This window comes from Manis pentadactyla, chromosome 7 (genome assembly GCF_030020395.1).
Source record: "Manis pentadactyla isolate mManPen7 chromosome 7, mManPen7.hap1, whole genome shotgun sequence".
Taxonomy (NCBI): domain Eukaryota; kingdom Metazoa; phylum Chordata; class Mammalia; order Pholidota; family Manidae; genus Manis; species Manis pentadactyla.
In genome coordinates, this window is record NC_080025.1 from 11,165,380 (window position 1) to 11,402,152 (window position 236,773).

The following is a 236,773-nucleotide window of genomic DNA, read 5'->3' on the forward strand; positions in this document are numbered from 1 at the left end:
ATGGTGACCTCATTCTTGTACTCAGACGGAATCGTGACATGGTCAGGCCTTGTCTCACCTTAGAGTGTCGGAAGGGCGCTGAGGCTGAGGCTGGTATTCTGAGACTGCTGCTGTCCAGGAAGGGAACAGCTATGAGTGCCAGGCCGGCTTCTGGAAGGCAGGCTGCCCCCTGTCCTGGCAGCTCTCCCAGGCATCCTTGTGGCTCCTTGGAGAGATGCCTTTTTATCTTGGTGGCTTGCAAGTGACAGAAACTCAAAGTTGTTCTGGCAAAACGGGAGGATGTTTGTGGTCTGGAACCAGACTGGGCAGAGGCCAGGCATAGCTGGCTCTGGAGGAGAGCTGGAACGGGGGGCTCGAACCCCACGGCCCCTCACACCTAGTCCCCTCTGTGTTGGTGCCCTTGGTCGTGAGAGGCTGCATTTCATGTCAACAAGGGACTGCCGCTCTTTCCTAGTCCCATTTTTGAAACTCCAGGGAAAGCCTCTGATTGGCCTAGTTTGGGGTATATGTGCATGCCTGTGGGCTTGGGGGGGGTGGTCCTGTGGTCAGTAGCACCCACGGGACCACATGGATAGAACGCTCTCCCCCAGAGAGGGGAGCGAGGCAAACAGCCGTCTGTGTCCCCCACATGTCTAATGCACATGGCTGGTACGTCGAGCAGACCAGAGCCCCCGTTGCAGATGCAAGAATCTGTAGGAACCCCAGGCGGAGCGGGCAGCACCTCGGCAGTGTGACGTTGGCGGGGTTCTCAGGTCCAGTCTTTTCTTTGCTCTGCTTGTTGGCTGCTGATAGGGCATTCAAAGAGCTGTTATTTGGGTGTAAAGCCGTCTTGGCTGGGATAACACCGGCCCCAGGGAGATCGTCCTTCCCCCGAGAAAGCCTGTTACCTAAGCAGTGGCAAGAAACAGAGGGTCCCTCTAGACTCCGGGTCGCAGTGCCAGCCTCCCGGCCTGGCGGGCTCAGTGACACGCAGCCTCTCCTGGTCTCTGCTGGCCCACCTGGCATTCTCTGGCCTCTAAGTGTGTGCGCTCCCTGCCCACATCCTAGCCAGAAAGGGACTGACCCCTCCCTCCTCAGGGAACACCCTCTGAACACGCTCGCAGAGTCTATAAAGGGGCAGAAGGGACTGGGGTGTGGTGAGGAAACGGGGTTCCTGTTAATCCTGGCACCTCTGTGTTGAACACTGTCCCTTGGGACACATTCCCAGGGTGCCCGTCTGCCCCCTCAGCAGTGAGGACAGACTCACTGGTCACGCAGTGCAGCCTCTTCCCTCCTTCTACCCCGTTTCTCTTCTTACCTCCCTCCGAACTGCTTTTGGTTCCTCTCTGTCTCCCTGAGTTATGCCTCAGTGTGGAGGCATGCTGAGCACAAAACACAAACAAACCCTCTTAGGGGATGGCGGTGGGCTTGGGGAGGTGGGCGTGGGCTTCCCAGCTCCTAAGGGAATTTCACAGAGGAACCAAGCCTAGGAAAACTTTAGTGCTCTGAGCAGCGCTCACGGGGAGCATCATTATTGCCAGGCAGGTGGAGGTCAGAATGGGAGGAGACATCCGCATTCCGCAGCCCTTGACCATGAGGGCCAACACACTCCCTCCAGGCAAATAAGCAGGGCTTGGCCGAGAGGGACCCGTGGACATTAAGAACTAGACAAATGGGTCTAAAACTTTCACAGGCTTAACACTCAGCTGGGTAGTTTTCTACACATGTGGATCCTGAGTATCACCATCAAAAACTCTTTGAGTATGAAGTTTGGCTCAGATCTGCATTTTTGACCATCATCCCAGGTAACTGTGCTAGAGGTACAGTTCATCTCAACAGATCACCTAATCTAAAATCGGATCTAAAACCAACACTGTCACAGTTAGAAACGATTTATAGCATTTACTTTGATTTCATTACTGTGCCCAACTCTGTAGATGTCACTCTGAGAAACATGATAGTCATATTCAACTGACTTTTGAACTGACAGTAATCTATTCAGCAATGTGCATCCATGTTTTTAACAAATTGCAAACGAATTTTTAAAGTAACCGTTTCTTTTCTACCACCTACTTTGCACAGTATATCATTAAATATTCATAACAGTTTCATGAACAAAGGATATTGTAGATAGGGGAACTGAGACCACAGAACGCAAGTGACTTGTCTGGAGTCCCAGGAAGAAAGTACAAAAATCAAGTCCAAGTCAGCTCAGCTCCACAGAGCCATTGATCCCCCACTGTGACATCGCCCCTCTAGCCATGAAAGGAGATGCGACTAGACACCCTGAGCACCTTCTCACCAAGGATGGGAAAGGCCAGGGGAAGATTCTCTGTGAACAGTTGCCAAAGGTTTAGTCATGGTTATTGTTACTAATAACAATAAGTAGCACATTTATTTTGTGTCAGACGCTTTTTTAAGTTCTCTCCTGTATTAATTCTTTAAACCCTCACAGCCCTACAGGGGGTAGCATGTTCAGGGGAAGTGGAGCCCTCTCAAGTGCTGGGAGATCCCCTGTGATTAAGCATGACAACTCACATCCCCCCGTTCTGATGATTCATTTAGGGTATCTGCCACCGCACCCGGGAGGTTCTGTTACAGTGTATTAATAATCTCTGTGATCAAAAGCTGCCTTTTGATCAGCTCAAAGTTGTTCTTGTTTTAATATTTTTCTCTTGGTAGAATCCAGAGCCTTTAATCAAACATTAAGAAAATTTGCCTGAGGCTTTTGAGATTTTGGTCTGTTTTGTTTTATTGTGTTTGTCATTGAAAAAAAAAATACACACCAATTGAAGCATTCAGATAGGACAAAAGTGAATAAACTTGAGGGTAAACCTAGCAATAATTTCCTTCCAGATCTTTTCTCGGGCTATGCAGTGTAACCTGGCATCACATAGCATAAAAGCTAACATCTCCCAAGAGCTTACCCTTGACACAGGAACCCCTATCGTCATCTGGATCACAGTTGAAGAAACTAAGACAGAGCGAGAAGCTCAGGTGTTGATCAGTGGCAGAGATGGTGGGGACCTAGGGAGTCCCACTGTGAAGTCTAACATACTGCCCTGTCTCCATTGTGGTGCTTAGTAAATACTTATCGAACCCGCAAATGTCGTTCATTGTTCAGAAGTTTAAAATTTTTTATAACAAATTTGATAGCATTTTTCTTTATAGGGCCTGGCCTTGGTGTCATGCAAAGTGAGGCTGCTTAAATTCTTCAACAGATTAATTACTCAAGTTATTTGTTTTAACTTCCAGTTTCCAAAACATAACATTTCTTCATAGCAACTTTCTCAGTGATGTAGACAAGCATTAGTATACACACCAGAAAACCAGTTCATCAAACTGTTTGTTAATCAGGATAAGCAGAAGAATTTTTATCACATAAAGCACTGCTTTGGCATTTCTAATACTGAATCTAAATATAAAACCTAATCTAAAATCTGATCTAAAATCAACACTGTCACAGTTAGAAATGATTTATAGCATTTACTTTGATTTCATTACTGTGCCTGAGCCAGGTGCCATTGTGTAATTAAAGGCGCTACTGGTAATTAAAAGAGAAGCCTGGTAGCATCTAACGTCTGTCTGAAAGACTGTTGATGGATGAACAAGGGGTATGAAAGACCCAGAGCCTTGCTAAGAATTGTTTGTCATGTTTGCAATTACAGGTCATTCTCAAAGGACCTTCGAACAAAAGGATCAGTCAGTCATTCATTTGCTGTGCCTCCCTCCTGAGGCTGGCTGGCCAGAATGTTACATCCACAGCCTTAGCCACAGGATAACTCTTCCCTGATCCTTTGTATGATTTCTGTCATTCTCCCTGCAGACTGGAGACTATTACGATTCTCATTTGTATTGGTAGCCATCCTTTTAGAGCAAATACACCCACGGAAGATGTTTGTAAAGGTACAGCAATCCTGAAGTACCTCAATAATTAATAGCCCAGTAGTATATTCATTTCCTAGGGCAGCCATAGCAAAATGCCACAAAATGAGTGGCTTAAAACAACAGAAGTTTATTCTCTCCTAGGTCTGGAGACTAGAAGCTGCCGCCAGCTGTCAGCAGGGCCGTGCTCCCTCTGAACCCTGTAGAGGAGAATGTTCCTTGGCCCTTCCGAGCTTCTGGTGGTGGCTGTCAGTCCCCGACATTTCTTGGCCTGCAGCTATGTGTCACTGCCTCTGTCATCACATGACTTTCTCCCTGTGTGCTCGTGTTCATAATAGTTCTCTTTTCTTAAGAATCCGGCAGTCGTATTAGATTTGCATCCTAATGGCCTTGTCCTAACATGATTACATCTGTAATAAACCCAGTTCCCAATAAGGACACATTCCCACAAACCAGGGTTAGGACGTCCACATATCTTTTGGGGGGAAGCCCATAACAGGACACAGGCAAACACACCTTAGAATACTCTCAAGGCTGGAAGTATATGAGCTTTTCTGCAGCCTAATTATCAGTATCTACATACTTGAAAAAAGCATGAGCATATGGAGAAGACAAGTAGTGACTCTATAGCATCTTACAACACTGGTAGACAGTGACTGCAAGGCGGGGTGTTGTGGGGGGTAAGGACTTGATAATATGGGTGAATGTTGAAACCACAATGGTTTTCATGGGAAACCTTCATAAGATTGTATATCAATGATACTTAAAAAAAAGCATGTGCATAGACATTACTTTAATATCTAAAGTAAATATCTCTAACTTTAGATATTTCTATGATTAATGGAATCATAGAAATATCTTAAGTTAGAGAGCTGAAGACAGGTGAGTCAATACCCCACTATTCATGTAGGGTTTTCCAAGAAAGACTGGTTCTTCAGGTTACTGTCCCCTATATGTGCAATATTTATATATATTACTCGCTCCCCTGCTTTGATTCTATGCTCACCTAACAATCTTTGAACAATTTGGTCTTAACAGAAATTCCTCTCATAGAGAAAGAGCAGAGGACAACTCTGCCGGTGGGCAATTATGAGTTCACGCATTTGCATTGGGGGGCTTATACATCAGACTTTTATGGGTCAGGTTAGTAGGTCTCCATCCTAAGAGACCAGTGAGGTTCCTGGGCCGATCACATTTCCAAGCCTGTAAAGTCAAGAACCCTGAGAAGTGGCAGCAAACAAGTGCTGCTTCCAGGGGCCTGGGTGAGTTGAATCAGGCTTCTCTTGGCAATGGCCCTCCTTTGGCCTGTCCTTTCAAATTAGATTCTGTATATTCAGACTCAGTCAGATGAATAGCAGCTTCAACACTGAGAGTGCATACTCTAGAAATGATCTCTACTTGTACTGAGGATTTAATTGTTTTATGAATCAGAATCAACATCCTTATGAAAGAGACAAACAGATCGATTTCTAGGAAACAGCTTTGCCATCCAGCAGGAGTGCTGAATGAAAATGGTGCACTGTTCTGATGGGACTCGCGCACCTCTGAGGCTACCTGACGAGAAGGAGCAAAGAGAGTATGTGAAAGGCCCAACACCAGCCTGCTTCTGGTGTCCTTGCGTGATGCCATAGCTGACGCAGCTTCCCTGATTTGCCGGTAAGACCTCTGCCTCTAGTTCCCATCGCTGCTCAGATGGGTCTGTTACTCCCTCTTCTGCTCATTTTGATTCTTCACTGTGTGCAGGTGCTTTCCGTGCGGCCAGCTGCATGCCTTTCCCTCGTCCAAAGGTGGACGGGGGCGGGGAAGAGAACATCTCCTTTCTGTACATCTCAGTGTTCGCACAATCTTGAAGCGGAATGGTGCCCTGCACATGTTTGTCTGCAGTACTTGGATGCAGAGGAGGGGTCATGGCAGGATGTGGGTATCCTAAGGAGCAGATTGGTTAGCCGTCTACAAGAACATGCGAGGCTTGGTATTCCTGTAGAATTTACTGTGGCTGAGAATCCAGTTCAATACCTTGAAAAAGACTAATGCATATAGTCAAGAATGTTGGGTAATTTCCTCTTTACCAGACTCATCTCCTTTCCCTGCCCCGAATGGACACACTTGGAGCCTGGCCCCAGGTGGGAGGAGCGGGCAAGGCTGTTTCAAGTCTTCTCACCTGAATATAGGTTCTGATTAACCTTCCCTCGTATCAGAGAGCTAGCCATCTCCCTGACCCTGGCATATTTGGTCTTGCCAGACTTGGTAAGTTCCAGAATGTTTGGAAGCAGGGTTCTCTTCCCCGGGTCTATGTTCCACTTCCTTACCCTCCTCAGCCCAGAGCTTTGCAAATCTGGTGAGGCTCTGAGGGCAATGGAGAAACTGGAGAGTGTTCCTTTAAGGCACCGGTCTAGGAGGGGAGCCCGGGCACCGACCGCGGACGCAGCCCCAGCCGCAGTCCGAGGCCCAATTAGCAGGGAGCTTAGCCGGCTCTCTGTTTGGCTTAGCAACGCCCGCGCGCTCCCGGGGGCCGTCGGGGAGGCTCCCGCGGGCGGGGACCTAGTCCCCACCCTCCGCCCGCGGCGGCCCGGCAGCGGCGTGGGCGCCGGCCCGCAGGCCCTCGGGGTCGCGCCGCACGGAGGCCCGGGGCGTCCGGGAGGCCGGCCCGGCGGGGCGCCTGCGCGTGGAGACGCCAGAGACCCGCGGACCCCAGGCCCCGCCCCGGTCGCCCCGTCCGGGTCCCTGCGGGCGGCGCATGGAGCCCCGCAGCCCGGCTCGCCGCGGTCGGGAGGCGCCGGCAGCGGCGGGGACGGCGTTTCCCGGGCTGGAGCATGAAGGGGGCCGTGCCGGACCTCGGGGCTCTCTTTGCCAAAATCTTCAAGACCTCGACGGCGTCCCCGGCAGGCCCCTCGCCGGCCGCCGCCTCCGCCCGCTCGGGGGGCGCTGGCTCCGCAGGCCCGGCGGGCACCTCGCCTCGCGCGGCCGCGGCCCTCCTCCCGGCGCTGGCGCCCGACTTCCCGCCCGCCCCGCGGGGGGCGCCCGGCCCGCGCCGCCCTCCGCCCTCCGCCCCCTGCCCCGGGGGCTCGGTCGCAGGCCGCGCGGCCGCGGCCGCAGGGGCGCCCCTGTCGCTGCCCGGTAGCCCGAGGGCGTGGGCCACGCTGCCGTCCATGGGGGCCCCCGCGGGCGGCGGCGGTGCAGCCGCGAGCCCGCGGCCCCGCCAGCCCGGCCCCGGAGAGCGGGAGCCCCGCGCCCGGATGCCTCCCGGGCCTGCCCCCAGGACGCTGCTCTTCCCCCTGCCGGACATCGGCGAGGAGTGGGCCTCGGACAGCGACCCCGAGGACGGCGGAGCAGCGTGAGTAGCCGCAGGGCCGCGCCGGGCCGGGGTCGGGTCGCGCCCCCGCCGCCCACCACACCCCTCTTGCCTGCGCTGCGGCACTTTCCGCCAGCTCCCCAGGGCACCCTGCTTGCACTTTTCCAGGGTCCTTCGTCCCTGGCTTTGTGTGCTTTTCAGACAGACGCTGTGACTTGATTTTGCTCAACTTTGTCAAACAGCAGATAACCCTCTGCTGTTTTCCGGCATGGCAGGAGCGGGGATGAAGCAGGTCTGGAAGGAAAGGAGGGCAGAAGTTTGCTCTTCTAGCCGTAGCGCGGGCACTTAGATCGTTTGGTAGTCTGGTTTTCTTAAGGCCTCTGACCATCCCTTTCCCTGATGCGGAATATAGTGGATGTGCAGGGTAGCCGAATGCACACGTTAGCACCTAGGATTTTAAGAAATGGTGAGACACTCGGCCTCCCAGTGTTGTAACGATCGACCCCAATTCTTATCCCAAGAGGGATGAGTTTTCTCTGTGCGACATCTAGTTAATTTACATGCGCATAACATCATCTGACACAAGTGGAATTTGTGCCCGCTCGGGACACAGCCTGATCATAAACCCTGGAGCCCCTGAGTCCTTGCTACAGGGACCTGAGGTCCTCCAGATTCATCCGCTGACTTTATGGGATCCATTTCCCCGGGAACTGCAGGAACCTTCACACACACACTCACTGTCCCTTCAGCACTAGGAGCAGTGATGTAAACAGTCCTCTTACACAATACGTGTTTTAGAGTTAAGGTGAATTTTACTTTTTGATAGGCAGACCTGTAGCTATACCTAAATGGGTACGGAGAGGTTTAGCCTTCTGCCTCCTACAAGAGAACAGTGAACTGGTCACACACAGACCGGAAGGGCCCGCTGGGGGGTGATCTCCGTATGAGAACCCAGTGAGGGAAGAACAGCCTCAGGTCTGCTCCACCCTCTGCCCGCCCCTCAAAAAAAATGGGCTGGAGACCTTTTTGCATTAAGAGTGATTCGAACTCATTCATAATGTAAATAACTTCATTTTCACAAAACTGGATGACATTCATCTCAGTTCTAAAGCAAGCAGTTAAATAAGATTAAGTTGTTCCTTTTCATTTAAAACATAATGTAAAATGAAAATGGCTAAGGGCAGGAATGGACAGCAGTCTCCAGGACAGCAGGCCTGAGTGAGGGAGGAAAGAGGGCAGCATTTTTGTGATATTACCTGAAAGAGAACGGATTTATTCAAAAGGGTTCTGTCCTGCAAGGTGCATGCTCACAGCACACAGGTCCTGCTGCTGTTTACATACGGGCCCGGAGACCTTCAGTGTGGCCACTGAAAGAACTGGTCTTGGTTTCAGTTCGCGAGCATCTTAGTCCATGTTCGTATTGTCCAAGCATGTTCAGTAGATACTTTTTGAATAACACTGTATCTGGCATGATTAAGAGAAGTGATTATTCCACATTAGCAAAATGTATCCAATTGTACTGTAAGTGCAGACATTGAACTTTACGTAATTGCTGTGAGAAATCATATGCAGATACGTGCATTCATATATCTTTCTGATTATCTATGTTCGCACTCTTACACCAAGTTTCTTTTTTAGATGCACAAATGTTCACAGTCTATTCCTTTCATACCTCAGTCCTTTTTTAGTCATAAAGTTTATTTACGAAATGAGAAGGGGAAAAGGAAGAAAGAATTAAGGTGGTTGTCCTCCAATACTACAAAGCTTTTGCACCCAGACTTGGATTTTTTTCCCTCCTGGATTTCTGGGGTGACTGTAACCTTGAATAAACAAACTTTATTCAACAGTGCATTTAAAGTATACAACTGCCACCTCACCTACCAGTTTGCAGATTGCTGCTACTAATTATTAGCCTGCTCGGTTAATAATAAAATCAAGTGTTTTTCTACGGCCCAGGAATGTGGAGAGTGGGTGGTGGTTAAAGCAGGAATAAGTTGAAAAAGATAGTGAAAAGAATGTAAACCCTTGAGAAACATTCCACTAATTTTAAGACCATTGCATTCAGTTGCAAAGGAAAATCCTAGTTCACAGTTTGTTTTTTAAAGAAAACCCTTGCATTTTACATTCTGATTCTGTACTTGGCCTTTGTTAAAACTTTGTAGCAAAATCAGTTTGGATGAGGAATTTGTAAACTTTCTTTCATTCCAGAGCCTTTTGCCCCCACTAAGGTGCTACACAGCAGCGTGAGTTTTGATCTCTGACCCACGCCCTTCTCATTCCCCAGGGCTCACTCGTGGCCCATCTGAACCAGAAGTGGAGGATATTGCTTCTCATCGTTACCTCCCTCTCTTGCACCCCAGATGGGTGATCCAGCACTTTCCATCTGGCCTGCACGCCCCAGTGCATTGCATTTGTTCTTTGTGCCTCGTTTGCACTGCTTCCCAGGCTCGCCCCACCCTCTGCACTGCCTCCTGTTTGCACTCTGCTTTGAACTATACGATTATCACCTTGCAAAAAGTCTTACTCTCTGTTTGTTCTGGAAATTAAGGACTTCTAACAGTGCATGAGACAGGTGGATAGAAAACTACTATATATGAATGTTGGTAGATTGTAAACTTCATGTGGTCAGGAAGTATTTATATGTTTCATAAATTACAGCAATTGGCATGGAATTACTGCTTTTTTGAGGGATCAAGTTCCACTGTTAGTCACTCTAGTGTGGAAATATTGCAGGAACTGTTAGGCTTGTTCTCTTGGCTGGCAATACAATGAATGCAGGGACTTACCTACCAACTCAGTCATCCGTTGCTGAGGCAGGGTGCTGTTGGGGCGCTGCCTACGGAGCCAGGAGTCAGGTGAGCTGGATTCCAGTCTCAACCCATTTGCTAGCTCCGTCATTCTGGGCACGTTTGCCAGTCTTGCAAACTGTAGGTTTTCCGCTTTGACAAAATGCCGATGAAATAACACTTTAGTCATAGGGATGGTCCAAAAATTAATTGAAATAATATTTTAAGTGCTGAACACATAGGAAAGTGCTTTTCACATGTTATCTATGGTTACTGTCTGATTCTTGGCACAGAAATGAGACTTGAAAGCATGTTTCATTAAAGGATACATTCCAGGTGAAGAGAAGAGTGACAGGAAAAAATAATTCATTGCTCTTCCTCATAGGATGTAATAAATGACATCTTTCACTTCAGTTATTTGGGAGCCCAGGTCATAGTACACTGTAGTCTGTCATCATTTCCCCTGCACAACTTGCAGAAGATAAAGGGTACCATAATTAGTATTACCACCGATTGCCATATAGTACCTTGAAGAAATGTGTTTGCCACCCTAGGATCGAACTTTTAAGTTTTAATTCTCAGAGACAATGCAGAATTATCAATAGTATCACACATAGTACATGCTTTGTCTGGCGCTTGCCTACACCTACCTCGTTATCCTGGGATTTATGTTCACATCTTACATCCTTTTTAGACTCTAAACTCTTTGTCCTGTAACATTTAAGGCAACGTGTGCCCACCGCAGGCATTTAGTCCAATTTATCGAATGAATGAATGAAAATATTTTCTTCCCCATATAATCCACTTTCCTGGGTTCTTAATCTCATAAAAATCTAGAGGCAATTTCAATGTCTTTCTTTAAGGATACTTGTCGCCTTGGGCCTTTTTGTTTGGTCGTCTTGGAGTTTTCCCCAGGTTAGTAAGCTGCCTGCTGGGACTTTGCGTTTCCACAGGGATAAATGGTGAGCTCAGCAGACAGTCGTCACACGACTCTTACTTGCGATTATAGTCATATGACCATTACGTTCATTAAAAATAGTAATGAGTTGACTTGGTTGTCCGTTTCTAGCATTTGCTTAAACCCAGGAAAACAATTCCACTCTTACTGTCTTTAGTGGTCGTTTTTTAAGCTTTCAGTTATGTTCTGGTTTATTATATTAAAATCTTAAAAATGATATCTGAGCTAATAGTTATATGTTCTGCTGTGTGTCAGGAGAACACATTTGGAAGTTTTTCTAATGTGATAGCTAACGTGTATTATACTTGATATGTGCCAGGTATACAACGATCCTATAATGTGGGATCTGAAACTTTGAGAGTTCTAAAATGATAATAGGTAATTGAAGTTGGTATAATTTTTAGAGCATAGGTTTGAACTCAGACTGACTTATATTCCTATGCCACTTTACAGTTTTTCCGAGAAGGCTAAGAATAAAATACCAATTAAGAATTCATCTTGAGTATCTTCCTTAACCATCCCATCCATAAATGGGTGTTACATTAAAAAGATTTAATTATAATGCCCAAAGAGATAACATGTACAAACTTTCCCTGTGGTAGCTGGTACATAAACACGCAAGAAACAGCTATTACTATTAGTTAATAATTCTCAATTTAAATACATTGTTATGTATCATCCAAATCAGCATTTTTTTAATAAATTACAGTTTATTGCTATGCATTAATTGTCAACCTGTATTTATAAAAATCAAGCGAAAAAACCTGCCCCATTATCGGTTTTCTGAAGCAACAGGCAAAAAAGCTTTGGATAATTCAGTGCAGGAGAGGACAAAAGAAATGGCAACCCTGGGGGGAGCCCATCGGTCAGCGTTTTGGACACCCCACTTCGGATCCTCCCACGCCCAGAGCACTCCTTTGTCCCCTCGCCAGTGCAGCGCGGGTAGTTGTTTAATTCAACAGCAGCCAAGTAACATACTTCTTTGGATATAAATAACTGTACATCTATGGTTCTAGGAATATTAGGTATTATACAGACACATATTAAATTAAATAGAACATGTTTCATTAAATAATGTATGCTACAAATTACTAAATTATTATTTATATACTCATTAATAATTAAATACTCATTCAACAAATCAATAAATACTATTCGCTACATACTGAAAAAATTTGAAAGTTGCCCCCTTATTCTATTTATTTATTTATTAACTTCTTACTTATTTAGGTACCATAAATCTACAATTACATGAGTGACATTATGGTTACTAGACTCCCCCCATCATCAAGGCCCCCTTATTCTTGAGAGGTAGAAATAATCAGTAAAGACACCATGTTTCATAAAGCACAGAAACTAAAGAAAGCCTTTGAAATAATTAAATACTCAGTTGTGAACTTGGAAAAGAAGTGGATCAGTTTTGGCAGTGATAAGAAAAACGGTCAAGGTAAGGCCTCCCTAGTGTTGTTAAATAAAAGATGATTGAGGCTAAGTTGAACTAAAAAAATGTTCTTGTCATACGCTTATGTACATACATTATTCCTCTTAGGATTGTTGTCAGCTTAGATCTTTTACAACGCCAGTAATAAAATGAGGACAAAGCCCCACCTTGGAAGCTCATGATTTACATCACATTTTAAGGCTACTAATTATATTTCAGACAATTGTTACTAGATGTACAGAAGGTTAAAATAGGGAATTTATTTTAAAATGCAGAATTTGATTCAAATTCTAACATTGAACAGTGAAGCCTTAGAAACCATTCATGTATCTGCAAGACTTCCTAATGTTGTTGAACTAAGAGTCTACACCGAATAAAATGAACCCTTCTCCCTAAAACAACAGTAATGTCATTGCTAAAGTAATGTGTAAAAAGAAATCCTAAGGAACTTTAATTTTAGTTTATGACATATATTTTAAAGAAGCAGGTGATATATTCTCAATAGAATATCTACCTTAATTAGACTTTTGTTTTACTATTGTTGTAAGGGTGTTGACTGATGTGAACATTGCTCAAAGCTGTACTATTCTATAAGTCAAAATTCTCAGCATTTGAAATAACAGCTGGTATTTACATGGCTACTAGGTACCAAATGCTGCACGTGATCATGAGTCTCCCCAACAAACATACAAGGTAGGCATTTTATTTCCATTTTACAGATGGAGACATTGAGGCTCCAAAAAGAAGAGAAATTGTGTAATTCTACAGGGCTAATAGGTGGAAAATATGAGCCAAATCCAGACAGTCACTCTGTATTGCCCACACACATATGTAACCAAGGGTTTTTAACAAATTATTTAAGATGGTAATGAGGATTACAATCTACTTCTAAGGCAATTGGTGGTGTTTTTCCTGGAACAAACTGACTTTAAGAAATTATTCTCTTCCCAATAAAAATAAATTTGAAAATTAAAAATCATGTTAATAAGTAATCTAAAAGTATCTTCTTCAGAATAACATGCCTATTAATTTGGATAAGAAGGCCAAAGTTAAAGCTTAGCTTTGTCCATTTTGAAGTACAGATAACAAATAACTTTTATTATGAAGCCATGACTTCTTGGAATAAAGCCTTATTTTGTCAACTCTCTTCTAATTCACTATATATGTGCTTCTTATAAATTGCTATATTTAATAGCAAATCAAATATTCATACTAGTAAGGCATTTTCTTAATCAAAAAAGCCTTAGAAACCATTCATGTATCTGCAAGACTGCATTGTCTTAATCAAAAAAATTAGCAAGCATTGTCTTAATCAAAAAAAATGGAGACACAGCAATTAGATATGGCCCTCAGCAGGGATATACCTGCACATTAGCATTTTCTTAATTAAATGTTTCAATTAAGGGTTTGGAAGAATCCTTGCCAGACTCTTACATTCATGCTTATCTAATGAGTATATTTCCTTCAGATAACATTTAATATTTGGGATCTTTCTTGCTTGATCTCTAACATATTGATATAATTTGGAAGATGTAAAAAAAAAAATCTCATGATGAGCTATTTATTAAAGATTCATTCAAGTGACAATTTTAAAGTTAATCACTAACTTCAATTCCTTAGAATGAAATTTTTTTTTAAATTGGAGCGAATAAAAATTACACTAAAAAATCCTGGGACCCTATGTAAGACATAAAGAACGATTCACGACAAGTACTGAGTTCCAGTGCATGTAAACACGCACTGTGCCTCTCCTAACGGGCTGCCTCACATACATGCCATCTCGTTGGGGCTGACAAAGCGGAACTTGGGCTGTCACCCTGCATCCAGGGTTGTCTTTCTGTCCTCCTTCTCTGTTGTGACTCCACTGAAGTTCTCCTGATCCTCTTGTTTTTGTCCTAACCTCATGGTGGGGTGTAATCTTGGACTTAATGTGTAAATTTGGCTCTTAATTTAACCCTCAAAGCTCCTAAAAGCCTGTCTTTAGCTTACTCTTTACAAATGGGCAATGTAGTCCAATTCTGAGGAGATTTTGAGCAAAAGTTCTGCTTCTGAACCACTGAAGAGGCTTATTGAGATCTGGAGTTTTATAATGGTAAGTCAACTCCGCATACTGTGGTGACCACACTTACTTACAGGCAAATGGTAGGTGTTACTGTGATTGTCTGTGAATCCCTCCCTCCCCCTAGGTGGTCGTGTGCTGGAGTTGATTGCACTTTCTGACAATTATATTCATCTATTTCCAGTTCCACATCGGTAGTCTGAAGCCAGCCTAGGAGGGAGTATTTCCACCCTGCAAATCTAAACATGCCCCATGTCAGGACTAATGTGTTTTTTTTTTTTTGAGAGTTGGTTTACCTCACATCACTGCTAATAAGCATAAGAAGTACGTTTATTTCCAAAGCCATCCTGGATAGGAAAGACTGAAACAAAGGAATGTTTTGAGCAAAAGCTATGACATTACTGAAAATAGGTCTGTCATATGAGTACTCCAAAGAGATGCTGCCCTTCAGAAGTCACATATCTGGAGCGCGGGTAGGGGGCTCTGTCAAATGGCTCTTGACTTTGGTGTCCTCCACCTTAAAGGATGGCATTTCCAGGCAACACATGGTTTCATGCAGTTGTTCATGTATTCCCTTACCGTCCACACAAACAAGAATAAACAAATGAAAGTGATCATCTGGAAAATATGCTATTTTTTAATGCCAATCATTTATAAAATTAGAACTAAATCCTTTGGTTCATACCTTACAACTGAGATTGAGGTTAAGGACAATGATTTTAGATGGTAACGTGGTTAGAAGAACTGCTGGAGGAGGATAATAGTTTTATGTCTTAAAGAGCAGCTCAGCCAAATGTTACAGAAAACAAAGCAAAATGAACAAACAGCAGAACTCTGTGGAACATCTTTGCACGCAATACATTTTCCTCCTTGTAATGAAGAAAATGTGTTTTCATCTTTATTATAGCCAAGAGTTGAGCTGTGCTTAATGGAAATATATCTGTTGTGTTTCAGAGCTCGTAATTTTTTGTGAATTCAAGGTCGCTAATAAGTTCAATTTGGGATTAGAATGTTTATCTTTGTTATTTGATGTACTTCAGTTGCTTGTTTGTTTCATACTGACACTTTGAGTTTAGCCTCGTGTGTGTGTGTGTGTGTGTGTGTGTGTGTGTGTGTGTGTGTGTGTGTGTGTACGTGTACACATTCCCAATACGCTTCTAATCCATGTCCCTGTCCCTGTTGGAAACCTGTTTTTGTCTCAAGCTGATCACGAAGCAGGATGCAAGCCTGTTCTCTCCATAAAGCATTAGTGGATTATTACTGCATTAAAGTATTAGGGGAAAATGTGTGTTTTACTGAACATTGTTTTGGGAGATGAACAGTGATTTATGGCACATTGTGCAGTATTTCACTGCAAAAATTCCCTTAATCCTACTTCCAACAATAGAAGTAGTAAACTAGATTGTTTCAGACTAACTACCATGACAGTACTGGAATAGCAAGGCGCTAAATAACAACCACGGAGTTAGGGTGAATGGGAAGGAGACCAGTCTGTCAGAGACTGGCACCCAGATTTGCATCCGCTTAATTCCTGATTGGATTAAGGCGATCTGGGCTTGCTAGAGCCCCCAGCCCAGTCCGCTATGAGAACCAAATTTAATCCCCACTGAATTTAAGCTGTAAGCAACAGCTTTTTATTGTTTACCAAAGACAGTTTAAGCATAGGAATATAGAGATGATGAATATAAATGTTTGTACAGGTAAATTCTGGTGAACAGAAAGTTGGTGTAGCTTTTATAATATCAGACCAAGTAGACTTTAAAGCAAGAAGCATTAGTGGAGGTAACAAATGGCCATTTTATAAAAATTAAAGGGCCACATTATTAGAAGATATGAAAATTCTAAATTTATTGGCACCAATAACGTAGTTTCAGAAATATATAAGGATGCATCTGTTTTTGACATACCTGGGGTGGGTAATATTTGCTGCTAAGGTTTCCACTGCAGATGCAGGGGAAAAGTGTTCTCCTGCCCTCTGACTGCCAGGATACAGGGACCACCACACTCGGGGGAGGTGATGTGTACAACTCAGAAATAACTGTAAATATCAGAGAGTTTATTTTAGTCCAAAAAAGGAACCTAAACTTGAGTTTCCAAAAAAACCACTATATATATTTATATCTAGAAAACAACTAAGTCAAAGAATGAGTAAGCAAATTGAAATCATACTGGAGATTTTAACATATCTTTTACAGCTACTGATAGAAAATACACAGAAAAAATTGCAATAATTACTCTGCAACAATACTTATGACAATGTCCAACAATAATTACTCTTAAGCACATCAAATTCATTATAAAGCTACAGTAAATAAGACAATGTAATACTGATACTAGAATAGGCCAGAGGAACATTATAGGGAAGCCAGAAACAGACCCCTAAGTATATGGATGTTTGATTATTGCAAAGTTGACTTGGCAGATATTGGTGAAAAGATGGTCTTTTTAATATTGGTGCAAAACCAACTATATGTCTTAAGGAAATTTAAAAAAAACCATGATCATCTACATCACACTTCACACACAAAAGTCGATTTCAAGTAAAATGGTAACCAGAATGGAAAGATAGGTAAATTATACAATATTAGAAGTTAAGAACTTTTGTTACTCAAAAGAGACCAATACTGGAGGATTTTTAATAACCCCAAGACAGCTTTGTAAGGTTAACTGGCCCTGTAATTATAATTAATTGTTCGATTGGAGGCCCTTTGGAATTTGTTTTTGAGGTGAGGTTAGCTTGTGGTTTTGTTTTATTATCCCTGTAAAGGAAGACAAAAGCTTAAACAGTTCCAGATTAAGGCTTAGAAACAAACATAGTATTTCCACAGCAGAGACCTTATAAATGTTATCACTTGACAAATTACCCTGGTACAGTATTATTTTCCAGTTCCTGCTGTTTTCTAATAAAGGACAAATCTTTACCAAGCCTATTATCCATCCATTTCAACAAATTAAGCCATCAGTGTTGATAAAAACCTTATTTCAAAATCAGGAGTTACAGAATTTCATTGAATTTAAGATGCTATTGATTGTAAGCCACATTTTTTTTACATTCCACGAAAAGAAATGATGTTGCAAATTAAACTATGATACTGCACTCTCTCATCAATTTGAATTCTAGTTTTATTCTTACGGTAATAGTTCCTTTAGATTTGATCAGACAACTTTTAAAAAATCAGAAATCACTCTTATGACAGTATAAAGGGAAAATATAAGCTAAATAAATTCCTAAAACTTGTTGACATTCAAACCTTGACTTTTCTGAATTCATTTTCCACTTAGCATTGTCAAGGCCTCGGTTTTTCTACACAATATTTTCTACACAATATTTTCTGTGCCATTAAAATATAGACAAAACAGTATTTTTAATAAGAATCCATTAAGGCATAACAGCTATTATGGTGCTGGGCTACTAAGCTGGCTTTGCTGTTAGTAACGAAGAGCTAGCATACACTTGGCCCTGCTTAAGAAATGTGAGTGAAGTCATCTGAATCAGCACCTCCCCGCCTCCTCCCAAGGGCCTTGTTGCTAATGGTTACACCTGTGCTCCTGTGCTAACAGTATTCCCCCTTCAAATGATTATTGACAGGTTTAAATGCACTAACATACATCAAGTACTTAAAATAGGACAGGCATGTGTTAAGTGTTCAAGAACTGTTAGTGAAGGTGGCTATAGAACACATTTGGTATATTGATAATAGATGTCCATTGAACAGAAATCTGTACTAGATCTGGAACGAATCTTAGAAAGGGTAAACTTACAAAGTCTCACTAAACAGGTCTGGATAAAACTGTTTACCCTTGTAAATTTTCTAAATGTAGCTCACACTTGGTTTCCTTTTATCAAAAAATGTAGTCACCTTTCAGGTTTCTGAGATGTAGAATTAAGATATGGAGATTGCAGATTCTTTATTCTCCAACACTTTCTGTTGGCTGTGCATACTAGATATTGTCACTACAATACTGACTTCTGATCTAAACAGGATTCTATATTTGTACCAGACAGAAAACTAATTTGAAATCCTGCAATATATATTATAATCCAGCTGGGTATGAATTTCGAAGACAGGAAAGATTGCCATCTAGTGGTCTATTGGTAGTATTGCATGCACACATTTCTGCCAAAGGGAGCCTATCCTGTAGTAGTTTTGCTGAAAATACCCTGGCTAGAACAAGGCAGAGGAAGAATTTAAATAGGATCAACATTGGACAATGTAAGCCACGTTATAACTATAAAATTTTTAATGTGTCTTGCAACCAATACTATCTTAACTTCAATGACAATTTAAATTCAATTCCAGATACTGTTTCTTTTATGCCTGAATGCCATGGAAAAGTGTGTAAAAGATTGCCACCTAGTGGCTTCGTGGCAGTATTGCATGTGATCGCTTCAGTCCTAAAGTGAGCCTAGTTTAGTAGTAGTATTTTTCTCAGGGTGGCCCAGCTACATACAGCAAGGCAGAGGCAGAATTTGGAAAGGGTCCATTTCAGACAGTTTAATGCACGTTGTTATTATGAAATAGCATCTTCACTTCAGTGACATCTTAAATTCTGTTTTGAATACTGTTATATCTATGTCTGAATGGCATGGAAAATATTGTGTAAAATATTGCCATCTAGTGGCTTCTTGGCAGTATTGCTAGCTAGTGACTGCTTCAGTGAGCCCAGTTAAGTAGCCGTATTTTTCTCACAGTTCCCCAGCTGGAGCTAGGCAGAGGCAGAATTTGAAAAGGGTTCATTTTTAGTGTGAGCCCCATTGGTATTATAAAATAGCATCTTAACTCAGTGACATATTCAATTTCAGAGACTATTCTGTGTCTGAATGGCATGGAAAATATTGTGTGTAAAAGACTGCCATCTAGTGGCTTTGAAGTATTGCATGCAAATGTTTCAGTCCAAAGTGAGTCCAATAAATAGTTGTATTTTCTCAGGATGGCCCAGCTAGAGGAAGGTAGAGGAAAAATTTGAAAAGGTTCCATTTAGACAGTGTAATGCACATTATTATTATAAAATAGCATCTTAACTTCAGTGATATCTCAAATTCAATTTTAGGTACTCTTTCTATTATGTCTGAATGGCATGGAAAATATTGTGTAAAAGATTGCCATCTAGTGGCTCCTTGGCAGTATTGCATGTGGTCGCTTCAGTCCCAAAGTGGACCCAGTAAAGGGGGTTATTTTTCTAAGGGCTGCCCAGCTGGAGCTAGGCAGAGGCCAAATTTGAAAAGGGTTCATTTTAGATACTGTGAGCCACATTATTATTATAAAATAGTATCTTAACTTTAGTGATAAATTAAATTTTAGATAGTGTTTCTTCTCTGTCTGAATGGCATGGAAAATATTGTGTAAAAAATAGCCACCTGGTGGTTCCTTGGCAGTATTGCATGCAATCTCTTCAGTTTCAAAATAACCCCAGTAAGTAGTTGTAATTTTCTCAGGCTGGCCAGACTAGAGCTAGGCAGAGGCAGAATTTGAAAGTGTCCATTTTTAGATAGTGTGAGCCTCATTATATTATAAAATAGCATCTTCAGTGACATCTTAAATTCAGTTTTAGATACTGCTTCTTCTATGTCTGAATGGCATGGAAACTATTGCCATCTAGTGGCTTTCTGGCATTATTGCATGCAATCACTTTAATCCCAAAGTGAGCCCAGTAAGGGTGTTTTTTCTCAGGGTTGCCCAGCTAGGCTTGGCAGAGGCAGAATATGGGAAGGGTTCATTTTTAGGTAGTGTGAGCCACAATATTATTACAAAATAACATCTTAACTTCCGTTACATCTTGAATTCAATTTTAGAAACTATTTAATCTATGACTGAATGGCATGGAAAGTATTTTGTGTAGAAGATTGCCCCTTAGTGGCTGCTTGGTAGTATTGCATGTGATCACTTCAGTCCCAAAGTGAACCCAGTAAGAGGTGTTACTTTTCTAAGGGTCACCCAGCTGGAGCCACACAGAGGCCAAATTTGAAAAGTTTTCAGTTTTAGTGTGAGCCATATTACTGTTATAAAGTAGCATCTTAACATCAGTGATTCCTTTTTTTTTTGGTATCATTAATCTACAATTACACAAAGAACATTATGTTTACTAGGCTCCCCCCTTCACCAAGTCCCCCCCACATACCACTTCACAGTCACTGTCCATCTGCGTAGTAAGATGCTGTAAAATCACTACTTGTCTTCTCTGTGTTGCACAGCCCTCCCCGTACCTCCCACGCACTATACATGCTAATCGTAATGCTCTCTTTCTTTTTCCCCACCCTTATCCCTCCCTTCCCTCCCATCCTCCCCACTCCCTTTCCCTTTGGTAACTATTAGTCCATTCTTGAGTTCTGTGATTCTGCTGCTGTTTTGTTCCTTCAGTTTTCCTTTGTTCTTATACTTCACATATGGGTGAAATCATTTGGTACTTGTCTTTCTCCGCCTGGCTTATTTCACTGAGCATAATACCCTCTAGCTCCATCCATGTTGTTGCGAATGGTAGGATCTGTTTTTTTCTTATGGCTGAGTAATATTCCATTGTGTATATGTACCACATCTTCTTTATCCATTCATCTACTGATAGACATTTAGGTTGTTTCCATATCTTGGCTATTGTAAATAGTGAAGCGATAAACATAGGGGTGCATCTTTTTCAATCTGGAGTGCTGCATTCTTAGGGTAAATTCCTAGAAGTGGAATTCCTGGGCCAAGTGGTATTTTTATTTTGAGCTTTTTGAGGAACCTCCATACTGCTTTCCACAATGGTTGAACTAATTTGCATTCCCACCAGCAGTGTAGGAGGGTTCCCCTTTCTCCACAACCTCGCCAACATTTGTTGTTGTTTGTCTTTTTGATGATGGTGATCCTTACTGGTGTGAGGTGATATCTCATTGTGGTTTTAATTTGCATTTCTCTGAACATCAGTGATATCTTAATTTCAATTTTATATAGTGTTTCTTCTGTCTGAATGGCATGGAAAATATTGTGTAAAAGATTGCCACCTGGTGGCTTCTTCACAGTACTGCATGCGATTGCTTCAGTCCCTAAGTGAGCCCTGTAAATAGTTGTATTTTTCTCAGGGTCACCTGGCTAGAGCTAGGCAGAGGGAGAATTTTTTAAAAGGTCCATTTTAGACAGCATGAGTCACACTGTTATAAAACAGCATCTTAACTCAGTGACATATTCAATTTCATAGACTGTTCTGTGTCTGAATGGCATGGAAAATATTGTAAAATATTGCCATCTTGTGGCTTCTTGGCAGTATTGCATGTGATGGCTTCAGTCCCAAAGTGAGCCCTGTAAGTAGCTGTATTTTTCTCAGCATGGCCCAGCTAGAGCTATGCAGAGGCAGGATTTGGAAAGGGTTCATTTTACACAGTGTGAGCCACATTATTACTATAAAATAGTATTTTAACTTCAATGATGTTAATTTTTATATAGTTTCATGTATGTCTGAATGGCATGGAAAACATTGTGTAAAAGATTGCCACCTAGTGGCTTTTTGGCCTATTGCATGGGATCACTTAAGTCCCAAAGTGAGCCCAGTAAGGAGTCATATTTTTTCTTATGGTCACCTCACAAAAGCTTGAAAGAGACAGAATTTGAAAAGGGTCCATGTTTAGACATTGTAAGGCACATTATTATTATAAAATAGCATCTTAACTTGAATGACAATTTAATTTTAGGTAGTGTTTCTTCTATGTCCGAATGGCATGGAAAATACTGTGTAAAAGATTGACATCTGGTGGCTTTTTGGCAGTATTGCATTCCATCGCTTCAGTCCCAAAGTGAGCCCAGTAAGTAGTTGTATTTTTCTCAGGGTTATCCAGCTAGAGCTAAGCAGAGGCAGATTTGATAAGCATCCGTTTTTAGACAGTGTAAGCCACTTACTATTACAAAATCCTAACTTCTGTGACACCTTAAATTCAATTTTAGATGCTGTTCTACAGAATATTAGCAAACTGAATTCAAAAATACATCAAGAGCATCATACACATGATCAAGTAGGATTTATTCCAGGGATGCAAGGGTGGTACAATATTAGAAAATCCATCAACATCATCCACCACATCAACAGAAAGGACAAAAACCACATGATTATCTCCATAGATGCTGAAAAAGCATTTCATAAAATTAACATCCATTTATGACAAAAACTCTAAACAAAATGGGTATAGAGGGCAAGTATCTCAACATAATAAAGGCCATATAAAGGCCATACATGTCTGAATGGCATGGGAAGTATTTTGTGTAAAAGACTGCCATCTTGTGGCTTATTGGCAGTATTGCATGTGTCCATTTCAGTCCTAAAGTGAGCCCTGTAAGTAGTTGTATTTTTCTCAGGATCACCGTGCTAGAGCAAGGCAAAAGCAGAATTTGAAAAGGGCCCATTTTAGACGGTGTGAGTGACATTATCATTATAAAATAGCCTCTTAACTCAGTGGGTTCTTATATTCAATTTCAGATACTATTTTATGTCTGAAATAGCAATGGAAAAATTTTGTGTAAGATTGCCATCTAGTGGCTTCTTGCGAGTATTGCATGCGATCCCTTGTTCCCCAAAGGAAGCCCAGTAGTTGTATTTTGCCCAGGCCTGCCGGGCTAGAACTAGGCAGAACCAGAATTTGAAATACTTCAAGTTACCTAAAAATATATATTTTTTGGTATATTTTCATATTACTATTAGATTATCAGAGGGTGATAACATACAGTTTCTTTTCATCATAATGAAGTTCCCGTAATACGGTCAGGCAGAGCCTAATACCCTTATTTTAGAAGTTGAGGGCTCCTATTTTATTACTGTGATCATTATTGTTCCCTGGGCCCTCATTAGAATGTAAACAGCATGTCTGCAACAACCTGCTCCAGAAAGAAAGGTCAGTGTGGCTTATGGTTAATGGAATGAGTTCTGATAACATTCCAAGTACAAATTTTGTAAGATAATTATATTGCTTGGACTAGAAGGGACTCAGGCTGGGATCCCACCCACTAACTTGCAAACCTGGGCCATTTCTTCCTCCTGAGGATCACTGAGAGGTTGGAAGCAAGAGCTCAGAAGGCAAAGCAGAGTTAGGAAGAAGCCAGGGAGCAAAAGTGGGTCCTAATCAAGGGACTGGACACACGGGCCTACTTGGATCTCATGTGCTCTGTCCCCAGCCCTCTCTGTTGGGACGTGTCATCTGGGGTCAGCGGGTGGTTTGTCACGCAGTAGATACCTGGGATACATATATGCATGCCACATCCTAGTTAAGTGACCTTGAATATATTAAGATTTCTGCCTTCAAAATTTTCATCACTAAAATTGTATAAAATATCTTCCTAGCATGGGTGTTTAAAAAAATGAAACAAAATAAAGTAATATATATAAAGCAGCTAGTATAGGTTTGGATCACAATGTTCTCCTTTCTTTTCTTTCCCTGTCATGTCCCCCTTTACATATCAATAGCACTAGCAGGTATGTGTTTACTTCAGATACCATCAGTTTCCCTGAGATATAGAGGTGCACATATATGTGTACCTGTGAATGAATATCTAAAATCTGTACAGTTAACCATTGAACAATATGGATTTCAACTGCCCGGGTATGCAGATTTTTTCCCAATAAATATATTGGAAAAAGTTTTAGAGATTTGAGACAATTTGAAAAAACATTTTCTTTTCTCTAGCTTACTTCATTATAAGAATACAGTTTATAAGACACATGACATACAAAATTTGTGTTAATTGTGTTCTCCAGCTTCTGGTCAACAGCAGACTATTAATAGTTATGTTTGGGGGGTCAAAAATTATACACAGATTTTCAACTTTGCAGTAGTTAGCACCCCCAACATCGGTATCGTTCAAGGGTCAAATGTATATGCACTCATACACACACACACATGCACATATATGTATATATGTATATAAATAATGTAGCAGGGTTTTAAATCTTATTTTAGAATTTATAGACACTTATCACTTTAAAACTGATGATTTGTAAAACATGGTGCGGATCCTAGTATTCTTAGTGAAGAAATGGATTAGTTTGTGATTGGTAGTGGTTTCTTATCTTTTGTTGTAAATTAAAAGTCAGATTCAAGATAAACTGGATTTTTCACTAATAAATAGGCAAGGTTTACCTCTGTAAATGCAGGATACTGAATGGGAGGAATAGCGGGCCTCTGTGTACCTACCTGTTCAGACTTAGAAGGTCTCAGCTCTCAAAGGAGAATGTCCGGATATGCAGGGTGGTGCACTGCAAAGTGTCCCAGCATCCACTCTATTCATTGCAATGATTAAACATTTTGTAGTGGGTTAAGTCATGCCATATGTGTCCACCCTCTGACACCTTGCTTTGAATATATTTTACTTCAGCTCACCCACCCCTGTTTCTTTCAGTTTATGGAAATGGTGGTTTGGTAATTTTGCCCTCTCGGAACACGGAGAACTCTGGTCCTGGTTCTGTCGTGTGATTCCAAGACTGAAAACAAGCGCATGTTAAATACGCCCAAACGCAGGTGTGCTCTCCGCTCTGTAGGAAGGTGCTGGCCTGTCCGAGATACAGCATCCGCGCACGTGGAGAGGAAGGGCATGAAAGGAAACCAATCTTTGGTGCATAATTAGAATTGGAGCCCCAGTAAATCAGATTAGCACCTTGCATCTATGAGGTGTGATGAGACTTCCCTTTTTTTTTAAACGTCACTCTCCCTGCCCCCTCCCCGCCAGCAGGGATAGAGAGGGGGGGCCTGCTGCTCCTGACAGGCCCTCCTGCCCAGGCGGGCGGGGAAGGCTGACAAGGAGCAGAGGGCCCCGGGGTGGGGAGGCTCACTGATGCCGACGCGCGCGGACCCGGAGGGCGCACTCCCGGGAGAGCGGGGAGCCGGCGGCGGGGCGCGCGGGCCGGGCTCTGGTGGAGGGGGCGGCGCACCCCCGGCCCGCAGCGCCCCCAACCGCGCCGCTCGAGCCCTGCGGTTCCAGGGCGCAGGGCTGGGCAGGCGGGGAGCTCCGGCCCCGGGGGCGCGGGGGCGAGCGGCGGGTCGGCGCCTGGCCGCGCCCGGGCCTCGGGGCGCGGGGCCCGGCCCGGGGGACGCGCGCGCAGGCCTGGGGCTGGCTGTCGTTGGGTAAGTCCGCACCCGGGAGGAGGGGGCATGGGCTCGGGGCCGTGTCACGTCTCCGTGCCGAGCGCGTGATTTCTCCTCCTGCACCGCCCTGTCCGTTGTCCATTTCCCTGCCGCCATCGGCCTTCCCGGGCCAACTTGATCTCTTGCTCCGAGAAGCGTCTGGCGTTCGAGACTTCTCCGCGCCAATCCCGAGGGTGCTGCGAGGCAGGGACAGCCTCGGGGGGCCCGTGCACCCAGAAACCGTCCCGCATTTCAGCCCATGCGGAGTGCTTACTTGACAGTCCTGTTAAGCAGAAATACAAAATTTGAAAGCTGCAGTCACTGGTTTAATGACTGAATGTCTACAGGGCAAAGTGGCACAGGTTTCTGGGCTATGGAGAGGCCCCTTTTAAAAAGTGGAAGCAGATAATTGAGGCATTTTACTTGACAACTGGAGTGGAGTGACAGTGGAAACTGGGACTCAGCCTTAACTTTGATGTACCAACGAATTAGTGCAAAACAGTTAAGTGGCTGCGCTAAACCCGACTCTAAAACCTAGGTCCTCTGGCCACATGAAAAGCCTTAAATGTATGACTAGCAGTGTTTTATTATCTCTAAAATTTAAGAAGTGAAGATGGGAACTAAGTGTAAAGTTGTTACATGTCTATGTATTATGTAATAAAAGCTTAATTGACATTCCACTACTTTCAAGTTTTAAGCTATTTATAGGACACATCTGGAAGCTGTGTGCACTTCCTTAGACTGTATGGATTAGACAGGGGTTAACAGTTTATGGGAACTGAAAATGTTCAATGTTATGCAGGAAATAACGCTACAGTGCATGGCTAGAAGACAGGGAAAACAAATACTCAAAACATTAAGGAAAAGGGGGGGCACAAGAGATTCTGCTTTTAGTTCACCATGTTCACAAGTCGGGGTCCCTGTGGAGAGGTGCAGGTCAGATGGCCCCACTCCACCCCTTTCTTCTTCCTGGCCTCTGGCCTTCACTGAGTTACGGGCTCGAATTCCTATTCAGAATTCTTCTGAACTCTGCGGGTCAAAAGTATGTTACTCGAAGTTCAAGAAGTTTCCCTGAACTAGAGAGACTTTGCAGGAGATGGGGTGGGAAGGGCAGAGGAGAAAGACGCTGGAGAAGCGGTGTGGGAGTAGACCGCGTTTGAAGGTGCCCATTTTGGGGCACCCCTCCTCTCCCGTCTGGGAGCGTCTGGCCTCAGCCCCGCTGGGAGTGCTGGCCTCCAAAGGGTGTGGTGTGCGGTGAGGAGGGAGTTAGTTCTTCCCGTTTGGGTAAATAATTTCCTTCTTAGCTTGAAAAGACTCCCTCCTCCTCGCTCAGAAAAAGGATTAATTTTCTGGAGGAAGAAATTATTGTTCATGGAGACAAAACGAACAAACCGGCGTGCGTCTGATGAGTGAATTTAATTTTCAAGTTGCACAAAAGACAGAGGAAGAGCCAGAAGCAAGAACTATTCGATTGTGAAAGTCCATTTGGGGGGATATCAGCTACTCAAAGAGCAAGGAGTTTTCTTATAAAGGATAAAACATTTTCCAGAAATGTCTTGAACCTAAAGAATATTTTCGTGCCTGGTCACAGTGTCATCCTTTTTGTATTAACCATGAACATGGAGAGTAACTACAGTTCAAAAACAAGTTCTTTGAGTCACTAATATGATCTCTTTGCCCACTGGCTTTTTGAACAAACAGAGCATCTCTTTGTGATAGGCATTATTTTAGGTGCTACGGAAACAAAAAATTAAGTGTCAGGATCATCACAATGTAAGGAGCAGCCTGATTTATCCAGCACCTATTATGCAGATGCTTTAAAATCTCACAACTGTACAAAAAAGCTGACAGTATCATCGCGGTGTTGCAGATGTGTGTATCAGGTCTGGGTTTGGAGAAGTAACTTGCTTATTAACCCACTGCCTGTCCCTGGCAGGGCCGGATTCAAATCCACACTTTGAATCCACATCTGCTACAAGATCTTACATAGTTTGCTATCCTGTGGTTAAAAAATTGTTTCTCAATAAGAAGCAAATTAATTCATATTCTGGTATATATTTCTGAATATTCAAAGCAGAGTTTTGATGCAACTTCTAATTGATTGCTTCTTCTATGTTGTATTTTTGTCTAAAGAGTAATTGGTTCACATGAAAATGATAAATAATTGATGGAACAGAGCTAAAGGTAAAGCAGTTTATAAACTCAGCATAAAAGTTTGTCCTGCATGATTTTCTCTGACCCTTTCTTGAACACCTTTATCCTCAGAACTGCTTGGCTGTACTGAGGACATATGACCATAAGGAGAGGGTGAAAGAATCATATAATTCCATTCTTTTCTTGTACAATACGTATGTATGGAAGGCAAAGGTTCTCGCTAACCTCTGTTTATAGTAATTGTTTTTAAAATTCCCTTGGTTATAAGAACACTAGAGCTACATAACTTTCATTAGTTTATTCTCTTACATTAATACTTAAAAACTCCATTTACATTCAGAAATATGACTTCTGAAAATTAGCTACCATTTTAATGGAAAGCAAAAATGGAACTTTTTTTTTAATGAATGTTAAGACTATTGAAAGATGACTCTTTTCCCTGAATCAGTACCGTATTTTAAGTTAATATGAAATATAAGTTACTTATATGGAGAAACGTGATTTCTATAGAAGAAGTTGGTTACTGTGTAATGTTATGAAGATATTTTGACTAGAGGGAAAATCCGTGTTTTAAGAGGTTCGCTGGAAGGGCATTTTAATTATTAACACTGAGCTACTCCAGACAGGTTTAATACCTGACTTAAAATTCACACATCTTTTCTTAGTTATCCATTAATGTCAACGTTTTAAAACGCTACACATCACAGCCATCCCAGACAACAATACCAAACTAAAGTGTGTTATTTTTTGTTTCAATCATTTATGTGTTTAGTGATTCAAAAAAACTTGATATATATTCAGAATTAATATGGAATTATCAAAATTATCTGTATTTTCCTGGAGGGCTGCTTGGCTTTTGCAAGCACAGGACGCTGGGTCAAGGGACATGTGGAACCTGAATTCCAGTGTACGTTTCACTTGGCCAGTCTTATGTCTTGGAGAGAGGCTGAGCCAGCCCAGAGTTTCAGGCAACTTTTACCAGTCAGGCTCAATCACAAAAAGCTGTTTTTTCCCAGTTTACATAAATGTGCATGTAGGTTAATGGCAACCTTGATTCTAATAAAACTAAAAATGGTAAGGTCTTGAGCCTTAGTTTCTTAAAGATGTGTGTGTGTGTGCGTGTGTGCATGCACACGTGTGTGTTTAAGGGGATATGGCAGGAGGAGAGGGGCAACTTTATACAAAAGGAAATTTTAAAAGTCTTAATGAATAGAATTATATTATTACTTTTGAGTTACTTCTCATATTTCATTTTATTTTTCAGAAGAGGACTGTCAGAAGGATCTAGAAAGCACAGTTTTGCTGTGAAAAGCAAAGATCTCTTACCTACGCATTTTACAAGAAATGTGCAGAAAGCCATTGATAAATATGCCTGGTAAGAATGAATCTGTTAAGTGCCTCTGATTGCAAAACTCAAACATGTCCCCAGCAAATGTGGGAAATAGGATCAGTGATGGGCCACAAATTTCTAAACATGAAAAAGTGATTTAATTTTTAGCCTAGTGAAATGTTACACTGCATAAATGTTTTTAAATCTATGTTTTAAATACTATGAAATGAAGAAATATATGTAAAGAAAAAGAAGTCCACCCAGAGATAGTAGATTTTATGACGTAACTAGTATAACCTCTTCCCAGGAAATGCCATTGGTGTCCCTTGTTTTGTTTCTGCAGTGAATCCGTGTCGTCATTTACATCAAGTGGAAGCCCCGCGCCCACAGAAGCCCACAGCTCTCGGTCTGGGTCTGGGGCGCAGAGTTCTACCACTGGCCTATCTACTGAGAGGAGCTCTGTTTGGTCCTGGAGAGATGATGTATGTGTTGGAATATTCTGGATAATCCCATGATTACTATTTATCGTGAAGAACAGCTTTATGTTTTGAACATCTTAACAGCTTTACTAGCATCACCTGTCACACACATACATGTACACACATATAAACACATTTCCATGGCACAAGTAAAAACTTAAAACTACAGAAAATATATGGAAAAATAAAAATCACTCAAAATCTCCCAACCCCGATCTTAGCTGCCGGTGGTGTCAGGGTTCCACCTCCCTCCCCACCCCTCACTGTGTTATATGTGATTTCTCCTATGCTGTCTGGGGCTGGAAATTCAGGGCAGGCTCTAACAATTAGCAACTCGAATAAGAGAGAAATTTTGGTCAATTAAAAGGTAAAAAAAAATCACCATAATCAGGGATTTTCCCTAATATTCTCAGTTGGACATTTTCCTGGCTCCTTCCGACCCTAGTGGAAGCCGTGACCTGTGGCCTGTTTTTGTGCTCTTTGTGGGTGGGATCCTTAGCTGGGTGAACTTTCCTGCTACAGCTCTAGCTTTTGCTGGGCACTCTGTCCCTGAGAATAGGGGGTACGGGGCACAACCTTTGAGATGCCCCAGGGGCTGTGGAAGAGCCCCCACTGTGGCATTTGGGGTGCTTTTTCCTTATTTGTGTCCTGGTTCCCTTTGCTCTCTTTAAAAGCTATTCTCCACTCCTCACCATGCAGGGGTGGTTTGACTCAAAGCGGTGGGAGGGAGAGGGGCACGCAGGGGACTGGGGGTGGGTGGGCTCTGCCTCTCAGGCACGGGGCTCCCTCACCCGTGATGACAGCGCCGACCCCACGCCCACCCTGCCACCCCTCATGGTTTCCTCAGAAGTCTGCTCCAGGGAAGGGGGCTATGAACCACTGCTCCAGGCCGCCCACATTCCAGGATGGTTAGTATTCACTTTCATGGAATTATCCAGAGGGAGTCTATGACTTCCATTTATAGAATTCAAATTACTCCAGAACCTACAACTGTTGTTCATTTAAAATTGTTTATCATCTTCTTTTTGATTCCTAAAATGTGCAACAGCAATGAAATGCACTGGAGAGAAAACGGAGTAGGCCCTCTTCCCTGCCCTGGGCACCTAGTCCCCACCTGTGAGGCAAATATGATGATTAGTTTTCTCCCTATTTGCATTTTAAAAGAGATAATTCAACTGCCCTGCCATCTGAGAACGTAGGTTATCAATTTGAGGGAAGAAGTAACACAAAAAAGACTGGGTAGCCTTCTGTGAAAATCAGCCTGAACGACCATTTTGGATCAGGGATGAGTACCAGCTAAGCAGGCACTCCGCCACTCGGAGTTGTGGGTCAGATTTCAGGTTCACGTCCCCCTGGAAGAAAATATAACCCGGGCTCTTGCCCCGGAGGTCGCCTCGCCGTTCTGAGTTACTGCTGGGAGCAGGCAGGAAGGCTGAAGGCGTTTCTCAGTCCAAGGAAAATGAATACACTGGCCTCACCTAACAGCCACACCGCTTAGGATAACAGGATTGTTTTTTTGTTTTTTATATTTTGTTTTTTGGTTTTCCCTTCTTCTTTGATTAAGAGAAGGTGAATGGCTCTTTCTGAAAAAGTAATTTTCCTCTTCAGCAGTATCATCATCAGAAAAAAAACAAACCAGCTTGTATTTTGCAGATATGTTTAGGTGTGTCATGCACAACTACAAGGGGGATATGTCTGTGTGTGTGTATAGATATATAGGTGTGTGTGTGTCTAAGTATATTAATGTCTGTGTCAATATGTGTACCTCTGCCTATATCTGTAGCTATGTAAAATGCCAAATAAATCTCATAATTCACAAGGTAGACATTATCTCTACTTAACAGTTAGAGAAACAGTCTCAGAATGGGATGCAATTTATTAGAAGAGTAAAAACTGGAGCATCGTTATGTCTGACTGCAAAGTCCACATTCTTTTTATCATCTGACATTCATGCCTACAAATTATGTACCTTAAACATGTACACATCGATTATAAAGCCCATGTTTTTACAACTTTTAGTCTACTAACTGTGCACTTCTGTTTTAGGAGTTTGACAGAGCCAATGCACGGAAAGTTCAGCAGTTATTCTGGGAAGTAGAGGAAATATTATTCGAAGGGAAAGTAAGCCATCAGACTCAGAATCTACTGGCTGAATGCAGTGAGTGGACGAGAAGATCTCTCCATCTGAGGTAGGGAGCTGGTTCATAGGAATTCTCCGCAATGGGTTTTGGACCTGCCCAGTCCCAACCTGCCTAACACAATCCTTTTTTTTTTTACTGAAAGTAATCACCCAGTCAAAATATGTATCCAGACCACATGCCCTTTACTGAGAAATCATGTCCTTTGAAATGGTGTCTCAGGAAATATTGAGACATTCCTATACTCAAGTACATTTTAATCTGTGAGAAAAAAATCTAGCTCATCCCCAGAGAGGCATTACATGCGAAACAAATGCAGAAGTGGCAGACATTACCCTTTACCCTCCCATCTACCAGGTTGTGAGCAGCACGTGTCTGTCCTGTGCACCAAGAACAGTGCTCAGGGTGGACCAGGGGAGGGACTGAGTATTTATTTGCAGAATGATTGGAGAGATGATCTAACCATGTCCCTAAGATCCCTTCTGTAGGAAAGATCATTTATCTTTTAACATCAAAGATGGAGAATATAAACTGGGTATGAAGGGGAGGGTTTCCTCCTTCAGATACTCAGCCAAACCTACTTGGGAGAAAAATCCATTCCAGTTCTCTGAAGTTCCTCCTTATTATATCTAGAACAAGTTGGAATACTCATACAAATAATGATTTCCTTGTGACCTCACTAGGTAACTAAAAAAAATCTTGACTAAGTAATTCTCCGTAAGCCCTCGTCTTAGAGAGTATAATCTGCCCACTAGCTACTAATGTGGACGCTGCCTTTTCTAGGCATGGTGCACCTACCAAAAGCCAGGGGCTCAGACCTGCTCCTGTCCCTGTTGTCTTCCACAGTTAAGATAAAAATGGAAGAGGGGAAGGTGGAAAAGGTTGCAAGGAACATAAGCCAAGTATGTATATGTGTGTGGTTCTACTCATTACGTGGATACTAGTTAGCACTGCTGGAGGGCTTCTGTGTCCCCAGCTTTACCCTGGTTGTCCAGTTCTGACAGACAGTCATCTCAAAGCCACTCACCAGTCCTACAAGATGACTATTATTACTGTGTCTTGCTGACAAGGAGTGAACAGATGACATCAGTGGCTCTGAGCACGTCGCCTCGAATCTCTCCCATCAGTGAAAACAGGCTGTCCTGCCCCTCCAAGGCTGGGCTCTCTCTGTGACGCCGCTGGGCTTCTCATGGTGCCTGCTCACTTCATACACACGCCTTCAATGTATGACTGGACCCAGCTTTTAAAATGGCGAAACTTCTTTCCGCTTCCCCCTCAAATATTTTAGTAGCTTCCTTTTTTGTTTGTTTTCCTGCTTTTTTTTTTTTTTTTTTTTTTACCTTGCAGAGTATTAGGAAAACAGCTCATCCGGTCAGCTGATGAAGGGTTCCAACATTTCCAGGGCAGCGAGCCTGGTTCTACAGTCCAGAAACCCTTCGTTGGTGCCTGTGAACACAACAGCAACATTAGAGAGTACGTTCCAATGTGTTACTTTTGCGAAGTATTTTTAATCTTACCTTAATTATACTTTTTTATGTAAGTCTGTCTCAGCCATGAGCCTTGGCCCCACCGTGTTGGAGGTTTAGATTCCAGTGAAGGGCAAGTACAGAGCATTTCTTTCACCGGATGCTTCTCATTCTAAATTGATGATGATGATGATGATGATGATGATGATGATGATGGTGATGAATGTGTGCAACACAGGTATCACGGGAGCTTTTTTAAACTCTTGTATTGAAGACTCTGTGTGAATCAAAACTTGCCTCACCGGATAGCTCCCCAGCGCCAGGGCAGTAGCCGCGGCTCAGGAGTGAAGCTCTGTCCTGTGCTCTTTTGCTCACTCTCAGACCTGATAAATCCCCTCCATGCCGGTCTCACGTATAGGACTGTATCATGACGTCCTTCCATTACAGCAAAGAGGATACAAACTCAGGATCATTTAGGCTTTTAAGAAGCCCCTTAACATTTCTAATGATGCCTGTGTTAAGTGTTGCTTGTAAGGATATAATGTAATATGCAAGGATTTTTCTCTTTGGAATTCTGTACTGCATGAATAATTTAAAGACCCACCCTGATCATGCAGACCTTGTATCCTCCGCGTTCCAGACGCTCTCACAGACAATCTGCTTTTGCCCCAGGTTGTGCATCTCTGGCTCGCAGATACACCCGGCGGTTCCCTCAGCCCCTGCCCGGCCAGGCCCCGACTCCACAGGAGCAGCCGATGGAACGGCACGGTCGCCCCTGGAAGAAGAGGTTTATGATGTGGATGGGAAGATTGAAGAATATTTTGCTTTTGACAGAGAAGAAGAGTAAACAGAATTTTATTTGACTGTGACTTAACAGTGTCATTAGAGTACCTGATTGGGCATTTATCTTGATTACATGCTCACTTAGAGTTCTGTGTGTTTTTTACTTACCCCAAGGGTTTTCCATTCTTAAGGTGTAGTGTACCGCCAAAGCTTTTAGATTCCTAGCAGGATGTGTTACACTAGGGCTGGGCTTCCCATAATATGGCAAGAATCGTGTTCCACTTACTGGTAAAAGTGGACAAGGCTATTACGGCCCTGGGGGCTCCAGTGGCCCTGACCAGGTATTTATTTGGTCAGTAAATGAAAGTTACAAATATTGTATAATAAATATTTGCCTTGGTATTGAATATGGGTACATAAAAAAATAACAATGTGCTGTTTAAAAGAGAATGTTCTATTTATATATGCATACTGTACATATATACATGCATGTTTGAAGGATGAGTTGATAGATAGCATTATTTTAACTTTAACCATTGATACTTTTAGTAATTTCAGTGGGTTTTGTCCTTAGTGACGATGAATGTCTTGAACAAAAACCAGCTCCACATCGCAGGGCTCGGCGTAAACACGGACTTCCTCCCATTTCCCCACATGACTGCGTCAAAGATGCCGTGGCTGCAGAGGTGTTTGATCACGTCTGGACAAATGTGGTAGAAATATTGCGAAAGTTGATTAGAAAAAACTGGGAAGTTACTCTCTCAGGTACTTACTTGTAGAATTTGGCCTAAATGAAGAGAAAAAAAGGCCCTCATTTCTTGGTTTTGTGCCCCACCCAGCTGGCCACAGCTAGGACGTGGTTGGGGGGAGGGGGGAGGGGGGTTTTCTGCTTTTTTTCACAAGGATCTGTGCTCACTTCAGAAAGGACATTATTGTTTTTTCAGTCTTAAAAATAATATATATATGCACTCTGAGGAAAAAACAGAACTACACAAGAATGCAGAAGTCACATTTTTTTACTGTGGCAATAAAAAAATTTACCTAACTAACCTCTAGCAATAGGATATTAGCGTGTAACATTTCATGACATTATTTGTAATTATAATGTAAACATAGCTTTTTCTCACTTCATTTAACTTTACGAAATATTCTCTAAACTAATTGAAATTGAAAAGTGACAAATCATAGAAATGTCAGCGTTGGACATTAATGGCTAGTATTATATAATCAATTTGTGCAGTAGGGTACTAATTAATTTAAATATTAATCTTTTTCCAACCAACAGATTAGTTGGGATATTATAAAATACCAAGAATCTTAATTACTCCAGTGTTTATAACCTACCAGTAAAATGATAAACATTTCATTACCTGCAGGTGGAAAGTGTCCCACCAGCCAATTGCTCTGTGGGGTCTCCGCTCTCTGTAGCAAGGCTCAGGGGCCATGGCAGACTCATGATGACGCAAGAACACGCTCTCTTTGAACAGTGAATTCTAAGTACATGTATTAGATGTTTCTTAATAACATTGATTTCTCTGTTGACATAGAAGGAAAAAAACAGAAAGAAAAGCTGAAGGCAGCTGAGAACAAATCTCCACATGTCCTCGTGCCCCGTATTAACCCAGATGTGCCAAGCGTTCCTCCATCCAGAAGTTCTGAGACTCGGAGCATATCCCTGGCTTCTCATCTCAACCCACCTCAGGTAGATGCTTTTCCCCTGGTCTCTGTCTCTCCTCATCTGCTTCTCCGGCCTCACTTCGTCAGACTGCCATTCTATTCAATCCTGCTATCAAGATATTTGGGTCTGTCAGTAAGACTAAAATTTACAAATAATGATTTCATGGAGTTTAAAAGAATCATCATATTCTTTACTAGAGTAGGGATACTCAGGCTTGAGACTGTCCACTTACTTTCAGTTGTAGAGCTGTTGCCACATTTTTAAGGACACAAAATGCCATCCCCTAATATTTTAGCCAGTCTGAAGGCTGCCAGCATTCTTCTTTGCTCCTACGTGGAAAGGAGGCAGTCAATGAATATTTGTTGGCTTCATTCAGCATTTATTGAGCTTGTACTAAGTGCACTGTATCAGGTGTTTTGAGGAGCTAGACAGATGAACAAAGCATAGTTTCTGACCTAGTAAAACAAAGTGTAACACAAGTCAGATGCCATGTGTTCACTGTGTGAGCAATGTGCAGAAAAGTGGTCATGGGGAGAATAAAAGAGAGAATGACTTAGGCTGCTTGAAGTCTGAGGCTTGGTCTTTTAGCTTGGAGGTAAAATTTGAGCAGAAACATGAATAAATGAGTAGGGTGTTCATAGGTTGAAGTCTGTGAACTTCACACACATATAGGGTGTCATTTCAGGCTATCAGAGCCATGGTGGGATGAAAGAGGGGCACATTTGGGGAACAGTGCTGGGACTGAGGGCTAGGGGGAGGGTACGGGGAACAGCAGAGGCACGGCTGTTTAAGACCAGGGCATTTGGAATGAGGAGGCCTTTTAGGGGAAGTATCTCGGTCATGCTGTTCAATTTTTCTAAACTTTTGTTTCTCATCTACAGAATGATAATAATGTATTGTCTAAGGGATTGTTATGAAGATAAAATCATGTAAATTTGTGAGAGCTCTTAACGCAGGACCTAGTGTATACTAGGCACTCAGTAAGTTTTTCTTGAATTGTGTCTTTATCCAAAGACCTAATGGAAGGTGAGGTGGAAAGCACAAGCTTGTTCGTGGTTGTGAAGGGGTTTGGCTTTTACATTCTGCATAGTTCCTCTTGTGTGGGGGAGCAGAGACAAAGGATAAGGCAGGATTCAGGGTCTTGACTTACACATGGTATAACTGGAGAAGTTAAGTCATGCCGAACTACACTATACACACACACACACATGCACACACACGAGGAGGCAATATAGTAGACGGTAGAGTGGATGAGATTGAGCTTTGACTATAGACCACAAGTTTGGGGCCTGACATCACAATTTAGTAGCACTGTGATCATGAATCTGTCCCTCTCTCTCAAAACCTCGTTTCATTGTCTGTGGGATCTATGAGGTAGGAAGCTCTGAGAATTAAACAGATCTTCTTTGTTTTTGCTGTTCAAAAGAAATTGGAATTGCTATCCACTTATTATATTTTCTGGTCTCTTAAACTGCTCTGGCAGGTCCAAAGTATTTCCTACTTTGTATATTAAAACATGTATCGTGAAATCACACAAAAGTGAACAGTTGATGGCAACACAGAAAAGAACCTTTAAGTCTCAGGCAATACAAGTAATCTTGAGAAATAAGGACATTTTAAAATCTAAGGAGACTTTTTTAGAGATTTTGTTTTTATAGCTTTTAATTTTTTATGGCTATTTTGTTGTAACATTTGGATAAATGTTAAAATGAATTGACAACAAAGCTAAATGTAAAAATAAAATGAAATATGAATAGAGGCTTTGGGAATAGTCAAATCATTCTAGTGGAAATTGCAGCTTAATAAAAGTCTTAATTTATTCCTCTAGCATTTCTTTTTATATATCTTCAACATAGGGAAAATGTGATATGATTGCTACATCTGTTCTCGAACTAGAATAGAATTCTAGTTTCCTGTCTGCCTGAATCTAAATATTACTTTAAATCCCAGTTGGAGACATTATGGGGCCAAACAGTGAATTAATCATTTAGCCTTGACTTTATGCTTTCACTAATATTATCTAATTTAGTCCTCACAGTAACTCTGTTACTGTGGGTATCTTTATCCATAACTTAAAGATTAGGAAATTAAAACTCCAAAGTAATTTCCAAGATCACCAAGCAGGAAGCGGTAAGAACTGGGATTCAATTTAAGCTTTCGGGATCTGGTACCCGGGCTAGCAGGGGCTGGCTGGCAGCGGAGACCCACTGGTACCAGCCCGCGAGAATTAAGTGATTCTTTGTTCATTCTTGTCTCACATCTTTATAAAATGTAGTCTCTTTATTAAATTTTCCTGATGAGCCACTCTGACCACGCCAGTTGTTTCCTGATGACTCCTGATAGGCATCGGTAGTTGGCGTGGCACTGGATACATTTTAATTTTTACTGTTTCTCCTTGTCTCAGATTCATCGCTTCTCCAACAACTTTTATAGTGATTTGAATAGTGTGATGACAATTCAAGCAAAGCCGCTCCAGCAGAGACCGACCTATTTTGCAGACAGAACACAGTACGTATAAGCAGTCACTACACAGCCTCTTCCCTGTGCTGCACACACTTGAGCACCGCAGACGACAGAGGACATGAGGTCCTGGGAAGCCCACGTGATCCCAAGCACAGCCGGGAGGGTGCGGTCAGTGTGTAAGAACGAAACGCTGTTCTAATGTCAACCCCAAGACGATTCCTATTAGGTCAGGGCAGAGAAGAAGAGGGAGTGCAGCTGTGAGTCACTAACCTTCTGGGCTATGGAGTGTGGTGTCCAACAGTGAGAAACACAGATCTTTCTTCCCTGTGGATGTTTCTTCATGGAAACTGAAGTTGAATTGGAAATGACAGTCTGTCCATTTATTCAACAAATACTTAGGAGGACCCTCTACATGCCAGGCACTGTTCTAGACATATGCCCCTTGTTCTCCCTGTGCTCCCATCAGAGTAATTACCTGGACTTCCCTCCCCCAGGAATGAGCACGAGGACAAAGCCCTGGGGGTCGGGGCCGGTGCTCTTTGCCTGGCCCGGCACCGGTTGGGACGCGTCTCAGACACCCGCGGATTTCAGACTTCCACAAAGAAGACGCCAGCACACAGAAGACTGCCTTCCCTTACTGCAGAGTCACAGAGAATGAAAACCCCCTGTGTGTACAGTGATGAAGTCCTTCGGGGATCAAAACTGTGAGTCGTTTCCTTCATGGTAGGCAGAGGGGACAGAGACGCCGGTCTATGAGGGCTGAGGGGTTGTTCTGGACAACGCATTCTCTGGTGGATTCTGTGCACACTTTTCTATGTAGTTCATTAATTTGTGCCACTAGCATGCTTAGCTGGACGCTAGAATATAAAAGTCGGGCACAGGCAGCTAGGAGAACTGAAACTCCAGTACTGAGGTGGTCTTGAATGTGTTTTAGTGACCTCATCTGTAAAACTAATAATTACTTAATACTCCTAAATTACATAACTAATACCTCCTTATTGCGGGGTTTAAATAAATTCATGTACATAAAATGCCATAAAGCCAAAAGGGATATATACCTTTTAGTTTTTATTTATTTCTAAGGATGTGTTTGGCTCTATGGAAGGAGTTTCAGAGAGTTTCAGAAAAGTGTTTGACCTTAGGGATTGGCACCAAAGCATTGCCTTCCTAGGGGCTTCGTGGTAAGGACTGTCCCTGTCTGTCTTTGCGCCCGGGTGCTCAGTCATGTGTTGTGTTTACAGGCAAGCCAGCCTCGACCACGTGTGCTCCCCAACACTTCAGGCCTCACGGAGCAGGTTACCCCCAATAGGCTCAGAGATGGGTGAGCCAAGTGTGGCAGTTCCCGGACCTCGCCCTCTTTCTGTAAGACAGATGTCATTATATTTAAGTGCACCATTTAGACAGTCTATTGGAAAACAAACAAAATATAAATTTGGCACTTCCAAATGAACTCAGTAACATAAGATGTCTCCACAATCTGTTTCCTGAAAGTAAATGGTTTGTAAGAATTTATAGGAGGTTAGTTCACTGTTTTGTGAAAAAAGAAAACATGGCTTGAACTAAATCAGAAAGTCAAGGTGTCAAGGCTGATGGTCAGGATGGTATAATTAGGTCCATCAGAAGACAGGTAGATCTATGTTTGAATCCTGCCACACAAACTCTCTCTATGATTTGGTACAAGTTAATCTCCCTGAGCCTTAATTTTCTCATTCATAAAAGAGCAATAATGATTCCTACCTCAAAGAATGGTTATAAGGATTAAATGAAGTTGTAGGTGTTAAATAATACCTAACATAAATTGAGAGCTCAGTAAAATATACCAGCCATTTTTATCTGCTCTCATTTTTATAGCTCATCTGTACCATGTTCATTGCAAGGTAGAGGCAGTATGTTCTTCACCCCAGCTCAGCTCAGCCATGCGATGACAGCAGCTCTGGGAAACCTTGCTCATATGCCTGACCAGATTTCCCCCAGACTTGCAGTGACTCTTCACTTCACTCACTTGTCTACCTTATAACCACAGAGAGACCCCAGTTGTGGGAACATAAAGGCCCAGGAGAGAAAAACCGGCAGAGGCAATGTTTTCTCTTGCATTTCTTGTGCCTCCTTGAGCACAGCAATAGAACCTACTTGCAGAAGGCAAGAGTTTCAAAGTGTTCATGTTGAACATTTGAATATTAAAATCATAAGAGATTGGAAACAGCACATAAAAAGTCTGGTCATTCCCAAATGAGGAATTACATTCCTCTTAAAATTTAATATTAAGAATTTTAGGTGGTTGAGGTTTTTAATCCATGTTTACCTATTAGGGCACTCTACTCCATCAGGTTAAATAATAGAATTACATAATTATATTTTCATATTTGTGCTTGGTAGGTCCTATGCTCAGCAAATACCTAAATAAAAGCTTTCAAGTGGGCAAATGATTGAATGATTAAATGAGGGAATTGTTGGAGCATATATAGATTTTCTTTTGCCTTTTTAAGGACTAAGTTGATTTTAAATAAAAACCTATTATCCTTCATTTAGTACCGAGGAAGGCATCCACAAAACCAAGTGTTAAGTGCAATTCCTGACAGTTTAGAACGGTCCCCTCTTCGAGAAAGATCTCTGACCACAGAGCGGTTTTCAAGACCCAGCACAACACATACATTTCAGGTAGGTTGTCTCTACTCTAACTTTGATTTTTAAAAACATTTGAAACAATACATCTCATCCCTCATTTTTATTTTTCTCCTACCAGTCAGATACTCCTCAAAAAGGCTCCTTGACCCTGATGGAGTTTGCTGGTCACACGTGGACAGGCCAAAGTTTTCTGACAGGTCAGGGTTCTTCAAATATATATATATATAAATGATGTGATGTGTGAGGTTACAAGTTTTGGAAGGAGAATTTGAAGATTATGTACCTTGATTGGACTATTTTGGACACGTAAGAGGAAATACCAGGGGGTGTGGTCTATGTCTAGACCCCAGAAATTGCCATAAAGAGCAAAATACACATAAGCACTTACTGCTCAAACAAACACTCTACATTTGGGGTCTCACTCTTACATAAGAGAAAGATGCTGTCTTGTGAGTCTTAGGAGAAACTGATGTCTCTGCTATATATAGTTTCATGCTTTTCTTCTAAATGAAAACCTAATCTTAGTTTCCATGAAGATCCACTTGTAAAAATGCCTCATAAAATTGATACAAATACTCTATTTTATGATGCAGAGTTTTGCAGCTAAGTGCTTATTCTCAGCCGGGAATGCTACTTGAAGAATGAAGTTTCTCATCTGAATTTAGGCCAGCAATGTGTTAATTTCTCAAAACTGTTTACCAACATTTTTGTTCATGGAGGCCACAGAGCACTATTATGAGGTGTGGCAGTCTGGAATCAAGTGCTCGGTGTCCACAGGGCTTTCCTGCATGCCAGCATCCTAAGAGGGCCTCAGCCTCTCTGGGACTCAGTCCTTCCTTTATACCAAGCTGGGTGGATAAAAAATTATTGGAAAAAGTGTATGGAAAGGACCTAGCTAGGTGCCAGACATACATTATTTGCCCCAAGTTATGAATCGTTTGCATCACAGATAATCTGAAATGTAAAGGATATTTTCTGTTTTAAGGAAATACTTAATAATTTAAAAGTAAACCTAGTACAGCTTAAGCACTGGTACAACTCAGTTTTTCGTTGTTTACATAAGCCCTTCGATAGTTCTGTAGCGTATGGATGGCAAAGGTTTTTTAGCCCCTTACGATTTTCCTCTAGGTTGCTTTGACTTCTTACTGCTTTTTTCTTGTAAATTCCCCAGCAGCATTAGCTGTCATGGTCAGTGACAATAGTTCCTTATCTAAAAGGCTGCCATGCTATATTATCAGATATTCCTTTGAACATAATTGTAGATGGTCTGGGGTAAAGTGTGCATCCAAGTTTATTTATTAATAAATGACAACATACCATGTGCTCACTCTGTGCTAAAAGTTCCATGCTAAAGGCTGGCATTCACACACCAAGGGCATTTGGGTCTGAGCCCCAAGGAACATTCAGTCAAGTGGGGGGAGATGGGGCCATTAGAGTGCTGAGCAGGGCCACCTCACTGTAAATGCAGGTGAGTGACGGGGTAGAGGGACTTCCTGGAGGAGGCGTAAGCCACACGAATCAGGGTGAAGATCATATAGTATGTGAGAGAGAAAGGAGGGGAGGCTGATAAATATGACTTTGTTCGTGGCCAGTGGCCAGTGGTGCTGAAAGAGAGAACTCGGCAATTTTGATGAATTCTGTTTTGGTGATGGGATGGCAGCGTGCTAACTGGAGATGGCTAATAGTTTGCTGGTCACACAGGAGTAGACGCCAGGAGAGGGAAATGGGCTCTGAATTTATTTTAAATCTGCACTCTTTTTTCTTTTTTTCTTTGTAGATAATTATTTTTTATTGAAGGGTAGTTGACACACAGTATTACATTACATTAGTTTCAGGTGTACAACAGTGATTCAACATTTATATACATGATAATTCTAGGTACCAGCTATCACCATACCAAGTTGTTACAATATTTTGACTATATTCCTTATGCTATACATTACATCCCGGTTACTTATTCATTTTACAATTGGAAGTGTGTACTTTTTTGTTGTTGTTGTTGTGAGGGCATCTCTCATATTTATTGATCAAATGGTTGGTTGTTAACAACAATAAAATTCTGTATAGGGGAGTCAATGCTCAATGCACAATCATTAATCCACCCCAAGCCTAATTTTCGTCAGTCTCCAATCATCTTCTGAAGCATAACGAACAAGTTCTTACATGGAGAACAAATTCTTACATAGTGAATAAGTTACATGGTGAACAGTACAAGGGCAGTCATCACAGAAACTTTTGGTTTTGCTCATGCATTATGAACTATAAACAGTCAGTTCAAATATGAATACACATTTGATTTTTATACTTGATTTATATGTGGATACCACATTTCTCTCTTTATTATTTTTAATAAAATGCTGAAGTGGTAGGTAGATACAACATAAAGGTAGAAAACATAGTTTAGTGTTGTAAGAGAGCAAATGTAGATGATCAGGTGTGTGCCTGTAGACTATGTGTTAATCCAAGCTAGACAAGGGCAATAAAACATCCACATCATATGCAGAAGATTTCTCTCAGAACAGGGAGGGTGAGGTTCTAAGCCTCACCTCTGTTGATCCCCAATTTCTCACCTGATGGCCCCCCTGCGACTGTGCCTGTCTTAGGTTGTTCCTCCCTTGAGGAATCTTACCCGTCTCTGGCTAACCAGTCATCTTCCGGGGCCATACAGGGAAATGTTAAGTTGGTAAGTGAGAGAGAAGCCTTATTGTTTGAAATGGTTAGCTTTTTATTTCTTTGCATATTTATGCCCTGTGGCTTCTATACCCAGCATTTGTCTTGAGGTATCTTTACCACTTGGAGGAGTTATGATACTTGGTAAATTTGATATGAGGCACGAATTCTATTTAAGAATTCGTTGTAATTAGGAAGGAAGAAGAAAAGCTATAGAAGTAGCAGGCGGGAGAAAACATGGGAAGATTGATTATTTCTTTGACATATCTTCTTGTAGAGTAACTTCAGCATGTATAGATTTTAAGCTACTACTTAAATTGTGCACACACATTAACATAATAGGAGTATAGTTACATAACCAAAGCATACCTGTAATTACCAGCCATCTCCAGTGAAACCAAGAAAACCAGTTAGGCACCCTAGGCATTTGTGAAAACTTATCAGTGATATGATGGTTATTATCTAACTGAATTTGAATAGTTTGAGAAAAATCAGACAAATTAAAACAACCCATTCCTGGGCACTGTTCACATCCCATATGTTCTTTTAACAGTAAATAGTCTGTAGTTGTAAGATTTTGGAGCGCTACAATTTGCACTTCTCCTAATTCTTGGTTGAGTTCCAACAGTATAGATCCAGTCAAATTTGTTGTTTTACTGTATGCACAGGCCAGCTTAGATATCTCCTTCCTCATTCCCATGGCAAGTCCAGGAGCTGGTGGGATGAGTGCATCTACAGCTGTAGCAGTGCGTGGATCTTTGTTGGGGTTTTTTGATGATCATCTTCTGGCATGAGTCTTCCAGAGGGTGCAGATGTTGGAAGTTCTTTTTCATATCGTATCTTAGTTCATTTTCGGGGTAGCCAAATTAGGCTTTGATCCTCTGTATAAACACAAACAGACCCTTTGCCTACACTTTTATATGTCCTTTATATCATTGTGTAGAACTCATTAGAGGTCACCACAAAGGAACTGCCTTTTTTTTTTTTTTTTGGTATTATTAATCTACACTTACATGATGAATATTATGTCTACTAGGCTCTCCCCTATACCAGGTCTCCCCTATAAACCCCTTTACAGTCACTGTCCATCAGCATAGCAAAATGTTGTACAATCACTACTTGCCTTCTCTGTGTTGTACAGCCCTCCCCTTTCTCCCACCCCCCCATGCATGCTAATCTTAATACCCCCCTTCTTTACCCCCCCCCTTATCCCTACCTACTGACCCATCCTCCCCACTCCCTTTCCCTTTGGTACCTGTTAGTCCATTCTTGACTTCTGTGATTCTGCTGCTGTTTTGTTCCTTCAGTTTTTCCTTTGTTCTTATATTCCACAGATGAGTGAACTCATTTGGTATTTCTCTTTCTCCGCTTGGCTTGTTTCACTAAGTATATTACCCTCCAGCTCCATCCATGTTGCTGCAAATGGTAGGATTTGCCCTTTTCTTATGGCTGAGTAGTATTCCATTGTGTATATGTACCACATCTTCTTTATCCATTCATCTATCGATGGACATTTAGGTTGCTTCCAATTCTTGGCTATTGTAAATAGTGCTGCGATAAACATAGGGGTGCACTGATCTTTCTCATACTTGATTGCTGCATTCTTAGGGTAAATTCCTAGGAGTGCAATTCCTGGGTCAAATGGTAAGTCTGTTTTAAGCATTTTGATGTATGTCCATACTGCTTTCCACAATGGTTGAACTAATTTACATTCCCACCAGCAGTGTAGGAGGGTTCCCCTTTCTCCACAGCCTCGCCAACATTTGTTGTTGTCTGTCTTTTGGATGGCAGCCATCCTTACTGGTGTGAGGTGATACCTCATTGTAGTTTTAATTTGCATTTTTCTAATAATTAGCGATGTGGAGCATCTTTTCATGTGTCTGTTGGACATCTGTATTTCTTTTTTGGAGAACTGTCTATTAAGTTCCTCTGCCCATTTTTTAATTGGGTTATTTGTTTTTTGTTTGTTGAGGCGTGTGAGCTCTTTATATATTGTGGACGTCAAGCCTTTATCGGATGTGTCATTTTCAAATATATTCTCCCATACTGTAGGGATCCTTTTTGTTCTACTGATGGTGTCTTTTGCTGTACAGAAGCTTTTCAGCTTAATATAGTCCCACTTATTCATTTTTGCTGTTGTTTTCCTTGCCCGGGAAGATATGTTTAAGAAGAGGTCACTCATGTTTATGTCTAAGAGGTTTTTGCCTATGTTCTCTTCCAAGAGTTTAATGGTTTCATGACTTACATTCAGGTCTTTGATCCATTTTGAGTTTACTTTTGTATATGGGGTTAGACAATGGTCCAGTTTCATTCTCCTACATGTAGCTGTCCAGTTTTGCCAACACCATCTGTTGAAGAGACTATCATTTCGCCATTGTATGTCCAGGGCTCCTTTATCAAATATTAATTGACCATATATGTCTGGGTTAATGTCTGGATTCTCTAGTCTGTTCCATTGGTCTGTGGCTCTGTTCTTGTGCCAGTACCAAATTGTCTTGATTACTATGGCTTTATAGTAGAGCTTGAAGTTGGGGAGTGAGATCCCCCCCTACTTTATTCTTCTTTCTCAGGATTGCTTTGGCTATTCGGGGTCTTTGGTGCTTCCATATGAATTTTTGAATTATTTGTTCCAGTTCATTGAAGAATGTTGCTGGTAGTTTCATAGGGATTGCATCAAATCTGTATATTGCTTTGGGCAGGATGGCCATTTTGACGATATTAATTCTTCCTAGCCGCGAGCATGGGATGAGTTTCCATCTGTTAGTGTCCCCTTTAATTTCTCTTAAGAGTGACTTGTAGTTTTCAGAGTGTAAGTCTTTCACTTCTTTGGTTAGGTTTATTCCTAGGTATTTTATTTTTTTTGAGGCAATTGTGAATGGAGTTGTTTTCCTAATTTCTCTTTCTGTTGGTGCATTGTTAGTATATAGGAAAGCCACAGATTTCTGTGTGTTGATTTTGTATCCTGCAACTTTGCTGTATTCCGATATCAGTTCTAGTAGTTTTGGGGTGGAGTCTTTAGGGTTTTTTATGTACAGTATCATGCCATCTGCAAATAGTGACAGTTTAACTTCTTCTTTACCAATCTGGATTCCTTGTATTTCTTTGTTTTGTCTGATTGCCGTGGCTAGGACCTCCAGTACTATGTTAAATAACAGTGGGGAGAGTGGGCATCCCTGTCTAGTTCCCGATCTCAGAGGAAATGCTTTCAGCTTCTTGCTGTTCAATATAATGTTGGCTGTGGTTTTATCATAGATGGCCTTTATTATGTTGAGGTACTTGCCCTCTATTCCCATTTTGCGGAGAGTTTTTATCATGAATGGATGTTGAACTTTGTCAAATGCTTTTTCAGCATCTATGGAGATGATCATGTGGTTTTTGTCTTTCTTTTTGTTGATGTGGTGGATGATGTTGATGGACTTTCGAATGTTGTACCATCCTTGCATCCCTGGGATGAATCCCACTTGGTCATGGTGTATGATCCTTTTGATGTATTTTTGAATTCGGTTTGCTAATATTTTGTTGAGTATTTTTGCATCTATGTTCATCAGGGATATTGGTCTGTAGTTTTATTTTTTGGTGGGGTCTTTGCCTGGTTTTGGTATTAGGGTGATGTTAGCTTCATATAATGAGTTTGGGAGTATACCCTCCTCCTCTATTTTTTGGAAAACTTTAAGGAGAATGGGTATTATGTCTTCCCTGTATGTCTCATAAAATTCCGAGGTAAATCCATCTGGCCCGGGGGTTTTGTTCTTTGGTAGTTTTTTAATTACCGCTTCAATTTCGTTGCTGGTAATTGGTCTGTTTAGATTTTCTGTTTCTTTCTGGGTCAGTCTTGGAAGGTTGTATTTTTCTAGGAAGTTGTCCATTTCTCCTAGGTTTCCCAGCTTGTTAGCATATAGGTTTTCATAGTATTCTCTAATAATTCTTTGTATTTCTGTGGGGTCCGTCGTGATTTTTCCTTTCTCGTTTCTGATACTGTTGATTTGTGTTGACTCTCTTTTCCTCTTAATAAGTCTGGCTAAAGGCTTATCTATTTTGTTTATTTTCTCGAAGAACCAGCTCTTGGTTTCATTGATTTTTGCTATTGTTTTATTCTTCTCAATTTTATTTATTTCTTCTCTGATCTTTATTATGTCCCTCCTTCTGCTGACCTTAGGCCTCATCTGTTCTTCTTTTTCCAATTTCGATAATTGTGACATTAGACCATTCATTTGGGATTGTTCTTCCTTTTTTAAATATCCTTGGATTGCTATATACTTTCCTCTTAAGACTGCTTTTGCTGTGTCCCACAGAAGTTGGGGCTTAGTGTTATTGTTGTCATTTGTTTCCATATATTGCTGTATCTCCATTTTGATTTGGTCATTGATCCATTGATTATTTAGGAGCGTGTTGTTAAGCCTCCATGTGTTTGTGAGCCTCTTTGCTTTCTTTGTACAGTTTATTTCTAGTTTTATGCCTTTGTGTTCTGAAAAGTTGCTTGGTAGGATTTCAGTCTTTTGGAATTTACTGAGGCTCTTTTTGTGGCCTAGTATGTGGTCTATTGTGGAGAATGTTCCATGTGCACTTGAGAAGAATGTATATCCTGTTGCTTTTGGTTGTAGAGTTCTATAGATGTCTATTAGGTCCATCTGCTCTACTGTGTTGTTCAGTGCTTCCGTGTCCTTACTTATTTTCTGCCCAGTGGATCTATCCTTTGGGGTGAGTGGTGTGTTGAAGTCTCCTAGAATGAATGCATTGCAGTCTATTTCCCCCTTTAGTTCTGTTAGTATTTGTTTCACATATGCTGGTGCTCCTGTGTTGGGTGCATATATATTTAGAATGGTTATATCCTCTTGTTTGACTGAGCCCTTTATCATTATGTAGTGTCCTTCTTTATCTCTTGTTACTTTCTTTGTTTTGAAGTCTATTTTGTCTGATATTAGTACTGCAACCCCTGCTTTCTTCTCACTGTTGTTTGCCTGAAATATGTTTTTCCATCCCTTGACTTTTAGTCTGTACATGTCTTTGGGTTTGAGGTGCGTTTCTTGTAAGCAGCATATAGATGGGTCTTGCTTTTTTATCCATTCTGTTACTCTGTGTCTTTTGATTGGTGCATTCAGTCCATTAACATTTAGGGTGACTATTGAAAGATATGTACTTATTGCCATTGCAGGCTTTAAATTCATGGTTACCAAAGGTTCAAGGTTAGCCCATTTAGTATCTTACTGCCTAACTTAGCTCGCTTATTGAGCTGTTATATACACTGTCTGGAGATTCTTTTCTTCTCTCCCTTCTTATTCCTCCTCCTTGATTCTTCATATGTTGGGTGTTTTGTTCTGTGGTCTTTCTAGGAGTGCTCCCATCTAGAGCAGTCCCTGTGAGATGTCCTGTAGAGGTGGTTTGTGGGAAGCAAATTCCCTCAGCTTTTGTCTGGGAATTGTTTAATCCCACCGTCATATTTGAATGATAGTTGTGCTGGATACAGTGTCCTTGGTTCAGGGCCCTTCTGTTTCATTGCATTTAATATATCATGCCATTCTCTTCTGGCCTGTAGGGTTTCTGTCGAGAAGTCTGATGTTAGCCTGATGGGTTTTCCTTTATAGGTGACCTTTTTCTCTCTAGCTGCCTTTAAAACTCTCCTTGTCCTTGATGTTTGCCATTTTAATTATTATGTGTCTTGGTGTTGTCCTCCTTGGATGCTTTCTGTTGGGGGTTCTGTGTATTTCCGTGGTCTGTTCGATTATTTCCTCCCCCAGTTTGGGGAAGTTTTCTGCAATTATTTCTTCCAAGATACTTTCCATCCCTTTTCCTCTCTCTTCTTCTTCTGGGACCCCTATAATACGGATATTGTTCCTTTTGGATTGGTCACACAGTTCTCTTAATATTGTTTCATTCCTGGAGATCCTTTTGTCTCTCTCTCTTTATGTCAGCTTCTATGCGTTCCTGTTCTCTGATTTCAATTCCATCAATGGCCTCTTGCATCCTATCCATTCTGCTCATAAACCCTTCCAGAGTTTGTTTCATTTCTGCGATCTCCTTTCTGGCATCTGTGATCTCCCTCCGGACTTCATCCCATTTCTCTTGCGTATTTCTCTGCATCTCTGTCAGCATGTTTATGATTCTTATTTTGAATTCTTTGTCAGGAAGACTGGTTAGGTCTGTCTCCTTCTCTGGTGTTGTCTCTGTGATCTTTTTGTCTGCCTGTAGCTTTGCCTTTTCATGGTGATAGGAGTAGTTTGCAGAGCTGGGACGAGTGACGGCTGGAAGAACTTCCCTTCTTGTTGGTTTGTGGCCCTCCTCTCCTGGGAGAACAGCGACCTCTAGTGGCTTGTGCTGGGCCGCTGCGTGCAGACAGGGCTTCTGCTTCCTGCCCGGCTGCTATGGAGTTAATCTCCGCTGTTGCTGTGGGCGTGGCCTGGCTCGGGCAGCTGCTCCAAAGTGGTGGAGTCGCGTTGGAGCAGGAGCTGCTGGGAGGCTATTTATCTCCGTAAGGGGCCTCCCTGCTCCCTGCAGCCCAGGGGTTAGGGTGCCCAGAGATCCCTGGATTCCCTACCTCTGGATTAAGTGTCCCGCCCTGCCCTTTTAAGAAAGACTTCCAAAAAGCACCTGTCAAAACAAAACAAAAAAGACAAAAAAAAAAAAAATGGCCACTCGCTTTTCTTATGCCCTCTGTCGCCCAGCCTCCAGTGCCTGCTCACTGTTCTTGCTGCCCTGTTTTCCTAGTATCGAGCACCCTGCACTCTGGCCCGGATGGCTGGGGCTGGGTGTTCGGCAGTCCTGGGCTCCGTCTCCCTCCCGCTCTGCCTGCTCTTCTCCCGCCGGGAGCTGGGGGGAGGGGCGCTCGGCTCCCGCGGGACCGGGGCTTGTATCTTACCCCCTTCGCGAGGCGCTGGGTTCTCTCAGGTGCGGATGTGGTCTGGATGGTGTCCTGTGTCGTCTGGTCTTTTTATTCTAGGAAGAGTTGTCTTTGTTATATTTTCATAGATACATGTGGTTTTGGGAGGAGATTTCCGCTGCTCTACTCACGCCGCCATCTTGGCTACCTCCTCTCAAATCTGCACTCTTAACTAACCTTTGCTTCCAGGTCAAAAGTCCCCTGGAGCTATTAACTTATCATTTTTTCTGTGGCAAGAAAAAAAGGAGAAGCTGAGGGGGTGTCCCCAACAGTGTAAGGGCTGCTTACGGGCTTTCGGCCGCTTCTGAGTAGCAGGTTCTAGCAAACCCATCAGCTCTCGGAAGACACAGGGCAGCAGCCAGGCTTGGTGGAAGGAGAGGAGGACCTTCCTTTCCCCTGTCCCCCAAACTGGCAATTTTTGCATATGACTATTTCCTAGTTTGTGTAAAGTGACATTAAAATAACATGTTTTTCTTTTATAAATATCATCTGCACAGAATGTACAAAATAATCTTTTTGAGAGCTGGAATTTTTTTAATGTTTTAATGAGAACCACTCTTTGCTTTGGGGTTTCAGGTTCACAGTATCCATCTAAATCTTTTCAGAAGACAACTCTGAGTTCAAGAAAGAGATTCCAAGTGGCATCCTGATGTTACTTCACCAGAACTAGAGTGCTTGCTGGAGTCTTCCAAGCCTCTACACCATTTATCACTTGATACATGGAAGAACAAGTATTATACAATGTATCTGCTTGTCTGACTGACTGAGGTGTTAGACTGAGAGAAATGCAAACAAAGAACTTAATTTTGACCACTTTGCATTGCACAGCGAATACAAGTCTCACTCACCAACCTCCTATCATGGAAGCATTCCAGTAAAGGTTCTTCACGGTTTGCTCAGAAGAATCTAGTATGTGTTGCTGATCCATCATTTTATCAACTATACACAAACACACACATAACTACTTACTACATGAGAGCGTTATCATCTAGGAATATGCCATTTTGTAACTTGTGTCTTGACATATTGTTGTCTCATTGAATTATTAATTCCATCAAAACCTTAAGTTATTAACAGACCTTACTCTCTCTGTTCTTTAAAAAATAGCAAAGTCATCTTGGGTACAATATGCCAGTTTGACTAAGATTCAGATTGTTCTAGTCATCATGCTGACTTCCTTATGCCTTCTGGAAAAAGTACTTAAGTCACGAACCTCAAGGAACATCAGTGGCTAAGTGTTCCAAGCCAATTCTGTTTTACAAGTTTTCACGTTCAAATTCAGGCAGTTTATTTAAAAGCATCCCAAACTGACTGATTTTTAAAGCTGAATAGAAACAATTAAAATGTATCACCAATGGTTTCATCTTTGTCGTTTTCAATGGAAGTGTTCGTCCCTGGGAGGGAAGGCTTTGGGGCGGGGCCTCCTTAGCTCACCACAGTGTGGCCTTTGCTCAGATGTCGCCCCTGCAGTAGAGCCTTCCCAGGCCCCTCTGTCTAAGGCAGCAGCTCTCTGCACTCTGTCCTCTTGCCCGGTTTCATGTCCCTTCAGAGCACACACATCCCTATCTGACCTTAATACAGACAATGGAACATATTAGAGGAGAAAGGATCAACTAGAGGCAATGCTCCTGGGCCATTTTCTTGGTTTCTTCTTCCGGCAAGTTATTTTCCTTTATTGTGATTTCAGTCCTTAGATTCATTTTGATATTCTCAGGTCTCACATCACCATTTCTTCTTTTCTATCAGATAATTATATTTATCAGTCTAACTTTCATTAATCCAAAATGAAGCTTTATCTATATCTATCTATCATCATGTAAATGTACATTGTTTGCAGACACATTTCTGGTTGAATGAAGAGAGGATCTTTGCCAATGTACAGATGTGTGGAAACTAAAAAGTGTGTTGGCGCTGGAATTAGTGTTGCTCTTTCTCACTGAGTGACATCACAAAATGGCCCTTGGCCTTGCCTTCTGCGGGTCACTCGTCTCCCTTCCCTACGCTGTTTTCCATAGCAATGGAACACGTTAGCACGTGAGGATGGTCACTGTCGCCAAACCTCTTTCAGATGGCCACAGCTCCATAACTCCAGGTAGTATTCCAAATGCTTAGTTACCTACACAAAGCAGAATTTTGAGAATTTTCTAAACTATCCCTAAACATTAGCTGTACAGATTTCCAAGAGGAACATATCAGTCTTAATTTAGCAGTTCTCAAACACAAGCAATCCCTAGACATGGGAGCAGTCTGGAGACCCTTGCCCAAGGCTCTCCGGCTGATGCTCTCTGGTCCTTAATTCCTGCTCACTGTGCCCTTCCCAGCCACCCTGGTCTCTCAAAACCGTTCAGGCTATTCCACGTCAACTTCCAGGAACTGTTCAACACCTTCCTGAATCAGCCTAGGCCTCTTAGAAGGGAAAATGACTGATACACATCTGAAACTAACATTATGGTAAAGTATCCAAAATAAATTACTTCTTTATGAAGAACCATTGAAGAGGTTTTATGGTAGCCTTATTTGGCTTCAGAATTTTGCAGACAAAAATCTATTATTTATAACATTGATTTAAAAAAATGTGAAAAATAGAACCAAGTACAGTGATTTTGATTATCTCCTAAACATTTTTAATCAGAAGATAAAACTACCTCAGAGATGAAGAATTGGCTGAGCCACTGATTTTAAGAAGACCTGCTCATAGCATATATTTTTATACCTGTATTAAAGGTAATACTTTATTTAGAGGTTAAATAAAATTTAGAGGTTAGTAAATAATGCTTTTATGAAGGATGGCGCTTTTCAAACTAAATAGGTAAACACTAGAGCTGTGTTCTCATAATAATCTACTTTGATAAATGAGTCTTAGAATTTCTGTTAAAAATTGGAAAAGGCAAATTGAATTGCTCTTGAGATCAAGTTTAAAATTAAGGATAGTGACTACATTAATTAAAGAGTCTGTTAGTTTATCCAAAACCAAACAGGGAATGCAGAAATTAAAAATAATATAAGAACATATAGAATTCCACAGAAAACTGCTAGATTTTACAAATTCAGAAGTATCTATACTGATGTTATTCTGAACTAGAATAGAATTTCTATACTAATTAAGAGGTACATTTTATATCATGAAACGTTTGAATATTACATTTGTATTGTCATCATTTTCTTATAACTACAGATCATTGTTCAGGATCTTTAATTCTTTAATTTTTAATAAATATAAAAGTGCTGAATTTTCAAAATTTCATTACATTCTTTAAATCTTTACATCCCCAGTTTTTATATACTGTGTGTAACTATCGACTCTGCAGTTTCTAACACACAGGTTATTCATTTATTTCTAACTACATAGCCAACTTTTCCCAGTGAATTAAATGTATGTAACTATGCATGTTTGTGAGGGTTTTACCTCATTTATGAATACTCCAATTAAATCTTTTTTTTTTTCAGAAGATGAGATTCCCATGTGACAGTCAAACATGGATTTATTATTTCATTAAATATTTATCAAGCACCTTCTTTATGTAAGACTCTGTTCTAAGCATTGGACTGAACAAGACAGTGTCTGTTCTAATAGAACTTAGATTCTAGAGGAGGAGGAGTTAGCTATCAACAAATTGATAGAAACATAAGGTCGGAGAGCGGTAAGTGTTATGAAGACACAAAATAGGGTAAGGTGACAGAGGATGGACAGAGATGCAACTCTGGATAGAATCATCAGGGAAGCCTTTATTGTAGTATTTACACAAAGACTCAAAGAAGATGAGAAAAGAAGCCATAAAGATATGAAAAAAAAATTCTAGACCAAGGGAAAAATACACAGGCCTAAAACAGGTACATACCTGTTGGTTTGCATAACAGCAAAGAGGCCAGCAGGACATGGGACAGAAAAAGCAAGGAGATAAATGATACGAAATGGCTTTAAACATGAATTTGGAGATATTCTACTACTAGGTGTGAAAGAACAGTTCATACCACACTGACCCTTCCACTGAGAAGAACCGTATAAGCTATAAATGAACAAGGAACAGCTGTTTGGGGGAAGAGACAAAGAAATCAGTCACAAACTAGAGAAAGCCAATTCCAAGATAGGGAAACACATTAGGGTGAACCCCTTATTTGATACTGTTTCTTCTTCCCATCAGAGTATTTCAGGTTAATATCATGGGCAAAAAAAAAAAAAGTGGCGTTCTAGAGTTTGGCAAATTCTAGGCTGTCAAAGAGAAGGGCCTTGGGAAAGGCCCCTGTCTTGGAACTGACAACCTTGGAGAACTAAACTCTAACAGAGCACACTAAAAATGCTCAAAACACTTGAAGTAGAACCTAGAATCAGTGCAACCCCTGCTTAGATGAAGGTGGAAAACTGAAGATAACCTACATACACTTCAGAATCAAATGTGATTTTAGCAAGCTCATTCAATACAAAGTCAACACAAAAACTCACTTGCATTTCTATATACTGACAGATAATAAAACATAAAAATACAATGTATAATAGCCTCAAACAACATAAAATACATGGGAATCAATTTAATTATGTGGTTACATTAGGGTTCTCCATAGACACAGAATTAATAGGAGACATACATACATTTCAGCTGAAACAATCATTTGCCATGAAAAGAACAAATTGTGGTATAGTCAAACAATGGAATAATGTACAGCTATGAAAAATAAGGAGAAATACTTCACACAGCAATATAGATTCATCTCTCAAGAATAATGTTTGAGTTTAAGAAGATAGCTACAAAGGAGCACATGCAGTATGATTTTGTATTCTATGATCTGGGTGGTGGTTACAGAGAAATGTTTGTTCAAAAAACTGTACATTTAAGCAAGAAGCAATGTGCACTACCTGATTTTGGTGACTGATTCAAAATTCATGACAAAAGTTTCCTGCTACCCTGATGATCTGACACATATAAATACATAGGTTATATAGCTCTGTATCCAGGCAGAATTTATTTTTTATAATCTAAGTATCTTTTTCATACTGGGAATCATTCCAAGAATCAGAAAATGTAAGGAAATCTAAGTGTTAAGTAACATCTTAGTTTCTGTAGTTTATAACTTATTCTGGACGATGATTATAACTTTCAGAAGTTTTTATTTCAAGCAAGGGAAGTAGCCAACACTTGGAAAGATATTCGTCCTTTAACATAGAATGCATAGTCAGGAGAGAAAGAAAGGAAGGACACATGTGTCTACTGCTAGATTCACTGCTTGAACTAGGAGGAGAAAGACACTCCTCACCCATCCCCTTTGCAAGAAGGACCAAGGGTAAACAAGGGCAGCAGAGTCAAGACTGGGTACCTCTGCCTGGAGAAAAGAGGGTAACTGGCAGTCAGGGAACACAGCCCTCGGGCAGAATCGGGGCATCCTGCTCCCTGACCTTCCCTTTCCCTTCAAAAGGCTCGGTGGTTTGTCTGTCTGCTCGTTTCAGAATGCGCCGTAGCTGGGCTTATCAAATGCCATCTCCCAGCATTTCTTACCTCCATGCTTCACAGACTTTGCCCTTTGTCCTCTCCTACCCGCTCCTATCTTGTAGTTCTCTTAGGTGCTGGCCAGCATCTGGGGAAAACTGATAACCAGTGCCCCAAAGGTTGTTGCCCGTACGGCCCTGGAGATCAAAGTAGGGCATTGTTCTGGATGGCCAGGATGCACCTGGAGGGATGCCAGCCTCCCGTCAGGCCTCCGGGCTTTGGGAGTGGAACGCACGCAAGAAAGCACGAGGACCGATGCCCAGCCAGAAAAATTGAGCTCCAACGGCTGACTTCAAACCAGACGTCCATTTCCACTTCAAACACTGCGCTCGCCCCCCGCACGCTTCCCCCGCACGCTTCCCCCGCACACTCCAGCCGGCGCGAGGCCCTAGCACACGAAGCCCTGCCGCCCTGGCCCGGGGCCTCTCCACCGGGAAGCTGCCTTAGATCGCACCCCTATTCTCCTCCCCGACCCACTGGCGCTCTCATTTACTTTCTGACGGCCTGAAGCTGGGTTCTGGTCCGTGGTTTCCTGCTCGGGGGTGGTGCACCCCGCGGGGCTCCGACGTAGCCCGGGGGAGGGAAGGGAGGAGACGGAGGAGGGAGTGGCGCCGAGCGGCCCCGGCGCGCCGCCTGCAGGCCCGGCGCCCGCCCCGCGGAACCCCGCCCCGGCGCCGCGCCCCCCGAGCCCCGTGGGGCCCGCGCGCCGCCCCTGCAGCGGCCGCAGGCGCGGGTCCGGTCCGAGCGCTGCACCGGCGCGGCGATGGCGCTCTGGCTGCTGCACGTCGCGCAGAAGCTGCTGCTCTGGGGCTCGCTGGGCGCCGTCTCCCTGGCGGGCGCCACCCTCGCCCTGACCCTCCTGCAGATGGTGGCTAGCTACGCGCGGAAATGGCTGCGGTTGAGGCCTGTCCCGTCGTTGCCCGGCGCCTACCCCTTGGTGGGACACGCGCTGGTGATGAAGCCCGACGGCAGAGGTAAGGCCGGGGGCCCGCCCGCCTTCTCTGCGGCCGGGGCGACGTGACTTGAGATGCTGGACGGCAGGATAGGGGCGAGGGGAAGGGTACCAGCCGCTGGAAGTGGGGGGCCCCCTTCTACCCAGTTTTCCCCGTGACACCTGACATTCTCGGTGCCCTCCGTTCCACACGAACTTTGCGAATGGCATGGGATGCAGTACTTCTAAACTCCTGTGCTGCTTTTTCCCGTTTTCTCACCTCTCTAGCTACTCTATCCCAAACACTGTCTGCCTTTTCTTTTGTCTGGACAAAGCCTTAGGAGCAGAAACTTCCCTGGAACAGGCCAAATATCTCAAAACTTATCGCCCTCCTCCCTCTCTGGAAAATAAGGACTAGAGAGGGATTCATTAGCCCCCCTCCACCCCCCGCCCCGAAACAGAGACATCACAAGGCTTGAAAACTACTTTTGTTCCTTCTTGACCTTCATATTTTACCAGTTTTAAGGAGGTTACATAATGACAAACTATGAGGGTGGGGCCTTCTGGCAAACATACAGCAAGTTCTGGAAGCTATATTTATTAATTAGTGAATTGTTTTTTACTGAACCATCTTTTTGAAGATATAATTTATATTATGTTTTGTTGATGGGAAAAAAACACACTTTAAGACAGAAAGTCCTCAAAAGTACCTGGTATTTGTAATCCCCCAACAGAGAGGGTGAATGAGATTTTAGCACTTCATTTTCATGGGCATATAAATTAAGATACTCAGACATGAAAAGATTTGCCCAAACTAACATATTTTTAAATAATCCCAGGGCCAGAACCCTATTTCCCCTCAGATTAATTGTAAATAGGAGTTTTACAGCTGAATGTCAACTCCAAAGCTGGAAGGATTCTTTCTTTTCCACTTCTGTTTCCCCAAATAAAAACAATGCTGTCATTTCAACTTCACAGGAATGATGAGGCCTCATGGGAGAGTGTTTACCAAAATACTGGAGAATGCTTTTTGGCTTAAAAAAAAAACAGTAAGCTTTTCACCAGCCAAACGTCAATGTGACTAATGCAACATAACTATATATATGAAAACCCCATTTGTAAACATCCTCTTGGTTAAAACTCAGAGCAGAGCGAACACCTCTTTGACCCTAAGGCTTTATAGTATTAAAAAGTAACTGTAGAAATACAGATGCCCCATCCCCCAATGAGAAACAAAATACTTAAGAAATCTCATATTCTTTAGGGGAATTTTTCTAAGAACTGAAATCTCTAGTGAATAAAACATGTTTCAGAACAAAGTGTGAGTTGATTGGAGTACTTATAGTAATTTATAGTCTTGGAGTTACTGAGGGGAATGACTTGAAATACTGTCTTTTATAAAGGGACTTTGTAATCCATTAATAAGTACTTGACTTTGGCATCAGGCAAACTTTTGCTCAGCTTCTAGCTTTGCAATCAAGCAGTTTGATTTTGAGAATTTGATTAAAACTCTAAAGGGAAGAGAGCATCTGGAAAGAATAGAGAGGAACTACAAAAGCATAGAACAAAATGGCGTTAAGTACACACCAATCTATAATCACGTTAAATGTAAATGGACTACATTCTCCAATTAAAAGACAGGAGTAGCTGAATGGATGAGAAAAAAAAAAGATCCATTTATAGGCTCGCTACAAGAGACTCATTTCAGATGTGAGGATACACACAGACTGGAAATAAAGGAATAAAAAAATAAAAAAGCTTCTGTAGCTACTCCCATGTCAGAGAAAATAGACTTTAAAAGGGTAATGTAATGATAAAAGGGGTCAGTCTACAAGAAGATATAACATTCATAAATAATATATATGTACCTAACATAGGAACACCAAAATATATAAAGCAAATACTAAAACTAAGAGTTTCTTACCCTTCATTTGTAAAAGTAACTATATTACAGTTATTTTAGGGATTAAATGTAATTCATGCCATTTCTAGATCACTATCTAGGATTTGGTTAGAATAAGTTTCTTAATTCCCAATCAAACATTTTTTGAGACCCTGCCTTCTGCCCAGCATTGAGCTAAACGAAGCTGTGGATACTGGAATATTCTAAGATATGTCCCTTGTCCTCGCTTACCTTGTCTCTTAGGCAATAAGCTGTGCCTTTCACTTTGTGTCCAAATTTGTGTCCTTTCACATTTGTTGTCCAAATTCTGGCCTCAGTAATCTCACCAGGAGTACTGCGGTTGACTTCTCATTGGCCTCTCAAGCTCTGATCTCTCCCTTTTCCAGTCCGTTATGCCAACACCTGTCTTCCCCAACTGTGGTCTGCTATTGGACCTGATACTTCAAACTACAGATTCAGACTCCCCTGTCTCCTCTGTCAGACCAGACCAGGCAGTTATTATCATGCAGCGTGACATTTTGACACTGTTCATTTGACCCAGCCCTTTTCACCACAAATTTGACAATAGTTTTGACAAGAAGATATTTTGGAGCAGTAATGTTATAATGGTTCAAATGGCATATTCGGGGCCTCACTGCCTTGAATACAAAGCTAGGTTCCACCATTTACTAGTGCTGAGATATTGGACAAGTTACTTAACTGTTCACAGTTTCCTTAAGTGTATAATAATAGTGCCTCTCTCTAACTGGTGAGACATAAAGGACATAATGCACCTTAAACCTTAGCACTAGATCTGGCATATAAGAACCTGTCACAGCAAGTTAATATGACAGAATGGATATTGGCTATTTTAGGATATTATTAGGATTTGATGTGCCAAAATCTGCCAACACTTTTTTTTTAAAGCGTTACTATTAGTACTGTATGCGGTGGGTATCCCTGAGCCTCAGCCCTTCTCCCACTGCACTTCAAGCAGCTTGCTCTGAAGCCCAGGGGTAGGTGAGGCTTAGGCACAGATGAAGAGAAGGGATGAGCTGAGCATGTGCACATCTATTGTATTTGAAAAAGAGCTGAAAAGTTTATTGGTTTGTTTTTAATGCCATGTCAGTTTGTCACTGACGTCCCAAGTTCCCATGTCAAAACAGCCCTGTCAAAATCTCAAGTACCATATTAGTAGCCTCCTAGTAGGGTCGGCGTAGCCCTGCTGTTGTCAGTTGGGCACCCCCTTTGCCTAGGATAAGCCCTGACCCATACACCTAATCACTAGCCTGCCGCTCCTCGTGCTTCCCCACCTAGATTTTCCCAGCAGTGGAATGAGGCTCTGCACCATTCCCCAATGTGTAATCAATTCCCCAACTAGGACTCATGTCCTCCCTTGACCACGTCTTGTTTGACTTGGGCTCTGACCACCTGTCTAACATTGGCCAGGTCTTCTCTCTGAGGTCTTAACCCTGTATCCTAATTCCTTAGTCACTTGCTACTGCCCTGTGCCTACTGAGGGGTCACTCACCAATATGGTATTCCCTGACTGAGAGTTTTGTCATTCCTTGACCTCTCTTAATGCCAGGCTGCATTTCCCAGACCTCACTGATACCAACTCAGCGAGCGTTGGCCCCTGAGTTTCCCACACTACTTTGGTGCTATAGTTGGATTGACAGTCACCATTTCGCCACACCTAACCCAAGGGCCAGCCATAAACTCGTCCAATGCCCCTAACCCTGGCTGCATCAAATCTCAGCAATCCCTGTCCTCACCCAGAAGCTTCCTGTGGTTCCACCATACCCAAATTATTCACAGATCTCCCACACATTCGTGTTATTGTCCTCAAATACAATTCCAGTCATCTGGTTCTCATCAGAAACTTTCAGCTGTTCCTAGAGCCTATAAAAGAAAATGAAACCTCCATGGCCCTCCAATGCTCCGTCTCATCTCTCAGTGTTATCCCGCCACCCTCCATCCTCTGCTTTGGCTGAACCTACAGGGAATTTCAGACCCGCAGGCTTCCGCTCTGCTATTTCTGCTGCTCGGTATACATCCTCTCTCCACCCCTACTGCCCCTTTTGTGCCTATGAAAGTCTAGCTCGTTCTTCAATGCTCAAATGCCATCTCCTTCGTGAAATGAGAATCAGTAACTCCTCAAACTTAAATTTCTATTTTACCACCCACTGCACTTTCTCTGGTATTGTGATTTGTTACAGAAGTGACCAACTCCCATAATTTTAAGTCCCTCAGAGTAGAGGTGGGGGTCTTTTGGAGGTGCACATTCCTTGCTTGTGGAATGCTTATGGAAGCAAACTGTATTTCCAGGGAGAACTAAGGTACTTAATCATATTTAGTCTCATTTCTGGACATGTAATAGGAAACTAAATCGACTGATTTCAAAATTTTCCCATCTAATCCCTACATTGTCCTCAGTGCTGCTCATTAAATCTTTTTATTTTAATGATTCCTTCTTATATTTACTACAACAGCCCTCCACATTTTTCATCACATTTCCGAACTTGATTCTGCTACCTGGGCTCTTAAGTTATAAATTTCTTAGCTACATTAAAGAAAATATAGACACAAGCCTATATTTGTATGTGTATATATTGTGTTTCTCTCCCGTGAACAAAGTATTTTTATAAAAATCTTCCCTCAGCTTACTCTTCTTACTGTTTCAGAAAAATAAAACTCCCTTCTTTTTGAGTTGTTTCTGTTGAAATAATTTTAGACCTACAGAAAAACTGCAGAAATATTACAGAGTTTATATATGCCCTCTACCCATCTTCCTCCGACAGTGACATCTTATGCAATTAGTATAATTATCAAAGCTAAAAAATTAACATTTGTACAATATTGTTAGCAAAACCACAGCCCTTATTTGTATTCCACAACATTTCCCAATAATGTCCATTTTTTCTGTTCCAGGCCTCAGGCCAAGACCTCACTGACAACTAGTTGTTGTGTTCCCATGTGTTATGCTCCAAGATATAAATCTTTTCTAATCTGTGATTATTTATCAGTCTTTCCATGTCTATTATGACCTTGACATTTTTTTTCTGATAACCAATAAGGTATTTTGTAGACTATCTCTCAACTTGAGTTCGTCTGTTGTTGTCTCATAATTAGGCTGAAGTTATATGCACTTTTTGTAAGAATACAGTAGAAGTGATGTTGAAAGCATTTTCTCTAAGATCAGATGCAAAGCAAGGACACCTTCTCCTACCACTTTTATTTAACATAGTTTTGAAGTCCTAGCCGAGCATTTAGGCAAGAAAAAGAAGTAAAAGGCACTCAAATTGGTAAAGAAGAAGTGAAACTCTCACTGTTTGCAGATGACACAAACATCTGTATTATATACAGAAAACCGTAAAGACTCCACCAAAAAACTAACAAATTAATTAATAAACAAATTCTGTAAAGTTGCAGGATACAAAATCAACATGCAAAGTTACTGCATTTCTATATGCAGATAAAGAGTTATCAGAAAGAGAAATTAAGAAAAGTCTAATTTACAATTGTATCAAAAAGAATAAAATACCTAAGAAGAAATTTAACCAAGATTAAAGACCTATACACTGAAAACTAGAAGACACTGATGAAAGAAATTGAAGAAGGCACAAATAAATGGAAAGATATTCTGTGCTCACGGACTGGGAGAATTGATATTGTTAGAATGTCCATACTACCCAAAGCAATCTACAGATTTAATGCAATCCCCATCAAATTCTAATCACATTTTTCACTAATAATGAACAATCGTAAAATTTGTATGGAACCACAAAGGCCCCACATAGCCAAAGGAATTTTGAGAAAGAACATAGCTGGAGGGATTATAAGTCTTGATTTCAAGCTATATTACAAATCTATAGTCAAGAAAACAGTATGGAATTGGCATAAAAACAAACACATAGATCAGTGGAACAGAATCAAAAGGCCCCCCAACCCCCCCAAAAAAGCCTATGTAAGTAAGTGGTCAGTTAATTTATGACAAAGGAACGAAGGTGCTCAAAATCACTAATCATCAGAGAAATGCAAATCAAAGCTGCAATGAGGTAGCGCGCTACACCTACCAGAATGGTTTTTTCCAAAAAGAAAATAACAAGTATTAGCTAGGATGTGGAGGAAAGGGAACCCTTGTGCACTGTTGGTGGGAATGTAAACTGGTGCAGCTACTATGGCAATTGGAGGTTCCTCAAAAAATTAAAAACAGACCTACCTTATGATCTAGCAATTCCACTTCTGAGTGTTTGTCTGAAGGAAACGCAAACACTAACTTGAAAAGATATCTGCACACTGCCCATGTTCACTGCAGCATTATTTGCAACAGCCAAGACATGAAAGCAACCTGAGTGCCTGTCAGATGAATGGATAAAGAAGAAGGAACTCTTGCCATTTGCGAAGACATGGCAACATGGATAGACCTTGAAGGCATAATGCTAAGTGAAGTGAGTCAGACAGAGAAAGACAAATATTGTGTATCTCATTTGTATGTGGAATCGAAACGACGACGAAACCTGCATTATAGATAAAGAGAACAGATTGGTGGTTGCTAGAGGCAGGGGTAGGGGTGGGCAAAATGGGTGAAGTGGGTTAAAAGGTACAAACTTCCAGTTATTAAATAAGGAAGTCCTGGGGATGTAATGTATAGCATGGTGACTGTATTTTATAATACTGTATTATATATTTGAAATGTGCTAAAAGAGTAGATCTTAAAAGTTTTCATCTGAAGGAGGAAAAAAATTCATAATGTGCTGATGGGTGTTAACTAGATTATTGGGGTGATCATTTCACAATATATACAAATACACAATATGTGCAAACATTGAATCAGAGAAGACTTCCCCTGGAAGTCACATGTAAGATGACACTTAAAGCATAAGTAGGTGTTACAATGGGCAGTGGCATTAGTGTCCCATAAAGAGGAGAGGCTCTGTAAAGGCCCGGAGATCTTTGACAAGTTCAAGGATTAGTAGGACAGGACAGTTTATAGAGAGTGGATGGGAAGCATCTTCCAGGGCTGGAGAGCATGACAGGTTTTCCTTCCAATGAAAGGGCAGCATAAGGCAAGGCCGGGAGAAATTGAACAGTTCCAGGGGTCTTGGGGAATGCACCTGATAAGGTTCACCCCCAGCACCCGACGTTTGGGACTTCACAGTTCACAGGGTCATTCCTTATGGGTTATCATACTCAGAGGCACGTCGTTCATAACCAAGTGGAATTACCCTTGTGATACAAGCATTAAGTCATTTAATAGTGACTGTGCAGTTTACTTTTAAGATGTAAAGGACCTGGAAGATATTAAATGACTTGGAAAAAAAAAAAAAAGATAAAAACCCCAAGAAGGCACAATAGGGTACTTATTTAAAAATTAAATATTTCTCTGTGGTATCCACATATAAATCAAGTATAAAAATCAAATGAGTATTCATATTTGAACTGTTTATAGTTCGTAAAACATGAGCAAAACCGAAAGCTTCTGTGATGACTGCCCTTGTACTGTTCACCATGTAACTTATTCACTATGTAAGAATTTGTTCTCCATGTAAGAACTTGTTTGTTATGCCTCAGAAGATTGGAGACTGACGAAAATTAGGCTTGGGGTGGATTAATGATTGTGCATTGAGCATTGACTCCCCTATACAGAATTTTATTGTTGTTAACAACCATTTGATCAATAAATATGAGAGATGCCCTCACAAAAAAAAAAAAATACACACTTCCAATTGTAAAATAAATAAGTAACCAGGATGTAATGTATAGCATAAGGAATATAGTCAAAATATTGTAACAGCTTGGTATGGTGATAGCTGGTACCTAGAATTATCATGTATATAAGTGTTGAATCACTATGTTGTACACCTGAAACTAATGTAATGTAATACTGTGTGTCAACTACCCTTCAATAAAAAATAATTATCTACAAAAAAAAAAAAATTAAATATTTCTCCCAGATTTTTTTCAGCAGCTAATTTATTACACTGAAGAATACCGACATGTGCCACTGCTGAAACTCTGGCTGGGGCCAATGCCTTCAGTGGTCCTTTATAATGCAGAAAATGTGGAGGTGAGTTTGGGCAAATAAGGTTAGTATTCCACTGTACATTTAATGATGTGAGCATCACATCAGAACAAATAAATTCTTATATTTAATTGAATTCAGTACATTGAGCATTCCATTAAATATTTTTAGGCTGTGTAGGTGCTTTCCAAATGTAGTCTGAATCCTGCAGAGAGGAGCAGCTTCTAGATGTCTGTACAAGTTTGTTGTCAGGTCCCAATATTTTGGTTCTATTTTCCTTGTAAAGTCTGCAGAAGAATGTGGTTTTATACAACCATAACATAGATTATTCTACAAGGTGAGCACATGTTATCTGCCAGACTGTTTTAAGATTCCAAAAATATAAGACTAATAAAATATGAGTGTTTCTCTCAAGGTGCTTTGAGTGTCATGTATTAACATCCATTATAAATTTATTATTCCAAATTAAATTAATTTTCCTAAAAGAGAATGTTTATCTGATATTGAGATTTTTTTTCTGATATTGAAATATGATTAATTCGTGCTCTTGAAATTACTCTTCAAAAGGATTGTGATACATTTTACTTATTGTGACACTGGAGAAATTATCTTGTGGTTTGCTGAGACAAGCATTTGGGTCTGTGAATAAAAATGGGGTAATCAGATCTTCTTTTCATGGAAGAAAATTAAAAACACAAGTTCCTAGCACATTGTGCTGTGATATGTCTTCTTAATTATTGTGGTGAAGATGTTGGTGTTTCACGTATACCACACTGCAGAGGACTGGTTCACAGTAGATAGCGAGGAGACCAGACAAGGACTTCAGGCACTGCTGACTTAGGTCGGTAGAGAGGGACTTGAGCAGGAGGCCCAGGGAACATTATGTGTTCAGCCCAAAATTCATCTCTTCTACTTCACTTTGACTCCAGCCAACCGATCACACCCATGGTTTCCAGTATTACTTATATGCTGGGACACCCAAATGTGTACTTGTAGTTCAAGCCTTTATCCTGAGCTTCGTACCTGCCCTCAGCCCTCGGCAACTTGAATGTCTCCATGTCAACGTACTGAAAATGAACCTGTGATTTCCATTTCCATGGATGTGGTCATCCTTTACCGGCTTCCTCTCCCTCTCTTCTTACCCTCAATCAATGACTCCATTCGGTTCCTAGTTCATGGCAGGAACCAGAGAATCACCTTGGACATTTTCCTTTCTCTCAACTGCATTTAGTCTCCAAAGCTGAATGACAGTTAAGCTTAAAATCCCAATTGAATTTCTTTGAGGCACAGGAATGAAAATCAATCAGAGAAACAATGAAATATGAAGATATTTAAAATGACTGTTATGAAATATAACTTTAAAAAGTAGTTGTGTTCTAGCTAGGTATTATAATTGATATCATTCTGATGTCTGTACATCTCTCAACATTTTTTCTTCTCTTTCTAAGGTAATTTTAACTAGTTCAAGGCAAATTGACAAATCCTATATGTACAAGTTCCTACAACCATGGCTTGGCCAAGGACTTCTGACAAGGTATGTCAATGTGAATCTGTAAAGCTGTCCTGTAGAAACAGTTTCTTCTATGGACAACTTGTTATGTCAGGAATTGATACAAGGTTCTCTTCCTGCAGCAAGACTGTGCTGTCAGTAAGTAGGGAGGAAACAGGAAGAACAGGTGCAGGAAACATTCCTTTGATAGACAGGAATCCAGGGTGTATGGTAATCTCTGGTCACAATATTCAATAATGATGACCACCAGTGTTCCAAGAAGGATGAGATGGTCTGGTTCTATGAATGGAGTAAAGCCAAAGGAGAGTTTGGAGCAGGGAAATCTTGAAAATTAAATGCAAAGGCAGTCAGCCCCAGAGAAGTATATGGAACACAGTCCTCAGTCCTTGAGCTGGCAGCCCGCCGGAGGGCTCCTTCCTCTGAGAGAGGGCCTAGCAAGAGAAGGCAGGGACTTCGTGAGGACCGGAGAATTTGAAGATAGTAGAAATCAAAGTGGAATCACAGAACATGTAATGTATTGATAGAAGGAAGGAGAAAAATTCTAATTTTTGTAAACTCAGAACTGATAAATTTAGAAAAATTAAAAAATTTTTCAACTTTTATGAATGCTCTTTTAAATATTAGTAACATAGAATATCTAAAATATCCATATTTTATAATAATATATGAATCTTTCTATGTCATTCTGACCAAAGCATCAGATAATCTGTAGATGAAGTTATTTCAGGGGAATTGTGTTGACTTGGCCATATTATACTTTGTTTTGAATGTTGCTTCCCTTTGTTTGTAACCATGTATTGTATTTCTAGTACTGGAAACAAATGGCGCTCTAGGAGAAAAATGTTAACACCCACTTTCCATTTTACAATTCTGGAAGATTTCTTAGATGTCATGAATGAACAAGCAAATATATTGGTTAATAAGCTTGAAAAACATGTTAACCAAGGAGCATTTAACTGCTTTTTTTACGTCACTCTTTGTGCCTTAGATATAATCTGTGGTAAGTCTCATTGATTTATATCTAAAGTAATAGTAAAGATAAATGGCCCAAACAGAAAATAGCATTCCATCTGGAAGACAAATGAGGGGATTGGAAAGGATGTAGGATTCTTCAGGGTGGACCTACTGCTAAATTAGCTGCCTGAGAAGCAGCACCTACTGCCCACGCTTTGTGCAGAATAGTCACAGAGCCAGAAAGCCAGGAAGAGCAGGGACAGGAGTAAGAGAAGAAGAAGGTACAAGAGAAGAAAGAAAAGGGGGAAAGAACCATCTTAAAATAGGAGAAGAGAACAGGACTTATAGGTTTTTTTCAAGTATCTGCCATTGGAAAATAAACATCAATTATGTGCATGAATTGAATGGTTGCTTGTCACCCATTTTTACAGAAACAGCTATGGGGAAGAATATTGGTGCTCAGACTAATGGTGACTCCGAGTATGTCCGTGCAGTTTATAGGTAAGTGGAATCTTTTGAATTATTTTTAAAATTGTTATTGATGAGGGCTTTAATAATTATTGCTAATAACTTGCACTGTATCATTTTCAGTTTGAAAATAAAACATTATACTAAAAGTAACTTAACAGTTAAGCATGTATTTTGACAGTAGGTGAATGGTTGTGTAAAATATGGAACACCCAGACCAAGCAGTGATTTGAAATGATTTTATAATATATTGAGAGATGACATCATGCTAAGTGATAAAAGAAAGATGAATACAATTTTTTAGTAGGTTATCATACTAAAATTTTTCATAGAAAAAACTAAGATACTAAACCAAGAATGTTAGCTGTGGTTATTGTTGATCTGTGTATCTGCTTCTCTTTCTTATTTTTGTTATTTATTCTCCTTTCCTGTATTTTCTGTGCTGAGTATGTACTGTGCATTAGTTGAGATAATCTGTTTACCTTAATTATTGCTTGTGATTATCCATCTATTCAGAGGCAAGGCCAGGATTGGATTTGAGGTACCTTAGCTATAAGGCCACTGCTCATTTTGTTGTAGTAGATCTTAATTGAGCACCTATAATCTGCCATTGATTGCACAAAGTCCTGACTAGTTTTACAGTGACACACAAAACAGAATAGCAGAGGAGACAGGCATTGCAACAAATTGATAAAAAAATATAAATTATGATAATGGCTTAAGAAAGCAAGCAGGTTGATATTACAGAGGAACACAGGGATATGTCCTGCAGACTGGGTGGCCAGGAAAGGCCTCTCCGAAGAGGTGGCATCTAAGCTTGTGCAAAGGAGGAGATCCTGTCGTGGCCCTTCAGCTTGATTTATGGAAAGAATAAGGGAGGTACTTGGGACAGCTCTGTGCCAGATGGGTATTTACTGAGTACTGTCCTGTAGAAAATGGCAGCCAGTTGTTTTCTGTCACTCCAGAGAAGTGATCAAGCAAATGAGTGGACATTAAGAAGAGGCAGATTGCATCTCAACCTGTGGTCCAAGAGCCACAGCCAGCCTTGGAAGGCTGGGAACTCTCCCCTGGAGAAACCAGAGCAGAGGTCAGCTGGTCATCTAGTAAGGATGTTTTATAAAGGATCATTCATTCCTCTAACAAACCCATTTCATTTTTAAGCTTAATTAGATGTGAAATAGCCCGTGCATTCATCATTGAGCATAAAGCATGGAGTTCCTCATAGCCTCTGAGATGAATCATCACCATTCCCATCAGTATCCCCACTGAGACCAGACACCAAATAGGTGCTCAAGAGACACACATTTTCAATATACCAGCTGACGTATTTTTATCCAATGTATAGGATGAGTGACATAATACATCGAAGAGTTAAGATGCCCTGGCTCTGGCTTGACCCTTTTTACATTATGTTTAGAGAAGGACGGGAACACAAAAGGAGCCTAAAGATCCTGCATGATTTTACCAACAGGGTAAGTTCTCTATTTATTTCTCATTGTGGTAAAATATAGTTCACATAAAATTTACCATTATAGCCATTTTAAATGTACAAGTTGGTAGCTTTAAGTGCACACACAGTGGTGTGCACCCATTATCACTATCCACTTCCAGAACTTTTATATGATTTCTATGTTTGGTTGACATACCTAGCGTAGGACCATAGAGCCTGTGTCTCATAAAATAAAAGTTGAATAATGGAAACAGTAGGCAGCATGATTACATCTAAATTATGCATTCAGCAAATATTAAGCACTTGCTAAGTGTGGACACTGTATCAAGCGTTAGAAATTCAGCAATGAGGAAGACATGGATGTCCCTACCCTAAAAGAGGTGTTTAGTACAGGAGGTTGCCTATAAAATTACAAAATAGGATATGAACTATGGACATTGATGAACAAACAGGGTGCCATGTTAAAAGAATAAAGAGACAGGATCTGCGTTGTAAGTCTTCTAGAAAATGTTTGGATTAGTCAATGGTTTTCAAAGGCAAAGAACATTTGTATCAACATTTCAACTTGGAAAAGATTAAAATTAACTTGATATTACTATGTTATTTCCAATTCAATAAGAGCAAGGAGATAGTGATACTGTTTTGGATGTAGGATGTCAGTCTGTGTTAAAGATGTACATAATCACTTGGCAATAGGAGAATGGCCATCAGTTTGTATTTTATGGGTGTAATTACATTTCCCCTCAGATTTCATGCATTACTATCAATATAAAAAGTTAATTAATTTAAAACCAGGTGTACAATATTAACCCTTTAAAAAATATTGAAAGTTGCATACTGAGTCCAGGCGAAAGTGGTTCCACCAAGAATCAAAGAGACGTGGTGTCTTACTGTCAAAGAAGTTAAGATCTATTTGCTCAAACCATTTATTAGCAATTCTGGTCAATTGCCTGATAGAAGAAAAAAGTGGAAATGCGAATTAGCCAAATTAAGTTTATGGGCTTTAATTCTTTTATGCATTCAACAAATATCTAATGAGCATCCTTAAAGGACCAGGCAGTGGATGTTCCAACCAGGTACCGGAAGTTGGAACTAGAGCAGTGAGCAAAGACCATTTGCTGCTCTGTGGCTGTACACCCACACCCAAGGGGTTGGAGGAGAAAGGTGTTAAATAGCAAGGATGACATAATGCCCGATGGTAAGTGAAATGGAGAACAAAGTGAGTAGGAACAAAGTGATGCTACTGACCAGCATAACAGTGGTCTGGGACAGTCTGTCCGATAGGGTGACAATGAGCAGAGACCTCAAGAAAGGGAGGGACCAGCCATGCTGTGTCTGAGGAAAGAGCTGTCCAGGCAGGAGGAACAGCAAGCATGCAGGGTGAATTGCCTCCCCAACTTGCTGTTTCTTTTCTCTGGTACAACCCAGAACGAGAGTGATGTGGAATTCATCTATTGTTTGACAACTGCATTCTGTCCACCTAAACTTTTTCTCATTAGCTCATTCAAATCCCCATGATACTACCTACTTGACTGCTTCTCTATTCCTATGTTGGAGAGACTGTAAAAATAGCCCTTGAAAATTCTGAATCTGTTTGACCTGAAATTTGCTTTTAAAAGTCTTGTTAAGTAATGCACTAAAACGTTAACAGATGTTTTCCTGTATTTTCACGAGAGCCTGAGTTATCGGAATAGCAAGAACAGAAAAGGTTTAGAAAAAAATGAACCAAAGGAGTTGGCATATTTTCATAGGAAAATGTATTACTAAGCTTTATCAAATTCTGCATAGAAGCATGCGTTTGATTCGATCACACAGGTCATCGCTGAACGGGCGAATGAGATGAAGAGAGATGAAGACAGAAGTGATAGCCAGGGCTTCTCCCCCTCCAAAAACAAGCGCCGGGCTTTCCTTGACTTGCTTTTAAATGTGACGGATGATGAAGGGAAAAAGCTAAGTCATGAAGATATTCGAGAAGAAGTTGACACCTTCATGTTTGAGGTATTTTACAGCATCATGAACAAATCCCAGTTATTTTTTTAGAAGCTTTAGCATTATTTCTTAGTTTAGTGAAATTTTAAAGTAGCTTAATATAGCTAAGGAAGAGTCATTATATTGTGATTAGGAGTTACAAAATTTAAGAGCCCGATTAAGTACCACACCAACTTCCCTCTTCAGAAAAAACTTTTGACTCGTGCTGGGTGCAGCAGTCTCAAGAAAACCTAAGGTCTGTCGGACTCTGGCAGGCAGAACAGTCAGAAATTACTCCGTTGCTTATATTGCTTCATGCTTCCTTTTAATCTCTGAGAACCACAGGTCTGCTTCTTCACTACCTCCTTTTTGAAGGTCTAGCAAATGAGGTCTTAGCTGCCCCAACTAAAGAAGAGAACCACAGCCCTCTGGGAGAGGATTACCCAGCTTGTGATCCTAAAGGGACTTATGGTCTCAAAAAAGATGTTTTTTTACAAAGATCATTCTAACTATATTACTATTACAAAGGACGAATCTCTGAATATGTGGATTGCAAAGTAAAGATAAAGCAGTGGTTTTAAAAAGCACCAGGTGGTAATATTTCGGAAGCGGAGGCAGGTCAGTGGCATCAGGTCATCGGCCCTCTCTGTGGGCCGGCCATCTGAGGGGGTTCCGGGCATCCCAGACCTCTGCCACAATTTCCCTATGTGTAAACTACAGGGATGGACTAGATCAGGAGTTTTAAACTTCTTTCTTAAGCAGAGCACTTTATCAAAAAGAAATTTTATGCAGAAAATGGACTAATTAGCTAACTAATCTAATTAGCTAAATAGTGCAGGGGTGTTAAGCCTGTGGGCTCTAGGAGCCAAATCCCAGCTCTAGCCTGTACTAGAGGTGTGATCTTGGGCACCTCATTAGCTCTCTGGGCCTCTGTGTCCCCTTGCTATAGAATGGGCCTCACAGAGTAACTATGAGGATTACTAATGACTTTGTAAAGGGCACCAAGAATCATGCCTGGCATATAAGAGGCATGCAGCAGATACATATTGGCTGTTATTATTTTAAGTTGGTGTGGAGAGACCTTCTCACCCCTCACCCTGCGTGCACACACATACACGTGCATGTGCATGAGCACACATACACACCCATCTCCCACCCATAACCTCTCATTTTCATGAAAACAACCAAATCAATGATCTCTTTCTTCCAGCTCCAACATTCTTTGAAATTCTAGTTTTATTCTTCTTTGCATCAAACAGGGGGCTTACTCTGTGTAACTACAATATTGTGAACTCCTCCGGAAGGTGGATGCAGGCCTTACTCCATGCCTTTCATGTCCCAAGTGCCGGCATTAGATGTTAAAGATTTTGCCTCTGCCCCAGTCCCTGGTAGGCTTCTGGAGACTGCGTGCTATGTTTCATTTCATCCGTGTTGGTAGGGCGGCAGACAAAGTGAAACAGGAAGTTCAGCAAACTTCGTTTACCCATTTGGGTGAGGCTTCCAATTACAATTTCATACAAGTACTCAGAGTGGTTAAGCAAGAGCACTTCCTTCTATGACTCTGGTAGGTGACTGAGTGAAACCAGACAGATCTTGTTTGCAGCTCCAAGTAGTTTTGTAAAGGGGCCGCAAGGGGAAGAAAACGCAGTAATGCACCACTATCTGAGACTTGTAAACTATGTACTTTTTAAACTAAATAATAAGCCTCAAACAGTTCAACTTAGGAGCTGTTTTATAAAATAAGTGCTTTGGAGCTTTCTGGCCAGAGAATGAAATATTACAACAAATACTAGTGTTGCATAGGGAAAATGGAAAAGATCTTCCATACACAAGATAATTTGTTTTCTCTTTTTTTACCCCTAAACATGTTATTCATAGTGCTAACTAAAATATTACTATTGATTTTCCAAATACATTTTTTTTCCTGAAGAACTCACCATTTTTTGCATGTGGAAATGCCCTGGTTAGATGAGGACAGGAAATAAAAGGCTAATGCCTAAAACACTGAATCGGCAGAGAATGAAGTCCAGGGTGTGAACATTAGTATCGGCTCTAGTGTCCTTACGCCACATCCTCCACACGCACAGAGGGCACAGTGTGGGCTCGGCTTTGTCATCAGACACTTTAAGGACTATATTCTTGCCTCTGCCTTCTAGTTAGTTGTCTGGCCCTGGTAATGTTATTTAACATTTTTGTCTCAGTTTTTAATCTCTAAAATAATGAAAAGCAGTATCAAGCATTTCATGGAGTTTTTGTGAAGAATAGTTGAATTAGTTTCTGCAAAATACTTACTATTTGCCTAAAACTCAGCAAATATTAAATGCAGCTATTTAGCAATTTCTTGATATGGAGAATATTACTCAGAACCAAATGTATGTTCCCCAGTGGCCAGCATCAATAGATAGAGCCAAACCTCACAAATTAGGGGAGGTAGAAAAGCAGAAAGATGGCAAGTGGGTCATGAAAGTTGGGCTTTTTTACCCTTAAAAATGTCCCAACACACCTCATTCCCTTGGAATGTCCCCTTAGTAAGTAACACAGCCGAGCCACTTCACACCAAGTATGTAACTCCATGTGGCACTGAAACATCTCTGTAACTATGAGCCTCCATACTGAAGTGACCGTTTGTTTCTCTCTGCAGAATTAATTTATTATATCTGGAGTCACATTGCAGTTGTCAAATCCAGAGACAATTCAGATATAGAGCTATCATTCCTAATCTTCATAATATAACTCTGCTTTTTTAAAACAAGCTCTTTTTTCCTTATATTTGTAGGGCCATGATACAACTGCCTCTGCAATAAACTGGTCCCTATATCTACTGGGGTCTTATCCAGAAATCCAGAAGAAAGTGGACAATGAACTGGACGAAGTGTTTGGTATGTTTGACCCCTTCACCAGTGACACTGCAGGTCCTGTGTCCTCTGAAGCAGAGGTTGTTCTTACTCATTAGGGATGTGCAGTAAGAAACTGTGTTAGGCAGAGAGGCAACCATATGGTGTCCTTCAAGGACCAGTTTCCTGTGTAAGGCCTGCTCTGTACACTCACGGGCATCTGCTAATAGCCTGGCCTGTGTGTACCGGGCTAGCTGCTGGTGGCACACAGAAAAATGTCACTGTTTTCAAGGATCTCACTGCTTACCAGATGAGATGGACATTGTACATAAGGCATCGGGGCATGCCTTTCCTATGGGGAAATCTGACCCAAGAGAAGGTACGCTTCCGGAGGAAGCCCTGAGAACTCAAAATTAACCATTTTCAAGTGTAAAATGTAGCCCATTCACAATGCTGTGCGGCTATTACTTCTACCTAATTCCAAAACATTTTCAGTACCTCAAACGGAAACCCTGAACCATTCTTCAGCCACTCCCCATGGCCTCCTCTCCCAGCCCCTGGCAACCACGAGTTTACCTCCTGTCTCTATGGATTTACCTATTCTGAGTATTCCTATAAATGGACTCACGCAGTATGTGACCTTTGTGTCTGGTTTCTTTTGCTTAGCACATTGTCTCATTTTATTTTGATTATGTACAATAGTAAAAATAATATTTTAGCTGGAGGTATGCAACATTCAGTGTTTTGATGAACGTATTCTTCTTTGATGTCCTTACCCAAAGCCACAAAGTTCTTTCATTGTCATTTCACGTACTTCCTTTAATCAGGGAAGTCTGATCATCCTGCCACCTTAGAAGACCTGAAGAAACTTAAATATCTGGAATGTGTTATTAAGGAAAGCCTTCGTCTTTTTCCTCCTGTTCCTTTATTTGCTCGTAATCTAAGTGAAGACTGTGAAGTGGGTAAGAATTTGCTAATTGTGGGGAGAGTGGATTTTTAAAATGTGTGTCTTGCTCCATCCTTAATGGCATTTTCACTCCTTGACAGCGGGTTACAAAATTGTGAAAGACTGTCAAGCAATCATCGTCACCTACGCGCTGCACAGAGACCCACGACACTTCCCAGACCCTGAGGTCTTCAAGCCGGAGCGCTTCCTCCCTGAGAATTCGCAGGGACGCCATCCGTATGCTTACGTGCCCTTCTCTGCTGGGCCCAGAAACTGTATAGGTGCGTATCCACCAGAACTGGTCTGACCTTCAGGCTCACATGTAGTGGGTTTCTCCCAATAACTTCTTTGAGCTGTAGCGTCCCATATGGCAGCAGTCTTTTTTAAAAAATGGATTTCCTTTTACTATCTACATGATTGTTTTAAAATACGGCTGTCATGGAGTGTTTTCATTTCCCAGGGCTGCCATAACCAAGCACTATGGGCTGGGTGGCTTGGACAACAGAAGTTTATTTTCTCATAACCCTGGAGGCCAGGAGTCTGAGAGCAAGGCGTCGGTGGGGCCGGCTTCTTCTGAGGCCTCCCGCCTGGTCGTTGTCTTCTCTCGGAGTCACCACACGCTCTTCCTCTGTGTTCGTGTCCTGATCAATTCTTTTTTATAAGGGCACCAGTCAGACTCGATTAGGGTCCATCCATATGAGCTCATTTTAACTTGATTGCCTCTTTAAAGTTCCTCTCTCCAAATACTGCCACATGCTGATGTATTGGGGGCAGGGGCTAGTTAGGACTTCAACACAGGAATTGGGAGAGGGGGGACATAGTTCCACCCAGACACCACCATCACTTGCATGGCAGAGTTTTAAAATGTTCACAGATTTTGGCTTAAGGTAGAATATGTTGTATATAGTAAAAAACTTATTTATAATGATTCATTATATTTAACCTAATTTCTTTGTTTGTTGCTTGTAAGAATTGCATTTTGCAGAACCAAAACAAAGAGTGCTTACCACGCAGCCAGCTAAAGCACATAAACAAAAGGAATGTACATCACCATTAGAAACACTTTTGGGTTTAGTATCTCTAGCATTTTCCCATATGTGTAAATCTAGGTATCAGTCACATGAGGCCAGGTTTAAGTGATGAATCTGAAACAGAGCTGGTGATTGTATGTACATTACATTAAAGGCCCAGTAAGAAAGCAGTCCAGATTAGTGAATCTTGTGCTTCAGCGAGCAGGGCTGATACGGGGTACTGCTCAAACTCAGATATCTGGCCCGCCCCGGTTACTCACACGCACTGGGTGGGAGCAGGAAGGGCACTCAAGAGCCTTCTTTTTTAGCAAGTGCTTTTGACTCTGCCATGGCCTGCTGTGAGAGTGTCACACTGCTTGCTTCCTCTATTACAATTTCTCACATTTGCAATACATCTGTAATTTAAGTGATGGCATTTATATTTATTTGAAGGTCAAAAGTTTGCCACGTTGGAAGAAAAGACCATTCTTTCCTGCCTTCTGAGGCATTTTTGGGTAGAATCCAACCAGAAAAGAGAAGAACTTGGTCTGGCAGGAGAGCTGATTCTTCGTCCAAGTAATGGCATCTGGATCAAGTTGAAGAGGAGAAACACGGAATAATCCTAACTGCATTGCTGGGCTGTGCTCTTCTCATGTAAAAGGTCTTTGTTTAAGGGAAACATTACATTTACAGTCTGTAGATCATGGGTTCAATACTCTTACTCTCTAGACCTAATTTTTTCTTGTTCCCACTTACCTTGGGGTCAAGTCTACCAAAGAGAGAGTTTTTATATTTTCACCACCACCACAGATCTTATCCCTGGTCTTGATCCCAAAAGCAGAATTAACTGATGGCAATACCCAAACAAACAAGTTTCTCAAAAGAAGGACCCAAAGGCATCTGAAAGGATTCAATTTCGATTGACAGGCTGAAGGGATATCACTGAATTTCCAGAATTTTTTAAAGGTATTCTTACATATACATATACATTTAATTTGAAAAGGGTGAGTAATAAAGTATTTAGTCTTAAGGAGCTTAAGTTTTTTAAATTATATAAGTGGCATCAACTATGAGAAGAATAATGGCACTTTCCTGATTTTATCACCTGGAGTAGATCATCTCTAAGTTGGTTCTGTTCCTATTTCCCTTTGATTGTGTACCTACAGGCTTCATTTAGTGCTTCACGATGTCACAGTTGGCTTATATATCACATATTATTGGGAGAGAGACTCCTCTTTGTAATCTCTAGTCCCTCACAGAGCCTCACACGGTTATAGCTTTTGGAGCTGGAAGGACCTTAGAGCTTATCTAGTTGTAGTCCCTTTCATTAGAAGGGAATGAGGTCTATGAGAAGAGACGTTTCCGCCTGAAGGCATGGTACTAGTGGGTGACAGGGCTGGAAATAAAGGTCTGTACTCTAAATCTCACCACTCCTGGTATGATACACTTCTACTAAAATATGCTACTGCTTTATGAAACTCAGGTCTGTAATTACTTATGTCATTAGACCACAGATTTTTCTTCCTCTGATTTTGGCACATTTTTCCAGAATCCTTCTACCAGTAAAGGAAATGAGAGGCCAGTCACCCATATTTGGCATCCCAGTAGGCTCTCTCAGTTTAGGGTGAGACTTTGAGTAACTTAATCCTCCAGAACGTATCTATCAAGCTGATAACTGACACACATTCCCTGAATTTTAACTTCATAGCAGAGAGAAGCAACACATTAAGAGGATGGAATACGTATTTTTCAATGGATATCAAAGGAGGGGTTTACAAAACCAAGATCATCTGGCAGGCGCTATGAGGCAGGGGCATTTAGGGCCAGGTCAGCCACTGTACCCACTTTATTATCCCAAGAAGTCCCAGTGTAGACCACCCAGCCCCTAAGTTGATGAGAAAAAGCCAAGGACGTATATGAGCCAGTTGAAAAAGACTGTCACCATATGGTTACATTTCTTATCTAAAAAGAGAACAGAAGTAGAAAACCTCATTTCCAGGTGACTTTGGATAACTGACATTTTATTCATGTAAATCGGTATTATTTACCAATTGTATGCTAAACTTACATTTAAACTTTACTTTTTTTCTGTGTGCAACCCCATACTAGACATGAAATCAAATTTAAAGTGAAACATCGCTGTTACTTTTAACCTAAGAACTTCATTTAGTCCCAAAATAATGTAATGCTTGTTTTACTTGGAAATGCTGTTAAACCATGTTAAGAGTTCAAATTGAGAAGTTATGTTATGGTCTGTAGTACCGAAATTCAGACGATTTTTATTTTAAATAAGAGAGTGATCAAGTATCTGTCTCCCTATTAACCTGTTTTACTGCTGTTGGAAAGAGGTATCTCAAAAAATTAATTAATTAATTAACTGGACTTTAAACATGTGTGCTACGTTTTATTCTAAGAAATGATGTCAGTTTGAAATATAGATGACTTTAAAAGATAAATTAGCGGGTGACTGAGTCATAAGAGTAATAAGAGCAATAGTACTTTGGGTTGATGTCACTGGTGTCATTCAGATTTTCTAAGAAAAGTTCCTTGGGCTACTATCATAGACTGATCTCTAGTTTCCCTGATTCTGAAGAATAAACTAGAATAGAAAAACCAGAACATTTTGCTCAGCTGATGGCAGAAAGTGAAATCTCTTAGGGCTACCAGGGAGTCAGCAAAAGCCATAAGCATCATGAAATCCCAGGGATTTGCAGTCTAGAAATCTTCCTAGAGGTGGGCCACTGAACTGAGGCTCTGTTCACGGTCACAGACAACTGAGGAATGTCATTTTCCGGACCAGCTAACCTGTCTCACAGTTAAAGAGATGCTAGTTACAAAAAAGACCAATTTTTACCCTGGAATGTATCTAGAATATCAACATGTGTTTTTTTCCAGCATCTAATGACATGCTAGTGGGTAGATTTAAAATATTTTGGTCTGCCTAGAAATCCCCTTTTTAAAGAACAGCCCTGTCTTTGTTTTTGGAGCTCTCCTGCGATAATCCTCCCCCCACCCTTTCTTCTGTTCCCACCCTGTAAATACGTGGTCCAAGCTGAGGCTGCCCTGTGCTCAGGCCACCTCTCTCTCTGCCTTCTTTCCTTTTTCTGGTTCCTTCCAAATAGCAACTTAGCTTTCTTTATTCCACCCTCTCCTTCCAGCTGTCATCTTACCACAGGACACAGTGACTGCAGCTCCGTTAGAAGAGTTATTTTTTCATTTACTCTGTTACGATGTATTCCATTTACTCTTACATGTGTAACACTACTGTATGTGTAATACTGTGCTTCTCCTCGAGGCGCCCTGGGAAAAGCAGAGCCCACAGAGTGGTCCTCAGGGGCCCTTCCTGCCATGGTGCAGACGGCAGAGGTCCTCCGCGAGTCCGGAGTGCACCGCCAGAGACCTTTCTCGGTCAGCTAGGACCCTCTTCCTAATGGGCAGCGCGACGTAACTTTACTTCATCTGTTTCTCTCCGGGTGGGCCCTTCTGGCCACACAGCAGCTTCACCAGCGAGTCAGGGCTGTTCCCTCATTTTTGGAAACCACAGATTCTCTGGACACTCCCTAGGCGGACCACCAGTCTCCTCTGCCCACCTCCTGCCCAGGTCCCTGTGCCCCCCACACAGGCTCTCCTCCGTGTCCTCACCTCGGAGGTGTCCAGCCCCAACCCCCTCTCTTCAACCACTGTCACTTCGGGTAAATATTACCTCCCATATTAGCCTTATGCTGTGTAACAAATTACTATCATCTTAACCATTTAAGACAACACTAATTTACCATGTCACAGTTCTATGGGCCAAGAGATGGGCTGAGCTGGGCTCCCTGTCTAGCATCTTGCAAGCTCAACATCAAAGTGGGGGCGTTCTGGGCGAGCATCTTCTTCCAAGTTCATTCGGTTTGTCAGAAGTACACAGTTCCTGGCTGCTGTAGGAGTCAACTGCCCCTCCCCCACCTCCACTTTCATTCTGGCTCTTAGCCAGAGACTAAGACGTCAGTCCCAGAAGTCACTCCGTGTCCCTGCCCCTGATCCCGTCCGTCTCCAAGCCAGCAAGGGAGAGCTGCCCTCCTGCGAAATACCTCTCACATGTGGAACCTTCCAGATTTCTCCCTAGGCTAACAGCGACGAAAGGGTCCATGTAATGAGAGTAGGCCCAATCAGATAATCCCCATTTTGATTAGCTCGGAGGTGGCTCTTTAGTAGCCATGATTACTTCTACAAAATTGTTTTTGTCAGTAACATACCAGAATCATGAGAAGACAGGTTATCTATTTTATTCACTCCCCAGGATTAGAGTGGGAAATCTTGGGGAACATTTCAGAATTGTGCCTACCACTCCTCAACTTAATTCTGATCTGGTTCCTCAAGTCCACAAAGAAATGGTTAGTTTTATTGTATTACTGGAACATAACTAATACTTTACTATAAGAGAAATTCAAGCAAAACACAGATTTATATTTAAATAGGTTACAATCTGTAATCTTACCTTTTAGGGAAATAACTTCAGTGGGTTTTTGCTGTGACTTGGAGGCAGGGTGGTTTTGTTCCACTCACCTTTTATCCTGTTGAGGCTGGGAGCAGACGGGATCCCAAATTTGAATACTTTTATACTGCACAGGGCGAGAGGATTCTTGTTGACTGCTGGTGTACCAGTCCATGCCCTGAACCTAAAAGGCAGGAAAGCATGCAGATTTGAAGTACGATACTCTGTTAGAGCCAGAAGATTTTACTGGCAACATTATCCTACATTTTTAATAGAACACAGTTCTGCCTTGCAGTAATATGCATAAAATATTTATTTAAGAATCAACTCCCTAAAAATCTAATTTACTAGCCAGAATGATATACCATAATTTTGAAGAACAGTTAGAAAACAAAGAATATTTTAGTGGGCAAGTGATCATGGTCTCTAAATATTTTAAAAGGCAAAAAAAAGAAGAAACTATTTTTGTGTGGCTCTGGTAGGGAAATCTAGGACTGAAGGATAGAAGTTACAAGGAGGTGTATTTCAGTACATAAGGCGGCTTTTCCTAAAAATAAAAATGAAATAGAACTCCCTGAGTGGGAACAGACTCCTGGGAAAACAGTCCACTTTTTTTTTCCCAGTTGAGGGAGTGTGATAAGGAATTCTAAACTCTATGCCAGGAGTGCTGTACAGCAGGTTTCAGATTACTTATCTGAAAAGGGCCAAAGAGCAAATCTTTTCACCTTTGCAGGTCACACCATCTTTGTCTCAACTGCTTAACTCTGTAGTGGTGGGGTGAAAGCAAGCATAAACAATACATGAATGAATGGGTGTGGCTGTGTGCCAATAAAACTTTATTCACAAAACAGGTGCTGGGCCAGATTTGCACTGTGTTGATCAACACCTCTATATCTCCTTTCCTGATTTGGGTTGGAGAAGGACCTAAACATTGACCCATTCCCTGCCATACTTAAAACTTCAGTGTTACATGCTTCTTTGACTAGGGTAGGGGAAGGCATAGACATCATTTGCCAGAAGATTTTTCCAGGGTGAGTTATCCATATGCACCCTTTTTTCAGCTGTGCATCCAGGTCACTGTGATGGAAAAAGTCCAGTTAGATGAGATTTAAGCTGCATGACCCCAAGTAACTGGGAATGTTATAAATGAAAACCTGTGCGTGAGTTGTGTGGCCCTAACAGGAAACAGTTCATGTATTAAATGGCTGAACACAGAAATGGGATGTTCATAGAATATGTTGACAGGACAAAAAGTTAAAACCATTGGCAGAAAACCAAAGTCAATATTGGAGCCAAGCAAACACTGCCCGCAGTGCCACATTAGGAAAGCCTGAAGACCATCCATTTTTAAGTGGCGAGAGACACCCTCACCTCCAGAGCCACGGAAGTAATTGTGCTTTCAGGTAGAGAATTTTTATTACTATGATTGCTTCTGAAGAGTAATTGTTTTACTAAGCATGACTTTTACTTTGTGAAGAAGCTATTAGTTTATGTTCTCATTTCCTGCATATTTAGAGATTATAGGAGGAACTGATATTCTTATAGGTGTAAATCTTTATGTGTAAGATACTTTACAACCAAAGAAAATAGAGACCGATGTAAAATTTTTAAATGCACTTGATTATTTTGAGAGCATTTCTTTACTTAGGGATTCTGGACTGATATCATTACCATTATTTACAATAATTTTCTTTTTGCTCCGATCAAGAAGTTTCACAAATGTTTAATCCACCTCTACGTGTTCCTTTTCTGCGATTACTAACCACCTGGGTGGAACCTAAACAATAAACACAATAGAAATGTAGAGGTCTCCATTTGTATCTTGTGTCAAGGTCCCAGGGTAAAATGTACCACTGAACTCTTGTTCTCTGTGCTGTACTTTATGCAATTATGTGCTTAGATTTGCCATCCAGACATTGATAAGAAAACCTATCTCACCTTAAATTAAGATTCGTGTTAATTATGCTCTAGCTCCAGCAGAGTTACGCATGTGTTGCTTTCTCTTTTAGGATGATCTTACTCAGGCAAGCAGCTTCTTTCATTTGCTTGTTTGCTACAGTTTCCTGTGGTGAGTGGACTATCTGTAAAACATAAAGGTGTGTGGGGAAGGAGTAGTTAAGCCCGATGATGTGCCATCCCCCTGGAGAAAGTGATTGAATATACAGCTTCTGGAAGGAGGCAGGCTCTGATAAATCAGGACACATATTCTTTTAATGTTCGGAGCCAATTCCCACATCTTGGATAGACCGCCCTACACATGCCCGGGGGAGGAGCCCAGGGGTGAGTGTGTATTTGGTCACAGGCTAACAGAAACTTCTGTTTGGAAATGATTCTCTACAAAGCAGATCTTAAAATAATCACCCTTCTATCTTAATCAATGTTATCTGTATATTTAAAAGCGGGCTAGGCGTTTTATAGTACCTGGGTCTGACCTAAGTGTTGGTAATAGGTACACAGTACATATTTTTACTCTTTTAGACCACTAGGGTACTATTTCAGAAATGAAAGTATCTAGTTTACATTTAATACACCATTCATTTGAATAGTTCTAATTTCAACATCAGGTTTTGATCTCATTTCTCTTTCTATTCATCCCATTAAAGTTTCAGAGAATAAGAATGATTCTGGACATTGTTTTTCATTCAGTTTAGAATGGAGTTTTCTCTGTGCCACTGTTAGGGGGAGAGTCTATGTTTTCTTAAGGTGGCCACACCACATGACTATTTGCTTACCTCTCAGATGTGTGGCTGAGATACACACCCCTTGGGTAAGGCTTACATTTGTAAAGAGATACAATTCTTCAGGAAGAAGCTTTTTTCTAGACCAAACTCCCCTTATCTGTGCCCTCACTCCTTATTGCTCTTCTGAGCCATAATCATTGCTATGTGCACACCCACTGAATGCTGAGGAATAGAAGCCACAGGTGCTGTGCACCATGTCCACTTCAATTCTATTTTTCTGGCAAAAAAAAATTATGATGATGGTAGGAAAATTAGAGGTGCAAAGAAGCACAAAATGAGAAACTACATACTGCCTGTAGACCCATAACAGCAAAATGAGCAGTTTAAAAATCTTTGTTTAGCTGTTCAGATATTTTTCTACAGATATCTATTTACCCATTTAACAAAGATATTATTAATTATATATATTTTTATAACTTGTTTCCCATTTATAGCCATCTTTTTATGCAAGTAAATATATATATTATTTGGCACTTTCCTTATTCTTCCCTATTCGTGGTGTATTTTTGTGGGCACATTTGTACACACATACTCAATTATTTCTGTAGAATACATTTTTGGAAATAAAAATGCTAGAAACACAGGTGTGAATATTTTTAAAGGTTTTATGACCTACATCATGAAATGATCGTCCATGGGGGTTATTCCGAAATTGATTTTTTCCACCAAAAGATGAGAGTGATCATTTAGGCTGATTCTAGGAGTCATCTGCTGTTTTGTGGCCTGGCAGACATTCACTGTTCTGGAAGGAATGTCCTAATTTATTTCTGGAAAACTGCTGCCTCTCAGCTTGGTCCAGCAGGCAGGCCCGACCCAGGCGGCCTGAACAGTCAGTCCTGCTGGTTGCAACGACTTAGAGAGCCCAAGTCTTGCAATGAGATTTTTGTTTACACTTCCAGAAACACAACTTATCTTTTTCTCCAACTGGGCTTAAGCTACGGGAGAATACCCAGGCTCGAGCTTCTGGCACCGCCTTGCCACAGCGTGGAGCTTGACAGGATGGCCCCACCACAGAACACAGCCAATGTATGAAGGCGAATCGTGTCTTGATGGGATCGGCTGAGCCCCACATCCAGTTCATCCCGAAGACCCACCGGGGACTCCGGCTTCTGAACCAATATGTTTCAGTTGCAGTCATGTCACTCTGAACTAGGTTTTTTTTTTTTTTATCATTTGCAACCAAAATCAGTGTATCAACACCAGTAACTTAGATAATTTAAACCTTTTGCTAGTCTGGTAAGTAAAATGGCATCTAGTTGTGTGAACGTGCCTGGGTTTGTGATTTTTTTTACTATTGTTATATATTTACTAGTCACTCGTATTTCTCTTGTAAATTACCTTGTCATAACTTTTGCCCAATTTTTGAAAACTAGTTTGCTTTACTTCTCCTTATTATGTCATTTTTTAACAAGACCAAATAACCTGCCCAGCGTCTTGGACACAGGGGCTAGTGGGATGAGATATAACATATATTATGTTGTGGGATAACATATGTAACAGTGCTTTAATACACTCTCAAATACGATTCAGACAAACCTATCGTTACCATCATCACCATCATCAGCATCCCTGTTACTGAGTTTGGAAGATAAGCAAGAACACCTACGAAGACTTTCTGTCCAGTCTGCTCCAAAGTTGGCGTATTTCTAGTTGCCCTTTCCATAGGCTGGGTCATGCGGCAGTTTGCAGAAGTTCAGTGGCAGAATGGGAACCCCCAAGTTCCCACTGGCCATTGTTGGTACCCACGTTTGTGCACTGGGATGGGGAGGGTGACTAATTATGAGTCAGCCAAAATGCTAGTTGTCTCAAACACAGGCCACTTTGCAGTTTGCACGGTCACCGGAACAACTATTCAGTATTCTGGGAGCATATGAGATCCAGGCCTATACCCTTGGCAGCTTGTACTCCCAAAAGCTTTCACCTGAAAGATCTCTGTTCTTTCTAAATACAAACTTTACCTAAGGCTTAGTCATCTCAGCCGCACCTCTGAGAGGGAAAGAAGTGATCCTGGGGGGTCGCGTCATCATAATGGGGCTCAGTGCTGTAATCCCCAGAGAGGTGGGCTCCTGCAGACAGAATTTTAATCCCCAGTGTTTAATGAAGTACATGTGGATAAGCTGCCCATCCCCTGAAAGGCAATACAAAAATAAACCGTATTAAAACTGAAGCGTGACTAGTGCCCTAGGAGACGGACGAGGTTGTCATAGGAATATCCTGCGGTTAATGGACAGTTGACCAAGTAAAGTGAATGCAATGCCTGCATTGGAGGAGGTTATTAATCTGACTCTGAATTGGGTCTTTCAAGATAAACCCAAATTCCTAGGTTAAAATTAACACTTTAATATATGAAACAGTAAAGGTAGCACTTAATACTATGATAATACGTGGGATACAGGGTACTTCAGAGATGCGAACCACCGAACAGCAAACGGTTCAAAGTGGATTTTCAATATGACATATGCATGCATTTGCTTAGACTATTCAAAAAAATGACTCTGTGGAATCTGAATAAATACTACCTCCTCCGCACTCATCTCAGCAATACCTAGTAACGGTTGGTTTGCTTGAATTAAACTAAGCATGGGGACCATTTTACATTATCACACACTACAGAAGGGGGCAAGATTAGGAGTCCGAAGAGCTGGGTGTATGTTCCAGGATACTCATCACCCATGTGGATCCTCAGCAAGTTTGTACTGCCCTGAGACCCAGGTACTTAACATCTTTCTTAAAAAATAAAAAAGTCAGAGGCATGTAATAAAGTCTGTCTCTAGCTTCCCTTACAGAGTAGCTGTGAGAATCCAGTGGGAATGTTTGTTTTGAAAACGTTTTGAAAAAGAAATTATACATTGTTATTTTTAAGGCATGATATTTTCATAGCACATTAGGCAATGGAGACAGCAAGCTAGGGCTGTATTTTCTTGGGGAAAAATTTATGTGCAAATTATTGTATGATTTAATAAAGGTCAACGAAGTTTCTTGTACAGAAATACTCATAGGAGGTCTTTAGATGACATTATACATTGTTCAAATAGTCACCGTGTTTCATTTTACTTCTATAATTAAAGTCATATCCAAATGATCCCTGGGTATTAAGTGGAGGAAGTAACAAGGTTCAGAACACAGATCTATTTCTATTAAAATATTTGCATTTGTTCTAAATTAATGTTCTTTTTCCCCAATGACTGTATCACAGGATGCCTGACTCAACTGTATGAAAATACCTTCTTCAGAGGGGGAGATGTAACCGCCATGTTTACCCCAAACGCCCAGTACTGTAGGATGATGTGCACCTTCCACCCTAGGTGTTTGCTATTTAGTTTTCTTCTGGCAAATTCAACTAATGACACAGACAAAAGGTAAAAGTTGGTATTTCATTATTGGAGAAGCCTGTCAGTTTTTCAAAATGAAACCAGTTATATGCAAAGGGGTGTAGCATTTTAGGGTCACATCAAATAGGGTTCAAAGACCAGCTTTGCTAGGATCACTTGCAGCGGTTCTTACATAAGTAGATTCTTAGGCTGCAGCCTAAGAACCAAACCGTTCAGCCCCATTGAACCAAAGTTCAGGGCCTGGAAGTATTCATGTTAAACCACTGTTGTATTCACTTACAGTAGTGGAAGCAAGTCATTTCTATGCTAGGCCTGAAGGAAAAAGCTTGAAAATCACTGGGTTAAGAAATTGTCTCAAGAAAGGGTCTAAAAACGAGTGGGTCGTTTCACTCGAGCAATTAAACATACTTGCTGCCTGTCTTGTGATTACATTTGTGGATAGCACAGTCTTAAGAAAATACAACAGAAGGTAAGCATTTTGAGTATATAATTAAGATCTAGATAGAGTTTGTGACCTTGGGAAAGGGTGGGCCTTAGTGGTGCCTATAGTGAGCCCGTCTGTGAACCCCTGGTGTACATAGTGTGTGTGAGTGCCTGTGAATGTATATTATTAACTGGCAGTTTGGAAACGAGCATGTGATGTACAATCTTCACAGGTCATAAAGTTGCCTAAGTACAGCCACAGTTTCATGATGATTTTAATTTTGATCAATATCCAGAATGAACATTTCTTCATTGTGCCCCTTTCCATATCCACAATTCTTTTCTTTTATCTTCTCTCTGCTTGAATTTAACAACTAGGAAGTAAACAATCGTCCCCTGACTCTACATGTTAAACCTGTGCAGAAAACCTGGACTGTATGTGTGAACCATCAACTTTTTAAAACAAAATGCTGTTAGGTTCTAGAATCCTGGTGGATAATGGAAGTGTCATTAAGGTTGATATTAAAGACAGGAAAGAGGTCTTTCAAGTGGATGTAGACTACAAGTCAATAAGCATAGATCCAGCTCTCACAACTAATTTAATTTCTTAAGTAAATGAAAGTACTTATCAAAATAATAACCAGGTGGGAACATAATTCCCCAAAACACAGGAAAAACCATTACCTCTTTAATATGACTGACTTTCTGTACTGAAAAAGTTGACTGTAAAGGAGAGCAATACTGAAGTTAGGGGTTACAGACCATTAGATATTATGGAATTGCCTCTAAGGATGTTCTTTCCAGCAAGTGTCAGGGAAGCTATTATTATTCCCACTATTATTTTCCTTATTTATAGCTCTATTTATTAGTGTATAAAAATGCTATACATTTCTTCAATGTGTGTTTATTATCCTACTTCCTAAGATAAGCTACTTTTAAAAACAGGTTTGGTTGCTTCTTGAAAGACAGTGTTACAGGAACCCTGCCAAGAATGTCACGGACAAATGCAATTTCTGGACATTCCTTAAAACAATGTGGCCAGCAAATAAGTGGTAAGGTGTGGATTCTTTGGCTAAATTTGAATGACTAATGGGTCTACCTACGGATGGCTCTTGCTCACACTGTACTGTCCTTTGGAAGGGAGCACTCAGAAAGATCAGAGATGGGGCAGTATTCTCTGGATGTATCCCCTTGTGTTTATCAGTTAACACCTGCTTAACAAGCCTCTATTATTCACGAGTTTAGCACTACAGTGTACGATTTGCAGAAAGTGAATACACATCCGAACAATAGCATCCCCTTGATTCCAGGTAAGATCTTAAAGAGAACAACACAGAGGGCATCTCTGTACCTGTTTCACTTGAGGGTAACTTGGACATCAGTGATTCTCAACCAGGGACTTAGTCCTTCCTCCAGGGGGCATTTGCCAATGTCTGGAGACATTTCTGGTTGTCACAACTTGGCACCTAGAGCTCAGAGATGCTGCTAACATTCTATAAAGCCACGGAAGCTCCCATGACAAAGGATTTTGGGTCCAAAATGTCGATAGTGCCAAGATTAAGAAATCATGTTAGGTCCCCAAACTGAAGGAGTGGGCTCTGAAAGTCTTGCTAAGAATAAAACTTCTTAGAAAAAATGTGAGGACTAGAGGCCAGGAAACTAATTCTGATGCTTATTGCTTCTAATGTCTTGAGAAACAATTACCAGCCATAGCCTAAAAAAAATTGAGGCAAATGAACTATTTCTCTGACATGATTGATCCAAAGTGAAAAGTACTGAAAAAGATTCTCTCAATTGATGGGCTGGTGGAACCTTGAAATAACCATGCTGTGCTTATATGTAGTCGCTATTTTACCTTTACTATCCACAGTTAATTTTGCACTTTCAAACTTCAGATGTTTTAAGGATTTTCATCCTTTGCTCCCTCATTCGTACCACTCCCTCAATGCACACATGCTCTGCGCCTGCAGGCTGTGTCATAACCAGTCCTTAGTTAAAAACATGGGGGCCTGACTTAGTCAATATGTAGTTTACCTGAGGAGTACATTTCTTATTTTGTAAGATCAGACTTACATCTTAATACAATTTAGTGTAAATTATCCAGTTAAGTGTTCTTTCCAGTTACAGTATCATAGTAAAATGTAAAGAAAAATGTGCCTTTCTCAATACACCTTAGTTATTGTTATTTTTTCCAAAAACTTAGTCTTACACAACTTAATGTTCCCTTCTAACTCTCCCCAAGTATTTTAAATTAAAATGAAAAATTCCTCGCAGGCACATAAAGTCTTTAAACTCAAGACCAATTTTAGTTTAAAATATTTAGAGGTAGCTTTATAGCTTTCAACTATTCATAAAGAAAAGTCTTAGTTTGTAAGTATCCCATCCCAACTTTGCCTGTTTCCTGTCTCACATGCAGCAGAATTGGAGATTCCTTATCCATAATCTGAAAATTCGTGTGTGCACGAACCACTGTGAATAATCAACTCAATATATTGTTGTCCTACTAATTTGTATATTTTCTGTCATTCCCACCATTAAATCTAGTTTTATGACTTCTTCAACCACACCTCTTAGGAGCAGAAAATATACATACAAAAGATTATGGTTTATACTGCTAGTTTCCTTAACCAAGGGTCTAACTAACAAATTTGACTCTTAAAAATAAAGAGCCTAACTCATAGATTTGGATCACCGTCTGTCAAAATAGCTATCTGTATTTTTTGAATAGAAGATAAATTTCAACTGAAAGGGTGCTTAAGTGGAATTTAACAAAATTTTAAAGCAAGAAGGAAAAGGTTTCATTGTTCATATAAAAGTTTGATATAATGACTCAATACATAGATGACAGCGACAGATTAAATGTCAAAGACATGGGCTTCCAGATGCAGTTTGCAATCAGACAGGTGTAGCTGAAGGCTGAGAAATAAGCAAAGAGGTAGAGAAGCTCCTTTACTCAATGCCAGGGGTTGAAGGCACTCTTTGATAATGCAAACCCCTAGCACACATCAGCAGGGGCCTTGTTACTATTACCCTGCTTATTGTCCACGCACACTGACAAATTCAGCGTGCAAGATTACCTGTACTGCTGCACAGACTCTGCAGTTTGGAATGCCAAGTAACCCCTTTTCCCGGCGAGTGTGCGCTAACACATACTGGAATGTGGGTATTTCAAGCAGAGCTTTATAATTTAGTGATGTAATAAAAATTCTACATCTCTTCATTAGCAGGGCAGTTGCCAAAAACAGAGTATTATCCTTTAAAACCACCCTGCCCAAACTGATGATCTACTTCTACAAGGGAAACTGACTGAATTTGCTCTGTGCATTTTATTTGTACAGTTTGCCACCAAGACATTCATGAAGGAATTGATATGAGAGGAGTCAATTTTAATGTATCTAGGGTTAAAAGTGCTGAAGAATGCCAGGACAGATGCACCCATCACATTCGCTGCCAGTTTTTCACATATGCTACACAAACATTTCACAATGCGGAGTACCGGTGAGTGGCGCTCATAGTGTTTGTTCTTCCTAACGGTGCTTTTAGGGTTTAACTGTACTTTTCATAACCTTTTTTCACCCAACTGAAAACCAAACAGGGCTTTTAGACCTGACCCCCTCATTATTTATTTAGTCAATTTTGCTGTCATTTTTCCAGCAGAGAATAATCTCCTTGCCTGTGGAATGAGGGTTTAGTAGAATAATGTCTCCTTTCCTTACCCTTCCCTCTGCAGAGGGGAAAGATGTCTTTTTGATTAGTAATACAAAGCCCTACCACTTATTATCAAAGTCTGGTTGCTTTGTCCACTGACCATGAGTCATTTCAAGGCAAAATGCACTGCTGCATGCACCCCATGATTTAGGAAGCCAAGTAACCTCTTTGCTTCACATTCAGGAACAAGTGCCTATTAAAGTACAGTCTGCAAGGAACACCCACCAGTATAAAGGTGGTGGCTGACGTGGCATCTGGATTCTCTCTGAGGCCCTGTGCACGCTCAAATTGTGGTAATTGCATGGTTACTATTTTACTCTGTGATCGTAGTAGGCAGAATGAGAACCCCAGAGGTGTCTACATCCCAATGCCTGGAACCTGTGAATATGTTAGCTTCCTAGGAGAAGGGTTTTGCAGATGTGATTAAGTTGAGGATTTTGAGATGGAAGATTATTCTTTATTATGTGGATGGGCCCAGTGAAGCCACAAGAGTCTTTACAAGAGAAAGAGGAAGACTGAAGGGTCAAAGTCAGAGAGAGAGAGAGAGACTTGAAGATGTTACATGCTGGCTTTGAAGACGGAGAGTGGATCCAGGAGCCCAGGAATGGAGGTGGCCCCCAGAGAAGCTGGAAAACGTGGGCAACAGGTTGTCCCCCAGCCTCCTGAAGGAAGACAGCCCTGCCAACATCCTGATTTAAGGCCAGTAAGACTCATTTTGGACTTCTAAGCTCCAGAATAGTGAGATAAAAAAATTGTGTTGTTTTCAGCCCCGAAGTTTGTGATAATTCGTCATGGCGAAATGGTGAACGAGTATAGTGATGACACTGTAAAGAAAATTGTGAGGTCATTTCTTGGGGGTGTCCATTGTCTAGTGACATGACTACCATAAGGAATCAGAACACTGCAGTTTCAGACACACAGGTAATTTCAACTTGGTTATCTAGAAAACTGCCATGATATTCCCCTTTCGTAGGCATTTCAGCATCTTAATGATAAGATGCTATTGAAACCAAACACCAACAGCCAATCCTACAGAGCTCCGGGTGCCAACTCTGTGCGGAGCCCCGACTCGGGCGCTGCGCTAGGCCCCCACTGAGCAAGGAGGCAGCAGTGCACCACACTCCCTCTTTGCCTCCTCTCCCCGCCTGCACACCCCGGCCGTGGCGCGTGCTGCATTTACTGGTTCACATTTCCTGATCATTTAATGTTTAATGTTCATATTTGGTTCTTTTTAAAAAATGTAATTTCTACTCTTCATTGATATTTCTCGATTTGGTGAGACAGTGCTCTCGTACTCTTCTTCAGTGTTTTAGATGTGGTTTCCTTTAGCTCTCTGAGCCTATTTCAACGAGCTGGCAGTGTCCTGCCTGGTATGGCAGGTGGCATGTCTGGGCTTCCTCAGCAACAGTTGATACCGACTGCCTCTTTGCCTGTCTAAGGACCAAACTTTGTCTTTTTGCAAGTCTTGTAATTATTTTGGGAAACAATTAGAACTCTTAAATACCAACACATGGCAGCTCTGAAAGCCAGATTCCCTCCTTCCCTGGGGGGGTCTGCTGTTCCGGCTGATGCTGTTGCTGTCATGGCTGCTTGTTTGGTGACTTTCCTGAACTAAGCCTTTTTTTCTCCTACTGTTTTAACTTCAGTGGGTACATGGCCTGCTTTGGTTAGCTACATTTTTGTTCATCTCTTTTTATTAAAAATATTCAGGAAAACATAACACAAAACCTCACGTTCCTAAGGCCTAGAGGTGTAGGGTGGAGGGCAATATGCACACATGTCAAGTAACCAAAATATTTTGCACTTTTGGGGATGGAGCCAGAGGCCTAGGTTAAGCAATTCTAATTCTCTGACATAGGAATCTCTCTTTTATCAGAGGTAGACCAATTTCTCCTTCTTCCAAATGGTCAACAAGTTTGAGGAGATGTTAACTGACGCTTTTTCACATAGGATGTTTAGTGCTATGAATAACAAACAGTCATAATTTGCTTAGTTATGATGACAGAGCGCAGGCAAATTTAGCGTTATGTCATTTACTGAGGGACATCTGCCCTCTGTGAGCTCACAGGTTGCCACAGGGACATTTTCCAACATCTCGCCTTTTCCGACGTGGACGTTGCCAGAGTCATCACTCCAGATGCATTTGTGTGTCGAACCATTTGCACCTATCGCCCCGACTGCCTCTTCTTTACTTTCTACACAAATGCACGGAGCCCCGAGTCACAGCGGTAAGTGTGAGTGCGTGACATTTGCGGCTGTCCCCCCCATCACTGTGATTTTACAGTTTGAGTCTTTGAAAGGCTTTGCTCATTTTCCTGAAAAAGCTTGAACCTGTAGTTTAAGTAGGTATTTTTCTGCCAGGTGCAGATTAGGTAAGAGCTTAGTGCACTTTTCCACCTACCTTCTCTTGCTCAAACATACCACTGCATCCACGACCCAACAGCCATGGGAAGAAAAAAGGACCTGAATACCTTTCTTACTGATCGTCATGTTTTCTACGAGCGTCAAGGAAAACACGCTTGCTGGCGGCACATCCTTTAAACCTGCAGGCTCTACCTCCGTTTCAGAAACTAGATCCCTGTATTCTCCTGCTCAAGGTTCTGGTGAGACCCTTTTACCCTTAGATAATCTGCCCTTTCCTTTCTAAATGTCTACATGAGATGGAGCTATGAGAAGGGTGATATAATAGTATCAGCAGCATAAATCCTCAGAATTTGTTCTTTGCTCTTTTTTCTCTTTCAATTAAAAGGTGGAACTTTACCTTTGTCCTCTTTTCGGTTTATCTGTGCCTATCAGTTTTCTTCACAAGGAGATGTAGCTTGACTTACATTTAATCTCTGTAATTTATTAGAGTCCTGTCATCTGGCTGACTTTGAAGAGAGTTTCTCAGGAGAAAAAATGTGCAAGGGTGCTTTGTTGTTATGAAGGGCTTTTGTATTTGTCTTTAATGCAGTTTGGTTTCTCTCTCCTGCTTTATTAAAACAGAAATGTTTGTGTCCTTAAGACCTCCCAAAGCGGGACACCGAGTGCCCCCACTCCTCAGGAAAACGCCGTATCTGGACATAGCCTCTTAACGTGCAAACAAACTTTGCCTGGTAATGTGACTCAGGGATAATATTACATAAAATGTGATGAATGTTATGACCTTGTAACATGTCATGAAAAAATAATGACACAGTCCTCAATGTGCCAGAAACTCGTGTGAATGTGGTTTATTGCTGTTTTCATTTCGTATCTTTTTGTTTCTAACTGGCACAGAGCCCTGCCACTCCAAAGTTTACTCAGGAGTTGCTTTTGAAGGGGAAGAACTGAATGTGACCTTCGTTAAAGGAGTGAATGTTTGCCAGGAGACTTGTACAAAGATGATCCGCTGTCAGTTCTTTACTTATTCTTTACTCCCAGAAGACTGTAGAGGAGACAAGTTAGTGAAAATTTATTTTTCAAACACCGCCAGCAAGACAATTTCACGAGCTTTCCTGTTGCATGAAGGCTTAATCTTTACACTGACCGTTTTCTCTAGGTGTAAGTGCTCCTTAAGATTATCTTTGGATGGTGCCCCAACTAGGATTACTTATGGGACACGAGCGAGCTCTGGTTATTCTTTGAGGTTGTGTAAAGGTCAGGACGACTCTGGTGAGTAAACCTCACTTTTTCATAGAAGTGTAAGGGGATGTCCATGTCCTTTTGACAGCTTGCATAGTCCTATATAATGGAATCATGCATCTTGTTTTCCTTGGCTAAAGAGGACTGTGATTCACCTCTAATTCCAACCCTCTTTAGTCTGCCCCAAATCAGACACACGCATCGTTGGAGGAACCCACTCCTCCTTGAGAGAGTGGCCTTGGCAGGTCAGCCTGCAAGTGAAGCTCAAGGAGCAGAGCCACGTGTGCGGAGGGGCCATCATTAGACGCCAGTGGGTCCTAACTGCTGCCCACTGCTTTGACGGGTAAGGTTTGGACGTGTCTTATCCAGGTCTTACCTGGCATTTTCAGTTTGAAGAATCTGATCACCAATGTCTCGATCATCATGTTAGTTTATTAATAGAATATTACTGTTTTAATAAAAGTAATTTTAAAGCAGGATGGTATTCACAATGTTGAGCGACTAGTAGGGCCTCCGTGAAACCGAACAATCTGACCTGTCAGAACCTTGTGTGACCTATCTGCAGGTCTGACACTTCCTGGGGGACATTACTCCTATTTAAAGAACAATGAAAAAATGCCCCTCCTGCCCCACTTCCACCCACCATTGCCCATATACTCCCATGGCTTATTCTTCAGGCCCATGGACACTTTACTTTCAGCTCTTTGATTCACAAATATACTAATATTAATAAAAAAATGAAAATGCTGTAATTTATTGTATATATTATCCTACATATTTCAAAGAATATAATCTGATATAATATTTCTACTTTATCAAACAAATAGTGTATATATATATATATGTCAGAGTTTTAAAGTCTTAAAACACTTAGACCAGAGCTGGAGTCACAGCTCTGCAACTTATTCGAGGTATGGATGGACTTTAGGTGATCATAAATCTCTCTTAGTCTTGTTTTCTTATCTGTAAAATAAGAATTATACCCTGGAAGATGACTGGTTAGCCAGAGACGGGTAAGATTCCTCAAGGGAGGAACAACCTAAGACAGGCACAGTCGCAGGGGGGCCATCAGGTGAGAAATTGGGGATCAACAGAGGTGAGGCTTAGAAACCCCCCCCCCTTCTGAGAGAAATCTTCTGCATACGTGGATGTTTTATTGCCCGTGTGTAGCTTGGATTAACACATAGTCTACAGGCACACACCTGATCATCTACATTTGCTCTCTTACAACACTAAACTATGTTTTCTACCTTTATCTCGTATCTACCTACCACTTCAGCATTTTATTAAAAAAAATAATAATAAAGAGAGAAATGTGGCATCCACATATAAATCAAGTATAAAAATCAAATGAATATTCATATTTGAACTGACTGTTTATAGTTCATAAAACATGAGCAAAACCGAAAGCTTCTGTGATGACTGCCCTTGTACTGTTCACCAAGTAAGAACTTATTCACTATGTAAGAATTTGTTCTCCATGTAAGAACTTGTTCGTTATGCTTCAGAAGATTGGAGACTGACGAAAATTAGGCTTGGGGTGGATTAATGATTGTGCATTGAGCATTGACTCCCCTATACAGAATTTTATTGTTGTTAACAACCATTTGATCAATAAATATGAGAGATGCCCTCACAAAAAAAAACAAAAAAACAAAAACAAAAAACAAACAAAACAAACAAACAAACAAAAAATATATATATATACACACTTCCAATTGTAAAATAAATAAGTAACCGGGATGTAATGTATAGCATAAGGAATATAGTCAAAATATTGTAACAACTTGGTATGGTGATAGCTGGTACCTAAGAATTATCATGTATATAAATGTTGAATCACTGTGTTGTACACCTGAAACTAATGTAATACTGTGTAATACTGTGTGTCAACTACCCTTCAATAAAAAATAATTATCCAGAAAAAAAAAAAAGAAAAAAATGTATACCACTATATCTGGAACATAAAAATTACTTTAAGAAATGTAAGTTGTGATCAAATAAGAAATGTAAAAATAGAGGAGATTAATAGGCATAAGAGTTACTAATAACCCTAAAATAAGACACTTGGTGTCTCTCAAAAAGTATTTTTCTTTCTACAAAGTTGTGCTCTTCTCTGTCTGAAAGGGGAGGGCCCAGGTTGCTGGGCACCAGGATTGAGGACACTGCTGCTGAAATGTAGCGGAGTCAGTGGCACCGCTGGGCAGAGCACGGCGTCTCCACGTCCCGTCCCAGGCCGCGCGGGCCTCCAGGTAGAGGCTTTCCTGCGCATGGCAGCGCTCAGGGGCAGGCTGCGAGACTGGAAGGAAATAGCCTCTAAAGGGAAAAAGGAGGTCCCATTTTAGTAAAAAAAAAAGGCACTTGGTCTAATTTGGGACCAAGAATTTTTATCCTTTTTTCCCTCCAACTTTATTGAGGTGATAATTGACATATAATGTGTACATTTAAGGTGTACAATGTATTCATGTATTGATTTGATGTATGTACATATTGCAAAATGTCTGCCACAGTAAGTTAACTCATCTATCACCTCACGTAATTACATTTTGTGTGTCTGTATGTGGAGAGAACTTTTAATATTTACTCTCAGCAACTTTCAAATACACAAAATAGTACTGTTAACTATAGTCACCATGCTGAATATTAGGTCTCCAGCACTTATGCATCTTATAACTGGAAGTGTGCACCCTCCGACCATCGCCACCCACTCCCCCACCTCCTCCCCTGCCAACTACCAGTGTGGTCTCTATATCTGTGAGTTCAGGTTTTTAGATTCCACATATAAGCGAGATCACATAGTATTTGTCTTTCTCTGTCTGAGTTATTTCACTGAGCATAATCAGCTTTCATCCATGTTGTTGCAAACAGCTGGATTTCCTACTTCTTCATGGTTGAATAGTATTCCGCTGTATGTATGTAGGATCTACCTCACATCTTCTTTATCCACTCATCTACTGATGGACACTTAGGTTGTTTCCATGTCTTGGCTACTGTAAATAATGCTGCAGTGAACATGGGGGTGCAGGTAAACCTTGAGATAGTGTTTTTATTTCCTTCCAGTATCTACCCAGAAGTGGAACTGTTGGATCATTATGGCAGTTCTGGTTTTAATCTGGGGAAGGACCTTTATACTGTTTTCTTTAGTGGCTGCACCAATTCACATGAAAAGTTTTCATTTCTGTAAGCTCAGTGTTATGGATTTATAAGATATAATACACACAGAAACACTAATTTCATATTGGAAAGAAAGCCACTTTGTACCTGATATAACCATTATTTCCTCTAGTATTTTGTGAGAGCATGTCTTGCACCACACACGTAAGGATGATTAAAAATTTCCAAATCTTTACACAGAATAAGATTTTGCTTTTGCTCATAATTTGATTTACTTTGTATATATTCATATTTTAAATGGTTAATGTAAGTTTTCGTGCTTTCCAAAATATAAATAGATAGACTTTAAGTAACTCTGAAGTCCCTGATATGCCCTATTAGAGGGGCTTATGTAAGATCAGTCTGACTTCTCAATAATTCTGAATTTCATGGGAGCAAATGCTTTCAGTATTGATGAACTGAGCAAGATTTTCCCGTGATAAACGTCTAGAATCTCTCCAGACCACAATTTCTCTCAGAATGGGACAGTAACCTTCTTGTATTTTTAGTTATAGTAAACATGAAATAATTATATAGATGTACATTTTTCAACTTTCTAAACTAATCTTCAGAGATTCAGTACTGCTCCTATTGGTGATGACAAATTGCTAGGAAGAGTAATTAGGTAAGTAAAAATATGTCACATGTAGTATTTTCTTCCTAGTTCTTTTTCAAAAGGTAAAGTGAGGGAAAAAAGACCAGCATCAAAGGCCAGTCTTTCTGGTCTCAAACCGGTATTTATTTTTCCCTTCTAGGCTTCCCACGTTGGATGTTTGGCGCGTTTATGGTGGCATTTTAAATCTGTCAGAGATAACAAATGAAACACATTTCTCACAAATAAAAGAGATTATTATTCACCAAAATTACAAGCTCTCAGGAACTGGTCATGATATTGCCTTACTAAAACTTGAGCATCCTTTGAATTATACTGGTATGTAGCGTATTTAAAAAGAAGAAAGCTGTACGGCTGAATTGCATCGGTTTAAATCTTCACAACAGTTTGAATGAGAGGGCGGAATCTGGAGAGACTGTCTTTGTTTTCTGGTAGTGGAATTGGGGAAAAGGTGAGGAAAGGTAAAACGTGAGTGTAAAATCTCTTATAGTTAAAGGGCAAGAAATGTGACTTTGTTCCTTTAGGCAGGACTACAGCTGCATATACATTATTGAAATAATAGACATAGGAAACATCTTTGCCATCTGGGAAGCATGGCTTCCTTTGACATGAGTAGCAGAATTAGGGCTTTAGGCACATTAGGAATATATGAGGGCAAATGGGCAGATATTAATTCCCAGGTGTAACCTGAGTAGAGAAGAGACCCGTGCAGAAGGAAGCTCTGGAAAGATGACAGCATCAAGGTTGGAGGGGTTGCACTGGGAGGTCGGATGAGCCATAGGTGCTGAATGCCCAATGTGTCCATTAATGATTCTGTGACCTTAGGCAAGTGGCTTTTACCTCTTTGCATCTCTAAATGCCTCATCTGTAAAATGGGCATGATAATTACCCCATTGGCTTGTTATAATAACTAAGTCAGTTGACAAGTTAAAGCACCTAAAAAATAGTGCCTGAAACAGTAGAGACACTCTGCTATTACTCTTAAAAGTATCACATACAGAGTAACACACAGGAACTTCTAAATGCTTTTGACAGTAAATTTCAGTTCTGAGTTTTAAAATGTAATCCAGAAATTTTAACACCAAAAATGTCACATGAGAATGATTTTTATGGTGAGAAATTTTCTGAATCACTGACCTTAGAAACTGAGTAAAAAGCAAAAGCATGTGTTTTTTTTGGTGCTACTCTATAGAAAGATAATATTGGAAATGTTTCATAAGTAACCTTTACCAAATCGAATGTATGTATTTTTAAAGTCAATATCCAAAAATGTCAAACCAAACTCTAATTTTCTTTTCTTTTATTTTTTTTCACCTTTCAGAATTCCAAAAAGCAATATGCCTACCTTCTAAAGATGATACAAATAGAATTTATACTGACTGTTGGGTGACTGGATGGGGCTTCACAGAGGAAAAAGGTGCCATGTGATATTTTAAATGCTGTTCCTAAAGCAAGTCTTACACGGTGTAGATCAGTTTAATTGGCCTCTGTCTAAAATGATATCCAAATTTGCGATCTTTTCAATGTATTCCTTCTCAAATGTTTATCCAGGGATTCTTGAGAAGACGTATTTTTGTTTAGGTCTGGAACAATTTATAAGGTAACCTTTTAAGCATATTACTTTAGAATAGAGGTCACTTATTTGACTTAACTTACAAGGATTGGTCCCAATAGGGCTAACAAGCCCACTCAAGCCCATCCCTTCCTCAGTACTAATAGTGTTCCATGTGCCAATGCTATTGTTCTGCCTTGACATTAATGACCAGGTGTATAGGCATATCACCTCTCTTTATGGCAGGCTCTTAATCTTTTTTTTTCATGCATCCTTCCTGCAATCTGATGAAGCCTATGAACCCCTTCTTTAATGATGCTTTTAAATGCTTAAAAACAACACATAGGATTACAAAGGAAATCAATGAAATTGCAATACAGTTATCAAAATGATTTTTAAAAGATCTGATATACTAATACATGTATTTCCTCATTAATGTATTAAAGAGAAAGTTGTTCTAATAGCTACCATAATTTTGAAATTGTGATGAGCACAAATGATATTTTCAGTTATCTGCCATAATTGTAATGTGAAAATATCACAACTGAGATATGAAAATCTCATATAGGTGATCTCTACTGATAGGTAATGCTAATATCCCTGTGTACATGGTGGCCTCCATCCATAGCTGGGAGGAGTGCTGCATACACTTCAGTTGGAGATTGGTGGAAATTAGCAGGTATTTTATTTTCCTCTCCAAGTTTAGGGGCCAGGTGAATTCCTTCTGTGGACCCTAGGTTAACAGCTCCTGCTTATGGATTCTTGGGGATGTTTCAATTGCCCTTGAGTTTTCCAGAAAACAGACCATTCTGCCTTTTCGAAATTATTTTCCTGATAGACACTACAAGGAACAATATTTGCATGATTCTTTACAAATCTGAGCTCGCCAAGCTCTCTCCATCTTTCCTGATTCAGTCCCTTATCCAGTGGATTAATATTTTTCCAAATTTTGGACTAGTACCATGAGAGGAAAAGAAATGAAAGTAACCTACAAAGAAAGCTCCCAACATATATCCAAGGGGAACCTGGACCCTGATGGAAATGAAATTATTTGTAAATAAATTCTTCACCATGGAAAATATATTTATTTGAGGAACAAAATATTTCTCTGTTGCCAGAGGTTTGGGGTATTTTGTTTTTTAAAAAATCATGTTTTACAATGATCACTTTAAATATATAAAAAACTGAAAGGTAAGACCTTCCAGGCTTTTTGTTTGTAGGTGATAAGAGGTAATTCCTGAGAGACTTCTTCTGAGATTAAGAGGATAGTAGGGAACTGGTCAGCCTAAGATGCTGGGGTTACATTGCATCAGAGGCCGACACAGAGCTCTCTGTGTCTGTCTCTGTCTGTGTTATATGTGTGTAACTCTACCTTCTCAACCTTTAACATTTTTATCCAAAGTTCATCATTCTGCTTTGCTTATAAGACTTTAGTCTTACTTCTATATTTATTGTATTTCCTCCTTCTGAAGCTATATATTGGTTACCTCATAGGTACAATCCAAAATACCCTACAGAAGGCAAATATTCCTTTGGTAACAAATGAAGAATGCCAGAGAAGTTATAGAGATTATGAAATAACCAAACAGATGATCTGTGCTGGCTATAAAGAAGGAGGAAAAGATGCCTGTAAGGTAATGTATTCAATTACAAAAAAAAAAAAAATGCAATAGGTTACTTCAGAAAGTTAGTTTCAAAATATTTTCTACAGTATATTTCATTATAGTTTGTTAAAAAATTCAGAGCCAAATGATCCGATAATTTCATAAGTAACCTTTAACAAATTGAATATATGTATTCAATTATATATATGTCATATATATAATTATATAATTACCATATACATATATATAATTATATGGCAATATGTAATTTTTGTATTTATATATTATATAATGTCACAGTCTTGTAGGGACATACTATATTCAAGGGAAAACAATTATGCATACAATAATTGTGCAAAAATATAATAGCATTCGATTTTTTTGGCATTGGGATAGTGATGTCAAAATGCTTTTGTTAGAATTAACAGAAGATACAACCATACACTATGGAATTAAATAATTTTCATCATATCTAACAGCAAATAGGCAAATGAGATACCTGAAGAACTATAAGAAATTGTATTGCATGGTGTGTGCAGTGTGACTACAGAATTGTAAAGGCACAACTGTCATAACTTCCTGTCATTTTATTTATCCACCCACTGTGACACAGGGAGATTCAGGCGGTCCCTTCGTGTGTAAACACAACAAAATGTGGCATTTGGTGGGCATCACCAGTTGGGGGGAAGGCTGTGCCCGCAGGGAACAACCAGGCGTCTACACCAAAGTTGCTGAGTACATGGACTGGATTTTAGAGAAAATACGGGATGGTGATGACTGACGGAGTCGCCAGTGTGAGGAGGCTTTAGAGGGGTGGGGAGGAGCCGGTTTGTAGCATAACTTTTGTAACCTGGTTCAATTCAAACACTGAGCCTCAGGGTTCTCATCTGCAAAGACTTGGAGAGCAGTGCTACCTCCTGTCCTTGTCGTGAGGTTAAAGGCACTGCATGCAAAGTTACTCGGGGCAGTGACTTGCAGAGGCAGGCTTCCAGCACTCAGTAACCACACTCATAATGGGAGACAGCCAATGAACATCTCCATGATTGTTTATTGTGAAATAAAATGGCAAAAGAGTATGATTAAAAAGTGTTTTCTTCTAAAAAAAAAAAAAAAAAACTTCATGGGAGTGTGCGCTCTGCTGGCTGGGAGTTCATGGCTTCATCAGATTCTTCAATGCTCTGTATGATACATAAAAGGCTAAGCATGGATGTCTTGCAGAATAAAATGTTTGCAAATAATAAAAAAATAAAATAAAATAAAAAAGTGTTTTCTTCTAATTGTGAAACAGAATGAGTGAGAAGGGACTCCAAACTAGCACAGTGCCTGGGAGCATTCTAGTCTTACAGCTTCCTCGGGAACTCAATACATATTATCTCCGAGATAATCATGTCTTGCCTGTGCCTCCCCTGCATGGTCATTAAATCCTCCTACCTTCATCATTTGGGGTGAAGAGCCAGCAAGCTTGGGTTTTGTTCTGCCAAGTGGAAGGGCAGAAACCTGTGTAACATTCAGTTTTCCAAGAAGGAGACGGGTTCCCTGAGCCTGGGAGGACAGCAGGGTGCCCTTTCATTCTGGCCTCCTACCTCGGTTCCCTGGCGTTGCCCAAGGCTCCTGCGGGGCAGCAGCTGTCTGGTTGCAGCGTCTGCGACGGGCTCATCTCACAGCCTTTGAAGAGGGCCAGGAATCTGCCCTGCTGGGGGTCCAGTGGATACTGGGTTCTGCAACAGTAATTCAAGAAGCATTATTAGGTGTAAAGTATTTCATCAAATTCAGTCTTGTGAATTCATGGCAGTAGGAAGTAGCCCTGGAATAAATGATATACATGCATATGCAACAAAAATTCCAAACATGCCAGTGATTACCACAACCCACACCATCCATTTCAGTTAAGCTGACTTAACACTCCCAGGAACTGGCCACTTACAAAATACTGTATCAAGTAAGTAGAAAAATAGAAAAGGAAGGCTTCGGAAGAAGATTCAGTTTTTCCTTCCATACTCAGAGACACACTGAAAGACACCCCGTGGAAAGGGCTAACGATGGAGGGGCCTGACGGGAAGCCGTGAGGCCTGGGTTATCCACAAGCCACACGAGAGGAAATTGCGGGGTCAAGACTTCACTCCAGAAGAAAATTTCCAGATTCTGTAAAATCTGGCTGGATTCCATGAAGTAATTAAAAATAAACACAACGTCAACTTTTACCTTGCCTTGAAATAAAGAATATTAGTCTTTTTCTGTTTGGTGTTGTTTTATATTTAAAAGGAAAAAAGTGGTTTGCAATGAAAATCATTTATCTCCAGCTTTTAGTATTAGTTCTAAAAGGTGTTTGAACAGGACTTGGGAGAGCCTGCAGGGTAACCACTGGTTAGGGAATGACTTTGGGTAGACTTGGAGGAGAGTTTTGAAACGTGGAACTCCCAGGGGGTATAAATGATCGTTTTAAAGTTGCCAAGCAGAGCCAGTGGTATTGGAATGGTTTCTCTATTACGCAGCATGTCTTTGTGCACAGGGGTGAACAGAGAAGCCCTTCACACATAACTCAGGCCTCAAGGGACTGAGAAGTGTGTAAGAGGCTCTGAAAGCAAGAGGTTGGAATGACTACATGGTCCTGGGAAGAGGGAGGGCAGGAGGCACGGGTGTCCAGCAGTGCCATCCGAGACAGGGAGGTGGCGGCTGTGAGAGGTGTATGTGGGCGCTACACAGCATGTGTTCACACCGGCTACGGGGTTAGCCAAGGGCTCCAACCTCGGTCTCATTCCTCACCAAGGTGTGGGAAACCTCTAGTTCAAACTTAAAACTTATACTTTAATTACTGGTTCTCTCTCTTTCCTCACTAAACCATGAACACCGAAGGAGGCTCTTTTTCATTCACACTGCACATAAAAGGGCATTTGATAAATGCCTAGCAAATGAATACATCTTTATTCTAAAGATGAGGCGATGGAGCCCAAAGAGGCGGAAAGCTTAGCTCTGGGCCACTGGCAGGGACAGGGCCCGGATGAAGCTGGGCAGTCAGGACCCAGATGCTGTCTTCCTTGCCCACATCATGGTGCCTCATACTATGAGAAGGATAAAGGATGGTGGGAGCATTTACCGCCCTCATTTGTTACTTTCAGTATCATCTAAAGAGACAACTGTACTCTCCATCCTCACCCAGGGGACGTCTGGCCACGTCTGGAGACATTTTTGGTTGCCAGACACGGGCTCGGGGTGCTGCTAGCACCTAGTGGATAAAGGCCAGGGATGATGCTGAATATCTGACAGTATGGAGGAAAGACCCTGATCTAAGGGCCACATTAAAACCTTAAAATGAAAAGGGATATTTCAGGGACAGACAGGGAGGAGCTGCAGGACTTGGGAGGCTGTGCCCCTTTCAAAGCAAGTCTTGATGAGAGAGCAAAGGCGCTTCAGGAGAAAATTTTGGGTGTTTGAACAGGACTTTGGAGAGCTTGCAGGGTAACCACTGGCGAGGGAAATACTTTGTTTGGGCAGACTTGGAGGAGAGTTTTGAAACGTGGAACTGCCATGGGGTATAAATGATCATTTTAAAGCTACCACTTAGAGCCAGTGGTACTGGAATGGTTTCTAGGTAGTGGAATAGTACGAGGCAAGATGATGTGCACAGCAGGACCATGGCTGTGACAGACAAGGGGTCTCCCTCGGCAGTGTGCCTGTGTGGTCTTCCCAACAGAAGACTTTGGGTCACCCAGGCCTCTGACTTCTGACCTGCACTTGGGTCTCTGCAGACTAAGTTCTGGATTCTTCCTGAGATTTTGTCTAGTAACTTCCCATTTTCATTAGGCTTCACAAACAGTTTATTTCACTGGGAGAAAACAAAACTTCACCTTTAAGATAAAAGTAGTTGACATCAGAATTCTAAACTGCAGTAGCATTAGTTGGAAAAGTTTTTAGCATCCTTATGTCAGTTTGAAAGGAAGGTCAATTAATCTCAAAGAGTATCTATGCAATTAAGACTCATTCCACTTTGATTTGAGTAGACAAAAATATTTTGGAATCCTTATCTTATTTCAAAGGCCTTAGAGATTTCACTGACAAGCTAAACCACTCTTAGGAAAATATTATTTGGTTTCCCAATGAGGTATTTCTCTCACTAGAGCTTTTCTGTTTCTCTCAATAGGGTTGGAAGGTTATCATTATAGTCTTTTTACTGGAGCTTTAGGATAGAGATGGGGTTTCATGGAGTAAACAATACAGGGATATAAGGATCTTACATAATTTCACTTATCAGCTTTCCATGAAAATCTGTCTTGGCACAAATTTGCCATTCTGTTTGAGCTTTATAAAAAGCAGTGCCTCATAAACGTGCACTTTTTGTGTGGCTGGAATGTACTTAATTTTAAATGGGAAACTCAAGAAAGCAATTAAGGACTCTTTATGCCAAGATGGGTCATAAAACTTTGGCAACCAAGCAAATAAAAATATCTGAATAATTGCCACACAGATAGAATGTCACAATAGTTTCTTAGCACTTTGCACAAAAGTCCCTGCTAAGTCCAAATCCCCCTTAACTTCCTGCCTTATGAAACAAAATGATGACTTTTCTCTTCTTTTCAAAAAAGTCTCCAATTAATTTAAGGGGAGCTAAGCTTCAAATTACCTTTATTTTACTTACTACTCATTAGTACCATTAGTATTCTATTGTCTCCTTCAGTAAATTCCCTCTTTCTCCATATTTCCCTCTTTGTAAGAGTTTTGCAAGGGCTGCCCGGGTCATCTTTCTACATAGGCATTTGGCCACCAGGGCTTGGGTCGTCCACATTTCCAGAATCCATTGGGATGATGGCGACATTATTACAGTAGACATAAAATGAGATTGTCCCTGTTTGTCTCCAAATACTGAAATGTCCCAAGTAAACTGGCAACATTTTCTAGGTTCAAGAGGTCACACATAACAGCACAGTGTCCTGGAACAAAGTACAATACTTCCTCTGGTACCTATAACTTTAGCAGATTTTGAATGGGCACAAAATTGTAATTTTATTTCTCCCCTCACCTTCAGACTGTTTTTTGAAAATTATGACTCCATTTATGAATCTAAGGTCTTATTTTTCATATCTATGGAAAATTAGAAGTCTTATCTGAACAATAAAATTATCTGCCTCTAAAATTTATTTCTATTTTAAAAACTTTTTTTAAACTTTTTTGGTTCTTTTAGGATTTCAGGGAACCACCTAGACATCCTTAGGGTTAGTTAGTATGTAATGTTATAAATGAGGAATGTGAAGCCCAGAGAGAGAAAGTGACTGGGCCAAGGACCCACAGGTATCTGGCTTACAGTGCAAGAGGCTGGTTTCTGTTAGCATTACATGACTAACAAACGATTAGGAAATCTGGATAACAGAGAACATGCATCATTATGCCTTCCACAGAGCTTTTAACCCTTCGTCAAGGTCAGTGGGTAGGCCCTTAACAGAAATACATACCTGGTGAAACCTAGGAAAAAATGTTTAAGCTTTCCTCACTATGAACGGCAACAAGTCCTACCACTAAGGGGCGCCCTCTAGGCCAAAGAGAATTGAACTGTTCCTGGGGTTTTTTTGATTGCTTGTCATGCAACAGCAGCTAGACTTGGCACTTTCTAGCTTTCCATTTATGCTTCAGTGCGACCAGATCTAAAGAAAGCTATGTAAGTCCCATATTTTTTCTGTTTTTTTTAAAATTTAACTTAGACTTTCAGAGGATGCAAGATTAAAAAAAAAAAAAAAGGGAGCTTGGCTCCTCACAGCTAGCCACAGCTCCATGGGCCACTGAGGAGGCAATGCTATGTAAAGGAAAGCTAAACTTAGAAGAGCAGGCACCTACCATTGCCCTTTACTTCCTACCCACCCCCCAGGACACAACAGCTGAAGTTTTGGCCTCTGCTAGGTTGCTCATCAATAAGTCCATCAGACTTTCCTTGTTTTCATTTTAGACTGTGACACTAAAGTTAGGCTGGAATTAATGGTTAACAGTTGATATTTGAAAGCTGGTTAAGTGCAGCTTTGGTCAGCAGGCATACTGAAAGGTGAGGCTGCTGCTCAATTGCTAAGGCACCTGGCCAAATTCAAGTTCTCTAGCCGTCTCTGTGTTCTCACTTGTTTGAATGTACAGTAAAATAAAAGGAAAAAAAAGTAATGTATTGAAAAAGCAAGCAACTCTACCAAAGCACATTTTGGATATGTAGAGATTTTAAGGGCTTTCACAGACATGCTGTGCAAAGAGACAGTGTTGCATAACATTGGGAATCCATAAAAGTAAATATTAAAGCTACATGAACATGACCCACACAAGCACATTTAGAGGAGATGAAGACCATTTGGGAAGAAGAAAAACACTCTTATTAAGAATTTCAGCAAACAAGCAAACAAGGTGTTTTCAGGTATGATTTCAAAAATTATTATTTAAGATTTCTCTCAAGCAATAATTCCTTGAAGTGCCTTTTTCTAACATGGGGCTTTTAAAAAACTTTCCAAGAGAGAATGAATGGTTTTTAAAATTTGTCTTACAATATATATTAAAGGCTTCTAGCTAATACCTATAACCAATTTCAGAGGAGATGCAGAATGAAAGAAGAGCAATAGTTTGTACTCACTAACAGGCATTTACAAATTAAAAGGATTTTTAAGAGCAATATCAAAAAATGAGAAGTCTTGATTTATCTCACTGATGCTCAGTTTTTCACAGTCAGTTCAATGCTTTGTTGGGATAAGTGCATTTAGAGGTGACTAAGAGGGCTTTTATTTGCAGCAGAATTTTTAAAATAGAAAAATTCCTAAGTAGAAAGCCATTTCAAGCTTTTTGATAGATATAGAGAGAGGCATCAAAGATGGAAAGAAAGGAAATAAATTGCAAGAGAAGACAAAAATGGAGACACTGGGGTGTAGAGAGGGGCCAGATGATGGCGATGAGGGCCGCCTGAGACAGTGAGCTGGGGCAGAGGAGGGCGCAGCAGGGAGGGACTCTGTTCCTGTCAGTCCCGGGCGCTCCAGATCCGTGAATGTGCAACGCCACACACACGGCCGGGCTGAGGACTGTCTTAGGATTTGTGGGAAAATGAAGTTCAATATTATGATAGGAACCCCTCGAGCACTATTGAATTAACTATTCCCCTCCCTCCTCATTTCTTGTAAACCCTGACGTCAGTAAACTAATGACCAACTCATGTTTTATATTCTAAATACATGCACATTTTTTCTTTTTCAGGATGATTTTATTATATCAAATGGTACATTTCATTTTATTTGCCTCAGTTTCTGGTGGTAAGTAGAGCTTCATCTTAAGTATGGACTGAAGAGAGCTTGGTCCCCCAACTTGAAGACTAGAAAAATGAGGTTTTGAACCCAGAGAGCGAAATCACACCATGGCCCCTATACACGTAGGAGAATCGCAGGCTCCCTAATTCAGGGAGAAAATAAAATCATTCTATTTACTTTCTGATTAAGGCCTCAGGGGTTTTCAAAGAAGTGGGGGTGATTGGATGATGGAATTGTTCATAATAGTAGTAATCTCATCTATATCTAGATCTACATTTATATAAAATCTACATCACACATTTAAATTATATTTAAGAGCAAAATTAAAAAGCAGAAGTCGATTTGCCTCATTGATTAGTCAGTTTTCTATAAAGCAGTCTGTTCCATGCAGCACACACAGACACACACGCACAATGCTGGACTGAAAATGCTATGTGAATATACGGTCACAGTTTATGCATTTCAATAATTTACCTACTGCTATTAATTCTCCACTCTAATCACATTCCCTAAATTTGTTATAAATTACCCAACCAATATTCAGAAAGACATATCAGTATTCAAAAAGACACATTTTTAACTGCTATGTTTATTCTTATTTAAAATGGTTTGTTTAAGCATTCCTTTTTAAAAAGTTACATACATTTAACTTCTACTGCAATGCTTTATATATAGTTAATTTTTCTGGCATATGTGAAAAATGACAAATCTAGGTAGAGAGATTTAAAATAAATTATGAATTATAGTTAATCATTTATTTTCCTTTTATGACAAGATTCGTATCTAGGTTATTATATTGCTTCACTGTCATCACTGTGAAACAGCATTGTTATTTCATTAATAAACAAGTCAGCGCTAACTCAACATATTCTGAACACTGGACCCAACAACTGTATATAAACACATATACATTCTTTATATATGTATAGGGAACATTTATAAAAATTGAACACACATTTTAAGGGATTAAAATTATACAGAATATGCTATCCAATCACAATGGAACTGAGCTAAAAAAATTACATTAAGACAACTGGGAAATCCCCAAATGTTTGAAAATTAAGTAATACCCTTTTAAATAAATATGGGCTAAAGAAAAGATCACAGTGGAAATCAGAAGATATATTGAATTGAATGATAATGAAAATACAGCATGCGAAGGCTTTGGGACGTAGCCGCATCGGTGCTGAGATCTAACATCTACACTCGCACGCACACATTAGAGTAAGGAAAAGGTGAAAATGAATGATTCAAGAGCCCAGCTCAAGAATTTAAAAATAATTTGAATAACAAATTAAAAACAAAGCAACTAGAAGGAAAAAAATATAGCACAAATGAATTAAATGAAAACCAAACATGTAAAGGAAAGTTAACTTAGTCATGCTCTCTAATCCATTTTAAAAGGTCAGTGTTATCTTGAGACCAAAACCTGACAGGGACATTATTAAAGGGACATCGTGACATTATGACAAATCATAGGCCATTTTCGTTCATGAACACAGATGCAAATAACATAAACAAAATATTACCAAACAACCCAGCAGTATGTTTTTTAAAAAAAGATGATTACATTGCCACAGAGTTGGGTTTTCAGGAGAAAAAAATTAGTTTAGTACTCAAAAATCAGTAGATGCACCACTTCTGGGCATACACCTAAAAGAAATGAAAGCAGAGACTCACATAGATATATTCATAGCAACTGAATATGTCTCACAATAGCCAAAAGGTGAAAGCAGCCCACATATCCATCAACAGATGAATGGATACACACAATGTAGCTAAACATACAATGAAATCCAGAGCCATCACATGCTGCTAGACTGTGATCAGTCTGGAGCCTTTTTTCCCCATAAACACAGTTTGAACAAAGAGAAGCAATGGGGAAAGGGGAAAGCAGGAGGCTCCCTCTGGACTTGCACGGGATCCAAAAGAACACCTTTAGCCAGTAGAGATCTGAGAAATGATTCAACTACCCACAAAGCACCCAAATCTCCAAGACAATCACACATAAACCCAATCCCACTAAGGCAAATGTGCCATGTTGTGACTTTCTTTTCCATGTGAGGCTGGCTGCTCATTCAATAAACTAACACTAAAACGTTGACTGCCCTGCCTTCCCAGTTCAGGCATATTTCCTGGTAAGCAGACCTACTTCGCCTGCCTTTGTGAGATTATTATCTAATTAGATATGTGCTCACTAAAATCCAAAGTAACATGTGCCATGCCTTACATCACAGAATGTGTGACTAAGCTGTTCAAAGATACCTGCTTTGAAGGAGGAGACATAACTACTGTTTTTACGCCAAGCGCCAAGCACTGCCAAATTGTCTGCACCCACCACGCAAGGTGTTTGCTCTTCACTTTTATGGCTGAATCATCATCTGCAGATCCTACCAAATGGTAAATGTTTGCATTTCTTCATAGAGGAAACAGATTTTACACGACTGATACCTACTAATAAATTTCCATCTGCCATTTTATAAAATTTAATGTTAACAATTGGAAATATATTGCCCTTCACGTGAAATACTAAATATTACAGGAAAAAGAGATGGGGTTTAGGCAGATCCGGGAAGAACAGGCATGCCTCTCAGTATGAACTTTACCACCTCTCCTGTGGGCTTGACATTAATGGCATGCTTTCTCCCTTATTTCTCTCTACTTTTATGCTTCTCAGTCATTTTGCTCTTTGCTTTTTGGTTGATTATTGATATTTGACATTATTTAAACTGGGATGTATTTATTCCCTCAACTATTTTACTAGAAAAAAATTAAACATTTGTAAAAGTAATTTGAAAAAACAGTACAGAATCTCCTGTCACCACCAAGATCTTTTGCCATTTGTGCCTTACTTACCTACCTATATGTATATGTTTTAACCATTTGGAATAATTTGAAATATTGTAACACTTCACTACTAAATATTTCAACATACATTATCCTACATAATACAAAAAACATAAAAAATTTAACAAGAATCCCTTTATATCACCTCAGTTGTCCCCAAAATGTAACTTCTAGCTATTAACCAGAATCTTAATCAAGATTCATGAACAGGATTTGACAGTTTGTCTCTATAGTCATATTTTTAAAATTTTAGGACATTCCACCCACCATTTTTGTTCCTATGTTGAACTTGAAAATTCAATAATCAACTGCAAAATGAAATTATCAACATCTTTGTGTATTATTGCTGCATTCATATATACTCTCATGGTGCCCTGTACTTAAAAAACTGAGTATTCTAGAATTTATGACAGGGGTTGGCAAAACTTTGTCTTAACAAGGTGGAGAGTAAATATTTTAGGCTTCTTGGGTCCAAGGCAAAATCAAGAATATTATGTACTTACATGACCATTTGAAAAATAACCACTTAAAACTATCCAAACCATTCTTATTTCATGGGCTACACTAAAACAGGCAGAGGGCGCCATTTGACCATCAGGGCATATTCGCCCACTCCTGTTTCCTGTTAGGAAGGAGTATTAGATGTGATCTTTTACGTAGGGACATCGGAATGAAAAACAAACTCACAGCCCTGTTAAGAAACGATTTGTCTTGGCATGAGGGAGACTAGTCTGTTTGCTACTCCTCTCACTTTCTGTGTGCTGACTTTTTTAAGACCTATTATTTTAAAACCGAAATTCCCACCTAGACATGTTGTTTTTTTTAAAAACAGGTTTACTTGTATCCTGAAAGACAGTGTCACAGAAACATTGCCAAGAGTGAATATGACAGGAGCAATTTCTGGATATTCTTTCAAGCAATGCCCACACCAAATAAGTGGTAAGATGTCTTATCAGAACTAACAAATACTAGTTGTTGTGATTATACATATAGTTATATCAGGTATGGTGTACAGCTATAAAACAAAACCTTCCTGTATGGAAATAAAGTCTCCTAATGAAGTTCTCTCAGGATAGAGTGAAAAGTAGCATACATGCAGGTCTCCCCACCTCCCTCCATTATAGTCCATTAAAATTAATCTCCTAGGAGGATATCTCTGATGTACTGTATCAGTTATCATAATTTTTCTTTCTCCTTCCCAGCTTAAAGTTTTATATGAAAATCCTTATTAAATATATTAATTCAAATGAAAGGAAGCCAGGGTAAAAGCTGAGATGACAATTGTATTAATAGTAAAACAGATACTTGAATAATTAGAAAATCAATCAGTGCAGTTAAGGAGACAAGAGAGGCCAGGTCAGAAAAGTGAAACAGGAATTTACAAGTCTAATGTTGCTACTGTACAGGAAGGACACTGGCATTCTTAAACTGCTTCCGTGTGAGAGTAGGTATTAAGCAGATTAAGATAAAAACAAAAGAGATGACAGAGTAAGTCAGGAGGGACAGGTATGTGAAGTAGAATCATCAGCGTAGCGTCTGGAGTCTGGAAGAGAATCATATTTTCCACTTTAATTTCCAGCTTGCCACAGAAATGTTTATATGGACCTGGACATGAAGGGCATGAACTACAATGGCTCTGTTACCAAGAGTGCTCAGGAATGCCAAGAGAGATGCACGAATGACCGGCACTGTCACTTTTTTACATACGCAACAAGGAGGTTTCCCAGTGTAGAGCACCGGTGAGTGAGCTTAGGCTGAGCCCAAGGATATCAGATAATTACAGTATCCGATGGAAAACAAAATGGGGAATCACTAAACGTTTTTTCATCAACTTGATACCAAAATTTATTTTTAACCCCTAGAAGACATTTCTTTTGTAAATACTTAACAGTGTTCTTCACAGAAAGTGCATTTAAATTCCAACTTGGATACATTTTACTTATGGTAAAGAGTTTTTCTTTGACTGACATTGCCAAATATAAAAAAATATGTACTTAACCCATCTCCTAGCTAATTTAAAAAGTGCTACCTTTTTAAATTGGCAATTTTGACACAATTACAATTGGTCTGACTCTTCCCATCCTCAGCCTAAAGATGCCCCAGTCTACCCCTACAGAATCAAAAAGAAAAACCTTCTCAGATCTCTCCAAATACCCAGGGCCTTACCTAAGACAAAAATAACTGAAGCCCATGTAAAGTGCTTTAAAACTTGCCCCATACTGGATTTTGAAATATTCCAGGGATGAATCTATTGTGTAAGATTGTATAACTTATCTGATCTCTAATGATCAACATGCTCTCTTTAAAAAAAAAAAAATTTAGGGAAAAATATTCACTTTTATATTTAGAAATATTTGAGATGTCCCAAATTTATATAGTAAACTACCCTTACCTGGAATCCAGCAAAAAAAAAATTCTCAAATGATTAGTTTATGGATTTTAACATTCTTCAGTCCACATTCACAAAAAGGAGGTGAGTAGAAAGCAAAGAACTCTTAAAAGACTTATTTCAAAAACTACAGCAATAAAACCAAAACAAAACCCCAAATTAGTAATTATGCTTTCATGGTTTGTCTTCAGCTCAGCTTGAACTATATATTTTTACACATTTTATGTCTAAGACTTAACACAATGTGAACAGGCCAGGGAATTGGGAGTTGCTAGACATAAATAAGTTAAAATGCTAAAATTAAGAAGGGCCTGAGCAGTCCTTAATTCCCACACTCCTACTCTTTGTGTCACCTGCCTCCCCCAAAGCTGTCATTTTACTGATGAAAAATAAAGTTGGCAAAATTCACAGGACTGGCAGAGCGGGGACCCAAGTCCAGCTGTCCAGCCTCAGATCAATGCTTTGCAGAGCAATTTCTTAGCTGACGTGCCCAGGCAGTCTCTAAATGGGAATTTCTTATCCTTTTTTTTTTTCCCTACTTATATCTGCAAGAAAAATATTATTCTATTTTTGTTTTTATTCAGTAACACTTGTCTATTGAAGTACACCCAATTGGGGACACCATCCAGAATAACGAAGCTAAATAATGTGGTGTCTGGATTTTCGTTGAAGTCCTGTGCGCGTTCTAATCTGGGTAATTATTATTTTCTTAGTGAGGTGGTTTAATCACTACATTAGTAGGTACTTATGATAATGGCCTAATGTAGGCTAATACCAGTACATGCTCACTGATGAAATGGACCAAACAATCTTTTTGCCTTCTTCATATGAAAAATTTCATTATGTCCTACATAATTAAAGTGTATACTTATATTTGAATTTAAAGTTTAAAATAATCACTTGTTTTTTCGTCATCTAAAAAAATTTTAAGATCCTCAGATAAACAAACTTCTAAAAATGTATTAAGACTTAATCTCTTTAGACCAATTTTAGGTTTCCCATATACACCTGCCCCAATACACTCCAAGTCCCCCACCAGAGTAGACATTTGTCACTATAAACCAACCTATGCTCACACATCATAATCACCCAAAGTCCATGGTTTACCTCAGAGTCACTCCTGGTGGTGTAAAATCTGTGGGTTTGAACATACGTACAATGGCGTGTATCCATCATATAGTATCATACAGAGTATTTTCACTGCCCTAAAGTTCCTCAGTGCTCCACCTGCTCATCCCTCCCTTTCCCCCTGACAAACTTTTTATGTGGAATTTACAAATACCATGACGAGACTGTTACTTATTCCATTGGTGAACTGATTTCTTAAACATGGTTTCTTTTGTTGTACAGCGTGTATTAGGGACATTTTCCCCAGCACGGCGTTCGCGGACAGCAACATTGACAGTGCCATGGCTCCAGATGCCTTTGTCTGTCGCAGTATTTGTACTCACTATCCCAGTTGTTTGTTTTTTACCTTCTTTTCTCAAGAATGGCCAAAAGAATCTGAAAGGTACAGAGTTAAGATTAAGAGTAATGAGTGTGATCTTTTAAAAGAGTGGATCAAATTCCATCATTAGAAGTTCTGAGCAAGAACAAGTTTTATCTAAATGTCTACAGGATAGATAAAAGTTGCAAAAAATTCCTACCCTTCTCCCTTTTCATCCCCCACCTATGAACACAAATTGGTTACCCAGGAACCCTGTTTTTCTTTAGCTCAGGGAAGTCTCTGCCCAGCAAAGGAAGAGTTAGTTGCCTAGTTCTGAAGGGAATGAAGATAATGATGGCCATTAAGAAGCAACTTAATCCAATGCCTACTTTAAGATCACTGAACCTGGAGAAGAAAGAGCTGGAAGTATCCGTGAAATGTCAAATCCAAAGTGGAGAGAAGTGGAAATGCAGGCTTATATCAGTGGGATTGAGGGTGATGGTGGAGGGAGGTCAGAGAATTGAGAACCTAGTGATGGGCATTAAAACAAAAAACCATAATAGAGCATGGGCAGTTTCTCTAATCATCAAAGGGACATTAATTGGAGTTGCTGCCTTTCATGAACAAGATTTACTAAAAAAAAAAAAATTTAAGATTAAGTCTGCTTTAAAATCTAGATTTTCTGTAACATCTGAATCAGAACTCTCAGAGCCTTGGCATTTGCTTGACTTGGTCGCTCGTTAGGGTGAGGGTCCTCCTGGAGCACTCCAGCCGTGGGGAGCCATTGTCCACCAAGCCTGGGGGCCTGCTGACTAGGAAGAATTCCTTCCTTCTAGGAAGGTGCTGCCTGGATATGGAGCCTGTGATAGATTTCACAGGTCCCCATCTCAGCCTGCAGAAACTCTGGATAGCAGATTTCTGGGTATCATGAAAATTTGAATGTTTGAGATAGGTTAAGGATGTTGAGAGGAAGGACATTAGGAACACTGTCAAAAGAGCAAGCTTAGAACATTTTTATGGAAGCAGGTGGTTTACTTTTGAAAATCTGTCTGCAACCTATGCATCATGGGGTCTGACTCAGTGATTTACGAAAAGTACTTGCGAAATGGGCAAATCTTTGCTATTAATTAAATGTCAACATGAGCTGACTTCTGTTTGTGCTGTAAAGTTTTTTTTCATTGATACATTTTATATATTTATTTTTCCCTCTTTTTACTGTTAGAAATCTTTGTCTCCTTAAAACATCTGAAAGTGGATTACCAAGCACACGCTTTAAAAAGAACGGAGCTCTTTCTGGCTTTAGTCTGCAAGCCTGCAGGCACAGCGTCCCAGGTACCCAATGAAAGCACTGTTCTCTGAGATCACCTGATCGAGGCTGACGAGTGCTAAGGTTGTGTGTCTCGTGTCTGACGTGTGATTTCCTGTCTAGTGTTCTGCCACCCTTCGTTTTACCATAATGCTGATTTCTTGGGAGAAGAACTGGACATAGTTGAAGTGAACGGGCACAAAGCCTGCCAGAAAGCATGTACCAACGCCATCCGCTGCCAGTTCTTCACCTACTCCCCATCGCAAGCATCTTGCAACGGATGGGAGTAAGACATATGAGGAGTTCTACAGATGCTCCTGCCCCACCTCTCTGAGAAGTGCATTATATTTATGCCATTTTGTTTCCAACTTGCAGGGGTAAATGTTACTTAAAACTTTCTGCAAATGGATCTCCAACTAAAATACTTTATGGGAGAGGAGGCATTTCTGGATATACACTGAGGTTATGCAAAATGGATAATGGTAAGTTTAATGTTACTTGAAAAAACACATCAGAAGGCTTCATTCTATATAGAACGTACTGTGACTAAGAGCATTGATAATAGACACAGAGGGGAGAAAATCAGTAAAATAACAAATGTTGATGTACTTTCTGTTATTTCACTCCTATAGCTAAGGCTGACCATGTTTTAAAAGTAAATACTTGGCTTTGGCTAAACTATGCATTGCAGAGTATTAACTGAATATGTGTTTGAATTTGACACATTCATACAACTGATTTTTCGTGGTGAGACTCAGGCTCAGCCAACCCTTTTATGTCTGATTCTTATTATCAAGGACAACTATCTTGTTATTCTTTATTATGGAAATATCACCCAGCATCTTTGTTAATCAAACTATTTAATTTCTTTCCATTGGCCATAACTTGATCTTTAATTGAAATGTAATCAACATGTTTGAAAAATTATGTATCTATTCAAGAAACAGTCTAGTAGCTCCTTTTCAGAGGCCTTAATTCTTTCAAGTTCCTTGCAAGTGTTCTGCATAAATATGAATATTGGCAAAAATTACAGCAAAACATTATTTTACAATAATGACTGCGGTAAGGTGGAAATAAATTTTTTTCAAGACTAAACAAGGCCTATAATAACATAAAAATTATGATAAAAATCAGATCAGCAGTGTTTGCATTCTAGTGGCCAATTTCTGAACATAGCAAGGGATGGTTTATAGGCAGACAGAACTGTCTACAGGATGGAATGCTCAACAGGCAATGGTCATGCTGCACACGACCCTTTATCATGACAACCTAACTATCATGACAACCTATTATGGCCTTAGTATTTATTGATTTGCATAAAACTCATGTTTTTGACTTCTATTGCTTTATGTCCAATATTAGAATATGCTATTAAGTTAAGATGCACCTAAGATTTAATGAATAAAATAGAAATGATAATTATACTTTGTAACAGTTTTCAAAGTATTATAATCTTTTGTGTCAGAATTATTTGCTCTACTGAGAAGGTAAATAAATCCTTAATCTCTGAGAACTTGTTTTGTACAATGTACAATGGTATATTATGTCCAATACTAATATCTTAACTATGAAACCATGTCTTCCTAGAGTTATAGGGGCTCTGATGGGAATCTTTGGATGGTTCAAACTCCTTTAAAAAGCTAGTCAATTAAGTTGTATGTCATACATTCTGTTTTCCTCACAATAAATTTACCTAAGACAAGGAGCATTTACAAGAAACCTGTTGTCTTAGTTCTAATAAGCATTAGAAGGGACACTCAGCAAATTTTGTTGTGATGATGACATAGTTTTAAAAAAGAGAACCAGCACTTTGTGCCTTAAATTGTGGAGCTCATTCTCCACCCTCCTTATATTATGTTCTCTGATGAATGTATGGATCCTGGTCTGTGAAGGTTACAGACTATATCAGAACGTAGATTGATAGCTAAAGCAGACAATATAAGATAAAGGAAAATAAAATCTTGTATCTCTTCAGTGCACCTTTTGAATGAAATGAAACTAGATAATTAGGTTTTGCTGCCCTATGTGAGATGAAATAATACCCTAAAATGGGAAGGAATACCTAACTGAGCATGTCTTATGCTGTCTCTGGTCTCCAATATAACAACTTTCCAAAGAAACAGAATAACTGTCATCAAAAGAAACATTTCTTAACATCTTCAGCATTTTGTTTGAACTGAGAAACAAAACAGAATGAACATCAAGACATATTATTCATCCCTAATAAGGTCTTTACTGAATTGTTTATAACACATATATTAGTTACTGCTTATCTATTAATTTCCCTAAACTTTGTCTTTCCAGCTTGTAAATTATAAGGGCTGCCCAGCAATTGCAGAATATAGTCAAAATCTTCGAACTGGTCTTCTAAAGCTAATCTCCACCTTATCTACTCTCAAATGAGAACTCTTTCAGCAGACCAGCCTGTTTCAGCTTTTGCAAACACATCATGCTTGCTGCCAGCTGGGGTTTCCTTCAAGTCTCCTTTTCCTGTCCTCTCTTTCAATTTGGAGTCTGCCCCAGAATTACACATTTGTTTTCCTGTTGAGGAAAAAAAGTCTAAAAGGATTGTTTTAAGCCTTAAACTAGTGACTGGACCATTGAGGACTTGGCTTTTGACGAGTGACTCTTCTGCTAACTTCACACTCCATCTTTAGCTGAGGACACAAAGCTTCCCTGATCTGCTGAGCCTTGCTATTCTAAGGGTGGTCTGGGTGTAGCAAATTGACATCACCAGAGAGTTTGCTAGAAAGAATTTCAGGCCCCACCTAAGACCAAATCAGAATCTGCATTTTAAAAGATAACCTGGTGACTCATGCACACTAAAATATGAGAAGCACCACTCTAGAACACTTGTCTATAAACACCTCACTCCCATTCTATCTAGGATACAGGGATGATTTGGCCGACACTCCAACCAGGAGGGTGGGTTTGGCATCCCAGGAAATAGAAATAGAATGGACTGTCCTGCTCAGGGCAACCAAGACAGGAAAGAATCAAAGTCCTTAGCAAGTATCAAGGGTTGAGCTGAGACACCCCCAAAATGTCACAAGGCCAAGGGCAGAAGCAGTCCACAAACAGAAGAGCAGCCCTGCCTTTGATGGAGCCCAGGTGAAGCAGAAAAGATGGGACTGGTTAGTCCAAGTGGAAGAGGATAGGGAAGAACTGGGCAGAGGCTGCAAACTGGCTGGAAGGTGATGCGCTTTTCTTTGCCACAGTAGCTCCCGAATGTTAGCAGGGCTGATTAAAACTCAGATTATTGGGTTCCACCATCAGAGTTTCTGATTCGCTGGATCCAAAGTGGAGGCTCAAGAGTATGCATTTCTAAAAAATTCCCAGGTGATGTTCTTGCTCTGAGGGCCACACTTGACAACCACTGTTTTAAAAGAAGCATAGGGTTATCATATGAGATATGATAAGACTGCGTTGTGATACCAGATGAGGCATCCTTTGGGGCCGTGTCATTACAAGGTGACTCATACACTCAATTTTTCTGTGCATGTTTTGCTTTGCCAACTTGATTATAAAGTTTCTTCAAGTTTACTGTAAATTATTGATTCAAGTGAAAGTTTTCTTCTCTTTGTGCCTGAAGGAACATAAAACTAACAGAAAATGGAGATTTAGGAAACTACTCATTGCAATCCTTTTGTTGTAGAGTGTACAACCAAAATCAAGCCTAGAATTGTTGGAGGAACACGATCTGCTCCTGGTGAGTGGCCGTGGCAGGTAACTTTGCATACCACGGAACCCACCCAGAGACACCTGTGTGGAGGCGCCATCATTGGAAGCCAGTGGATATTAACAGCTGCTCATTGTTTCAAACAGTCAGTACCATTACTGTTTTTATTAGTTGCCCATATGCACACATATATTAAGTGCCCTTCTAATGTGCCATTCTCCCACCCTCTCTCTCTCTCTCTCTCTCTTTCTCTCTGTCTCTTTTTCATTTCCCTGTCCCTGTGTTTCCAGATACAGGAGAAATCATTCATTATGCATCTTCATATTGGGTCAATTTCAATATTGGCCAAACATAAAAGCTCCATCAGGAGAGTATATGTATCCCAGGGAATTTTAGTTGGCCAAACTTCTTCTTTGCTTTAGTATCCTCTGGGTTGTCCCCAGTTTTGTGTGTTTGGTTTTGATTAGTACATAGCATACTCACATTATAACTCAGATACATTTTACACCTATAGTATCCTTTCCTTTGTACATATGATAAAATGGAGTACAGAAAGTCCAAATTTCTTAGGGTCCCAGCCAATCAATAGTGGGGTTGAAACTAAAATCCAGAACTGTGTGTGTGTGTGTGTGTGTGTGTGTGTGTGTGTGTGTGTGTTGGAGGGTGAAATGAGCATTCATTAGCTTTTCTGTGTTTAATATAAGATAAATACTGGCCCAGGACTTTTATGTGACTGCAGAACCTTAGCATGAAATCGCTTCTTTCTACCTAAAAGCTCACTACTGGCAGAAAATATTAGTTAGTAATAGCCAGTTAAATAGCAATATAGTTCAAATGTTTGGGAATTATTTGGTAAAGGCCATTTCTTTTCCTCTATTGTTTACTCCTTAGGGTAGAGTCGCCTAGAATTTTGCGTGTCTATAGCAGCATTTTAAATCAATCAGAAATAAAAGAAGACACATCCTTCTTTGGGGTTCAAGAAATAATAATTCATGATCAATATAAAATGGCAGAAAGCGGGTATGATATTGCCTTGCTGAAACTGGAAACGATAATGAATTACACGGGTATGTAGAATTTTAAGTGGAAAGTTATCTACACTGCTGTCCTAGATAAAATAAGTTTAACACTACCAGACTCATGGCCTGATCCCCAGCAATCTCAGTCTGTTACTATCATGAAAAGGAGAGGATAGCAAAGCTAGTCTCTTAAGCTGTTAAGACTGGCTGGATGTCTTTCCTGACTATCAAATCTTATTTTGGGATGTGGGTGAAGAGATACGTTTTCTCCGGTCTTCTTCAGATGCACAGAATGACACAACGTTAAAACCTACTGGCTGGAATATTAAAGATGACTTATACCTCCCTTTTAGGGATGGCAGGATTGCAGGGCAGAACAATTGCTCAGTCCCTACAGCGTGACAGACCCTCGTTAGAGTGATGGAGTCAGTGGAGAGGCCTGGGCTCTGCCTCCTCCTCGTTCCCTCGTCCTGGGAACAACTCCTGCTACAGAATCTGTAGCACTGACTGTGAGGGATGGAAACGTGTGACAATGAGACAAAGAAAATACAGTAAACAGAGAGCACACTAAATGATGCAAAGTGAAAGAAGAGGGTCTCACCTAGGAAAGAAGACATTTTGTCTCTGATGACTAAACTGCGATATTTTTAAAATTTAGATTCCCAGCGACCCATATGCCTACCTTCCAAAGGAGATCGAAATGTAATATATACTGATTGCTGGGTGACTGGATGGGGATACAGAAAATTAAGAGGTAAACCATGATATTTCTCTGTATGCTCCACCCTAAAGATAAAGAACACAGTCATCATAATTTTTTCTGCTATACCAAGTCATAGAGCTAAAATGTGGGTAAAATAATGTTCGATTACAGAATGAATATTAATAAAAATGAAAAGACAAAAATCACTCAAGTGAGGATGATACCACGTCTGTTTGACTAGAAATCTTACATATGACAATCTCTTTAAAGATGAATGATTTTAATGAACTTTAATTTGAAACCTAGTACTTTTTTCAGTAAATGTCCTAGCCTGTTATCAAATTATCTTCTCTGGGAAATAATTCCAATTAAAGCCATAATTAATTTTGAACTTAATTAACAGTAATAAGTAGTCTTCTCTATACTCTGTAATTATAGAAGGTCTATGAGATAGATAAGCCTTATTTTTTCTTTCTAGATTTTTACATAGGTATGATTTTGATTGTAAATACATGTATTTATACTTAAATATATATTTTATTAATGTTATATATGGTCACTCCATTAACAAGCCAAAAAATATTTTTTTTCAGACAAAATACAAAATACTCTCCAGAAAGCTAATATACCCTTGGTGACAAATGAAGAATGCCAGACAAACTACAGAGCATATAAAATAACTGATAAGATGATCTGTGCAGGTTATAAAGAAGGAGGAAAGGATGCTTGTAAGGTAACAGTCCTCCACCAGATGAATATATTCAGATTAGAATGTTCATAATGCATTTTAAGAAGGAGTCTTCTGCTAATGAGAGGGAACACAGTGCATTTGTTTTACTTTCATTGAAATCTAAAATGGATAGATGGCGTGAGAAACAAATAATCAGATATTTTGAAGTTAATTAAAGGGCCAAGACAGAATTTTAGGTGAAATCACTTCAGGGAAAATGTATTTTAGATGAGAAGCTCACTCTGAGCTGATCTGTGCACCTTTTCTTTTTCTTCCCTTGTCATAGGGAGATTCAGGGGGGCCGCTGTCCTGTAAATACAATGAGATCTGGCATTTGGTGGGCATCACAAGTTGGGGCGAAGGCTGCGGACAAAGGGAACGGCCAGGTGTATACACCAATGTGGTGGAGTATGTGGACTGGATTTTGGAGAAAACTCAAGCAGTGTGAAAGAGTTCCCAGGTGCCACTGGACCCTCTGAAGTGCTAACCAGATTGCTCCCTTGCAGAGGGTTCTGATTTCTCTGAGGAAGACTCTGGGCCATTATTTTCCTCCATGGGTTACAACACAAAGGCAGTAGCAAATGGCAGGGGCTTGATATTTGTAAGGACATGCTGAAAGGAAATAAACTGTTCTTTTCAAAATCCCTATTCTGTGAAAATCACAGTTGGTTCTCAGCAACCAGTTTCCTGCTTCTTGATCACTGCTTTACTGAGCCAAAGAAATACTAAAGGGTAATATTTCTGAAGACTAAAATATGGCCAGATAAACTAGGAAAGAATCAAGGAATGGCACTAAAGGATCAGGTAGAACTGCTAAAAGAAATCACATAAAAAGATGTGCTAAATGAAAAATGGGAACTGGAGAAAATAGGACAAGGATAGTCACCATTCATTTGCAAGAACCTACACTCTGCCTATATGAACACATTTCTTTTGTAAAAGAAGAACTTGACTGAATTCAATGGCAGGTTTTCAGAATAATCAGGAGTTTCTGTTACTTCAATTTTTAATATTTTTTATATTAGTTTGGGGTAGACAAGCTATGAGTTAGTGTGGATGTAGACTCCAGAATTTCTATATGGAAAAGGATTAAAGGCAGCAATTCACCTGGAAGTGACACCTTAGGGAAAGAATCTTAAAGATGTACTTACCTGAAAACAGTTTTGCATAGACTGTATGTTGGTTCAGTGTTGTTTGAAGAGAGAATGTGGACAGAGGGCAGCAAGCTAAAGTCTTCCTAAGACAAGCTGCCACTGTGAGTGTGGGTTTACAAATCTAAATTTATAGATAATAAATGTACTGTACAGAAATAATATAAAGTACATCCATACTATGGGGTAAAAACCATTTGGGAACAAATCGATGGTTATAGTAGAGGCTTCATTATGATCTTCAAAACAGTTCTAAGTATTGGGGTTTTCCCTTTAGTACAAATATTTACTCGATTATTGTTTCTTTTCTTATCTAGTGCAACAACCTAAAATAAATCTGTAGGATATATTCCAGAAGTAGAATTGCTGAAAACAAAACAAAAAAAGGGCAGATGCATGTGTAGCTTTGATAAATATTGTCAAATTTCTCTTGAAAAATAGTAGCAATTTTCTCTCCCATTAGCAATGTAAGAGAGGATCACACTTCAGCTTACATTATGACATAAAACTTAGGAATTATTGACAGTCAGTTAAGGAGAAAAGGTATCGCAATGTAGCTTTATTCTGTAATTCTCTTAATAGAAGTGACATTAAACCTCACAGCTTTAAGGGCACCAAATTAATGACTGCCTACTTTTTAATTTAAATATAATTTGGCTATTATCATGTAGCCAAAAACAGAGTATGCTCCTTGCAGTCTTATAAACACAGTAAGAACTGCTAAAAAAAAAAATGTTCCAGAGCCTGTACTATTTAAACTGGACTCTGCCTCGGTAGGGTGAAAATACTGGTTGTCACCCCTTCTCCCTGGGTGCTACAGGCATAAATTTGGAGGGAAAGTGATCCCATCTCCAGTTCCAGGAGTGGATCCTGATCTCTGTGCATCCAGCGACGTAATCTCATCTTCTCTGCCCTGGGAATTAGTTCAAGGGTGAGCAGGGGCAGCTGGCACATGGCATCCCCAGCCACTGAGATTGGCCCAGAAGTCAATCTGAGCAATGTTTACGACTTTGGATCGAGGGAATGGCTTTCTCTTCCTCCTCCACGTGAATGAGGCAGCACTGACCTGGGTTCTGGTGTCAGCAATCTTGAGAAGACGGCCCAGGGCACACAGAAATGTGCACATGGTGCCGAAGGCCGGCACAAACTGACTTTCCTGTTTCATAGCAATAAATCCCCTTTTGAGTTTAAGCCCATTTGAACTGGGTTTTCTATTAATTTGCGGTGGAAGCGTCAGGCTGCACTGGGGCTTAGTGGCTCCAAGTATTATTATGACCCTGATTCAGTTAAATGGAACCTCCATTTATTAGGCACTTACTGCTGTACTATTCTATAGAATACAGTTCGTTTTTTCTTCTAATTTTAAAAGTTCTATTCTCTTGAATAATTTCAAATCTAAACATTCAAAGAAAATCAGTTATGACTCTGAACAGAGCAGTCTATACCCCCAGGGAATGCGTGCATACTTCGTAATCGCAAGAAAATGTCAGACGACACTGTGCTCAGCGTAAGTGGGGATGTCCATGCTCTGTGAGGATTTGTGGGTAATATCAATGCTGGGCCATTTTCAAAAGGACAGTCAGGGTGGCACTCTGACCTTGGCTGGGAAGGCACCTTAACAAAGTAGACAGAATACAAAGCCTTCCTCATTGCATGGAAAACAGTATCAACCACAAAATATGTGTTTTTTTCTGATAAGCCTCTTCTGCCACCATTTAAAACAATTATCCCCAGTATAAGGATGGTAAAGCAGTAAAAAGAAATAGAGACAAAAAGTTCCTTCTTCAGAAATATCCACGTAATCAAACAAATACATACTTGGCTTGGTGGATCTGGATATATTTCTCAAGTCATCACTTCACTTAGTTGAGGGAGGAATTAATAAAGATGCTTTAAAGTAATATTTCTCCATCCAGTGTATTTCAACATGTCTGTAAAATGACAGGACTGCTTTTCAGAACTGGAAATTAATTTTTTATTCAGATTATACTTTGTAAGTGAGAAATGAAATGAAAAATCTGAGAAATCTGAGATAGGATGGGCAGCCTTTACCATTCTATGTGGCAATCTAGCATATGAGTTCAGCAGCGTATTGATGGCTGTGCTGGAGTTTATAAAAACAGCATGCAGCTAAACTTGAAGCTCAGATGCTCAATTTGCTCAGTGCTCTAATGAGCTGAATTCCCAGAATTACACACTTACATCTGTGGTCCTCGCCTTTTCCCTCCTGCTACTCGGGGTACTAAAACTCCTGTAAAGAGTTATTTCTGCTACCCTGGGAGGATCAGAATATCAAGTTCCAAGTTGATCTCATGTCTAATTAACCTACACCTTTCAATTTTCTGCTTTGACCAAAGCTTTCCTGCCCTTGGAGAGATGGATAGAAGCTGGTAGTTGGCACATGAATTCCTGGGGACCAAGAAACTGTAGAGGGGGACTTTAGTGAGCATATGCACAGACATGAGCTCAAGACTGTGAAGAGACCTTTCCCAGCTCACACCACGAGTCAGCGCAAGAGAGCCAGCGAACCCCAGGTCCTCTAACTATGGGCTCCAGGTCCTGGGTGCCAAGTCAGATGTGCAGGGAAGTCAGATGATGCTGTTAGATGGACAGCTGCCCTTTTGTGCAGGCATGTATTTTTCTTTGCTGCTACATACATGACAGAAAGAAACACGTTTCTAAGATGCCACTTGCTACTTGAAGGCATTTTACATTCAGCTACTCTTCCGTCTGCACTTAGCACTGACATTGAAGGCAGACAGCCCTTCTCTATTTCCTCTGACTCCAGCAGCTTCTACTATAGTGTTGGGCAACAGTGGACGTAGAAACACTTCGCAGCTTCTTGAGAAGCCTTTTAAACAATCCCATGGAGGGCATGACCATAGGATATCATTCATATCACTATCATTTCATTCTATCCAAAGAGAGTGTAAATGAACAATCTAGAGTTAAGTGGACAGCTTGTTAAATATCACAGACCTAAAATTCAGTAGGCCCAACAACCAGCGGTCAGTATTGTTAATAATAATAGTAGTGTTATTCTGATTATAGTATCTACCTTGTTTTGAGTGCCGGCTCTGTGCTGTGCCCATTCCCATGTGCTGTGCTCCTCATTACTACCTGATACCTCTTACTATTACCATGTAAAATGAGGTATGATTATTCCCATTATAGCAAAATCTAATGTCACTGTTTTTGCAAGGGGGAAAAAAAGAAAAGAAAAGAAAAATTAGCTTGTGTTTTCAACCTTATTCTCCACTTTCCCACTAGATGGCATTTTTAAACCTCTTTCTTTACATTTTAAACCATAGCATCTGGAAAGAATGCACTTGAATTATAACGTATTTAAATAAATTCTATGGCTATATAACATCTGGAAACACCAAATCAAATCAACTGCTTCAATTCAAATGTGCTTGACTTTTCAGATATGATTGTGGTAAATACCTGGTCCCTACATGGTAGTTTCTCCTTCACACAATATGCTCCACAGTCCCCAGCTTTGGGGACTTCATTTCCCTTTAGTGACTATTGTGATCCCCCAACAGTGGAGCACAGGGGGTCCGTGTGGACCAGCCTGAGCCCCTGCAATGCCTCTGGGACTGCACGCCTCCCACTCACCTGGGTCCCTCCAGCCCTTCCCTGTCACTGTCATCTTGCTGAGTCACATGGCTCAGGACTACTTGTTGCCATGTTGTTGTGGATTCAAGCTGTGCTGCCCTCCTCACCTCTCTACCACCCCAACCCTCTGGCCACTCCCTGCCCCTCCCTCACACATGCTTCGCTGAACCTGTGTACAGAATCTCCTTCCTTGGTGATTCAGAACATTGTTTGTTAAGATCAAGCTGCAATACTTAAAATAAACAAAAGCCTTTGAATACTGAGCTTTGGTGATAACAGATAAAAAACACACACAGTTCCTCATGTAACTGTAGATTAATGATACCAAAAATTTTTTAAAAGGGTAAAAAAACCCCACAAACACATACATATACACGCACATATACCCATAACATGCAAACACACACACCTGACAGAGAATATGGGTACTGTGGAGAAAATGAAAGTTTCTGACCAGTATTCCCATCTGGCCTTAGTAGCAGCCACTGAATATATATTTAAGAGCCTGTTTGCACATTTAGGAGATGTTTACCGGGGACAAAGCAGCTGGTCAGTCTCAGGAATACTGGCCCAGCAGAGGGGTGGAGAGGAAACACCCATTCTTTCTTCTCCTCAGTTCCTGGTATCTAATTGGTCAGGCATCTGCCAGTCACCAAAGACCCGCCCACAGAGTTCCTCTCTGTGCTGGAGCAAGGAAGCAGGAGACCAGGGGGAGAGTGCAGAGAGGGCCGCCAAGAAAACAGGAAGGGTGCCCTGAGAACCGTGTGCAGCCCTCGTGCTCCTGAAGGATTAAGACCAGGCACAGGAGCAGGGAGCTTGGAGAGCGGAGGAGGGGAGCCTGCAGGGAGAACTAGGAGAGAACGGAGGCTGGTGGAGGAAGCCAGAGAGGATGAGAGGCAGACTTACTGCTGTGAGGATAAGACCCCCCTTAAGCCCTCAGCTTCTTGCCCTTCTTTATTCAGTCTCTTTGAATTCATAGGGAACTTGCCCTGGGTGGGTAACTGCCTTCTCCCAGAGCAACAGCCCAAACACAGGACTCCATAGGTCAGGATCCTCCATAGAGGTTTCCCTGCTGGCTATGCGTTGCACCAGGTTTTGCGGGGCTGAAGCTTATACTATTTTGCGACTACGTGTGCCTTAGAAAGTCTCTTAGGACCAGAACTTTCATCAGTATCAGGTTTGTCCACTTCGTGTGGACAGAGGTATGGATCTGTCCTGAGTGGTGGGCAGTGTCATAAAGCTGGCCAGAAGCCTAGGGACTTGGGGAAAAAAATGAAATAAATAAATAAATAAACTGGTGGAAAGGAAGTCTGGGGGAGAGGGACAAGATGCAATTTTTTATTAAAGACACCATGAAATATTCAGTTTCCACATATACCCACCAGAGGGAGCAGTTATTCCATGACCTGAACACCAACTCTAGACTCCAGCCAGAGTTCATAGAGAAGCAGAGAAATGGCTTAAGGCCTCAAAATGGCATTCCCTTCTCAAGTCCACCTCGCCCTGTCTTCAATTTGTAGTCCTCATGTTTTCAAAAGTTTCATGAGTCCAGTCTCAGCTTCAGCACCCTATAACAAAATTATAATTCATCCTTCCAACCAGAGATATTTAGGTATTGTGGGGGGTAGTTGTGCAGAGCCCCTGCAACGCTGCAGATGCTATCCATTTTTATCTGCTCCCAGAAAGTGCATTGGAGACCTCAGTCATGCCTGAATATTGCAAGAATGGGCTCAAAACACTCCCCAGTTCAGCCTTTACACCATTAAGTTAAAATCACCATCTGTGGAATTTTAAAAGGCTCCTTCATAAAGTGAGATGATGCCCCTCTGGTAAGAGGTGATGAGATATTTATCTGATTTTGAGGGGGGGGGAATGAAGCCTTAGGAAGTCATATTTTAAGAAATGTAAGCCATTAAATTGTTTAAGGGAGAAAGCATAGACTCTATTATTATACAGAGCTAACGTTTACAGGAAAGTATCATTTTAGAATGAATTTCAGTTCAAGACTTCCCCTTTAAACTCCCTAAGTGATGACTACTACAAAGCAGAGGACTCAAAGATTCAAATATCAAACATATTCAAAACTCCCAGAGTCAAGCTAATGAAATTAACTGTCTCAACCATTATCAAATTCATCTAAGAATAGTCATTAAAACTTATTTTGAGAACTGTAGCTGTCCTATTTTATTCCTGAGGGTAGGAGATAGGAAATAAACTTTTAAAACACAATTGGTAACTATGTAAATGAGAAATGTTAAATGATGTTTCAGAGAACTTAAAAATGTTTTATTTTTATTTATATTTAACATTTTTCTCTCAACAGTGGGTGAGTCTAAAATATAATGAATTCACAAATATTAGAATAAATGTCATACTTATTTAAAGATATTTTGTTGATGTTGTACATCTAAAACATAGCTTGCTGTTATGTTTCTGCTAAGTATTTTTTTATGTGTTTAGATGCTGAAAATCTTTCTCTTAACTTATGGAAGTTTTTGGCCTATGTTCATTTCAAATTACCAAAAATAACCATTTAACCCTCTTTTAAATGTTCAGCAATTTTAATGGTATTTTGTGAATGTAAACATGCTTCCTGAGGAAAACTGGTAAAATATGTCCAAATACAGATGTGAATAAAAATCACTCACAGTCCCAAGGCACTGCTTCTACTGTGACTTAATTCTTCCCAATCATTTTAATAATACTTAAAAGGGAATCTTCAGAACTATGTCATATTTGAATATAGATATAAAAATCCAACATGGAATATAAGCACACAGAATCAAGATTTGGATTTAAAAAATGAGATACATCCTTAGATGTGAGTGGAACTAAGCTGATTTGACCTCTCAGTAAATGTCAGGTTCTTTTGGTAACTGTCTCTCATGGTTAGAGGAAGGTTGACTGCTATACATTCCCTTCACCTACTGCTGCCTGTAAGATGGTTATGGGCCAGAGAAAGCAAGTCTTAGACCAACTTTGCCAAACATACAAATACTCATTAGCAATCATGTACAAAAACAGTTATACCACCATTCTCATGGTTTTTAGGTGTCTTTGTACTTAGGCATTGTCTTGCACCTGGCATGAAAGGTTTACTGAGAAGGGAACAGTTGACCTTGAGGTGGGGTTCAGTAGCCAAATCCAGGATCAGAGAAGGCGTTTAGCTCTGGACCTTAAACTCAACACTGAAGACACAGGTATGCGACTCTTTTTGGCAGTCTGCCTATCAGTCATTAACTGTATCCTAAATTATTTCTTTGGTCTTAGAGATTAGATCACACCCATTAGTCTGCTTTCCTTTCCCATTTGGGGCCTCATCTGAGCACCATTCGGCTCCTTTCATTACTCTTAAACACACAAGAAATGTCTGTAGAAGCAGGAGGTGCTTATGGGAAAGAGACCGCAGCCTTGGCTGCCTCCTCTGCAGCAGATGATGTGTGATACACCTTGATGAGGAAGGAGACTGCTTTCCAGCAGGTGAGGCTGGTCTCTGGCAGTACCAGCGACCTACCCAGGATGAGATTACACTGTGAATTCCCACCCCAACAAAGGCCAGACAAAATCCAATTTAAAACTGGCTTTGATTAGATCATGCTGCAAAATGGATGATATTGAACTAAATAATTCAAACTTCCCTTCAGAACTATAGAGAATGCACAGAACATTTGCACTCCGCTAGCATGAGCCTGTGGATATGATTACAGCTGCTTGGTTCTCCCTTTGCAGCCAGCTTCCCACCCGGTCACTCCAGAAAGCTGTGGGCCCCTGTGGATCCTCAGGGCTCGCTGCCGGAGCAGGGGCTGATCTGCGGAGGTAGAGATCTTCTCACTCACTCCTTCACTTTTGGTTCATCAAAAGTGAAACATTCTCAGTACAGTTTCTGATGGAATAAAACCAGCTACCGTTCTATTAGAAGAACAGTTAAACAGCTCAGGGAGCACACAAGGAACATTCTCTGCAGGGGCACCACCTTTCCACGTCTTTCCCTTCCTGGAGTCTCCTCCAGGCCCTCCCGTCTAGGCAGATTCGCCCCACCCGGCCTGTCCTGTAGGAGGCAGTGCCATTCGAGCTCCAGGGCCACCAGTGGGCCAGAGGGGGCTGCAGTCACACAGGTCTCTCTCCACATGGCTCGAGTCCTTGTGGTTAACAGCCGCATCCTCTTCCCAATAGTTGGGAAGTAAATGCAGAAGTAAAAATAAAGTAGTTCAACAGTTATTTAATTACCCTATTTGTTAGCCTGCCCTTTCCTTTTCAATGTATTTTTACTCATGTGCGATACCTATTATGTGCAGAGCACAGAGCTCAACTCTGAAAGCAAAACAATACTTATGGAAAGCATAGCAAGCAAACGATTTCCTTTTCCAAAAATCTCTTTCAGTTTTTTGGTGATTTTGAGTAAAGCTACTAAGAACATTCACCTGCCAATGTTTTCTGCAGGCTGTTTTCAAATCAGTTTGGTAAATACCTAAGGGACAAGATTGCTGGATCGTACGGTATGACTATGTTCTGCTATGTGAAAAACTGCCAAATTTTCTTCCCCAGAGGCAGTACATTTGGATTCTCACCAGCAATGCTTGAGAGTTCCTGTTGTTCCACATCTTCACTAGTAATTGGTATTATTAGATTTTTTTTTTTTTTTTTTTAGCTATTCCAATAGATGTGTCCTGGTATCTCATTGTTTTCAGATTTGCGTTTCCCTAACAACAAAGGATGTTCAGTATCTTTTCATATGCTTATTTGCTGATGAGGTATCTGTTCAGCTCTTTGACCATTTTAAAAATTGGGTTGCTTTTTACTTCTTACTGTTGAGTTTTTAAGAGTTCTTCATATAATTTGGATCAAGTCCTTTATCAGATTTGTGCACTGCTCAGTCTGTGGCTTGTTTTTTCATTCTCTTAACAGTGTCTTTTGCAGAGCAGAAGATTTTCCTTTTAATAAAGTGCAATTAACCAATTTTCTGTTTCATGGATTATGTTTTGGTAGTGTATCTGAAACCTCATTACCACACCCAAGTTCATGTAGATGTCTTTTATGTTTTCTCCTGGGTTCTGGACTCCGTTCCGTTGATCTGTGTCTATTCTGTTGCCAGTGCCATGGGCCTTGATGAGTGTAGCTTTACTGAAATCAGATACCATGTATCTTCCAACTTTGTTCTTCAGCAGTATTGTGTTGGCTATTATTATGATCTTCACCTTTTAATGAGCCTGGTGCTATACTAAAGGTCTTTTGCCTTTCCATATAAGGCAAAAAAAATTGTTGACATATATAAATAGCTTGGAGAATGAATTTTATAAACTAATAGGTGAGAAATTTTAAAGGATATGGAGAAAAATGATAGTGAGGATTCTGAGAATCATACACATTAACACAGTAAAAAAATTAAAAAACCCTCAAGCCTCTAATTTCCTGGACTATAAATGCTTGAAGCACAGCAGTTCTTTGCTATTAGAACAAAGGGTTCAGCTCAAGCTCCTACATGGTTTTTTGTTTTTTTGTTTTTTTTTTTATTGTGGTAAATACATTTAATAAGATATTTACCCTCTTAAGCAACTTTTAAGTGCATAATATGGTACTGTTAACTACATACGCAATATTGTACAGCAGATCTCTGTAACTTATTCACCTTTTGTAAAAGAAAACAAATACAGAGATTAAAATAGAAGCTAAATCACTGCAATGATTTACTATCCAGACGAAAAGGGATTTTGTATGTCTGTGAGCACATGCTAGTCAGGTACATGAGCAGATTTGAGAGGTCCCAGGAATGTCCCATCCCGTACAATGTCATTCCCAGAGCCACCTCCCCCAGCTGTTTCTCTGCTGGGATAGGTTGGGCTCGCAGTGCACTGCAGAGCTAGAAACCCATGGGGACTTTGGCACCTTTGGGAAGAAGTTAGAAAGAGGACAAAAACAAACTCCATCACTTGTCTCAGAGTCGTTCTGTAGGAGTGGATGCTCAGTCACTCATTTTTAGTAAAATAAAATTTGAACCACTGAAAGATTAGAATAATAGTTTTAGGTAGCCAAAAATGAGGATTCTGACATTTTTGTTTCATTTTAACTGTTGCATGAAAGTTAAGTTATGCTGATTTTGGAGGGATAGACTTAATCTGGTAAACTTTTATTTTAAGGAAGAAGATTGAAGCTTGAGAGTGTGCTAAACTGCATATTTCCATATACAGTTGGCACTATAAGTTGCAAATATATAGAGATTGCATTAGATAACAGGGGCTTCACTTGACAAAAATCGGGGAAAATTAAGATGGTGCTACAGCTAAACTAATGATGGTAGGGACTTATGATGTTCATCTATATTTCAGTCTCCTCTGCATCTGGGCGACTACCACCCCTCAACCTATTGCAATGGCCAAAGTCATATGATGATTCATTGACAAAGAACTGTGACCAGAAATAATGTGCATCACTTACGGGAAGGAACATTTGTTTGTTCGTATAAAATGATCTAGAACTTTTGCTTCCTATTGTAGCAATTGTGGAAATTTGGGTTGGTATGGAGGTGTTAGGAATGTTAGGTAGAAAGATAGACATGAGCATCCAGAAAAGGGGATGACTAGGCTCAAAGAAGCAGCTACCCAGGTAAGGTTCAAAGAAAAGCTGCCCAAACTCTGCCCAGGTAGGGGGTCCCATGTAAAGACAAAGGCTTTTCAGGGAGATAACTTCCTCCCCAACCAGATCACAGTCGAATGGCACTAGGAACTGCCCAAATCACACTTCAGCCTGGGGAAAGTACATGCTCACTGAGAGATGACTATACAGAAAGACCTGTAAATCAAATAACCCCCACCTTGCCAGTCAAAGAGGTGCCACCTAACCAGAATGCAATATATAAGCCTCCTGCCTAACAGATGGAGGCCTTTGTCTACCTTGACTCTGGCCCACTCCTCCCTTGGAGGGAATTCAAATAAAACTTTCCCTCTGCTTCACTGTTGTGTCTCTGCCTTTCACTTCTTTGTTGGAGTGCGGACAAGGACTGAGGAGAACGAATGCAACCCGTAACGGAAGAATCACACCGGAAATTACCTGGGAGACAATGGACTGGAGTACTGCGCAGACTCACAGAAGATTTTTTTCCCAAATGAGGAATCAGCTCTTGTGTTTTACACCATGGACACTTAGGGGTGGGTTGTTAATGCAGTATAGCCTAGCCCATCCTGGCTAATGGACTCTCCATTTGCCTATTATCTCCAGCTTACAAGTCACACTACCACTACGTGTCTCTTAAGATCCATATTGACAATTTATCTTAGATTATTTTAAAAATAAGTTGGGTTTCCTTGGAAAGGCTTATGTCCTTTCTTTCAGCCTAGAAGTTCAAAATTCTCAATAAAAGTAAGCATCAGCCATAATTTTTCAAGGTATTCTTTTTATTTCTTTTTTCATTTAGTGGGAAGGAGTCAAGTTATCATGCTGTGCCTACTCCCACAAAGAGTTTGGAAATGGATTCTGTCACCTCTGGTTATTGAGTACTTGGACTGAAGCTCAAGTGTTTCTGGTACTTTAGAAATGATTCTTACCTTTCTTCAATATCAAAAATGGGAAAAAGGAAAAGTGTTGTTTGAGCTCATCCACTGTATCAAAATTAGAGATATTTAGCTTTCCTCTTTTCCTCATTTTGAGGCAGCAGGGAATGAAGCTATAATTTGAATTATGCCTTATTAAGGAATTTATTGGTAAGGACAGAAGTATAATGTTATCCATTAAATGCCTGTGCTGAGTTTGGGTGGGCTGCCAAGCTCAAAAGTTACTAAATCATAAATATTCTGGTAAAATAGATGCATATATACACATATATATTTCAGAGCCATTTTAACAATGAAGTTATAGAACTGACTATCAATGAAATCAATATTATTAAATGAAAATAAAATTGAGTTGAATTTTCTAAAATACCTCATGATTTTTACATTTACTGCCTTTCATTTTTCAACAATTATGTGTTAAAAACCCTTATATTCTATTTAAAGAATTTAAACTTATGTTCTATAAAAATGGACATTATTTCATACAAATAAGTTTGTTTGATCATAAAGGGGACTACTGAAAAATATTTTTGATGAAATAGAACAACAAAACCTTAAAATAAGAAACGTAATAACAGCAAACTTAAAAAGGTAACTATTTTTCTGGAAAAAAGTCCCACAGATTCATGCTATTTGAAAGAGTACCCCCTGCGTGAATGTATTACTTTCTTTTTCTTCCTTTCCAAATTGAAGTGAAGAAAAGCTGGGAAAAGAGACACAAGAGAGAATAATATTCACATGAGCCTCTCAGCGCAGTGGTCATTGGTAGTTAAGGTAAATACAGTTTGAGCAGTTGGAAACTTTGGAGCAAACTCGAGAATTGTGGGTACTATCCAATCTGGGATTAAATTACATTATAGATATAGATATAGATATATATAGATAGGCTGACTTAGTTTTATATATTAACATATATAATTACACATTAAACTTGGTTGTTATATACATTAAGTTAAAGTTAAATTACATATATCTTTATATGTGTAGGTATAAATACACACACATGTATACATATATTATGTGGTAAACAATGATCATTTTGAATATATACATGGGTGGAAAGGAAGAAATTAATCCAAGAGGGAGGAAGAGAGAGAGGAGAGAAGGAAAGGGAAGGTAGAGAAAGGAAGAATATTAGATACATACTGAAACAAAATACCAAAGTATTAACAGAGATTATTGAAGAACAAAGCAATTATATAAATTACTTGTTTCTTTAAAAACTATTTCTAACATTTTTAATGACAATATTGTTTCATTAATCAAAAAATAAAGGGGGTAATGAATGCAAATTAAAAGGGGTAATGTGAAAGATACCAAGTTTACCTAAGTATACTTCACCAAAAAGTCTATTTCATTTTAAAATATGCCTGATTGTTTCATTGAGAAACTATTCTTATTTTTAAAACTGTACACTGAACTTCTGGTTTCCAGTCCAGCATGGAAGGAGCCTGAAGTATTGGGAAAGATGGGTGCTTCCACGACCTCTACTTAGCAGCTTGCCATTTCTTATTAGCTTCAAATGTTTCAAAAAATCATGTTCAGTGACCCCTAGAATTGCCTCATTATTCTTACTTGGGGATGAGTCGGGGACTCACCCTGGCCCCCGCTAAACTCACTGCCTGGTGCCCCAGTGCCCCAGGGGACCATCTCGGGCCTCACCGCCAGGAGTGCTCTGGCAGATGGGCCGACGGCAGCCTGCCAGGCCAGAAACAGACCAACCCAGGTCCTATTCTCGCACTGAAGTGCATCAAGGACTTTTATTCTCGACTGTTCATCCCTTTGGAAAAATCCTAACCCTATCTCCTTGCTCTCCTTCTGTATCCAGGATATGTTTGGAGAAGGGTAGTATCTCAGCCAAACTTAAAATAGTCCTATTTGCCTTCTTGAGGTAGTCAACAGACACCTTCTCTTTCTAACTTCACATTCTTATCTTGCATGTTTTTTTATTTATTTTCTTTGTAAGTCACCTCAAATTCATTATAGAACAGGAGGCACAGTCATTACTGAAATGAATTAAATATAATCAATTTCCTCAATTTGGATTATTTGGTCTTTTGGTTTATTGGTTTTATGGGAAAGGGAAATAAAATAATTACTAGGTAAATTACCTTTCATCTTACATTATGCATCAATAAATAATGATTAGGTTGGCATTACATGCCACTACAGCAAGATAATGGAAATAAGCTTTCCTTTACAGAATTTGAGAGCAAGTTAATTTCCAATGACCTGTACTGAAAATCCTCCTCATGTCAGCACTTGGCAAGTTAAATGTAAATTAGTTAGGAACATATGGACAAAATTTCCCTTGAAACAAGCACAGATTTAAAAATGACAATATATGGGCGGAAGGTGGAGCCAACATGGCGGCGTGAGTAGGACAGTGGGAATCTCCTCCCAAAAACATATATACTTTTGAAAATACAACAAACACAACTAGCCCTAAAAGAGAGACCAGAAGACGCAGGACAGTGGCCAGACTGCAGCTACACCAGCGAGAACCCAGCGACTGGTGAAAGGGGTGAGATACAAGCCCCGGCCCGGCGGGACCCGAGCGCCCCTCCCCCCAGCTCCCGGCGGGAGAAGAGCAGGCAGAGCGGGAGGGAGGCGGAGCCCAGGACTGCCGAACACCCAGCCCCAGCCATCTGGGCCAGAGGGCAGACACAGTGCGTGCCCAGGGGGCCCTGGATACTGGGGGAACAGGGAGTAAGACCTCTGAGCAGGTGCCGAAGCTGATGCCCCTGTGACAAAGAAAAGCGGGGGCTTTTTGAAAGTCTTAAAGGGACAGGGACTTAACAGCTTGACGGAAACAACCCAGGTCACAGTACAGCAGCTGGAAATTACAGGGAAAACCGGGTGCACTAACCCCCTGGGCAACAGCTCTGAGACCCCTCACGGAGGCAAACAGTTAAGCAGCCCCCCCATCCATTACCCCACTGGGCGCTGCGAAAGCAGAGAAGCAGCCTGAGACAAATTCCGCCCACAGAAAGGGAAATTTCTCCCTTCCGGCCAGGCAAGACACAAAGACCCACTCTACACGCAATTACCCAACACAAGCCACGAGGGGTCGCAGTTGTCCCAGTAAAGAAAGGCCAGTAGCAAGAGAAAATTTTGGCCCTCCCAGCTGACAGTCAATAGCACCTGTCAACATGAAAAGGCAAAAAAATATGATCCAGACAAGACTAACCCAGACAGCTTCGGCATCTGCTACATCTTCCCCTGAGAAGGAATCTGGGGAGATAGATTTAGCCAGTCTTCCTGAAAAAGAATTCAAAACAAAAGTCATAACCATGCTGATGGACTTGCAGAGAAATATGCAAGAACTAAGGAAGGAGAATTCAGAAATAAAACAAGCTCTGGAAGGACTTCAAAACAAAATGGATGAGATGCAAGAGACCATTAATGGACTAGAAAACAGAGAACAGGAACGCAGAGAAGCTGATGCAGAGAGAGATAAAAGGATCTCCAGGAAAGAAAGAATTCTAAGAGAGCTGAGTGACCAATCGAAAAGGAACAATATAAGAATTATAGGTATTCCAGAAGAAGTAGAGAGAGAAAAGGGGATAGAAAATGTCTTTGAAGAAATAATTGCTGAAAATTTCCTCAAACTAGGGGAAGAAATGGCCTCTCAGACCACAGAGGTACACAGAACTCCCATGACAAGGGATCCAAGGAGGGCAACACCAAGACACATAATAATTAAAATGGCAAAGATCAAAGACAAGGACAAAGTATTAAAGGCAGCCAGAGAGAAAAAAAAGGTTACCTACAAAGGAAAACCCATCAGGCTATCATCAGACTTCTCAGCAGAAACCCTACAGGCCAGAAGAGAATGGCATGATATACTTAATGCAATGAAACAGAAGGGCCTCGAACCAAGACTACTGTATCCAGCACGAATATCATTTAAATATGAAGGTGGGATTAAACAATTCCCAGACAAGCAAAAGTTGAGGGAATTTGCCTCCCACAAACCACCTCTACAGGGCATCCTACAGGGACTGCTCTAGATGTGAGCACTCCTAAAAAGAGCACACAACAAAACACCCAACATATGAAGAAGGGAGGAGGAGGAATAAGAAGGGAGAGAAATAAAGAATCATCAGACTGTGTTTATAATAGCTCAACAAGCGAGTTAAGGTAGACAGTAAGATAGTAAAGAAGCTAACCCTAAACCTTTGGTAACCACAAACTTAAAGGCTGCAATGGCAATAAGTTCATACCTTTCAATAATCACCCTAAATGTAAATGGACTGAATGCACCAATCAAAAGACAGAGAGTAATAGAATAGATAAAAAAGAAAGATCCATCCATATGCTGCATACAAGAGACTCACCTCAAACCCAAAGACGCGCACAGACTTAAAGTCAAGGGATGGAAAAAGATATTTCAAGCAAACAACAGAGAGAAGAAAGCAGGTGTTGCAATTCTGGTATCAGACAAAACAGACTTCAAAATAAAGAAAGTAACAAAAGACAAAGAAGGACATTACATAATGATAAAGGGCTCAGTCCATCAAGAGGATATAAGCATTATAAATATATATGCACCCAATACAGGAGCACCAACATACCTGAAACAAATATTAATAGAACTAAAGGAGGAAATAGAATGCAATGCATTCATTCTAGGAGACTTCAACACACCACTCACTCCAAAGGACAGATCCACCACACAGAAAATAAGTAAGGACACAGAGGCACTGAACAACACACTAGAACAGATGGACCTAATAGACATCTACAGAACTCTACATCCAAAAGCAACAGGATACACATTCTTCTCAAGTGCACATGGAACATTCTACAGAATAGACCACATACTAGGACACAAAAAGAGCCTCAGTAAATTCCAAAAGATTGAAACCCTACCAACCAACTTTTCAGACCACAAAGGCATTAAACTAGAAATAAACTGTTCAAAGAAAGCAAAAAGGCTCACAAACACATGGAGGCTAAACAACACGCTCCTAAATAATCAATGGATCAATGACCAAATCAAAATGGAGATCCAGCAATATATGGAAACAAATGACAACAACAACACTAAGCCCCGACTTCTGTGGGACACAGCAAAAGCAGTCTTAAGAGGAAAGTATATAGCAATCCAAGCATATTTAAAAAAGGAAGAGCAATCCCAAATGAATGGTCTAATGTCACAACTATCGAAATTGGAAAAAGAAGAACAAATGAGGCCTAAGGTCAGCAGAAGGAGGGACATAATAAAGATCAGAGAAGAAATAAATAAAATTGAGAAGAATAAAACAATAGCAAAAATCAATGAAACCAAGAGCTGGTTCTTCGAGAAAATAAACAAAATAGATAAGCCTCTAGCCAGACTTATTAAGAGGAAAAGAGAGTCAACATAAATCAACAGTATCAGAAACGAGAAAGGAAAAATCACGACGGACCCCACAGAAATACAAAGAATTATTAGAGACTACTATGAAAACCTATATGCTAACAAGCTGGGAAACCTAGCAGAAATGGACAACTTCCTAGAAAAATACAACCTTCCAAGACTGACCCAAAAAGAAACAGAAAATCTAAACAGACCAATTACCAGCAACGAAATTGAAGCAGTAATCAAAAAACTACCAAAGAACAAAACCCCCGGGCCAGATGGATTTACCTCGGAATTTTATGAGACATACAGGGAAGACATAATACCCATTCTCCTTAAAGTTTTCCAAGAAATAGAAGAGGAGGGGATACTCCCAAACTCATTCTATGAAGCTAACATCACCCTAATACCAAAACCAGGCACAGACACCACCAAAAAAGAAAACTACAGACCAATATCCCTGATGAACGTAGACGCAAAAATACTCAACAAAATTTTAGCAAACCGAATTCAAAAATACATCAAAACCATCGTACACCATGACCAAGTGGGATTCATCCCAGGGATGCAAGGATGGCACAACATTCGAAAGTCGATCAATATCATCCACCACATCAACAAAAAGAAAGACAAAAACCACCACATGATCATCTCCATAGATGCTGAAAAAGCATTTGACAAAGTTCAACATCCATTCATGATAAAAACTCTCCGCAAAATGGGAATAGAGGGCAAGTACCTCAACATAATAAAGGCCATCTATGAAAAACCCACAGCCAACATTATATTGAATAGCGAGAAGCTGAAAGCATTTCCGCTGAGATCGGGAACTAGACAGGGATGCCCACTCTCCCCACTGTTATTTAACATAGTACTGGAGGTCCTAGCCACGGCAATCAGACAAAACAAAAAAACACAAGGAATCCAGATTGGCAAAGAAGAAGTCAAACTGTCACTATTTGCAGATGACATGATACTGTACATAAAAAAACCCTAAAGACTCCACCCCAGAACTACTAGAACTGATATCGGAATACAGCAAAGTTGCAGGATACAAAATCAACACACAGAAATCTGTGGCTTTCCTATATACCAACAATGAACCAACAGAAAGAGAAATCAGGAAAACAACTCCATTCACAATTGCATCAAAAAAAATAAAATACCTAGGAATAAACTTAACCAAAGAAGTGAAAGACTTATATTCTGAAAACTATAAGTCACTCTTAAAAGAAATTAAAGGGGACACTAACAGATGGAAACGCATCCCATGCTCGTGGCTAGGAAGAATTAATATCGTCAAAATGGCCATCCTGCCCAAAGCAATATACAGATTTGATGCAATCCCTATGAAACTACCAGCAACATTCTTCAATGAACTGGAACAAATAATTCAAAAATTCATATGGAAACACCAAAGACCCCGAATAGCCAAAGCAATCCTGAGAAAGAAGAATAAAGTAGGGGGGATCTCACTCCCCAACTTCAAGCTCTATTATAAAGCCATAGTAATCAAGACAATTTGGTACTGGCACAAGAACAGAGCCACAGACCAATGGAACAGACTAGACAATCCAGACATTAACCCAGACATATATGGTCAATTAATATTTGATAAAGGAGCCATGGACATACAATGGTGAAATGACAGTCTCTTCAACAGATGGTGCTGGCAAAACTGGACAGCTACATGTAGGAGAATGAAACTGGACCATTGTCTAACCCCATATACAAAAGTAAACTCAAAATGGATCAAAGACCTGAATGTAAGTCACGAAACCATTAAACTCTTGGAAGAAAACATAGGCACGAACCTCTTAGACATAAACATGAGTGACCTCTTCTTGAACATATCTCCCCGGGCAAGGAAAACAACAGCAAAAATGAACAAGTGGGACTATATTAAGCTGAAAAGCTTCTGTACAGCAAAAGACACCATCAATAGAACAAAAAGGAACCCTACAGTATGGGAGAATATATTTGAAAATGACACATCCGATAAAGGCTTGACGTCCAGAATATATAAAGAGCTCACACGCCTCAACAAACAAAAAACAAATAACCCAATTAAAAAATGGGCAAATGAACTGAACAGACGGTTCTCCAAAAAATAAATACAGATGGCCAACAGACACATGAAAAGATGCTCCACATCGCTAATTATCAGAGAAATGCAAATTAAAACTACAATGAGGTATCACCTCACACCAGTAAGGATGGCTGCCATCCAAAAGACAAACAACAACAAATGTTGGCGAGGCTGTGGAGAAAGGGGAACCCTCCTACACTGCTGGTGGGAATGTAAGTTAGTTCAACCATTGTGGAAAGCAGTATGGAGGTACATCAAAATGCTCAAAACAGACATACCATTTGACCCAGGAATTGCACTCCTAGGAATTTACCCTAAGAACGCAGCAATCAAGTTTGAGAAAGACAGATGCACCCCTATGTTTATTGCAGCACTATTTACAATAGCCAAGAATTGGAAGCAACCTAAATGTCCATCGATAGATGAATGGATAAAGAAGATGTGGTACATATACACAATGGAATACTACTCAGCCATAAGAAAAGGGCAAATCCAACCATTTGCAGCAACATGGATGGAGCTGGAGGGTATTATGCTCAGTGAAACAAGCCAAGCAGAGAAAGAGAAATACCAAATGATTTCACTCATCTGTGGAATATAAGAACAAAGGAAAAACTGAAGGAACAAAACAGCAGCAGAATCACAGAACTCAAGAATGGACTAACAGGTACCAAAGGGAAAGGGACTGGGGAGGATGGGTGGGTAGGGAGGGATAAGGGGGGGGCAGAAAAAGAGGGGTATTAAGATTAGCATCCATAGCGGGGTGGGAGAAAGGGGAGGGCTGTACAACACAGAGAAGACGAGTAGTGATTCTACAACAGTTTGCTACGCTGATGGACAGTGACTGTAAAGGAGTATATAGGGGGGACCTGGTATAGGGGAGAGCCTAGTAAACAAAGTATTCGTCATGTAAGTGTAGATTAATGATTAAAAAAAAAAAAAAAAGGGCAGTTCCTGTGTGGTAACCTCCAACGAGTTCTACACAAGGGTATAAATGGCATATAAAAGTGTAGGCAAAGGGTCTGTTTGTGTTTATACAGAGGATCAAAGCCTAATTTGGGCTACCCCGAAAATGAACTAAGATACAATATGAAAAAGAACTTCCGACATCAGCACTCTCGGGAAGACTCATGCCAGAAGATGATCATCAAAAAACCCCAACAAAGATCCACGCACTGCTACAGCTGTAGATGCACTCATCCCACCAGCTCCTGGACTTGCCATGGGAATGAGGAAGGAGATATCTAAGCTGGCCTGTGCATACAGTAAAACAACAAATTTGACTGGATCTATACTGTTGGAACTCAACCAAGAATTAGGAGAAGTGCAAATTGTAGCACTCCAAAATCTTACAACCACAGACTATTTATCGTTAAAAGAACATATGGGATATGAACAGTCCCCAGGAATGGGTTGTTCTAGTTTATCTGAATTCTCTCAGACTGTTTAAGTTCAGTCGGACAATATCCACCATATCATAGATAAGTTTTCACAAATGCCTAAGGTGCCTAACTGGTTTTCTTGGTTTCACTGGAGATGGCTGGTAATTACAGGTATGCTTTGGTTAGGTAACTATATTCCTATTATGTTAATGTGTGTGCACAATTTAATTAGTAGTTTAAAACCTATCCATGCTGAAGTTACTCTACAAGAAGATATGTCAAAGAAATAATCAATCTTCCCAGGTTTTCTTCTGCCTGCTACTTCTATAGCTTTTCTTCTTCCTACCTAATCACAACCTTTAAATAGAACTCGTGCCACATGTCGAATTTACCAAGTATCATAATTCTTCCAAGTGGTAAAGACACCTCAAGACAAATGCTGGGCATAGAAGCCACAGGGCATAAATATGCAAAGAAATAAAAAGCTAACCTTTTCAAACAATAAGGCTTCTCTCTCACTTACCAACTTCACATTTCCCTGTATGGCCCCGGAAGATGACTGGTTAGCCAGAGACGGGTAAGATTCCTCAAGGGAGGAACAACCGAAGACAGGCACAGTCGCAGGGGGCCATCTGGTGAGAAAACGGGGAGCAGCAGAGGTGAGGCTTAGAACCTCCCCCCTCATGTTCTGAGAGAAATCTTCTGCATACATTGATGTTTATTGCCCTCGTCTAGCTCGGATTAACACATAGTCTACAGGCACACACCTGATCATCTACATTTGCTCTCTTACAACACTAAACTCTGTTTTCTACCTTTATCTCGTATCTACCTACCACTTCAGCATTTTATTAAAAATAATAATAATAGAGAAATGTGGTATCCACATATAAATCAAGTTTAAAAATCAAATGAATATTCACATTTGAACTGACTGTGTATAGTTCATAATGCATGAACAAAATCGAAAGCTTCTGTGATGACTGCCCTTGCACTGCTCACCATGTAACTTATTCACTATGTAAGAATTTGTACTCCATGTAAGAATTTGTTCGTTATGCATCAGAAGATTGGAGACTGACGAAAATTAGGCTTGGGGTGGATTAATGATTGTGCATTGAGTATTGACCCCCCTATACAGAAATTTATTGTGGTTAACAACTATTTGATCAATAAATATGAGAGATGCCCTCACAAAATATATATATATATATATATATATATAAACACACTTCCAATTGTAAAATAAATAAGTAACCGGGATGTAATGTATAGCATAAGGAATATAGTCAAAATATTGTAACAACTTGGTATGGTGATAGCTGGTACCTAGAATTATCATGTATATAAATGTTGAATCACTGTGTTGTACACCTGAAACTAATGTAATGTAATACTGTTGTCAATTACCCTTCAATTAAAAAAAAAAATGACAATATATGTAGTTGGTAAAATATTAAGTACAGGCAATATATAAAATCTTTGAAATAGTTTAAGCCTTTTAGAAAAGCTGTAATGTCACAGACCACCTCAAATGATTTCCTATGATTCAACATTAGGAGAATGGAATTTTGTAGATTTTATTAAATATATGTCAGCCAAACCATACATGGAAATCAAAACTTCCATAGGAGGAGGAGAAGACAACATGTAGTTTAACATAAAAGGCCATCTGGATGAGGTGCCCTCCCTCACGATGACACTGACAGCAGTGACACTGCCCCAGACACAGAAACGGGGGAGGTGGGAGGGAAGAGGCAGTGCAGACTGTCTTGAGGTTTGGAATTTTCAGGAGAGACCAGTGAAGCAGTGAAATAATGAGCTATGTGGGACAAATGGGAAAAACAAGGGGTGCACAGGTCTATGAACATTGCCTAGGAGCTTGCATTCTCTAATTAGAACCAGAATTTGGGATCTTATCTCTTCCCTGGACAAAGATCCTTAAGGTCCCATGAATGTACAGAGACTCGCCTGAGGTCATTTAAGCAATGCCAGATCTCTCCCTGGCCTGTAAAGCAGACTTCCAGTGAAGTGAGCAGTGACAAGCTGGTGGAGAGCCACAGCTCTGTCCCAGTCATTCACCACGGCTGCCTGCCATGTGGTTCTCAATCCCTTTACATGCTGTGTCTCTGCCATTTTACTTCTGGGTATTCACCTCTCATCAATTTTGGAGATCCACCTGAACACAGTGAGCTTGCTCACCTCAGCTGCTGTGTAAGCTCTTACCCCTGTTCTCTGTTAATTCAGTGCATTCAAAAACAGTAAGGTCACAAAGTTTGCCAAAAGCTCACTTTCATTTCAATAAAATGCATAGATACTAATTACGGCACATAGATCAGCCTATAGTGGTGTACGCAAAGAAATTCCCAGGATTTGAAGCCGTAAAGAAGCACGTCTGGGCACACAGTGTCAGAGGGTGGGTTGACAGATGGGTGTCACTAAATCTGAAGGGACATCATTGCAATAGGGAGCGTCCATTATAGCCACAACTTTGATACCAGGTTATTTATTATTCTTGCTAATAACTTTCATGAGGCATAAAAAGAAGCAGCTAAAGTCAGAGACACACACAAAAACAGTCATAATTATGTGCACGCACACACTCACACACACACACACACACACACACATATAGGTATTTAGCTATTTGATTGATTTCCTTCTTCAAAATTAATCTCCAGGTGTTCCCTAGTTAATACCTCATTATATCCCTCTGGCTTTACCATCACCAAATTTTGAGAAAAAAGTTGTTTTTCTCCATTAGTGCATGACCATGCCATTGCCTCCCAGCCTAACCTCTAGATCAGTGAGAACGATTTTAACATGTAAGCTAGCAGGGCACCTGGATGGGGTGGAAAATTCCCCAAATTCTTTCCAGAGAAGGCCCAAGGGAGTGAGGCTACCTGGCCCTTCACAAATACATGTCACTTGCACTTTCTCCTCCATGTAACACTATTTCCTCCCCTTCCACTTGTGCTGGCGAGGTTAGACCCATTATTCCAACCAGCATGAATCTTACCACTTCAATTAACACTTCCTCTGGGCACAAATACGCATTCTCTTTTCTGTGTTCCCATAGCATTTACACATAACGGCATAGAAGGGCTTTGGATATCCATGTTATGTCCAGTAACAAACATATCAAAAGCCTTTTAAAATACTGAATGCATTAACATGGGGAACGTATAGCTGATTCTTTGTATGTCCTCAGCATCCTATCCAAAAACAGGTTCGAAAGCACAAAGCAGGTAACATGCACAGAGCCCCGATTCAATAAATGAATGTATGTACTGAGTACCATCAGTTAAGGAACGGGTCTGTTGTAAGGGTGTGACTCAGTATGTCCAAGCTATCATTCACCCCCAGCACTAGCTTGGGTGTCTGTTTTTCTCTCCTCTTCCAAGAAAGAAAAATGGAAAAGTCAAAATGTTTAATGTTCATCCTGTCTCTAATACTTAGACAACCTGTGCCTACGCCCACAGTAAAGAACAGGTGAGCTGCCAATATGAAAAGCCATATCCATTTCTTCTCACCCCCAGTATTTAAGTTTTTATTACTGTGAAATGGGATATTGTTTCGGTTATGAGATTTTTCACTTATTATAACCAATGCCTACAAGTTTATATCATTTTTAACATTAGAGCAATCTTTAATAGTAATATTGCATTTTATCCAATGAATAGGTAAAATAAGGAGAAATTACTTTGGAAGGAGTATATTATATGAAAACTATGGTTAATCACACTGTCCTTTTTGTTATTTGCTTCTGAAGCATGTTTTCTGAAGGTAAACCTTCAGATATGGCAAAACACTTATAATTGGCTGTATTTTATATAGATTGTCTTTCTCTGGGGGAATTAGGTTGAATTAAAAGATGATTACACTGGAAAATGTGACTTTTTTTTCTTAAATAACTATTATGAAGACTTACTTAAATTGATCTTATTTTTGATTCATTGTCATATCAAGCATTGGTGATTTTAATAATCTGCTATATTCAGGTCAAAACAAGTTGAAACTTAGGTGTTTGACCCTTAGTGGTTGATGTTCTGAAAGTAACAGTTGGCTGCTTTGCATTTCAAATGTATTTTATATTCCAGCTGACTTCTCTTTGTTCTTACGAAGGAAAGGGTTATTGACAGGTCTGTATACCACTTCTCTGTCCTTATGAACAGGACAACAACAGATGAACCCCTTGTAAGCATGAACTGATAAACTGGGGTTTCTCAGGGGCTGCCAGTTGTTATTCATCTAGAAATGTTTTTAGTGAAATATTCATGGTCTGTCATGAATAGACTGCCAATAAACCTGCCATTTATGGGTAGCAGCTGTGTTGAAACACGAACATTTGAACCATAAAGAGCTAGATGATAGGAAGATAGAGAAGCTGAGAGATCCCTAAACTCAATGGCAGCTCTGTGCTAACCTATCCCTCACACAGCTCTCTCTCTCTCAGAACCAAACCTCATCTGGGCAGAAATGGGGTCTCCAAGCTAAATCTGAGGGGTTTAGGCACCCCTAGATATCGATGTTACACATGCTATTACTTTTACCATATATATTTTGCTTATCATCAGCAACAGTCTGGGATGGATGTGACATGTATTTCGTGTGAGTTTGACTGACAATTAAGGCCTTTGTGTTCATTCAATTCAAATATCATAGAAAAATTCAACCTTAAATTGTCTTTGCACAAAGGAACAACTCTAATTGCATATCTGACTAAAAAAGTATAATGGTAGATGCCTACACGCTTCCCATTGTTTGGACCCACAAGCTGGGCTGGTTCCCTGCTCTGCTGTTACCCGATTTGCTTTTAATGTCATTAAGCAAGTAAAAAGTTCTACTGGAACACATACTTGACATTTGCTAGTAAAGATATCTGCTCAGGCTGGGACTTTTCTGACAACGGTAATGATATCATTAGTTATTTTAATAGTTTAAATAGTGCCTTGGAGGTGAGAAGATCTGCCATTAAGGGAAGAGAAAGCACAGCTGAATTGTCTCATTAATGAATTGAGCCACTCATTAGCTAATCTCGTCCAAAGTCTCTAATGATGTCCTGGCTAATGGCTGCTAGAAATATGGAAGAATCTTAATAGAGGGTTCTCAATCTAACTTCTTTGCAGCTATAACATCAATAGCTTTGTATGTAATAATAACAACATACAGAAGAGCAGCCAGCTTTTATTGACTACTTTCTCTATGTCCAACATACATGGGAATACAGAATACCTGAACAGACAACCTGAATTCATTCATTTGGCTAGCCACTCAATGTCTAACTCAAGTTATACACAAACTTATTAAATGGGGTCCACTGATATAATTGCCAACTGTTCAAAACTGTACAGATGGTGCGTACACGCAGATCCCCAAGGTTCATGATTTATGGAGAAGACGTATACTGCATCTTGACTCTACGGAGAAGAAAATTCCTTTCTCCCAAGAAGCAAAAATATCCATCCTGGGGTACTAGAGAAGGTTTTGTTATTGTTGTTTTTCTCCTTAATCATTGTAACTTGGTTTTAAAAGCAACCAAAAAATGAACAATGAATATTCACTTACTGATGTGAGGTGCTGTATTAGGTAGTATGGGAGAAAGAATGTCGCAGAGTCCTTTAAAGGTAGTGTCTGATGCCTCCAGCAGTTGATTCTGAAGGAGGGCAGAGTTTGTCAGAGAACTTGACCCCCCTTAGTAACCTGTAGCAGACAAGTCCCAGTGTGGGCAGTCAGAAGCCTACACTCAAATTCCACCTCTGCTTTTACCAACTGCATGACTTTGGCCAAAGATTAATCTTCCAGTATTTCATTTTTCTCATTTCTAAAAATGGAGACACCAGTAACTACCTCATTGGCCTGTTGTCTGAATTGAATTCAAAGGAGATGATATATATATAATGTTCCATTACATGTTAAGTACCTAACAGATGGAGGCTGGTACTCTTTTTATGTTCATTGTTAATAGCAGAAGTACTACTGGGCCAGTTCATCTCAGAGATATTATGCCTCAGTTTCCTCTGCCTAAGATTTCAGCACCTCCTGCCAACCTTGGCTTGAAGCCTGCCCCAAATCTCTATTTATCTGCTTTAAGCTCCCTTCCCAGAGGCTAGACACACTTCCTTTACATACCCTTCCCACCAATACCATTACCTCCTCCCTCCTCCCTGCCCCCAATCCACTGGCTGTATTTCTACCCTGGAGTAAATAGGCAGAATAATGCTGAGGCCCACTTGTTTTTGAGTAAGAGCTGATGCAATGACATTCTTTTCTGTTTTGCCCCACCAAACAGCTGGACACCCTCAGACTTCAGAAACAGCTTCAATCAGGGCTAAGCTTCCCTTTTGTACGATGTAACATTTGCCTGCTAAATTGGGGGCAGCCACTGTATTAGGTTGTGTTTCCCAGTCCCCTCTTCTGTCTCCTCCCTGTTGGCTTAGGTCCTAGTGTGCTTTCACATGTGAGCGTTTTATATATTAGACAATGCAAAGAAATAAAAACAGCAACTTCAGCAAAGGAGCTTACAATTTACTTTTCAACATAACCTTAAATTCTACTCCAAAAATACTTGGGCAACTGACATAAAACATTATTATTTTACTACCCACTTCTGAACCAGTAGAATTCTATTAACAAACACCAGTGCAGCAACCAACAAAAAACCTGTCTTTCGTCTTACCTTATACTGGGGTGCTGGTGTGGGCAGAAGGAAGGCAGTTAAACGGGAAACGGAAGCATGTCTTGAAATTCTCATCCATTTTATCAGCCTAAAAAAAAGCACAGCAACTGGATTTTAATACTACTGCAACATTAAATGTCATTAATAACATTCAGCATTATTTAAGCAGATGGAGTTCTAGATATTTATGAGATTAAAAAGAGCTCCTAAGCAGAAATCATAATCTTCCCTCTATAACCAACTCACACTCCAGCCTCTCCATGCTTCTCAGTAGTTTCTATTTTGATCTTCGACATGCAAGTTGATAGCCTTGTAAGTGTTCAAATATCATTTTAGCAGAAATACAAATAAACAATTGGCAGTATCCTTTAGATGGCATTCTGTTGAAACTAGCTGAACGTGATTGCTCCTATAAACATCATCTTAGTGTTTTATTCCTTAACAAAAACTTTTTTTATTAAGACTTTATTCTTTTTAGAGAAATGTCAGGATGACAGCAGAATGGAGGGGAAGCTAGAGATTTCCTGTACACTCCCTGCCCCAACACCTGCACAGCCTCGCCCATTATCAGCACGGACATTTGTTACAACTGATAAACCTACACTGATGCATCGTAACCACCCAGTGCCCACAGTTCACAGTAGAGGTCACTCTTGGTATTGTACCTTCTATGGATTTGGACAAATATACAGTGACATGTATCCATCATTATAGTATCATACAGAGTATTTTCAGTTGATCTAGAAACCTGTGATCTGTCTATTCATCCCTCCCTTCCACCTCCAACTCCTGGCAACCACAGAACTTTTTACTGACTTCATAGTTGGGCCTTTTCCAGAATGTCATTTTTTTTGGGAATCATACAGTATATACTATTTTCAGATTGGCTTCCTTCATTTGATCATAGGCTTTTAAGTTTCCTCCACATCTTTTCATGGTTTGATAGCTCATTTCTTTGCAGTGTTAAATAATACTCCATTGTCAGTGTGTACGACAGTTCATTTATCCCTTCATCTACTGAAAGACATCTCGATTATACAAAAGCTTTTTATATGGGGTATTTAGTGTTAGACAAGTGATATTCTGTAATCAAAGCAGTACCCCCCCACACGCAAATGGCCGCACAATGTAACAATTTTCTTTTAATGAGGTTTAGATCTAATCTAATAATGTCACTCTGCTGTATTAGGATAGGCTATCCTGTGACAAACCCCCAATCTCAGCACAATGAAGGCTTATCCCTCTTGCATAGAGTCCAGTGTGGATCTTCCTGGGAGGCAGCACTCATGTATACTTCTCCTCCCCATGGGGACTCAGGAATTCAGGCCCTTTCCATTTTGGATCCCCCATCTCTGCATGGCGTCCAGGTTTGCTGGGTAAAGGGAGAAGGGGATCATGACATCGCCCACAGGGACGTTCATGGCCAAGTCTGGAATTATCATATAATTTCCACCCTCACTTCATTGACTAGAAACTGAAAACATGGCTCCCACATATCTGCAAGGAATTATGGAAATGTGACCCTCCAGGGTGCCTAGCGGGGTTATTATATGGGATTGCAAACAGAGCACTGTCCTTGCTGTGCCCTCAACACTTAAATTGTATCTGTAATGTAAATAAATTTTATCTATTTAGTACTTAGTACCCATATGTCAATATGTTTAACTGTTTTAGATTATAAAGGGTAGAACCAAGGTCTACGTAATTCTCAGGATAGAGTGCTTAGTACATGAATGGGTAGGCAATTAAGAAAGGACTCTTCATATTGATGTTCCAAATGAAAACAATATGAACATTTGGGTATATGTTCAATAGACACAGGTGATTGTAGAGGAGAGAAGGACAGAGCAAACTGGTCGATTATCACAGCCACTGTTGATCACTAATTGGTGCACTGCAGAAACAAACATGGCACAGGGTGAATCAGGCAATACTCTACTGCATAAATTCTACCAGAGTACTGTCTGCTGCCTCATGGGTCCCAAAGGTCCCACCCACATCAAACCACTCTCACGTACACAAGGCCTCCGTGAAGAATGGAATTTCCCCCAGCTGAGTGGACGTAATTTTGGCTGCTGCCAGATGAAGGAACTTTCTGAAGCAATTGTTGACATGGAAGTGAACAAAAAGGCTTTGTGTATAGGAGCCAAAAAGAAAAGTCTAAACAACTTCATGAAGAGATGCAATAGCTTCCCAGCACATCAAACACATACTCTTGGTGTGTTTTGCTTTTTGTAACCAAAAACTTCTCTCAATAATATGGGTAATTAGCCCAGTACTCAGTTGGGGGCTCAGCTCAGCTTCTGTCTCAGTAAACAGAAGGGAGAGATTAGCTCTGGCGCAGGATACCTGCCAAATGGTAGTCCTCACTGGATGGATGAAAATAAACCATTATTAAAAAGTCTTGTTCTAGCCTTAAACATTTCTCTGTTTTTGCTGTACACTTAGGGCTCCTCAAGCTCTGCACAGTCCTAGGGGGCACCATCCCCACAGGACTACCCTGTTTTCCACACTGCATTTGTACAGGGGAAGTCTTTAGGTGGGTAAATACATGCATTTACCCCTTCCAGAATGGTCTTTTCACAAAGAGAACCTGAATATGTAATCACTTTGCTTAAAACACTCTAAATGCTCCTCGCTTAGGACTGCTTGTAGGAGAAAGACTGAAATCCTTCCCATAGCCTCTGGAGCCTGACATAATCTGGCCTCTCACGGAGTCTTCAGCCTCCTGTAATATCACAGGCCCCGGGCCCCACCTCCTGTGTTCCTCCATTGCTGTCTTCTCGTTGTGAACTCGCTCCACAGGCCTTCACATCTCCCCCAGGAATGGGTTCTGCCCTCTGGCTGCAGCTCAACTGCACTTCCTGGGGAAGCCTTTCCCGACTTTTCGGACTAGGTGAGAACCCCGAGTGTGTGCTTTCTTGCGGCCTGTACCATCTGCGACATCGCCTTTCAGACGTACATGCGTCACATACAGATGTGTGTCTTTGGCATAGGAGGTGGTGCCGACACGGGCATCTGACTTCCTTCCCGGATGCCTCTCTGGGGCATGCAAGTTGCTGGTGAGAGCAGACCAGAGGTGCCGGTGGCTGGCCTCCAGTTTGAAGAGATGTTTTAACTGCTTGGAGAGTGTCTTAGGCTCATTCTCCCTCTCAGTAGCTAGAAACTTAGTCAAACCCTGTAGGAATGAACCTCTAAGGGCCAAAAATGTGATGTATTTGGGAACATTCTTAAACACTGCTTAACTGGCTATGACATGGTTTTGTGAAGTGACTGTACCGATACTGTAAAACCTGGGCCTGTGATGTATCTGCCCCCAAATAAGTGTTGTTTTCTCCCCTCCCATATTGCTGTGAACGGTGGCACCTATGTGGCATATGTTTGATTTTTTTTTTTTATGTTTTATGTGGAAACTACCAACTACTGTAATTTACATGTGTTTTCTTATTGAAAATAAGGTTGTCTTCCTTTCTGCATTTTCTGTGTATGTGTGTTTTACCAATTAACTACTTTTGCAGTTTTAATCCTATGTTATTTCTCCTACTTTGAGTCAAAGGGGAAAACAGTTTAAAAAGCTGGAATCACCCCCCAAAACATGTGATGTTAAGTAGACATATACAGGTTTCCTATACCTGTACAATCACATGGTTAATACCTACCTCATGTCCCAAACTCCAAGCTTCACGAAGCCAGAGATTTTGCTCTGCGTGGCATTTCCAGAGCAGGCCCGGTGCCTGGGGCATTGCCGGCCGACAGTAGCACACTTCACTGAAGGCAGGGAAGGCTTGGAAGTTAATCAGCTTTGACTTTGAAGGGAGAGCCTGGTCATTCCTGGTCAGTACTTCGAAGGTCAGGGCGTAGGGCTAAGCTCTGCTTCCTAAAGCCGTGCCCTCTTGTGGGCCGCTTGCCCTCAGTGCCCTCATCCTTGTGCCATCTTGCTAGCAGTTGCCCCACTTGCATTCATTACTCTATCTGGTAACCTGCAGGTCCCTGATCCTCCACTCAGCCGGCTCCTGGATGCTCATCACAGGCTCAGTACCTTCTTTGAGTGCAGAGCTGGACGCTGCCTGTTTAATATTGGTACCAAGAGGCGCTGATGATGGAGCCATTCACAATCCCAGGTGATGGCGGAGCAGAGTCCACTGTTACATAAATGCTTCCCCCATCTCAGCTGTACTCACACAGAGAGCTAATGCTTCCCACAGTGATTCATCTCTTTCAGGGTGTTACCCCTGTACCAACCATTCTATCACTGTTCCCATGCATGGCTGTGTTAATAAGAAAAGGACTCATGTTTGTCAAGAAAAAGACATCCTTGTACTTCAGAGGGATTTGGACTGCTCAGAGATTCAAACTGCTTCTTTGCCCTAGCGGACAAAAACATGATAGTATTTACACAGACAGGTTCTTTGGTAAGGCCAAGGGCATGTCATTTCAAACCACATGTTCTATGATATTAACTGCCGTTGTTACCCATGGGGCTACCAGAGGAACTGCCAGTGAGGCCCCAGACTGTATCTGTGTATAGAAATGCGTTAGCAGGGATAGCCCTGGTTTAAGTACAACTCAAATATCTTCTGAACTTGATCTAAATTCTAAATTAATTCTGCACCCTCCACATAACAACCCATTTGCCTTTGAGACTGAGCAGAGTAGACATTCCGACACCACACAACAGCCGTATCAACGCACTGTCAGTTTGCCTTCAGTGCAGACTACGTCAGTAGAAAGTGAGGATAAGAGCTCAGCGCTTTCGAGAGTCACCCCTATCAAGATCTGGACCCTAAGGCCTCCCTTGGTTGATTTGTCTCTTGACGGTTTTTTTATTTGACCCTTTCTTTCTGACTTCCTATCTGGTCCAGCTCTTCCTGGTTTCCTATCTGGTGCTGTTTCTTTGTACTAATTAATACTTTCATCCTAACATGTCTTTGTCTTTTAATTCTGGCCCTGTATCAGGCTGTGTTCTTGATAACCAACCTTCTTGCCTTGACCCTAGGGCACTTTCCTTTGAGCTGCCTGATGGGTGAGCTCAGACCCCGGAGGGTCAAGTTCAGACATATTTTGAAGTATGTAATCTACTGGTTACAATCTTTTTGTGTGGTTCCTATTAGACACCCAATCTTGGACTCATACATACTAACTCTCAGTTCCTTTCACAATAAAGTTTCTTTTTTAATGGTGAACTCATTTATACCAAAAAGTGTGCACTATGCAGAAACAAAATGGCAGATACTACTTACATCTAAGTTTATAAATATTCATCTATAAAAATTTATTTTTCGTTTTAATTATTTTCATATTCAGATGAGTATAAGGTAACCACTATTAATTTGTAGATTATCTTAATGCTTCTCAAAGATGGTGTCATGAAATGCTGGTCGGAGGATCATAGTACAATATAATTTCAATGCAAACTGAGATGCTTTTCAGAATAAAAAGGGGCTCTCTTAATAATTGCACTGGAGCAAGAGGCATAAAACATGAACTGCCCTGGGAAAGCTGGACTGTAGTTACCTCAGTCATGACTGTCCTGCAGACCATTTGAATAATAAAATAAAATACTAACATATAACTACATATATTCTTTCCATCACTAAATTGTTCTAAATTATGAATAATGTTAAAAGGGGAAAAATAAATGTAGTTATGCAATATCCCAAGAACAGTATATCTAGAAGCAAATTATGTAGGAAATTTATGGGAGAAAGGTTCACAAGTACTGTTGTTATGGTTATATTGATATATTTCCATGTATTATTCTCCAGTAGTTTAAGGCATTTTTATTTTTTAAATCTACAATTGGATATAAGCCCGAGAGGAGGAACAGCATCTAATTCATCACTGAGCAACAAAGAGAAATCCTAGTAAGACTTGGTACATGCACACGGTCACCTGCCCTTGTATAGCTTTCTTTCAGTCTGGGCATTAGACAGAGCCATCTATTATGTAAACAGTCATCTACTAACAAGAGTGTACATTTAGAATATGCTGATGAATGTCAAGTAAATGCCAGCAAAGACATAGATAGATAGATAGATAGATAGAGATATTAGATGCATGTGAAAGGACATTCTTAAAGGTAATAAAACAAATAGGAATCACCTAAGTAAGAAAAAAGGAAACTAAAGGTTTATAAGAGTATTAGTGTGAATGTTACCACCAGGAAAAAAAAAAGCAAACCTTCCCCAAACCCCAGAGAAATAAGAAACACAATTAGCATAATTTTATTAAAAAAAAAAAAAGCAAAGGTCTGGTTTCCAGGGGTTATGGATGAGGTAAGAGTTTAAATATAAAAGGTTAGCACAATGGAATGTTTTAGGATGATGAAATTGTGATGTATCCTGATTGTAGTACTTGTTGCACAAATCAACACATGTGTTAACATTTATAGAAAATGTCATTGTAACATTTTTATGTGTGTAGGTATGCATTTATTATAAATACTATTTTAATATAGCAAAGATATATTTGTCAAACTAGATAAATGAATGAATAGGCACCCCCTCCCTGCAAAAAACAGCAAATAAATAGATGGCATGCTGAGACACACATTATAAACATAATTCATACAGTAAATAGCACTTAAAATAGTAACAGAGAGATCAACTACATCAGTTGTATTAATATATGTAAACTGGCTCATTCAATAGGCAAAAAATAGCCTCCCTCCAAGATGCCCAAATCATAACCACTGAAACCTGTGAACAATGGGAAATTAATATATCACCAATAAAATACAAAGAGTTATAGACTGGGTTGCAAAAAAAATCCCAAACTCCCTGTCATCTACAACAAATGCACCAAAAACATTCAGAAAGACTAAAAAATAAAGGTATAGAGAGAGGCACCTAGGCAAATGGAACCAAAAAGCAAAACAAAGGGTGCTGATTTTGATACCTAACAAGGTAAGTACTGGGCCTTGAAGCATTAAACAATACAAAGAATATTTTTTGTGCTACAGAAAGCCTCAGTTTTTCAGTGAGCAGAAAGGAAAGTTTGTTTTCACATCCCTTCAGGTTTTGTGCTATCTCTGGAAATGTCTTAGCTCATTAACTCCCTGCTTTATAAAATAAACCTCATATTAAACGTTCCATTTTGTTTATCACAATTTGGTAACGGCTATAGTAACTTTCAAGCAAAAAGAGCAGCCTTAGGATGGCCCAGAGGACAACAGACATGGCCAAGAATGTTTCAGTGGAGTCTAGGCCAGGCCGGATCACAGACATTAGGTGGCATAAATGACGATGCAGAGGCTCTTCTTGGGGTTTTCTGTGTATGTACAGATCACTATCTCAGAAATGGTCTGGGGCTCATCCCACTCCTGTGCGATCGAAATCCCTGATGGGTCCTGGCAATGTGCCTTTCACGCGCTCCCCAGCCGCTTCTCATCACAGGCTACAGTCTGAGAACCACTGCTCTCCAAGTTAAAGTGAGGCAAATGCATTTCTTTATCAGCAGTTCTCAGACATTAGACTACACCAGCAAGCCATGGACCCCAGTCTCTTAAGAAATGTAAATGATAAAGGGAGAGCACCTTTCATCTCTCAGCTGCCTTAATTAAGATAATTAAGGCATAGATGAAAAGGTATAGTACATCCCACAAGCCAGTGAGCCTACACTTGTTTGTGTATTTTCTTCAAATCCTGCTAGTGAAAATGCCTCCCATCTATTTAGCATTCTTTGGCTTACTAATTCTCCCCAAATTATTCCATTTTTTTAATGAGACTACAGTTCTGCCTGTTGACTGTCTGGTTGAATTATTATACTTCAATCAATGGGAGCAAGAAGAAACAGAACACTTCCATTTACTGGTAATCATTTGTGCTGGAAAATAGCATACTTATTTCTTCCAAATGAAGCAAATATTTTAAATTTGTGCTTGAAATCTTTTATTACTTTTACACACCTACACTGCCTCATTTTCTCAGTAGGATTTAATCCCTGATTCTTATAACGTTTAAATGTATGCATACTTGGAGTGATGTGTAATGTTAGAAATGGCATATTTAAAAATAAATTCTTTTTTTGGTGTCTCAACTTCCATGCAATTTTATTAAGTCATCTTTGGGAACAGAGATACTGTTTAAAAAGGAAACCCCTAAGGAGGATTTTTAAAAATAAAATAAGTTTTAAAGCTCCTACTTTTAAGTAGTTACAATTTAGCTGTGGAACTCTCCAGGTAGTATCAGCCCTCTGCAAGGCCCTTTTCTATACTCTGTCAATGTCTATTTCTCTGGTGTGGGCACCGCATAAGCAGAATTGACATTCCACTTGGGATGGCCAGTTTACGTGCCAGTTTGACTCAACCACAGTCCCAATATTCAAGCAAGCACTAATTCAGGTGTTGCTGTGACGTTCTGTAGATGTAATTGACATTCATAAGCTATTGATTTCATGTAAGGAAGAATATCCCAGATAATCTGGGTGGGCCTGGTTTAATCAGTTGAAGGGCCTTTAAATAAAGAGTTGAGGCTTCTTGAAAGAAGAAGAAATTTCACCTGGGGAGAGCAGCAGCAGCCCATGCCTGAGAGTTCCAGCCTGCCCTAGGGAATTTGGACTTGCCAAGACATCCCCTACAATCACACAAGCCAATTCCTTGCAATAAATCTTAGTATCTCATAGTATATGTCCTACTGGTTTGTTTTCTCTGGTTGAACCCTGACTGATACACTAGTCATCTCTTTTTTCTTCATGTATTCATTCATAAATGGGTTTAACTTTTCAACATTCAATATGGCATTAAGTCTCCTAATAATGTCTATTATAAGGTAAATAAAGTGTCACAGATCACATTTATCACAAAGCAAGCCACATGACTAGACCTCAGTTAAAGGGGCACAGAAGTGTAATCTTTCCATATGCCTAATGATATTTGGTTGACAGCACTAATTACCCTCCCATATCTACTATCTTGAGTTTTTGTGCCAGATTATATTATAGGTGTTAAGGATACCAGGGTAAATACATTCGACAAAGTGTCTTCATGAAGATTCCGTTCTCATCATATAACATTTCAGGCAAGAAGAACATGCAGTTCCAGAATAAACTGTACCCCTAGAACATTGCCTTCTATCAAAAATCTCCTTGGATAGAACCACCTTGCACCAAGAATCAATTCAATTTTCACTCTAGAATTGATGCTAAAATTGAACAATACAGCTAAAGTTGAAGTGACTTTGTGCTGATTTTATAGTCCAACTTGGTGGCAGAGTTGACTAAAGTAAAAACGCAGAGCACTTCTTTTTTGGACTTCAGATTCACATATATGGAACAAACATACAGTGGCCAAAACGTTCCCCTTTGTTTAGAACAAACATTTACTGCATTAACTAGCCCTTACCAGTCAGCCACTCTGCAGCCTCTGATCTGAGTTCTTTGAGAATGTAACATACCTACTGTCACTTCTGCAAAGTGCACCAGATATACGTGGGAGTTTCACTTCAGCACAATTCATTTGATTCATAAGTAAAGGACCAAAAAACATGGTATCCTTATTCATCTGTATTGCCAATCCACATGTCGAGGATTCTCTACTAACATAAGCATGCCAAGTTCAGTTCCCATGTGCTGTCCTAATACCTTCGATTATATTCTGAGCCCATGTATAGTCATACTGCATTCTTAGATTTCATTAAGAAATATACGGGAAGGAATTTTTTAAAAAAGAAAATGTGTGTATTGTAAATGAATGGATTTAACTCTTATCAAGTATGTTCTCACTTACTATTAGTGCTCAAATGACCAGAGCTTTATATGAAACTACAGAAACTAGTAACTCACATTACCATTCAGATAAGCAGACACATAACAGAATGATGCCAACTACCACTGTTTCTGTTTGAAGAACAGAGTAAACACCAAAATAAATAGAAGGCTTCTGTAACCTTGTAACTGTGTGTCGTATCTTCCATGGGTAACAGATGAAAGTCCAGTGATTCATAATACAAAAAAAAGCAATGTGGAGGTAAGTTCCACATCTCTGTAGAGAGCATTGCCTTTGGGAGTCAGGAAAGAATACAAACTGCATTGGCAGTTGCTTTTGGATGACTATGATATGAAATAGACTCTACGTAATTAGAAATCAACAACTAATCTCAACTAAATACACTAAGAAGCAAATGCTGGCATTTATTTTAAGTTACTGAGATACTTTATTCCTATACATTCTCAAACTACCCTCTAGTTTAAGACAGTCATCTCTTGTTTGGACCCTTTCAACATCTCAATGATTCTCCTGGCTTCCCCTATATATTCACAACCAGCCTACTCTCCACACAGCAGCTAGGGCAACCTTGGAGAACCATGTAAAGCCTATTAGATCACTCTCTCCTTAGAATCTTTGTGCTTTTGTCATCAGACAGATCAAAACCTCAAGTCCCTGCACAACTCTGGCTATTAACTACATTTCCAATCTTATTTCACTGGTCTTTTCCTCTTGCTTTATACACTGTTGTGTGTAGCCATGGTGTATTCGCTTTCAAGCTGTATGATGTTCCATTTCATAAATATGCAAATTTTACTTATTCTACTGACGATGGATATTTTAGTGGTTTCCACTGTTAGCAATAGTGCATGATGCTGCGGCACATAGTCTTGTACATGTATGCATATTTGCACATTTTTGTTGGGTATATAAATAGGAGGGAGATTGCTAGTTTCAAAGGCAAGCTTATATTCAGCTATAGCAGTTAAAACCAAATAGTTATGCAAAATAGTTGTAACAGTTGATTCCCCAACCAACAGAGAATGAGACTTGATTTACTCCACATTCCCTCCAACATTGACTGCTGTTACTCTTGAGGTTATTGCCAACCTGTTGTCATATATCACTGTGGCTTCCCTCCCAACAAGTATTTTTCTGTTATTATTATTATTATTAGGGCATAATTATGTTTAGGCTGTGGCTTGCCTTTTTATCTTATTACCTACATCCTTTGATAAGAAATTTTAATTTTGATTAAATCTAGTTGATCACTTTTTTCTTTTGTGTCTTGGGCAGCGTTCTGTCAAAGAAATCTCTGTATAACTGAAGGTTGCAAAGACATTCTACTTTTTTCTAGGAGCTTCATAATTTTGGCCTTTCAATTTAACTCTGCAATATCTTTCAAGTTAATTTTTGCATATGTTGGGCTGTATCGATCAATTTCCAGTTATTTTCATATAGATATGTAGCTAATTCAGTGCTATTTGCTGAAAGTTTTCCTTATTTATTGAATTATTTCTTTGCATTTTTGTGCACATCAGCTGCCCACATGTGTGGATCTATGTCTGACATGCCTATTCCACTCTATTGATCAAGCAAATCACATCAAGCCCTTTATGTTCAACTACTGATTTACAGAAGACACTCAGGACAGAGGAAAACATTGAAGAGGAAAACATTATGCATATGCACTGTGATGCACTGTGCAACATTCAGACTGTGGGAAGTTCTATTGGGAAGATAACCCACTTTCTTCAAGAAATAAGTTACTGGGGAAAAAGGAGACAGAGAAGAATCTATAGACTAAAATAAATTTAAGAGGTACCGCAACTGATCACATTAGGAGGCCTTACTTGGATCCTGATTTGAACGACTTATTTTTTACATGGCAATTATGAGACAACTGTTTGAAGTTTTAATATTGACAGACTAGTTTATGAATTATGGAATTATTACTACATTTTTATATAAGATGATCCTTGGTGGTTATTTTATTTCCACAGGCCTTATCTTTAGAGATTCATGCTATAACATTTCAGAATAATATTATATAGTATCTGGACTTGTTCCAGATCATATGGGTGTGGGGAGTTTGTGGGGAATAGATGAAATAAGATTGTCTTTGAGCTGATAGTTTTGGAAGCTGGATGATGAGAATATGGGACTCATTATATCATTAAGTCAAAATCTATATATGTTTGAAATGGCTATTTCACAACTGGATATTGAAATGCTATTTTCATAATAAAAAGTTTGAGTCTATAATAATAGCAGCAATTTGAAAATTCTCAGGTTTTACTTCTTATGAATAATTGATTCAAGACAGGAACACCACCCCCTACCCCCCAACCCCATGCTACACTGAATGTGAACAAAGCAGGTTCCATTCCTTGGTTGTCAAGATTCTCTTATAACCTCACAAAACCAGATAGTAAGATTGAAATACAGTAGTGTTATATTTAGGACCACTGAATTTTAAAAACTTTAAAGAAAATATTAATAACAGTGTTAAGAAATTATATACACCATATGGTAATGAAGTTGTTTTATGAGTTTTCTAGGTTGGTGAGTCACCAAAATTTATTAATGTGAATGAAGACTATAATTTTTGCCAGTTATGCACAAGTATCTTACATATTAAAGAGAAAGACAGCAATAAAATGATATTAAAACAATGCAGAAAAGCTTTAAAATTTATTGTGTAATGGGTACACAGGGTTATAATTCAAAATATATTTCCAGGTTTGGGAGCTAAACTGAGTTAACTAATATATTCTACTTTGGACAATGTTATATATTATCCTAAAAGATCACAGACCAGGTATAGATAGACAAAAAGTAAATACCTCTCATTTTTTTCTGTGGCAGGCTGTGAAGAGTGACTGGCGGTGTTGGGGATGGAGCATATTTTTCTGATGTGAGATAAGACTTCTGGGATTGTGGTTGGAAGTCTTGAACTGCCTTGTACACTATGCCACACCACTGCTTGAGCAAAAGTTCAGAGTTATTTCCCAGAGACTGTGAAACACTTTTTCAAGCTCATATTATGGAATATCATATTGGAATTAAAAAATACAAATATTTGTTCATGTTGTTGAGTTAAATTCAAGAAAACTAGTTTTTTCCAAAATGAAATATTTTAGTAATACAAGGATATTTGGATCACAATAATCTTTGAATACTTTCAAATATTCACATGTAAATGAAGTGTACATTGGAAAAGTTTTTGTGAACACATTTACATTTATTTAAACATGTTTGTTGTTTATTAATGGTGTAATTTGTGGTGTTTTCCTTTTGGGGTAGTATGCTGCCTTTGGATTGGAGCCACATGAAGTTCTGTAAATAGATCCAGTGGTTCATCTATCTAGCAAAACTGGAATGTGATTTACACACTTGTCAGAGACTGACAGAAGGTGGCTGAGATACTGCAGTGCGACCTTGTCAGCTTTTGAAGCACCTGCTATCTGAGTCTCTAAGAAGCTTCTTTGTCTGACACAACTGGGTGTTAGTCTAGAAATGGCTGCAGCCCTACTTCTCTTTCAAATGCCTGGAGGCAAATATCCAGGCATAAAGTAAGTCTACAACAGACCATTCACTTTCCTTTCTTCTCTCCTGTACATCTCACTCTCCTTTCACCTGCACCAGAGAATTCTTAACAGTAGAAGAGGCTACACTTGAACAGACAAGAGACAGTGTCCTAAAAGTCTCTCTCTGTGAACAATGGGAGAGATTGAGGAAGTGGAGTTAGACATTCAGCTAACTTTACTAGGCATAAACTCAGAACAGAAACTCCACAAGAAATTAGAGAAGATACGGCAATGAGTTTCAAATTTTCCCATGTAAAATATCGTGCTATAATTTGTTCAAGAATGTGGATGGGGGATTTTCTAGATAATATTTCTGTTACAGTATTAGAGATTATTGCTTTTCTCAGGAGATGTGAATTGAAAAAAGGAAATTCAGAATTGGTGCTTTCTTGAGAATTAAATCAGGATCCAACAGGCTTCCAATGAGTAAAGCTTTGGAGTAAACCAATTCAGAATTATCCACACATTCAATACATAACTTTGGGATCTACTGCTAGTTCACAGCAGGCTGTTTGGTCTGAAGGGAGAACAGAACTACAAAAGTAGGGACCCCCTAGGATACTCTGGACTGGGGCAATCCGCCTAGGAATCCAGCATTAGCCCTGCCAATCTACCCATCCCTGTAGCCTGAATACAAGGCTTAATCCAACGCTCTGCACAGAGAAGCTGTGGTCAAGGAGGAGCTGTACCTCCACACCCATTCGAGAAAACAGAAGAATAAGAAAAGACATGGGCCAGCGTTCTTCTCTGCCATTCCTTTAGTGGAATTTAATGCCTGGATGTTGGGCATGTTTAATTGGGTTGTTCCCCATGGGTAAGGTGAAGCGGGAGGGCAAATAAGCAGTTTTCAATACAGACACAGTATGGGCTTTCTATGAACCTGGTACATAGTGCCGAACTTCATGCTTTGGGAAATACTAAGAAAGACACCACCACCACCCTTGAGCCTGACCAATAGGAGACCATGGTGGAGCACTGTGTGACCACTGCTATGGAATGTGACCGCTGGAGATCGCCACTTGGGCCTACACTGAACTCCAAAAAAGCAACATAAGACTTCCAGCAACAGCGGTCAGCCTTCCTATGAATTTAATTAAACAACAAAAAAACCCCATCTCTTCTCACTCAATAGAAGGTTAGGTTTGGTGCTTTGTTATGTTTATTCTACTTCCAAAAGCCAACTCTGGTTCCGACCAGAATGATCAGCTTATGTTTATCTCATATTTAATGGAATCCACTAATGTTTTACCTCTTCAATACTCTGGCTATATGTGGAGTCCTGCTGTGCTTCTCATGAGGAAAAAAAAACCCAATTTTAAAGACTCAGATCTACAGTAACCTTCCAATCAAATCTACTCTGTAGTATTTTATATAGTTGAAGTAAAGTTTTGAGTATTTGATACTGAAATCAATATGAACTGTAAGCTGTAAACTAAGATTTTTTTTAGAAATTCACCTAGTTTCCCTTTAGAAAATATTTGAATTTTTCCCATTGATAAAATAATTCCTTAAATTTTAGCTTCTTAAAACAACAGAAATGGCAGCATACTTTTAAGGGAAGCAAAGTGGAACTTCTGATTGTGAGATGCAGAGGGTACTAATGTTTTACAGACTTTCAGAATCAATTTCCAAAATTTTTTTATAACTCATACAATTGAAACATGGTCCAACTGGACTCAAGTCATGGCTGAATTTCCCCCAAATGAGCACTCCAGCTGTTCTGCCTTATTCTCTGCAACCCACTCTTTGGTCTTCTAGGGCTCGGCCTAATCTGTAGGATGCATGTTAATACAGGTGGCCAGTCAGTCGGTAACTTGCATACAAGTAGCTACATGGTTGACATTGGATAGAATAGTATTTTTTAATTAGCTGAGTTTTTTAACTTTCACCCATGTATTTTGGCCCGATATAGACTCCATTGGTGAGTTTTCAACATGTTGATTGCTGTATGTATGTAGTATTAAAATACAACCATGACTCTGAAAAGTTCATTTAGAACTGTTCCACCTAGGAAATATTTTGAGAAGTAAATGTTATTGCAGAAGATGTAGTAGTATGTGGTGTCTTGTTTTAAAAGTCAAAACTTTTCAGCAAAAACATGGTTTACAGATAGTGAATAGCTACTTCAGTAAATTTTAGGTTTCAAGAAAATAGTCCTCACTTAGGGAACCTTAAGGAAGCAAAGTTTATCATAAAGATATAAGGATTGGTATCAAAAGGCCGTCAGGACTGAGGCAGCTGCCCTTTGCATCTCCCTCTCTCAGCAGACATAGAGTCATTGAAGGTGTACCTGTACCCACTCTCCTCTCTCTCCCAGCTCTCTTGGATAATAACCTGTGCCCCAATTTATCACAGCTAACTGGCCCCTCTTGTCATTTTCTCAATTCCCGATTACTAAGAGAGGAATGTGATTTACCTAGTTTACCTTTCCAACCTGGCTTTGAATCCCTGGAAAAGTTATGGATTTGCTGCCTGGGGCAGAATACAGAGGGTTTCAAATTCTTTTCTACTCCCGTTTAAAGATGAAGTCTAATTACCCTCCCCTTAAAACTGGCCTTGCTTTTGTGATTTGCTTGATGAACAGAATGTAGCAGAGGTAACCTGGAAGAACTTCCAGAGCTGGGTCAAAAGAAGCCTTGCAGCATCTCTCTGGGTGTCTGGGAGAACAATGGTCTCTCTGGGGGCCCTGAGCTGCTGTGTAAACCACCTGGCTTGAGACACAGAAAGGGAGAGGGACCCTGCTGAGTCCAGCCTTCTACTGTCCCCAGCAAGATGCCAGCCATGAGACTAAAGCCACGTTGGACCGTGCAGACCAGATCAGCCATCAGCTGACTGCCACCAACTGTCCCTAGCCAATGCCACATGCAACAGAATCGCCCATGTGAGCACTGCCCAAACTCCTGATCCACAGTTATGATTTAATAAAATGGTGGTTGTTTCAAGCTACTAAATTTTAGGCACCTTTGTAAGGCAGCAATAGATAGCAAAATACTTCTGCTCCATTGGCTGTGACTCAAATGGATATAAAGAAAGCAGGCTAAGTCGGCTCCAACAAGGACAGTGGGTAGCAGTTTCCTTATGCAAAGCACTGCCTGTCATCAGGAGTTGTAACTGAAATTCCTAAATTAATTGCTGTCCTTAATTTCCCTTGAGGATATAACAAGGAGGAACAGGACTAATTTACAGCAGAGACTCTGATGGGATTTAGATTAAAAATACAAAGGCGCATCTACATGACAGATGAAACTACTGACATCACCAGCCAGATTGCAACTTAATCATAATAAACAGGATAATCACATTCGAATGAGATACACACTTGGTTGACTTAAGGACAATGATGTCTAAAAGTCCAGGCCTATCTTTGTCAATCTTACTTTCATGGAGATCTGAAGAAATTAATGCATTTTAATAATGCCTCAAATTTTTTTAACCTTGGTCTAAGTATATTTGTAAATATTCATTCGAAAGTTAAAGATATATATGTGAAAAAAGTTGTGTATAGATATTTTCAGAGAAAAACTCTAAAACTTAGAAACCAATGACCTAGTCAATATTCACTGAAATGAGATAAACTATTACATTTCTTGTAGTCCACAGCAGTTCCTTAAAGACAACTATTTTCTCTCAACATTGTAAGTTTCAGCCTCCAGAAACCACAAGCATCTATGTACCTATATAGTTTGTTGTCAGATATATTCTGCCTTGCCTTTGAAAATAGTTGAATCTATCAATTTGCCTTGTTGATAGAATAAAATCCTTGAAATCACCAAGAAATTTCTGTGAATTATTAAACATTAATAAAATGTGAAAAGGAGACCCTTTGTCCCTCATTAAAAGCCTTCTCCATTTCTCTTTTGGACTGATTGAGACAACTGTGTTAATTATACTGGATTCCTAATGTCCTAAACTTCAGTTAGTATTTTTTCAAGTATTAACTACTTTGACCATGTCTGATATTCCTTTTAGACTGTAAGCCCACAGGACAGGTCTTTCTTTGAAGTGGTCAAGGAGATAGAAACAGTATAAGCTCTACACGTTTTTCTAACAGTACGACAAACAATTCACACTTCAGATGTGCTGAAGGTACCAGTAATTCACACTTGTTATTTTGCTGTCTAGCATCTTTTTATTGTTTTTTCAAAATAGCTTTTACTTTAAGAGAACAATCTTCTCTATTTCATCCGCGTGATTTAGGGGGACAGAGACCCATCTCCAAGGATGAAATATCACGGGCTTTCATCAGTCAGCAAATAATACTTTCTGGTCAGAGAGATTACTTTAGAGAGGGGCTAATAATCTAACAAAAACCAAGATGGTATGTTCTGGGGTTTTTGCCAAAATAAAGGATTTTTTCTCTGTTCTTCAGAGGCTCCTAAATGGAAACCTCTTTCTTCTCTTGCATTTGAGGTCGGAGATCTGAAAATACAGTAACTATTTTGCTTGTCACAAACTCGGTCCTTGGTGACTAATTTGAGCCACTAGATGAAACCTCACCTCAGGTATACTCCTGGATTTTGCATATATATATAAACCAGTAAGTTCTCTTAGTTTAAAGGTGAGTTTTATTTTGGTTACTGTTTTGTAACCAAAAGATTTCTTACTGATGGAATGTCCTCTATTTTCATACAGCATATCTGAACGGTTTGGAGACAAACCTCAAGTGTTATTAGGGCAGGGATTTGGGTGTGTTCTGTTGACTACTGAATCTTATTGCCTTAAATACTGCCTGGTAATATTAGGTGTTCAGTAAATACCTGTTGATGGAGTGTACAAAGTCAGTTCAGCCTCTAAGAAGTCAAGTAACACAAGCCTAATGCCTAATAAAAGAATCTAAGTGCATATTCCTGGAGAACACACCTAAAATTAAGGACACCTAAAAGTGTCATTGAAAGCTTAGATATGCTAAAAAAATAGAAACACTATAATTATTGGTGAGTTTCAGCCAGTGGTGTGCTAGAACTGGTGTGTACTGGTTCAGGAGAGCGGATTCTACCCATCTCTTCCCAACTCTATACCCAGTGACCTCACAGGGGAGCTTGAAATTGATCATGGAGTGAATGTTTATATTACAGTAATTGGCAAAAACTATGAATCAGGAGCTTTGTTCACCCCCCCAAGAACCAGTTCAGCATTATTTCTCCTAGAAAAAAAATCTTCTGGTGAAATGAACATTTCCTTTAGAAAAATAAAATTTTAACTTTCAGAGTTGGAAGGAAACTAAAGGTTTCTACTTCTATATCTTAAGTTTACAGGGTAAAGCAGGTATCATCTCCTTTATGGAATTTTTACCCACATTTCATATTTTTGTGTTTTCCTCCTAGAGGTAAAGAGAAGCAAATGTCAAGCCAAAAATATTTGGAATTTATATAGTAAATATTCTTTTTTATTTTGGTGTATTTGACTGATCAGTGGTAATTCTGTACTAGTCGAGATAATTAGCTACTGACATTAATATTGTTAAACTTTTTTCCTAAGTCAGACACTACAACTAAGACATTAATATTTAGATCTTAACAGAGTGGGTCTTTGGGAAAAATTAGCTAGTGACAATCTAAGTTCCAAATTAGAGGGACCGGTCAGGAGCAGGTCTGATTCTGTTGGTGGCGAGTTGGAGCGGATGCGGGGAGCCCAGAAGCATAAAAGACTACAGCTTTGATCCAGAGATGATTTGTCCCAGAAGGCATTAGACCAGCTTTTGTTCCAACACCTCATGTTTTCAATGGCGTCTTTCTTTTTCTTTTTAAGGTCTGCTGTAAAAATGTGCTTAATGAGGAGTAAATACGCACTTTGGCTAAAGAGAATTAAAATAAATTATATAAAATTACCCAAGCTGATCTAGAAGGTATTCTACAAATGGTAACTAGATTCAGAATCAAAAGCCCAATTTAACCAGTCACAGTTATGTAACTAGAAGGAAACTACCTCATGTCCCTAGGCCTTTGTTTTCTTTCTTTTTTTTTTAATTCACAAAGTTCAGTAACAAATTTGATGGTCCCTTCACATTTTAACATTTATTGGTTGTAAGTGTGATTCCTCCCTTGTATTGCTGAACCAATTTCCACAGAAAAGCCAATACAAATTTAAGGGGCGGAGCCAACATGGCGGCATGAGTAGAACAGTGGGAATCTCCTCCCAAAAACATATATTTTTGAAAATACAACAAATACAACTAATCCTAAAAGAGAGACCAGAAGACACAGGACAACAGCCAGACTACATCCACACGTGCGAGAGCCCAGTGCCTGGTGAAAGGGGTAAGATACAAGCCCCGGCCCAGCGGGACCCGAGCACGCCTCCCCCCAGCTCCCGGCGGGAAGGAGAGGGAGCCCAGGACTGCTGAGCACCTGGTCCCAGCCACCAGCACCAGAGGGCAGACACAGTGCATGCATGGAGGGATGGAAACTAGGGAAATAGGGCAGCAAGACCTCTGAGGGGGTTCTGAAGCTGATGCCCCTGTGACAAAGAAAAGCGACTGCTTTTTGAAAGTCTTAAAGGGACAGGGACTTAACAGCTTGACGGAAACAACACAGGTCACAGCCCAGTGGCTGGAAATTACAGGGAAAACCGGGCGCACTAACCCCCTGGGCAACAGCTCTGAGACCCCTCACGGAGGTAAACAGCCAAACAGCCCCCCGTCCATTACCCCCCCGGGAGCTGTGAAAGCAGAGAAACAGCCTAAGGCAAACCCCGCGAAAGGGAGATCCCTCCACTATGGCCAGGCAAGACACAAAGACCCAATCTACACACAATTACCAAACACAAGCCACTAGGGGTCGCAGTTGTCCCAGTAAAGAAAGGCCAGCAGCAAGTGAAAAGTTTGGCCTTCCCAGCTGACAGTCAATAGCACCTGTCAACATGAAAAGGCAAAAAAATATGATCCAGACAAGACTAACCCAGACAGCTTCGGCATCTGCTACATCTTCCCCTGAGAAGGAACCTGGGGAGATAGATTTAGCCAGTCTACCTGAAAAAGAATTCAAAACAAAAGTCATAACCATGCTGATGGACTTGCAGAGAAATATGCAAGAACTAAGGAAGGAGAATACAGAAATAAAACAAGCTCTGGAAGGACTTCAAAACAGAATGGACGAGATGCAAGAGACCATTAATGGACTAGAAAACAGAGAACAGGAACGCAGAGAAGCTGATGCAGAGAGAGATAAAAGGATCTCCAGGAATGAAAGAATTCTAAGAGAGCTGAGTGACCATTCGAAACGGAACAATATCCGCATTATAGGGGAACCAGAAGAAGAAGAAGAGAGAAAAAGGGATAGAAAGTGTCTTTGAAGAAATAATTGCTGAAAACTTCCCCAAAACTAGGGGAAGAAACGGCCTCTCAGACCACAGAGGTACACAGAACTCCCATGACAAGGGATCCAAGGAGGGCAACACCAAGACACATAATAATTAAAATGGCAAAGATCAAAGACAAGGACAAAGTATTAAAGGCAGCCAGAGAGAAAAAAAGGTTACCTACAAAGTAAAACCCATCAGGCTATCATCAGACTTCTCAACAGAAACCCTACAGGCCAGAAGAGAATGGCATGATATACTTAATGCAATGAAACAGAAGGGCCTCGAACCAAGACTACTGTATCCAGCACGAATATCATTTAAATATGAAGGAGGGATTAAACAATTCCCAGACAAGCAAAAGTTGAGGGAATTTGCCTCCCACAAACCACCTCTACAGGGCATCCTATAGGGACTGCTCTAGATGGGAGCACTCCTAAAAAGAGCACAGAACAAAACACCCAACATATGAAGAATGGAGGAGGAGGAATAAGAAGGGAGAGAAATAAAGAATCATGAGACCGCGTTTATCAGAGCTCAACATGCGAGTTAAGTTAGACAGTAAGATAGTAAAGAAACTAACCTGAACCTTTGGTAACCACAAACTTAAAGCCTGCAATGGCAATAAGGTCATACCTTTCAATAATCACCCTAAATGTAAATGGACTGAATGCACCAATCAAAAGACAGAGAGTAATAGAATAGATAAAAAAGAAAGATCCATCCATATGCTGCATACAAGAGACTCACCTCAAACCCAAAGACACGCACAGACTTAAAGTCAAGGGCTGGAAAAAGATATTTCATGCAAACAACAGAGAGAAGAAAGCAGGTGCTGCAATTCTGGTATCAGACAAAGCAGACTTCAAAATAAAGAAAGTAACAAAAGACAAAGAAGGACATTACATAATGATAAAGGGCTCAGTCCAATAAGAGGATATAACCATTATAAATATATATGCACCCAACACGGGAGCACCAACATACCTGAAACAAATACTAACAGAAGTAAAGGAGGAAATAGAATGCAATGCATTCATTCTAGGAGACTTCAACACACCACTCACTCCAAAGGACAGACCCACCAGACAGAAAATAAATAAGGACACAGAGGCACTGAACAACACACTAGAACAGATGGACCTAATAGACATTTACAGAAATCTACATCCAAAAGCAACAGGATACACATTCTTCTCAAGTGCACATAGAACATTCTCCAGAATACACCACATACTAGGCCACAAAAAGAGCCTCAGTAAATTCCAAAAGATTGAAATCCTACCAACAAACTTTTCAGACCACAAAGGCATAAAACTAGAAATAAACTGTACAAAGAAAGCAAAAAGGCTCACAAACACATGGAGGCTTAACAACACGCTCCTAAATAATCAATGGATCAATGACCAAATCAAAATGGAGATCCAGCAATATATGGAAACAAATGACAACAACAACACTAAGCCCCAACTTCTGTGGGACACAGCAAAAGCAGTCTTAAGAGGAAAGTATATAGCAATCCAAGCATATTTAAAAAAGGAAGAACAATCCCAAATGAATGGTCTAATGTCACAATTACTGAAACTGGAAAAAGAAGAACAAATGAGGCCTAAGGTCAGCAGAAGGAGGGACATAATAAAGATCAGAGAAGAAATAAATAAAATTGAGAAGAATAAAACAATAGCAAAAATCAATGAAACCAAGAGCTGGTTCTTCGAGAAAATAAACAAAATAGATAAGCCTCTAGCCAGACTTATTAAGAGGAAAAGAGAGTCAACACAAATCAACAGTATCAGAAACGAGAAAGGAAAAATCACGACGGACCCCACAGAAATACAAAGAATTATTAGAGAATACTAAGAAAACCTATATGCTAACAAGTGGGGAAACCTAGGAGAAATGGACAACTTCCTAGAAAAATACAGCCTTCCAAGACTGACCCAGAAAGAAACAGAAAATCTAAACAGACCAATTATCAGCAACGAAATTGAAGCAGTAATCAAAAAACTACCAAAGAACCAAACCCCCGGCCAGATGGATTTACCTCAGAAATTTATCAGACATACAGGGAAGACATAATACCCATTCTCCTTAAAGTTTTCCAAGAAATAGAAGAGGAGGGGATACTCCCAAACTCATTCTATGAAGCTAACATCACCCTAATACCAAAACCAGGCAAAGACACCACCAAAAAAGAAAACTACAGACCAATATCCCTGATGAACGTAGATGCAAAAATACTCAACAAAATATTAGCAAACCGAATTCAAAAATACATCTAAAGGATCACACACCATGACCAAGTGGGATTCATCCCAGGGATGCAAGGATGGTACAACATTCGAATGTCCATCAACATCATCCACCACATCAACAAAATGAAAGACAAAAACCACATGATCATCTCCATAGATGCTGAAAAAGCATTTGACAAAGTTCAACATCCATTCATGATAAAAACTCTCCGAAAAATGGGAATAGAGGGCAAGTACCTCAACATAATCAAGGCCATCTATGATAAACCCACAGCCAACATTATATTGAACAGCGAGAAGCTGAAATCTTTTCCTCTGAGATCGGGAACTAGACAGGGATGTCCACTCTCTGTTATTTAACATAGTACTGGAGGTCCTAGCCACGGCAATCAGACAAAACAAAAAAACACAAGGAATCCAGATTGGTAAAGAAGAAGTTATACTGTCACTATTTGCAGATGACATGATACTGTACATAAAAAACCTTAAAGACTCCACCCCAAAACTACTAGAACTGATATCGGAATACAGCAAAGTTGCAGGATACAAAATCAACACACAGAAATCTGTGGCTTCCCTATACACTAACAATGAACCAACAGAAAGAGAAATCAGGAAAACAACTCTATTCACAAGTGCCTCAAAAAAAACAAAATACCTAGGAATAAACCTAACCAAAGAAGTGAAAGACTTATACTCTGAAAACTACAAGTCACTCTTAAGAGAAATTAAAGGGGACACTAACAGATGGAAACTCATCCCATGCTCGTGGCTAGGAAGAATTAATATCGTCAAAATGGCCATCCTGCCCAAAGCAATATACAGATTTGATGCAATCCCTATGAAACTACCAGCAACATTCTTCAATGAACTGGAACAAATAATTCAAAAATTCATATGGAAACATCAAAGACCCCGAATAGCCAAAGCAATCCTGAGAAAGAAGAATAAAGTAGGGGGGATCTCACTCCCCAACTTCAAGCTCTACTATAAAGCCATAGTAATCAAGACAGTTTGGTACTGGCACAAGAACAGAGCCATAGACCAATGGAACAGACTAGACAATCCAGACATTAACCCAGACATATATGGTCAATTAATATTTGATAAAGGAGCCATGGACATACAATGGCGAAATGACAGTCTCTTCAAAAGATGGTGCTGGCAAAACTGGACAGCTACATGTAGGAGAATGAAACTGTATCATTATCTAACCCCATATACAAAAGTAAACTCAAAATGTATCAAATACCTGAATGTAAGTCATGAAACTATTAAACTCTTGGAAGAAAACATAGGCAAAAACCTCTTAGACATAAACATGAGTGACCTCTTCTTGAACATATCTCCCCGGGCAAGGAAAACAACAGCAAAAATGAACAGGTGGGACTATATTAAGCTGAAAAGCTTCTGTACAGCAAAAGACACCATCAATAGAACAAAAAGGAACCCTACAGTATGGGAGAATATATTTGAAAATGACACATCCGGTAAAGGCTTGATGTCCAGAATATATAAAGAGCTCACATGCCTCAATGAACAAAAAACAAATAACCCAATTAAAAAATGGGCAGAAGAACTGAACAGACAGTTCTCCAAAACAGAAATACAGATGGCCAACAGACACATGAAAAGATGCTCCACATCGCTAATTATCAGAGAAATGCAAATTAAAACTACAATGAGGTATCACCTCACACCAGTAAGGATGGCTGCCATCCAAAAGACAGAGAACAACAAATGTTGGCGAGGCTGTGGAGAAAGGGGAACCCTCCTACACTGCTGGTGGGAATGTAAACTTGTTCAACCATTGTGGAAAGCAGTATGGAGGTACATCAAAATGCTCAAAACAGACTTACCATTTGACCCAGGAATTGCACTCCTAGGAATTTACCCTAAGAATGCAGCAATCAAGTTTGAGAAAGACCAATGCACCCCTATGTTTATCGCAGCACTATTTACAATAGCCAAGAATTGGAAGCAACCTAAATGTCCATCGATAGATGAATGGATAAAGAAGATGTGGTACATATACACAATGGAAAACTACTCAGCCATAAGAAAAGGGCAAATCCTACCATTTACAGCAACATGGATGGAGCTGGAGGGTATTAAGCTCAGTGATACAAGCCAAGTGGAGAAAGAGAAATACCAAATGATTTCACTCATCTGTGGAGTATAAGAACAAAGGATAAACTGAAGGAACAAAACAGCAGCAGAATCACAGAACTCAAGAATGGACTAACAGGTACCAAAGGGAAAGGGACTAGGGAGGATGGGTGGGTAGGGAGGGATAAGGGGGGGGAGAAGTAGGGGGGTATTAAGATTAGCATGCATGGGGGGGGAGAAATGGGAGGGCTGTACAACACAGAGAAGGCAAGTAGTGATTGTACAACATTTTCCTATGCTGATGGACAGTGACTGTAAAGGGGTTTATAGGGGGGACCTGGTATAGGGGAGAGCCTAGTAAACATAATATTCGTCATGTAAGTGTAGATTAATGATACCAAAAAAAAAAAAAAAGGCAGTTCCTGTGTGGTGACCTCCAATGAGTTCTACACAAGGGTATAAAGGGCATATAAAAGTGTAGGCAAAGGGTCTGTTTGTGTTTATACAGAGGATCAAAGTCTAATTTGGCTACCCTGAAAATGAACTAAGATACAATATGAAAAAGAACTTCCAACATCAGCACTCTCTGGAAGACTTATGCCAGAAGATGATCATCAAAAAACCCCAACAAAGATCCACGCACTGCTACAGCTGTAGATGCACTCATCCCACCAGTTCCTGGACTTGCCATGGGAATGAGGAAGGAGATATCTAAGCTGGCCTGTGCATACAGTAAAACAACAAATTTGACTGCATCTATACTGTTGGAACTCAACCAAGAAATAGGAGAAGTGCAAATGGTAGCGCTCCAAAATCTTACAACTACAGACTATTTACTGTTAAAAGAACATATGGGATGTGAACAGTCCCCAGGAATGGGTTGTTTTAATTTGTCTGATTTCTCTCAGACTGTTCAAGTTCAGTTGGACAATATCCACCATATCATAGATAAGTTTTCACAAATGCCTAAGGTGCCTAACTGGTTTTCTTGGTTTCACTGGAGATGGCTGGTAATTACAGATATGCTTTGGTTATGTAACTATACTCCTATTATGTTAATGTGTGTGCGCAATTTAAGTAGTAGCTTAAAACCTATCCATGCTGAAGTTACTCTACAAGAAGATATGTCAAAGAAATAATCAATCTTCCCATGTTTTCTTCCGCCTGCTACTTCTATAGCTTTTCTTCTTCCTTCCTAATTACAACCCTTAAATAGAATTCGTGCCTCATATCAAATTTACCGAGTATCATAATTCTTCCAAGTGGTAAAGATACTTCAAGACAAATGCTGGGCATAGAAGCCACAGGGCATAAATATGCAAAGAAATAAAAAGCTAACCATTTCAAACAATAAGGCTTCTCTCTCACTTACCAACTTTACATTTCCCTGTATGGCCCCGGAAGATGACTGGTTAGCCAGAGACGGGTAAGATTCCTCAAGGGAGGAACAACCTAAGATAGGCACAGTCTCAGGGGGGCCATCAGGTGAGAAATTGGGGATCAACAGAGGTGAGGCTTAGAACCTCACCCGCCCCCCGTTCTGAGAGAAATCTTCTGCATACGTGGATGTTTTATTGCCCTTGTCTAGCTTGGATTAACACATAGTCTACAGGCACACACCTGATCATCTACATTTGCTCTCTTACAACACTAAACTCTGTTTTCTACCTTTATCTTGTATCTACCTACCACTTCAGCATTTTATTAAAAATAATAATAATAGAGAAATGTGGTATCCACATATAAATCAAGTATAAAAATCAAATGAGTATTCATATTTGAACTGACTGTTTATAGTCATAATGCATGAGCAAAACCAAAAGTTTCTGTGATGACTGCCCTTGTACTGTTCACTATGTAACTTATTCATTATGTAAGAATTCGTTCTTCATGTAAGAACTTGTTTGTTATGCCTCAGAAGATTGGAGACTGACGAAAATTAGGCTTGGGGTGGATTAATGATTGTGCATTGAGCACTGACTCCCCTATACAGAATTTTATTGTTGTTAACAACCATTTGATCAATAAATATGAGAGATGCCCTCACAAAAAAAAAAAAAAAAAAGTATACACTTCCAATGGTAAAATAATAAGTAACCGGGATGTAATGAATATAGTCAAGATATTGTAACAGCTTGGTATGGTGATAGCTGGTACTTAGAATTGTCATGTATATAAATGTTGAATGACTATGTTGTACACCTGAAACTAATGTAAGTAATACCGTGTGTCAACTACCCTTCAATAAAAAAATAATTATCTACAAAAAATAAAAATAAAAAAAAAAGCTAGCCTTTTCAAACAATAAGGCTTCTCTCTCACTTACCAACTTTACATTTCCCTGTATGGCCCTGGAAGATGACTGGTTAGTCAGAGACGGGTAAGATTCCTCAAGGGAGGAACAAACTAAGACAGGCACAGTCGCAGGGGGGCCATCAGGTGAGAAATTGGTGATCAACAGAGGTGAGGCTTAGAACCTCACCCCCCCTGTTCTGAGAGAAACCTTCTGCATCCGTGGATGTTTTATTGCCCTTGTCTAGCTTGGATTAACACATAGTCTACAGGCACACACCTGATCATCTACATTTGCTCTCTTACAACACTAAACTCTGTTTTCTACCTTTATCTCGTATCTACCTACCACTTCAGCATTTTATTAAAAATAATAATAATAAAGAGAGAAATGTGGTATCCACATATAAATCAAGTATAAAAATCAAATGAGTTTTCATATTTGAACTGTTTTTAGTTCATAATGCATGAGCAAAACCGAAAGTTTCTGTGATAACTGCCCTTGTACTGTTCACTATGTAACTTATTCACTATGTAAGAATTTGTTCTCCATGTAAGACCTTGTTCGTTATGCCTCAGAAGATTGGAGACTGATGAAAATTAGGCTTGGGGTGGATTAATGATTGTGCATTGAGCATTGACTCCCCTATACAGAATTTTATTGTTGTTAACAACCATTTGATCAATAAATATGAGAGATGCCCTCACAACAACAACAAAAAAAAGTACACACTTCCAAATGTAAAATAAATAAGTAACCGGGATGTAATGTATAGCATAAGGAATATAGTCAAAATATTGTAACAACTTGGTATGGTGATAGCTGGTACCTAGAATTATCATGTATATAAATGTTGAATCACTGTGTTGTACACCTGAAACTAATGTAATACTATGTGTCAATTACCCTTCAATAAAAAATAATTATCTACAAAAAAAAAAAGTATAATTTACACCAAAAAAAAAGAAAAGCCAATACAGATTTTTGGAAAGCAAAAGTAAGGCAGATAACCCATTACATAATTTCCAGGTAGGCTCTTTTAGAAACTGGCTGCTTAAATTTTCAACATTCCCCCTGCTATATTTTAACTGTAAACATAAGTAAAAGATATCAATTTCTAATCATTTTCAACAACTATTCAACAATTAGTTATTAGATGCCAATTGGTCTCTGTCTCAGAAATTTGAATCTAGGAGGGGGAACTATGTAAGACATCCTAAGACAGTAGTGAATTAATGTGGAATACATTGACTAATTCAGTGAAAGAGGTGAGCTCATGGAGTCTAGTGCACAGTGAGGTCTTCGTGCTCCTTGGTCTTAGAGAGTGTGCATGACACAGGTAAGGAGGGCAGGTATGTAGGCTACTCCCTGGGAGCAGAGGGTACCAAGGGAATACATACCGACCCTGTGAAAAGCCTACCAATCTGAATTCAGTAGAAGCTTCCTCTGGGAAAACAGAATGACACAGAGTGAGAAAATAATATGAGCCCCGCTTCTGAAGACTAGATATATCAAGCTAAAGAGCTGGATGACCCCCTGTATTCATAAGTGTTACATTTCCTACTGTCATGCACACTTGACACATTTCCTTTGATAGGAAGCTTTCTGAATGTTTGTGCCTAGTTTCAGTACTATTTTAAATCGGTACTGCTTTGCCTTGGTCATACAAAAACAACATTGTGCCCTTTTTGTAGAGAGGAGATAAAACTGAAACGTTAGTACAATCCGCTGCGTACAATCCAGTAAACACAAAACTCTAATGCATAGTAGGTAACATTTCTGTTACACAGAAATCTGTCCAGTTATTGTCGGTGGAGATTGTTTGGTCTGAATTCAGGCCAGCCATCTAAGCAGTAGTGGGGGAAAAGAACTGAATGAACAAAAGGCTAAGCTAAGAAAATAGTGAAGATTTTTTTTTTTTAATTCAAATTGTAGGAAACAGTTTGTGGAGTAAAAACAAATCAAAGCTCTAGAAACGTGTACCAAGAGCTATTTTACAGACAGGGATCCTAAAACAAAATGGCTACACAATAGGATGAATTACCTAAAAAAAGTGAAGTTAATGAGAAAAACAGTAATTAAGTAGATAGCAGGCAGTCTGTCTCTTCCCAAGTTCCTGGGTTAGAGATGGAATTTTCCATGGCCTTTATGACGGTTAACTATGTAAATGCTTTATAGTGCAAAAGTGACTTTCACTCATAATATGTGCTTTGATCCTTGAAGCAAGAATTTGTAGTAGTTATCATGATTCCTATATTATACATGAGAAAATTCAAACTAGTCGGAAAGTGGCAGTGGAGACAAGACTTGAAAATAAGCCTTCTAGAAGGGATGAAATATGGAGCAGACAATACTGCTCTTACCCTCATTTCACGTGCTCTCATGGGATATTCTGTTCTGCGCAAGTTTCCTGTGACGAACTGGAAGAGAAGCCAGTGAGGGTGAGCTTGATTTTCTGGGATAGTGTGGTTCTCAACTGTTTTTTAGTGTAAGGGCATTTGCTAATATATCTAACTATTTCAAATGTCTTCTAGTTAAAGATAGTCTAGAAATAGGAGCTTTCCTTCAAAAAAAAAAACAAACTCTTTTTCTTCAAACCATAAAGAAAAAAAATGGATGAAATTTCAATTAACAATGAAATAAGGAAACTGATGCAATCCTCAACCCTGAGTTTTGAAGGGATTAACCAAGGAAACAGAACAATTCAAACAGTTCTCTATTCTCTCAGAGACATTCTCCCTCTCAATTCACAAGGATACAAAGGCTTAAATAGATTTTAAAAGACAATAGTAGAGTAAAGCGGCAGGATGTAAGTAATAATGGGAAGCAAAATATAAAATTATTATAGAGATTCTCTTTTTATCACGGCCTTGTTTTTGTGTAGTTTCTGGAGAAAGACCACATGGATGATCTAGGATGACTGTGATGTAACAATGCCTTGGCTGAGTATGGAAGGAACACTTGTACCTCCCTGGGGGCTGTTAGTGGCCTCAGACTCCCTCACACTCAGACCTACCAGCACTCCATCCAGATGTCTTGCTGGTTTTGCACAATAGGCTGAACAAAGGCCGTAGTTGAGGGTCTTAATCCAATCTTGCTGGGTTGCCCTTGGAGTCAGTTATTTCTCACTCTTAAGTTTTCCTGTCAGTGCAGATGTTTTTCCCCACACAGCTATTTTAAGGGGCATTTTAACAGAAATTGAGAATGAGGAGATTCTATAAGGGCATGAATACTCAAGCACCAAGATAACTGTGGACCATTTTTACACACTTAAATGTAACCTGATTTTACTTTTTCCACAATGACATATAACCTGGTAGTTCTCAAAGTTTAATGCACATAAAAATCAACTAAGGAGCTAATGTAATGCAATGACAGGTCCTATATTCAGAAATTTTGATTTGGTAGCATGGGTAGGATTCAGGAATCTACATTTAAAAAAAGCATGTTAATTCTCATGCAAGTGGTTGTTGGGGGACACTTTGAAAAGCACTGACTATAATGCTAACAAGCTGTTATTATACTTTCCTATCCTTGCAGGAAATATTACTACGCAAAGTTGATATTAGGCTATATTAAGATATGGCTGAGCTAATTTTGTGAGAAAATTTTAGATTCTTGGATGCATACTTTCATTTACCAATTTTATTAAATTGTGGTGGAGGCATTCCCTCATTTGTATACAACTGTGATTGTTCTGTAACTGTTTCTAACCATCTTTAAAATGGCATGATGGGTTTCTTAACTAGATTTCATGCACATATACATACAAACATATTGATATAACTGAGGATGGGCTGAACTTATTGACTAACTTCTAATGAAGAACATATGGGAGAAGTATTAGAGTACCACTTCTGATACTAGATATAGGGACACTGTGGCTTCCATCTTAGACATTTTCTCTTGTCCTTTGGCTTGCCTGCTTTGTAGGAATCCCACTACCTGGTCATAAAGCAAACCCTGGAGATTCTGAAGGCCTGCTAACAACCACATGAATGAGCTTGGAGAAGTCCTATGATTTAACCTCAAAATCATATTTTTTCTCCTTCTCAAATTACTATGACAGTTATATTAAGCATTTGTAAATATATTGACAATTATCCATAGTTTACTTAAAAAGACAAACCATAGAACTGCAAAATATTTTCAATGCATCTAATAGGGGAAAAATATTCAGAATTTATAAGGATTTTTTAAAAAAGAAAATACTAAAAAGGTGAACAACCCAATTGAAAAATTCTCAAAGGAAATAACTAGGAAGATCACAGGGAAGAAAACACAAATAACAAATGAACATGTGAAGAGATAGTTAACTTCACTAATAATCAAAGAAATAAAAATTTAAGTTAAAAGGCAGTGCCATTTTCATCCATTCAGTTTATAAAAATGATGAAGTTTGACATCACCAAGTACTGTGAAGATCTGAGAAACATGAAAGCTCACAGAGCATGCGCCATCTGGGTGCAACCATTTGGAGATGTACATGACTGACAGACCTGTGATAGCTAAAATTACTCTCTCATATTTTGCAAATGTATGAAACAACAAACCAGTGGGAGTACAAGTTTGGAAAGCCACTCTGAGAAACATTTTTACAATATTTATGAAAGATAACCCCCAAAAAATTACAGTTCCTACAAAAGAGCTATTTCACTTTAACATTTATTTTGTATCAGCATCTGATACACATGCAGAATGAGACACATAAAATTATTTTGCAAGGACCAAGAAACATTGAAAATAAGAGGCTTAATTCCTCCTGTTGAAAATAAGGGAAGACATGATGAACACAGATGCAAAAATCTTCAACAAAATATCAGCAAACTCAATTCAAAAATAGTTCAAAAGGATCATCCACCACAAATGCTTTTTCAGCATCTACTGAAATGATCATTTGGTTTTTATCTTCCACAGGGATTTCTCCCACGTGGGATTTATTCCAGGGATGCAAGGTTGGTATAACATTCATAAATATATCAATATCATACACCACAATAACAAAAAGAAGGATAAAAACCACATGATCATTTCGGTAGATGCTGAAAAACCATTTGATAAAATGCAACATACATTCATGATAAAAACTCTCAACAAAATGGACATACAGGGTAAGTACCCTCAACATAATAAAGGCCATATATGACAAACCCACAGCCAACATCATACTTAGCAGCAAAAACTGAAAGCTTTTCTAAGACTGGGAGCAAGGCAAGGATGCCCACTCTCACCATTTTTATTCAACATAGTACTGGAGGGCCTAGCCATGGCAAGAAGACAACACAAAGAGAAAAAAGGCACCCAATTGGTAAGGAAGAAGTTAAACTGTCACTATTTGCAGATGATGTGATGTTATAGAAAACACTAAAAACTCCACCAAAAAACTATGAGAATAACTGGACTTAGCAAAGCTGCAGGACACAAAATTAATACACAGAAATCTGTTGTGTTCCTGTATCCTAACAACAAACTAGCAGAAATAGTAATCAGGAAAACAATTCCATTTACAATTGAATCAAAAAGAATAAAATACCTAGGAATAAACCTAACTGAGGAAGTGACAGACCTATATTCTGAAGACTGTAAGACACTCATGGGAGCAATTAAAGAAGACACAAGTAAGTGGAAATCTATACTGTGCTCATGGATAGGAAGAATTAATATTATCAAAATGGTCATCATCCTGCCTAAAGCAATCTATAGATTCAATGCAATCCCTATCAAAATACCAACAGCATTTTTCAACGAACTAGAACAAATAGTTCTAAAATTCATATGGAACCATAAAAAACCCCAAATAGCCAAAGCAGTCTTGAGAAAGAACAACAAAGCTGGATAGATTATGTTCCCTCACTTCAAGCTCTACTACAAAGTCACAGTAATTAAAACAATTTGGTACTGGCACAAGAACAGACCCATAGATCAATGGAATAGAATAATGAGCCCAGATATAAACCCACACATATAGCCAATTAATATATGAAAAAGGAACCATGAATATAAAGTGAGGAGAAGACAGTCTCTTCAATAACTGGTAGAGGAAAAACTGCACAGCTACATGTAAGAAAATGAAACTGGATTACTGTCTAACTTCCACAAAAGTAAACTTGAAATGGATCAAAGACCTGAATGTAAAACATGAAACCATAAAACTCTTAGAGGAAAAGATCTCTTGAAATAAGCATGAGCAATTTTTTCCTAGACACATCTCCAAGGGCAAGGGAAACAATAAAAAATGAACAAGTGGGACTACATCAAACTAAAAAGCTTCTGTACAGCAAAGAACACCATCAGCAGAACAAAAAGGCATCCTACAGTATGGGAGAATATATTCAGAAATTATTTATCTGATAAGGGGATATCATCCAAAATATATAAAGAGCTCACACCTCAACACCAAAAAACAAACAACCTGATTAAATAAATGGGCAGAGGACCTGAACAGACATTTCTTCAAAGAAGAAATACAGATAGCTAACAGGCACAAGAAAAGATGCTCCACATCATTAATCATTAGGGAAGTGCAAATCAAAACTACAATAAGATATCATCTCACACCAGTCAGATGGCCACTATCCAAAAGACAAGAAACAACAAGTGTTGGTGAGGATATGGAGAAATGGGAACCCTCCTACACTATTGATGGGAATGTAAACAGGTACAACTGCTGTAGAAAGCAATATGGAGGTTCCTCAAAAAACTAAAAATTCAAATACCATTCAATCCAGTAATTCTTCATCTAGGAATTTACCCAAAGAAAACAAAATCCCTCTTTTGAACAAAAGATGTATGCATCCCTATGTTTATCAACACAATGTTTGCAATAGCCAAGATATGCAAGCAACCTAAGTGTCCATTAATAGATGAATGGATAAAGAAGATGTGGTACATATACACAATGGAATATTATTCAGCCATAAAAAGAAAAGAAATCCTGCTATTTGCAACAACACAGATGTATCTAGAGGGTATTATGCTCAGTGAAGTAAGCCAGGCGGAGAAAGACAAATACCATATGGTTTCATTTGTTTGTGGAATATAAATACAAAGCAAAACAGAATGAGCAAAACAGCAGTAGACTCACAGACACTGAGAAGTGACTGGTTGATACCAAGGGGGAGGGGCCGGGGTGGGTGGGTGGTGATGCTGAGGGGATAAAGGGTCACAAAAATTGTGAATCATAATATAAATTGGTCGTAGGAATAGTAGTACAGCATGGAGAATATAATGTGTAACACCCTTATATGTCGATAAAATAGTAACTGTACTATTGGGGTTCAGGATTTAATAATATGGGTAACTGCTGAACCACTGTATGGTATACCTGAAACTAATGTGGTATACCTAAAACTAAGATTGTATATCAATGATTTTTCAATTTTTTTTAAAAAAGGAAGACAATACTTCCCTTCTCCCTTTTCTTAAAGCATTTAACTTGTAATTTTAAATTCTTTCTCTGTCTCTTTGATATGTATATAAATCTTTTTAGAAGCAAAATAAGGCTTCAAAGATTGATGACCCAGGAATGTCAAGGACCTGGAAGCCATCACTTTGAAATGCAAACATCAAGGGAGGTAGTGTCCCTATCTTCTAGTCTCTATGGAGCTTAGGAGTCCAACTTTGATGGGTGCCCCCAAGTTGCAGACTAACTCCTGTCATAAAAATATATGTTTATTTTCTTTTTCCTTTGTATAAAACCAATTAATGATCACAGTGACCTTGATTACCAGGTGAATGTAGGATGAACCATGTCTGACAAACGGCACTGTCAAGGTCTCTTACTTGAGGTGTTGATCCTGAGTACACATATGTAATGAGTTGTATCTGCTGTGCTGTCAGTAAGGGTGAGCTCTCCTTTTGTCTCAGCAGTGTCTTTGCAGGTTGTCTGTGACGTGCACTGCATTTTGGTTTAATGCTTATTCAGTGATAAAACTTGTTTCTCTACTCCCTTTGTGGAGAGGTTTCCTGGATTGGGAGATTTTGTTTTTCATTATATTTCCCCAGCAATTGTTCATTACATCATTGTTTGTAATGGTGAAAAATAAAACTGTTTTCAATACCCATTTGTAAAAGAGTAAAGTATTATATAATAATGTAGTGGACTGAATTTTTTTTAATTTATGGAAAAGCAAGGGTTCTTAGTATATATACACATTTAGATATAAAAGTAAATCAAAACTTTGTTCTAATTGGTATAGGACTTTGAAAAACATTCTCCATTCATTCAGCAAGTATGTAGTGTGCATCTATTAGTAAAGAGATGCGTTATGTAGGATCATAAGACAGAATCAGTAAATGCTCAAACAAGGAATGCCATGTTTTCTGAAAAGGTGGCTATCACCATGCTCCATCGGGGTGTAACCATTTGCAGGGCACATGACGGAAGGCCTGTGTGTGGCTAAGATGACCCTCTCAGGCTTCTCCTCTGGAAAGGAAGAATGTACAGAGCCAGCTAATACAATGAGTAAAATCTCACAGAAATATTACTGGCCAGAGCATGAAGCAAAATACAAGCTTCAAGAGGCCTCAGAGCTAAGGAAAGTAGTAGCAGGCAGCGGGTAGTGGTATCTTCTCCCGGTAAGTGGCATGGCCTTGTCACTTTCCTATGAGGGTGTCAGAAGAGATCACCTGATGACTTGAATACAGATTACTGTTGTCTGGTACAATGTTCAACGAAGGGTGTCTGACAAATTAATACTTAATAAAGTTTTACCTGACATTGAATAAAAGGCAAGTCTTTCCAAAAGGCAAATCTTATCAGTGTAGACAGACTGATTAGAACCTTATCAGTATAGACGGACAGAAGAATAATTCTCTATGGCCAAGAGCTGGGTTATTTTTGTCTGACCTATATAATTCTTGGTCTGTTTAGATATAAACTGTGTCTTCTAGTGTTAGTTAGGAAAATTAAAATTGCAAAGGAAAATTTGTATTGGAGATTTCCATCCTCCTTTCAGGATTTCCCTTCTCCTTTCCTTTGGGAGACATATCTTGACCATCAGGATGTGATTTTGTTTCCTTCTCTGAGACCAATCATTCATTCCCTGTTATGAACTTGTATTCACATGTTACCCTCTTCTGTGAATTTTTCATGATAAATCTCTTCTCTAAATATGGAATGAAAAAAAATCAAGTTATGGAATTTCAAATGTTAATAGGTAGCTACGACTGACGCTCCACAGCCAAATGTCTGGCTTATTTAAGTCCAATTCAGGACCTTCATTCATTTGGTAAAAATCAATTACCTGCATTAATGCTCCTTAACTACTGCCAGTTACTACTAAATCTAAATGGAGTTTTATTTATAAGCTTGAGCAAAAATAATTCACCTTAACTTGTCCTAAAATTTCCATTTTCAGCAAACCAGCAGAGAATTTATTCTTTACTGCGTTAAGTATGGCAGAGTATTACTGGAAAGTCATTCCTTCAGAAATATTTATTGAAGATCCTCAGTACACAAAGATATTTATGCATGGAAGGTAGGGGGGAGGGTGGCACAAGGGGCCAAAATAGCGTAACGATTATTCATTTCATGGAGAAACAACTGTGGAAGTTTGTTAATTAGTGCAGTTGACTCTTTTTAATGATAGATCAGTGCTCATTAAAAAAACAAGATTGGGATATGTAAATACAGCATTTAAAATCTAATACCAGTTCAATGCTCTAGGTTTCTGATTCATTAGGTTCTACCTAAAGAAGTCTTTAATAAGTCTTCAATGAGTAAATTCTAAGGGGTCCCATTTTCTATATTTGACATAGGTTGAAAGTAGTTTTATAAATTTTAATAATCAGTTTATTTCTATGTATTTTATGTACCCCAACTTCAAGTCTAACCAGCACATGTAAAAATGTGATGGGATGAAATGGCACATGGATTTTACATAATGCTCAAAATAGACATACTGACAATTACAAATACATTTTTAGGATAAAAAAAAAAGCCTCATTAAAACTGAATTTAAGGGAGAGAAGAGTTTTTTTTAAAAAAAATTTTGTTAACATTGTGACTATTTGAGTATCCTACTAATATTGATAAAACAGATTTCAGAAAGAAATAGAATATATATCGTTTTCCTCACCAAACAGGGAAATTTCAAAGATCCCCAACCAGATTGAGATGAATTTTTATCTAGCTATGATGAAACAAGTAATGACACAATTCCCTAAAACTAACACTAATTTAACAAGATAATATACTGAACAAACTAAATATAAATGAATAAAAGCCAAATTGATAGCTAAGGAGACAAAATTTCTATTTGGGTCTTACAAAAACACAATAGAATATTTACATAATTAAATTTTAGATTTGAGTATATAACAACAGTTAACATCAAAATGGACTATAAGTCAACGTCAAAGTAATTATGTTCATATTTCCATGTGGAATATGAAATCCATTTAATACATGCACTCTGTATTTTAAATTTTAAAAATTTCATTATATGACTTTCAATGATTTTCCTAAAAATCAAACGATGGTTGAATGCTAATAGGAACATGGTCCTGCTTAGATATCACTAAAAACAAAGTCACCTTTCTTCAAGAATAATTAATGTAATTATTTATCAGTTGTTAGTGCCAAGCCTAGAGAACAACTTTCAACCAAACAGAACTGGATGTTCTTTGATAATGGCAGAGCTCTTATTTTCTATGCAACTGAATTCTGGGTCCTTTTCAGCTGGTAGGATTCTCATATTCTGCTTGAGCACCGAAACTGGGCTGGCTTATTAAGCAACGGCGGGCATTTCATCAGTAACATTAGAGCGCTGTTTACGATTGGAGGCCCCCCTAACGTCTGGGATACAGAAAGGAATGGAGAGCTGAGAACTAACTGAGTTTTTGCTACTGGAGGTGAGAAGGTATATTCACAAACGTCTGCCTGAGAAACCTGGACCAAAGAGAGAGCTTCCATTGAAAAGAAAAGAAAGAAAGAAGCTGACCCTGGAAAGCTCTTGGCTACTAAGTTTGTGAGACAAAAATTCCATCTCCTCTGTTTTTTATACTTATACCTGGCTTTCCCTTGCCTTCCTGTCTTAAATTAAGCCAAGGTAAGACCTGACTGGTTCCCTGGGAGCAGGACTATTTATCTATCTAAACTCTGTCTTTCCAACATTTCTATGTCTGAACTGGGGAACTGAACCTGCTTTGTGTTTGTCCTCATTTCCACCTTCTCCTTCATCTTTCTCTGGTGACCACAGGAATAAGAAGCACAATTTCCGCCTCCAGGCCCATGCTGGGTATTCTAATCCATTCTGAGTTAATTTCTGTGTACGGTGTAAGAGAGTTGTCCAACTTCATTCCTTTGCATGTTAACTGTCCAGTTTTCCCTACACCGCTGGTTGAAGAGACTCTCCTCTCCCCAGTGTATATTCTTGGCTCTTTTGTCATTAATTAATTGCACATATCTACATGGGCTTATTTCTGGACTTTCTATTCTGTTCCATTGACTGGTATGTGTGTTTATAACAATACCATACTGTTTTGGTTACTATAGCTCTGAAATATAGTTTTGAAATCAGGGAGCATGACACCTCCAGCTTTGTTTTCCTTTCTCAAGATTGCTTTGGCTTCATGCTGGGTATTCTAATCCACACTTTTATTAGAGAGGTTTGACAGTTATTATGTGCTGGCTCAAATATGAGTGAATTATATATAAATTCTCATTCTGTTCATTTTTCCATAGACATGGTTCTCTTGGTTAGAAATAGGGAAGGAAGGGTAGAGTTGCACTAAAAGCCTGAGGTGCTTCTGAGTTCCTGGAACCCAACAGCTGCCAATGGCACCAGTAACAGCCACAAAATAGGCACATCTAGTTCTAAGAGTGAGTAGAGTCAGACCAAGTTGGGACCGTCCAAGTTTACTTTTGTCCTTTAGCTTGAGGCCTGAGCGAGGCTTACCTGAGCACTTGTTTCAGGGTGCCAGCCTGGTCTTTTGCTTTTCAAAGCCAAAGACACTTACCTCCTGCAACCCTTATCACACCAGTCACATGATACGAAGACAAGAAAAGCACTTATCTGGGCCAACTCTGCAATCCCTTTACTTCTCCAAATGACACCTCCATCCCTCAGGTCTTTCAGCCATCAGCTATTTTCTTTCTTCAGAATGGCACCGGTGATGAAATGAGTCCTAAAGGATGCTACAAATACACATACCCACCCACACCCAGGGCAGATATCACTAATAGATCACAGCTATCTTTCCTTCTGAGTTTGGTTGTAGCCTCAGAATCTTGCTCAACATAGTACTCCAGGCAGCTACAAATGAGACTTGACACTCAAGGTAAATCTCATTTACCATTCTTGCTTGTCAGAGAGAACCAGAGCTGGGTGCTAGTTACAGCCATAAAGACAGATTTTATTCAGAAACTGTTGCAATAGGGGAAAACAGACTTAAATATAGAGCTGAACTCAATTTCGAATACAAGTGGGAATTTACAGACAAAAAGGGACTCAGTGGGTGGAAAATTACTAAGAGTAGGCTTGAAGGGAGGAGGATTCTTGCTAAACCAATACAGGATCCTCAGCAGGCTAAGGAGATCACATCAGATACCCAAGGTGGGGGATGAGGAATTTGATCAGATATTGAGGGTGATCAGATGTCAAGGGCGGGGAATTCTCTCTAAACCGACTTAGCAAGATTCTTGCTAAAAGTGGTCTCTGTAAGAATGGACACAGAAGCAAAGCTCAAGGGCAAGATCTAGTTGAGAAGAGTCTAACTTAAGTTTGGTCAAGGAGATTGTCTTTGTCATGCCTCAGAGTTGAGAGTATGCAACTCTCATTAGTTAGGAAACTGGAAATAACTCTAAAACAATTCATCTATAGTTTCAAGTAAATAAAATCATATGCACAAATAGCTGCTTTTGACACCAGACAATTCTGGGCCTAAGGCTCAAATGGACATACAAGTATCCCCACTTTTCAGAAGTTCACATTTTATTATTTTGCTTTTATGACAAACCTACATCAGCACCTGTTACACTAACCAAAAGAAATTTGAAGAGGATCTTTGCTTTTATGGGAAAAGGCAAAAAGCGACAGTAATGTTCAGTGCTGATTTTGCAGTGAGCCACTATGGAGGCACGGCACCTCTGAGCAGTGAGAATGACCCACCAGGCTCCTTTCCTGGACTCCACTTGGCATCTCAGGACCAAGCTGCCAGAGCTCTGAACTGAGTTTGTGAGCACCTCTATTTTATATTACAAGCTATTCTGTGCATCTATTAGCAAGAAGTGTCTCAAGGTATCAGAGAAGCCTAAGAGAGGTTATGTTTTGGGGGGAGCACTCAAAAGATTTTCCATATAAACCAATTGTAACTGCTTCTTTGCTTTACACCATTTCAACTCTTGAAGGGTATTATCATTTTTTCTTGAGACTCTATAGACAAAACTGGACATTTTATAACTTGTTCAAGAAAGCAAAAATATCAGTCACTGAAAACACAGTCACTGAATTACTTTTATTTGCCCAACTTTAATTTAAACCTCCTTGTAAGAGTCACATCAAGATAAGCTTTTTCTGTTAGTTGAAGACTGTTTTGAAAGTGGACTGCTAGTTATGGACTTGTAGGTGTAGGTTACCGGTAACCTGATTTGCAGCTGACATACAGGATTATGAGTATTACACAAAAAGAAATGCTGTTTTCCTTTTCTGGAGAATTCAGTCCAGAAAAGTGAGGCTTTTTGCATGTGCATTTCTACTAGTATTTTTTCCACATTCACATTACAATGGAATAGGCCAAGTTTTCATATTCAGCTGTCAACTCTGGGTATTTAACACAGAGAATTTATCAGCTGTGAGAATTAACATTTTCTTTTATGACCGTCTTGAAGAGCACAGGTGAAACATGCAGTGACAATGCTCTAGGCCATCTTTTCCCAGCTTCCCCCTGGTAATTCTCTCCCTCAGATCCTGACTCAGGAGGTCTGGGAGGCAGGCTGTCTTGGTATTTACCAAGCACCCCGAGTGATCTGTATAATCAAGAGATATTTGGGAAGCACCGTTCCAGGCAAATCCTCAGTTTTAGGATGTCAAGTGACAAAACTAAATCAAGTTAGTAACAGGTCTGCCATCCTTTATTCAAGAGAAAACAATCCACGGATGGAGGAGCACAGTGCCTCGCACGCTGTGGAACACCCTTCTCAAGGGATTTGGGGCAAGAGTGAACTGTGTAGAGTGTTAGAAGCAGCAGTGTGGAAACAGGACATGACTGTCTGGGGTTGCATATCTGACCTTATTTACAAAGATCAAGCAATAACAAAGTAAGTATAGAGCTCTGCATTGGCTTGGAGTCTGGGGACTGGCAGACCGGATAAACCGTATTTTTGGTGAAGCTGAGCATTTATAGGAACATGAAAGTCAGACATACTGACCTGGCACCCAGGGCAGGAGCAGTTTCATCTTGAACCTAGAAATTTATTTCCACAAGGGGTCCTGATTCTCAAAACAAAACCAATGGCTTTAAAGAGAACACACACAAAGGTCACCGTTAGGATAAGGTTAATGCCTAGAGCAGCAGTGGCTTCCTCTGCCGCCCCCAGCCCATGCAGCCCTGTTCCTCCATTTGGAATGACAAAGACGGGCGAGGGGAGGGGGGAAGCAGATATTGTCAATACCCCACCAGGCACCCCAAGAAGCTTCCTTCTGCAGCTGAAGTTGGGCCAATATTACTCCATCAAGTCAAGGAGGGCTCTGGGACCAGATAAGGAAACACTTCTGTACACATTTCTTGTATGTTTTGTAGAAAGTGATGCACCACTCTCCGTAACAAGATATTATAATTATTCCTATTATCACTCTTGTCTCTCCACAGTGCCTTTAATAACATCAGGGATTTACTAAACAATCTTTCCAACTGCCTGATGAAAGCATCTACCCAGCAAGATGTTTCCAAACAAGACTTGGAGAGGCAGGGCTTGAGGAAGTAATGCATGAGAAGCAGCAGAGAGAGGAGGCAATGGAGAGTGACTTGGGCGGCCCTGGGTTTTCTCAAGACCTTTCCTTCTTGTGGAATTGTCCCTCCCAGGTCCTGGAGGCTGAGCAAACCCCAGGCAGGTGTCTAACGCAAGCTGACCTCACTGTGGCTGCCCCTCCTTCCTACAGTGGTTGTCATGGCGTCCCTGCCAGCTCTAAGGCTACCCTGATCCTTCACAAAGAATCTAAGGAAGCAACGTACATTTGGAGTGGAAACATCAGTGCTACCCTAAAATGAAAAATCAGATTGTCAAACTGATCTATAAATTCAATCGCAAAACCAATCAAAATCCAATAGGCTTTTCGTTTGTTTGTTTGGGTAGAAAATAGCAAGCCAAATCTGCAATTTATATAGACCTTATCTTGTGCCATATCCAAAATTTAGCACAAATGGATAACAGACTTAAACCTAATATTTACAATTATAAAACCTTCTAGAAGAAAATGTAAGTGGGATATAAAATGGTACAACAATTTTGGAAAACAGTTTAGGCAATTTAATATTAAAAATACCCTTACTCTGCAAGCCAGCTATTCACTTCCTGACTACTTACCCAACAGGATGAAAATATATCTACACAGCTGAAGTTCTAGCAACTTTAATAGACAAAAACTAGAAAGAATCCAAATATCCACAGATTAATCGATAAGCAATTATGTATATCCACACAATGGAATACTATTCAATAATACAAAATAATGGATTATTGATACAATCAACAACATGGATGAATCTTTAAAAATATTATGTTGAACCAAAAATGTCAGATATAACAAAGTACTGCCTGATTCTATTTCTACGCAGCTTTAGAAGAGGCAAATCTAATACATAATGGCAGATGGCAGATCAGCGGCTGCTTGGGAGTAAGATGGGGTATTTCCTGCAGAGGCAGGAGGGAATGTTTTGGAAACAGGGAGAAGTCCTGTAAATTGATTGTGGTGATGGTTACACAGGTGCATATAAGCCAAACAAACTATAGTTCTCAGGTTCATTTCACTGTATGTAAATTTTACCTTTAAAAACTTGAATAAAGTTTATAAAGAATCTGTGAACTTATTATTTTGTTTCTCTTTGTGGATAAGCAGTATTACTTTCATAGTAAGAAGACATGGTTCATCTGACCTGCTACATAGAACAGATTATTACTGAAACATAATTGATATAAAATGACCCCAAAATGTGTTTTCTTGACTCATAATATTAAGTCAAACCTTATGACAATTATGGGATTTATGCAACAAGTTTCTATAAATCAAATAACAGGGCAAAGATTCATGTGAAACCTTCATAAGAGTATATATCAATCATACCTTAATAAAAATAATTTAAAAAATAATAGGGCAAAGATTGTATGGTTTCAAAAAGTGTAAATGCGGAAGTATTATTTTTGATAATTGGTAACTTTTCCTTTCATCTATCTAGCATACCACTTAGTATACATATATTCAAAATCACTTGAACAAACTTTACTGAAAAATGTTTAAAAGTGCTCATCAATCAAATATCTCAATGTGAGCACTGAAATAACTTTAATTAAGTAAATTATTTGTCATTAAGACATTGTGTTTCCTCTAATTAGAAGAGGAGCTGTTTTAAAGATGGAGAGGGCAACACTCCATCAGGGTGCCTCTACTTTATTTAGGAAAAAGTAGTGAGTAGCCTAATTTAAATTATTAATCATTTGATCCTCGCTTAGGGGTCAGATGTAAAGTGCCCTGCAGAGTGACATTAGATTTTCCATTTGAACACTATTGACTAGCTCAGGATTTCATAAAAATAGAGACAAAGCAGAGAATCCAAACATAATCTTCCTCACCACAATGGTTGCAGCCAACATCTGAGTGCTTACAATGCAAGAAGCTCTATGCTAAATGCTTCACATATTTTAAGTGAATTCACTATGGGAAAAACCTATGGGGTAGATATTGTTATTTTTAATTTCTATCTTACTGATGAGTAGACCGAGCTGAGAGAGATTACCCAATACTTCACATTTAGTTAGGAAGCAGACTGGGGGTTTTATTTGAACAGTTTCATGTTAGAGTTTGTACTTTTAACTGCTATTCTGTGCTGTGACCAATATCATAATACATATTTTTAAATACCACATACTTATGTAAAACGAAAAGACCAAATCCCAGAAGCCCCCCCTGAGCTGCAACACAGCTGCAGAAGGGCTACGGTAAAGAGCAAAGGCAACCAGAAATTCTCAATATAAAGACTCCCAGATTATGAAGTCACCCACACCTAAGGAAGATTTCATCCCAAACCAGAGGCACAAACCAAAAGAACTAATTCTAGAGGCAAAGACGATTGAACAAATAGAAGTAAACTTCAATAGAAGTAAACTTCAGAACAAGTATAGAATAAGTACACATCAAAGATCATGAGATTATAATGTGCAAAAAGAGCCAACTCTAAATTAAACATAAAGATGGCCAAAATATTAAAATTTTTAGTTTCAGCTTTTTGATATGGAGAACTTGGAAAAATATAATTCCCACATTTCAACAAGTAAAAGGGGGACAAACTACAAGTGGAAGACACAGACTTCCCCTGTAGAGTGGGGCACTGCACTGCTGACAAGCCAGCAGTACAGCTCAGAGGCAAGCTCCCCCGGCTTCACCCCCACTGGGGAGCCGGCCACTCACCCAGGCCCCTGCCACTGGAATTTTCAAGACTGTCCAGGAGATCATAATGTGCTGCTGGGTTTAAGGCACCAGCAGGGGCAGGCATTAGTTGTTTGTCATAAATACACAACAGCATTGTCAGAAGGAATATTGTATACAAAAAACAGGTCAGAAACACATTCAGGAGCAAACCGTCAAAGGAGCAAAGAATTGAAAATTTAATCTTGTACATGCGTTTTGTACTTTAGGAAAGGATTAAACAGAACATGGAATCACATACATAAAAATCAACAATAAAATAGGTCAAAAGGAAGATTGAAGACTTAAAGCAAATCAAAGACAAAATGCTATTAGAAAGCTAATACATTAGAAACAGCAGGAACAGAATTGTCATTGCATAAAGCTAATCGGTGACAGTGAGGAAGGACTTGAAATACTAACTTGGAAGGAAAAAACAAAAATTAAAGCAACTGAAGGCAAAAGATATGGATGACACACGATACCCAGCTCATACAAGTAAAGCAAAACACGATTTTTTTCTCGAGCTTGAACCATGGCAGAAAAATGTTAATTTAGGGAAGTACTAAGTATCCTACAGAGGAAAAGGAAGCAGAGCTCAAGAGAAAATTAAAAGGCATAAAAATGGCTGATTAGTATATGGAAAGATTCTAGGCTAAGTTACTGAAATGAAAACCTAAAGCAATATTATACGGCTTTTTATAAATCATACTCATAAAAAACTGTAAAGATTAATAAAACCTAGTATTGACAGGTTGGAAAACAGGCACTTATATATATGTTAGATAAAACTGTCATTTAAAAATACACATACCACTTTACTCAACATCTTCATTACTAGGTATTTATATCGTATATATACACTCAAACCTAAGCAAGGACTATGTCCAAGTAAGAAAATTACACCACTTTTAGCAACTGTGGAAACCAGGAAAAAAATCTAAAGTATTGTTTGTAGAGGATTGGTATAGAATGATGGATTACCTATATGATGGACAAGGTGGTATTCATTGAAGAATATAGTAGATCTATGTATGTTGATATAGGAAAACCTTTAAGATTAATCAAATGACAAACAGGGTTTTTAACAATATTTGTATTATAATTATAATATGAATTCATTTGTTTTTTAAAAAGATATAGCTTATATTCATATAAAGATATATTAAAAGTCCACAATAAACTGTTAGTAGTGATTATAGCTAAATGGAATTAAGCATTTGGTAATAAAAGAAATACTGTATTTTATACCCTCCTAGTCGATTTAAAATTTTAATCACATGCCTGTATTTCTTCTTCTTTTTTAATGATGTAATAATTTAGAAGATTTTCCATTAAGAAAGGTTGGATTTTTTTAAGTTTCAGGTTTTTTAATGGAGAAAAATCATTAACTAAAAAACACAGACAATTCCTAGAGACTGATTCTATTGTAGTTTAACATAGTTAAGATTTCATTCTGAAACATGGGCCATTACTTTTGAAAGCAATTAAGAAATATACAACTACATTGGAACTAGTGTTGAATACTTCTATTTTATTCACTTAAAGAAACATGCATATGTAATTATAATATAAATCTGAGAGAAATATTATTAAAACTACATGCACAGTATTCATTTTGCTGCAAACAGTATTTTCTACTCATAGAATCTGCAATCAAAGAAGCCTACAAGGAGGTCTTCTTTCTTTCTTGGAAAAGCATCAAATGGGGTGGGGGTAAAACTGCAATATTTCCAAAATATCTCGCCTGCCCTTAGGCCATCTCCGTCACCAATAGGTGTTTACAAGAGAGAAGCTGTTCTCTCCTTAGCCATTTCCATATCAACAGGTGTTCACAAGCGGGCAGAGGCGAGTCAGGTCCCAATGGGGAGAAACCAGGAAGAGAGAGTGACGGCCAGAGAGAATGGCAAGCAGGAGTGGCTGCAGGAGAGGACGAATGGAGCCGGGCTTTTCATGAGCAATGAACGGGTTTCTCCCACTTTAGTTTTTCCCTGGACTGATTTTGGCTTCACTGGTTTCACTCGTTTATCCGCCCCAGGCTGAGAACATGCTTTCTTCCCAGAAAGGGGACCTCGCATTTTTAACTAGAACTATGAACTGACTAGTTTCAAACCTCAACTTTCATTATTAGCCAATGTCACTACTCAGAGAGCAGTATACATCATGGGCTTCCAGTATAGCACTATCGTTTTTCCTTAAATGATATTTTGTTACCTGAGACCATAATAGTTTATGGTTATTCTTAAGGCAGTATGATTTTGTTAACATAGCCATGAAACAATGAGACCCTAAAAATAAAGATTACAGTTGCTCCCGGAGTCTCTGAATATTTCTACATACATCTGAACAAATTAATTATTTCTAATTTATCTATCATCTCTTCTAGAATGGAGGCTTAAAAGAAAAATACATGGGAAGTGAGTTGCCAGTTACTTTTAGAAGTTATATTTAAGGTGAAGTTATACTTAAGTTGTATACTTAAGTTGTATACTAGAAGTTATACTTAAGGTGAATTAGGAAAGACTAAGATATCCCCAGATGTCTTTTTCTATCAGGTGAGGAAAGCTGTCTGCAGTACTTTTTAGGTTGAGTCCTCCTAATTTTCATATAATATCAACTTCTAAGGAGAATCAGCATGCAATAGTGAATAGAGCAGGCTTTAGTGAGAAAGTCAGTGGGTAGAATTTGGAGAGAAAGATTAAATAAAACCAAGACAAAGATCCCGGAAGCACGCGATGTTCAGGACATAGTGAAGACCCTGGCTGGCTACAATGGATGGTACACACTGGAAGGAAACAGAAACACAACTGGAAAAAGCCACTGAAGGTTTTGCACAAGAAAACAAAGTAATACAGTGGTGTTTCAGGAATATTAACAAGCCGTGGCAAATGAAGGATATGAGTAAAACTTGTTAGTTTATGTGTGAATGAAGACAGAGAGCAAACTGTTGGCAGTGAACTAGAAAGGAAGGGATGATTAGGAGGGAGGTTCAAATGGAAAAACTGGCAGGAATCAGTGGTTCAGGAGACACTGAAAACAACAACAGCGACTAAGAGGACTCCCAATGACCAGTCTGTCCTGGCAGCCACGCTCCTGTGGAGCCTCCTCTCACGGTGCGGACCAGACCTCATGATCCCTTTCTAATGAACACACTGTGGCAAAGGTCATGGAATGTCACTGCTGAGATTAGAATGCAGAAGGTACCCGTCTTGGGAGCCCCTTGCACACACACTCAGAGCCCTTGCGCTGGGACAAGCCAGCTATCACGTGGGAAGCCCTGTGGAGGGGCCCACGACAAGGAAATGATGTCTTTGGAGACTAGCCAGCGAGGATCTGAGGCCAGGCGGCTGTCCGTGCGTGGACACAGAAACACATCTGCCCCGCATGGGGCCCTGCAGTGACTGCAGCCCTGAGCAGCACAGCGGTGCCTTGACTGAGCCTCATGAGACCAGGGCCAGAGGATGCTGCTAAACCATACCTGGATTCCTGACCCACAGAAACTGCGAGTTAATAAATGTGTGTTGTTTTAAGCCATTAAATCTAGGGGTAATTAGTTATGTAACAATGGATAAATAACCTAATCACAAGATTAATAATAACACTCATCTCCGATATAGGGCACCAACCTACTCATTCTACACATTTAGAAATGTAGTTTTTCTCAGATTCATGAAAGGAGGAAAAAACAAAGAACAAGAATCACCAAACAAGGCTTTCCTACCCTGGAAATTCTTATCAGGACACTAGAATATCTATCTGGGTGCCTCTAAAGATTTAACACCCAAACATGATAAAAATTGCCATTTTCACATTCTATCTACATATTTTCCTATCCCTATAAATAACTCCAATAAAACCATCAAGATTAGAATCTATAACTGGAATCAGCTGCTTTCTTAATATAGCTGAGGGTTCTGGTTCAAATGCCAAGAAAATCAAGGGAAAGGTTAAAAATCACAACTTGTGTTGTGACAGCCTAATGTTGGACTGTGCAGTATGCTACCAATGAATGTAAGAAAGATGAGGCTGAACTGAGAAAACCCAAGCTAGAACTGAGCACATCATCCCCTGGGTTCACTCCATAAGAGACAGACCAGTTCGAAAAGCTGAAAGGTTTATGTTTCCTGAAACTGAGGTGTGTGTAGCAACTGGCCCAGGTTTCTGTAAAATAGAATTTACAGAAGGAATCAAATTTACATCACCTTAGAAAGTTTCTTTAAGAGCCCGGCTATGGACTGAATATTTTTGCCCCCCAAGAAAATTCACCTGTTGAAATTCTAAACCCCACTGTGAAAGTATTTGGAGGTGGGGCCTGTGGGAGGTGACTAGGTCATGAGGTGGAGGGCTCACGAACGGCAGTAGTGTCTTTATAAAAAGACATGAGAGAGCTCGGTAAAGATTGAGCGATTTCTCTCTCTCCTGTCTGCCATGTGTGGGTACAATGAGATGAACGCCACCTGCAAACCAGGGAGCTGGCCCTCACAAGGTACTGGATTTGCCAGCACCCAGACCTTAGACTTCCCAGCCTCCAGACTATGGGAAATAGATTGTTCTTTAAGCCAACCGATTTATGATCTTTTTGTTATTGTGGCCCAAATGGATTAAAACAGTGCAGGGGAACATGAAGGCTTTCAGGTTATCCTAATGTTCTGTTTCTTAATTTAAGTACTAATTACATAAGTGAGTTCACATTATGAAAGTCACCAAACACCATACTTACAACATATGCATATTTCTACCTGACTGTTAAACTTCAACAGATTTTATAAAACAAACAAAAAAATAACAGCAGAGTTGAGCAAGCATATTGGATACACAATGAACAAATCAAAATCTATTTTAATTTCATTATGAAGCACAACAGTAAGAAAATTAAATGTTAAAAAGACACAAATTCAACAGCAGCCCAAAAAGGTAAATGATTGGAAATAATCTAATAAAATATGTGCAAGGGAAATGATACTTTGAGTGACATTAAAGATTTAACAAATTAAAAGACCTACCTTATTTGTGGACTTAAAAACTCAGTATTGTAAATATGTAGATTGTGTACAGTTGTAACTAAAATTTAATTAAAATTGCAATGTTTTTTTGGTGGGGAGGAGAAGTGGGAGGCAGGAGCTAGGGGGGAATTGACAAGTTTATTCTTTACAAAGAGCCAGGAATTACCAAGATAATCTTGAAGAAGAACAAAGTAGAAAAAAGTATCTCCACCAACTATCAAGACTATGAAGTACAATAATTAACACAGTGTAGGGTGGGCACAAGACAAGAACTGAGATCCCAGACTCACACTTGAACACCATGAGAACAGTTGGTTTATGACAAAGGTACTGACAAAAAAGAAGGGGAAAAAAAGGAAGGCAAGAAGGGTAAAAAAGAGTAACTGACGCTATGACAGGCAGGCATCCATATGAAAAAAAGAAATTGGACCCTTACTTTATACTAAATGCGATAGGGAAATGTAAAGTTGCTAAATACAAAATAAAAATAATATAAGAGGTTATCTTTATAACCTCAGAGGAGGGAATTTTTTTTTAACAAAACATTACTAACCACAAAGGAAAAAAATTGATAATTTTAACTCAGTTAAGAACATCTGTTCACAGTATAAAGAGAATACAAAGGCAAAAGTTGGAGATAATAATTGCCACAAATGTAACTGACAAAGGTCGCTTATCCATAATTAATAAACAACTCCTACAAATCAATAAGAAAAGGCAGGTGACCCATTCAAAAAATGAGGCAAACACTTGAACAGGCATTTCACTAATAAAAACATCTCAATTGCCAGTGAGTATTTTAAAAGATGCCCAATCTTATTATTAGTCAAGAATATGCAAAGCTAAAACCATAATGGGATGCCATTAAACTCCCTCCAGGTAGCCAAAAATTCAACACTAAGTATAAGAAAGGCTGTGGACCAATGGGAACCCTCATACACTGCTGGAAGAATGTGGACATATACATGTCTTGTGAAAACAGTTTGTCATTATCTCATGAAACTGACTTACCAACTGTTCCACTCCTGGAAATATACACTAGAGAATCAGGTATCTGAATTTGTGCATCTGAATACATATGCAGGGACGTTTTTAACAGCATTCTTTCTTTTTGCAATTGCTCCAAACTGAACACACAAACCACAAGTCTGTCTGCACTACAGTTGATAAATATATTGTGTTATATTCATACAACAGAATATACAGACACACACACTAAGATAAATCTTAGAAGGCATAATGTTGAGGGGAAAAAAAGAAAATGCAAAGGAAAAACAATAAAATGCCATTTAAATAATATTTTAAAACAAGAAAAACTAAACTCTGTTTTTAGGGTGGTTAAAGCATAATGCAGAGTGAGGAAGTGATTACGGTAAAGGTGAGGAGAGTGGTTTCCTCTGGAGGAGGGAGGACTCTGTAAATAGGAAGGTCACAGAAGTGGCTCCCAAGATGTTTACATGGATGGTTATTTTACATTAATTCATATGCTGTATGTTTTATACATTTTTCTATATGTATGTCATATAGCACCATAAAATAGTTGTGTGTTTTTTATAACAGAAAAAAAAAATTTACGTAAGAAGAAATTTAGGAAATTTCTTAAATTTTGATTGGTTGACCAATCAAAAAAGTCCAACATTATCTCAAGGTGTTTCAGAATTATAGAACAGAGAAAGAAGGGGACAGACTATTTAATGAAGAGGAAAAGCCACATAACAGAGAGTAACTTTGACGAGTTACTTAACTTCTCTATGCCTCAGGTTTTAAAAGCACCAATTTCCAAAGATATTATGAGGACTATGGCTATGGAACAGAAATGTTTACAAGTTGTAGTGATTTTACAGTCTCTGAGTTATAAGATTATATATAAGATTGTAAGTAGCCAGTCTTACAATCTCTGAGTTATAAGATGATAGGATTTTTTTCTTTTTGCCTCCTTAGTCACATAAGGAACCTCTAGTGTTCAAAGGAACATAAAAAAAAAAAAAGCATAAATGGTAGGGAAGAACAGAAATGGTGTAAGTGTAACTCCAGGGCATGGTCAAACTGGCTCAGATACTGGAGCACTAATAAGTTCAACATTATTTACATTACCTGTCTCCTGGGCTTCATGTTTATGGTTTAAGAAGAAAAAACACCATTTAAGGAGGTTACTTTTTTAAGCTTGCCTAACCTTCTTTTCTAATAGTTAGATTATTTATGGTCAATTTACTTTATTTCATAAGAAGCCCAGAAGACTGACTCTTGAAATTTTAGTTACAGAAATAACTGCAGCTGGATATTATGATAAAATACTTTGAAAGCACCTGGGAAGGAAATCATATTGATTATTAGGAGAAAATGTCCTATTTGATACATATCCCAGAGAAAGCCAGGCTGACATTGCTGTATTATGTTCTCTAAAGAATGGTATAAACTGACTTCCAAATAAAGAAAATAATACTGTTGACTATGAGTTGAATACTTCTAAATTTTCCTTTTGGGAAATATGTACAGACCTCTTCTAACCTTCAATCCATCCACTTAGTCTGTTCTTCTGACTCCCCTGTTAACTATTCCGGGCTTTTTGCTGACCTACTAACCCAACTTGCCACTGGGTCTTGTTAGACTGTCTTTCCTTTCTGAACTCTCTCCCAGGTCAGCTTATTTACTCTTCAAGGACCAGTGCAAGGCCTACTTCCTATGTGACCTTTCCCTGACCACCCAGGTTCCCAATATTCTCTTTGCTAACACAGAGAACACCTCTTGACAAGAGCACTCATGTGTATTGGTTTCCTGGGGCTGCTTTAACAAATAACACAGAGTGGACGGTTTACACAACAGAAATGCATTTTCTCACAGTTCTGGGGCTGGAAGTCCAGATCAAGGTGAGGACAGGGTTGATTTCATCTCAGAACTCTCTCCTAGGCTTACATATGGCCACCTTCTCTCTTTGTCTTCACTGCCTGTGTGTCCGTGCTCTAATCTCCTCTTCTTAAGAACTCCTAATCTTGTGAGCTGGGGCCCACCTGAACGACCCCATTTTAGCTTAATTACCTCTTTAAAGAAACTGTCTCCAAAGATACTACACGTGGACACTTCACCTTGCTGTTTTATATGGTTCCTGAATGTTAATTATATTAAAAAGATGAAAAGCTGGGAGGATTGGGATCAAACACTATGTTTCTTTTTACCCTTGGCAGCACATGGCAGTAAGAAATGGATGTCAGTGTCTTTTGAAGGAGTGGCTGACCTCTCCAGCTGCAACTTATTCTTTAAGCCCATCGTTACCTCAGGTGATACCCTCTTTCTCAATATTAATGTGGCCTGCTTTAGAGCATTACTGACTGTATAGGTTAGAAATCATAGCATGGTGAGTTGGATGTGGCTGGAGGAAGCAGTGGGAATCAAAGAGGAGCACGTGCTCACCCAACAAGGGAATGTACAGAATGGATATGTGATTTGATGGTGAAATAAGACTCTCCAGTAATTACCTTCCCAATTTATTTTATGTTCTATCATGTTCCAAAGTATGTAAAGAAACTAACGAAAAAACCACCATATTGATCTCTTAAAATGGGATTCCAAGATTTAGAGGAAGCCTTTTTTTTAGGATAAAGCTCCACATTTTCATTGCTGTTCTATTGATTACTTCTATTGGAAACTGAAACCAGAAGGCTTTAAGTAAAATCTTAACAATATTTTGTTATTTATAGAGTTTGGTTGGGTGATGGGAGTGCCACTCTGATAGGTAAGGGGCTAAGACAATTGAGAGTAGGTTTCTTGCCACTGCCCTCTGCCCCAGTTTTCCAGCAAACAAATTCCTATTCATATTCTTCAGTAATCCATAACTTTTAGTTCAAATCTCTATGAATTGTAGTTTATTAAAACCTTGCTGCCCCTAATCAGTTATGAGACACTGGGGGTAAGAACAGTCTCATTCGTGGTCAAATGAACATAGTGGAATGATGAGATTCTGAAAGGCTCAATAGATCAGCAAAATCACAAGTTATTGAACTAACTGTGACCTACATTCTGGAGCAGAGTAACTTTACTTCATGTACTTAATCGGTTGCTTAATTATTATTTAAAATTTAGAACTCTCTCCTTTCATCTACTTGGACATGATCTTCATAGAATAACCTTACTCAGATTGAAATCCTGCTCCATGCAAGAATGCATCCTTCTTTTGAGACTTCATAATATATTCACTACCTATGTCACTAAATATTTGATCAATGGTCCAAAAAAGGCTCAGTGCCTTTATAAGCCACCTTTCCATCTAAGGGTCATTCTCTCATAATGCATAGAAGAATGCCTTCTTGAGTATGACACTGATACCAAACGGAGTTCTAGGCACTGATTTTTATGCAAAATAGTAGAATAACGGCAGGCACTCAGAAATGTAACTACTTAGTTGCAATACCTGCTCCATCACTTAGTAGTTGTGTGACCCTGTGCAAGTTACTTAAACTTTCTGGGTCTCAACTTCCTTATGGGTAAAATGGGGTAAAAAAGAGTACCTACCTCATAGGGTTGCTGTGAGAAGTAAGTGACAATAGATGGGTCAGAGTCACTACTTTATTCATAAAGTGCTTACTAAAAATGCCCAGCACTCAGCAAATTGCCCCTTGTGACACTGACCTTTAACTTTGGGTGATAACCTACGTGCAGTCAAGTCCTAAGGCTTCTGCCGTCAGTTGCTCCTTGTTCCATGCCCAAGGGAAGCCCTACCCATTTTCTTCCCCAGATCAGCTCCTAAGATCATAAATGAGGTCGGACATCCACTCTACAAGTTACTTCCTCATTCCTGCTCCTTCTTTTTCTTGTCTGTGTGCTCATCTGTTTATGATGCCTGGGAAGCCTGCCAGGTCCCTAGAGGAGGATGAGGGATGGAGACAGCAACAGGAGCTTGGAAATTGGACTCTGTGCCCAGGGATTGCCAAGGGTCTCCTTGAGGCATTAGCTTGGCTTTGAGTCCTTAGGCACATGCTTGGGGTCTCTTATGTATTTATTGACACTTCTACATACTTCTTCTACCAAGACGTTCCTCTCTAGATGACTGTAAGGTCGGGACAGAGTCACCATTTTATGTCAAAGTTCTAAGGCTATTTATGCTCTGTTAAAAAAAGAAAAGGAGCTTCAGACTCTGGGACTTTGGAAGGGCTAAGCAATGATGATTAAATAAATAATGGCCTATTTAGTTAAAATAGTGGCCTGGTTTTTGTTTTTTTTTTTGCAGAACAAAGTATCATACAATGAAAGTTCAGTTAGAATAAGATTTTTTTAAAGAAATATTTTCTATAAATAGAAAAATTGATATAACATTTCCTATCAGAAAAAATATGCTAAATATGTTTAATTCAGTGAAGGAAAGGTGATTTTAAAGTTAGAAACAATAATAATGCTCCTTCATATTTGAACCCTTTGAAGTGTTGAAATGCTTTTTCATATGTTATCTGAATTAACACAGAATTAACAGAAGGCAGCACTGGTCCTGACATACTGCGGATCCAAACCTAAATTCATGCACAATTACATCCCAAGTTGTCTGACTCCCGGCCCAGTGCTTTTTCAACTAAACCTCATTGCTAGTGAGATGGGGGGAAAAAAATGAAGTAAGATAAATGATAATCTCAGTCAAGGCATTACTCCGTTTAAAGGTAAGAATCTCACAATTCAGTATGTAAGTACCCTAATGGCTCACACAGATCTAAGGGCTCTTCAGAAGCTCTTATAAGAAAAGTCTTCTGTTAGAAATTTTCCTTCCAACACCTTGAACGTATGCAGGCTTTCTTGTGATAATAGTATCCACCCTACTCCAAAACTGCTGTAGGAATTTAAAGCCATTAAGAAACGCTCTGAGTATAGTAATCCCCACTTACCCACAGGGGATACTTTCTAAGGCCCCCCAGGTGGATGCCTGAAACCACGGAGGTACCACACAGTTGACACACAGTTTTTTCCTACACATACGTACCCATGATAAAGTTTAATTTGTTATTTAGGCACAGTAAGAGATTAACAGCATTAAATAACAATAAAACAGAACCATTATAACAGCATAGTGCAATAAACGTTATGTGACTGTGGTCTCTCTCTCTCTCGTTTAAAAAATTTTAATGTAAGGTACTCACCCTTCCTCTCCTGATGCTGTGAGATGATGAAATGCCCACGTGAGGAGGAGACGTGTATGACGCAGCGTTGTGACGTATCACTAGGCGACCACAGACCCTCTGACGCTGCTACGTCAGGAGGAGGCTCGTCCGCTTCTAGGCTGCGCTTGGCCGCAGGTAGCTGAAGCCGCTCAGAAGCCGCGGATAAAGGGGAATTACTGTATTACCCGTGGTTGCTAAGGTTACAAAGTAAAAGATCTTATGTGCTGCTCTGTGCTTCAGGAGGGCTCTTTTCTGATAAGACTCATAATTCAGCCTGTTCTGCTTATAATAAAAGAGTTTAAAAACCATGTGTGCTCATATTGGTGGAATAAAAACAGATAAGCCAATAAGAATGCAAACCAAGAAAAAATTCCCTTCTAAGAATTCTTGCTAATAAATGTTTGAAACGTGTTTCATTTTAAATTAGGAAATTGCAAAACTGTGTGATCTGGTTAAGAAAAGAAAATTTTATTCTTTGAAAACTTAGTCACTTTTGTGACATATGAAGCCTTTCCTAAGGTTTTCAGAGGTGTATGTACTTAGACCTTTTATATCAGGCAGCTGCTAACTGGCTTCCAATGATCCCCCAGCCCCTGGGATTGTGTAATCACCTACTTTGTATGTTGGCTGACCCCAGTGACTTGCTTCTAATAAAGAGAATACAGAAAAAGTGATGGATGTCATTTTGGAGATGAGATTATAAAAGACAGTGACTTCCCTCTGGTGCACCCACTCCTCTCTGATTCTATTGGCTTGCTCCCCCTCCTGGGACCTGCTCCATGGAAAATGCACATGTAACTGGAAGCTGCCTCCAGACAAGAGATAATGAGGAACTGAGGCCTCAGTTCAAACAGCCCATAGAAGGCAAATCTGGCCAACAACCGTGTGAATGAGCACAGAAGACTTGGGGTGACCACACCCTCTGTTGACACCTAATTGCAGTCACTGGAGAGACCTGAACCCAAAGACCCAGCTTTGACCAGACCAGCCAAAGACCAGGATTACTGACTCACAGAAACTGTGCGTTCAAAAGTGTGGGTGCTTTAATCCTGTACACTTACGGGTATTGCTCCCACAGCAATAAATAGTTGATACAGTGAAGATTTCAACATTTTTAAGTGCAATGACCTAGAATTCCCCATCCTTTTTTCAATGTCCCACTCCTTCTGAATCAGAGTCCTGACCGTGGCATAGCAGAGCTATTGAAGCTGATAATCTACCTCCTCTGAAGCCCTACTGCTCTTATAATTAATTCCTGAGCCTAATCCTAAACCTTTTTCAGCCTTCCAGCTAAGAGGTGATGGTCTAGATCTGCCAAGGGGAACCCCTGGGCTTTTACAGTTAGCTTCTAATTGGTGTTTAACTTTTGTCTTTCTCCAAATTACTAATTGCTCCAGCATCAGTGATCCTACTCTGTATTCCTTATATTCACTATTGCCCCCCATTTCTTAACCCCTGATATATTGCATTCACCAGTACCTTCCCTTCCATCAATAACCCCTTCCAGTGCACAGCACAGAGCAGCTACAAAAACTGAAGTCTTGAGAAAGTTATGCCTCCAATGTGAAGTTTTCAAGTGGCTATTACAGCTAATGAACAAGAAAGAAACTGAAAGAAAACAGCAAGTGTATGTATCATATCTGAAGAATTGTAGAGGACCTATAAAAATTGCCTATAATGAGCAACTGTTGATTCTCAGAGGTTCATTTTAGTTTGATTTTCTGTGCTGGGGTCTTATTCACATGGAAATCTGCATTTACTTTTAACCCCTGGTGGAAGTTGCCGCCAGTTCTATATTTGAGAGCAGATTTTTATACCCAGACTAAGAGCCCTATGCAGAACTCAGCCATGGGAAGATGACTCATGTTCTGTAGAGAAGAACCCCCACCTCAAGGGTCCCTCATTTGCCCATATGTTTAATGATACTAGGTTGTGTGAATGTGATGCAAGTCCTGATAAAACTGATTAGTGTATCTTTACCTACTTCCGGAGAGGGTAAAAAGAATATAATAAATTCTGTTACATTTTTAAAGAGTTCCTATTAAGATTAGTTTGTGGGAACTAATAAGCACATACATATAAATCTAAGAAGGGAACTAAAAAACTTCTTGAAAAGATTTTGAAAAAATCATTAAGCTCTTATTTTAAAACTGTGCTGGTTGTTTAAGCAATAAAATCTTCTTGAGAAACTGACAACCCAAGTTGTAATGATTTCATTACTGTGGGATGAGAGGCAAAGTGCAGTCATCAGTCACAAAAATACAATTGTAAGTGATACACTAATAAATCTGAAGCATTTCCAAGATTGGTAAATGAATGGATAAACACATTTGGATCTAGAGTCACTTAATACTCTTGATGAACATGAATCCTTTAACAATCTTGGTTATCTTGGGTGGGGGTGGAATACATTAATTTTTCCCATCAAAATTATTAGAATTTTTTTTTCAAGTGACTTTTCAAGTAGTAGCAGGATTTTCAGATGGAGTTAACAAGTCGTTAAGTGAGGAATAGCTACAGAATGCTGCCTTGAACTCATTACCCCTGTACAAAATAAACAACTCAAGGTAAATCTTGTTTCCTTGGATGAACCCACCCACCAACTCATCTCTTAATTTCTGTAAAGCAAATCATATTATTTTGTGTGTAAATTCTTCATTACATCTCTAAATGACACTTTGTTTTAACTGAAAAGACCATCATCACACCCTTAAAAAACCAATTAATCCTTTAATATTTAGTAGTGTTTAGATTTTAACTTTGTATTAAATAGTTTAAAATTATAGTTTGTTTCAAACAAATCCATTAATTATGAGTGGCTGACCTGCCTCATAAGCCTCTTTTCAACTTTGGGTTCCCCCTACATCTTTTTTTCCTTCAAATATTTATTAGAAAAAGTATTTTCTGGATCCTCTAGGTTTGGGAAAGGTTTGGATTTCACTGATTTCTCCTGTGATGTTAGCATGTGCTCCTGTTACCTGTATTTCCTGGGAATTTCTAGTTAAGTTAGATTCAGTTTTGAGCTTTTGGAAGAGAAGACTGCTTGGTAAGAGGTGGTGTGTATGTTCATCTAATTGTTTCTTTTTATGAAGGTAGCAGCCACGCTGCCTTTTAATTGCGTGTTAGCACACCTTTCCTACCACGTGGCAGTCCCTCTGGAGAGCAAATACTGTGTTTGTCACTTTAGCTCTACCTCCTTGCATGTTTCTGGAAAACAGCAGATGCTCAATATTACCTAAAGGTTTAGTGAATTTGGCAGTTCATGGTTCAGTCTCAGCTCTTACCTCTTTGTAGATCATTGTCTTGCCAATTAATTTTTAATGAATCTCATTTTCATCTGTAAAATGAGAGGATTGTGTGAACATGGCCTCTAAGGTCCCTTCAAGGAGTCTATGAAATGGTCATGCAAAGGTAAAGAATATAAGCTGTCTCCCCCACTGCCCCAAGAAATTGCAAGAAGAAATATAGAAATCTATCCTATGCATGTATACTGACCAAGATATAATGTTTTCTGGCTTAAAAAACTATTTTCAATAGTGCAATAACTTTACACGGAGAAAGAATACAGCTTCTTGGGTGCATGTATCAAGCTCCAGCAAATAATGCTCAATTGAATTAAGTTCCCTTCCACGATGGGTAACAATGTATAAAGATATGCTATATGAACACATATAAACGACTGAGTAATTTAAATTTTGCCAAGAAAAATGCCAAAATAAAAAAAACAGGCCTACAGTCCACAAACAGGTACATATCTTAAGTAATTATCAAACCACCCTCCACCCTTAACCAACTTTTATTTAATTCCCACCAGATAATAGGAAAAACAAACTAACCACCTTGAAATTAGTGATACGAAATCATCTTTACATATATACATATACATGCATGTACACACATACAGAACTTTTATTAGAAAAAATATCTACAAGCAAGGCTATCAACGTAGTTCATCCTCAGCAGAAACAAAGTACAAACATGGGTGAACAAAAGCAAAAACATGAAGTGTGTTACCTCATGGGCTATATTTTCAAAATTAAAAAAAAATGTCTTTTGAATAAGCAGACTTCATAAACTTTATTCAAATTTATATCCATACTGCAAGAAAATTGTTACAAGTATAAAACAATGTCAGAAGTCAGGTTAATATCTTGTATGTAACTATTTTGAATTGTCTAAACCAACATTTATTATCTAGCTCAGTGGTCACAGAGTCAATGAAGACTTAGCTCTCTAAGTAGCACCAATGCTCAAGAATTTTTAATGATTTGCTGAATGCTGATCATGGAAATAGAAAGTGCAATTCATTTTTTTATTCCAAATGAAACTATCTTCTCCATTTTATGCTAATTAACCAGATACACTTACATTGCTCACTGCAAAGTAACAGTTCAATCAGATATTAGAGCACCAGATCACCCCCAGAAAAGACAGGATCAGTATCTAATATCTAAAGGCAACAATCATCAGTTGGTTTTGAAATGGGCATGTTATTCATAGATCTCCTATAATCTGAACACACAAACGTGTCCTCCTAACAAAGGTATTGTTTCCTAGCAATAACGTGTATTTCATTATTACTAACAACATCTAAACAATCCTTTTACTCTTCAAAGCTGTGTAGGCTCTTCATATTCTCAAAATAATCAACATTAAAGATGGAAAAAAAGCAGCCAAGTGACTAAAATGTACAGTATGCACCTGTACATTAAACAACCATACACACTTATTCTCATGTTAAACTCTTTAACAGCAAAAGCATTCCTAAATAATTGCTTTTATTAATTTGAAATGTTTCTGTTCTAGAGATGATAAATACTACAAAATATGATTAAGGGTTATGATTCTAACGTCATTATAAATTGCTTTATGATTGATGTCTCATAGTTGAATTTAAGTTTCCCTTCATCACTTTAAAACAAGGTGACTACACACTTGGCGCCACTGTCCTTAGGCTGGTAGACAAGCCTAGGCTGACCCCAACTGGCTCATGTCCCAACATTTCAGGAACTTGGCACGATTGCTTATATCACACCCCTCTAAACATAATTCCAAGCAGAGAATCTCTTGGTACCCATTTAGCGTGTTACTGATTTTTTTTTAACCATCTGTTATGGTTACATTATATATATGCCAAGATTTTGATTCAATACCTCTTAATTTTGGCCTTTCCCCATATTTTATAAATGTAGTTTACATTCCATCTTTGGTGTTCCAAAAGATCTTTGCTAAAAAAGTCTTCACTTGTCAGCAACATAAATTTTGAACACAATTAAAATCACTTTCATGTCTTCTCTAAATTTTCATTCTAAATATTTGGTAATGAAACATGCAATAGAGTAGACAAACTGTAATTAATCCTCCCCCCTCAACCTATAGTATCTATTAACTCTTTAGTTTACAACAAAAATAATCATATTTTGTGTGATTATGAAGCTTACAAAATGAGGTATAGGCAGTATGTCCCAAACAATATTTTCCCACAGGTATAAGAAATACAATAATATTTGTTTAACAGTGACATTCACTGGGGGCAAGAAACAATTCAACATTTAAATTTTCCATAAGATACTACAATTAAGACAAGCCCTTCTGTGGTAATATTTAAATTATTTAAAAAGTAGAATGACCAAATTTTTTGGTCTATCCACTCCAACTGGATATTAGTATAGGTACTTAAATCAGGTAATGCTAGCAATTGCACATGATTCTAGCAATCCATTTTAGAAAAGACAAAGATACACATCGTACTATCCTTATTCTAAATCAATGGTCTTGTGTAGATTTTGTCTATCCAGTCTCAGATTCCACTGAGTGCTTTTGAAAACAAAGCAGTTTTCCCCAGTAAAACACAGGTACTGTTCTCAGCCTCACAAAGCCTCCAGACTAGGCAGTGAAATCGAAGCTATAGACAAGTACAAATATTCATAAAATTTGTCAGTGTGCCTCTCAAAATGTTCTTTCTTTTCATTTCCAACCTTCACATCACCACTAGCACTCGATATACAGAGGGAAGGCTAGCAAAAATTATTACATTGGTTAGTAAGTAATTCTGATAGATTAAAGATGTTTAACAGAAGTTTACAGCTCATTAACACAACTTAGCAGATTTCACAAAAAAGTTTGCTTCCTTCAACAGCACAGCACATCTCCAGTGATGGCCCACACACCAGTGTGTACTATGCAGCAGTCATTTGATAAACAGTAATCTAGTACTTGAAAGAGGTTAATCTTTTAGTCGACAAAGTAATCTGTACACTCTAGAATCAGGCACAATTGATTTACGTATTTGAGTTTTACAGGAGGAAAAGACATACTTTGCTAAGAGTTCTTACTTATCAATATTACAGTGAGGAAACCAGTGACAGTATCTTGAATGCTTACAAGTCATCTACAATGAGATTCCGTTAGAGGAAATTGGGTCTTTGACGTGATCTTTGTGAGTTGCTTTCCCTCTGTCAATATTTTACCTAGCTAATATCCCAATAATAGTGAAGCAACATATTTCAAAACTTTAAAGTTACACACATGATTATCAGGTGAGATACTCAGCAGACAATTTTTTCAGTATTTTTGCTATTGTGTAAGTTACATAAAATTTGATAGCAAAGGAATCATACTATACACAGTTAACATAGTAATTCATTCCCAGCATCAAGAAAAAAGTGTAATACATTTCAAAATGTTCAGTTAACATGGTCAATTTCTTTCAAGGTTCAGCTATCTGAAATTTGGAATGTTCGCTTCAAAATTACCTACCATTTAATGTTGGTTCTGACTAGAACTTTTACACATAAATGACTTGATGGGTAAACTAATAGAGATAACACACACACACACACACACACACACACACACACACACCATCACCACAACAAACCACAATTTAGCGTTTCCCAAACAGGCTTGATGAAAAGAACTATCTGAGGAACCTTTTAAAATAATTGATCTGGAACTTCCCAAGGAGATTCTGATGATCTAGATATAGACATATCAGCAAATCCACATCACTTTCTGTCTTATGTATATAGTTGCAAATCACCAACTCATCTAGCATGAAATCGTTTTGGTTGCAGACCTTTAAACTACAAGAAACCTGCCTCTGGTTTCCTGTGAAAGCACTCCATGCAGCAAACCTCCCTGTAGTCCCACATAGCTATTTGGAGCAAACTAGAGCCCTAGTTTAGGAAACCATAGTTTACCTATTAATTTTTTTTTCTTCTCCTAGACTTTCAGTACTACTGGGGCAATCAAATGCTGAGATGAACTATTAAAGAATGTTGCTTTGAGATATCCACAAAAGAAAAACTACCTGGTTTAGGCATTTACTATATTGTCCAAGAAGATTATCAATGTAGAACACATGCAGCATTTTAAGGATCTATAGCCCTTTGATTCTTTGCCATTTTTAACTTAACTCATTGGATGACTTAATAGTACTGAGCTGAAGGGGTGAGCTTTGAGTGGCAAACCTTTATGATCAGGACCAGAGACAGCACTGCAGTGATGGTTGCTGCTGTTCAGTTATTCACTTATCTGTTTTCAGCCTTTCACTGTGTAAGAATCAATCATCCCATTTTATCTTTTTGTTCCATTTACCCATTTATAAATAAGATATATCATTTGCTTCCCTATTAGGAATCTCCAAAAAACGGAGGGAAAAAGCAATTACTACTTCTGTGGCACTCATTTGCAGTAAGAGTTTGCACACTCTTTCTCCACTTAAATACATTCAGCATTTTCATTTAATATTATCCCACCCCCATCCCTGAACCATATTCTTCAATCAACATATAACTCTCTACATGTTCTGTATTTCTCCTAAGAAGAAGAATTAGAGACTTGTTCAGAAGGCTGACAGTACATTAGTTCAGATAGTACATTAAGAGCCAACCTCTTAAAAGCATATGCTTTCTCTGCTATGCTGTTTTTCCAGACATGCGTCAAAAGGGAAGCAAACAGGAAAATTTGTAAGACCTTGAGCAGTATGCATATCTTGCCAGTAAGGCTTTGCTTTTTAAACAGAGTCCACCTTTATTAGGTTATGGGTGGTCATTAATAGAGAGGGTCTGCACTTAACCCTACACACTACATCATTAGAACTATCCACAAAGGACATCTTGACTGTACAGAGTGAGACTATAATTCTTTTGTATTCCTTCCTGAAATTTTGGTTCAGAAGTCCGTATATAATTGCACTGAGACAGCTGTTGAAATACGCCATGTAGTAACTGGCCACAAACAGCCATCTGGGATCCCGGGTACCACGCTGGTAGGGATCTGAGGCCACAGCGAGACCAACACAGTTTAGAGGAGCCCAACAAATGGCAAAAAGTACGAAAACCACAAACATGGTGATGAAATTCCTGAAGTTTTGTGGTTTCACTTTGGGTTTGTCAGGTTTTACCCTCCAAAAACAAATGAACAAAATTAAAATAGGATCCATTAAAATTAAAACCAGGATCCATATTCTTAGGCAACAGAAGATGGCGATGGTCATAGGAACTACGAAATCGAAAGCCACCACAGCTATGGCGTATGCTGAACTGACAGACCGTACAAACGTACAGGAAGAGATCCTCGGGTCATACTGCAGGGTCCTGGTATGCACGTTGGGCACGATTGCCACCAGGGTCAATATCCATATCAGGAACACGCAGCAGAGGGAATTCTTGTTACTGTACAGCTTATCGTACATGAGGCTGTGGCTGATGTAGCCGTAGTGGTTAATGGCAATGCCCGTGATACTGAATACTGAGCCGATGACACTCAAGCCCATCAGGAAGGCACTGATTTGGCAGTGCAGATATCCCAGGTTCCATCCATTGTTAAAAATAGATGTTGGCACTAAGGGGTATGGATAAACAGCCACCACCAGGTCTGCAATGGCGAGGCTCACCACAAACATATTTCCTAAAGGGGAAGGCTCAGAAACTATAGGTTATTGCCAGTTTTACAGGGATTGCATTTGTTTTCATTCAGTTATTTAAAAAAAAGAGCTGTCTCTGGAACTCAGATGACCTGACATCACGACTCCGGCCATATTATAAATGAAGTGGAGGCCATTTTCACCAGGAAGTGAGCCCAATGTTGCCCTTGTCAAATCAATTCTACTGTTTACAAATTCCCATGTTCCCCAAACAAGCCATGTTCATGTTCAAAATGATTGTCTTTCAAACTGTTTGGTTTCTCTTGTGCTTTAAAAAAACTTGAGGTCATTATACGTACATCACATCGTTTGTTCTAGAATCTTCTATGTTACCTGAGAAACCTCATGTCCTGTCATTTCTCAAGCCAGCCATGTCTTCCCTAAGTTCCAGGCCTTCTGTCCCTCTCTGGTTCTTCAATGGTTCTCAAACGGGCCTCTAATTCCTGATCTTGGCGAGTAATGGAACCTTGTCCAAAGCATAATGGTTAAAAGAAAAGGGGTTAGAATATTGGCTTCACCCCTTACTAGCTGTCCAGCTGGGGAACCTGAGGTTTAAGTTCCTCTCCTAGAAGATGGGGGGATAAGGAGTCCCTTCTTCACAGGTGTTTAATGAGGATACATTGAGGGAATCTGTCAGGTGCTGCACAGCATCTGCCATGTGGTATGTACTTGATGCATGTTGTTCATATTCTACAACTTTCCCTCTGCAACCCAAAGGAAAAGGCAGAAATTCTCTCAGATTTTATAAAGAATTTAAGGTACAAAATTACACCCTAAATACTCAGCTTAAGTGATAATTTTCTAAATATAGTAACAACACATTAAAAAATAAATAAAAAGAACCCTGGTCATTTTATGAGATGTTCTACAAGTACGTTTTTTACTTTTGTGACTCACCTGCCTTTGTTCCTTCCTAGTCCTTCTGCCAGGAATGGCTCCTCTCTCTAATTTTTAAAATGCCGCCTATTTTTCTCCAGATTCATTTTTAACAGAAATGCCCAAAGCCTTTGCTTATTTGCCCAACCACATGGAAAAGCTTCCTCTTTTGAAGGCTCCTAAATTATTTACTTATACAATCTTTAATTTAGATTATAAGAAATTCCATTGAATGAAAATGATTAAGTGCAAATAACAGGTGCTGGGGGCACAGGAGTGAACGGACAGGGATCTAGACCTTGATCTTAGAAAAACAAATGAACAAAATTAAAATAGGGAGCTCAGGTACGAGAGTATGAACAGAAGAGGCAGCAGGGAAGTGAGCCGGACAGAGGTGGGGAGGATATTCATCTGCAGATTTGGCTTGCCTATATTTTGAAATACCCTGAGGATATGTCTTCCTTGCATTTGTATCCTGAATAGTACCCACTTGAGACTTTTACTCAAATGCTTCAAGAATTAAATGATCATCTCCCAACATCTGAAATAAAATAGCCTTTGTACTTGGAAGTTCCTATCTGATTAATCTAATTCCCCTGGAAAAACCATCATAAAGAAGTGAAGCAAAACAGCAGCCATGACAAAAAAAAAAGGCAAGATTTTGTCATTGAAGTAGGGATTTCAGATAAACTGTCATAAAAACAATGTCTTTGAAAATTGGTTATACGAGGCCAAAAAAATAAAAGCAATAAAAGCAGATTTATTTTCATCACAGATCTGTTTCAATTCCCAATGAAATATTTAAATTCCAAAGTGGGCATATTTAAATAAATTTTTGACTTGAATGTTTAATACTTAAAAAATATGTATAATATATGAAATTCTGCTACAAATTGTCATCCAAATGGTACATTTTTACCCAGAATGTCATGATGACAAACTGACCTGATAAAGATTTATTTTTAAAAGATCTTAAAAATAAGATCATAAACGGTGTCATGGGTTTTTTCCACAGCTTTAATCTTCTGCTCCATTTGGTTTACGGCAATTGTTTCTTTGCTGTTCAAGTCATTACATTACGTAAATCTTTAGTTTAGTTGTCTTTGAACTAATCCCATTTTCTATGTGTTTGGAGAAAAAAAAAAAATTAAGCCATAGCCTCTGTGCAGATGTGGCTATCAGGCAACTCAGCTGGAAACTTTATCACAATGCCTCGTGTGTGGAGTGGGGTGTGTTATGAGAGGGGGCAGGAGGAATGACATTTTTTTTTCATTTAAGAATCGCACCAGGTAAGAGTAACCGAACAACTGAATTATAATTATACACATTATAAAGCCGTGTGTTCCCTCTCAGTGCTGTGTAACTCCAGAGATCACAGTCGGCCCACTTTTACAGACATCCACGACTCTATACAATGAGCAGACAACACGTTCTGATGTTTACAGTAATTTCTGTTAATGGCCAACCGGTCCTTCTCTGCTGGGTTTAGTTCTAGTGCTTCCCGTGGAAGAATCACAGACTGAGGGGTGTATTATTGGTCACCCAGGGTAATTCCTACCCTTTACAGATGGGGAAAAACTGAGCAATATGGAGTTAAACGGGAGGAAATCATAAAAGCAGTAAGTGCAAGATGGCAACAATGTTGTTTCTTTCTTAAGTTGCTCAGTGCATTTCCCTAAGAAGATTTCCTAGGGTTGGAAAAACTTGAGGGTTAGAAACTGGGCCCTCTGGCCAGACTTTGGCTTACAGCCTTGGCAGGCATGGACCTGGTATTAGAACAGAAAATTATAAAGAGGTGATGAGGGCATATAAGCTGGTCACGGGGATGGTAGTCCAGCATGGAGAATACAGTCAATGATTCTGTGATATTTTTCTACGTTGATAGATAGTAGCCACACTAGAGGGGGTGAGGATTTAATAACATGGGTAACTATTGAACCACTGTGTCATACACTTGAAACCAATATAAGATTGTGTATCAGTGATACTTTCATACAAAAAAAAAGGTGATGAGAAGAAGGGAGGACAGTTAGAGGTGCTATTCCAGCAACAGGAAGAAACCACTAACAGTCTCACAGATCAAAGACACGAACTACAAAATGCAAAGTAAACATTCATTCTGGTCAACAGAACCCCATATTGTAAGTGAAATATGGCACCCAACTAACTTTCACATTTCTCTCTTGAAATTTTTTCGGCCACATCAACATCTTGTCTTATATCTTTGTACTTCCTGCCTTACTTCTATTTGAAAATAAAAGAACAATTTAAAAAATGCTATGAGTGAAAGTAATCTCTTTGACAGCAGGAACCATGTTTTACACAAGCTTAGCATAGGGTCTTGCATTTTGACAAACCAACAAGAGTTTGCTGACCATTCATGTTTTTATTCTGTAGGCATACAATAAATATTTGTCTTAAATGGGCACTTCTGTCAGCTAGGCAACTTAAAATTCCTCAGGAAAAAGGGGGAAAGTCAAGGCACCTTGTAGAGAGCCTACTATTTATCTCAGATATTCTAGTTATTGTTTTTAAAAGACGCAAATGAAGAACAAGCAGAACAAGCTTCAGAGACTATGGAGACAGCAAATGACTTCCAAGGGACATACTCTGTAAGGAAGGTATTTTTAAAAAAAACAGAACCTTCAAACGTCAGCAGGAACTAAAAACATGGGGTTTAACTTAGGACCATTTTATCTTTGGTTAACTTTCAAAATGCCAAGAGAAAAATGATTCTGAAATCTAGCAAAAATATGCTCTATCTTATCTGTGATTCATTTAATGCTACATATTTCTACTTTATGAGGAGATGAATAACTGGAGACACCAAAAATCAAATCCAAATTCAATCATATGTTGAGGATTCTGAAACTACTGTCCTAAGGTTTCCAGGGAATTCTGGTAATTACTTTGGCAAATTTGAAAAATTTAGGGCTCATACTAATGTACTACATAAACCAGAAAAAAAGTCATAAAACTAAACAATGGCTAAGCATGTAAAGGGAAAAGAAAATCAATAAAATGTCTTTAAAAGTAAAAAATTACCTTGAATCAGTAACATCAAACATGGACAGCTACAGCCAGAAAACACCAACAGTACTAATGAGAAATCTACCAGACTGAAGTTTTATTATATTAAACACTGACTTTGTTAGCTTGAAATAATTTTCCACATCTGTACGTACAAGTGAGGTCAAACTTTTTTGAATAGTCACATACGTGTCTAAGAAAGTTATTGCAGCTTCCAGAGCTGATTCATTTTAGACAAAAGCTTGGGCATTGAAATAATCAGAATCTCAGCCCTATATGCTGTGGAGAGATAATGTTTATTACAAAAGGGAAAATTGAGATATCAGAGAATTTGTGTAATTTTCATAATGCCACAAAAGAGAATTAGATCCTACATCTTCAGTTTCTAACTGATTTCATTTACCATTCACATCGATCACTTACTTAAAAAAATACATTTAAAAAATAAAAGGAACCTAAAAGAACTAATCACAGAATGCATATTACCAATAATATAATAATAGCATTATCTGTATAGTATTTTATAACTTAAAATGATGGGTAGAGTCATGGGTGGGTGGATGGATAGGCAGAATCTGTTTATCCTCCTAGTATTCGTGGGAGATAAGTATCCCATGGACAGATGGAGACACTGCTTACAGAGACTGAGTAACTGGATCCCGAACATACTACAAGTACAGGGATTGGAGATATGAAAGACTCAGCCTGGATCCTCTGATTTTACTTCCTATGCTCTTTCTGTTGTACCACACTGGGTCATGTGCTGGGATAAGAAATACTCATCATTTATCTATGAATTTTGGGTTTCAGTTTTTGTATCTACCTGAGGAGATGGTGGTAAAAACAAATAAAACAAAATGTGAAAGACCCCACAAAAAAAGAAAATTACAGACCAGTATCCCTGATAAACATAGATGCAGAAATCCTTAACAAAATATTAGCAAACTGAATCCAATAATACATCAAAAAGATCATCCATCATGATCAAGTGGGATTTATTCTAGGAACACAAGGATGGTACAATATTCAACAAAATGGGTATAGAAGGTACGTAGCTCAACATAAGAAAGGCCATATATGACAAAACAGCCAACATCATACTTAATAGTGAAAAGCTGAAAGCTTTTCCTCTATGATCAGGAATAAGACAAGGATGCCCACTCTCACAACTTTCATTTAACATAGTACTGGAGCTCCCAGCCATGGCAATCAGACCACAAAAGAGAAAAAAGGCATCTAAATTGGTAAGGAAGAAGTTAAACTGTCACTATTTGTAGATGACATGATATTGTACACATAAAACCTAAAGTCTCCACCAAAAAACTATTAGAACTAAAAAATGAATTCAGCAAAGTTGCAGGATACAAAATTAATACACAGAAATCTGCACATGATATTGTACACATAAAATCTAAAGTCTCCACCCAACAACTATTAGAACTAATAAATGAATTCAGCAAAGTTGCAAGATACAAACTTAATACACAGAAATCTGCCACATTCCTATATACTAACAATGAACCAGCAGAAAGAGAAATTAGGAAAACAACTACATTTACAATTGCAAGAAAAAGAATAAAATACCTAAGAATAAATGAAACAAAGGAGGTGAAAGACATATACTCTGAAAACTACAAGACACTCGAGAGAAATTAAAGATAACAATAAATGGAAATCTGTCCCATGGTCATAGATAGGAAGAATTAATGCTATCAAAATGGCCATCCTGCCCAAAGTAATTTACAGATTCAATGCAATCCCTATCAAAACAGCAACAGTATTTTGCAGTGAACTAGAACAAACAGTTCTAAAATTCATATGGAACCACAAAAGACCCCAAATAGCCAAAGCAATCCTGAGAAGGAAGAATAAAGCTGGGGGGATTACACTCCCTAACTTCAAGCTCTATTACAAAGCCACAGTAATCAAAACAATCTGGTACTGACACAAGAACAGACCCATAGATCGATGGAATAGAATAGAGAGCCCAGATATAAACCCACACATATATGGTCAATTAATATATGATTTAGGAGTCATGAATATACAATGGGGGAAAGACAGCCTCTTCAACAACTGGTGCTGGGAAAACTGGACAGCTACATGTAAGAGAATGAAACTGGATTATTGTCTAACTCCATACACAAAAGTAAACTCAAAATGGATCAATAACCTGAATGTAAGTAATGAAACCATAAAACTCTAAGAAAAAAGCATAGGCAAAAAACTCTTGAATATAAACATGAGCAACTTTTTCCTGAACACATATTCTCAGGCAAGGGAATATAAAAAATGAACAAATGGGACTACATCAAGCTAATAAGCTTCTGTACAGCAAAGGACCCCATCAGCAGAACAAAAAGGCACCCCACAGTATGGGAGAATATATTCGTAAATGACTCATCTAATAAGGGGTTAACATCCAAAATATATAAAGAACCCATATGCCTCAACACCCAAAAAACAAATAACCAGATAAAAAATGGGCAGAGGATCTGAACAGACACTTCTACAAAGAAGAAATACAAATGGCCACCAGGCACTTAAAAAGATGTTCCCCTTCACTAATTATCAGGGAAATAAAAATTAAATCCACAATGAGCTACATCACCTCACACCAGTTAGAATGGCCACTTTCCAAAAGACAAGAAATAACAAATGCTGGCAAGGATGTGGAGAAATGGGAACCCTCCAACACTGTTGGTGGGACTGCATATTGGTGCAACTGCTGAGGAAAGCAGTATGAAGGTTCCTCAAAAAACTAAAAATGAAATACTATTTGACTCAGTCATTCCAATCCTAGAAATTTACGTGGAGAAAACAAGATCCCTGACTCAAAAAGCACCCCTATGTTTATCGCCACACTGTTTGTAATAGCCAAAATATGGAAGCAACCTACGTGTCCATCAATAGATGACTGGATAAAGAGGATGTGGTACATATACACAATGGAATATTATTCAGCCTGAAAAGAAAAATCCTACCATTTGCAACAACATGGATGGAGCTAGAGGGTATTGTGCTCAGTGAAGTAAGCCAGGTGGAGAAAGACAAATACCATATGATTTCATTTATTTGCAGAGTATAAAAACAAAGCAAAACAGAAGGAACAAAACAGCATTAGACTCACAAGACACTGAGAAGTGACTGGTGGTTACCAAAGGCAAGGGGCTGGGGAGGGTGTGGGGGATGGGGCTAGAGAGAGGAGTAGGGGGATTATTGAACCACTGTGATGCATATTTGATAAAATCAAAAAAATAAATAAAAAATAAAACAAAATGTGGTCAAGTGGTTTGTAACCTGTGAATTGCTCTATGTGTATTAGCACAATGCACCATTCTAAATGAGAAAAGAAATTATTTTTCTACTTTATCCACAGAAAACAGACCAAATTAGCTGTCTGTGCAAAGCGTGTCACAAAGTGCAAGCCCACGAGTGTCCTACTTTAATTTTCTTAAGTTTGAAAAATATTTTAAACATGAATACATAAATAACTTTAAAAAATGTAGGACTGAAAAACTAAAATCCTTTCATCATTAGGTTGGTTCGAAATGGGTGCTATAAAATATTAATGTTTTCAGTGGAAATGTTCACCACAAGATGGCCAGCAAAAAATGCTGTACATTCAAGTTTGGACCAGAACGAGAAAAAAGGAAGTTAACGTTTTATCACAAAAGGTTTAGATTTACAGTGAAGACATCTGGAGCAAATTGCTGAAAAATACTGTAGATCTGTTCCAATTGCCCATATCCCAAAGTTAGACATTTGTTAAAATTCTATCTACCTTTTGTCTGATGTCCATGGATACTAAGTACATCACAGGAAAGCATTGTTTATAATGAGAAGAGAATACAATAAGATGCAAAATGAATCTTTATGAAAAAAGAACATTTTATAAATGACTCAAAAGTATTGTCCAAAAGGCACTGTTTTTATTTTCCTTTTGGGATTTGAGCAATTGTTTCATATATGGATATTTTAGTTTGTTTTATGTTGTTGGCTTTAAAGATTCCACAGAGCACTGGTTTTTAAAGCATCAGTAAACCATGTGACTAGCCACTTTTATGACCTCAATACAGACATCTTGAATTGATTTTGCAGGACAGATTGTTTGATTATTTTAGAAATGCTTATAACATGGTAAAATGTTTATCTTCCACCTGCCTTTGAACACCTAAGTGAGCGTGCACCCCACTGTTCTTTAGATGAGTATTGTTGCACACTGCATGGTCAGATTGGCCACATACGCGGGCTGCTCCTCCTCAGTGATTACATTTTGAAGGGGCTACGACAGGTTTAGAAGAGCTGGCCCCTCCCCATGGCCCAAACAGAGGCATGAAGAAAGTCATCATAAGTAACCCCACCTCATCCCACCCCAGCGCATGAGAACCTGCCATGTGTCCCAGAGAACCAATCCACTGTTTCCAGAAAGAGACCCACCACAAGAGGCTTGAATTATTCTGTGTAAATCGGTTACATCATTCTTTTCCAAGAAGGGAAAACTATATGGAAGATTTCTAAAACTTGTAAACCGTTCTTGGTAAATAAAGCAGGGAAATCAGATGCTACCAAGAGATACATTTCTTTAGCAAGGAATTGACAAGCAAACCAGAGAGGTTAGGATAAGTGAGACACACTTTCTTAAGGACACACTGTTCTAGATCTCTGATGCCTGTTACCACAACATACATGCCTGTCGTTGTACCCACAATCCTCCTTACTGCTGGTCAATTTCATGGCATTATAATCTCCAACTTCACAGTGAGCTTGATAATCATGTAAATCAAAGGACATTAGAATCGGAAGGGATTCACAGATCTTGTCTAATCCATCATTTTACTGATGTGCAAGGAAGTCCTGGAGTCCAGGTTCTGGGTCCATTCTCTTGAGAAGCTCCTTCTACACTTCCTACAAAACTGGGTATGTTTGTCCCCAACACAGGAGCACCTGGCCTATGAGCAGCCATGTACGTTTATCTTTGTTCCTATCTTATCCCTGAGCTAAATCCACCCACTATCATCACTTCTTGTCCCTGAATCATGTCCCAACATTTCTGAGTTAATGAGGGAAGCTTCCACCTGGTCCCTTTCAAGCCACTCTCCTCCTTTCTCACTGGACCCCGGGAGGTTCAGAGCTCAGAACTCAAAGCTCTGCAGGTTGTTTTCAGGAGCTCATGAGTCTCAGATGACCCAGCAATTCTGAGTTTTATTCCAGTCATATTGTTGGCTTGAGTGATTTTGTGGGGTAATGTAGGAGCCAAAATACCATCTAAAAATATTCTTTTAAGAACTCCATAGCTGAACATTTAGAACATAACATGCTGATAAGTTCAGGGCTTTCTTTTACTGATGCACAACAGACACATTAGCAAACAGGGTGACCTCTACTGAGTGTGACCTCTGCTAAGAGACCAAATCTAATTTCAGTGATTAGAGAATACTGGAGGCCAAGGAGTAAGATATAGACAATGGAGAAGAAGAAAAGAGAAGACAAGGGAAGAGAAAGGAGGGGGGAGAGAGAGGAGAAAAGCCAGGGTACGGTGAGCAGAACGGATAAGGGCTCCACTAAGGTAGCTTTGAACGCAGTTAGTGTTCAGGAATGTGCTGAAGTACTGATGGCAAGTGTGGCCAAGTGGAGAAGCCAGCGAGCCTCGGCCCTCCTTGGTTGAGCAAAGGATACAAACAAGTTTTGTACTGTTGAACTATACAAGCAAGTTCAATGCAGGCAACACTCTGCTTCTGGCATAAATTTCTAGTTCAAGTTGTGGATAATAATTCTTCCATCTATGAGCACCCATATTTCAAATTCTTTCTCAAAAGCGATAGTCACATAGGTATACACTTATGTAAAAATTCATCAAGCTATGCACTTACATTTTGTGCATTTTTCTGTGTATAATTTATGCCTCCTTTTAAAAATAATGAATTTTAAGTAGGCATTGCCTAAGACCTATAAGCATCTTAAAAATGGCCCTGGTGTACCCAAGGCTTAAATGCAGATCTCTGAGGCCCCACGTCTGCATTCTCTCTGTCCTCTCTGCAGCCTCTCTGAGTGGTAATGCAGGAAGGACGGTTAGAGTAATATTTAATACACATCTGAGAGAAGCATGGACCAGAGAGGCTGAGCAGTGTCCATGATCCAATCTCAGAGTCTTTCTGGGGGATGTTTATTTAACAGTACTGACAGTTTAGCCCACTGTGCACCACATTAAAAAATAATAAGAAGTCACTTTAAACAAGTATCCTTCTAAAGTATCATGTACTTATCTTCTTAAGCAGAATGTACTGCATGTGCCTGGCCCTCTCCTGATGTCTTGGTCATAATGAACAAACACGTTATTGGGCTATGCTATTATTAGGAGCAGTTCCCGGTGGGCAGGGTTATGTGCTTCTGCACAACGTGTCCCCAAAAGGTTGTGCTTGTTCAGGTTTTCAGACCTGCTTTTGAGGCTGTTTCAACCCATGCTGGTTGCCACACATGCTATTCCTTTAAATGTGTCAATCTTCCTAATTTACTGCTTATAATCTGGGGACCTGGACATTAGCCTCAGTTTTGTGGAACTCTAAGGTAGAACAATCACTTGTGGGTACAAGACTGTTATTTTTATGTCCACTTATTGGCTATATCCTAAATTGGTTCGATTTTCAGATAGTTGAATTTTGAATAGGCAAAGATTATTGTACTCTTGCTTCATTAATTTTTTAGTAAAAGTTTTAGTTAAGGATAATGTACATATGTAAATGTGCACAAATCATAAGTCTACAGTTCAATTCCTTTTGGCAAATGGGATACACCCGTTAGATGTACTTAGAATGCATCACATGACCTGCTTACTCTTTTCAAAGTAGCAGCATTTCCCATACACGTGGTTTCATTAGGTAACTGCAACAATTGTGTGGGGCTAAAAGATAAGACATTTTCTGTATTTGACAAATGTGGAAAATGAGGCTTGGGTAACTTAACGTGTTTCTCAAATCACAAGGTAGATTGCAAGGATATTAATCCTTGTGTTCCAGGGAAGGAATCTTCCCAGTATGCTGTTAAAGTTAGAAGGTGCTCATTTGGTAATATTGACTCTAGCATCAAATTTCGGACAGGGGCAAACCCCAGCATCCCTGACACAGGGCTATTAAACATTTTGAAGGTCTTCCCTGGGGAGTCAGATGTCAACATACTTACTCCCTTCAGGTGAGGAGGGGGTCATAAATAACCCTGCAATTGTACCAGCTTCCCAAAAGAAATGACCAGTTCTTCCTGAAAAGGAGCTAAACAAAATTATAGTGATGATCAGCTACTGGTTAGAAGAAAAATATTGCTTTTGTCAAGCACGTCGCGCTTGGTCCCTCCCCTCCCCACTCTCAATTCCAAACAGATCGCCTCCAAATGTAGAACTAGTCATCTTACCGTCATTTAGAAATCTGATCATTCAGTGTCTTACGGACAAATGGTCCTTGGGTTCCCGCCGAGGTAAACCAATTTCAATTCGTGGGAAGAAAAAGTACTCAAATACAAAATTACCTTAATCGTACATTTTATGTAAATATACTCTTGACTACAACAACTTCTACTTTTAAAATGTAAACTTGTTTCACTTGGAAGAGTAACAGTTAGTTTTTGAAGCATATTTAGGAGCCTATGGTTCTTTTTAAACTGCATGCTAAAAACTGAAAACTCCTCCAGTCACCAGAACTAAAATAACTGCATCACCATGTTGCCAGCTTATATGTTTTCTCATATTTTAGCAACGTTGGGAAAACAAATTATATGTGAAAGTAAGTGGATCTGCTTTGAAAGGGTTTCTTCGAGAAATGTGGCAACCTGTATCCTGTGTCTCTCAATCTAACAAACCTCAGAATTGAAAACTACAGATTTTTTTTCCTCTAAAATAAAGAGAACGTGACTCAGGAGAAGTTTTCTACCTCTTAGGGACTTAAGACTCCCTATTTTGAAGGATTGGTCAAAGATACGGGCAGGGTAAAGAAAACAAACGGAACGGCTTCGGCCTCTACTAGTTAAAATGACTCTACGTCCCCAGTTTTTAAGAAAGTAACGGAATTTTCCTGGGAAATGCAATCGACAGCCGAGGGCGCCGCGGCCTGGGAAGGTGGCGGAGGGGCGAGGCTGCCGTCGGGCCGGGAGCGCGCTGCCCGGCCCGCGGCCCCGGGCCCCTACCTGCGCTGCCCAGCGTCTTGTCCCAATGCACCGGCAGGGTGACCAGAAGCTGCCCAGGACGCCCACCGCTAGGGTGACAGTGGGGACGGAGGCGGAGCCGAGGCCAGCTCCGCCGGGCCCCGCCAGCCACCCCGGGGGGCTCCCTGGGCCCCCCCGTCCTCGCGTCCCCTCGCCGCGCGGCCGGACTCCGCACCTGCAGCCCCGGCCTGCGGACACCGGCTGCCGCCTCCGTGGACCGCGGGACCAGCGCCCCCGTGCGGTGGCCCGGCCCGAGGCGCCGCGCTGGGGAGCCGCCGTTTCGCCGAGCCGGGCCCAAGGCCGCCCCGGTGGAGGCACGTCTGTTAGCCGCGTGCGCCCCGTTCCCTGGCCTGCAACATGGGGACAAAAGTGTGTCGGCCTCATCCGCCTCATCCGTAGAGAGAGGTGAGTTTGATAGACAAGTTAACATGGTCAGTGCACGAACCACAGCGGCGCAGATGACTCCCTACCTCCCCACTGGGCGGCCTACGCAGTGGTGGGGTGCGCGTGGAAAACCATGAACACTGAAAAGAATGGACTTCCCAGAAAGGAAAGGGCCAGAGAAATGGGCCCCAGGCTCTGCGCGCATCAGAAACGTGACTGATCCCTGAACCATGCAGGTGAGAATATGCAAAGCAGCCGCCTCAAGACAAAGGTCTGAACTGGATGCCGTGGCCGCCCCTCAGTGGGTTCCCACGGCTCCCTGGAATCAAGCCAAATTGCCCAAGTTTGCGCCGGCCTTCCTGGACTGGGCCTTCCCAGCCTTGACCTTCCTAGCCGTCGGTTCCCTCATCCAGGGCACTGCTCGGCTCTCTAACCCCGTGAACTTTCTCTAGTCCCTCAAGTATCACCCCCTTTCTCCCCGTCTCCCCACGTGTCCCTTCTGCGTGCACCCTCCTTCCCTGCCCTGCCCTGCCCTGGCTCTGACCTCGCCAGGAGAGCATCCCTCAGCCTGGGCTCTGCCTTCCTCCCTCTTGCCCCCACAGTTCACCCCGAGTCCATTCTCCTAATACTCACCACATGCCCTACCGCACCCCTCTGTTTTCTTGTTGGAATCCCACCTCAAGCCTGTGAAGCTGGAGTTGAGGCTTTTTCGTGGTTGCATCCCCAATACTGAGCACTGTATCAGGCATACAGTAGACACCAATAATCATTTGTCAAATAAAATGGGAGAGTAAGTGAATCCATTACTGTCTGGTGGCTTTAAGGTAACATAATTTCTATTAAATCATGTCTTTCATCATATCAGAAAAAATGCTATTTGTCAGACTAATAGATTCCTAATGCATTTGTCACCCTCAAGTCATGAGACATTTTCTTCTATATTTATACAGTGAACAGCAAGAAGAAATATGTTTTTCACTCAAAGGATTTTTACGTTGCAATATCAAGCTCATTAACAGGGATTTTATTTGCTCACCTGCTGTAAGAAGAGCACTACATTAGGTACCCCGGAAGATGTAAGACAATATAATTCAAAAATTTAAATTTAGAGTATGTGTATTTTTACTAAATACACATGAACCTAATTTCAAGAGCTAAATATACCATAAATAAATAACGTTTTACTATTACTAAGCCATTCCCAAGGTTTCATACAATCCAAATAAAGCACTGCTTACAGAAGAAAATGAGTAATTCAAGGAATATTAGAAATAGTTCAAGTTTTTCCTGTTGATGTGCATAAAAATACATGACAAAGCAGGTTGGTAACGTGCCTTCTACAGGCACAATGCTGGAGGTGGTTCTAAAATAAATGTACGCCATGATTCTGGGGGAAATCAGGGGAATACAGGCCATGGCAGGTACTTGTTATGGAAACAAACCACCTGGTCTTGGAATTGGCCAGTGAGGGGCTGGTTTGGTCTGGAAGTCCTGAGGTTTCCCTTCTGATTCAGAGAGGCCCGCTGACCCCAGGGCAGTCTCACTTGGAGGCACCAGGCTCTCTGTTCATGTCACTTAGGGTCTTTGGGAGGCAAGCTAAGAACACAGAAAAAAACTGCACTTGCTGCCCCTCAAAAAAAATTACCAGACACAAGAGCTAAATACATTACAACACCTCTATTTTTTCCGTCATCTAGGGAGAAGTGCTACAATCACAGACATAAATTTGAATATCGTCTGCTATACTGAAATAAAACGATGATGAAGGGGAGTGGGAACATACACGGGCAAAAGTCCCCATAGCCAGTTGTCACTGAGGATTTTCCTACTGCTTAAAGCAACAGAGACTTATCAAGGATTTGAAAAGCTTGGTTCTTTCTCGGGGTAACCTTAAATGTGAGCCCTGAGTTCCTCCCTGGCAGGACTGGGATGTCGTCTTAAGCCCTTACTTTAGGGCTTCAGTCCGCTGGATCTAAGTGGGAATCATGTTTCCCTAGGGGCACCTCCACCCCCTTGTCTCAGGACTCTGGCCTGCATTCCACAGGCAATTTCACAGCAAATACTGATGGAGCACTTCCGAGAAATTTGAGTGAGTTAGAACATGAATAACCCGAGAAGTATGATTATGTAAATCAGAGGTTTTACTACAAAAAAAAAAAAAAATAAATAAAGCATCTGAAATGGAAGTGTGTGTGTGTGTTTGTGAATGTGTGTGAGTGTGTGTGTAGTGGAAAAGGTCACATTAAATGGAGCTCCATTAACAGGTTACAAATGATTTAACTGTGACACCAGAGAGTTCCTGAAGTACATCATTTTTCTTTGCACCTCTGACTGCTTTAACATTCCCAGCTGGAGGCACGCAACCCTGCCTCTTTTATACCTGTTGACCAACCGACATGAAGGTTTCACTCTATGCCCGTATTTTCCTTTGTGAAGGACTGAGAGCATCAGCAATCCGGGAGGGGCGGAGGGAAGGAGTTGTGTTTGTTACTACGTCTTTAACTGCAAATCACTTAAACTTAATCCCTCTGCCCTTCAGTTACTGTACTGCTAAAGTTCTACAGATACACAGGATTGAATCAGAGTCAGGCTACTTTAGTTTTGAGGTCAAAAACAGAAAACTCAGGAGTAAAAAGGCAAATTTACTGATTTTTGTTTACTCTGTGTTACTCCGAGCACATAACTGTTATTCCAGCATTAACATACACTGGAGATTTCTAGGAGTTGGGAGAAAAGATGGCTAAACCTCACAGTTCATTTTTATTAAATGTATTGGTTCACAGCACACAACCATGACTGAACCTGAAGGTGTTCACGGCTACCTAAGCAGGCGTGTGGATAACGGTTCCAGTCCGGACCTGGAACATCCCCCCTGAGTGAAGCAGGGCCTCGGAGGTCTTGGTAAGGAGAGTGGGCTTGGGTGTCAGGCCCCCAGGGTTGAGTGGGGCTGTACCACCTGTCAGTTGCTCTTATATAACATGGGGATGATGACGAGAACAACAGATAGTCCCCCACACTAGAGCTGGAAGGATTATGACAGCTCCTAGAATACAGAATGGGGCATAAATGCGACAATGATTATTGTTGTTGTTATTCCAGTAAAGAACAAGCCTAGCCTTGGCAATGAGTGGGGGAATATCTCCAGAGGTGTGGTATAATTGAAAAGTATGGCACCAAAATGAAATGTAAGGACTGCAGTTTTTAAGGACCCCAAGGTATTTTTAAAATTATTGAAATTCTTCTTTAGAAGTAAAAACTCAGAATTTTAGAGCTTATTATTATTGAAAACAATCTCAATCCAATAAAAGCTTTTAGGTGGAGGACCTTTTTGCATTTTGAACATTCGGTTTAAAGGAACTTGTGTTTTTCATAAGGTTTATGAATAAACTCTGATTTTTGTCCATCTTCCCTTAAAACACTGACTTTAAAGTATACCTTACCTGTGAAAGGAGAGAAAATACTCACTGAAAGTAGAAATCTAAAAACACAAAGCACAAGAGCATCATTTAAAAGTCTGCTACTCTAACTTGCAGGAGGGCTAACATGTCAAATTCGGCAATGCAGTGGAACTAAGCTTCTAAATATTTGACAAGCATGAGGGGTTTGACACATGAGGAAAGTACTTGTTCCTTTTCCTATATCTGCCCTTACCCTAAAGCTGATAGGTAGTATCCATAAACATTAAAATGAATGGAGGCGATAGTCATTAGACATTTTGAGAGTTTCATTTTATCTCTTGAGATAATTGAATAATGGCTGATTTAGAATCGCTGAGCTCATATTTATCTTTTTTTTTTTTATGTAGACCCGGCACTATTAGCTCTTATAAGTTATATTTGGTCCAGTGACATTTTCATTCAAATGTTACACATTTTCTTTCTTTTCTCCATCTAGCATCATTTGAGACTGTAGCCTCTTATAGGGCCACACTTTCGAAAAGCACAGTGACAAGGGCATTAATTACCTAGGCATTCACACAAGCAGAGGAAAAAAGGAATTTGTCATTCTTTTCAAGTGGCTCATTCTGTTTGCAGTAGAGGCAGTGAACTGCTAGGGAGGAAATTAAATTCTAACAACTCTGTCTCTCAGCTGCTGCACTAATTGAAATTGAACCTAATGCCTCTGATGAAGAGCAATCAGAAAGTGCACAGAATGCCAGCCTGCAAGAGAAAGAGCAGCTCTCATTGACCTTCAAAAAGTTCCCAACCAGATTCAGTAGGCTGGGTGAGAGTGGGGACTGCGGCTGAAGGGAAACCCATCAGCTCAAGGAAGACTGGGGAGATGGATGGAGGGTCGGGGGCGGTTTCCAGGTTTGATAGATTACAAATCTAAATGCTCCATTTATATGAAGTTGCTGGAATTGAATCAATACTAAAGCTAATTTTATGAAGATGATCTCGTTCTTGTCTAGAGTTTCTTTTTTAGTGTCACGGGAAGAGAAAAGAGAGTTTTCCAGGGTTCTCAATATCAGAGCTTCCTTGCACAGAGAGGTTGACCCTCCAGCCTTCTGGACAGTTGGGAGGAGCCCAGGGCTTCATGATACACAGCTGGAGCCCCGGTTTAGAGCTGCCTAGACCCTCCACGCCACTCTGCCATAGAAATAGCATCACCGTTTACATACGTCGTGATATGGCAAAGGCAGGAAAACCACTTTCACAGAAACCTCACAGCCCAGCACGACAACAAAGGTACGGAAAGGTAAGTGCTCTGTCTGTGAAAGTGCTACCTTCTACGTTGCCTTGAGAATTTTGTTACATGCAATACTTTGAAACAATTGATCCACCTATCTAGAGAAGAGGAGCAGAAATGATTACACACAGATGCTGATGTTGGTATTGCTGTGAAAAATGGAAAAAATCTTAAAAGGCAGCAAAATAAATGACCAAGCTATACATCTAAACTGTGAAATATTATTCAGCTCTTTCAAGAGGCATTTTCTGAAAAGGATCATTTATAAAGTGGAAAAAGCAGGATGCAAAAATGCATGCAAGGTATCAAGTTTGCAAATCAGAGTTAGCACGCTCAGAGGATAAGATCGGATTATACACACAAACTGATAATGTGTTGGTTTCTGGGTGACAGCATTATAATCCTGTACTTTTCCAAAAGCTTTTTAATTTTTTAGCACCAAAAAAAAAAAAAGTGCTTTATAGGATGGCCAAATTTTAAATGTTAGATGGATTGAATTCCAGAAATCTTAAATGTGTCTGAAGCGATCATTTCATTTCTACTCCATATGCCTGTAAATTACATGTTTGAGAATATAGTATAGATGCCTTCTATTATTTTTAAATTAAAACACACAAGACATTTCAAAAGATGTTCTTCTTACGCAGGTGAATGGCAACATGAAGACAACCGGGACGCCCGTTCCCATATTGTCTGGTGATGATTTGAGCAGAAATAAACTGTGTGTGACCAGGCTTGTCGACCCACTGTGGGTGCTGGTTCTGCCTGCTCCCCTGGGAGCAGAAATGCTGAAAGGCTGTGGAGGGAAGCTGGTGTTTTTTCCCTCTTGGAGTTGACTCATCACTAGTGCAACAAGCATGTTTCAAATCTTACAATGCTTATGTTTAGATGTTTTAATACGTTAAGAAAATTTTCACTATTCTGCTTATTGGAGGAAACCAAGAAGAGTTAGACCGCGGAGTGTGTCTAGAGCCTGGCAGTATATGGTATGTAGTAAAAGTTCAATAAATATTTGTGAGATGGTGCAAGAATGAATACACCCATATACTTTCTTGTTTAATGTGTCAAGCAGGTTACATGAGGAGTGCCCCTTCAGCAATATTCTCATCTTATTTACCAGGCTTTAACAAGCAGCTATATATTCTAACGATTATGTTATCACAATCTTTAAGTTACTCACGTCCAACTCTTGAAGGCTCTCTTGAAACAGGAGGGTCTCAGTACCCAGCCGGTCGACTTCTGCCTGGCACACGTGTCGCGCCCCTGCCTTCCTCCTTCCCACAGCCACGTTTCCCTACATGCAGACATCACAAGGGAAAGAACTGAAGCCTTCAAAACTTCTCGCAATCTCTGTTGACACCATGCCTACTAATTTGTGTTTTAATTACCAGCAAACAGCAGTAGGCAAAATTCTCTGACAGGTCATTTTGGCAATTCAAGGCACTGATTCCCTACAGCTTAATCTAGTGTATTCATTAAAAGGAGTAAACAAAACTTTTGAATTCATATTATTCCTTTAACAGTGAGCATTTTGATGCACCCTTCTTTGACCACCACAGCTTGACGATTCATCCTGCATTTCCTAGTTTCTTTGGGAATGTCCAGGAAAATTCAGGTGGCCAGTTTCCTGCTTTCACAAATTAGAAGCAACCTGAAAAAGCTAACACAGCTTCTGGAAAGTCACTCGATGGCTTTCAGCCCTAGGAAGGCTCTCAATTTTCAGCAGATTAGTGTGAAAGCTCTGCACACTCAAATAAATGAATTTGCCATAGCACAATTACCAAGTCAGTTTGCTCTTCCCATCACACATACACACATACACATCTAAATAAGTCATAAATTGACATTTTACAGATCAAATGCTAGGAATGCTAGCATTCCCCCTCCCCAGTAGGTAGCATACAGAAACTGTGACAGAAGAGTGATTCCCAAATACAAGTATATTACTAAAAATATATGAAACACAGAATCTGGGTGGAAATGACATTTAGCAGTGTCCAAAAATACTGATGCACTAGAATTTTCTAAGGTACCTAACTTTTCTAAGATAATTTTAAATGGACAACCAGCAAAAAATCAAAATGAAATCTAGTTAGGGGAAATGGACAGACTGATGTCTGTCTGTCAAGGGATATGGAGCTAAAAGGTCTTTAGGAAAAAAGTTGACAAGCACATACTAGTTCTATGTGGCTGCTTGGATTGTTCTGTAATAAAAGCGTCCAGTGCTAATTTACTAATTTGTCTTAAGTCAAAATAGTCATATCCATTTCAGACCTCAGGTACATTATTTAGTCATTTCTAATTAGTTTGAGATGATGCTATAATTCAGAAAGTAAAATAAAAAGCAAATAGTCTTCAGTTAAAATGTGGTCTGTATAATATTTTAGAAGGCCAAAGTATTGTAAACACAAAACAATAAATTGTGCCAATGTGGTAGGTAGACTTCTAATACAGACTTCCACCTGGGGGTGGGGGTACACAGTGTTAAATCCCCTCTTGAGTGTGGGTAAGACTCATGAATGTAATAGTAATTCCCATGAGCAGGTTACTATCAAAACTGACTTTTTAAGTTAGCCAGAAAGATTATCCTAGGTGGGCCTGACCTAACCAGGTGAGTCTTTAAAGAAGCCATGGGATCCTGAGATCAGAGACTGGAAGCATGAGGGAAATTCTCCTACTGGCTTTGAGGCTGCGAACTACAATGTTGTGAGAGGCTCAGGCAGCAAGAACCTGAGTCGGAAGGTGTCAAGAAAGCAGGCGCAGCGAGTGAGAAGCAGGGACCTCGGGAGTACAGCTGGCAGGAAAACGGGGACCTTCCTTCTACAACCAACCTTCAGATTCAAGGGACTGAATCCTGCCAACAGCCCTGTGAGCCTGGATGAGGACCCCAAGTCTCAGATGAGACGGCAGCCCAGTTGAAAGCTCCAGTTCAGCCTAATGAGACTGAGCAGAGAACCGAGCCATGCCGTGTCTGAGCTTCTGAACAGAACGGGAGCTCATAAAAGGCCACTGCATTTATGGTAATTTGCTTTCAAGCAATAGGTAACTAATACATCCATGGTTCAGAGCATATTCCAGACTTCCAGTTTAAGATGGCAGAGTACTGTATTTCTGCCCAATTTCTTCCCTTGAAAATTCAAAAGAGGGAAAGGGGAGAAAAGTGAAAAAACAATTCCACTTCAGTGTGTTAACCTTTAACCACACTATATAGCATGTGACAGAGGACCAGACTGTGGTAAATCATGCCTCAGCAGGGAAGCAATCAGACCTCACTGCCTGCAGAGGGCGACAGCAACAACGTGTTAGGCGCACTGGAAACTATGAGGAATGGGGTGAAGCCAGGGAGTAGAGCCTGTCTATTGTCTACATGTTAAGACCCCAGATGCTCAGACTCAGAGACAATGGCAATGAGAAAGGAGCAGGAAGGTTTCCAAAACCAAGAGCTGGGGAACTAAGTGCGTGGTAAAACCCTGTCTTACCAGCAAACAGTCAAAGAGCAACACTATGTCCCAAGCAGGACATGGAAGGTCCCTCCTCTGGAGAAACAGATCCCTCAAAGAAAAGACCTATAGATATCGGCAAAGATTTTCTAATAGTTTGACTGTACTGAGAGGGATTTTGCAAATCCGTGCGAGTCCACACTTGTCTCCCCTTTTGACTTTTCAGCCTTGGGCTTTATATTAACTCTTCTCTCTGCCTGAAATGCTCTTTTCCCAGATAGTCTCTCTGATCAGCTTCAGGTTTTTAGTCAAATACCAGCTCTTCTCCTTAGTACCCCACTCCATATACTGCTGTGCTGTACTTCCTGGCCATCTCCCCCTGCCACGCCATAATCATGTAAAATCCAAGGTTAGGAATTTTTATTTCCTAATGTGGAAGAATATAGGGGAGGTGACCAAAATATTTCGTGAGAGAATTAACAAAAGCGCCACAAATTAAAAAAAATATAGTAGAAGAAAATCTAAGGATATTGGTTAAGAAAAAGAACAAGTTGAAAAGTAAATGGAAATTAACATCATATACTACTTAGCTCAGCAGTGAATATTCATTATCATCCAAATGAGAACATTATATGTGGATAATCTGAAAATTATGCTGTAACTAATGGGAGAGAAACAAGAATAATGGAGGTTTGTTTGGTTTCATGGACTTCCTTTATCGTCATACTGAATGAATAGGCAATTCCTTAAATTGGTGACTCAAGAAATAATTATATACACTGAAATATATGGAAGGAAAACTGAGGAAAACAGCCTAAAGAATTTTAAGTGGTTATGGTAGAGTGCATAAATATGCTGTTTTCCTGTTATACATATTTTAACTTTCTTTGATGTTCAATCTACATATATAATTATCATTTGATAAAATAAAGAAGGCATTTACTACCAGGGAGAAAGTATCTTTTCCAAAGTTCTAAGAATGCTTTATTTTTTGTAATTCCCATCAGTGTCTGGAACATGGTAGATAGTGAATAAATATTTGTTGAATGGACATATGGACGGATTTCTGGATTTCACATTAAATCATACAGAAGTAGGATGGATGTGTTCTTTGACAACAGAAAGGTAAAATGTTTCAGAAAGGCCTTGTTTTAACATAAATCATAGGTGAAAAACCATAGAAGCATTTAAATATGGCCAATAAGCGGTAATAAAAAATGTATGAAGGGGGAGTTTTCCGAAGTTTTATAGAATTATATTAA

General features: G+C 39.7%; 5 protein-coding genes and 1 long non-coding RNA gene across 10 annotated transcripts; 4 read left to right on the plus strand and 2 right to left on the minus strand.

Annotated features, from left to right (window-relative positions):
- The first annotated feature begins 6,353 nt into the window (after positions 1-6,353).
- FAM149A (family with sequence similarity 149 member A) lies at positions 6,354-51,500 on the plus strand. Of its 3 annotated transcripts, none has more exons than XM_036894137.2 (14): positions 6,354-7,198; positions 28,896-29,006; positions 29,305-29,443; positions 31,487-31,629; positions 32,926-33,051; positions 33,717-33,887; positions 34,402-34,592; positions 35,375-35,529; positions 37,910-38,013; positions 38,463-38,672; positions 39,210-39,330; positions 40,498-40,626; positions 40,712-40,790; positions 50,714-51,500. In XM_036894137.2, exons 1-14 carry the CDS (start codon positions 6,678-6,680, stop codon positions 50,785-50,787), a joined length of 2,274 nt encoding a protein of 757 aa, XP_036750032.2. In that variant the 5' UTR covers positions 6,354-6,677; the 3' UTR covers positions 50,788-51,500. The 3 variants fall into 3 exon arrangements, with proteins under 3 accessions (XP_036750032.2, XP_036750035.2, XP_036750033.2); XM_036894140.2 differs by lacking the exon at positions 6,354-7,198 and adding an exon at positions 9,897-10,011; XM_036894138.2 differs by lacking the exon at positions 6,354-7,198 and adding an exon at positions 24,317-25,477.
- LOC118916865 (uncharacterized) lies at positions 35,239-206,048 on the minus strand. Of its 2 annotated transcripts, XR_005026567.2 has the most exons (8): positions 205,953-206,048; positions 149,967-150,054; positions 102,385-102,519; positions 82,011-82,153; positions 80,144-80,256; positions 35,738-35,834; positions 35,525-35,613; positions 35,239-35,362 (listed from the first exon to the last, which is right to left on the minus strand). It is a non-coding gene; the product is annotated as an uncharacterized LOC118916865 (long non-coding RNA). The 2 variants fall into 2 exon arrangements; XR_008998700.1 differs by having other exon boundaries at positions 80,144-82,153.
- Positions 56,204-77,984, plus strand: LOC118916863 (cytochrome P450 4V2). The gene is made up of 11 exons (XM_036894146.2): positions 56,204-56,591; positions 64,388-64,500; positions 65,904-65,989; positions 66,775-66,965; positions 67,351-67,420; positions 68,733-68,859; positions 70,653-70,835; positions 73,582-73,684; positions 74,467-74,601; positions 74,687-74,866; positions 76,049-77,984. Exons 1-11 carry the CDS (start codon positions 56,381-56,383, stop codon positions 76,213-76,215), a joined length of 1,566 nt encoding a protein of 521 aa, XP_036750041.2. The 5' UTR covers positions 56,204-56,380; the 3' UTR covers positions 76,216-77,984.
- KLKB1 (kallikrein B1) lies at positions 81,393-101,949 on the plus strand. Of its 2 annotated transcripts, XM_036894141.2 has the most exons (15): positions 81,393-81,475; positions 82,082-82,140; positions 86,010-86,172; positions 87,514-87,620; positions 89,907-90,066; positions 90,460-90,569; positions 92,345-92,504; positions 93,262-93,371; positions 93,535-93,697; positions 93,797-93,909; positions 94,057-94,222; positions 97,788-97,963; positions 98,967-99,062; positions 100,692-100,831; positions 101,415-101,949. In XM_036894141.2, the coding sequence occupies exons 2-15, from the start codon at positions 82,083-82,085 to the stop codon at positions 101,580-101,582; spliced, it is 1,890 nt and encodes a 629-aa protein (XP_036750036.2). In that variant the 5' UTR covers positions 81,393-81,475; position 82,082; the 3' UTR covers positions 101,583-101,949. The 2 variants fall into 2 exon arrangements, with proteins under 2 accessions (XP_036750036.2, XP_036750039.2); XM_036894144.2 differs by lacking the exons at positions 81,393-81,475; positions 82,082-82,140; positions 87,514-87,620 and having other exon boundaries at positions 86,020-86,172; positions 101,415-101,948.
- Positions 107,064-122,795, plus strand: F11 (coagulation factor XI). The gene is made up of 15 exons (XM_057505101.1): positions 107,064-107,180; positions 108,005-108,060; positions 110,292-110,454; positions 111,734-111,840; positions 112,481-112,640; positions 113,875-113,984; positions 114,641-114,800; positions 115,939-116,048; positions 116,146-116,308; positions 116,398-116,504; positions 119,678-119,846; positions 120,593-120,768; positions 121,379-121,474; positions 122,017-122,156; positions 122,440-122,795. Exons 2-15 carry the CDS (start codon positions 108,006-108,008, stop codon positions 122,599-122,601), a joined length of 1,878 nt encoding a protein of 625 aa, XP_057361084.1. The 5' UTR covers positions 107,064-107,180; position 108,005; the 3' UTR covers positions 122,602-122,795.
- Positions 206,049-209,522: 3,474 nt separating the features above from the next.
- MTNR1A (melatonin receptor 1A) lies at positions 209,523-215,407 on the minus strand. The gene has a single exon (XM_036894401.2). The coding sequence runs from the start codon at positions 214,879-214,881 to the stop codon at positions 213,991-213,993; it is 891 nt and encodes a 296-aa protein (XP_036750296.2). The 5' UTR covers positions 214,882-215,407; the 3' UTR covers positions 209,523-213,990.
- Positions 215,408-236,773: the final 21,366 nt, after the last annotated feature.

What these genes read in the sequence shown, in the direction of transcription:
- FAM149A (XM_036894137.2), top strand. Translation starts at nt 6,678, where the DNA reads ATGAAGGGGGCCGTGCCGGACCTCGGGGCTCTCTTTGCCAAAATCTTC. An exon ending in GTCCTTCGGGGATCAAAACT is followed by an intron (nt 38,673 to 39,209) that starts GTGAGTCGTTTC and finishes TTGTGTTTACAG; the next exon opens with GCAAGCCAGCCTCGACCACG. An exon ending in AGGCCAAAGTTTTCTGACAG is followed by an intron (nt 40,791 to 50,713) that starts GTCAGGGTTCTT and finishes TTGGGGTTTCAG; the next exon opens with GTTCACAGTATCCATCTAAA.
- LOC118916863 (XM_036894146.2), top strand. Translation starts at nt 56,381, where the DNA reads ATGGCGCTCTGGCTGCTGCACGTCGCGCAGAAGCTGCTGCTCTGGGGC. An exon ending in TGCCTTAGATATAATCTGTG is followed by an intron (nt 66,966 to 67,350) that starts GTAAGTCTCATT and finishes CCATTTTTACAG; the next exon opens with AAACAGCTATGGGGAAGAAT. An exon ending in TGCATGATTTTACCAACAGG is followed by an intron (nt 68,860 to 70,652) that starts GTAAGTTCTCTA and finishes TCGATCACACAG; the next exon opens with GTCATCGCTGAACGGGCGAA.
- KLKB1 (XM_036894141.2), top strand. Translation starts at nt 82,083, where the DNA reads ATGATCTTACTCAGGCAAGCAGCTTCTTTCATTTGCTTGTTTGCTACA. An exon ending in TTTCACAATGCGGAGTACCG is followed by an intron (nt 90,067 to 90,459) that starts GTGAGTGGCGCT and finishes CTTCACATTCAG; the next exon opens with GAACAAGTGCCTATTAAAGT. An exon ending in GCATCCTTTGAATTATACTG is followed by an intron (nt 97,964 to 98,966) that starts GTATGTAGCGTA and finishes TTCACCTTTCAG; the next exon opens with AATTCCAAAAAGCAATATGC.
- F11 (XM_057505101.1), top strand. Translation starts at nt 108,006, where the DNA reads ATGATTTTATTATATCAAATGGTACATTTCATTTTATTTGCCTCAGTT. An exon ending in TGGCCAAAAGAATCTGAAAG is followed by an intron (nt 114,801 to 115,938) that starts GTACAGAGTTAA and finishes TTTTACTGTTAG; the next exon opens with AAATCTTTGTCTCCTTAAAA. An exon ending in GCTGCTCATTGTTTCAAACA is followed by an intron (nt 119,847 to 120,592) that starts GTCAGTACCATT and finishes TTTACTCCTTAG; the next exon opens with GGTAGAGTCGCCTAGAATTT.
- MTNR1A (XM_036894401.2), bottom strand. Translation starts at nt 214,881, where the DNA reads ATGTTTGTGGTGAGCCTCGCCATTGCAGACCTGGTGGTGGCTGTTTAT.